The sequence below is a fragment of the Manihot esculenta genome, chromosome 1, assembly GCF_001659605.2.
Source record: "Manihot esculenta cultivar AM560-2 chromosome 1, M.esculenta_v8, whole genome shotgun sequence".
Classification (NCBI taxonomy): domain Eukaryota; kingdom Viridiplantae; phylum Streptophyta; class Magnoliopsida; order Malpighiales; family Euphorbiaceae; genus Manihot; species Manihot esculenta.
Window position 1 is genome coordinate 33,667,071 of NC_035161.2, and position 207,752 is coordinate 33,874,822.

Here is a 207,752-nt window from a genome sequence, read left to right on the forward strand (position 1 = left end):
ATGCAAAACACTTAAAAACATTTTAAAAAAAAACAGAGGGAGGAAAAAATAAAAAGACATTAATGTTATTTACATATAAAAAATTCTGTAATGTTTTGAAAATCTAAAAATTTATAAAATAATTTATTTTTTATTGAAGTTATTTTTCTTTAAGATTAGTTTTTTTAAATTATAAATTATTAGCAATTAAATAAAATTTTAAGTACTTCATCTGTTAAATAATATAACAAAAATATAAAATGTTTTCCGCAAAATAAAACAGGTTTAAACTTTTTATAATTTTTTAGAAGATTAATAATATTGAATTTATATAACTGATCACCGGCAGAAAAAACATAAATAAACATTATTGAGACTAAATTATATTTTAATTTTTAAAATTTAGCATAATTATAAGATTGATTTTTATATTTTTAAAATTTAATACTTAAATTTCATTAAAAATATAAAAATAATTTTATTATCTTTTCTAAATACATAAACTATGGATTAGTCGATTTTTAATATAATTAATAAATTAATTTTTATATTTTAAAATTAAATATTTAAAATGTTCTATGATGAATCCATTTATATTCTAATTTTTTTATTTATTTTTATAATTAAAAAAATATTTTTATTATTCTCTTTTTAAATTAAAAATATTAAAAAGTAAAAATTCATTATTTTTTAATTTTATTAAAATTTAAATATTTTAATCATTTATTTTTTATCTGCAAAAACAGTTTTCATTTAAATATATTAGTTATAGAAAAATTTCAATATTCAATTTTAAAAATATAAAAATTTAATTTATTAATTATCTTAAAATTTAAAAATTAAAATATAATTTACTTTATTTTTAGTTTTTTATTTTAATTTTTCAATAAATAAGTAATTTTATTGAAATTTGTTCTTGGGGGTTAGCCAAAGTCAAATCATCTACTTTCCTTTGAACGGACATTCTTCCAAATTCAGAAAACTGGCCAGAACATCCCAAATCCCATTTTTGTTGTTTTTTATTTTATTTCAAAAAAAAATGCCATTATTGTTCACTCACAACTGCAATATATAAAAAAATATAATTATGAATATAGAAATTATAAATGCATTGATTGAAGATGTAGGAATGCATGTGAGGAATTCGGGTACATGTGTATTATAGTGTCATTACCCTCTGCATGATTTTGTTGGCGAAATTTCTAAGCTTGGCGAGCCAGCCGTACTGCGTCCATAAATTGGCCCATGTGACCAAAATAAAATAATTCCTCATCTTTTTACACTCAAATATTTTTCATAAAATAAATTTAAAAAAATTAATTATTGGTTGATAAAAATATATATAATTTTTTAATTATAATAATCGGATAACTATATGCAGTGTCAGAAAATTTTGCTAAAAATTAGAAGGCGTAAATTTTTTTTAATAAATTTATATATAGACTTGCAAATTTAGTATAGTAATAATTATATTTGAATAAATAATTTTATATTCTGTTTTTAAATTTTTAATTTTTATTTAAAATAAAAAAATTTAATATATGTGTAGATTTACATCTATTAATATTTTTTTGAGTGAAGTGAACGATTAATTTTATTTTATTTTTTTTTTTAAAGTTGAAGGTACCTAATGACTTAATCATGATTTAAATGTGTTTTATATAATAAGTTTGGTTCATTTTTTTTTTCTGAAAAAAAGAAATCTAATTTGTGGTTGTGGCATCTTATTCTTAATTTGACTTATTAATTTCATTTATCAAATCATGATCATAAGCTGCCTCAGCTAACCTCATCTCTAGAATTTGTCAAAATGGTTTACATACAGGGAAAGGAAAAAAAAAAAAAATATATATATATATATATATATATATATATATATATATATATAAAACTATAACGCATTTACTTCATTTAGAGTTAAATTTTTTTGTTAAATTTCAATTTAATTATTTTTTATTAATTTTTCAATTTCAAATGAAGCAATTCTTAATTAAAAAATTGCTTTAAATAAAATAAATTTTATATATAATTTTATAAAAATTCAAAATGTATCATTCTAAATAACGACTACCTCTTGTTTGGGAAATTTTTTTGAAAGAAAATAAAATAGGAAGTGGAATATCAACTTTATTTTCTACTTGTCATTTTCTTAAATAAGTGAAAATTTTTAAAAAAAGAAAAAATATATTTGTTTTTACTTATTGGGAATATATTGGAAGAAAATAAAATAATTACATTTTGATAAATTTATTATTATACTCCACTTTATAAAATTGAATTAATAGTTAAGGGTTTCTCTATTTTTTTTCTTTTATATTTTATTTTTAAAATAGAAAGAAAATAATCAGATAAAATACAATTTATTTTATTTTCATGATTTATTTTAGTTTTTATAAATTAAGAGTATGTTTTTACCTTCTAACAATAAAATCCATGACTATATTAAAATAGGCTTAGAGTAAATTTTTATAAGTTTAATTTATTCCTTTCTCTTTTGTGTTCTAATGACATGTAATCGCTGTCCTGCATTTCGTGCTCTTATGTCATAGTCACACCAGCCGTATGTATGGATATTTTGTATTATTTTTTACTGTCAAACAGTCATTTAATTTTATCAATCTCATAAATTAAGAGATTTATTATCTATAAAATTAATGGATTCTTTTTTATCAAACCTTTACATATTGGTCTGCACTAAATCCGACTCGTTAAAAAAAATTCAAAATATATAAAATAGACTTATATATTGAATTATAGTAGATTATGATCGCAGCGAAATGTTACCACCCACCCCATTATTAGATAGTTTTCTCTTCATAATTACAATTATTAGTTGTCATTGTCAAATTCACCAATACTCTTTGTCAAATTTCAAAATTTACATGCCATTTTAATATGATAAATTTATATATACCCTAAAAAGTTTGGCAATATAATATATATGTATATGACACGTTAATGAATATCATTATAAGTAAACAAAACAAAATATTATTTGATACTCTAAGAAAGATATATCCACACACTCAATTTATAGCTGACATTTAAAGGTTTTAATTTTATTTACTTTTAGAAAACTTAAATTCATTTTAAATCATCACATGTGGATAGTTGGTCAAGCTTCCACTCTCTCAATAATTGATTTTTGTTCCAAATATATATTACTTGATCTTATATTGTGGATTAATTGTAGCATTTACTCTATTTTAAACTTCAAATTAAAAATTAACAAAAAAGCACAAATAAAGCAGTTTAAAAAAATTATTTTATTGTTTTAATGTTATTATGGATAAAATTAAAATGAAATTAATTTGGATATTCTTAAATTAATATATTTTAAACATATTTTTCTCCATAGTAATTCACTATAAATTCTTAAAGTTCAGGTAATTTGCATTTTACGAATGCGAGGGTTAATTTCCCATTGCTACCAATAAATTGACCCAATACCAGAGGAAAATACGCATTTGACCTTGTAAAACCCGTCCGCTTGACCACCATTGATTTGAAGCAGTAGATTCGTCTTCGTCTCCTTTGAATAATCCTCCATTCAAATCTCTGCATCTCATATACTCCCCAAACCATTAACCCAAACTCCATGTCAATAATCCCTCGAAGCAAACATCGCTTCTCCAGCTCATCCCTCACACTTTTCTTTTCCTCTGTCATATCAATCAGCCAAGCCTTTTTCTTTCTGGGCTTTATTCGTTTTCTAACCCTTTTTCTCGACCTCATCTTTGTCATAATAATCTCTTGTTAAAGTTTTTTTCTGCGAAGATTTCTGGGTTTTGTGTTGGTCCCCCGGGGGTTAATCCATGGCGGACTTGGTGAAGCAAATATTGACAAAGCCTATTCAACTAGCTGACCAAGTAATCAAAGCTGCTGATGAAGCCAGCGCTTTCAAACTGGAATGTGCTGAACTCAAATCCAAGACTGAAAAGCTTGCTGCTTTACTCCGGCAAGCTGCTCGAGCTAGCTCCGACCTGTACGAGCGGCCTACGCGCCGGATCCTTGACGACACAGAACAAGTCCTTGACAAGGCTCTGGCCCTGGTACAGAAATGCCGAGCTAACGGCATCATGAAACGCGTTTTCACCATAATTCCGACAACTTCGTTTCGTAAAATGTTGTCTCAGTTGGAAAATTCGATCGGTGACGTGTCTTGGCTTTTGCGTGTATCGGCGTCGGCTGATGATCGTGACGACGAGTATTTGGGATTGCCTCCGATTGCTGCTAACGAGCCAATTCTTTGTCTTATATGGGAACAGATTGCGATTCTCACTACTGGCTCAGTGGATGATAGATCTGATGCTGCTGCTTCGTTGGTTTCGCTGGCGAGAGACAACGATCGGTACGGGAAGCTGATTATTGAAGAAGGAGGGATTCCGCCTCTGCTGAAATTGGTCAAAGAAGGGAAAATGGAAGGCCAAGAGAACGCAGCAAGAGCAATTGGTCTACTGGGTCGTGACCCGGAAAGTATCGAATATATGATCCACGCAGGTGTTTGTACCGTGTTTGCGAAAATACTCAAAGAAGGTCCTATGAGAGTTCAGGCTGTAGTAGCTTGGGCTGTTTCTGAGCTCGCGGCGAATTATCCCAAATGCCAAGATCTTTTTGCCCAGCATAACATAATTCGGTTGCTAGTTGGTCATCTTGCATTTGAGACGGTTCAAGAGCATAGTAAGTATGCCATTACTAGCCACAAAGCCACTTCGATCCATGCGGTTGTTATGGCCAGTAATAGTTCGCCAACTGCTCAAAATGTGAAAAATCCTATAGCAGCTGATGATGATTCATGTCGAATTCCTCGTCCTACGGGTAATCAGACTCCAAATCAGTTGCACAATGTGGTCACCAATACTATGGCTCTGAATACAGCCTCCAAGCCGCCGCAGCAACGAACTGGTTATAATGGTAATGGGGCCAGTAACAATGGAAACAATAGCATGAAGCAAAATCATCAACAGAGTCATTCGCTTTCTGGGGTTAACATTAAGGGCAGGGAACTTCAAGACTCTGCCACTAAGGCTAACATGAAAGCAATGGCAGCTAGAGCACTTTGGCACCTTGCCAAGAGAAATTCTCCCATTTGCCGCAACATAACTGAATCAAGAGCACTCTTGTGCTTTGCAGTTCTATTGGAGAAGGGACCTGAAGATGTTCAATTCAATTCCGCCATGGCATTGATGGAGATCACTGCAGTAGCAGAGAAAGATGCTGATTTAAGAAGATCAGCATTCAAGCCTAATTCGCCTGCGTGCAAAGCTATTATTGATCAGTTGCTGAATATCATCGAAAGAGCTGATCCTAACCTCCTTATACCATGCATCAAGACTATAGGGAACCTGGCCAGGACATTTCGAGCAACAGAGACCAGAATGATTGCCCCATTGGTTAAACTTCTGGATGAGGGAGAAGATGAGGTGCATAGGGAAGCTTCAATTGCTCTCACAAAGTTTGCCTGCACAGAAAACTATCTCCACCTTGATCATTCCAAGGCAATCATACAAGCTGGAGGGGAAATGCACCTAATCCAGCTTGTCTATTTTGGCGAGCAAATAGTTCAACTGTCAGCATTATATCTCCTATGCTACATAGCTATGCATGTCCCAGACAGCGAGGAGCTCGCACAGGCTAAGGTGCTTACATTGCTAGAATGGGCATCCAAACAATCGTTTGTGGCTCAAGATGAAACACTTGAAGCATTGCTAGAAGACGCCAAAAGCAAATTGGAGCTTTATCAATCCAGAGGTTCAAGGGGATTCCATTGATTTGTAGCAACACATATGGTCTTTTGTTATGTTCACTGCATATAATTTTCTTGTTTATTGCTTTCAGCTTTGTCATTCCAATTGAATGTACATACAATTAGTTTTCTTCTTTCCATATAATATATTTCAAAGCATTCGAGTCCTTTGCTTGGCTGCCGCTTCACGCTATGATTTTTATGTTCATTTTTGGGATTTTGGACCCTCGTATGAATTCTCTTTCTTAAGTTTGCTGGAGGTGGATTGAAGTTTGGACACTTGAGCAGGTCCCCCCCACCCCCTCCCTCAAAATAAAAATCTTGTTTCTCAGTAATAGTAGGACCTGTTCTGCAAAATGAGATGGGATGTTTTTGGCAGATAATACAGTTTCCAGAAATAGAAATAGCATCCTGTTGGAATTATTGGGCAGTTGGAGATAATTTAGCTTAGTTGGAACGGCCAGAGAAAGAGATGAGATTCGAAAAACATGTCCGGAAAAGAGAAGATTTGGTTAGCCGACACAGAAGAAAGATTCAACATTGAACAATTTCAAACAAACTACAGTAAATCATATGATCTCCTAACCATTTCCTTCATGGGGGCAAATCAAATCCTTAAGAGTTTATGGGCATCAGGATTTGCTTGTGTCAGTTGAGGATATATTGTACCCATCTGGTAAAATGGGAACCACTATTCTCTGGAATTTTCACAATTTTAAGGTGGATGAAAATGAACTTGTATTCTGTTTGATAGTCTCAAATTCTGGGATGTCTTAGTAGACTCTTGTAATGAACTTCTATTTGGTGATCTTTTATGTATGATATTTTTCTCAAAATATCAAAAAGAAAAACAAAAAAAAGATGGAAAATGAACTGATGCCAACCATGACATGATCCGAAAATGCAATCGTAAGATTCCAGAGGCCAACCAATTGCAACTTGAAACTGGGATTTATTATATGCACACGAAATCTGAAAGACGTAAAAATTTGAGAGGTCCTTTAAGATTTGCCAACCTTTAAGATGTGTTGGCAGTATTTTGAAAGAATTCAAATTTTGAGCTTGTTCAAATCTGCGTGTGGTAAGACGGTTGAACCCATAGTGGGGTTTAATTGTGTTTGAAATGATAGTTTTTTCCAAATTGCTCTTAGGCCATTTGAATTGGATTGGATTCGCTTCATTAATTCTTTCACTTTTTTTTGTGATTTCTACTTTTTCAATCTTTACCAATTTTCATTTTAAGAATACTTGTTTTTTACTATTTTTTCTATTTTTAATCAAAAAATAACACCTCTAATAATAGTTTATTTTAATAAAACTATATTTGATTGGAATAACTTAATAAGAAAGTTAAACTCCTTAGGAAATATGAAAAGTTAACTTGTTTGGTTCGCATGATTCTACAATTTGCGGAGAAATTGGTTTATGTTACTTCTCCTTTATAAATTTCCCTCCCCAATCCAAATAATTTCGAAATTATTTAAATTACTTTTCTCACTTTCTATTTTATTTTTTTTTCATAATTAAATATTTAGGTAAAAATTAATAGAAAATTAAAGGGTATAGTTGTTGATAGATAATAATATGTGAAAATTTTTATAATATAATCTTATTTAAGTTATATATTTATTTAAATAAATAAAAAAACAATTAAATTAACCATAAATATTTTTTATATTTTATAACATTTTAATTATTATCATAAAAAAATTATATATTAATTATTATGTGAGTTGAATATTTACTTTTCAAAATTTATATATTTGGCCAATTTATAATTTTTTTAAATTAAATATTATACATATATGTAGAGCGTGGATATTTATATTATTCTTATAATCACACTGCATTAATTTTTTGAGAATTTGACATATCAATTAAATATATTAAAATAATAATTTCTAAAAGATAATTTATCTTAAAGTGCACTTCTGAAAATTAACTTTAATGTAAATAGATCATTTTGAATCAATTGGTAACTAAATGAAATTGGACAAAATGTTAAATAGTTGAATTTTTACGGTGATAAGGCATGCTATTATTATTTTTTAAAAAACATAAGCAACATTTTTGTGTTTTAGTAGGAGTTTGAAAATATAAAAATGTGAAGGCAAATTTATTAGATAAATAATATATTTTAATTTATTAAATCAAATCAGACTAGATTTTAGTATTTTTGTATAAGTGATAAAAAAAAAACATTAATAATTTACTTGATACTAGATTTTAATGTATCAATTTGATAAATACAAAATATGTTCTTAACTTAATGAGAGAGAAAAATAAAATTTTAATAACAAATACAAAATCATGGGTTAAAAAGTTTTATTATTGAATACCATTATAGAATACATTACTAAAGCTTAATAATTAAACTTTAATATTATAAATCAATTTTTAATTTAATAATATCCATAAATCTCTTAGATATATTATCCTTTTTTTTTTCCAATATTTTTAAGCCATTGGCAGATACAAATTAAATGATTTTAGATTATTTAATTTTAATTCATTTCATTCCCTTTCTTTGATGGACATATGATCATAGGTGGGGGCTATGGACTTGGCTGAGCCCATCTCAAAATGGGGCTTTTGGGCTACAAAAGCTTATTCCATGTGTGTTACAAGGACATTTCCCTCATTTATAAACACATGTTTTTTTTTTTTTTTTTTTTTTTTAATTTTTTAATAATAATACCTAATTGCATTTAATTAAATTTTAAGACTTTTCCTCCTTTTAGCCTCCTATTATCAAATAATCCAATTCATCCATCTCCTGTAACCAAGCTATTTCACTCTCTTTTCTGGGTTTGTCGCTTTTCTCTACCTCTTTTTTCTTGACCCGATCTTTGTCAAAAACCACCTATTTTGAAGATTTGTGTTCTTGATTGTTTATTTTGACTTCTTTTACCTGCAAAGGTTTCTGACTTTTGTGTTGGCCTGCTGTGTGAGTTTAATCCATGGCGGGCTTGGAGAAGCAATTATTGTCACAGCCTATCCATTTAGCTGACCGAGTAATCAAAGCTGCTGATGAAGCCTCCACTTTCAAACAAGAATGCGCTGAACTCAAATTCAAGACGGAAAAGCTCGCCTCTTTACTCCGGCGAGCCGCTCGAACCAGCTCCGTCCTGTACGAGCGGCCTGCTCGCCGGATAATTTACGAAACAGAGCAAACCCTTGACAAGGCTCTGGCCCTGGTCCAAAAATGCCTAGCTAATGACGTCATGAAACGCGTTTTCACCATAATTCCGACAACCGCGTTTCGTAAAATGTTGTCTCACTTGGAAAATTCGATCGGTGACGTGTCTTGGCTTTTGCGTGTATCGGCGTCGGCTGATGATCTTGACGACGAGTATTTGGGATTGCCTCCGATTGCTGCTAACGAGCCAATTCTTTGTCTTATATGGGAACAGATTGCGATTCTCTATACTGGCTCAGTGGATGATAGATCTGATGCTGCTGCTTCGCTGGTTTCGCTGGCGAGAGACAACGATCGGTACGGGAAGCTGATTATTGAAGAAGGAGGGATTCCGCCTCTGCTGAAATTGGTCAAAGAAGGGAACATGGAAGGCCAAGAGAACGCCGCAAGAGCGATTGGTCTACTGGGTCGTGACCAGGAAAGCGTCGAATACATAATCCACGCAGGTGTTTGTACTGTGTTTGCGAAAATGCTTAAACAAGGTCCTATGAAAGTTCAGGCTGTAGTGGCTTGGGCTGTTTCTGAGCTAGCGGCGAATTATCCCAAATGCCAAGATCTTTTTGACCATCATAATATAATTCGGTTGCTAGTTGGCCATCTTGTATTTGAGACAGCTGAAGACGAGCATGTTCAGATTACCATTCCTATCAATAAAGCCACATCAGTCCTTGCAGTTGTAATGGCAAGAAATCACTTGAACGCGAGCAAAGCAATGGATAAATATGATAATGATGATCAGCAAAAGCGTAACCAACCTTCTGATACAAGTTCTAAAGATAGGGAATTTGAAGATCCTGAGACCAAGGCTACAATGAAAGCAATGGCAGCTAAAGCACTATCCCAGCTTGCCAAGGGTAACTCCTCTATATGCCGTAGCATCACCCAGTCGAGAGCATTGATGTGTTTTGTAGTTCTCTTGGAGAAAGGTACAGAAGATGTTAAATACCATTCAGCCATGGCTTTGATGGAGATCACAGCAGTGGCAGAGCAAGATACTGATTTGAGAAGATCCACATTCAAACACAATTCGCCTGCGTGCAAAGCTATTATTGATCAGTTGCTGAAAATCATCGAAAGAGCTGATCATAACCTCCTTATACCATGCATCGAGACTATAGGGAACCTGGCCAGGACATTTCGAGCAACAGAGAGCAGAATGATTGCCCCATTGGTTAAACTTCTAGATGAGGGAGAAGATGAGGTGTATAGGGAAGCTTCAATTGCTCTCACAAAGTTTGCCTGCACAGAAAACTATCTCCACCTTGATCATTCCAAGGCAATCATACAAGCTGGAGGGGAAAAGCACCTAATCCAGCTTGTCTATTTTGGCGAGCTTATAGTTCAACTGTCAGCATTATATCTCCTATGCTACATAGCTATGCATGTCCCAGACAGCGAGGAGCTCGCACAGGCTGAGGTGCTTACAGTGCTAGAATGGGCATCCAAACAATCGTTTGTGGCTCAAGATGAAACACTTGAAGCATTGCTAGAAGACGCCAAAAGCAAATTGGAGCTTTATCAATCCAGAGGTTCAAGGGGATTCCATTGATTTGTAGCAACATATATGGTCTTTTGTTATGTTCACTGCATATAATTTTCTTGTTTATTTCTTTCAGCTTTGTCATTCCATTTGAATGTACATACAATTAGTTTTCTTCTTTCCATATAATATATTTCAAGCATTCGAGTCGTTTGCTTGGCTGCCGCTTCACGGTATGGTTTGATAAATTACTATTTAGACATAAAAAATTTTTATGAAATTTTTTAAAAATTAAAAAAAATGAGTTTATATTTTTAAGAAATGTTATTTATAATAGAAAAAAAATAAAATTATAAAATTATTCAAAAAAATAATTAAAATGTAAAAGTTACCGTCCATATAATTTTTATATTAAATTTTGTGGTAGATTTGCGATACTCTTTACCCTTTAAAAAATCAATCGTACGTTTTTTTTTTTTTTTTTCAAAAAATTATTATAAATATCTATAGGATGTAACAGTAAAATTTAAATCCGATTTAAATTTATCATAAAATCGAAACCTAACGAATTTACGTTTATTTTTTAGATTTCGGAGCCGTAAGAATTCTGGGCTTTTTGCAAAATTAGGGGTTGAAGAAAAATTATTTGTGGATTTAGGGTTAGAAAAAAATTATTTGCGGATTTGGGGTTTGACTGCCAGGTGGCAGCCGAAAAAGGAGCCTGGCGCCTATTTAACAAGCGCCAGAGTCTGGCGCCATTTAAAATGGTGCCAGCAATTTTTTTGTTTTTTTTTAAGAATGGCTTGGCGCCACTTAAAGTGGCGCCAGGCCATTCTTTATTTTTTTTTTCTTTTTAAGAATGGCCTGGCGCCACTCTAAGTGGCGCCAGGCCATTCTTTATTTTTTTTATTTATTAAAATATTAAAATATTATAATTATATTAATTAATTAATATAATAGTATATAAATATTTAAAATTATAAAAATTAAAATTATTTTTATTGGACTGTTATTATACAGTCATACATAATTACAAAATAATATTAATGTCGTAATATTTTGGAGAGTTATGAAATATATTATTATATAATTTGATAACCGCCGGACTTTTCTCACTCTAGGGGAAGCTAAACCCGAAAAAGTGAAATAGGTCTAAGGTCTCAGAAACTCACTTCATTTAGTCGGTCCAGCATCTTCGGTCTTGATGCAGACAGACACGGGGCAGATCGGGCTGCTCGCGAGTCTGAGTTCAGCACGAGAAGTCCAGCTCGGTGATGTGACTTGAAGAAGAACAGTAAGCTTAGTCAATTCGCAGCTCTGCCCGCATGCGCGCTATAAGAATTAAATAGCCGTCACGTGAAAAGAGGTTCTGATACTTCCATACTAGCGATCTAAGCTCGGTTGTAATTAGATAATATTAGATATTTTTATAATAATAAATATTTTTTATAATTTTAATATATTAATATTTAATAAATTTTATTATTAATTTTTAAATAAAAAATTAATATTATATTATGATTAAATATATAAAAATAATTCGATGGTAATTAGATATATAAAAATAATTCAATAATGTTCTTTATATTTATTTATTGATAAAATTTTTTATTATTTTAATAAATTAATACAGTAATTTTTTATTTAAAAATTAATAATAAAATTTATTAAATATTAATATATTAAAATTATAAAAAATATTTATTATTATAAAAATATCTAATATTATCTAATTACTCTTCTTCTTCAAGTCACATCACCGAGCTGGACTTCTCGTGCTTAACTCAGACTCGCGGACAACCCGATCTGCCTCGTGTCTGTCTGTATCAAGACCGAAGATGCTGGACCGACTAAATGAAATGAGTTTCTGAGACCTTAGACCTATTTCACTTTTTCGGGTTTAGCTTCCCCTAGAGTGAGAAAAGTCCGACGATTATCAAATTATATAATAATATATTTCATAACTCTCCAAAATATTAAGACATTAATATTATTATGTACGACTGTATAATAGCAGTCCAATAAAAATAAATTTAATTTTTATAATTTTAAATATTTATATATTATTATATTAATTAATTAATATAATTATAATATTTTAACATTTTAATAAATAAAAATAAATAAATAAATAAAGAATGGCCTGGCGCCACTCTAAGTGGCGCCAGGCCATTCTTAAAAAGAAAAAAAAAATAAAGAATGGCCTGGCGCCACTCTAAGTGGCGCCAGGCCATTCTTAAAAAGAAAAAAAAAAAAAGGTTGGCGCCATTTTAAATGGCGCCAAGCTCTGGCGCCTATTAAATAGGCGCCAGACTCCTTTTTCGGCCGCCATCTGGCAGTCAAACCCCAAATTCGCAAATAACTTTTTTCTAACCCTAAATCTACAAATAATTTTTCTTCAACCCCTAATTTTGTAAAAAGCCCTAAGAATTCTCTTTCTTAAGTTTGCTGGAGGTGGATTGAAGTTCGGACACTTGAGCAGGTTCCTCCACCCCCTCCCTCAAAATAAAAATCTTGTTTCTCAGTAATAGTAGGACCTGTACTGAAAAATGAGATGGGATGTTTTTGGCAGATAATACAGTTTCCAGAAATAGAAATAGCATCCTGTTGGAATTATTGGGCAGTTGGAGATAATTTAGCTTAGTTGGAACGGCTAGGGAAAGAGATAAGATGCGAAAAACATGTCCGGAAAAGAGAAGATTTGGTTAGCCGACACAGAAGAAAGATTCAACATTGAACAATTTCAAACAATTTAGCCAGAGCATTTCGAATCACAGACGAGGATAATTGATTCACTGGTACGACTACTTGATGGAAAAGGAGCTGAAGTTTCATGGGAAGCTTCAAATGCTCTTGCAAAATTTGCCTTCAGAGATAATTATCTTCACCTGGACAATTCCAAGGCCATTATAAGCAGTGGAGGAGTGAAGCACTTAGTCCAGATGATATATTTTGGAGATAATTATCTTCACCTGAAGCAATCAGCATTAGTTGTGTTTAGCTACATTGCACTGCATGTACCTGATAGTGAAGAGATTGAGCCATTGAAGGTGTTAATATGGGCATCCAAGCAAGTTTACTTGACGAGGATGAAACGGTGCGCTCATTGGTACAAGAGGCCAAAAGCAGGTTAGAATTTGCCATGTCCAAGGTAGGTCAGCCTGCTCATGACCATTGTCCATGAAGCTTTCTGTTGCCATTTTTTTTCTTTCATATATATTATTTTCTCATCCCATTCCAAGAAAATTATAAGCGATGAAAGGACAAGAACATGATCCAGCTTGTGGGTTCTCAATCCCAAAACGGCAAAATCTGAAACTCTCAGCAATACTAGTGTTGTGTTGTGATGACGGAGTTGGCTTATGGGCTTGAGATGGTTATGCTCAGAATGGGCATCCAGATCCAAGCAATCTTATGCCACTCGAGATGAAACACTAAAACCACTATTACCTATGTAAGATCAAGAGTCCAGGGATCTTATTTATCTGCTAGTGTAAAATTTATTGCATGTACAGTTAGTACTCTGCAATGGTTAGATATCTGTTGCTACTGCTCTTTTTCTTTTTTTCTTGAAATGGTAAAGCTACACAGAGTATAATATCATATGAGAATGAACTCACGTTTACATATAGATTCATGCATTTCCTTTATGCACTTAGTTAATTTTACACAATTTTGACATAATTAATTAATCCAAGTCATTTCATGTTTTGGAAAATTAATAAATAAAAAATGTTTTATGATCAAAGAGAAAATTGACAATTTTAAAGAAAATATTTTTTTTACAAAATAAAAAGTTATTTTTGCTACTAAACTTTTGTTACGTAAATATCATTTTATTTTTTAACACTGCAATGAAATAATCGAAAAAAGGTTTTTTGGATTTATTGGTAAAATAAATATAGCTTTAATTGTTGTTGATTCTCAAACTCTTAGTTATTTTTTTAATCATTCTATTTCTGCTTAAATTTACATAAAAAACAGCTGTCCCGATGAAGCAAATAGTAATCAAAATTAACATACTGTTGGACAAATTAGAAAAAAAAAAAAAGCTGGGGCATTTGTGTGAGAATTTATAAAGTTGTAACTGGTGTTTTAAAGAGCGCGAGAGTCATACACTAAATTACTCGAGTACTGAGTACTGACTTATCCTCACATCAACCACTGCATTGGCCTCAAAATCTCATCCACGCAACTGTAATCCATTTCCAACCCAAAAATCCTACACTGGCCTCACTACTATTCATCCCCTGAAGGAGCTTCCTTTCCTCCTCTTCTTCTCTTTCTTTTCATCATCACAACCATGGCCGCTGCAGTAACTGCTGCAGTCTCTTTTCCTTCCTCCAAGTCCACCTCTCTCTCCTCAAGAACCTCCATCGTAGCTCCAGAGAGAATCACCTTTAAGCAGGTAATGTGATATACTCTTTTATGGGCATCTTCTGATCCTTTGGGGAACATGTTTTTTGGCGTTTTTTTTTAATGATGGAGCTCATGAGATGGGGGATTTTCATATTCAGGTTCCTTTTTATTACAAAGATGTTTCTGCTGGTGGGAGAGTGGTTTCCATCAGCGCCCAGGTTACCACTGAGGCTCCTGCTAAGGTTAAGAAGGAATCCAAGAAAATGGAGGAAGATGTTGTCGTTAACAAGTTCAAGCCTAAAAACCCTTATATTGGCAGATGCCTTTTGAATACTAAGATCACTGGTGATGATGCTCCTGGAGAAACTTGGCACATGGTCTTCAGCACTGAGGGTATCGATAAATTTGTGTTTGGAATCTAATAGAATCTCTAAATGATGCCTTTCAACTCGCTAGTAGACTGTTGAATTTTTGATATATTAATCAAATCATCGCAATTGATACAATATATTGCAGAATTGTTGCCACATACAAAGGTGCAATACTGAAGATTTAACGAAATGATTTCTTGTTATGATGCTTTTGAGCTGATTCATTAATATATTGTGCATCTTGTTGAGCTGAGTGTATTTGGTTGCTTAGGAGAGGTTCCCTACAGAGAAGGGCAATCTATTGGGGTAATTCCAGATGGTATCGACAAGAATGGGAAGCCTCATAAGCTGAGATTGTATTCAATTGCCAGCAGTGCTCTTGGTGATTTTGGAGACTCCAAAACTGTGAGCTCCAAACCATTTTGCAAATTGAGTTCTTTTTCTGCTGTTTTTAGTTGAATGTTGGTCTAACATAATCATATTTGTTCAGGTTTCTCTTTGTGTGAAGCGGCTTGTGTATGTCAATGAAAAAGGAGAAACTGTAAAAGGAGTCTGCTCAAATTTCTTGTGTGAGATTTCATTCCCTTTTCTGTAAAATTACTTTAATGCTATGCCCTGAATCCAGAAGCGCCTAGAACAATACAGTTCTTGAATTCATTTATATCTCAGGTGACTTGAAACCTGGATCAGAAGTGAAGATTACAGGACCGGTTGGAAAAGAAATGCTCATGCCAAAAGATCCCAATGCCACAATCATCATGGTAAACTTCAAAGCAACCTCAATATCAGTCATTTCAATGTATCTCCTCTGTGGTTAACAGTAGTTTATGATCTTAACATAATCGTTCTTGTATTGGATTTTATCCCTGCAGCTTGCAACTGGCACTGGCATTGCGCCTTTCCGATCATTCTTGTGGAAAATGTTCTTTGAGAAACATGATGATTACAAGGTACAACAACTGCCACCATTTTTCCCCTTCAATAAAGAACAAAACATGCCTGAAGATAGTCGTTAACGAAATAGGATATTAGTTCTTTTTCTTATTTAAAAGCTTCAAATAATCATTGAATGATCAACAAAAGTGTTTTGATGCCTTTTAGTTCAATGGCTTGGCATGGCTCTTCTTGGGTGTTCCCACAAGTAGTTCATTGCTCTACAAGGAGGTGAGGCAAACAACTCCATTGATAATCTAATTCACATGAAATGTTTTACAAATGGAACTAAAATTCCCCATGGTGGATTGGCAGGAATTTGAGAAAATGAAGGAGAAGGTTCCGAACAACTTCAGGCTTGACTTTGCAGTAAGCAGAGAGCAGACAAATGAGAAAGGAGAAAAGATGTATATCCAAACTCGCATGGCTCAATATGCAGAAGAGCTGTGGGAGTTGCTAAAGAAAGATAACACCTATGTCTATATGTGTGGATTGAAAGGGATGGAAAAGGGAATTGACGACATAATGCTATCACTTGCAGCTAGAGATGGTAAGAAATACATCAATTTGATGAGATTAAATAAGATGATTATACAAAATTTGCCTCTTAACTTCAACTTTGGTTCATTTTTTCAGGCATTGATTGGTTGGAGTACAAAAGATCATTGAAGAAAGCAGAGCAATGGAACGTTGAGGTCTACTAATGAGAGAGAGAGAGAGAGAGGGAGAGATTACTTGTACAAGAATCTTCTCTGTGCATTGTGTAGATAAGCAATATGACTGCAATTTTTCACTAAATTTTTTTGCCCTTTTTTTATAAATCAAAGCATTGTAACGTTATGGCTCTTACAGAAAGTTCTCATTTCTAAGGGAATCAAAGATCAAGAATAATTAATGGAAGCCGACTTCTTTTTCCATATGATTTTAATTTAGTATTCGAAAAATAATTGTAAAAAACAAAAATTATGGGTAGATATGGGAAATTTGTACGATATATTTTTTTTCAATTTCATATGCAAATGTAATTAAATGTACATAATTTTAATAAAAGTATTAATACTGAAAAATAAAGTGTAATAAGAGACGCGGATTTGCATTAAAAAAGATACAAAATAATTTTAGAGTTCCTTTTTTTTTTTGGGGAAAAATTACAATAGTTTTGAATATCAGAAAATTATTTAATTTCACAAAAGAATATTAATTTAGTGTTGAACTGTCCACACTACAGATTGGGCCAGCTAAATAAAAACCGTGACTTAGCCCAAACTGCATTAAGGGAGAAGGGGCTTATGATGGACCTTGGAGCACCAAATCAAAGTAAAGCGTGTTTATTTAATAATAAGCCCCAGCTAAAGTAGAATTCAGCAGGCAAATAGGCGGTGGCTATTTGGCAATTAGGGTTGTCTTAGGGCCAAAGTTCTAAATCTCCTCTCTCTATATAAAAACCTAAAATTTCTACACCTTGCTCGCTTCTCACGTAAAAGAGCCCTCAAAAAGTATACTCCCTGCTCTATCCCACTATCCGTCACTAGGGCTTTCTTCCTTTCATCCCATCAATGGCCGAGGAGCAGGCGGCGGTGAGATCCACCGGAAGGGTTGTCAGGTTCAGTGATAGGAAGGGTTTTGGCTTCATCAAGCCCGATGATGGTGGCGAGGATCTCTTCGTCCATCACACTGCTATCAAATCCGACGGTGGTTATCGCTCTCTTGCTGAGGATGATGTAGTTGAATTTACAGTCTCTCTCTCTGCTGATAAATACCAAGCTATTAACGTCACTTCCCCTGGTGGGGGCCCCATTCAAGCTGCTGCCAAGGGTGGGGATGGGTTTTCCAAGCGCGGCGGTTTTGGCGGTTCCTGGAACAGGAGGAATAACGGTAGCGGTTATGGTGCTAGTGGCGGGGCGGCGGGTTGTTACAACTGTGGCAACCCTGGTCACATCGCTAGAGATTGTAATAATCGAGGAGGCAGTGATAGTAATAATGGTGGTTGTTTTAAGTGTGGCCAGTCCGGGCATTTTGCAAGGGACTGTACGCGAGCCAATAATGGCGGGGGGAGTGGCAGCGGCAACGGTGCTTGCTTTAACTGCGGAGGGTATGGACACTTGGCTAGGGATTGTCGTAATGATGGTGGAAACTGCTATAACTGTGGAGGTTATGGGCACTTGGCTAGAGATTGTACTAGTGCTAGGGGAGGTGGTACTGGCAGGTTTGGTAGTAGCGGTGGTGTTAGCAGTGGTGGATGCTTCAATTGTGGAAAGGAAGGTCATTTTGCTAGGGATTGCCCTAACAACTCCTGATTGAGGGGAAAAAAGAGTAATAGTACATATTTCTCTTCTTTCTTTCTTTCTTGGTTATCACTTATGGGGTTTTGCTTCTTTTGCTTCCCTCACTTTATACATAGGATTGTGCTGATGCAAGTTGGTAATCCTCTATTTAGTAGCGGAATTTTCTCCAGTTTTGACGAATATATGGTGGTTCGGATAAAGAATTAGGCTTTATTTCATAACTGTTTGATAATTTTCTCAAGGAGCCTTCTCATTTTTATCAAGTGTGAATCAATTTTTTATTCTGTTAAATGCCTACAACTTGTAACGATGGTGGAATTGGTGCATGATATGTCGTCGTTATCAGGATTTCCAATTTGGATATTGCATGACTTAATGGTCATTGGCTGTCCAACTTCATTTTGTACGTGTTTGTTCTATCGCTGAACGGAAGTAATATTTTATTTACAACTTGTGTATACGGGGTCTTGATTGGTATTTGCTGATTGATGGTTGATACGTAGCAGTGAGCTTGAGCAGCTGACCCCGACAGGGCCAGCTAGCTGTTATCAAAGCTCAGAGTCATAAATTTTATCAACTTAATTTGGCGACTTAGAATTTTTAATGCTCTCCAACATCTATTTATTCTTAATTGGTTGTTGATAATTAAATGTTGATGCTCTAGAATAGACTGCCTGTACTAGTTTTATAGGTATGTCTCTGATATCTATTTTAAATAAGCCCGTTGAGCTTTTTATAATGCATCAGTTGAGAGCTGGTTTAGCCCAAACTTTATATGATTGCAACACATTACATGCGAGGTTAGCTCTTGGATGCATGTAACACACCAAAATCATTGGGGGATGTATTTTGTATTGTGTTGGCCAACTACATGTTTATACGCTTTTTTTTTTTTCAGAATTCAAGTCATTGGTACCTGAGCTAGCACCATATCCTGTTGAACTCTTAAATTTATAAAAATCATAATTAAATACGAATTAACTGTGTTATAAAAAAAGTTTAAGTGGTCTCACTAATTGTTGATTGTGATTGAAATTTTGCTATCTATATATCCTGTTGATTGTGATTAAATTTTCATAAAATGACTGTTACTATCATTATTATTAAAGATAAATTTATCATTTTATAAAAGAAGGCATGAAACCAAGTCATGTCGGGCGCTTTAGGACATCATTGAAATTTAGATTATGGAATACATTTTACTTCTATACATAGTTAAACTCCTAATGTGCTCCTTGTTTATGGAATATATTTCGACATGTATTTTTGTCCTTTATGTGTTTGGGCGGTTTCGATGATGACATCTAAACTTTATTCTTCCAAGTTATTTAGTGAAAATTGCTTGATAGTATTGGCAACAAAAGTAGTGAAGAACTAAGATATGCCTTTGCAATGCGCACCTAGCAGGACTGTATATGAAGCACTGGTAGATTTGTCTATCTTTGCGTACTTTCAAGTTTCAACATGGAATATGACAGGTCTGTAGAAATTTTGAAGAAATTTTTGGATACGGGGAATGGCAGAAGATTTCATTGTCATGATCTGATGAATCAAAATTACTTAGAATATAGACTGTCTTTTACTTTTATGGGGATGATATGAATATCTTAAGCATTTACATTTAAGAAAGATGAATAGAAGCTAGTCTCCTTTTTTACCTTATTTTTATTTCCTCCTCCCAAGAGTTGCCTTCTCGAGTACTAGATGTGCTGTGATGCTATTCTAGTTTTTTTCATTGGGCTGGCTGTTAGTGTCATTATATTTCTTCAGCCTCCTTACGGTATTTTAAAGTCTCTCTCTCTCTCTCTCTCTCTCTCTCTATCTGCGTTTATCAGAAAAAGATAAGAGGGACTCTCACACTAATTTTACAAGTAGCTTTTTCATTGCTTTACTTGCTATCTTTTAGTTGGATTGATCAACCTTATTTTAGCCCCTTTTTAAAATCAGAATGCAATACCAAGTGTTTGAAAAATTGTAATAAAAATCAGATTGCAATAGCAAATGGTTGAAAAATTGTAATAAAAAAGGAAATCATTATCTGTCTCTTTTTTTGATGTGGTCAAAGGGCGAAGAGCGAATATGATGTGCTGTGCTTTTCTCAATGTAAGTTATAAGGTAACGAAGCAAACTTCTTGCATTTTTCATAATCGGGAGTGTGCGTCTCTCTGTATAGTACAGTGAGATGAGAAAAGTGAGCAAGAGTAGCTTTCTATATGACTAGGAACTCTGGGGGTCAGTTTCTTTTCATATCTCAAAAATGTTCGTTTCCTGTATCTTTGGCAATATTTTGTGACGTATATTACTACATCAATTACGGGTAGGGCTTTTTCAAATGCCAGGATTCAGCTTGTTTGCCAGCCACAGATCAGAATGGTTGATAGGCCTTCCTCAACCCTTGATGGTTGATCCTTGTATGGACGTGCTAGGATTCGGATAGCTTTAGGTTGCCTTGGATAATGATGTTAGCATTTTAAAGTTGGGCATGGCCTGACCATCGATAAAACCCACAAATCCGAGAATGGGCTCATCCAATATGTAGCCGCTAAGCGACATTTTCCGAACTGTAGACAAGAGGTTAGGCTGGAGCAAATAGCAATGGTCAAGTTGCTTACTTGTGTGTGGTTGGTTCAGCCTATTTTTTAAAAAACTGCAAGTTGCAAGTCGTTTCCCGATCTCCAAAGGTCACCTGATAAATTTTAACTTCATCTTTACACGTTAAGGCTGACCAGCTGAGTACAGCACCTTTAAACCCTAAGCCTGAATCAGTTAAAAGTATCAACTTTCCGTTCAACTGATTGGTTTGATATCTGAGAACGATTTTTTTTTCTTTGTCGTCTTTCAACACCTTTCCTCAAATGAAATCTACCACTTTATACACATAAGTTAACTTAATCATGTGCTCGAAACATGGCTTGTTTTGTTCTTGGTAAATCCTGGAGGCCCTTGTGGCTTACCTTGGAGTTTGCAGACCATCAAGCTATCCTTTGCCTAGCTCCAAAAGCCTGGCGTACGTATTTAACATTTCTTTATTTATGTAATTTTGTCCTTTTTCTCCCTTGCGTTGGTCTGTCATTGGTGCCTTAAGAAACCACGCAAACTTTCTATAGAATTGGGGTGCATGTGCTTGCTTATAAATAGGTCCCTATGCTCCATACTCCCAGCACATGAATTCCACTTTCTTTCCCATTACCCTTTTATACCTATATATAGATATAACATCTCGTTTCCCCGCCCAATCCTCTACCATGGCTCTTACTCAGCTTCTCATTCCTCTATTCTTCCTTAGTTCTCTTCTCATGCTTTCAGGTGACGGCCATATTTAGTCTTCCCATTTTGCGTTTGTCTTTTTATTGTTCTCATGGTGAATTCAGTCACCGCCTGGCTAATTTGGCAAGTTACTCATTTATGTTTTGTATTAAATTTGCAGGAGCATACTCGGCTACATTTACATTCTCAAACAAGTGCAGCTACCAAGTTTGGCCGGGCATACTCTCAAACGCTGGCATCCCACAACTTCCCACCACAGGCTTCGCTCTCCAACCAGGTGAATCAAACACCATCTCTGTGCCTGCTTCCTGGTCTGGCCGTTTATGGGGTCGCACTCTCTGCACCCAAGATGCCACCACAGGCAAATTTACTTGCTTGACAGGTGACTGTGGCTCCTCTACTATCCAATGCTCCGGTAACGGCGCTGCCCCACCTGCCACCCTTGCAGAATTCACCCTTAATGGAGCTGACGGCCTTGATTTCTACGATGTCAGCCTTGTGGACGGATACAACCTGCCAATGCTAATAGCACCACAAGGGGGAACCGGAGGTAATTGTACGATGACGGGCTGTGGTGTGAACTTGAACAATGCATGTCCGTCGGAGCTGAAGGTAATGGACGGCGATAATGGAGAGAGCGTGGCGTGTAAGAGCGCGTGCGAGGCGTTTGGGGACCCGCAATATTGCTGCAGTGGGGCATACGGGAACCCGAATACATGCAAGCCTAGCTCTTACTCGGAGTTCTTTAAGAATGCTTGCCCTCGAGCTTACAGCTATGCCTATGACGATGGAACCAGCACTTTTACTTGCGCAGGAGCCAACTATGCCATTACATTTTGTCCTTCTCCTTCTTCTACGAGGTGACAGTTACCCCCTAAATTTAACCACATAATATATGACCCATTAATTTTTTAGTTAATAATTTAAAATTTTCAATAGTTTATATGATCAACTATTTATAATTAACTAAAAATTAAGTTTATGTTATCTATCAAATGGGCAGCACGTCTTTTTTTTCTTTTTTTTTCTTTAATGTGAATTTGGTGACGGTGGTTGCAGTGTAAAGTCGGCAAATGGGCAGTATCCAGAAGCTGTGGAAGTCTCAGGTGGCACTCATAGGACGTCACCCTATCTAATTGGCGGTGCCATCACCATTCTGGCGGCAAATTGGCGGTTGTGGCAGCTGCTTTTTTGACCATGCCGCACGCCACCACTTGCAAAAACAGGCCGAGTTCAATAATCAGATGCAAATATCTCTAGGAACTTGAGATGGGTCGTCTCAGATGATGAACTTGGAGAATGGCCTGCATACAGGGTGTTTTGTTGTTTGTTGCTGAACTTGGATAGAAGTTGGGAATAGCATAGAAAACAAGGGACAAAAGTGTTGCCTGCGTCAGCAGTCACGTTTGTGATTGGAAAAGAGATGCAGAAACAGAGACATCGTAGTTGTAAAACCAAATGAGAGCACAGCAACAAGTGGATGCTTTAATTTATTGTTTTTGGCGTACAATGAATGTGAATATTTGTTGGATTGTGTAATTATTATTTCTATATTAACTTTTGCCAATTAATGCCAACTTTGATTAGTTCATATTCCTTCTTTCTTTATTACAATCTTCCTACTAATTTCAACCATCAATCTACTAAAAAATTTTCCGGCATGAACAAGTTTTTGTTATTTAACATTTGTTTTATTAAAAAAGTAAAAATTATAAAATAAAAATTAGATAGATATGGATTAATATCTAAATTTTTTCTATTCTTTGAGAAGGCAAGTTGCAAATTTATTTAATAATATATGAATGGTGTAGGTTATTAGCGTAGCAAGTTAATTACTTGTTTATTATTTATTTGAGACGAAAGTTAATTGTTGTTTAATACTCAAACAAGATGCTTCTCTTTTGAGTTTAGTCTTACATTCTTGTTATTTTATTGAAATTTAATAAGTTGGGTTGTTCATTAATTTTAGTAATACGTTGATTATTGGGCAGGCGTCCTTTATTTTTATAAATTGGTCAAGTAGTGGGTGCTGGGTGGTGCCAGTTAATGACCAAGCAACTAATCTAAACGGCTTCATTGGGTGCAGGGTGGGCTTTAGACAGAGGACTGAACCCATTAGCTCTGTGGGTGCTTGGATCCCACCAATTAGGCTTGGCACGGTCGCCCAGTCTGTGTACCTATTTTGGGCCTTATTACACTATCTGCCCTTGATTTTCTTGGTTATTCAATTATATGTGATACGGAATTTGTTATATTTAGGTAAGGAGTTTGAGGTAATTTTCAGTTGATAAAACATATGGCTGAGATTAAGAGTGAGAGTGGGCATGAATATTATATTTAAGTGATGGTTAGAAGAGGGAGTGTGAGTCTTTATCATCTGCAATCATAATAATTATGGTTATTAATTTATGTGGTGGGACGATATTAATTCGTTTGATTCTATTTGTTTCATGTCCATCACTACATCAACGTCTTCTCATCCATCACCATTCTTGCAGATCAGCTATAAATTAATTAAGGATATAGAAATTTCTTATTTATAACAAGATGTATATACACCAATTTAATAATAAAAAAACTTTAATTTAAATATGTAACGTTTCATAAATTTAGTTAATGTGTTATTTACTTATTCTAAATTTATATGTTCATATACTTTATGAGAATGTTGTTATCACTCTATGTCTATGATATATATATAGTTATTTTCAAGAAAGACCATCAAAATAATATTCACCTTTCATTTTTTTTTAATATGTTAATATATAATATGAACTTTTTTGTGCTAGACACGTGCTTGTATTTATGTATTATGTAGGATTGACCCATTGAATATTTTCTAAAATCCTAATTTATTGGATAATTAAATTCATAAAATCATAATAATTTAAAATAAATTAACTGCATTATTCGAGGAAGCAACCATGCATAATAAACTTCTAAAACTAGTCCCCCCCATTTATTGTTTTTGGTATGGTTGGATTTCAGAATCCGCCCAATGTATTCCTTTTACAGACGAGGACACGGCCGGATTTACTCCTGTATTTCTTTGTAAAATAAATTTAAATTTTGAACTATAGTGTGTTGTAAAATAATTTTAAATTTTAAATTATTTAGTGATCATTAAAAATTGTATGATTGTAAAAAAATTTTATTTATAAAACTTTTTTACCATTGTAAATTTAATTTTTAAATTTAATATTAAATCTAATTATTATAATTTTATTATATTATTTTAAAATTTTTATAATAGCTTATCACAACTATTTTTTTTATTATAAATAACTTACATTTTCATAAAAAAGACACTCATTTTCTATTTTATTTCTTTTTTTTTTTAATTTTGTATGAGATTATAAATTAAAAATAAATTTTTATTATTTTAATTTTAAAAATTAAATTTCAAAAAAAATTATTTAATTTTGGAGATCATAAAATAAATTTTTAAAAATAATATTCAACATGACTCAAATTCTATTATTCTATTCTATTTTCTAATTATTTTAAGGATTTAGTCTTATTCGTTAATAATGGAAGAAAATTTTATTCTTTAACGGTGAGATAAAATCTTATCCGTAAACGGTGAGGAGATAATTTTATATTTGCTGGAAAAAAATAATGGAAAATTAATTTTAGAATCTCGATTTTTTTAAAATCTAATGATAAACAATGAAATTTTTATTATTATTATTTAAATATTTTTATTTACTGAAAATAATATGTCTCCAAAAAATATTAAATTTATGTACTCAATTTAAATATAAATTTTAATGAAAATAAATAAATAAATAATTGAAAATGGATTATAACGGATCCATAAAATTATGTGTTTGAAAAATTAAAAATGATAACAGATGCATAGAATTATGTGTATGAAAAATTAAAAATGATAACCAATGTTTTTTTTTATTATAATAAAATTTTCGTTTTTAATATTTGCAATATGAATTAATTTATAGAGTAAATGATTTATTTTTATAAATAAATAGGATGACCTGTTTTTTTTTATTATTAAATTGGATATTAAAAAAAATTATTTATTTTTTATAATCACCATGTAATATTATTTGTTTATATATAAATAATATGCTTATATTTAACATGAATTATAATATAGCATGTGAAATTAAATATTTTTTTATTTATAAATTTGATATAAAATATAAAAAGGAAGCAAATGTGATTTGAAATATTAAAATTAAAATAATAGTATAACTATATTGCAAGAGCATTAAAATTTAGGTATCTCAATGTTAAACTAATTAATACCTTATATAATACTAATTATAAAAAAAGAATATGGATTATATTATTACTCAATTTAGATATATATATATTATTAAAAAATTATTGTATTTAATAAAATTTTCAGACTTATATAACTTACACTATATAAATTGAGATTATCATGATCATTGAGTTATTTTAGTTAAATTTAAAAATTATTTGAAAGTCATGGGTTATAATATTTTATATAATGATTGTATTAAAAAAATACGGTGATATTAATTGAAATTGAAATTTAAATGAAATAAAATTTACTAGTAATTATACATTTTATTGGTGATGCAATTATTTAGAAATTAATTATTATTGTCAAAACTACCATAGAGTTAGAGTTTATACTCTAAATTTAGATGATAATGTGATTTGGGTAGTTAACAAGTTTTTTAGCAACGACTATGTTGATAATAAGATTAATATCATTCGTATATTATAATTGCAAAATGATAATAATTATTATAAAAAAATAAAATTTTTAATAATAAAAATAGACATATTTGTCTGAAAAATAATATAATTGAGCAGCGGCTGAGAAATTAAATTATATCCCTTAGTTATGTGAAGCTAAAGTGAATTTGGCCAATTTTTTTACTATATTTGTAAGAAAAAAGTTAATAAATAAAATATTATGAAAAGTAGGGCTTAACTAATATGAAATTAACCGTGATAGAAATTTAATTTTTATAATTGAATATCCTATTAAAAAGATTCATACGGTAATAACAAGTCACTTGTAGTTTTGCTAGCACTATTTATCGTTATCTCTACCTATGATGTGAGAAGTGTTAGACTACATTAATAAGAGGTTGAATTGAAAACTCTTAATGATATTCACATTTCTTATGAGTGGCATATAAATTACAATATACACTTGATGATATCGCATATATAAGTGCAGAATGAGACCATTTCTATGATATTGTGATATAATCTCTAGATCAGTTATGAACTATCAATTGTACGCATAACTCATTTTGTATTTTTTTTCTTTATATTTTTATTGGATCATAAATTAAAAATATATTTTTTTTAATTTTAAAAATTAAATTTCAAAAAAATCTATTTAATTATAGGATTGCAAAATAAATTTTTAACCACAATATTTAATACTACTCAAATTTTATTATTTTATTTTATTTTTTCAACACCAAATAAATATTTATTAACGTATGTGGGTGACTCGGCCTTAATGCTTTTTGTTTTTTTTCAAAGGAAATGCTTATGGAATAGTCTAACATGATTAATTAAGATGAAATATTTTACTAATAAATTGAAAAAGTTCACTGGGAAAAACTATACAATTTTATTAATAATAGAGAGAAAGACAGCATAAAAACCAGGTGTCAAAACCCTAAAACATTATCTTATCAAAAGAACCTCTAAAGCAAGAATGAAACACAAGCAAGCTACACATACGAGATTAGCCTACAATAAGAAACCCCAACACTAAAAATGGTCTGAAACATGAACTTGTCTCGTATGGTTTGTTTTTACAAGGGAAAGTTTATTAATTTAGAATTTAGGAAAATATTAAACTAAATTTCAGCCATTAATTAATGTTCCCCAATACAACCAATTTAAATGTAAAATATTTAGTAAAAAAGAATGGTTAAAGATACGATAGAAAAACCAATTGTAATTTGTGAAATTAGAATTACATCTCTCCTTTAGTAATTAATTTCTCAAATTAATCAGCCTTTTGCCTGCGTTGAAAAATAAGCGAAACAAGGCCTTTCCTGAAAGAATTAATGATTTTAATATGGAAATGGGTCGAAGTGGGATGGGATGCCGCAAAACTTTAATAAAGAAGGAAATATTATCCATATTTCCTTTACACGCATATCAAGTATGAATAGGCAACTACTGTATTATATATATATTAGGGAGATTTATAATTTAGTTTCTGAATATTATAATTATTAATAAATCAGTTTCTATATTTTTAGAAATCTATTAAAACATACTTTTGTTTTTCTTTCCGTCAACAAAATAGTCCTTTCGTCCTCTTTTTCATTAAAATTAGATAAAGGAGGAGAGAGAAAATTTTTAAAATCCAATTTTACTTTCAAATAAAATCATTTATTTAGTCCTTGGATATTGTTATTATTAACAAGTTAGTGCTTATATTTTCAAAAATCTATTAAAACGTTTTTATCTTTTTTCATATCTATTAAAACGTCCTTATCATTTCTTTTCGTCAATAAAATAGCCTCTATCTTTTTTTATATCTATTAAAACGTCCTTATTGTTTTTTTCCATCAACGAAATAGTCTTGCCTCATCATTTCTTTCCGTCAACGAAATCGTCATTCCCTATATTTTTAAAAATCTATTAAAATGTCCTTTGTCAACAAAATAGTCCCTATCTTTTTTTACATCTATTAAAATGTTCTTATCGTTTCTTTTTGTCAACAAAATTGTCCCTATCTTTTCTTTTCTCTCCTCCTCCTCCTCCTCCTCCGAAAAAGAAAAAAAAAAAGAAAAAGAAGAAGAAGAAGAAGAGAAAGAAGAAAAAAAGAAAAAAAAAGAAGAAAAAGAAGAAGAAGAAGAAGAAGGAGAAGAAGGAGAAGAAGGAGAAGAAGGAGAAGAGAAAGAAGAAAAAGAAGAAAAAAAAGAAGAAAAAGAAGAAGAAGAAGAAGAAGAAGAAGAAGAAGAAGAAGAAGAAGAAGGAGAAGAAGGAGAAGGAGGAGAAGGAGAAGAAGGAGAAGAAGGAGAAGAAGGAGAAGAAGAAGAAGGAGAAAGAAGAAAAAGAAGAAGAAGAAGAAGGAGGAGGAGAAAAAGGAGAAGAAGAAGCAGAAGCAGAAGGAAAAGCAGAAGCAGAAGGAAAAGCAGAAGAAGGAGGAATAATTGATTAAGAAGAAAAGGAAGGAGGAGGAGGAGGAAGAGGATGAGGAAAATAATGGGGGTAATTTAGTCTTTTATTATATTTTTAACGGTAAAAATAGACGGAATGACTATTTTGTTGACGGAGAAAAAAGATAATGACGTTTTTTTAAAAATATAGGGACTGACTTGTTAATAATGACAATATTCAGGGATTAAATTGTAAATCTCCCTAATATTATTGATAAGAAGCCATTGTTGACTTGTGATAATTTCATCCAGTTATCACATTGGTACAACAGAACAGCAAAAACAAGCATAGTGAAGTGTGACCTTAAAGGCAGAAGCAAATTACCTTATTCAATTCATCCAACCACAACTACTCACTACACTTTAAAGTCATAACTCAGATGTGAACACAAGAAATACACCACATGACCAACCCTTTTCAGCAACAAAGCTCTCCACTATTTCCTAGTTTAGTTTTGAAGTGGCCAATTAGACTTCCCACTTAGGATGAAACTTTAGCTTTCCATAACAACATACACCAAACCCAAAATCAATTCCTTCAATCTCATTTGAAGCTAAGCAAGTCAATTTGAAAGCAGAGTGAAACATTAGTTCAAAAATGACCCATACCCCAAAAGGAACAAAAACAATTAATGCATCAATTACGGCACTAGCAATTAAATATTTAATTGCACTCAAACGGCAAAGTTTTACATCACTTTTTTTAAAAAATTTACTAACTCAAAAAATAATATTGATAAATAGATGAATTTGATTTTAAAATTAATAAATTAAATACTTACCTAATTTATAAGTTAAAACAAACACAGGTAAGAAACTTGCTTGTCATAGTATGCCTTTTATTTAATATAACATCCTTTTCAATCTGCTTATGTTAAGGCATCTTATAGAATTGGCCTTTATATATAAACCTTTGCCATTGAGTTATTGACTACCTATATGAAAAGGTAGTTAATCTATCTTTATCCGGAAAGCGATTGCCTTAGTTTAGTGAATTTAGCAACTGTTTATATACAAAATATAAATGACTTATTTAATTCAGAATACTCTATAAAAAGAATTATATTTCTAAAGAACTTATTAAAATATTAACGTGTTTGATATATTAATTTTTTTAAAAAAAATTTTATTTTCGAATAAAAAAAATAATAGTGATCGTATTTAATGGTGAACATTTAGTCAATTCGATTTAAAATCAAATCGAACCGAATAAATCAAAAATCAAAATTTTAGTATTTATAAAAATTAAATTCATTTTACTCATAAACTGAATCGAATTGAATCGGTCTGATTTAGTTTAATTCAATTCAATTTAATCAGTTTAAATTTTTAATAATTTTTTTTTATTTTTTACATTTTATTTTTAATATTTTAAAATTTAATTAAAATATTTTAATTTTGATATTATCTAATTTCTTTATATTATTAAAAATAATATGTTATTATAATTAATTAGTTTAAATCAGCATTTTCAATTTAAACCGAATGTTATGTTGTGGCAATATCTATATTATAATATAAAACATAATGAAATAATTATAGTGTATTTAATAATAGAAGGGTAGACTGGCCCAAATTACTTCCGTTAAAAATAAATAATATATTTACTTTTGCAAAATAACTAATTAATAATTTTTTTTTCATAATTCCTTAATTTACTTTCTATTAAAGAAGGCTTAAATATTAAATTAAATTATAAAACAAATTTTTAAAAAATAAAATTCCGTGAACTCATCAATTTAATTTTGTGATAAGTATATCTAAATAAATTTGAGAGGTCTCACAGTTTATACTTCTCTGTCTTTAATTTTTATTTTAAAAAAAATAAAATAAAATTACATTGAATTCAATATTATGTTACACTTTTGCTATGAATTTAATTAATATATTCATGTCGTATTTAGACTTTATTATATTACGAAACGTAATTTTAAACCTCATTTATCATTATTTATGAAACTCTGAGCTGATGTAAGTTTATCATTATTATTTTTAATTTGAATTAGATAGCGGATATTAAAATTGAATTTTTGAATTTAAAAAAAGAAAGATAATAATAAACTGATAATTAAAAACTCTTGCAAGCATTTCGTTGATTAAAATTTATAAAAAAATTTTAAAAAAGATAAATTCTAACTTCAACGAGTATTCACCAATAGTCTAACTTACAAATGAAGTAAAAGGCTATTGCTGTAACTTTTAAAGAAAGTTGCTTCTCGATTTGCAATGATTTCTCAATTTATTAATAATTTTTCATGTTGCTTTTCTTTTAACTTCTCTTGAACAACTTCTGTTGAACAAATTTTTTTAAAGGGTGTTTATTGTGATGGTAATGTATTGATTTCTGATTTTAGAAATCGATCATCACTTCTTTATAATTTAAAAGTATGTATAATTAAAATAAAAAGCTTTTCTTATTAACTAATAAATAGAATTTGGAACTATATAATATTTAATAATCAACCCTTTTCAATTTTTTTTTGCTCAGAAGAAAATCCGGTGAATTTTTTAAATTATCAATAATAAAAAACGTCAATTACTAATCTTAGTTTATAATTATGTATTGGGTGTTTTGGACTTTCAACTTGTGCGATGTAAAATATGTAATATAAACTAATCAAGAAAAAATTACTATTAAATTTCTACATTTTCAGTACAATTATTTTTTATTACAAGTTCAAATTTCACAATTAACAAAGATTTCAAATATCATTATTAAATTCATTAAGCGGGAGGAAGAGATTTATTAATAAAAAATTAAGCATAATTCTGAAATTAAATATCTTTTCCACATTAATCCTTATTTAATAATTTTGGTATTTCTTTATCATGAATTATTAATTACTTGACCGCTGTCATTTCTTTGAAATAATTTCCTATATGAAATTTTTTTCCTACAATTTGTAAAAAAAAAAAAATAACTATATGAACAAAAATATAAAAAATTAAACATATATGAATTTTAATTGCATTAAATAAATATAATTATAATATGTAAACTTTATTTTTGCTGGCCAGAAAAAAAAAATTAAATAATTAAAAAATGATGAACCACAATAATTTCATGTGCAATAAATTATTTTCTCATAAGAAGGAGACATCAAATCGCATCACATGTAGGTATTTCTGCACATTTTTCATTCCCAATAGAGATCCTCTTTGGTCGGTCAAGCGAAGAACGACGGCGTTTTAGTTTTGGAACAATAGGGATCCGCTGCAGCTGAGAGCCGGGATTGGTTTGATGATTACAAGTTTTCAACGCAAGACAAGACGTACTATAGTGGCATTGCATGGCAGACAACTGTAACAACTGAATAACGGATTGGTGACACGTAACCCATTAAACCATATTTTTAGTTACACTAGAAACACAGGAAACCTCTTACCCAAGTGGAGTGTGGGACCCCCTCCTCCGCCTCTCTATGGGCCGGTCTCTTTTCTGATGGTTCTCTGCTTGTAAGGTTTCGTTTCTTTTCTTTTTTTCTCCTCTTCTCCTATTTCTCTATAAATAGAGGACTTCTCTATCCGATGATTGAGATTCTTCACCACCACTCGCTCTCTCATCCTCCCCTGCAAATTCCATCCACTCCCTAATAAACTGGATTGATAGATACAGATGGATTATGGATTGTGATCTTGTGGAAATTAAGATTTGTGGGTCTTAATCGCCTTCCTCTTAATTTGTTGCTGTTGCTGTTTCTGTTCTCCTTTCACTCTATAATTAACAAGAACCAGCAGACTTCTTTAACTTGTTGAAGTTAGTAATAAAATGGCTTCTTCATTCTCTTTTATTTCTTGTCCTTCAACTGGATTCCTCATCAGCCTGGTTCTTATCTTCATTTTCGAAGGTGAATTGCAGATTCTCTCTCTTTCTTTGTTTCTTTTAAATTCAGTGTGTTGTTCTTCAATATTAACTGAAATTGAGTAATTAATTATGGGATAATATTAATTTTCAGGTGCCTCGGGTGCTACATTCACACTTGTTAACAAATGTGATTACAGTGTGTGGCCTGGAATTCTTGGCAGTCCTGAACTGGACACTACAGGCTTTGAGCTTCCCAAGGGCAGCTCTCGCTCTTTTCAGGCGCCGACAGGTTGGTCCGGTCGTTTCTGGGCCAGAACTGGCTGCAAATTTGACGCTTCAGGCCACGGTTCCTGCGCCACTGCCGACTGTGGCTCCTCCCAACTCGAATGCAACGGCAATAGTGCTACTCCGCCTGCCACCTTAGCTGAATTCACCCTCGGAACAGGTACACAAGATTTCTACGACGTTAGTCTCGTCGACGGCTATAACTTGCCAATGGTAGTTGATGTGAATGGAGGCTCAGGCGCTTGCATGTCGACGGGATGCGTGACGGACCTCAATAAGAAGTGCCCAAATGAGCTCAAAGTTGAAGGCGGAGCAGCTTGTCGGAGCGCCTGCGACGCGTTCGGGAAACCAGAGTACTGTTGCAGTGGGGCGTATAATACACCGACAACTTGTAAACCTTCGACGTACTCAGAAATGTTCAAGAGCGCGTGTCCGAAATCATACAGCTACGCGTTCGATGACGCGTCCAGTACTTTTACGTGTACTGGTGCTGATTACACCATCACATTTTGCCCTGATTTGCCCAGGTAATCACTTTGGCCTTATGATATTAATTATTAGTGTTGAGTGGAGACGAAAGGAGGTATAAGTTTTATGGGTTGGAATATACTGTTGTGCAGTCTAAAATCCGCAACAGATTCGTCGCCGAAGCCAACAGGGACGGCAGAAGAACAAGGAGGAGGAGGGGCGGAGTCAGGGGCAGTACAGGAGGCAGAGTTGGCAAATTCATGGCTAGCAAGCTTGGCCACAGGAGATTCAAGAAGAAGCCAATCCATTTCACATATGCAATTTGCATTTGTTTTGTTCACATTTTTCATTTTTTGCTACAATATAAAATTGTAGCTAGTCTTGCTCTTGCTCTCCCTCGTCGTGTGTGGTAACTTTTTGGATGAGCGACCCAAACTTTGATGGAAAAAGAAAGGGAGAGAAAGAAGGAATCAATAACATAGGGGGACCAATCAATCCAAATATGTAAGAAAATAGCAAAACCCACTTCCATAATTATGCATATTTAATGTTCAACACATGATTTTAATTAGTTTAGAAATGGAATTTTGTATTAATTGCTCCTTCATTTTGCTTTTCTTTTTCCGTGGTCCTGCAGCTTGCAGTGACCTTCAATGATAAACGCAAAAGGAAAGGAAGAATAATTCAAGAAAGTAGAGGAAACAAACGAGTCTTTGAGAGGTGACCTGCAGAGGTTATTTTCATTTGTATAATTAAAAAGAAAAAGGAAAGAAAGAAAGAGAATAAAGTGTAAACTGCTGAGACTCAGATTAATGAGTTGATGTGGAAGGCCACTATGTGGGAATCACGAAGCTTTGTAGTAATGGACTAAATTTTGTAGTAAATGACTAATTAGATTTAATTCAGAGTTTTAACGATTTTTTGAGTCGAGAGTAATCAATATTTTTTTTATTAAAAATTAATCATATTCATATCGTTTGCTTAAAGGATTAATTAGAGATTTCGTAAAGAGTTTTGAAATTTAACTAATATCATTTCATTAAAAAAGATTAATTAATAAAATGAAGTTTTAATTAATATCGTTTGATTAAAGGAATTTTGAGTTTTAATTAATATTATTTAATTAAAAAAATTAATTAATAAAAAATTAATTAAACTCCGTCAAAAAGTTTTAATAAATTTTAATTAATATTATTTGATTGAAATGATATAAGAGAAAAGATAAAAAAAAGATAAATAGATTTATTAAAATTTTTAAAAAATTTAAAAAATTTTTAAAGATAAAGAAAGACTATTTATAATAAAAATAAAATTTTAATATACAAAATTATGAAAATATTTAAAATATTTTAAAAAATAATTAAAATGCAATTTATTGTGGTTATCTATCAGTCGACAATAAAAATTAAGTTCGATTTAAATCTGTCATAAAATTTAAAATTAACAGTTTAAATCTGTCATAAAATCTAAAACTAATTACTCCATGTCCAAATTGAAAATTAATTTTATGATTCACATTTTCTTTCCTCTTTAAAGCTCATTTTGCAAGCAAAAGGAGGTATATCTAATGATGGTAAAGTAAAATACCATAAATGTAATTCTACAAACATGGATTTATTTTTTTATTTACAAATAAATTAAAAAATAAAACTATTTTCCTTTCAATCAGAAATTTTATCAACAAATTCTAATATATATATAAAAATTGAAGTAATTAAAACTATAGATATGTAATGTGGGGCAAGCAAATAAGCATTAAGAGGAGGAACAATCATTACTTTCTTGGATTGTTTCTGAAGATATACCAATTACAAGTTAGTGGAATTTGACAAGTGAAAAAAAAAAAAATAAAAAGAAGAAGAAGATTAGGCAACAGAGTTTTTGTTTTTATGAGCTTTCAGCTAAAAAGGAATTAAATTTGTGGCAGATAAGATATGGAGCTCTTCTTTATGATCAAAATCATATCCAACATTTAATTTCTACCAATATAATATCATAGGATACTTATTGGTGACTAAATATTTTATGTTAACGGTAGGCATTTGCAGAGAGCTCTGTTTGTAGTTTTGTCAAATCATGTGATCTTACTGTAAATTTTTAACCACAATAAATAGCTAGGTAATTTCTCCATTTATTATAAAATGATAATGAAGTGGGCCAAATCTATCACTTTTATTGGCAGAGCAGGAATTTCCTATTAAAAATAAAAAGAAAAAACTAAAATTATTAATACAGTATGAAATTTTAGGTTAATTATAGAATAATCTCTTATAATCAATGGATTTTTTTGATACAGATATCAAAATTGAATTCAGACGGAATTAATTAATATTAAAAAATATATATTGAGAGTTAAAAAAAATTCTGAAAAAAAGCTAATATTTACTATAATGCCTTTACATAATTCTACCTCTAAGCTCTAAATATAATAAATGAAGTGAGAATCTTGTTGACGAGCACAAAAGATTGTAAGGTGACATTGGCTTCCTCCACCCATGCTCCAAACCCAATATTCTCTCACAAAAAGGGTTTTCTTTTTCCCCAAAGCAGATGCTTGAAGAGATGGGCTTTTTTCGGAAAAAGGAAAAAAAGAAAAAAACAGCTGACAATAAGGCGTCCTTCCTATAGTCATGCTAAATTGTATAATAACAATAATAATTCAATAAAAGAGATAAAGTAGTTTTTTTTTTTTTTTTTTTCCTTACTCTCTTGCCCATTACATAAATATTTCAATTGAAATCGTCACCTTCAGTCATGGAGCCATTCACTTGAGGGATTAGGAGATGCTGTTAGAAGAAAGCATCAATATAATTGAGAGTCCATTATTGAAAAAGTACAAAAATAAAAAATAAAAATGGTAAGTGTGTAGAAATGGAAACATGTCTTGTCTTATGATTAAAGCCTTGATCAGCTTTCCAAATCCTTAATGCATTCAACCAATCCCAGTTACTTGCCAATACATCCTTCTACTATGAAATAAGCAAAAATGGTTGGTTTCATGTCACATAGTAGGGAGGAAATTGATTCGACAGATCACAAATTAAACGAGTGGGATTTATTAAATTCAACAAAAATTAATGACGATGAGACAAATTTGAGATGGGCCTATTTGGGAGAAATTTGGTGCAATCAATATCGTAAGACAAGGAAATAAAGGTAGAGATGATCCAAATTTGACGCCCTATTTGTAGATTCCTGAGGAACATGAGGTGAGAGTTTATGCTTAATCAACTGGTGTGGGGCATGATAAACTCAAATTCTTTTTTTTTTTTTATTAAATTAAAAATTAGAGATCAAGGGAATAAAATCTGAAATTTCTCAGATTTATTCGAATGCAAATGCACTTATTTACTACCCGACTAAATTTGTGAGTGCGAACCAACTCAAATTTTAAAAGTAGAAAACAAATCCACTTTTATATAAACACAATGGTATGGTATAATAAATTGAAATGTTAAATCCACTATCTTAACACTTATTTTTATTTTTAGTTGAATTATATCTAATATCTAATAATTTTTAAATAAAATTTATAAAATATAACTCCTATTCTTGTTAATTATATAAATGTTCAAGATGAACAGTATTCGGTTCAAATCGAAAAAATTAATCGAATCGAATTAATTTGAAAATTCAATTTGATTTTTTATTCATTTAAAGTCAATTCGATTTTTAATTTTAAAAATTTTAATTATTTCGATTCAGTTCAATTTTAATTAGAAAAAAATTGAAAAAATCAAACCAAACTAATTAGCGATAATAATATATTGTTTTTAATAATATAGAGAAATTAGATTATATTAAAATTAAAATATTTTAATTAAATTTTAAAATATTAAAAATAAAGTATAAAAAATAAAAAATTTATTAAAAATCAAAATCGATCAAACCGAACTGAATCAGATCAATTCAATTCCATTTAATTTCTGATCAAAATCAATTCAATTTAATTTTATAAATACATTTTGATTCAATTTAATTTTATAAATACTAAAATTTTAATTTTTAATTTATTCGATTCAGTGCCATCAAAAGTTAAACAAAAGTTAAATGATTATTCTTATATAGAGTAGGAAAGAGTATTAAATGACGTGGAAGGAAATGCATTTTGGCGACAGTAGAAAAGGCGAATTATCCCCAGCCAATAACCTTTAAGGAGATGAGGGAAAGGAATGACACATAAAGGCACTTCCATGGACAAATCTTCGAGCCAAACAAAGTGGCAGCTGAAGACATTTCGGTAGCATGCCACTCTGCAGTCATGAAGCAACCAAGAAACCTCATCCATGGAGTTTCCAATAAAGAGAACACTACAGAACCCTCACAACTCGTAAACCTCTTGCCATTGGTGCATAAATCAGCAACTTAACACTCTCGTAGAAGCAGTAATTATTATCGTATTGCATTAAGCAATACAAAAGAGCATTAGCACTCATCAAGTATCCCCATACACAGCACGTTCATTGCTGGAACATCTAAAAAGCAAATAGGGAAATTTCCTTCCTTCAATGAAAGTTTATTTTGTACCCACAGAGCATCAAATAGCTTTTTGACATTGTTCTTAGTCATCCTTTAGCTTGAGGGTCTTTGTTTACTCATGGACGGCCATATCTGAATGCTTTTAACTTGGATGCTCAAATGAAGATAAGGAATCTCCTTTCAAAAGCTTCATGGACCTATTGTACTGATAAGTTCAAAAAGAAATCATAATAAATTATAATTATAATTTATGTCCTTTTCACTTCTCACACCACAAACTAGCAGGGGGACCTACACAGTAGAATGTTGAGAGAATGCAACTTCGGTGATCATGGGACCACCGAGAGACTATGCTAGTATAATGCTAACTGTACAATAGGCAAGTGTATCGTTGCCTACCACTAATAATTGGTTGGCCACCAACAAAATGTCCCTTAGTTAATATATATATGGAATGAAAGACTTCAAAAGTTTATAATGTAACTCATCACTATTCATGGACCTTGATGACGCATCCAAACTTCTGTATCATAGTTCTCAGTTAAGCAGTAATGCAAGCCGTTTTCTTCAATTTCCTGCAGAAACTTATCCAGTGAATCACCTCTTTTAGGGCTGATGAATATTGCTTCTCAGGTCCCAGCATTTCTAAGTAAGAGTTTGACGGTACAAGCAAGGCCTTTGTGGAACTCCTTAAAAAAGGTGCTCTAAAAAATGACATATCATGTTACTGAATATGAAGACAATAAGTTCACGTAAAAAGGAAAATTACACGTCAATGTGTGCTTGCATGAGGAAATGTTTCCTACAATTTGAATTGGGGACAAGCCCCTTTTTCAGCTACTGTTGCAATCTTAAAGAATTAGACAGAGCATTTGTAAATTTAGTGATAGAAATGAGAAAAGCATTACCCAGATTAATTAGGGAACGTGGCATATAATGTACAGCTGAACAAGCAAAAAGATTGGATCTGTCATGACTACCACCGTAGCATGGGAAACCTTTTAAATCCTTTCTTATCCGATATTACAAACAAGAGATTATTGGAAATTATGTGGCGCTTGCAACAAATTTAATAGTTTTTAAGATATAATATCTATTGATCCAGTTTTCATAATTCAATTTCACTTCATTATTTATCCCATAAATGAAAAAATAAAATCTCATGCAAATTTATTGAAATGGAAAGTTAAAAGAGGCAAAACCTACCAATCGCTGGCAACAATGATATCAAAAGAGTTAGAGATACTTGAAGCTTCTTCCTGATTCCAATGCAATGCCATAGTTCTCACCTTTGTACCACCAAATGCCCCAGAGTTAGCATCTATATTATGCTGAATATCTGGATGTTAAGAACTAACCAAGAGTATAACTGCCTTAGGACAGCAAGAAATTACATCTCCAAAGAGATGCATCAAAACAAGCATATTTAAACTCTAATTCAAGATCCCGATAATCATTGTCAAAGCAAATCGTCTTCTCTAATTTAAAACAGTCTAAGATCAAAATGGTGGAAGAAAGTCCGCAAATAAGAATGATACCACCAAATAAAGGATGGTTTGTCCAAGATGCAGCATAACAGAAGTTGCAAGCAAGCAACAATTTGATCAGGTTGGAACACTCCACATCTTACTCGCTGCCAAGCTGAAAGCAGGTCTAGAACTCAATCCTAGACAAAACTTGGGAGTACAGTTTGAGTAATTGAAATTCTGAATGAATAATAGATGAGGCAAAAACAATTTAATTCTCCATTTAAGATTGCAAAATGGCTTCAAATTTTCAATGAATAAAAAGAGGACACGAAGTTCAATAACAATTAAACAATTAACTCTAATATATATATATATATATTTGCAATAAAATTATGTGTTGACGTTGATGCCGCTTGAAATCAAACCACATTAAGTCCCTGTTTGGAGTTGAAGTTCAGGATCCAAAAAGCTTTTTTTTTTTGGAAAAAGAAAAAAAAATAGATGTTGAAAAAAGGAGTGATATTTTATTATTCTAGTGGTCTTATAACTAAAACATGTCAAATAAAATTTGCTTTTAAATCAACTTTAATATTTCCTAACTAATACACATAAGAAAATATTTTTATCAACAACCCCAACAACAAAGCTAAACAAGCCCTAAGATTACTAATACACTAAAATATAAGCCATTGCTTATGGCTTTCCTCCAATGAACCAAACCAATCAAACATCAGCAGGTGATGATGCTTTACATGGAAAGCCAGCAGTCACTTGTGAGAAACATTTATGACATCCAAACTTCTCATAACATGCCTCACCAACTAATTCTACCATTTATCACTCTATTTGCATGTGCAATAGAAAACTATGAGTTGCATTAACAATAATGTTTCATCTCATTAACAACCATAGATAGATTTCAAACTTATTTCTTACTTTCACAATATTAAGCCTGGTTAATTTCTTGCTTCACTTATATTTGAGAAGAAAATTTGCTGGTAGAACTCCTACTCAATTAGAGAGTTAAAACTTAAATGTTTGCTTTCTTAGGCACCAAGGCTCCATTTGTTTTACATAAAATATTTTCCTAGGACACATTTTCTAGCATTTGGGACACTTAGAAATTTTGTCAACAAAAAATGTTTTCTTGACTAAACAGAAAATGGTTCTTGTGAAGACAAACAAATTTCCAACCCTTAAGAAACTCATTCAAAGAGAAGAAACTTATAAGGGAACCACAAAATGAATACTCATTAATCTACTGACCACATGACTATCTTTGAAGTTGAAAATATCAGAGACAAGTTATTTTTAATAAAATAAATGACGCCTAAAAGTTAATAAATAATCATAAAGTTCTCACACACATCAACCATTAGATTGTGCAAATGAAAAGGATACAATCAATCACTTGTGGATTTCCATCTCAGATTATAACTTCTAATGCCTCAGTAGTTGCAGCAATAACTAATCCAGCTAAACCATAACCTGAGCCAAGCTCAATAACTCTTTTTGACCTAGAAAATTGGACAGGGAATTGGCACAATAAGTAGATGTAGAAGACTTCAGAAGTGAAAAACAGACCTGTGCATAAGTTTTCCCTAGTGAACAGAATCTCCTACAGTGAAGTAACCCCTCTTTTTGCTTTTCTTCTCTTTTTTCCTTTGGATTAATAGAAGAAATTTAATTGAGAAAGAGGAAAGAAGATTACATGGAAGGACGAGGATCCTCCTAAAATTTCAACAACTACACACATGAGCATGCCATGGTAAAGCTATTTTACACAACTGAACATGTCTGCATGTGATAAGCAAAAATAAGCAAGGACTTCTTCCGACGGCCATTGACCTATATAACAAGATGAATTTAAAATCATAAGCACACACAAGATAAAGTAATAATTAATGTGGCAGCTAAACCAATTGAAATTTCTCCCGCCACCATTTGAATTTGAATCTTCCAGTATATCCAACACCATATCAAGAACCTGTTGATGGAGATGTACACCAACTGCCATTTATTTAACTAGCTAGTAGAAACACAACAGTTAAAGAAGTTGAACCAATATTGGAGAGTAAAGTGGAAATTCACAAATAAAATAAGACTGATATTTTATAGAAACAAAAATTAAAGACGGTCCTTCTGCTTGAAATATTTCAAATTTCATCAAAATTCAAGAACCAGAAGCAAGCCCTCCTCCCCCCACTCAAAAAATTTCACCCTTAAAGATATGCACCATTCTACTAAATCTAACAATCTGTAAGACACCTATCTTAATTTAGTAGTTGGCTTAGTTTACCACTTAAAAAACAAGCAAAATGCACAATATGGTTTGAAGGAAATAAAAGTTCCACTTTATATAAACCAAACCAAATAGTAACTGACACTTGTCTAATAATAATAATAATAATAATAATAATAATAATAATAATTTACTTTTGTAATATTTAAATTCTTTACTATATAGAAACTTTTTTTTTTGGCCATCTGAGTTGGTTATCTATTAACTTTAGTACTTAAGGAAGAACTAGAAAAAGGACTTGTTTGGCTCAAACTATTTCAAAACCAGAAAAGACTGATATTTTTTATTTGGTTTGGTTTCAGTTGAATTTCTATGTTAAGAAAAGACTATGGCATGTCAAACACCAAACAAAAGAATGGTATTTGATTCTGTTTGGTTCAGTTTGTATGTTCAAAACAGTCCAGTTTGATTTGATAAAAAAATAAAAAAAAAAGAAAGGAAAAAAAAATAGCAATATGGTCTCAGAAGTCAGAAATCCCTAAAGCTGTTCCAACCTCAAACATGCCTGAGACACTGCTATCCCTTCTCTCAGTACTTAGCTCTACGAAAATAATGTAAACTACTTCCTTCACACTTTTGTCAAGTTCAAACAAGAAGAAGTGAACAGAAAACAATACTTGGGTGATTAAGGGTGAAACGGTGTCTTGCTCTTGATCCTTTCCACATTCTGTCCCCATCTCCCTCCTTGTTTTATTTAGTTTTATAGCCGAGAAAAATTCATGGTGAGAAAGACTCCACATAATGAAAACAAGGCAGGAAAATTATGAAACATTATTGTTACTTATCATTTCCATAAAGCTGTTTTCAAAAAAAAAAAAAAAGAATCATTTCCTTAAAGCTATATCAATAAAATGTGCAATTTTTAAACTTCATACAATTCTAATAGATACTTTGTTTATGATCAAATTCCTGAACTTGGCTTTGGAAACAAACCCAGTACATGAGAAAGAGAACTTACAGATAAGCCCAGTGTTGTCAAAATTGTAACTACACTGAGGTCAGCACGCCCGTCCATCCTTTGGCTGCATAGAAATTCCATATAAAGACCCAACTCAAATACTGTATCTTATTTCTGTTAAAACAGAGTCCTATTGCACTTGAATGCAATGACATTCCGATTTACAGTCTAGAACATGTTTAAAGAAATGCATGAAAGAAGAAGAGAAGCAGCCCAGCGCACGCGAGGAAAAGAAATAAACTCACGTGTCAGTTACCATAGGCAATTACTCCTGAAAAGAAGGTGTTTTTCTTTGAGATTCCAGTTTATACCCTCACTCACTGTTTTTGTTCTTGTTGTAAAATTTTATATTTCAAAAATTTTTATCGCACGTAGAAAAGACACAAAGAGGTTTGTAAATGGCTTTTTATTATTGGGCTTTTAAAGGGCAAAAGTAAGAAGACGCGCACGACCGAAAAATCAATTTCAGTTATAAGCAGCGAGTTAGATTTAATCGAATTGCTTAAAGATAACTAGAAGAACCTACCTGAATTTCGAGCAGGAGAACGACGACGGAGGGCTTGACGAAGGATTCCCCATCTCAAAGAAGCTGCTTTGGCATTTGCTATCCCTTCCTTTTCATCCATATATTGGCCAGTTGAAGTTGAGAAATAGCAATTTGCTCTTATCCGTATTGGTCGATGCTCTCTCCGCAATTTTGCTTATTTTCTTTCAGTTTGCTTCGAGCATCAACACTAATCTTGCTGATTGTTGAAAGGCCCCTTTAAAATTGCTTTCTCTAAACATTTTTATTAAATATTGAATAGAGAAGAGAAAGTTTCTTAACTTCTTATAATTAATTAAAATATCACTTTATAACTTCGAATTCATTTTAAGAATAATTTTTTTATTTTAATATATTTAAAAAAAATATCCTATAATTTTTATTCATTTTTTATGTATTAAAAAAAATTTTATTTTGCTAACTTTTAATATATCCATATTAAACACGTTAAATTTTCTTAAATACTAAAATATATTTTTAAAAAAATTTTAAAATAAAATAAAATTATAACAACTAATTTATATATTATTATAGTGTAAAAAAAATAAACAATAATACTGAATATTTTTATAAAAAAATATAAATAAAAATTGTATAGCAGATGAATCATATAAAAATTAATTTATTTTTCTACTGTTGCACTTCTCTTTATTTATTTTCTGTAATTTCTTTTATATTACCGGTATAATTAAAGATCCAAATAAAAAAATAAAACTTAAAAGAAAGTATTCATTATTTTTAATATTTGAAATAATCATGAAAATTAGTCCATAAAAAATAATTTTCTCATCAAAAGAAAATTCATGTTCAATTTTAAGAAAAAATAGGACACAATTTTATAGTTGCAATGCATAGATGATAATTAAATGACAGGGAAAGTGAAGATAATCTAAACACCTTCAAATTATGGGTGACGAAGAGCATCAGGAGCTGTGCTTCTTTCACTTGGACTCGGGCAAAGTATTTTCTGAAATGAACAAAAAAAGAGAAACTGAAAATAAAAAAAAATAAAAAATAAAAAAAAGCACTGCCCTCTTCATGTTGTTCTCGGTTTCTATCTTCCGCTGTCTTTGAAAGTCTAGTTTATTGTCCACAAATTGCTTCAATCTACAATCCCTATGATAATGTAAACTAGCTATATATGAAATTAAAACATGGCGGGTGCATACAAGTTTTCATGGTCTCGTACAGAAGGGAACAGTCCAGAGTGTTTGGCCTAAGTTTTAGTTTTAAGCTGACCTGTTTATCATAGGCCAATTGATGTAAGAATAATACTTAAACATGCAGAAAGAAGACCTACCCCAGCTGGTTCAAGACCAATATATGCACTCTTTTGCCAGGACCTGCACGATAACACACAATAATTTTAAAAAAAAAAAAGGATCAAATAAGGAAATGTATAAAGGGGGGAAAACATACATGGCATTCTACAACTTTGGGCTTTTACTTGGGAAAAGGTGAAAGAAAATCACAAAATGAACTCCTCAAACAATCTTTCCTTCTGTAGTGAATGTTACTACAAGGCTACTACCTGTAAAATAACTGTCACCAATGTAATGTTCTTATTTTCAGGAAGCTGTCTGTACAGGGTATAACAGAAGAACTTGTCAAAATCCCTGCAAGTCTTTCCCTTTGTAGCCAGGATATAAACTATCTATGGGTATCTATAGAATATCAACGGGCAATGGCCGGCCATCTCAAGGCAGCTATGATATGATATAAGAATAATGTTAATTCCATATTTAATATAACAAGAGTAAAAAGTGAAATACATACAACTGTTAATAGTCTTTTGCAGGAACTGCAATTGTTTTGGCCAACCCCAAGTCCGCATGCGTAACTATCTTGCCTCTCAATTAGCATATTATTTGGTGACAAATCCCGTTGGAGAAGTTTATCAGAACTACAATACACTACACCACAAGGATCTGCTGCATTTTCCTGCCAACTGATAAGATGAAGTCATTATCAAAATTGAAAACATTGCTTATTCCCTCCTAGAAAGCCAAAAAAAAAAAAAATTTCAAAATCTACTCATATTTATGCTAAATATAGTTATCCAAGTCTAAAGCATTATCCCCTAGGGTTACAACACCTATGAAATGAAATCTTACTCTTACATCGTTCACGAAAAATTATGAGCTCAAGCTCAAGACTTCCAGTACCAAACACTGCAATGGCGGCTTGAATGTACACATCTATCTACATATGATACAGAGAAAATTTTATTTCTGCTCAAAACCATGCTTAAATAGCAACAAATAGAATCAACGGAAATACAATAATAGAAACGATAGCTTTACAAAAGAAAATTAGGAGATTGCGGCAACAAAAATCCCTAGAGAATACATCAAGAAAAGACTGCATGAAAAATGAAACTAACAATTTGCGTCAAATGCAAGCAGATTTAGTAAAGAAATCGAGACATTCTTGTTAGTATCATAATTCATCAAATCGAATAAAAAGTTCAAAGCATAAAAGTTAAAGAAGAAAAAAGGTAAGCGTAAACCCGCACCTCAACCCCAAAACATCGCAGGATCAGAAACAAAGCCGAACCAAATGAGAGAGAGGGAGAGGAGATTTTGCCCCTTCATTACAAGAAATAAAAGGGGAAGAAAGACATAGAAATGAGGATCTTCGGTCCGAGACTCTTTTAATTGGCGCCAAACCGACATAAGGATCTGAATTTGATTATCTTCTTGACTTTTTTTTTTAAAGATAATACTCGGGCCCAATAGAATTGAATGGATCCAACAGATACAAGATATAATACACACCATGGTAAAAAAAGAGGAGTCTGAACTAGCAAGTAGGTCCAGGCTAACTAAAGTGAGGCTAGGCCCAAAAGAACCCTAGTCTAAGGCAACCATCAATGCCGCACATCCATTTTATAAGCCAAGCAAGTATGAGAAAAGGGGGAAAAGCTCAACCAAACATGCCGACGCGCAAGAACAAGGACAGAAGCCGAACCAAATAATACAAGGGGCGACATAGTTTTCTTCAGTCTTTTTGAGTATCTGAAGCTTGTGTGTTTTCATCAATCCTTGCTTAGAGAGCCGTGCTACTTTTCTGGTCATCCTCCTCGGTTGTTTTGGCTGTGCTATCTTTCTGGTCTGAACTTGAAGCCTAAGCCGTGTGTCACAAGCCCATATTTTAGCATTTATTTGAACCATATATTGTTTGATTTGAACGCTTTCAAATCAAGTCAGTCTTATAGATCACTCGATAATTTGTGGTTTTAGACTATATGGATAGTCGAAATTATCTAAAACTCCAATGAATCCCAGGTGATATACATTCACAAGACTCACAACAGCCACAAAAATAATTGATTATAAAACTCATAAATAGACTACTTATTTTATTCAATGAGCAAAATCATAATTAGTCACTCCGATCAATATAACAGTTGCAATAATCTTACATCCCTTGTGGATAGATGGATGATTTACAAGGAATAGAGGCACATTCGACAACACGTTAAACCCATGATGGCCACTGGTGACTAATTAGTCCCTCTCCTTAAAGAGTCTATTTGTTTTCTCCCCTTAAAGAGTCTTCAGAACAAATAGAATTGTGGTAGTAGTAGACATCAATATATTTAAAATGACACCTCTTAATAAGTAAAATAAAAATAAATTACAAAGAATTGTCGCGATCATTTTGATACTACTATTTTATATTTATTTTCCCCAATATTGCTTTTTAGAAATTATATTGTTGAAAAAACTACATTTTAGTACTCCAAAACTCTATGTCCTTAACACTCCTTCACTTAAACGGTCGACGTCCTCGTCAACTGAGCTTATCCGGGGTCTTCAACTACCTGCTTGGATGTTCAATTCTTTTCCTCACTTTGACCGGCTCCATAAGAATTCCTACTATTTTTTAGCATAAAAGTTGTTTGCTTGAATACCAACATCAAAAGTCTTATCCTTGCTGAATCATTTATCTTGTTGACTAAGGTACTAGAAGTCTTCAATTTTTTGCAAATGTGACTTGAGGTTGGCATTTTAGTCTTCTCTACAAACTTGTTTATCGGTTGGTGTACTCATTTTCTTCTCTATATCGACCACTACTTTTGGGCTGCCACACCAATGACTTGCTTAACTCTACGTGGCTTTGACTTGCACTCATTTCCTCCTTCTATTCCTTTACCAAACTATATGGTTATCGTATCTGCCTGCACAAGACTCACACCACACAATAAGATATCAAGGCTATTAACCTACAACATACACATCTGATACTTGTAGTAGCAAGATAATACTCAAAGTAGCTTATGACAACAAATTACACAAGAAACAAATGTTAATATTATGTTGATGCTATAGTAATAGTTTACTGATGGGTACCCCCTTATTGGGACGTAGCATTTCACTACCTCGATCTCAAGTTTCCTCTTCGACGTGCATACTAGTATTCCTCTTGCTATCCTCCTCTTCTCTACCGTTTGGCTCCTTAGGTTGCTTTTCTACTCAACTAAATAGCTGAAACTGGATTTGATTCTAGCAACAAGCATATTACCCCCTCTTTTCACTTTCAAGAAAGCTACACACTATACTTTTCAAGATTAGTTAATGCAAATTCGTTGACTCCATCACAAAAGAGGAACTTGATTTGCGACAACACAAAGACATACAAAATAATTAGTTTTGAAAATAACATATCAAGAAACTTCACATACCATACCAGACTAACTCGAGAGGGTCTCCTCTCATACTTTGTCTCGCACTCAAGTGTATCACTTTGGAGCTCCATCACCACCTGTCACTTTAGAAATAGTTTTTGTTGTCATCATCAGAATTTATCTCCTTCATTCTTTTAACATCCTGCAATACCTGATGGAGCCTTTCACGCCGATAACATCACATTTTGCTCGACTACACAACTATTGGGTTACTCGACTTCCATGCATTCTTTCACTATTTCCATCAAAACTTGCATTTAACACCTCACTACTATTATGGTAATGTCTATCACTTTTGTCCACTCCCCCACTTAACGCTTTGGCCCATTTGTTTTGGGCCAACTGTTTGTATGATATGGAGAGTTGCACTTTCTTTGATCTCTTGGTTAGTGTAACACACTAACTATTGGTCATCCCTTGCTCCATACTATATTCTTCCAAGTTTCAACTGTAACGACCCGAAAATCGGACCGCTACCGGCGCTAGGATCCAGGTCGGCTTAAGGCCGCTGGGACCCGTAGCAAGCCTAACATGAAACCTGAAAACCTCTATAATCCCATACATGATCAACAACGACCCGAAAATCGGACCGCTACCTCAACCTCCTTTAGAAAGGTTTTAAGCTCCATCATATATCTTAAATTTATTGTCAACACTCCCCTACACTTTTATGAGTCAACTACCACGTCATCAAAGTAAAATTGACTTTCTATTCTCTCCTCCCTATCTCATGGGAGTGAGTTGAACATTTCTGTCCATAGAATCTTCCCTTCCAACTTACCATCACAGTTTTAGCGTTTTTGATCCAACACAAGAATACTATTATCAACTTGTCTATACAACAATAATATATATATATTTTTTATAATATCAAGAAATAATTTTATAGTGAAGAGGAAATCATTTAATTACACCACCTCACAAGCACCACAATGAATTTTTTTTTTCTCTAAGTTCAAACATTGCCTACTTCATAGACATCCACATTGGAATTGACTAACAGCTCCCATGCATTTCAGCCTGACCCACTTCATTGGCCTTCTCATAGGAATTAGCTTGTAATTGCTGCCACTGATACTTGATCCTCTAGCTCACTTCCAGAGTAATGAACATAGTTTCCCTTCTATCACATTTAATGTCATTGTACAGCTCCTGCAAAACACACAAGAGGCCTTTGTGTTGATTCATTTTCAGTGGGTCTCTATCTCAATTTCCTCTCAGGAGACCTCTGGCTCAAATTTTAACAGGAGGCCTCCATCTCAATTTTAACATAGGAGGTCACTACCTCACTTTTAACACAGGAGGCCTCTGCCTCAATTTCATTTCAAGAGACTTCTGCCTCAATTTCATTTCAGGAGGCCTCTATCTCAATTTTAACAAGGAGGCCTCTGCTTCTACCTCAATTCTATCACAGGAGGCCACTGCCTCCATTCTTGAAGGTGCTGATTGTAACAGCCCGGCCCGTACGCACGGCACTGTTACCGCTCACGGCCCAGGGCTATCCCTCGCCTGGCCTCTTGCCACCTCGGGCTTTCCACTGGCGTCGTGAGCAGCTCTTAACATCCCTTCACCCTCACGGGTTCCAGGCAGGATTTGTCCCCTTGGGTTCTCGTCAAACGCATCCTTCCCCAAGTGGATTTGGCCCAAATTTCCCTTAGGAAATTAGGTCGCCTCCCCCACTGCTCGAACCCTTGACCTCCCACTTTAAGGGAATAGTCTGGTGAGAGTGAGTACCAATTGGGTTCGAGCAGTGGGGGAGGCGACCTAATTTTCTAAGGGAAATTTGGGCCAAATCCACTTGGGGAAGGATGCGTTTGACGAGAACCCAAGGGGACAAATCCTGCCTGGAACCCGTGAGGGTGAAGGGATGTTAAGAGCTGCTCACGACGCCAGTGGAAAGCCCGAGGTGGCAAGAGGCCAGGCGAGGGATAGCCCTGGGCCGTGAGCGGTAACAGGGCCGGTCGTACGGGGCCGGGCTGTTACATAAAAAAATCGGGGGAGCCATTACGGCCCGCCCTAGCCCGAGTGGATTTGGCCCAATTCCTTCCTCTGGGAATTAGGTCGCCTCCCCCACTGCTCGAACCCTTGACCTCCCACTTTAAGGGAATAGTCTGGTGAGAGTGAGTACCAATTGGAACAATTGGTACTCACTCTCACCAGACTATTCCCTTAAAGTGGGAGGTCAAGGGTTCGAGCAGTGGGGGAGGCGACCTAATTCCCAGAGGAAGGAATTGGGCCAAATCCACTCGGGCTAGGGCGGGCCGTAATGGCTCCCCCGAGGGACAAATCCTGCCTGGAACCCGTGAGGGTGAAGGGATGTTAAGAGCTGCTCACAGTGGCTGGGCCCAGAGGAAGGTCACGGGCTGTGAGCGGTAACAGGGCCGGTCGAAAGGGGCCGGGCTGTTACACTGATTTTAGGACTCTTAGATAGCTTCAAGCTTTCTTAGCTCATCCTCACCCTTATCTTTATATTGCGAGATCATTACTCTCTCTTCAAAAGTCACTAAATGAGCGTGTAGTACCTAGTCATTATCCCGTCTCCAAAGACATTTTAAATGGAATGTGTAGAACTAGATCATTACTCCTTCTCTAATTAATACACACTGTGGAGCGTGCAACACCTCTAGTCAACATAGCCACTACAGCCAATATGCACACACCTTCTCCTTAGCGCCGCATTGCGCGTATCTCATCATATTTTTTTTTTTCATATGATGAAAAGGACTGACTTCCTCTCTCATGTCAGCCCATTCGAGGTGGGACATTCCCTAACCCAAGCACAACTCTTTAACCCATTTCTCTTGGGTAGTAGACACTCTAGTAGGATCTCATCCTATTATTCAAATTGTTCACTGATCGAAACTTTGCTCTGATACTAAATGTCACGGGCCCGTATTTCAGCACCTATTTGGGATCGTGCGGTATTTGATTTGAACGCCTTTAAACCAATTCAGCCTTGAGATTCACCAGATAATCTGTGATTTCAGACAATCTCGATAGTCAAGATTATCTAAGACTCCAATGAAGCCCTATGCGATATACATTCGCAAGCCTCACAATAGCCACAAGAGAAAATAATTAGTCATGAAAACTCATGAACAAGCTATTTATTTTATTTAAAGGGCAAAATTGTAATTAGATATTCCAATCAATACAATATTTGCAATAATCCTCACATCACTTATAAATAGAGGGAATGATCTACAAAGAGTAGAGGTACAACTCGACAACACTTTAAACCTACAATGGTCAACTGGGCACAACTCTCATTGGTGGTCAGTTAGTAACTCCCCCTAAAAAACTTTAAGAACAAATAAAACTATAATCCCTACAAAACTTTAAAAATAAATAAAATTATAATAGGAGAAGACATCAATATACTTGAGATAACACCTCTTAATAAATAAAATAAAAAAAATTATAAAAAATTGTCGCGCTCCTTTTAATATTACTATTTTACACTTATTTTCTCCAACATTGCTTTTTAGAAATTATATTATTAAAAAAATTATATTTTAGTATCAACAACTCTAGACCCTTAATACTACTATTTTATATTTATTTTCTTCGACATTACTTTTTAGAAATTATATTATTAAAAATATTATATTTTAATATAAAAAATTCTAGACCCTTAATCCTACTATATTTTCTTCAACATTACTTCTTAGAAAGTATATTATTAAAAAAAATATATTTTAGTACTAAAAACTTTAGAACCCTGACACCGTGGCAGTAATCTCCAACCGGCTCCTATGTTTCAGGTCAAGTACGCATAGTTGGTGTTGAATTGATCCTTACTTTGGACATGGGCTTCTGGTTTTTAAATGTATTTGGACTCTGGTCTATTGTTATATCTCTTGGCCCTTTGGGCGTGTACACTCTTTCTTTGCAATGAACCCATTTTCCTCAGGCATGCCAAAAAAAAAAAAAAATCTACAACACTTATTTTCTAGTGCACAGCAGTCAGTTCACTAAAGACGGGTTAATTCTTTTTGTTTGTCATTAAAAAAGATACAAGGTGAATATATAAACACCAAGAACTCCATATACGAAAATTCTTAGTTAGTTGATCTGCACACAAGAAGCAACTCACCATTTTAAAACCTCAAACTACACATTAAACTTAATCTTCAAAGCAAAACAGAAAATTCAAAACCATTGAACAACACTGGTATAGTAAAAACCCAAAGCAAAACTTGTAGCTCCATGGCATAACAAAGTCTCCACCAGCAAACTCACCCTACCAAAGTCTCCCGATTCTTCTTTGAGATCCATCTAGTCGACCACTATTGCCAATGCCAACAAAAGTTCTCAACAAATTTGAACCTAGTAGGTTCCTGCAACTATATACAGAAAACCAATTCCCTTTCGGCCTAAATCTAGATGTCTTCTCAAGGTAATATTCTCTTCACATCATTTCCTTGTTCAGTATTTTTAGCTTGGTTGTACACAGATTCAAATGATTGCATGCATACACTTGAAAATCCCACTATCGCTTGAAAGACATGTGGGAATCCCATTTGCAGATTATTTAGAGTCGTTGCTCTTGTTATATTCACTGATTTTTCATGCTTAGTTTTCTCCTCCTCCGCTTTTGCTCTCAAAATCTCAACCTTAGCTCGCTTTTCCGTAACTGGATCCTTGATTGCTGTGTTGCCAGTTGTTTCAGGCATCGAGTATGGACCATACTTGCTTTCTAGTGATCTAAGCTCAGCTACCTTCTTTTCAAACTCCTTGAATGCTGATTCTGACCTCTTCTTTTGCTTATGTTCTTCTGCTTGTTGAACAACTATGGCATGAATAACTGTTAAAAAGCTCTTAATTCCTTCAGATGCTACCTTGTCTGGAATCCGATCGACTGCACGCTGCCATTCTTCACACAGAGAGTAAATTTCAGATTCCTGATTGGTTCTGAAAAGTGGATTTGTGCTGAAGTGGAAAAGACTAAGCCGAAGCCAGCCTGTGAGGGACTGGATGTAATCCCGCTGTGCCTTTACTAGGTTGCAGAAGGATTGGTGCCATTGCTGAACTTCAAGTTCCAGCTGGAGAGTGGATTGCCTGTGAATCTCAGACGTGGTTTCAGTAGATGGGATGGTGTTGATGTATTTAAGCTGCTGAGTGATGTGGGTTTGAACTTGATGAGCCTCGTACATGCTTCTCCACATGCACATCAATCTGCAGGCAAAGGAAGACAAAACAGAAAATTTATTAAGAAGCAACAAATGCACATATCCCTAAAGTCCTCATATAACTCTACATTCATGCACATTATAGCCAAGATAACAGAACCATGTGATCTGGTGATCCCACTCAGAAGATTGCCACAAGATTGCCTCTTTGAGGAAGACAATGGGTCAACAAAAGTTCAAGCGTGAAGGTAAATAAAGATTCACTGGACTGAGCTGAAGTCACAGAACCTAATTAATCGTACACAGAACAGTTTGAATCACTGTAATCTTTAATACAAAAGCAAGCAAAGGCAGGGTAAAACAAGACAGTAAAAAACTAAAAAGCAGTCAAAAGCAACTTCTGTACAGCAACATCTTCTCTCTCTTCCTTCGGTCAGTGCTCACTACTACAACTACCAAATACCAACTGGCAAATTGCAGAAATACCACTGTCCTTTTGGCTAACGGGACAAGAGGCCATCTTGATTTTGGTTCCAATCCAAATTTCAATTTCAGTTTAGATTCAATCTGGTTTTCAAGAAATCTAACAGTTGAAGTTTTGGCCTGAAGCTTGACCGAACCAATCAATTTCGACCTGATTCAAAACTGATTTTGGTCTCCAAGAGCAGTCCTGGTTCTGAACCAGGCCGTGGCCATTACTGTATAGAACAGTGCGAGAGTGGCTAAGTGGGTCCATATCAATTTGTCCACTAATTATTTTCTCTAAAATGCAAGTACCATTAGAATCAATTAAGGAAGTACAAGAAAGACTAACCCTTTTACAAGCTCAAGAAGTTGAGGGTAGAGCTGCGACTCCCTTAATCTGATGATTTCAGCAGAGGTAGTTTCAATGGCCTGGGTAGCAACCATCATTTGTGACTCCAATTTTTCCACTTCTTTTTTTGTCTTCTCTGTCTTTACATAGTCAGCCCTCTTCACCTCTAGCTTTCTCAGCAATGCCACCTTCTTCTCATGCTCAATCTTTATACTCTCAGCATTCTAACTCACAAAATAAATAGATAAATAAACAACAGAAAAGAAAAGGGAAAAAAATCATCATCTCCAAGATAGATAGATAGAGACAGGCCAATGCCCACTTTTTGACTCTTCTTGAAGTATCAGGGAGTCTAATTATGGGTTAATTAAGGTCAATCTACTAGAAAGAACTGAAGATCTAACCTTGACCTCCTGTAATAATTTCTTCTCCCAGGCATACAATCTTTCTACAGTGGAACAGTGACTAGTTCCTTCAGTGCTTCCAACCATTTCCCCTCCCATCTTCCCAAACCCATCCATTTTTTGACTTGAACTCCATGTCCATGATGATGGATTTGTCAAATTGCAGCCATAGTCATAAATTTTACCTGCAAGAGAAAATGAACAAAGGAGATAATTTTTAAAAAAAAACAAAGAAAAGACATTTTCCTTAATTTTCGCAACCAAACACAACTCGGTAAAAGTAGGGTAGAGGCTAGCTAATAATACAAATGCACAGAATGCAAATCCAAGAAAATCATTTACCTCCTTTATTTTGACTGGAAAAATTAGGGTTTGGAACTTCTAAAAGCAAAGAAAGCTGACTACCAGCATCAGCAGCCTTGAGAAAATATTCATCGACTTCCTTTACAATCTCCAACAGATCCTTGCTATTCCTCGAAACCACCATAGCAAGCTCACTCCCGCTCCCACTACCTGTCTCCTTCGAGAACCCACTGATTACCGATGGTGGGGCCGTTAGGCTGGCCGCCGTCCCTGTCGCCGTGACCGCCACTTCAGATGCCATTGTAGTCGTCACCTCTTCCCACTCCTCCTCAGTTACTGACCGTGACGTCACAGGAGGTGGGGGAACGAAAGGATCCCAGAAGTCCCAGCTTGAAGACTGAGGCGGCGGTGGGGGAGGAGGCGGGGGGAGAGCTGGAGAGGCGGTTATGGATGTCCATGTGTCGGAGCTGGGGCTCATTGGTGGAGGAGGAGGTGGCGGTGGGGGTGGTAAAGGAGATGGGGAGGGTAAGACTGGTGGGAGGTGGTGGTGGTGGTGATGGATGTGGAGATTGGCTTCTGTATTGGAGAATTGAAGTAGAGCTGAACCAGTTGCACGCAATGAACGGAGATACATTGTGTGTGATGCAGAGAGAGCTTGCCTTGCATTAACAAACTGCTTCATGTACCTCTTTCTTGCCTTGCATCTGGAAACCATTTCTTCTCTCTCTAATCTAGAATAACAGCAACCCATCTTCTTGATTTTTGTTTTCTCGTTCTCTATCAGATCAAGCGGTGCTCTACTTGATTTAGAGACGAAAGGGGAAAGTAAATTAATACTTTAGAAAGCAAAAGAAACTTTCTTTTCTTTTGGGGTTTGGAAGCTTTTTCTGTGGAAAATCTTGGCGAAAGCACTGTTGATTTGGTTTCATAGTGAGCTTGGATCAATGGAGGGTCTTCCGTGCTTGCTCTGTCAAAGTTGGGGGTAAAGTTGCTTTTTCTTCCCTTGCCTCTGCAGCTCTCAAAGCAATCACAAGCTATCCATATTGCTAGAAAAGCTTCTGCATTTTTCAAATAACACAATTGTTCTTCGTGCGAGGGCTTATCTCTCTGGTGGATGGATACGGTGGTGGTGGAAGAGTGAAACAGTGTTGAGAGGTATAGCAGAGAGACCTTGAACGTTCGATTCAGAGCCAAAGCAATTTTATATTTGAATTTTTGTGATGGAAATGCCCTTGTGATATTTTACTTTTTCGAAATACCCTGCAACAACATGCAGAGCATTTTCCTGATAAATAATTAATAATAAAGCCAAATGTTCGTTTGCAGCCAGTTGAAACTGCCAAGATGGCAAAGACGAGGGGTACGGCAAGCCAAATCTGAGAAAGCAGGGGAGTGAAGGGTTTTCTGGTAAATTTACAGTTCAACGGCTCCAAAGAGGTTAATATGGCAATCGTTTCTAAAATGAGAGACTCGTGATTCGGAAACGCAAGCATTACTATGGCTTTCAAATGTTTTGGCAAAATGTTTTAATGCAAGTATCATTGCATGTTAAAAAAAAATATTTTGACAAAATAAATATTTAAAATTGTACCAAATTAATAATGATTGGAAAAAAATGTTTCAAAAAATTATATAAATAATCTGATAACATTTATTTTATTTTTTTATTTTTTTTATTAAACTTAATGATTTTTATTAATATTTTTATTTCAATTATAATGATTTATTACTGCTAATTAAAAAGTATCGATTAATTATTGAAATTTGTTGATAATTTAATTAATAATATTAACAAATGATGCAATATAATTTAAATTAAAACTACAAATTAAATTTATGTTAGTAAAACATACATATGCATGGAGCTTTCCTTCATTGATTTGGGCAATGGGAGCTTAGATTTTGATCGCAAAAGATTCCTCTTCTCCTTTGGTGACGTATGGCCTCACCATTCCATCTTGTTTCAGGGCTACATGTGTGCTTTCTTTGGTGACAATGTTATTTTTCGCCTATCTTGGGAGACTTTGATTGCTGGTTGCTCGAATTGGTCCATCTCCCTTCTTCTTCAAATAGATTTTTGTATGGGCTTAGCTAATGTTAGTAGAGTTTTCTTTCTGATTAGTCTATTGACAGTAGAGGCTACTGATGTCGCATAGATGGTGAGCAATGCTTCCTTGGGTTGTATGTCGAGTCAATAATCGGTTTCAAAAGCCTTAGAGTTCCATTGTATCTTGGATCTTTTATGTTTGCTACAATGAATGAATGTCTTTTGAGAAGTTTATGGGGTTCTCTTTCATAAACATATATCTTAACTTTGAGGAAAAAAAAAAAGCATTTGCTCCCATTTGCTCCATTTTCTTTATTCTTAAGTTGGAATCAAGAATTTTTAAAATGTTTAATTCAATTGATTATTTTATTAATAGTTTTTTTTTTTAAATAAAAGAATTGATTTTATTTTTTTATTTATGTGTACGTGATAATAAGTTTAGCTTTTATTTTTTTTCTATATCTTTTTCTATATGCTTATCATAATAATAATATTTTATATTATTATTTTCAGAAAAAAAAACGTAAATGATCGTTTAAATATCTATATATGAGGAAGTACATAATAATTTTTTTACTAACTAGTACTAATTTAGAGAGCAATATTTCTCATATTATAAATTTAATATATTATCTAATATAATAGATAAAAGTGAGATCAAATTTGTTCAAACGTTGCATTAAAATTTACTATCTCTTCTAAAATTTGAAAACAAATTAATCAAGAAAATTTAAAATATTAAATATTAAATAAATGTGTCAAAGTGATAAAAGCATATTATTAAACTTACATTTATATTTAAAAACCTAGTAGAGTCCATGGTGAATTTATATTTATATAATTTTTTTTAAAATTAATTTTAAATTTAAAAAATATTCAGTTATAAGTGTCTGTAGGGTGGGGTTGGGAAGCATAGCTAAAGTATGATTTATCGTTTTCTTTGGTACGTTTCATTTAAGTGTATCACAAGGAAACCAACAATTGAAGCTGAAAATAAATTGATTTCACTTCACTCTTTATTACAACATTCTTTAACGTAAAATTTAGATTCCTTTTTTTCTAAAAGAAAATAGACTACTTCAATTTTATTTTTTATCATTAGAATATATTAAATTTATTTTAAATATTTTCTCATTTATTTATGTTTCTAAAATAATATTTCAGTGGTAATTCTAACAATAATATTAAATAATGTCTAAATAAGTTTAAGGCCTTTTTTTAATTATAACTTTTAATCATAAGTAATTATAATTTAATTATTATAATACATTCAAGTAAAATTGTAAATCATACTGAAAATTAATAAAATTATTGAGTCAATGTATATGGCTATGAGATTTTAAATTTAATTTTCGTCAAAGTGCTCAACAAAAGAAATTTTGGTAACTTAGGGTTAGGACTAGGCGGATTGAGTGGGCCCAAAATAACGGCGGTTCGTTACAAGGCGTGGGGCCCTATTTATTTCATTGCCCGAGACATATGGTCAATTAGGAACTTCTTTTTCTTTTCCAATTAGAAACTTCATTTTATACAAATTCAAACAAGTTTAATTTAACTTTTCAAATAAATTTTTTAAATTTTATATTTAAGTTTAAATTAATTGTGATATAATAAAATATTAATATCTAATAACAATATTTTACTTTATTTTATTTATAAATATTAAAAATGATTTTAGAATATTTAAAAGAGCAAAATAATTTTTATAATTGTTTATTACATAAAATAATATTTTATTATGAATTTACTAAATTAATTTTTTTAAAAATAAAACTGATTGTATTAATAAAATTTCATCAAATGAAGAGGGATATCATCCCAAATAGAAAAATAATTAATCATAATAGATCTTCTAATCAAAGTATGAGCAGTTAGAATAGTATTATAACGAACTCATCTAACAAAAATACCAGTTTTAGTCTTTTAGAATCTAACAAAAATTTACAATCATTCAAAATCAAATATCTGTGTAAGATAATTTGACAAAAATGCTCCTCCTTCTTTCTTATCTCTCGAGTATAAATCATTAAAATCTTCCAAACAAAGTCACGGAATAGAGTTTCTACGATATAAAACTTGAATAAGATTCCAAGACTGACGTCGTTGTTTTTCGAAAATCCATAATATTACTAAATCTCCAATAAATATTACTTTCCAAAATAATCGAATTAATAAAATTTAAAGAAAAGCCAACCACAGAAACAGACACATGACTCTTTCACATTAACGAAAGGCCTCCTCCTAATCCTTGTCTATTGACTGAGAAGCAGCTATCAAAATGTAAAAAACTACGAAAAAATTTCATACGATAACTAAGAGCTTTTATTTTCATCAAAAATAAAATGTCCGGCTTGTAACTAGTAACTAAATCTTTTAATGTATTAACTGTCCGAGGATTGCCGAGTCCTCGGCAGTTTCAACACCAGACGATCATTACTTTCGGCTATTTCGACCTTTGACAGGATGAGCCGCTTCACTATTATCTATCAAATTAACATTCGCAGGGGTATTGTTAGAGACATCCTGTTGAGAGGAAGGAAAACTTGTATCAACGTTATGTTTAGCGTTTCTTGGCCTTTTTTAGCATCATCAATTATTCGGACTGCAATCTCCTCACCCGGCGGAGCAGAATTGCCGGAATCACGCAGCCACAAGCTTGTCGATCTCTGGTTTCGACGAACAAGTGCTCTGAGGAAATCATCCCAACCAAACTTGATTTCTTTCTTCAACCTCAACCGCAAGTCACAGAAAATCTCCACATGACCTTGTATCTCTTTCCAAACAAGCAGGAATCGATTACCCTGTCACGACTCCAAAATGGACCGTCACCGGCGCTAGGATTCAGATCGGCTTAAGGCCGCCAGAACCAGTAGCAAGCCTGCTATACTCTCTGAGTACCTGTAAAAACTCATACATGGTCATACATTTTCTGTGAAAATAAAAACTTTTCTCTGGACCAAGACTTAACCTGTGCATGCACTATCTCTGTACTCTGTACCCCTGACTAGAGCTTGCTCTAGATGGGTTAATTCATACCTGTTAAACCTGGTTTTTCACATACTCTGACAAACAATTATATAAACAGACCATGTATACAAAAGATGTACAACACACAAATAACTAAGTCAAGCACAATTCTAACTTTATACACAACTATTACATCTCTTTAATCTTACATCATGTCCACAATATTCTATTACAAAACTCTTCTCTCTTCCTGTACTCTGCTGGATTTCCTCTGTACACTGAACTCTGAACCTGCAAGACTGGGGTTAAGGGAGTGGGATGAGCTCTATAGCCCAGTGAGTAGAACAGGAAAACAAATCAGTAACACATGATCTTATGGAATGCATCATATCACAGACAATTCACATCAAGGGTAAACCTGTCACCACATAGTCCCGGTAGCTCTACCGTGCCAGGGCGTAGATCGAGCACCTGGTCTTCCTGTCATATATGTATACGTGTATATAACACCTGTGTACTTACCATTGCCAGGGCGTAGTCAAAGGCTCCTGGACTTCTCTATACCTGTCAAGGCGTAGTCAAAGGCTCCTGGACTTCTCTCAGAGACTATTGGATCATTCAGCATTCACCCACATCAACAAATAACTATGCAATGCAACATATTCGTGGATTCTAATGCAAACAACCTACTGCATACTCATGATGCATGAATTATGCTAAAAGCATTTTATGTTTCAATTAAACGAATTAAGTTTAGTTCCACTCACCTCTGGCTCTCTGGACTGACTTTGCAGGCTCTGAAAACCTCTGGAGCAGTACTCACTGCTGCTCTCTCTGGTTCCTTAGGTCTGTGCCTACACAAATGGATGCAAATGAGGGACCAAACTAACTTATGAACAACTCTATTAAACGCCCCAAGAATCCCCTTAATCTCACTCAAACATCCATGCAAAGCATGCAAAGGAAGGCTGAACAGGACACTTTCGACGGCAGGTTCGGCGGCCGAAAGTCCTCTCCAGAGCCGAAACTCAAGCACCTTCGGCGGCCGAATCTCTACTTTCGGCAGCCGAACCCTTTCGGGGGCAAGTTTCGGGGGCTGAAAGGCACTCCAGAGACGAAAGTCTCTAACCTTCGGCGGCCGAAACTCCCCTCCAGAGCCGAAAGTCCAAATGCTCGGGGGCAAGCTTGGGCAGCCGAAGCCACCTCCTCATGGGTTCGGCAGCCGAATGTTCCTTCGGCTGCCGAACCTGAGTTCATCAGCAAGGCAGAAACTTGCTCTGCCTCTTGCCAAAAAGCACCAATCTTCCTCAAACTCAACCACCTCAATTCCTCATCATGTATACACCCAAGTATATGCTCAAAGGGGTCAAAAACTCCCTAAAAACCCAACAAACAGCAAAGCATAACACATAAACAAGCTTTTCTCACAAAAACATCAAAAACTCTCTTTTTACCCTAGTCATGCAACTCTCTCCCAAAACCTCATAAAACCTTCATAAATCATAAAAACAAGTTCAGGATCTTCACTTACCTCTTGAAACCAAGAAGATGAACGATCCTAACGTGGAGTTTTAGAGCAACTCTCCTTCAAACTCTCCAAACTTCCAAATTCAAGTTTTTAGCTCAAAACCTTCAAAATAACATAAAATCAATCAAATCTTTACAAGATTTAATGAACACATGAAGAAAACTTAAGGAAGACAGAGTCTCACCTCAAAAAGTGAAAAGATAAACTCATTCTTATCCTTTCAACCGACTGAGGACCTTTTATAGGTGGCTGGCCAGACCACCTTCGGTGGCCACACGTGAAACCGAAAGCCATGCATGTTCGGCGGCCGAATGTCACGTTCGGCGGTCGAACCTGGCTTTTCTGCCTTGGTTCTTTTCTTTCACATACTCATTTCATTTCAACTTTAAAACAGTAAAACATACTATATTACTCTAGAAAAATATAAATCTTACCCTTCTAGAGACTTTCGACATCCTGGATTCCACCGGACGACAGGAATTCCGATGTCGGACTCTAGCCGGTATTACATACCCATTCACTATATTTTCAAAATCAACATTATTAAAAAATCGAAACAAATATCTTTTTGCCTCTAATTGTATAATAGATACCCCTCTAAAAAATGTCATAAATCTGTCAAAAAGATCTATATATTCTAAAAATTGATTGAATTGTAGGTGAGAAACATCCACACCATATAGAAATCATAAGTGACGATCGGAATATTTCTGGAGTTTTTAATAGGGATAGTCAATTGACGCAGGTTGTCTTTTATGGAGAAGGGGAAAGAAGAAATTAAGTTTAAAGAAGAGGAAAAAGTGAGGGTATTGAGTCATAAAGGGACCACAGACAGAAATTTAATTTTTTTTTAAACTTAAAAAGTGAATTTCGATATATTATTTGAGTCATCTTTCAAATATTTAATTTTTTGTCATTATATTATTAAATAATTATATTTTCATTGTATATGCACTAATTAACAAATCACCATTACAAAGTAAAAGATTTATAAAAATCTTAAGATAAAATTTTATTGTTTTTAATAAAAATAATTTATTTTGTTTATTATTAACCGATGAAACTTAATTAAATAAATCAAAATTTTCAGTAAAAATAGAAATGTATAAAGATAAAGATGAAAAAAAGAGAGTAAAAGAATAGAGAAATAATTGGTTAAACCATTATTTTTCTTTTCAAGGATTAAACCATTATTATTTTTGTTATTATTTATTAACTCATAAAATGAGATGTTCCTCACCAGTACTAATAAATTTAAATCATAATTATTTCTTCGCCAAAAAAAAATTCATAGATTAATTAAAAGGTGTACCTTCCCTGGCTGGGCAGAAAGCCCAATCCTTTGCTTGCATTCTTCAGTCAATACCTTCGCTTCGATTCTGTCATATTCCATTCCTCAATTTCAAGCAATACCCATCTTTTTTTTTTCTGGACTCTTCTTATTATTCTTCTTCTTCTCATTGATCGTCAAGCAAGGCTCTGTTTTTGGTTTCTTCTCTAATTGCACAAATGGCAGCACCAATAGTGGATTCAGAGTACTTGAAGGAGATAGAGCAGGCTCGTCGGGACCTTCGTGCTCTTATGTCCAGCAAAAACTGCGCCCCTCTCATGCTTCGCTTAGCGTAAATACCGTATTATCCTCTGTTTCTTATGCAGTTGCCAAGTTCTGAAAATTGATAACGGAAATTTTTTGTGCAGGTGGCATGACGCGGGAACTTACGATGCGAAAACGAAGACTGGAGGACCTAATGGTTCCATCAGGAACGAGAAAGAGTACAAACATGAAGCTAATAATGGTCTTAAAATTGCTATTGATTTGATGGGTGACCTCTCCTTTCCTCGTTTCTTTTATGGATTTTTTTTTAAGGTTGTTTTTTTTTTAAGTTTTCCCCCCTTTAAAATAGCTTCTGGGCTCTGTTTGTTTCAGAGGAAATCAAGGCCAAACACCCCAAACTTACGTATGCGGACCTCTATCAGGTGATTATACTTACTTTGGGTTCATCTGATATAATTACGTTCAATAACACTAGATTTTTTATTCTAGATATATTATCTCAAGGAGAAAATCAGATTCAAGTTTCTGATTTTCTCCTCTTATTATATCTAGACCAGTAATATGAAGGGAAAAACTTGGTTTTGGGCAATATATATGACCAGTATCATGAAAGTTATCTCCTGTTGTAGATATAAATTTAACTTTTTTAATCTTTTTCTTTGTAAATTTTAGCTTGCTGGGGTTGTTGCAGTTGAGATCACTGGAGGACCAACTATCGACTTTGTTTCAGGAAGAAAGGTATTCTTATCATAGAACTCTGTACCACCTAATAGTTCTGGTTTAGTAACTCTGTTTCTTTAACAGGATTCAACTGAATCTCCTGAAGAAGGTCGTCTTCCTGATGCAAAAAAGGGTTTGTCTCTGACTATAGTTATGGAGAGGAGATGAATTTCATTATGCCACTTTATCCAAGATACTGTTCTAGTTTAATATGGTTTCAGGTGCAACGCATTTAAGAGATGTCTTTTATCGAATGGGTCTATCAGACATGGAAATTGTGGCACTCTCTGGCGGTCACACATTGGTAATTTTCTCAGAAATAGGAGTTCAATTGTTTTAAACAAGCTTGCACTTGATGTTTTTGCCTGCTTTCACAGGGAAAGGCACATAGAGATAGATCAGGCTTCGAAGGTGCTTGGACAAAGGAGCCTTTGAAGTTTGACAACTCCTACTTCAAGTAAGAAATGTATATCATGTATAGTTGCATGACTTTATATATTGCATCAATATGTGGAAACTGACTGTTCATGTGCTGTCAACTCTCTAATCAGGGAGCTTTTGAATGAAAATTCCGAGGTATTAAAACTCCCCACGGATAAGGCTCTGGTGGAAGATCCCAAGTTCCGCTCTTATGTTGAGCGATATGCAAAGGTAATTAATCAGACTAAATAAAGCTTTCTGCTTCAGTGATAACTAGTAGGTGTGAAATGAACTTGTGATTTGCATAATTACTTTGTGGCAGGATGAGGATGCATTCTTTACAGACTATGCCGCAGCGCACAAGAAACTGTCGGAGCTGGGCTTTACTCCGGCTTTCAAAGCTGCAAAGTTTACACTTCGTGCACAGAGTGCTGTGGGAGTTGCTATAGTTGCAGCTATGGTAATATTAAGTTACTATTACGAGGTTCACAAAAGACTCAAGTGAAGTATCTGGAGATCTTCTAAAGCAATTGCCATTTGCCCAAATGTAGATCCTGATCAAACCCGGATATAGTTACTGGATTCATAAGAAATTGTGATTTGTAAATATAGCACGGAGAAATCTTCCTTATTGTTTCATAAGATAAATAAAAGGGTTAAATAATACATGCTCTTATTGGCTCACACAAATAAATAGAAGCAATTTGCTTGAGGAAACCCCACAGCTTACTCCTACAGGAACTAGGGTCAAGGAGAACAAGTTCATCTCCATCCTAGAAATTTTTACGATTTATAATTAGCTAAGGTGGATTAGACTTCAGTCAGGCTAGGCTCTTGGGCTGAGAGAAAGTGTAATGTCCTGGAAAACCTTTAGCCTCTTTTCAATTTTCGTCTGAAAGATAGTGGTTGTCACAGTTTCTACCGGCTTCCCTGTTTCATTTGCTGGACCCAGAACTGCTGCAAGAATGGCATCCTCAAAGTCCTTGTTGTCTGGCAACAACTCGGACAATCTCTCCTCTGTTTCGTCAGATAGCCTTCTCGACTTGGTCTCAGGCTTGTCCGGCTCCACCGATGACATATTGACCACCCCCATTTCATTTCCTCTTTTTGAATTAGTAGCATTTCCTGATCTTGTTCTCTTAAGGGTCTCATGGAATTGATTCCCAGTTGGCTCTTTCACCGTTTTCAAGGAATAAAAAGGAGGTGCATCCACGTTCAGTGAATTCCCAAAAAGAGCAGACTGTTTGATACTTTTTTGCTGTGGAAGCACCGCCTGGGTTGTTACTATATTCGAGTCAACGTTTTCATCGCCAAAATCGTCTTGAAATTTGCTTGCATTTGACATTGGCAAAATTTTATGATCATGGCAAGGCTGTGGCTGCCAAATGGACGAAGAACCAAGAAACGAATCAAAGAGCCTACTCTGTTCAACCCGGTCTCCTCCCTTGTTCATCATTTCCGATTCAAGATCATTGAGCATCTGCTGTGCCCTTTCATAGGCTTTGAGATGGGAATCAACACCCCTTGGGCCATCTGCAACCGCTGGTTTCACTCGTCTCAGTGTCTCTTTAGCCTCTGTAATTCTTCCCTGCTTCATCAAGCATATACCAAGATTGCACATTTTATTGTTATCAGGTGCAATAGAAAGTGCCCGACGATAGGCATCTTCTGCTTCAACGTAGTTGTTTTGCTGCATCAATGCCCATCCCAAATTCCCCTGAAATAAGGAATTAAACCAACTTCAAAAAGTGTACAAAATAAAATGTTTTGGAGATTGAAGTGCAGAGGGATCATTTCTTACCAGTAGCCGTGTTGCTTCTTGTTCCACAGAGACCTGAAATTTTTTCCCTTGCGACCTGGCAGTCTTTGTGCGTTTTCCGTTGAAGGCAAGCCCTTGTTGAATCAAGTACAGCTTGCGTTTCAACAATGCTATTTGGTCATCCAATCTTCCACATCTCTGTAAGATAATTAGAACATAAGAATCACAAAACCAATGAATGACCCATACAAGTACATAAAACAATGAGAATTAGTAAAGACCTTGTAAAGATCCAAAAGAATATTGTCAAGGGACTCTTGGGCTTGATCTGAACATCTGCTTCGTAATGACTTGATGGCTTCAATGGCTTCCTCAGCCCGATTCTGTTGCTTCATGACAATGGCCATATCTTTCAAAGCACTATCCACTCTATCCCCAGCATTTATAGCTGCCCAAAATAAAGGAATAGCCTTCTCTGGATCTTTATCTATCAACTAATCAAAACAGAACAATGAAACAGATAAAACCCATCAAGAAAATTGTTTACTAAAAAACAATAAAATTAAACGCGTATCTGAAGGACTTTCAAATTAAACCAGAAAAGGCTTACTTGAACGTTTTTTGCTCTCACATAAGGAGTGTCGCCCACGGGGACTTTGTGGATGGCATGAAAGGACTCAGAACGAATTCTAGAGACCCCAAGAGGCTTGGCTGGTGAGGTGGGAGCAGATTTGGTTGGTCTGAAACCAGGAGGAGCATTCCACATGTCTTGCAGCATATTTGAAAGCAAAAATAATATCCCCTTTCCCTTTTCTCGTCCTTTTGCCTGTATAGCCACTAGAGATAATAGTGAAGAGATGAGAGAGGTAAGAGAGAGAAGGGAATGCTTAGAAAGCTTATGGAGAACTACACAGAAGGATAAGAAGGAAGGTGGTGATTTAGAGAGGCGGAGAAGAGAAAGAAATTTTAAAATTTTCGACCGTTGAGGTTACCGTTTTAGGTAGTAGCCGTTGTGACTTCCCAATAATTTACAGGTTCTGTGGTATGTTAAAGAATTTGTTCTGTTTAATTGTATTTTCAGCCCCGAGCCTTAGATTTCTTTTCATTTTTCATTTATATATGCCTTCTTTTTACTAATATTTTTCTGACAAAATACTTTTTTCAACTTATTATTACTTGCACCATATAATAGTACCACTAATTAAACATATTTTCATATTTAAGAATTGTAAAAAAAATATATAAAAAATTAAATTTTTATATTTATACGTGAAAGAGATAAATACCTAGAATATTCTTAAAAATTATATATTTGAATCCATTCTAAATTTAATTAAAAATTAATATAAATTATTTGAATTAATTTTAAATTTAATTATTATTATTTTAATAAAATTAAAACGGTTTAATTTATATATTTTTATTAATAATTTATATAAAAATATTTTTTATTAATTATTTTCTTTTAAAAAATTTAATATTTTTATGTAAATATTTTAATTTTAATTTTTAAATGAAAAAATATAAAAAATTTATAAATATTATTATAAAATATATTTTTATAATAAATTAATTATTTATATAAATAAATTCGGATAATAATTATTTTATATATAAAATTTAAATTTAATTTAAACATGCATTGAATATTTTTTTTAAATTTAAATTCGTTTTGAATTTAATTATAATTATTAAGTTTATTTTATTATAATTCGGTTCGAATATATATTTGAATATATCCGAGCCATTAATAACTCTAAAAATAATAAATAAATTAATTATTAAAATTATATAGCATTAACGAATTTAATTTAATGATAAGTATATTTGAGTAAATCTGAAAAATCTAAAAAAAAATTATCAAACGTATATAAAGGAAAAAAGAAAAGCCAAATTATTAAATTAGTAATTATCATCATGAAATATTTATTTGGTGATACAAGAAATTAAAAATACAATTTTCAGATAATTTGAAAAATTATTTTAAATATTACTTTAATAATTTAATGCGGGACATTTTACCTTATACTATAAAATTTTTAATAATTCTTTGGGCTCTAAGAATAACATTATTAATGAAATAATTATTTTATTTAATTTTTTTATTTTTAATAGAGGAGAAATAGAAAAGGTAAAAAAATTTTAATAAATTTTTAAAAATATAAAAATTGATTCGTTAATAATGATAATATTTAAAAATTAAATAAAGGGATTTATTGAGAATAAAATTAAATTTTAAAAAATTTTAATTATTTTTTATTTATTTTTAATAAAAAAATTAAAAGACTATTTTTTGACTGAAAATAAAAATTTAATAAACTTTTAAAAATATAAAAATTGACTCGTTAATAATTATAATATTTAAAATTTAAATAGTAAATATTTTTAATTTTAAATATAAATACAAATATTAATACCTTAACTTTTAGTTAATAAATTGATCAGTAAAATTACGAATTCACCGTTTAACCGTAATTAATGTTGATTGCTGGGGCATTTATAAAAAAAAAGTAAATCATTGTTAACACAATCAAGAGTGTATAATTGATTGATTTGATTCTGAGTGAAAATAAATTGAATTAATTAAAAAATTAAAACATAAAATTTTAAAAATTAGATTGAAGTATGCACAAAAAATGAAATCAAATAGAATTAAAATTATTTTCTTTGATTTAATTCATTGGTTTTATACTCTTCTTCACTCAAGTACCTTCTCTATAAAAAAAAAACACAACACTTCATTTCTTAACCGATTAAATTATAAGATAATCCTTATTATTTAGAAAATTATGTTGTGTTTGATGAGTGAGAATATATGGGAAACTGTAAAATGATTTATTTAATTAAATTTATTTGTTAATTAATTAAATAAGAGTAACATAATAATAATTTCAATTAATCAGTAATAAAATATAGTTTTTGTGTATTTTAAATAAATCTGAAAAGAGTAAAATCATGTGCAAAATTTAACTAATTTAATGATATAATTTAACTATTACATAAATGGATAAAACGGTAGAAAAAATTAATATCATTAATGAAATTTTTAAAGTTCTAAAAAATAATTTTTTAAATAATTCTATTTTTAACTTAATTAAAAAAATATTTTAAATTATTTTAAATACTAAACAAATATGAAAAACAGTATTTTCCTAAGGAAAAACAAATTGAGTCTTAGGTGGATTTGTAAAATGGTTTGGGATTTTGGACTTATGACCTGTTATTCTACATATACCATCCAAACCCCACACCCTGTTTTCTTTTTGCTATTTGAAGGGGAAAATTTGAAACACCATGCTAAAAATTCTGAGGTTGATTTCAATCAACAAAAGAAATCTTATTTAATTTGTCTAACCATATTATTAAGTGAATATAGTTATAATTCACTAATATTAATATAAATTATTTTCTATTTGGATTTTGATTAAGGGAAGGAGAATGTGATGTTTTGGAAATAGTTTTGATTTAAAATTGCAATTTTTTGTATTTTTAAAATAGATGATGACTATTGGTTAGACAGAAACTTTATTAATTTTTTATATTTATTACAGACAATTTTTTTAATATCAAACTTATATGGTAATGTATATTATTTATGTAGATTTTATTATTTTTATATTGTGAGTCTATTCGATACAAATTTTAATAAAACAAATTATTTTCTCGAATGCAATAGTGTAATTGCATTCACATTTTAGAATGAATATGCATAAAATAGGTAGCTGTGTAACTCTTTGAAGGGTCCTTTTCCACAGCAACTTGCTTCGCAAATTGTTTTCCATACCATGAATCACGTTTAGAGCAGCTTATCTTAAACACTCCGGAGGACCCAGCTCCTTCATCTTTCTACCTAATTGTGGATTACTGGAAAGTGACTTCTGTGTTTGATTATTATTATTACAGATTCTGATATTCATATATAATTTTTTAGAAACAGAAGTGAAAATTATTGTAACAAATATGTCAATAATAATATATAATTATTATTTTATCTTTAAAATAAAATAAATATTCTATTCATAAATTCTTATGTTTAATTATTATTTTTGGTGTTTATTGTACTAATTATGGTATTTATGTTCATTGGGTGATTCTTAAAACTGAAAGTAAGCATCGCACGAGCCCAAATGAATTTCAAAATGGGGCCCTTGACATAATTTTCCAAAAACAGAACAGATAAAAGAAGAGGAGATGGCAGGCCAATAAAGTCTCCAGGTACCCTCCAAGCCCTTTTTCTTCCACCAACCATAATCTACAAACAATTGGTGCTAGGAAGTTTTATCCATACTCAGAAACAACTATAAAACTTCACAATCCCATTACCTCTATGGAATCAGCTCAGCTCCAGGTGCAGTAAATCTCCCCCATCTCAAGTACTGCTGCTAACTTAAACACCCATAATCTAGCTTCCAAGAAGCACCAAAGAGATATGGGCAGGTCCCCATGCTGTGAGAAAGCTCAAATAAACAAAGGGGCATGGACCAGAGAAGAAGATGAGCGTCTTGTTGCCTACATTCAAGCTCATGGTCAAGGTAGCTGGAGAACCCTACCTAAAGCTGCTGGCCTTCTTCGTTGTGGAAAAAGTTGTCGTCTTCGATGGATTAACTACCTTCGCCCTGATGTCAAGCGAGGAAATTTTACTGTTGAAGAAGATGAACTCATTATTGAACTGCACAGCCTCCTTGGAAACAAGTAGGTCCAAAACTTTGAAAATTTTAAATACTTATGATAGTTTTATAAGAAATATTAACAAGGCTTTCTGTCTGCATGTGTTAAGGTGGTCTCTCATAGCAGGTAGGTTACCAGGAAGAACTGATAATGAGATCAAGAACTACTGGAATACCCATATGAGAAGAAAACTTTTAAGCAGAGGCATTGATCCTTCAAATCATAGATCAACCAGTGAACTATATGTTGACAGCATGAGCAATTCTCTTGGTGCAGTTTTGAAAGAAGAGAATATTGCTGGTGGGTTCAGGTACAAACACCAGAAAAACCCATATGAAAGAAAATGCCAAGAACTAAATCTTGACCTTAAAATATGTCCCCCATTTCAACACCAATCTGAACCGTTGAATAGGGAAGTTCTCTGTTTCTACTGTAGACTGGGATTGCAAAAGAGTAAGAAATGCAGTTGCAGTGATGATTTGCTACACATGAAGAATGGAGATGGAGGTGAGACTTACAGTAGAGAGCTTGGTTACTGTTTACAAGGGAGCATGTAAAGGGGATTGTTGTATTATGTTTGAATAATCTTCTTTCAGAATGAAATTACTAATGCCTACAAACTATTAATTTGCCCAGCTAAAGGAACATTTGTCTCAACATTTATTCTTCCCCTTCCTTTTCTTTTTAAATTTTTTATTAATGAAGATGAAGAAGTAGATAGAGGAAGGTAATCTATTTAAGTCATACATAAATGGAGAGACAGTTGACAGCTCAACATCTTACATAATTTCTACCAACCAACACCGCATGTGAACAGAATCTAGATTCTGTGACATTTTAGGCCCATGCTGCCTCTTTCTCTCTCCCCCTCATCATTATCTTTTACTCTAAAACCATTAGTTGATACCCTAATTCTCTGTTACTTGAACTTAGCTCCATTAGTCCTTGCATGTCCACCAGCTTTTAAAGACCGAGAATATATTAGCCAAAGTTTGGCATTTATGCATACTACCCTACAAAAGAATTAACAAATAAAAGTGTAAAATATGGTAATTATTATAGTTCATACTCATGCCTGAACTATCTCTGGGTCCAAAGTGAAAATCAAACCTAATTTCAGACCAACAATGCATGAGAATCACAAAATAATAGTAGTAAATATGCTCTTCTGTTCTGCACCATGTTTGCAAGCAAAGCCTCTGATCCTGACAGGGGCAATGCTATCTACTAACACTATCCTGATCTAAAATTTTAATTCAAAATATCTTATTATTCAAAAAATTCATTTGTTAGAAAGTAATTCAAGGGAGAACTTTAAATAAAGTAAACGAAAAGAGTCAATTAAACAATTTCAATCGATTAAAATATCTCAACTAAACAAGAAAATTTCGTCTCTATAAAATGGCGTGTATGACATACTGTTTTCTCTTATTTAAGAAGTTAAGTGATTTCATACCAATGGACTATGATGATGCTAACAAATATCTAACCGTCTCCTTTTTCCTTATCATGAAAAAGACTGCAAACCGACTCAGATTTATATGATGACTTCTACCAGAGAGTACCATGCTCTGTTGACTTTGAATGGTTTAGGTCCTTCAGGATGAATGGCTACACAAGGCAGGTGAGAAGATGAAAATACGCAGCTAAAATGTGAAGGCAGCTTAAGTCAATATCAAAATTTGCAAGTCGGCATGATTAAATCATGACCATCGCAAGTTAATAGGTAAAATTCATCTGTATTTTAATATTTTTATTTACAAAATACTTCAATTTTAATCTTAATTTAATAAATATTTTAATTTTAAAAAATATTACTTTTAAATATCTAAATTTAAAAAAAAAACATTATTTTAAGCATCTAAACTTTAAAAAAATATATTTTTAAACACAACTTTAAAATAATAATTTTAAAAAATTACTTTTAAATATAACTTTAAATTCATAAATTTAATTATAAATTTAAAAAATTACTTTTAAACACAATTTTAAATCATGAAATCACTCTATTATAATTTTATTTTAAAAATATTCATCTAGTTTCAAATACCTGTCACCTTTCTCCACCCTCTTTCTTGCATTCTTTATATTGAAATTAATTTGATAATTATTCATTAATGAAATTATTTTGTTAATTTTCACATAATAATTTTTTGTTTGATTATTTGGACTAATTCAGATTTTAGCAAAACACTTTCCTTCACTACAAAATAAAATTAAAATATTTATACTTAGCTAAAACTAAGTTTTAATTATTAAACTGCATATTAGAATTTTTTGAAACTAAATTATTGATACGTGAAATACAATTAACTTGACAATAGTAAATTATTTCTAAAATTATAAAATCATAAGTTTTAATTAAATTTGATAAAATGTTTGATAAGAATAAGTAATGGAAATTTTCAATGCTAATTATAGATAATACCTTTTTTAAGCTATGTTTTGGACATAAATAATTTTTTTTTTAATTTTAATATCAATTAAAAATTTATTATTTTTTAAAATAATATTATATTACTAATTTAATAAAATAAAAAAAACCACATTTTAAACATTAATTATCATGTATTATATATATATATATATATATATATATAAGTATCATTAAGCTCATTGTACGTAAGAGTATAAAAAATATTTGATCCTAATTAACTTATTTAATCAATTTGGATCGGACTGTTTCAATTGATTATCATTCATAAAATAAGAAGAAATTGAAATCAAATTAAACAAAATACATAAAAATCAATACAAAACTGATTTTCGAACAGAATCGATCGGATTTGTTTAATTTGATTTTTTATTTTTAAAATTTTAATTCACTGCCGTTAACAACCGAATTAACTGATGCTCAAACCTATTCACAAGGAAGCAACTGCCACTATTTGAACAACAGGCATCCTTTGCTCAAGAAGCAAGAATGCTGCCCTTTAGAAGGTAAAAATATTATGCAGACGAGAAAATTTTGTAGCTATGATAGTTCAATTCATATGAAATGCACCGGAAAACGAAAATGCTAAACATGGATTGATTTCCTTGTAAGCTTGAGAAACTAAACCAAACGACATTTGACAGACATGAATTCCAAAAAAAGAAAAAATAAATAAAAAGAGCAGAAACTGAAAACCAAAGAACTTTCAGTTATACGCGTAGTCTTCTTTCCTGGCCCAGTCTTGAAAGATTATCGAGAGAATCTACCGGCGGGCCTATTAGCTCAGTTGGTTAGAGCGTCGTGCTAATAACGCGAAGGTCGCAGGTTCGAGACCTGCATGGGCCAATTTTCATTTCCTTGACAGTTTTTTGAAGCATTTGAAATTTCTCTCTTTTTTTTTTTTTTTCATTTTTATTCGTAGCCTTATAGTTGCTTAATTATATTTAAATTGAATTAAACCCCTCTCTTTCTTATTTGACAGTAAGAGTGTAATTGAAGTTTTTTATTTTTCCCTTTTTTCTGATCAAACACATTTGGGCATTTGGCAGTTGGATGCTTCTTGCACAAGATGGCTATTCTTTTGAGATGACTTGTCCTCCTCATCTTCCACATAGCTTTTCACCTTATTATTGAGTAATCTCACAGTTTTTCTGTAAAAGATCCAAGAAAACAAAAGTCCACTAGCTTGTTTACGATGGAAATTAGATTAAATAAAGGGACGTGTTTTTTTATTTTAGTAATTTTTTTGGTAATTTTAATTAAATTAAAAAAGGTTAATAATTTTAGCCAGAGGTCAATTTAAGATTGTAATAGTGGCATGCCGAGTCAATGAAGAAAATAAGATCAGTTGATCAATCATTAGCTTGATCCTTTGAATTGGGCATCCCATCTGCAGATGAGCACTACCATTTTGGGGTATAAATGCAGCCCTTCAAGCATTTCTGCTAAACTATAAATTAATCAGCAAGCTTATTGAGTTTCAAGTATCAAGCAAGCAAACTTATTGTAATGTGTTCAGCAAATAAGCAATAGAAAACCAAGCAAGCAAATGAACTTGAAAGGAAAAATCCAGCTTCTTCTCAAGGCACGTGGAAAATTGGATGATACCTCCACATATACAACATACATTATATTTTGAGTGAAATCATCCAACTTGAAATCCAAAAACCACTTGAGACAAACATTTTGTTAGCTTTTGCAACAAGTGAGGAGAAAAAGTTATGTTGTTCTTTTAGTAAGTGATAGAATGGTGGATACCATCAGCTTGTAGTCAATTGGCTTTGTTAGATAAGCATCCATGCCCACCTCCAAGCACTTGGCTTCATCAGATGACATTGCATGGGCTGTCAATGCAACAATGGGAATATGCAATCCTGTTCCTGCTTCTGATTTTCTAATCTCTTTGGTTGCTTCATAGCCATCCATTTTTGGCATCTGGTTTTTCATTTAGACAGTAAATTAGAACCCTTAAAACCCCGAAAAAAATTATAATTTTAAGCAGTAGACTAAATTGATATGTTACATATTAAACAGAACATATTAATGCACTTTTATCAGTTTATAGTATGCATTAGTAATGCTTCAGATGTAGCTCTGAAGAGCTAGAAGCGTGATCCCAAAATGCAAGCCTTATATTAGTTTAATATTTATATTATATCCAATTCCAAACAAGTTTTGATTAAAGTGCATTGCATTTCTCACCTGACAATCCATTAGGATCAAGTCATATGGCAGGGAGTCCTGAATTTCAGATTGCGAACCTTTATTTTCATCTTGCAAAAGAGATTCTCTTCTATCCTCTTTTGTACTAAGCATGCAATTTAGTGCTTGCACTCCATCTCCAACAGCAACAACTGTAGCTCCCATTTTTTCTAACATGATAGTTGCAACTCTTTGCAGAATTGGAGTATCTTCTGCTAAGAGGATCCGAAGGCCTTCTAGATCTTTCTGTTCATTCACAGCTTTGCTCGAGTATGAATTAGCCTTCCCTTTAGGACAACTAATTTCTGATTGTTGGTCCTGGTCTTTTGAACTTTCACTTTCAGAGACTGTTGAAAATGGTGTTTGTTTGTTGTTCATCAATATAGCTGTTTCCTCTGTGGTGTCAGGCAATTTGGGCTTGATTTGACATTCATCCTCCCTCAAGTTATTTTCTTCCAAATGCACATCAGTCAGATCAACTAACCTCTCCTTAAATGTCTGATACTGTGATGTACATGTGATCCTTCCACTTTCCTTTTGCTTCCCTCCATGAACAAATGCATTTTGAGCATTAGAATTACCCATCTCAGCCATATCAGAATCTTCAGAACTGGCATTGTCAAACTGAGTGGAATCGATGTCAAGACATTCATGCATATCATCATCTTTTGTTGTAGCTCTCACAGCATTCAAACTATGCTTTTGTTGTTCCTTTATGATAGTTTCCAAAATCTGAATCATTTTTGCCTTGTATAGAGGTTTATTTACCATTAACATATGCCCCTTCCTTCGGAGTTCCATCTTTATTGCATTAGATGTATCATGATTTAGCATCCAGGAAAATGTGGCTTTCCCAGAGAACTTATCAAGGAAGTTAAGCTGTTCCTTCCATATATCTGTGCTCAAGTCAAGCAACCCTATATCTACAACTATGACAAACACAGGTCCCCGAACATTGCGTGCATCAAGAACTTCTGCTTTTAATGGTTCATTTAGAGAACACTGAGCTTCAAAGCCATTATTGTGTTTTCTTCTATGAAAGAGCTCCCGAAGAACCTGTGTTAACTCATTCCACTCAGATACTCCTATAGAGTGCAGTCCAATTTTATGCAACCATTGGGACATAATACCTCTGGCCATGGAACCATATAGTGCTAGCAAAACCTGCATTAACAATCATAAAATGTCAATGCATGCATTATATTTGCTTTGGCGACTGGAATTGACAACCACCTTTTGTTATGTATATATTTTTATATTTAGACCAAAACATTGCAAAGGTTTGATTGTGTGTCGTGCATATCTTAGGCATGCATTCATTAACTCTGCATTTTCCCCCTAAGGTTGAAAGTGGACAAACTGAAACTAAGATCAGTTCCTTCTTGAACTCGTTCAAATTTTACGCTATGGTTGGATGTTCTTCTCGGCTCCTTTGTGATGTGTACAGTTACTGATATCTCTGCCATCTGACTGATATTATTGTGAAGAAGTAATTGTGAGAGAGGATCATAATTTATTTCCAAAGAGGGTAATATTACTCACCACAACATTATGCCTCGCTAAATCTACTAGGCTATGCTGTTCCACACCATCTGCAGTTGTGCTAAGAAGCAAGCAAAGCCGCATTGAAGTTCCTGGTCCATTCTTCTTTACAATTTTTATCTCTCCTCCCATCTTGTGAACCTGCCATCATGAAACAGTTGGCAAATTGAAAAGATTATCAAAGCATGAAAAAAATGAGAACTCAACGTTCTTTTAACAAATTTAAAATGAGATTTAAAATATTTAGATCTTATAATAAAAAATTTCAGGATAAGTTTTAAACGTCATAGAATCACACATGTAAGAAACCAATGGGTGTGTTAAATGATTAAGTAAAGTGTGTCCAAGTTTCTCTTTAATGCAGGTGAATTATACATATTTAGGAGTTAACTCACCAGAGTTCGAACAATGCAGAGTCCGAGACCAGTGCCACCATGCCTACAGTACAGAAACGTCAAAAGTAGATTAGAATCTCCATGAATTTCAGTTCTTGATTTTATGGATTGCTTAAACCTTTTCATTTCTTTTAGCTATATGTTTAGTTTGGCAGTTCAACTATGAATTTCTATGCAATAAACATGTGCACTAGTCAAAATTCAAGAACTTGTATAACAGTTGTCAGCAGTTTGATCCTTTTCAACGGTATGTTTTGCTACTTACAATCTAGTTGTTGAGGGATCAGCTTGCTCAAAGCTTTCAAATACTGATTCCCATTTGCTTGGGTCAATTCCTGCAAAATATGTGAAACAGTCTAATATTTTTTTTCCAAAAATAGACATGTGCTTTTAAAATGTGTGTAGAGATTTCTCAAAATTTTCAAAGTTTATACCACAGCCTGTGTCATCAATTTCAAACCAAAGAATCGCTTTCTTTTCTTTCTTAGAGGCCTTCTTTATGTGGTTCCCCTGATGCCTCAATTTTGGCTTAATTGCACACCGTGCCTTCTTCTGATCAAGAGGAAACTTTGTGGTATCACTGAAAGTACTTGAGTTTTCACACCAACCACGAAGAATAATGTGACCCGCTGCACCACATTTGAAGTAGATCATAAGATGCTCAAGTCCTTCAATTTTTCATTTGAAAAAACTGGAACTACGTTTTTTGTCGATCATGGACTTGTTTGATTGTAAATTCATTGATTGATTACTGAAAACATTTGGCAGTACAGATGCTAATCATAGGCTCTGAAATTAGTTTCAGCCACCTACTCCATTCTTCTAAATGAATTCCATATGGAGAGGCAAAAGTGATCATTTTCTTCAATCTCAAGTTTGTCTAACCCAACAAACAGTTGTATTATTCAGGTGGGTGAAATGTGAGTTCATTTAAATTTTTATCTTTCCTTCTTTCTTAACAAAATGGATGACCTGTTTTTTTGAGAGCTAGCAAAGTTAGCAATACAAGATGTTGCTCTTACATGTTGTAAACTTGATAGAATTGCTTATGAGATTTGCAAATATTTGCACAACTCTGGCAGAGTCTCCTCGAACTAATTTCGGCATATCATCTGCAGAATAAAAATATTGGCAGAAATGAACATCAGAAACAGAAAAGTAGAGGCTAATATATATCTATTGATATTTAAATTAGTTCTACCAGAAAGATCTAAAACAGCCTCCACATTGTGGTTAATGCACTGCACTGAGAACATATCAATGAGTCCTTCAAGTTCTCGTCCAAGATCAAACTCAGTATCTTCCAACACTAGCTTTCCAGATTCAACCTGTAAATTGTTTTTAAAAGAACTATAATTGTATATTTTTTTTAATAGAACGGCAGTATTTCAATTGAAACTAATTGATCTAGGAACTGGTTGCAAGTCATGATCTCATAGTAGCATTGAAATGAAACAAATGAATATTGATGTGGACCTCCTTAAGAAAATTTCAGCTATTAAGTTTGGGATTTCAAAATTCTAATGCAACTTTAGGTGGTTTTAAGACTTGGCTTTTGCCAATACCTCACCTTGCTCAAATCTAAAATATTGTTAAGAAGCCGAAGCAGAGCTGTGGAGCATTTCCTAATCTGAGTAACAGTTGCATATTGTTCATTTGTCAGACAATCATCAGAGATTAGAATATCCAGCAACCCAATCACTGCAGCCATAGGAGTCCTCAATTCATGACTGTAATACAAAACATGAATAAATATTTACTTTACATTGTGAGTGTGGAAAAATAATGAACATGAAACCATCAAACATGTTGACTTTACACCAAAACAGGATCAATTTCATTTGTCATTAACAAAATTTATTCACTGCTGCTAATCCTAGAAGGATCAACACAGGCAACAGTTCCTTCCAGGAAATCAAAGATAAATGAAATTCCTGTGATGCATATTACATCTCTGAAGAATTCTGTGGAGCAAAGATATGAGTTGGATGCCTAAAACTACATGTTATGAATTTATTGCTTTTCTATTACAGTCCTACTCTAACTTATGCCTTATCCTTTTTGAATCAGTAGAGTGAACTGTCATATGTTGCTCTGTTTAGTCAATTATTATACCTCAACCACTTCATTTATTTCTAAAGGACAGAAGTCCCGAAACAAATTCAACCAATGGAACTGGTTCCAAAATATCCAATTTCTGTGATATTTTGGGCTTCTTACTGTTGTAGAACACTTGTATTGAATTTTTAAGCTCAGAAAATATGCCAAGCGCTAGTACCTTGTAGGTTCTGAATCTGCTTACCTCATGTTTGCTAGAAATTGGCTTTTGTAATTATTTGATGCCTCTGCCCTCCTTCTTGCATCCAGATGACTTATGAGCTCTGCTCTCAGTTTCATTTCCTTCGATACTCCATTTGTAAGAATTAATATGCAGACACATCCAATTACTAGTATGCATACAGATGCAGAAATCAGTATAACCAATGTTTTAAAGGCTCTCTCTTCTACCTTTCCCATTATATCTCTTCTTGGAATGATGATAACCCCCACCTGCACAGAGAGTATTCTTGCTAAATGCTACAAAATGTGGTAAGTGCAACTTAAGAAGTAAGACCATAAGTGAGAATATTTTTAGTCTTCATCTTATACTGTTAACGATTAAGAAGGTATTAGGTATGTATATGCTTCCATAGTAATGCATAGAAGAATAGGTTAATGCTTACTATAGGCAGTCTCTTTAGATTTAGGAAAAATGTATCAATATAATGTTTCTGGTGGCCAAGTTTTGCATCCTCTACATGAACAATGTGCCCGGGAGGAAACTTGTTTCCATATACTCTCTGTAGCCACTGAGCTCCCATTTTTATTATTTTATCCTCAGAATCAACAGCCATCATAAGCTTGGGTCCTACTGTTGAATTTCTCAAGAGAGGAGCATTTGTGGAAGTAGCTAGTAAATAACCCTCTTGAGATGTCAAATATATGTGTCCCCTATGGACTTCAACAAGTTCTCTCATCAGCTGGCCAACACTGTAGAGTGCAGTAGTAACCCCTACAACAGCCACTATGCTCTTGTTGGAAGCATCCCTTACAGGCAATGCTGCTGAAAGCAATGGTGAATCTGTATACTTGCTTACTGCCACATGCCAGGAAGCTGCCCCATCTGGTACTTGTGAAAAGCCTGCAATATTTATAAGATCATCCGGTGGAATTTGACTTGCTTTTCCTTTCTTTTCACCTGTCATGGGATCAAGTGGCTCACGGTACCAAATTGCTGAAAGGTTACCATGAATGGATTGGTCATTCCACTCCTGATGCGAGGACAAGTTATCAACATCATAGGGCTCATTGGTATTGATTGAATAATTGACAAGATTGGAGTAGATATAAAACGTGTTGTTACTCCGATGATCTCTATGGAAAGCCTGAACAAAGCCATTTCTGTAAGTTATAGTTATGGAATTGAGAGCTTTGCGACTTGCAAACAGTGCCCATGTCACATCCCTCATTACTTGATACAGCTGAAAACAAATAGACATATATATAAATAATTATAGTGCTGCTAAACAATCTCAAAATTCAGTTTTATTCTTACTAATGCTATTCTAAGTACCAAATAAACAAAATAACAAACCTCAACTTGTTCTGCTTGACTAACTGGCTTGCTGTACCTTCTGATTACATACTCAGACAGCTTAACCTGGGCTGTAGTTATTTCAGAAGTAGAATTCAAAATGTTCCACATTCGTAATATGGGGCGTTGTAGAAGTTCATAACGAAGGCCATAAGCTAAGGTGTCTAGTGACCTTTTTGTATAACTCCTTGTGAAATGCCAGGTTAGAATGGTTAGAAGGCCAATCAGAATTGCTAGCATGACCTGCATAAAAGCCATTAAGAGAGAATAATGTACTTATTAACCCTACTTGCAATTTCTCACTTCAGCACATGAAAAAAAAAAGAATTTGCATAATAAACAATTACAAGAATTTAACTTGGAATAAAAGGGCTTATCTATCAAGATGAGATTGGTAATTAATTTCGTTTGTCTCTACAGCTCTATCCCTGACATGACACTGATAAATATGCTGTACTCACATCTCAATGGAAAATTTACTCATTTAAGTTGATTGAATTTCATAATTTTTAACCGATTTTCTTTCTAATAAAACAGTGCAAAGAGCAGGAGAGAAAGAGAGTGCGCTAACCATGATAGCTAGACGAACTACGAAGACACTGTAGTATGATGAGAGACAAGGAGTACTTGCATACTGGAACTCATCTCTTTCGACATCTCTATGGGAAATTCTTCCACCTCGAGGAGTTACGTTCCTTCTCCAAGAACTGACAAAACCCAGAATTTTATCAAATACCTTTCTCAAAGGAGAATAACCCTTTATAGTTGGTGAACCTTCAGGACTTGTAGGAGCTATTCTATCTGCCTTCTCTGCCATTTCTGAAACCATACACAGTTTATCATTCAGCAAGAATTTATGCTGCCTTTGTTCGTGTGATGAGTCAATCAAAGAAAGATGCTGTGTCAGTGTGTGATCCTAAGTGGGGTGTGTACTAATATGCTGGTTCATGTGTCAGTTCCCACTTTTTCAAGGCAAGGCACAAGTTCCTGCAATTTCCAAAGTGGGAGAGTGGCTTTTTATTCCTCTTCCACAACAACCTTGCCAAAACTCCTATCCCGCATTCATTTGCCTTGGCTAAATTCAGCAATGTTAAAAGATTAGGCAAAAAATGGTGAAAATTCAGCAGCTCCAAGGCCACTCTTTATTGTCCTGAAAATTCTTTGGACATGAGAGCTGTTTGTGTTTTGGGAGGGACTCACTGGAAATATATTGATGTGGGTCCGCTTGGACCCACACTTATTGTGTTTTTTAAGCAGTCCCACTCTGGGGAGAAGAGACAACCAAACAGCTTAATACTATTATTGAGGTGATAAAATTTCCTAATTTGAACAGTTACAGCTGCTGTAACAAGAAAAGAAAAAAAGTTAAAACCCACGACTTGAATCCATTCTGGACTGTTGTCACTCTTGATCTTAGATATTGATCAACACTGGTTGCAGTCTTGAGTAGGTTAAGATACAGTAAAGAAAATTCATGGCTGGACTATGTCCAACTTGCCCAATTTGTTTTAAAATATCAGACACTAACAAAAGGAAAACAAGCATTTCACAAAGAGGATCCTCGTACTCACCATCAAATATCCATTGATGTGGACTTCTGAGGATTTTGGACTGAGGTGTTCAGTGAAGAAGGGTGGACTGACCACTTTGAAAAAGGTGAACCAGTATTGCAAGAAAATAAGAAGGAAAATGAAAGACAGTAGCTTTCAACGGGAAACGTAAAAAAAATCAGGATGCTCTTTCATTCGTTACGTTATGAATCCGATGTTCTTGTCTAATTGGTTGGGTGAAAATGATGTGGATTTGAGGCCGCGCTGGACCTTGAAGGACTTCTGAATTGCTTGAAACCCAAAAACAGTTTTTGTTGCTTCTCACTTGGATGCCTCTGCACGTTAGTTCATGATGTATTCCCATAGCTTAATTTTATTAGGAAATTCTTAGTGAACCTAGTCCTGGTCTCCACGCAAGACATATGAACCATGTGTCTTGTATTTATTTGGACCAGATTTACATAAATTTTCATTCGGTTAATCTTCTCTTCTTCATTCAGTGTTGGCTTTTTTTTTTCTTTATTATTATTATTATTATTATTATTATTAAGAACACCATTTTCCATTTATTCATTAATTTTTATTTACTTCTAAATTTGTATAGGTTAAATTACCCAATAATTTCTTTCAATCTTCCATAACAAGTGAGAGGGAATGATCAAATGAGAAAATTGATTGAAAAATTGTGTATAAACAATGAACTCTTTTTATAATTATTTTATATGTTATTAGAATATTTATCCTATGTAATTTTATTTAATATTTCAAATTTTATGTGACCCGTGGTAATCAACAAGTTGAAAGTGGGATGTAGTTATTCTGATAGTGGATTCAATTGAAATAAATTGGACGGAAAAGACAAATACCAATCCACAATACATTCATGCAAGTGTCTCTTGTTTTTCAAATGTAATGGAATGATATACAGTAAAAAGTAAGGAGATTATACAGTAATCCCATATTACATGTTCTCCTAATATTAATGCATGGATGCCATCTTTAAAATAACTAAAGTAAAATTAAAAACAGGTGGTGATATTATCTTAGAAGCAAGTGGTGGTAATTGTAATATATTATCATCTGCAAGTAGAACACAGCTAGTGTGAATCCACTTCACCAACCCATCATCTCTCAAGAGGGAAAAAAAAAAAAATACCACTTTAGCAGAGGAGAGGTGAGGTGAGCTCGCCACTAAATAGACATACCTAATGCCCAAAATCTCCAGGATAAGTCCTTCGTCCCTTTTGCCAACACAATATCTTTGGCATTAGGTCACTACATAATCAGCTACCTAGTGGCATTTTTATTAGCTTCTGAGTAGGAGAACCACCTCTTCATCATCCCGTTCTTATCAAACTAATGTCACACGCACAGATAATCTCTCCTAATAATTTTGATGATGCAACTTTTGATTAGATTAAAATTTTAAGAATTATAACAAGTAAAAATTATTAAGCCCAAAAGGGAATTTGAAGCTAAGAGGATGAAAAATCTTTGGTAAGATAGTAGGTGCTAATCACAAAGGTTATATTGAAAACACTTAAAAGAAAACCCATTATCAGGATAAGGCAAAGAATCAAAGAGGGGATGCGATGACAAAAAAGATAATAAGCATGAACAAGCTTTGATAAATATTGGTTAGGTTTTCCACTCATGGATAGCATTTGATTCGTTGCTTTCTAAAAAAGTTCTATATGACCATTGAGAGATGTAAGAGGTGCAGATTTAAAGCGAGTATTTAAAAGAACAAGTAGTGTGCTTGGTGCTCCAAAATCCATATGCATATATTAATAAGATAAACACGAGGACTTGGACGTAGGTGACACTCTAAATGTGATTTTACGCATGGCAATTTTCAACGAAAATTGGGGTCCACCAGCCACTTTTAGTTTGGTAATTGCTAAAGACAGGTTGTAGTTTGATATGGGCTGTGATTGTATACGACTCCATCATTCAATAAGTAGCTACTAAAAAAGAGAGAGAGAATATATATATATTTTTTCTTTCAAAAGAAAAAGAACCCCGTGCTGATATGTGATATGACTGCAAAGCAAATGCCCAATTCTTTTTGTTTAAGATAGATTTTCTTTTTGTTTATCAAGATCAGTGTAGGAAGAAGACTAATTAATAATATTTATATGAATATATGATTCATAAAGCAAAGCAATGAAAATGATGTCGTTCCACATATTAAACGTGCCTTCTTTCAAGCTACAAATAAATGTACGCAGAACACATGGCAAAAGCAGGGGGGAAAAGAAGAACTTTAGAAGAACAACGATTGTTAACTAAAGGAAAAGAAACAAGAGATTGTTGTTGTCTTCTAAGGGGGGGAACTTCTCGGTGTTAATGTAAATTTAAAGTTGAGGCAATCGAAATAAAGACATTAAATAAACAATAAATATAGACCTAAAAAAGGCCATAAGTTATGAACTCAGCTAAAACTTTTCCACGGATATCAGAACATATCCTGTGAAGCTGACAACCCAAAAGACAAAAAAGACCAAATCCAAGTTATAGTAAACTTTAGTAGTCTCTGTAAAAACTAATACAATAATTACACATTAATTATGAAAAAAATTTCTAATTAACAAACAATAATTATATACAACAAACAGCAAAAATGAAAGAATGTAGTTTCAAATGTTACGGCTGAAGTTCTGCAATGATAGCCATCTGTAGTCATTTAGAATTCTTTGCCTTGATATCAGCAGCAGCAGCTTTAACAGCAGACTTAGCCAAGCTGCTGGGTTTTAATGCACTTTTTGGATTAAGTGCCTTTCGAAGCTTAAATACTGCCAATGCAGTCCCCATCGCATGTCCAGCAGCATCAAGACCCTCATTTGTAGCTTCAGCTGCTTGTTCACCATATCTGCGATGCAAAAGATCCAATTTTATAACTTCTCACTAGAATAGTAACAATATTGTTCTCCTTCCATCTCCACAAACACATCATATATCCATTGCTAAACAAAAAGCCAAAGAAAGGAGCACATGAAAGCAATGTTCAGAATACAGAGACAAATAGAAAAGTATGGTTTCAGACAAAAGTAACCAACTGGAAATATCTTCTAAACCACTGGGGAAAAGTTGAGTTGTTGGAACAACTATGTCACCACAATCCTTGTAGATATTTTGCAAGTTTCACAAATATAGAATTGCCGAACGCAAAATTTTAAGTTGTTAACCGCTAATCCTCGACTATAAGCTGCAGCAACACAAATGATTGAGTTCAAACCCAAAGATGAGAAGAGGGAAAATTCATAAAATTGTTTGAGCGGGAAAAGAATTTAGTCAATCAAGGTTAAGATGGGCATTATCTATTCCAATCCTGTGTATAATAATCTTGATGTCTCTAGTCAGTAGTCACCCAGCATAAAAACCTTCAAGCAGCGTAGTCCTGATGTTCTAGCCCAGCTTATTCTCTACAATGTCTCCAAAAATTGTTACTTGGATTCAAAAGCAGCAAGGTACAAAAATAAGATTGCATAGTCAGCTAGTCTGCTTATATTCAATGTTTTGAACTTAGATAAGAATAAGTCTTTGGCATGAAGTAAAATATGGAAAACGGTTTAACCTGCTAGTTTTCAAAGGTTAGCTTAAATTTGGGAAACATATGAACTTGATTTTTAATTTTCAATTTCAATTTGGAAAATATTTAAAACAAAATATCAAACTCCAGCCTGAAGAGGAAGCATTTTACGACGTATAATTGTTTCAGTTTGTTGGTAAAAGTAATTGGCATCATAACCATGTCATTATAAAGAGAACCATACCTGTGGTTAACAAGGTCAGTTGTCACAGTGGATGATGTTGACATGACATTCTTTCCAGCTACTTCAGCAGCATCACACATCTTGCCTATTTGCAAATAAATGATAAATATAACGAAGATTATCGGAAGTTTCCGTATAGTTAAATGAACAATTAATAAAAGTCCAATCTAGGAAGCTTGAACACAAACAATTATATATTTTTTTGGGTCAAAAAAAAAAAACAATTATATTTGATCTGAAGAAATTCAACACTGTAGGAAGAAATGCCCAAACAGACACACATGCTGCAAATACGGTATTCGAAAAGACAAAAGGAAAAAAGAAAAAGATGAGGTCAAGCAATATGCAGATGAAGGACAAGACAGAGGAAAACATAGGATCATGTTCTAACAATGACTAAAGAGTCCACATATATCACCTGACAGAGGAAAACATAGGATCATGTTCTAACAATGACTAAAGAGTCCACATATATCACCTGACACATGAACATATATACAACATTAAAATAATCCTACCATTATAAAGACATAGAGGTTCTCTCTCTAAGTTTATAGCGAGAGGAACGTTCTGCCTCCCTTCTCTTCTTTCTTCCGTAGGAGCTGAGTCTCCTTCATCCCGCCGAGAGCGTGCAGCTCGTGCGACTCCTCTTTGCCCCCTACCAAGGAGGGATTTTTACTAGTCCCTCACCGGGTATGAATCGTAAATAGTTTTTTGTTCTTTGTTTCTTCTGGAGGTCTCAGATCTAGGCTTGTATGTGAGGGTAATCTTGTGTGGTGGATCTAGTTGCTCTCCTATGTTTGCTTTGCCTTGGTCGAGTGCCTATTGTTTTTCCTTCTATTTCTTTCTTGGCTGTGTTGCATGCATATGAGAGGAGATGAAAAATCATTTAGGGTTCATATATTACTTCATATCTTACTCAAACCTTAGGAACATCCTTTGAACACAGTTTTGAGATGAGCTATCCAGATGTAGCAAAGGCAAAGGAAAGGGCCAATGAAATATGGACGAGCAAATATTTACAAAAGGCACCACATAGAGCCATATCCCACATAAATTATTTAACTATTAAACTATAAAGCCAAAAGATGTAATGCAGCTAAAAACAACAGAATGATAAATCGAATCCAATGCTAATTGTTATCGAATGTGCAATATTAAACGAAAAGTTTAAAACTGGCAACATACTAAATCCATCAAGGGAAGCAAGCACAATTTCTCCTGGCAGAAGGCCTAAGAATTTCTTGCCCGCTTTTGAATTTGCAACTTTACTAGTGAAAATTTCAGATACTTTCACAACTCCGGAAAGAACTCCATTGGCAACTTTCTCTGTCCTTTTTGTCATCCTCTTAACTCTGCAAGATAATTAAAGTAACATATCATTTTGCAATTGTTTCAATTGGTAACACCACAGTTAAAAAAGTCGCATCTACCACTTTCTAGTCTATAATGAAGGTAAAGACCACTGTCTATGGGCATCAAGGAAAATGGTTCCGATGCTTCAATAGATAGAACAGAACAAATATAGACAAAGCAAGCAAGTCGACAAGCACCAGCAAATAAACAGAGGATACAAAGTAAACTCTAAACTGCTACTATTTTTCACACCTTCTAATCCTCTTCATAGTGTCAGGACTAATCTCTGACTTCGACCTGGGACTCATCCTCCTTTTCATGATCTCATTCCCCCATTTCAGCCTATCGACAGTCACATCCCCACACCACAAAATGCCCTTAATTAGATGCCCGGAACCAGCAGCAATAACCTTAGCAGAAGTGCTACTATAATCCTCCACATTGGGCGCCAATGTGGTCCAATATGCGGCAGACTGCCCCTCCAACAACTCTTTCTTCTCCTCATAATGCAAATCCGCCGGTGAAGCCTCCTTCGGTGTCAATTCATCCAACAAAGCCTCTCCCTTACCTTTCGCCTTCTCCGAAACTTTCTGAACCGTAAAACAGCTATAAGCCTGTAAAATGACATCGAACTCCTTCAACAACGCCTCCTGCCCTTTTGATGCAATGGTCAAACCATAATTCAATATATCACCTGAATCACTAATTTTCTTGTTTCTACTCTTCTTGTCCTCCTCGTCACTGCTCGAATCGGAACCCTGATGCTCATTGGGTAACCGGAGGGAGAAAAAGTAATGCGAATCGTCTAGTTTTACTGCGGCCTCGTCCTTGGCTAACGGCCATTGGATCTCATCCGCGACGCGAGCGAGAACGGCAACGATATTACCACCCTGGCAGAGGCGGACAATGGTGAGATCTCCACAAGCGAGCTCGACGCTATAGTTTTTGTCAATGAGATTCAGAATGGCACCGGGGATTTTGATCAATACTTCCTCCGTGGCCACCGGCGGGGCAGAGGGGGCGCAGTGATTATATTCTTCGGGGTCAGGGAACAGGTTTTCGACGAGATCGCGCATGTCTATGGTAGGATAAAGGTTGGAAGAGGAGGATTCAGAATTAGGTTTTGAGTGTAGATGAGAAGGGGAATCAGGATTTGATAGGATCACTTCGGGATATAGGGGTTTTGGGGGATTAGAGTTTTGAGACGCCATTGTTTTTGTTTGAAGGGAAACAGGGAAAGGGATGGATTATCGCTTTTGCTTGAGAGCAGTTATGACCGTTGAGGGTTGAAACTCGACTGTATAAGCGGATGGGCGTGAAGTGAACGCGCAGGGAGGAGTTGCGTATCTCGCGTGCGAACACAGGACGTGGAAGTGCAATGCGAATTCGTTTTCTTGGGTAGTTACCTACTTACCTTGGCAACTTCCCGCCCTCATCCCGCCTTTGGGTATTGCTTCTCCGCTGGTTGAATTTTCACTTGAAAAATACATTTTATTTTTTTTTTATTCGTTTGGATTAAAATATATGACAATTTAAATGACATTTACAATTTTATTTTTTATATAATAAACTTTTATTGTTAATGACTATTCTAAAACCGAATATAATTAAGTACAAATAAAATAAAATAAATAAAATAAAATAAATAAAACAGTTATAAAAAAACTAAAATTCATAGATAAATTCATTTAAAATAAGCTTTGCATTAATTAAGAGTAAGGGTGGATGAGTGCATTATGATAAATTTGGGATGATTAATGCATATTAAATTTATTTTTTTATTATTACAAGTAAAAAAATTAAATATTTTTACTAAAATAATTTTATGTAAAATTGAGTTTATAATAATCTTTTACTTATATAAGTCCATTTTAATGGTAAGCATTCAATTCAAGCTAATTGCAATAAAAACCACTAATTTTATATTTGGATAACTATATATATTATTTTGCAAAATGATGTTGTTTTATGAAATTTATAGGTTTTTTTAGAAAAATTTGTAGTTATTTGATAATATTTTAATAAACAATTGAATTTGAGATACAGATTCAACCAATTATAATATTACACTCGCACAATAATTTCCAATTAATAAGACAGAGATTTCGGTTTTATTTAGATGAAAAAATTTTAAAAATTTCAATTAAATTCGTATATAATTATACATTATTTAAAAATTATTGTTTAATTAAAAAATTTATTTATTTTTATTTTAAATATAAAAATAGAAAAAAATAACTGAATTAGATTTTGCAAAATTCATAGATTCCGAAGCAAGAGATTCGGGCCAACAAAAAATTTGCAACGTTGAAGTCAACTATAAAATCTCTCTGAGACCCCACAAGAAAGTGTAAAATCTCATTTCCCCTCCGATATTTTATTCTTTTGTAAACCCTAGTTCTCAGACCGGACTGCGGTTTCAGTCGCAAGTTACTCGTCACCTCTCAATTTCTGCGTGCAGCTATTGTAGCTGCAAGTGAAGCGAAGTGAATAAGATGGTGAAGAAGGAGAAGAAAACGAACGTGTCCGGGAAGCCGAAGCATTCTCTGGACATAAACCGCAGTAATGGAACGAATAATGACTCGCGAAGCGCCGCCACCGTTCGCCGCCTCAAGATGTACAATACCAAACCCCAGCGTGACAGCAAGGGGAAAATTTTAAAGCACGAATTGCAATCCAAGGAGCTCCCTAACACGCGTATCCAACCCGATCGCCGATGGTTTGGTAAGCTTTATTGGATAGCAAACTTGTGATTTGGATGCATTTTAATTTTTTTGACTCCTTTTTACGTTACTTGCTTGTGTTGATTGGTCAATTGAATGGATAGATCTTTATATTGCTTCACTTTTGCAGCGATACTATAGTCCATTACTAAATAGTTTTATCTTTTAAAAACAGTCTGTTGGAGAAGTAATGTTTGGCTTTGTTGTAGGAAATACAAGAGTAGTGAATCAAAAGGAGCTTGAATTTTTCCGTGAAGAGCTCCAAAATCGAATGTCAAGCAGCTATAATGTCATCTTGAAGGAGAGAAAGCTGCCACTATCCCTTTTAAATGACCACCAGAAGGTATGGATACTTTTGCAAATTGGAACTAGCTTTGCTGTTGTTAAGTACCACAATTAGATTGATCACTTGGATCTAGGTGTGTGTCAAACTATAGCAATTGACCATTTTGATCAATTGTTTCAAAACTAAAATTATATATAATGCTTATTATCTAGTTTATGGCTAGCTTTTTGCCATTCATTAATGGACTGCGTTAAATTAGGAGGTCATTTCCTTCCATATTATGCACATTTTCAAATGTACTATCTATGAATTCAAGCCTGGTTTGACATGTCCCATTAAGGAATTGAGAGTTTTCTCTGTCCAGTTGTCTCATTTAAAACTTTTATGTGATATATCATCATGAAAATTGTATACTGAGTTGCATTTTTAACTTGTGTTTCTCGTTTCTTGCTTTTAATATGTGAAGCAAGCCAGAGTACATCTTCTTGACACAGAGCCTTTTGAGGATGCATTTGGACCTAAGAGGAAGAGGAGGCGCCCAAAGCTATTGGCAGCAGATTATGAGTCTTTAATCAAGAGAACTGATGGTTCTCAGGGTAAATGAATTGGTTAATTCTTCTTATTTGTGGGATGGAGAAAGTTAGCCTAGGGAGCAGGCCAGCAAATTGCCTGTTTATCCTGTTCATATTGTAATTTTTGGTTTGTTTTATATGCATAATGTTTTATTTGAATAGCTGAGATCACCAAAGAAAATAAAGGAATGGTGTACTGAATAATTTGCTTTGTAACTTTGCAGATGCTTTTGAGTTGAGCCATGGTACTAATACATCTGCAGAAGGAAGTGAAGAATACGGATTTAGAGAATTGGTTCGGCATACAATGTTTGAGAAGGGCCAAAGTAAGCGTATATGGGGTGAATTGTACAAAGTTATAGATTCATCAGATGTTGTTGTTCAGGTTATTCTACTTTCCTTCAACCAAATGAAAGAACATATAACTTTTGGTTTGTCATTCATGAAGAAAGCTAATAGATGGGGGGGGGGGGGAGGGAGGGAATCTGAGATTGACCTTTATTTTCTGTTTTTGCTAGTTAATGAATATATGATGTGAATTGCATGACACTAGGGTGGTGTGTATTATGTCCATTCCTTCTTTTATACTTCAGGCTTATGCAGATCGACTTTATGGATCTTTCTCTAGAAAGTTCAGATTCCAACTTTCACTTGCATATGCTTCGTGTTGACTGCCTAGTGTCTAGGGAATCTGAGATTGCGCTTTATTTTCTGTTTTTGCTAGTTAATGCATATATGATGTGAATTGCATGACACTAGGGTGGTGTGCATTATGTCAATTCCTGCTTTTATATTTCAGGCTTATGCAGATCGAATCTATGGATCTTTCTCTGGAAAGTTCAGATTCCAACTTTCACTTGCATATGCTTTGTGTTGACTGCCTAGTGTCTAGGGTCTAGGCTCCTCTCTTACTTGAGAGTCAAAGAAGATTCTCAAGCCTTTTTGTTTGTTTGTATGTTACAGGTTTTAGATGCAAGGGATCCCCAAGGCACCAGGTGCTATCATTTGGAGAAGCATTTGAAAGAGCATTGCAAGCATAAACACATGATTCTTCTGTTGAACAAGGTCTATATGCATATTCTGTGTTTCATCTTATGATGAGGAATTACTCTTCTTCCTTTTGCTTGTTCTCTCCGAAACTTTTTTAAAAATTGCTACTCTATCCAGTGTGATCTTGTTCCGGCTTGGGCTACAAAAGGGTGGTTGCGGATATTATCCAAGGAATATCCAACACTGGCATTCCATGCAAGCATCAATAAGTCTTTTGGCAAGGTACACATCAATGTGGAATTTAGATGCACCAAACTGTGGTTGCTGCAGCTTTTGCCTTTTAAAATTCAATGTTAAATACGATGGCGTGCTTTTTCCCTGTAAGCCAACAATCTGTAGCATGCCTATTGCAACTTTGAGAAGCAAGAGAAAAACAATTCTCATTTCTGTCGCATCAATCAGTAACAGACTTGTGTTATATACAGCAAGGAAAGAAACTAAGGCAGAAAAGACTAAGAAGTAATTAATCAGTTACAGCTCAGCAACTAAATTAGACGACTGATATTGATAATTTGATACTAACTATTACAAATGTAGATATCTAAAATAAATCTGTATTAAAGCTGAGTCATAGCTCTTCAACCTTGCAATGTTTGCTCCACTTGTTAATGCCTCTCCATCATTACATGTTAATGTTGAATTTAGACGCATTGGGCTCTCCTTTCTGATGTTTGTACGTCTTGTGATTCAATGATAACTGACATGGCATTTTTTTTACATATGATCCAACAATTAGCAGTTTTACCATTTTCTGATATCTAGATTAGGCATTTTGCTTGTAGGTATTATTGTTACATGATGTAGTTTCACCCCCTTTACGTAGACCTGCATTCTAATTTCAATTGCCAATTTACTCTTAGGTGAACTATTCAGCTAGCCTGCTGCATGTTTATAAGATCATAATAATGCTAGGAAATATATGAAGCAAATAGAAAAAGAAGAGTTTTTCTACATTCAGATTTATCAAATTGTGTACTATTATCTATAAGTGTCAGCCATTTTGTTTTAGCAGTTTGGATTCTCTATCCAAATTTGTCAAACTGATTCTTGTTAAATTCAGGGTTCTCTTCTATCTGTATTGAGACAATTTGCCCGCTTGAAAAATGACAAGCAAGCAATATCAGTGGGATTTGTTGGCTATCCTAATGTTGGGAAGTCATCTGTTATCAATACACTGCGCACTAAGAATGTAAATACTTCTTTTCACTTTTATTTTTCTTATTAGATATAGATGCAAGCCATTAGGTGATTCAATTTCATTGAGAAATTTATTTTCTTCTTTTTTTAGGTTTGCAAGGTTGCTCCTATCCCTGGGGAGACTAAGGTCTGGCAATATATAACATTGACAAAACGGATCTTCTTGATTGATTGCCCTGGAGTTGTTTACCAGAACAGTGACTCTGAAACTGATATTGTATTGAAGGGAGTGGTATGTCTTGTCTTTTTGCCTATGAAGCAATTATCTGGATGCATTCTGTGCTCGTTGAGCCAATGTTTTGATTCTGTCTTGTCTGGTTATTAATTCTTTTTGCAAGGTCTTACATTTTCTGTTTTTGTCTTCTAATTTCACATTTTGTCTTGTCTTATTATTAATTCATTTTGTGCTCGTTGAACCAATGTTTTGCTAAAAAGATATGCATATGCCTATTTTGAGACAGGAAATAGTTGTATTCTGTGAATTCTGAATTTCTCATTAGATGCTAGGTGGAGGCAAATTATCATTATGAAAAAAAGAACTTGGACCAACAAGAACTAAAATATAAAATTGAAAAATGAGCCAAGTGGATTCATTATATTCTACATAAGTGTGCTGATCTAATAACTATTTGTCTATTCTTATTTGTGCATGACTGGGGTCCTTTACAGGTAAGAGTCACAAACTTGCACGATGCTGCTGAACACATAGGAGAAGTCCTGAACCGTGTCAAGAAGGAGCACCTTGAAAGAGCATATAAAATAGAAGATTGGTAAGCTACCATTAGCATTAGTCATGATTGCTTTGTTCTGTGTAATCAAGTGCTTAAGGTCCTTTGAATCCAAATGCGTTTCCAGAGCATTATGGCCTTGTTTGTTTAAACATATTCCTCATCATAGTTTGATCTGCAGCCGTAAATAGTTGTGCCAATTTTCACTTCTTCAATATCGTTTTGAGATAATGCACCTTATTTTGTTTTAACTCCAATTGATTTTAAGAGAGACATAGATATATTTTCCCTGAACTGCTGTGCTGTATTTGTGATCTATCAGGTGAAATAATTTTTAGGCCTTGAAAAACTTAAGTTTTTCTTTTCGAGTCCCTTTCTGGATTTTGAAATCAATTTATTTCAATGAAATTAGATTAATGCTGTGAATAAACCATTATGACATTCTGTTATCAGGGATGATGAGAATGATTTTCTGATTCAGCTCTGCAAATTAACGGGCAAACTTTTAAAGGTATATTTCATTTTTTTTAATGCTTAACTTCTAGTTTCTTAGTTGCAAAATCAAGCATCTTAGAAAATATCACACAAATGCATGTTAATGAGTATGTTGATTTCAGGGTGGTGAACCTGACCTGAAGACTGCAGCAAAGATGGTCCTTCATGATTGGCAGAGAGGTAGGATACCTTTCTTTGTTCCCCCTCCACGGCAAGAAGAGAACTCCATAGACGAATCCAATACATATGGTATAAATGAGGAGACTATGGAAAATAGTAATCAAGCTTCTGCAGCTTTCAGAGCCATTGCTAATGTCATTTCATCTCAGCAACAAAAAAGCGTCCCTGTCCAAAGGGATCTTTTTAGCGAGAATGAATTGATAGCTGATCAGCTTCCGACCGCTGAGAATGAGTTGCCTGTGCAAGCACCAGGCATGGAGGATGAGATAGCTAACAAGCTTCCAGCTAGAGAAGAAAAAATAGACGAGAATGTTGGAGCAGCTGAATCATAGCTGGCATCTTTCCTTTTGTTTTTTTTGGGTTTTTCCTTAATGGAGAGGGGATCTCTTCAATTTTCCCCCCTTCATAATTTTGTCTTGGTAGGTTACGTAAAGTCTGTTGATAGCTTAAGATGGAAAATAGATGAGAATTCGTACGCTTTTTTTTTTCTTTCTTTTTCTGTTCTTTCTTGTGGTTAACTGGTTATCTTTCCAGAAAGGAGAAGTTTAATTATTTTTTTGTGATAATTTTGAGATATTTGGTGGGAAACTCGATGCTTATTTGGTTCTATTGTTAGTAATGCGTCATGGCTATCGGAAGGTTGTGCGCCATGGTAAATTTTATCCATCGTATCTGAACTCAATAGTGTGATAATAGTATTATCTCTTAGCTTTAAATTGTAACATAAAATTTTTTAAATTTCATTCTGATTTTTATTTGATGCGACTATTCTAATTTTTTTATTTTTATTTGATGCAATATATTTGATGAGTGAATAAAAATAGATAAATTTTATTTATTGTTCTTGAACTTATAAATCACTAACTTAGACTTTACTTAGACTTAACTTTTGAATGTGTATCTATTTTATTGTAATTTATATATATATATATATATATATAATTATTTTTTATAATTTTCAGGAATTAAGATTAAAGGGCACAATTCTGTAGGAAATAAGGGAACTCCAAGATGGCAAGATCTCTTGCAAATATAATAAATGGGAAAGGTTCAAACAAAGGCAAAAAACTGGAAGCTTAATATGGATTTTTTTTATTTTTATTTTTTCTTAATTTTATGCGATACACATTGGATATGACTCTTTGTTTTTATCTCGGAGTAAATGACTGTGTGATGGATTTTCAGTGTTTTAGTATACAACACATAATAAATGTGATGATTTTTTTTTTTTTTTGAGGGACTGCAAGTTTTGATATAGAAAATAGGTGCTATTAGAGAATTTGTTTTGTACTTCAATAATTGAATTAAGTAGGTCTCATTTTGATTTGATGTTGAAGTAAAATTATAATGTAATTAAATATATATTTATGCAATATATATTTTTACTATTAATACTTCATGTACATTTTCACTTTATTTTATCATCTATTGGTTTTATATTCAATTAATATGAGCTCTAATAACAGAAAATAATATAATAATTCAAATAATTTATTTTATAGATTCAAAAATAATTTTTAAATATTTAAAAACAATAATATTATATCACTATTAAATATAAATTTAGGAATGATGGGTGAAATTTATTCTCTATTTAGTATATATAAATATTTTTTAGAAAAAAAAACAGTGTTCGAGTATTTGTAAAAATATCATATAAAGTAAATGAGAAAAAAATAATTAATAAAAAAAATTAAAGCTAATTTTTCTCGTAGGTATAAATAAATAATTTATTGATACATTTAAAAAAATTACAATTCGTCGTGCGTTATTGTTAATAATCTATATTTAAAAATTAGATAAGCGGCAATTAGTGTTAGTCCAAGTGTGAGGAATATTAATTTTACCTATTGTTTTGCTCAAGAGTTGATTTACTGTTTGTGTGGCGATTATTTTTTTTTTTACTGAGGTTGTATGGTGATTTTTAAGTTGAATAATAGCTTCGCTTTGATTACTATCATTTCTTATACCGAGAGCAACAAAAATTTGAGAAAATATGTTTTGTTGAAACGAAATCGAAGAAATGAAAATAAAAAGCAGTAGAAATTCTTTCATAATCGAAAATGGGGCCTATCCTTAGACTCGTAAAATTGAGAGGGAGTTGCTCATTTTTCGAACTCATCTTCATTCATCTACAGTCTCCCTGTTTATGCATTCTGCCCCCATGCAAATATATAAGCTATGGTCTTTAAGCCGGCGAAATGCTTGTGATCTTTTGTTGGAAAAGGAAAAAGAAAAAAAAAAAAAAAAAAAAAAGAGAAATTTTCTTACTCATAGACGTTGAAAGACAGAATATTTAAAAAGAAATCAGTCACCATGACCAGCATGAATGGGACTTGCTAGTCGTGATTATAAAGTAAACTATGAAAACCCGATTGGCACACCTCATTAGGCGCATAGAATGTGCTTTATTTTTTTTTATATAAAAATTACAATTAAATAGATAAGCTTTAGAATTTTTATATTTTATATTTTATATTTTTTTTAATGTAAAATGAGTTGATTATGGTCCGTTAATCTGGTGGCCTACCTCTTGGTCTTTTGATAAAAGACAGAATGCATGTCAACTCAAATAATGCATTTTATGGTCCGCCAAAATGCATTTTTTTAAATATAAAGGACAGAAAAAAAAAAAAAGTGCTTATCTGAAAATAATATTTGCAAAAGCAAAAGCAAATACCGGAAGCCCATGTCAACTCAAATAATGGAGATCAGAGTTGAGCCTTTTCCTCTTCTTCGACCTTTAGGGGAAACCCATTCTGCACCCAAGCAATATAACCTCCTCCCATGTTGCTGGCATCCTTGAAACCCTATCATCCCAATCTCAACAAATTTAGTTTCTCATCATCTTTACTCTTTTTATATCCAATCACAATAACAAATAAAGGATTACTCCAAATCCATTTCGAGGTCAATTAGGAGCCAAAGGCTTTGGATTTTGGACTACTATCAAAGGCCTCCCACATTTAAACAAAATTTGGCATAACATATTTAGCCAAATTGCAGTTTTTATGAACTTACAGCATTGAGAAGATCAGCCGTTGCAGACAGGGATCTGACTCCACTTTGACAGCCCTGTGCAGGTAAGTAATTAAGGATAAATTATTTTTACCCGTCTAGTTTTCCATCAATTATTTCTGAAATGATTAAAATATTTTTAAATATTTAATATTATTTAATTATTAAATCATGTCCAAAATAAATAGTTTAATCTTTATATTTTAATTTTATCAAAGTAAAAAAAATTATTTTTGACGGAGAAAAATACAATTTGATATATGCAGTTATCTAATGTAAAATTAGCTTTTCCAATAATTGATATACAATTTAATTAAAATAGAAAAGTAGTGATAAGATGAACTTGAACTTGGATGAATACCACAACAAGATGATCTTCCTCCTTGCAAACTGCTGAAACCTCATTCAAGAATTTTGGATTTTTCACCCTACCTGAAACCCAAGAAGGGAAAAAAAAAAAAAAAAAAAAAAAAACTATAATATCATCTAAATTGCTGTTTACCTGTTCATCTCTCACATGTTTGGTTTAAATAAATAAAAGGGCTATTTTACACCTTCCGGAGTGTTGAACATGTAAGGAATGTTGAGTATCTTCTCTGTCTGCACATGTCCTTTCTTGAACTCTTCCACTGTCCTATGGGTTTTAAGGACATTAAAATTAATATTAAAAAAAGGGTTAATTTCTAAGAAACGAAATTGAAAAATCCAAAATCAAAAACTATATAATAAGAAAGGGAAAGAAGACTATGCACCTAACATCTAGATAAACGTAGCCAGACTCCAGAAAACCCTTGGCTGCCTTAACATCAACAGTGATGGCTTCAGCTTCTAAGCTATAATGTATAAAAAGGAGAATAAACAGCCCACGAGAAAAAAAGGGGATCCCATATCAGCTAATCCGACAAAGAAACTTGTGTTTAAATGTCTTGTAAGATTATAAGAAAATAACCATTAACCTTTTATACAGAGAGCCCATGAAGATGAATTGGCGTTCTATACCAAGAGGACTTGAAACTTTTTACCTCGAGATATGGTGGCTCCTTGCTGGGTTTGCCTGAGAAAACCAGCTGCTGATATAGAAGTGGGGACTCAGTAACGGCAGTTTGCTGCTTAGCACGTATTTCGGTTTATGTAGGAAGAAAGCAGAATAACACTTCATTGTTATAACTCGGGCTGAGCATAAATGGTTAAAACCCAAAAATGAATCCAACCGATCTGATTTTCTCCTTATGGAAAAGAGATAAATAACTAAAAAAGAGGAAGGAGAAGTTATTAGTGAGAAACGTTGATAAAGACATTGATAAACGTAACAATTCCAAAGATATGGGCAAGATACATGACACCTAATTTGTGAAAACGACATGGATGAATCATGAATGGAGTGCCCACTGACGTTCATTCACTGTCCTTCACAAGAGCACTCAAAAACTTAACAAATATCTTACAGTAACGTTGGATTGTTTCATGTGGGTAGGTTTTGTCTTTGTCGACATCATTCAAATACAAATTATTAAAAAAAAATGATTCGGAAATGATTCCATGCGCATATCCCCAGGTGGGAATGCTTCCAAATTTTCAATTAACCATCTCTAACTTAAACTTGGAACACGACTGTTAGATATAGTCTACAAAATCAAGCGGTTTGAACTACTTGCCCAACAGCAAAATATTTCAAGTTGAAGGCTTAAGGCTTTAACCAGTAGATTAGGAATGAATGAGGCAGAAATTAAACCATAGCATAAGCTATACAAGAAAAAAAAAAAAAAGAATTTGCATAATACAAACTATGAGTTATATACAACTGAAACTGTTAACACCCAGCTACGAACCAAGCCACCACGGAGGAAGACTCGTAGCTAAGCTCTATCTACTACTTTTATTCCCAATATAGGACACAAAAATAAAAACACGTGGCATTAGCCTGAGCACCGAAGAATCTTTCGGAATTGCTCCACGGTAAAGATTATTGTGGTTGTCAAAATATGTTGGGGCGGCAGCAGCAGCAGCAGCATATCATATGTCCAGTTAAAACTTCGTAGAGACAGTAGACCGACAAATATAATATACAGACGCAGTTCAGAAAGACGTCACAGGTAAGCAGAAGATCTGTGACAGAAGCAAGGAAAATGGATCAGCCATGAATTTGTAACATAAGAAGACTAATTAATTATAAAAATGAATCAATTTAAAGTATGCCTGGGGATCAATGATTGAGAATTTTCAATGTAACCGCTTATCTGGCTGAATAAGCTTCCAATCTCACTTTATTTTTCTCTCTCGAAAAGAATGTCAAGTTATTTTTACCCATCTATTCCATCAACAATGAAGTGCTATGCTTCTATCTTTAGTCAGAAATGAACACATTCGTCTCTTAAGGCATGTTGATCTGTATACCTGATTAAAAAGCTAGTGAAAGCACCCATTGCATTTACTGATTGAGAAGCTAGATTCCCCTCTTTATCTGCATCAAGCATATAGCAAGCATTAATTAAGAATAAACCTTAGTTTGCTTAAAGGCAAATCAAATTTGTCAGGAATCATTTTCAAGAAACATAGGCAGATTTTTATTGAGTTTCTAAAATGGTGGTGGAAAAATTACACAATTCATTTTCCATATGTCAGTTCCAAAAACATTTGACACAGCAACATTTGTGGTTCTCTTAATATTCTTATTCTTGCTCCTCTATGTCACCAGAAAGAAATGTTAAATGTTGATGTGTCTCATTTTACCCCATCTCTTGGATGTTCAAATAAAATTTTCCCTTTACTCATATGCTATTGACTTGGTGCCAATATACTGACATAAGGACCTCATGAGTCATGACAGGCAGCTACAACTTGGAAATGCAATAATGTATCTACAACTTGGAAATGCAATAATGTATTTACTCTTGTAACTTGGAGTTAAATCCATAATACAATATGAATTATTCTCAAATATAGTCTTCCCATTCTTCACATCAAGGATTGGGCAAGAATATCACTACAACTGAACTCTAATGCCTCCCTATGGACCAGAACTAACCCCCAAGTCAACTCCAGGAGACGGTGTTGTTAGAGGCGAAAAGTTAGAGGCAAAAAAAGGCGCGAGGCAAGGCGAGGTGCCATTCGCTGCCTTGGACCACTAATTTGCTAGAGGCAATGCTTAAACAGCCAAAATAAATAAATAAAGAAAACCTAGATTCTCTCCATCTCTTTCAAACAACATATAACACTTCCCAGTAGCCAAAAAGTAAATTTCTTCCTCTTTCTTGCTCCTAATGACAGCAACCAGGTATGTCTCTCTCCTCTTCTCCTTATTTCGCTTCCTCTCTTATCTCCCTGTAAGACCTAGTACAGCAGCATTATTTTTTTTTCTTTTTAATTTTTGCTCTCCTCTTCTCCCTCTTTGTCTCCTTATAATCTTTTTCCTTTTTCTCTCTCTTCCTCTCTTCTCGTGCTTCTGGACCTGGCACACAGAAGATCCTCTTTTTTCTTTATTCTTTTTTTTTTTTTTAATTTTACTATCTTCTTCTATTCTCTCATCCACCTCTTCTCTACTCTTCTTTTCTTCTTCCCTTCCCTTCTTCTCTTCCAAAAATGTCACTATAGCAGAAATGTTTTGTTTCTTTATATCCGCAACATTTTTTTATTGCTTTATAGCTTATTGCAATTATAGATGGATGTTACTTTGTTTAATTTCTTTCTTTTTAATTTTTAATATTTTTTTCTTTCCAATATCTTTTTTTTTTTTTTTTGTAACTTACTAAGCTAGTTAAATTGTGATATTTTTAAGTTAAAACTGTGTATATGTGTGCGAGTGTGTATACATATATAAATTTTGGCTATGAAGCCTTGTTCAAAAAGACCCTTGCCCGCCTCTCACCTCTTGCCTAAGGCCACAAAGCACCTTATCACCTTAGCGTCACCTCTTGTCTTAATAACATTGCCAGGAGGATGCTGGAGGAGTTTATCACGCTAATTACATCAACTTAAAACATAGTTTCTACTCTCTAATACTTCAACAAGATAATGCAAGTCCTCACTTAACCACCAAAGAGCTACTTTACTATTGGTTTTGCAATTCGGTAGATGAGTTATGAAAAAGGATCATGACTGTAAAATAAGATTGACGACTGCACTCATAAAACCGATGCACAGAACAAGTGCCACTTTAACAGATTAACCCTGCTGAAAGAACCATTCCCCCACCCCCCCACCCCACCCCTTTTCAGAAAAGTAAATAGACAAATTCCATCACCATGCTAGAATCTAAAAGTGATCATTGTGCACTTGCCTGAGAATATATAAATCTGGTTTTCATATCAAACTTGCACACTGGGCAAGATGTCCCCCATTTAGTCAGCCATGAGTCCACACAGCTTGAATGAAATTCTGCATGTAAATTTAATTTGTCATCAGCAATTAAATTGCCTTTTTGAATGAATTGTGCAGTCTTTGTGTATATACAAAAGTGACCCACAACTTAAGACAATAACGTTTGATTAAGTGTTGTTATGGAAAAAATAAATGAAGCCTTACCATGTTGGCAAGGGAGAATTTTAAGAATTTCCCCATCTTTGTAATTCTCAAGGCAAATGGCACAAGTTTCTCCACTGTGATTACAATTCAAATGAGTGGAGTTGAATGTGAAGCGGGGAAGGCCTTCCAGCATCCTCACATCCACACTTTTGAAGTGAAAATTCATTTGCTGCCAATGTAGCCAGTGTCTGGGCAAGACAAAGGCTATCATGAGGAAAGCTAAAATAACAAGAAGAGAAAGAAAAGATATTGCTAAAACAGTCCATGCTGTATCACTATGAGACAGATAAATGCAACATTCAGCTTCTTCTCCTCGAGCATGCTCCTTTAAAATTTCACCAGCTGCCTTAGAAACAAAAACAGCATGCACTTTGATGCCCTCAGGGTTCATCATCACTGCATGCAAGGGATTGCATATTCCATAATAAGCAAAGAAGCCAAAACTTTTTTTTTTTCAGAAAAGCATAAAAAATAAACTAATAACAGCCAATAATTACTAAGTTCCTAAAAACCTCCATATGTTATTGCAGCTAATGCTTCAATGACCAAAATTGACAACATACCTCAATTATGTTAGTAAATTAACACGCGCAAAGACATTGTGTGCGTGTGTGTGTGTTCAGGGAAATATCTTCAATGGATACAAATGCAACCCAGGCATTATTGCTAAATGGGAAATTAAAAATAAATGAATAAATAAATGGTAAGTCGCTATGGAAACTCACTGTAAACCAAATTCCTCTTATCTCTATCGTCATAGACAATGGCAGCATCAAATCCCCCATTTTGAGCATTTAGAATTTTATTCTCAAGAGGGCATTCACCTCTGACAATCAAGGCAATTTTCACTTGCTCAGTTTCGTTGGACCCAAAAAAATTATGCAGAGAAGAACAAGCGTCCAAGGGATTCGCCACATGCAAAGCTCCACACACGCCAGACCTATTAACTCCAGCAGCTGAACAAAGAAGCTATTATTAAGAAACTAAAATAAACATCGCATTAAAAACACAGAAGAAAGCGATGACTTTAGTTCCAAGTTTCAATATTCCCGTGTTTCCCAACGTTTTCTAAGCAGCCAAACAGCGGAAGAGATTAAAGAAAGTTACCAAATTTGGCGGGAAGGTCTGGGAAGGAAAAGAAGAAGGATTTTAGAACAACTGTAGCAGAAGTGAATTGAGCAACGTAATAAAGAAATAGCGATACGCATGGGAATATGGATTCTCTCATCCTCTCTTATCGATTCTTTCTCTAAAGTCGGAAATAATTTCACGCCCCTGCTGATTCAAATTAGAACATCGGATTTCAGACGAGTAGTTAGGTGGGAGCTCGAGGCGACAGGCGATGCTTATTGGTTTAAGAGGCGAAAACGGTTCGTCATGCCATTGAAACGGCTTGCCGTTTTAGAGCGACTTGACTTCTAAAACGGTATGTCGTTTTGACGCGATTAATTCATTATATGCAGCCGCTGTTGCTCATGCGAGAGCCACCGCCAGCATCCAGCAGTCTGAATCAGAAAGGCTTTAGGTTTGTGTTAGATGGAAGAAGTTTCCAAGTTACCATTGCCAGAAGCTTTCCTCGATTTCCTCCAAGCAAATGGGCTTGACGCTTCTATCTATATTGCTAGCGATACCCCTCGCTATATAAGGTACTTGAGTTTCAAAATCATACAATTCTAATTCCTGCGACTTTATGCTTCTATATTGCAAGTTTCCTTTCTACTTGTTCTTCGAATTAATGGTTTCCTAATTTTAGTGGTTAATTTTTTGTTTCCTTGTGAAGGTTGAAGCCTGGGAGCGAAGGTGACCTTCGAGAGATTGAGGCAGAGATAAACTGTAATCTTGAGAGAGTTGCTTGGTTACCTGGTTTTTTTTCTCTTCCGCCTCACCTTCAGATTGCTAATTCAAAGGCATACAAGGAAGGGAAGGTAATAAACCACTTAATAAGAATTTGGTTCCTGTGGCATGGAAAATTTTTAATATTGGCTTAAAATTTTGGCTGAATTTGTTATTGGACTCATTTAGCAATACTTTTACGGCTTTCTGGCATTTGATTATAACTGTTTATCTAGCCACTGTGTCTATTGAGGTTGTTTTATTATTATCTTATTTGCTTTTTATGGTCATTCAGATTTATGGAATTGATGCGGCTTCTGGGGCTGCTGTTTTAGCCCTGAATATCTCAGGAGGAGATAATGTTCTTGATCTCTGCGCTGCTCCTGGTAAGTGATCTTTTACTTCTTTTGCAGTCAATAGATCCCAGTAGATTTAATCATGACACATCAGATTATCTGATACAGTGCTTGTGAAGCTTATTTGTAATACATTCCTGATTATCAGGTGCTAAACTTTGCATGATAGCGGACCTTCTTGGTGATTCAGGATCTGTAACTGGGGTTGATATTGCGAGGCATCGCCTAGCTGCTTGTAGAACAATGCTGCAGAAATATGCACTTGGCGATAGATGCAGACTGTTTGTTGCTGATGGAACAACATTTTCCCTTGGTCCTGTGAGAAAGTTTTCACATTCTAGGTCATGTAAGCAGCTTCTATAGTAGTTTTGTGCAATTATGTTAGCTTCAAAGTGAATCTCCTCAACTTTAAGGAACTCTCAGTTGGTACCTGTTTTTGATGTGTTGTCATTCTGTCTAGTATTGAACAGGTGAATCTGCATGTAAGGAAGACACATTCACGGAGTGGACTTCAAGGAGACCATGGAAAGAAAGGAAAAAAGCAAGGAAAGCAAGGAAACCAGCTGCTTCAGCATTGATTGCAGAAAGTGATAGTCCGGAACTAATTTTTTATGGGCGGGATTCTGGAGTACTTGGGACTAGCAAAAGTGAATTATATCAAATTGTGTGTAGGAGTGAAGTTTTGAGCCGTGGCTATGATAAGGTGGAGTTATGACTCAATTTTAAACTGTACAATTCTCCTATTAATTAGATTCTGCTGAACTATAGAAGCTAATGACCAATTGGCATTTAATTCAGGTTCTTGTAGATGCAGAATGCACTCATGATGGGTCAATTAGACATATTCAAAAATATGAGCATTGGGGATGGGAAACCCTCCATCAACGTGTATTGAATGCGGAGAGAACTGATAATTTGACCAACCTTCAGGTTACTGATTTATTGTATTGTTCTATCACATCATAACCATTTTCCAATTGTGTTGCTCCTAATTCTAATTCTCAGTGAGACAATGACACAATTACATAGGTAGTATAATGGACTAAGAATAGAAATGTACGTAACACCTTAGCTAATTTAATGGAAAATTCATCTATTACATAATCAAGGTAGTTTAATGGACTAATGGCCATTATATAATGGTTTATTTGTTTTAAATTGTCTCCATCTTGGACTGTAAACATTTAGTAAGCACTGAACCATTAAGGGAATGTTTCAGTGTGGTTTTTCCCTGTGCATTTTAGGACCAAAGCTTCTGTTGTAATTTCATTGTTCGTTCCATTTCAGTTATTTCCTGAGTCTGGGAAATTGAACTGTGTGCTTTATAGTTTTTCTTTTCTTTTTCTTTTTTTTATCAAAGCATATTCTCAACCATGCGGGTGTTTTTTCTTTTTCTTTCACATTAGATGTGTTTGTCTTGTGTTGCAGATCAAACTTCTAACAAATGGTTTTAAGCTGCTAAGACTTGGTGGTTTGCTTGTGTACAGCACTTGCAGGTGCGTTCCATACTCAAATCCAATTTTTGCTAAATACTCATCATTGTTATTAAATTTACATGCATTTACCTTTTGTATTATCAGTTTAACAGTTTCTCAGAATGAAGACGTGGTAGAAAGATTTCTCAAGGAAAATGCTTCTGCTGGTAAGATTCTCCATTCCTAAAGATAATAAATCATGAACTCGATATTATTTTGCCTAATTTTACACTTTTTTAGATAACATGATCAAATTTAGAATGGCTGCCCATCCCAGCATATTATCCTACCAATTGTAGGTCCATGAAATTGAATTCATCTTAGGCCATAAGGTTTTTTTTGGTTGTGGGTGGGGTGGTGGTCGAAGCAAATATCTTATCCTTCATTTGGGATAAGTACTAGAATAACCCTAATAATTTATAGCAGAACTAGTTCCATGCGATTCTAACATTATTATTGCAATGTAGTTCTTAGCCGTTGTGCTTGTGCCTGGTTGTTTACTTTTGTTTATCAAGGTAACTTTGAGGTGGATGTAATTGCATGAATTCCTAATTTTCCATCACTTTCTTCTTTGTTTAACCATTCATAATTAGATGGAGCAGTTAGTTTCAATGTCGGTTGGAATAGAGTTTTTTTTTCTTTTTTTTGTTCTTTTTTCTCTTTTCTTTCTTTCTTATTTTTTAATGTTAACTAGAGGAATTTCGTAATATCTGCAGTTCCTAAAGTCCAAAGACCTTGTCTGCTTTCAGATTCTATTACAACAAAAAAGAGCTTGTTATAGTGTTGCTATATAACAATGCTTCTACTGGTCTTACAGAGTTGCAGGAGATAGATGCTGCCAAAGATTGGCCATGTAAAAGTGGGCGGATACCCAAGACCTTGCGCTTTGATCCGGTAACTTCACAAACCAGTGGACTTTTTGTTGCAAAGTTCACAAAACTGGCCATTTAATCGAGGTTTGTAGTTCCATGGGAGATGAATCTGCTATTTCTGTTTTCTACTGTATTTCTGTCGCTAGTTTTAAGCTATCAGAAGGTAAAGGCTAGTGCAGATTCTTCTGGTTGATGATCGTCCTATGATCCTGTGAAAATATTGATTTCTGTCAGAAACTTGTCAAAGCATTTGGCTTGGTAGATGGGAATGAATTGGTTGGTGTGATAGGCTATCGTAGAACAAAATGCTGCGGGTATTGAAATTGGTCTCATGCTGTGGGGTTAATGCGTCATCGTTCAGGAGCGAGGAACCATCAAAGCATCACTCTCTGAAGAACCCACTCGAATTTAGACTACAGTTCCAAGGCAAAGAATGTCGAATTTTGATTGATTGATTTATGTAGGGTTAGGAGATGCTGATTTTAGGATTGAACAAGCTAATTAGTCTTGTGTCGCACGCTATTTTATCTCTATTCTTATCATTCATAAAAAAATTGCTTTAACGCATCCTTTTTATGTTTATTTTTTAAATAATTCTTAAAAGTAAAAGCTCAACCAACTATAATACTAAGAGATTAATTTTAACATTTTAGTGTAGCCCATCATAATGCTCACTTTCACCTCCAATTTAGTTTTAATTTAAACATTTTGTTCAAATTAATTTAGAAATTCTAAATTAAATTAAATTTAGTTCAGTTTAAGAAATTTTTTCCCATTTTTTGAGTCAATTGAATATGAATTTAAATAAAAAAAATTAATGAAATTGAATTTTTTTTAAATTTGTATTTAAGTTGATAAATAAAGAAATATAATAAAAAAAACTTTAGACTAAATTGAATTTAAATTAGAATAGCTAATTTAGATGAGAAGTTAAAAGTATAATAGATTAAACTTTTAATTAGCCATAACACTATCAAAAAAGCCACAGAAAAGTAAAACCAGTCCCTCAAACATGCTGGGCACGTCCATTAATTGTGTATCTTCACATTCTCAAGGATAATCAAGCTCCAACCTGCAAACTTTTTAAACTATGGTTGGATTTTAGGTCTTCATTGTAAAAGCTTGCGCTTGTATCTTTGTTATAATGCTGTGCAACTACTATCTTAAATAACGAGGGCATCCATACTCTCGACCGTGGTATGATCGATATGCTAACAACTCGTATAAATAAGCAACTCAACAACATAAATCTTGAGCAAAAGACTAGATGTTTTGTTTATTATTAAACAAGGGTGCATTGCCATGCCCCATAAAAATTACCAGAACTAAACAAGTACCAGCTTCCTAATTTCAGAAACCACGGGGTTTCTGCAAACATGAATATTAGGAAAAAAAAATAACGACCAAATAATGGATAATAGATTCTGATCTTTAACCACTGGACATAAATATCCGGGGTGAAACAAGATCTAAGCCAACCCCTCATGCAGCCACCTGACCAAAGAGCCTCTTGCGGATCTGTAAAGGGAAGCAAACAAGGTTATAGTAATTGCCGCACTCAAACTCTACAAGGATGTTATCATGTGTTTTCAGCAAATGGTAAGTTTATGCAAAGTCACCATATAAACATAGCTGCTGAAGATTGGCCATCCCAAAATTACTAACTTTCAGCAATTTTCTGACAAAGAGGGGCATATGACAAAAATATTAATGTACATATATACTTCTGTTTCCCATATATACAGTAACTGTTATGCGCCCAAAACAGTTGGGTGAATTACAACCAGAAAAGGCAACAAACTTGATATTCAAAAGCAAAATGACAAAACATCAACCAAACAATTAAGTCCCACTATCAACCTCTGAAAGTCTACGTGGGGAAAAAAGCAACAGAAATAGAGTCGCTTTACTCAGATTAATGAACACATGTGGAAATGGAATCATGGACAGATGGGACTTGGTGAAGCTACAAATCTTATAAAGGTGAAGCATTTTGAAAACATTAGCAGTTTAAAAACCATACTGTTTTTCCAGTCAAATGTGATACAAAATTCCATGTCTTCTCATGTTTTATTTTTCCTTATTCATGAACTCATATTCCAAAACAAATATCTTACACTGGAATATTTATTTTAAATACAAAATATTATTGCGAGAATCCATAACTTAATATGACTTAGAGGCAACACTATACTCATTAGACAGTAGACACTAAATTTTGATAGTTTCAAACCGCTTACCTGTTAAGTTTTAAATGATTAACTACACAAACATAGTCTGTTCAAAAACATAATCGAGCAAGCTTATCTGTGTTCATGTTCATTCATTTATTAAACAGACACAAGTCCTTATTGAGTATTCATTGAGCACTGGTTTGCTCACACCTCTATTCATATTTTAAAACTACAAGCCAGCACTTTACTGAAATCTTGCAAAAGTTCTCTCTTCATAGGATTACCCAAGCAATAGAAGAGAAACTATATAAACCAACTTTCTTGGATCTAGAATGACAAAATGGAGAAAAGAAAAAAAGGGTATTCCATGTGTGTAAGTGTAACCAAAATATTCCAAATTGTTAAAGATCTTGAGTCGGACAAAATAGTGAAAGACCACTTTTTCTAATTTTGCACAGCGCCAAGATAATGAAATATTCAACAAGATGTACCAGGGAACTTCACAAGCATGATTATTCTTTCTTGATCAAAGAACGACCATTTTCCTTTTCAGTTCTGGACGTGAATTACTTTTTTTTATTAAAAAAAAAATCAAGCAAAAGATGGTGCATCTAAAGAGTGCTGGAACAACAGAACCAACTTATGAAAATAGTAAAAAAAGTTTAATGAAGCATACCTCAGGAAGCTTTTTACGGAACACAACATCCAACCGTGCATCAAGGGTATTCTCACACACAATTTTCCCATCTCGAGAAGCCAGGACCACACCTCCAGAGCTAAAGGATAAAACGAGTTATATTCAACATACTTTCCATCATTGGTATTTCATATAACAGGAAAATGTTTGAGAAAATTAAATGTGATCCAATTCCCAGGCTTATCTTCAGCAGCTAGCTATTCTAGAATTAACCACGTGTATTCAGAACTATAAATAGTAGAAGACTTTGGAAAATCCTATAAGCATTACTATATAGGCCACCAGAAATCTACAAAAATTAGCCCAAAACAACAGCCAATTTCCGATAATCCCATACAAATAGCAAATGATACATGAAAAGAAATAGATGCACTCTAAAGTCTTTAGGCTTTGGGATGAAAAGAGAAAATTACCAGTAAGGACCATGCGCATTATGATGACTAGGAGCAGGTGGAAGATAGACATTTTTATCAATTATGACTTCTGGTGCATGAACTTTTACTTTCTCTGCATATTCCTGCTTTGCAGAAGCCAGGACAGACTCCACCAGCTGCAGGTCCTCTTTTCGGCAGCGCAGCAGGACGGAAGGCTCCTTCAGTCTGAGCAAACTCTGGGATATAAAAAAACCTAACTGAATTTCCTTTCTCATAGAAAATATATGTCACTACTATTAAGCATATCCTGACAATAACATCAATAACTCATTCCATAAAATACTGAAAAGCAATGGCCCATCTTCAAGAATGAGACTAATGATAAAATTAGACTGTTCACAGTGACTTAAATATCACGCTGTGATGATGACACCAGATTGTTACTGATATTTACAGTTATGACTTTATTTCAATTTCTATGCAAAGAATAAATTTCTTCGTTACATAAATATTTAGCCACTAAAATGGAATAGAAAGTCAGCTCAGGTATTCACCTACCTGAACTATCAGATCATTCAGAAGCTTTTTGTACACATGATTATCACGACTCACATTCAGAAGATCCTTTCCTGCTGCCTCTTTCATGGAATTAACCACATCATCTTGGGCTTGAAGAACTTTAATTCGAGAAGCATTAAGCTGCATGGAATACTCGCTGCCAACAATAAACACCAGAAATTTCATTCATACCTTTTTGGTGAAAAAAGGGAGGCCTCTATTATTTGTCAAAAGAAATGGACAGCAGAGCAGAAGAAGGTAGCTCTCACTCTACACACATTGTGACAATGGTCTCTTCATAATCAAACTCAACTAACTGATTCACTCTACAAACTGAATCATCATTTTTTTTCATAAAACTCACAAATATGTAAAACAACACATTTTATACCTACTGATGTACAATTTTACGGTTGAGTTATGCACTGGTTGAAGTTGGGATCCGTTCTATAAACCTCTATTCAACAGGCAGGCTAGTCTATATATGGGCTAAAGAATTCCGTAGTTGTGCAAAAGGAAAAAAAAATCAATTCATGGCCAATTACTTCCTGATTGTCTTCACTGAGCACAGGCCACAGAAAATAACTACAAATACCAATTGATCGATCTAAAACTGATTTCCTCATATTACAACGCAGTAAGTGTATACTAATATCAAAGTAGCAATTAAACAAACCGAAAAGCTAATTACATCTTTTTGCGAACATCGACTTGCTTCTCTTTACGCTCATACTCTTGCCTGATCTTCTTCTTCTCTGCCTCTACAAGCTGCAACTTTTCAATATTGAATTCCTACCAAAACATCAAATCAAATCAGATGCCTTAAAATCGCATTAATTCCACGCTTACTATATAGTGGAAACAGATAAACGAAATCAAACTAAATTACGCAAAAATCCGATAATTCACTACAATATATATGCATATAATCCTTAAAAAAATTGCTGTCATCGAAATTGGGGTTACTTCTTCAGCAGAAACTGAGATCTCGTTGGCCTTCTCTTCGGCTTCCTGGCGGATGAATCTGACCATCTGCTGGATCTGCTTGGAGACATCTGCATCGTTCATTTTCGCTGATGGATCAGATAGGGATGGGAGAGAACGATCGGAACAGGAAAAAGGGGTTCAGCCCTTAGAGAATGCAGGGATTTTGCGAATGTAGGAGACCCAGTGATTCACTGATTTGTAATATAAATTAAGATTGAATTGATAGAGGAAATTTCTGTGGTACCCACCTTTCATTTCCAATACGCCAACACTCCCCTCCGTTTTAACCAAAAGTTGACACGTTAAATATATATATATATATATATAGTCATATTCTAATTCATATTCATATTTTTTTTGTCAGTATATATATTCATATGTATATATTAGGCAAGCGTCAACACATTTTTATTTGGATAAATTATTATTATTATTAATTTTCTATACTTTACTTAATAATATTTAATCTTTTTTCAAGTAAATCTTTATATAATTTAATTAAAATATCTTTAAATTTTTATAATATCAAAATTCGTAATCTTTCTATAAAAAAGTTGGTCAATATATTTTAATTTAAATATTTACATTATTTACTTTCTATAATTTTACCTATTTATATTATTAATTTTTAATTTTTAATTATTTATACTATTTAATCACTCTTATTTTCACATTTGAAATCAATTTATAAAAATTTTAATTAAATAGAGTTTTTTTTTTTTGTAAATATAAATGTTTGAAATGTACGAATTAAAAATTTTCTTTTAAAAAGTATACATAATTTTATAAAAAAAATTATTTAAATTATTTTCTATAAATAATTTATTCCAAAAAGCTATCAAGGCTAAAATAATGATTTTAGATTTTTTAAAATAAATTAATCACATAATTAATTTTAATAAAATGCATAAGTTTAATACGAATTCTACTTAATTCAATCTACATAATTTTAAAATTGTATTATTCAAAATTAGTCATCACTAAGCTCACAATATAAATAGTTAAATGTAAAAAGAACTTTTAAAAAAAATGAATATGATAGATTAAAGTTAATGTGAAGTGTTAACTAATAAAAATTTATATTAATGTATTCAGGGACTTAATCCGGAGTTACGTGTATTTAATTGAATTGAAAAATTTTAAATTCAGCATATCAATTTTTCATTCTAATATTAAAAATAAAATAAAATTTATATTAATAAAAAATATCCAAGAAAATTTTAACAAAATAAGAGCAACACGCTCTTATATTACCCATAAACTTGAGTGTGAAATTATCTAGATAGGAAAATCTGGCAAACTATAGTTATGCATAAGGGGCATCTTTGCTGATAGAGGGTTTCTATTAAAAAGGGACTAAAAGGAAAAATGGTCAACTGGATGGGATAAAAAGAATTTATATAAAAGCAGTGAATTTTAGTTTCTGCAATTTTAAATAGTGTTGTAAATAATATTATTTAGTTATTACTTAACATAGTACCTGTAATTTTAAAATATGCAATGGTGTATAGGAATAAAAAATCCACAGAATGATTTCCATATTTACTAGTCCTGGATGAGATTAGTAGGGAACTGGTGGGAGCTGTATACCGGGGGTTTCCTTGGTTTGGGAAGTTGTATTGATGATCTCCCGTTTCTCATCTTCTCAATTGGATTTGACTTGTCAGCTTCTCTTCTTTATATAATACTTTTATCTTTATCTAAATCACTGTCTGCGGCCCCTCAATTTAATTTAATATGCTATGAATTAGCACATGTAACTAGAGAAACAGTTCTTGCAGATAGCTTCATATTGTCCCCACTTAGGCCACAATGTCTCTTTCACTTGTTTTAAGTATATGTTTTTAAAACATTCCCTGAATTGCGAAACCGTGGTCTAAAACAAGCTCTTAATAATTGAATTCAAGACAAGATATACTTTTAACATTAATGAATGTAAAACAAAGAGTATAAATAGATTAGTCAATCCTGCCACACCTCAAACTGCAACTTAAAAGCAAATACATTTGCAAATTCTCTTCTCCTTTTCTTCTCCATTGTTCTGAGTTATGTGTTCACTGTTACCTCCTATATCACCAGCTGGAAAATGGCTGGGATTTGTTACTGCCATATGGGTGCAGGCAATATGTGGTAACAATTACACGTTTTCCAATTATTCTGATGCTCTGAAATCGCTCATGGCTCTCTCTCAACTGGAGCTCAATAATCTTTCTGTTGCTAAAGATGTTGGCAAGGCATTTGGGCTTATATCGGGGCTTGCTTCAGATCGGTGGTCAACTGCAGTGTTACTTATCATAGGATCAGTTGAAGGACTTATAGGATATGGGGTTCAATGGCTCGTTGTCAGCCAGCGGATTCATCCTCTACCATACTGGCAGGTATACAAGGAATTCATAAATGTCAGTTTTGGCTTATTTTATCCATTAATCATCACCAGGCTATAAATGTATCGTTTTCTGCTACAGATGTGTATATTTCTGTGCATGGGAGGCAATAGCACAACATGGATGAACACGGCAGTACTGGTGACTTGTATGCGAAACTTCCCAAAAAATCGTGGTCCAGTCTCTGGAATCCTCAAGGGTTATGTAGGACTCAGCACAGCAATCTTCACTGATATCTGCACTGCTCTTTTCTCTTCCAACCCTTCTACATTTCTGCTTATTCTTGCCATTGTTCCAGCTATTGTTTGCCTTACTGCTGTTCTCTTCCTCCGGGAAACAATACCTGCTGCAGATCCGGCAGAAGGAGAACAAGAAACTCGAATTTTCAATGTCTTCAATGTCATTGCCATTGTAGTAGCTGTTTATCTCTTGGCATTTGACATCACTGGAAATCATGGCCATGTTCTTTCGCTAGCATTTGCAGTAGGACTGTCACTCCTGCTTGCTGCCCCATTACTTGTTCCTTTATACTCGGCTTTGCTCACGGTGAAATGCTATTCAGATATTGAACAAGTTAACGAACCATTACTCGTTGATCGAAAAGATTCATCAACCAAGCAAGAGCCGGCAGAGAAAGTGAACTTTGGGATAAAGCAACGGCCATTGATTGGGGAGGATCACACGATTCTTGAAATGATACAAACATTTGACTTCTGGATTCTGTTCTTATCGTTTCTTTGTGGTGTGGGAACTGGGATGTGTGTGATGAACAACATGGGGCAGATGGGGCTGGCTCTAGGATATGTTGATTCATCCATTTTTGTGTCACTCACCAGCATATGGGGATTTTTCGGACGAATTTTATCAGGCCTAGTATCAGAACATTACCTCTGGTAAGTTGATTTCCTTCCCTTTTCTCATCATTTGAGACAGATTATTTCCTCAACAACAACAATTAAGTCATGTCCTTTACTTATTTGCAGGAAATGTGGGACCCCAAGGCCTCTATGGAATGCAGCTTCACAAATTGTGATGTGTCTCGGATTTGTGGTGATGGCATTAGCCTTGCCTGGATCACTTTACATTGGTTCAATATTGGTAGGAATTTGCTATGGTGTTCGTCTGACAATAACAGTCCCAGTAGCCTCGGAACTATTTGGTCTGAAATACTATGGGTTGTTGTACAACATCCTTATCCTCAATCTTCCTTTGGGTTCCTTCCTCTTCTCTGGCCTGCTTGCTGGTTATCTCTATGATGCTGAAGCAACCAGTTCAACTGGAGGTGGCAACGTATGTGTTGGACCTCACTGTTATTTCCTCATCTTTATTATCATGGCTGTTGCCACTATCGTTGGATTTGGGCTGGATGTGCTACTGGGATTTAGAACAAGGAAAGTCTATGCCAAGATTTGTGCAGACAGGAAGTCTTGTAGGTCCATTGTTGCTTGAGGAATTTTTGTCAGAATTTCATGGGTGTGACTCTGTACAGGTTTAGCAATCCTTCATTATTAGCCGTTTGCAATTAAGCAAATATCACATGTTCTGTTAGTCTTCAAAGTATCATCATTATTTTATACGTTGTCCATTTCAATTTCTAATAGTACCCTCTTTCCTTTCTTATTTTAGTTTATAACCATCAGTTTAAATCCTTATCGTTCTTATTTTAGTTTATAACTATGAGTTTAAATCCTTATCAAATTGGCTAACAACAAATCTATATATTTATATTAAAGCTTAAACAAAGACAGTTCAGAAACTTTCCTTATGTTTAACATTCCATTTTTCTTTTTCAGAAAATTTTAAGTATTTTTTTAAATTTTTCTGTATTTTGATTGGTCAATTTCAATTTAATATGTAATATAATCTAATCATTTATCCTAATCCTGATAAAACTATCTAATCATCTAAACCCACAAAAGTTTTAACTCAGAATCAAGTACTCGCCTTATTAAAGCTAGACAATTGTAAAGTGTCCATAAATCCATTCGTTGCCTTATTTTTTAGTAGGATATGATGTGAAGGCCATACGCGTGTTCTTTCACAACACTCATTAAAAACAAAAAAAATCAAATGCTTTGTACTCCTAAATTCTAGGACCCGCTTTGTCCAATCTCTGCACTGGCTTTGTAAGCTAATCGAGGAAACAAGCCTATTTTCTCCCCCATATAATCTAGCTTTAATAAATGCAATTTCATCTTATTTATCTATTGGCAGAAATACCTGCAGCATGTTCTAATGGGAAAAGGAAAATGCACTTTTGGTGGTATTTGAAAAGATATTCTGTTTTTCCCGCGCAGCCTCTATGAAAATAAGAACAGTGGTGCCAGTTTTTCTGAAGGTAGTGGAGAACAATCTTTTTCTCAGAAGATTTTTCCTTGGATGAAAAAACAAATCAGAAAAAGTTGAAAATAAGTAGAAGATCCTTTATTTATATACTTCATAAATTGTTTCAACAGCTGCATTTTTAGCTCAGACGAATTTTTGTGTCAAGCAAAATGCCAGTAGGTATCTCGTGCATGGTGACCATTCTTGTGCAGTCGGTTGATGTGAACATAAAATCCACATCAACAAGTTGATTCAAAACAAAACTGAGCTTAACAAGTCAAAGAGGAAATTTGTTTCTTGTCATGCCTATAAACTGTGCGCATGATAATTCCTATTTTCAACTTATGATACTTGGCTAGCATTACACTTGCAAAGCAACCAAATCATCCGCTTTTCACCTTTTAGAGACAAGAAGATCTCCCTTGCATTAGGGTTGTCAAACAAATCCAGAGCAGCAAAATAGACTCCTTCTTCCACACCTTGCATTGCATCCAATTCCTTAACGCAATCAGCTACACTGTATCTCTCACTAATTCGCTTTATGGCAGCTGTCCTTAGCCTTGATGCAGCTGCCATGTGCAATATAGCCCCTGCAATAGCATCATCAATCCCCTTGCGACCTCGTTTACGATTACCAGCAGTTATATTCTCTGCACCAGTAGTTGTACTAGTACTGTGCATTGTAGTAGTTGCAACATGTGTGGCAGGTTGAACCATTTCTTGATTGTCTGCCACATCATCCTCATCCTCAGATTCTGAAGGGGATTCTTCCTGTTGGACAGCGTTCAAAGTCTCCTTAAGGGGGACTGATGAAGGAACCTCTTCCTCTTGTTCAGCAGGCTGGTCATGATTTCCATTGGTTAATGGCTCAGAGAATATCACACCGAGCTGTTTGTAGATTGGGCACCCACTGCCTCTTATAGGCTCAGCATCAGGATGTCCCTAGATGTGGATGTTTCAAAGGATGTTGGAGAAGATCAATTAAAGAAACATAGACCAGCCTCCTGCCCCCAGTTTGGAGGAACTCCAACCCTATAATGTGGATAAACATTATTGGCTACTATGGAACCAAAATTTACTTCACAAATCATTCCTTGGAATTGTCAAGGATATAGTCATTAGTGCAATTTCTAGCAGGCTCATCTCTTAAATACAAAAGATTAATATTTTCAATTTATATGAAAATTCCACTTTAGCCAAGAAGTCCACCACCAAGTATGGGGTTATGGAAGATTCCTCCATCTAATGCAGGAGAGATTTATATTTGGCCACAAGATTAGCAAATTAGGGACAGAAGGAGCATACCTTTATGTAATCATTCCAAGCTTGGTTGCTGGCAATAATGTTCCCAGTAGATGCATCCAAACCGAATTCACTTCGACTAAGAAGTGACTTTACAATGGCGTGTTGCCTCCTCATAACTGCATATCTGTTCTTGAGCTGCTCCTTATCCCATTTCAAGCCAGTCTTCTGATAAAACTCATCAGACATTATATTCCATGCTTTCTTACTAAAAGAATTGTTGTTTATTTTATTCCCTTTCTGAACCTGCTCAACCATCAAGTCTGCAAATATCTTAGTTAGGCCATTTGTCCACCTAGCCCGCGATTGTGGTTCTGGCTGCTGAGTTATTTGTTGCCTCGACCGCGTAACTCGGCTTGCCATCTAAACTCTGCATTAGAAACAAAATCAAAAAGAAAGAATTTCATGCGGCAAGTTTTGGTAAAACTGAAAATTTTCTAGTTAGGATCAAAAGAATCATTGGATTTGGAAGCTTAGAAGCTTCAAACACTACTAAACGCCAAAAATACTCTTCAAGTAAATTGTAAAGCTCAGCTTCACAGAAGCAAACATCAAATACCGTTTCTAGCAAAGCAAGTACCAGCTAGATCTGTAGCTCATATGAATAGTTTATCTGAAAGAAAATCCAATCAAATGGATGATTTGCAACCTAATTCCTAATTTCCACCCCGGTCATCATGATGATGATTGCATTACCTTAGTATAAAGCATCAATTGGCAGAATTAACGATTCAGATAAAACCCATAAATCAGAACATATCAAAATTCAAATGAAAACCGTTCTTAAGACCTAGAGATAGATGGAGAAGCAACAACTTTACCTCAGGAGAAATCCCTTGTACACTCTTTAGGGTTGGGTGACAAATGAGTATCGGCTAATTTGTTGGTAAGGCTATGCACAAATAGGAACACAGACACCCTTCGATTTCAAGCATTTTTTTTATGTTTTTTTTTTTTTCTTTTATCGAAACTAGAACGAGTCATTTATTTACATTTAAAAGAATTTATAACGGTGTCGTTTTTGTTGGAAACAGAGTGAGGCATACGGATTTGAGTTTAAAGAATAATAATTATTATAGATTTAGATTGAATTTAAATTTTATTTATAAATATTTATTATTAAATTTATTTATATAAATAATTAATTTAATATAAAAATATATATTTTATAATAATATTTATAATTTTTTATATTTTTTTATTTAAAAATTAAATTTTAAATATTTTTTAAAAATATTAAAATTTTTAAATAAAAAATATTTTTAAATAAATTATTAATTAAAATATATAACACTAAATAAATTTAAATTTTATTCGAATAATAATAATTAAATTTAAAATAAATTTAAATAATTTAAATTAATTTTTAATCAAATTAAAAATAAATTTAAATATTATTAATATAAATTATATTCAATTAATTTAATTTTTATAAATATCTTAATGGTTTACATCCCTATTAAAGATGTGAAATTTACCCTTTAATTGTATTGTCTCTTTTTCTGCAAATCAGGTGCCTCTACAGTTTAAAAATGATTCAATCTAAAGTAAGTTAATATGAATATTTCAATTACTCTCAACAAATAATTATTACAGATTTAATATTATTTTTATTTTTTAAAAAAATAAATTTAATTTAGTTGTGAGATTTAAAATTAATTTATTTATTTATTATTTTTAGTGAAAAGCTAATTGTTCAATTAATAAGAGGTTTTTTTTTAATGTAGTCATGATAAAACTTTTTCCAGCTAAAAAGCCCACAACAATACCTAATTAATACACAAACATCAAAATTCTAGGATATCTTCCGAACTTTTTAAGATTTTGGTATTAAAAAAAATTATTTAATTTTTTTGAGATTGATTCAGAATTATTTATTAAATAAAAATTTGATCATCTACATAAACAGACACCATTTTTTTTATATAAATGAACAAAGCTAGTAAAATGCTGGCTTTGTTCATTCAGCCTGCAGCAGCAGGTTTTAAACTGGCTTTAAAAATTTTATACCTGCTCCGGCAGGTTTTTATTTAAAAAAAATTAATTATTTTATTTTTTAATTATCATTATACTATAAAAACATATTTATATTATATTAATTTAATAATATTATTACAAATAATATAATTTTTATAAAGAAAATTTATTTTTTAGTCCTTGAAATTTAACATAATTAACACTTTTGTCCCTTTATTTTAACGACCTAACACTTAAATCTCTCACTTTCTCTCCGAATTTATAGTCTTTCCGTAAAAAATAATCGTTTGGTCAAAAAATCTAAGGTGAGGTGAAATTTTTTACCAAAAATACCCTTAATGAAATTATTAAAACCCTTCTCAACTTGAAATCCTCCATTTTTCTTCTCCATCATATTTTCTCTATTTCTTCCTCCATCCTTCTTCTCTCTCATATCTTTTCTATTTATTCGCTCCATCTTCTTCTCTCTCATATCTTCTCTATTTTTTCTTTCTTTTCCTTCCTCTCAATTTTCCCCTCTCTCTTATTTTCTCTCCATTTCTTCAACTTACTTTACGTACCCTATATTTTCAAGGCGCCTCTCTACCTCAATCTTCACTGTCAAAACTAGTGCTGCAAAGAATAAGGTCCTTATACAAACAGCGGTGGTCATGCAGTTATTGGGTTATATTTTGCGAAAGAGCTTCTGGATTTGTCAACATTATGTCTATTGACTCAAACCCATTATTAATATAAGCAACCAATGCTAACCAATCTTCACAAACAGGTATGTAGCGGACTAGTCCAAGAACAAAATTGACGATATTTTATTCTAAATAGAGATTATCCATAAAAGGACAGTGTCCATTTTTGAATCTGGGATACAACTAACTAATATTGCTCATATTAGAGACTTGTCCTTTATACTTATAGCAGCTGTTGAGAGCTCAGAAATTGCAAGTAACAAAATATTAAATTGTGTAAGTGATCATATTGTGACTCTGGATGGAATGGCCAAACTTTGTGCACAAGCTACAAGACTATCAGTTGAAACTGTGCATTATGATTCAAAAGCTATTGGAGTTGATGCAAATAAAACTTTTTCATTTCTGAAAAGCAACAGAGAAAATATTAGGGAGAAAAAGGATGGAGGCATTTTACGTTGAGAGGCATTTGAAATTACGAATTCAGACGAAAAAGAATGTAAGAGAATTAAGTATTAGATCGTCAAAATAAAGAGATAGAAGTGTTAATTATGTTATAGAGACTAAAAAATATTTTTTTTATAATAATAAATTTAATATATTAGTATAATAATACTATATTAAATAGAGTCAATGATTTGATATACATTTAATCATAAAATAATATCGAATAATATCATTTAACAACTCTAATTTTTTTATTATTTATTAACGATTTTTATAATGTTTTTATATATTAAAAATAATAAAATATATTAAATATAATAATTAAATATTAATAAACATCTAATTGATACTATTTTTAGTTATGATTACTATATTAATATATTAAAATATTTTATTATTTTTAATATATTAATATTTTCAATACAATTTCTTTTACAAACGTTTGACATTTATAGTATTTTTATATATTAAAAATAATAAAATATATTAAATATAATAATTACGTATCAATAAATTTATAATTGATATTATTTTTAATTATAATGCCACTATTTTAATATATTAAAAATAATATTAAATTATTTATAATTATAATAAATAATATTATTAAATTAATATAATATAAATATATTAATTAAAAAAATTAAAAAATAATTTAAAGAAAAAAAGCCTGCGTGGAGCCTGCACGCACGAAGTGCACCAAAGGGACCTACCGAGCCGTCAAACCTTTATTTAGTAAATAAATTTGATTTAAGTCAAAAAAGCCAAATACTTTTTTTTTAACATTAAAAATCTAAAAAGCCCATATCTTCCACTGATCTATTCCCAATAAACTGGCTGTACATTAGAATTAAATAACAAAATCCAATTGGTTTACCAACATCAATAAACTTTTTCCCGGACCAACCTTTTCCACTTAATATTTACCTCCAACTAGAAACTGAACAGAAATTTTCAAAAGCACAAGGTGTGTTCCTAGAGAAAGAAGAAAAAGTTTACATTCAATTTCTGAAGGCTTGAGAACGAAAACTGCAACTGGATTAGCTTACGAATGTGAGAACCAATCTAGACTATACTTGCTTCTGATGCAATCGCTATTTCTTAAAATCCTTACCAATCTTCTATTTCATCATCAGAAAACTGGCCTTCTTCATTGTCCAAACTCAGCTTCTCAGTACTGTCATCCCATGCCTCTTTCTGGTGCATACGCACATGATGAACTTCAACACCTGAGGAGGCTCCACGCCCAAGCCATTTTAACACAGGAAGGTGCTCGGTAGCTACATCTGACACACTAGAGAAGCTGGATCCACCATTAGCAATGTATCTTTGGCTCATAGTCTCTTTCTGCATAAACACATAGAAGGCGGCTTATTAAGAGTCAAGTTCATCATGCAAGCCACATGCAACTTCTGCATGCAACCATATTGCAGCTCACAAGGTGATCACAGAACAAGTATGCAATTTGCTTTAAAATGCTTGCTTACAGGGCAAGACTCAGAAAAGCAAGTCCTTACTAACAGTTCATGACTCACAGCGCAACTGTTCAATGTAGAAATTCTTAATTTCAATGGTGTCAGAAAAACACAGTTTTCAAGCAACCTTTCAGCAAGTGCAAATGAGTACCAAAACTTCTTTTCTTTTACTGCTTGGGGATGGGGGATTCCAATTCTTCGAAACTGTCAGAAAAGCTCCTTGTTGAGGTTCAAGATCATCTTATAAATTACATGTGTTGCATTTGAGGAAAAAAGGTTGCACTTATTCGTTGGCTTTATGATTTGAAACGGAATAGTTTCCTTCTGATGTAACAAAAAATAATAAATTGACATAGTAAAAGCCAAATGAACAACATGAGTTGGTCAACAAAAAAAAATGCAGAGAACAGAAATTCAGCATGCCTGATTCCGCGGCAGTGCTTGCTCAACCTGCCAAAGTTTGGGCCTGCGAATAGCATGCCACCTGCATTTTCAAAAGGATTTCCCTTATCGTTCAGACTTGTAATATATTGTTTAACCAATCAAAATGCATCAAGCATATAACAAAGACCTGGAAGGTGAAGGATTGGAATTTCCAAACAACACCCCACGGACAGCAACTGAAGCAGCAGCTGATTGCAGAACACTCTCGGCCTCATTATATCTAGCCAAGACTCCATGGAAAGATGAGAGAAGCAAGTCTGCATCACTCAAATATGAAGCTACATCCCAGGCAGCATCCATTGCTTCATCACTTATAAAATCTAAAACTGCAAGAAAACAGAACGCTGGAACTAATATTGTAAAATATATAATGCACAAACCCAAAAGTCATGTAAAAAATTCTTATGTGTATGTGCTCATCAAAGAGATGGTTACCATTTTCATGCAGAAAATCAGCAATTGGCCTTGCTTGCCCATGTGCTTGGCAAAGAACCTTCTCCGGAGCATCCATTCTCATTGGTAACCGAGCAAACTTGTCATGCACAAAAAATGCATCTGGGTCTACAGTAAATAAAAAGAATATATGCTCAAAGAAAAACAATTTTGTAGATAAATGTAGAATGACACCATTAAACTGCAGCAAAACAAGAATAGTACATGCACGCATTTTACAAGCACTTGCAAAATCACATAAAGACATACTAAACTTTAACAGACATGCAAGTTTATAATGATTACCTAATACCATTGTAGCTTCAGTTCCCCTTTTATTGTGCAGGAACTTTCCCAAGGCATGAAATAGAGAGAGGGTCTCATCTCTACCAAAAAGCAGTGAAAAACCACTGATCAAAGCATCAAGCTCATCTGAGTTTCTATCTGAGTGACTACGAGCAGAATTGCACAATGGCACACTAAGCCCCAGATCTGGTTTCACACAGAAAAGCTGTAAAGATGTAATTGCATGTCTGATATCACCTCCACTGGCTTTTGCTATGAGATCAATCTGTTCAGAGGTCATATTACACTGCTCGTGTTTGCATATTCTTGAAAGTGCCTTCCTAATGGAATTATTTGTAATTGGGTTAAAAGCAACCTGAAAATTCCCAAATCAATTTCAATTGAGCATTAAGTAACAATATACTACTAATTTTTCTATGGACTTGTTTAAGAAAGTAACCTTACAAGCTCCAGCACTCTCAAGGGACAACTGAAGTTCTTCCATGTAACGTGCAGTATGGTCTGCTGAATCAGCTTTACCATAGTCTGTTATCAATACAGCTGTTGGTATCCGAGTTGATCTTACAAGAAGTAGCAGGCAGTTCTGAAGTCTTTCAAAAGCAACTCTTCCATGTGTCACAGGAAGATCATCAATTAAGAGTATAATTGGTGATTTTGATTCGGCAGAAATTGATGAAGGAATTACTCCATATTTCCTTATTTTTTCAATGAAGTTCACAAATTCTTCCAACTTGGATGTGTAGTGTATCCCTAATATAGACCAGAAAATAAAATAAATAATGCTGTAAGTTTGAGATCAAAATTTGAACTTCTTGTTCCTATACGAACAACATATAGTAAAAGCTTTAACTTAATTCCCATTCTTAAAGCCCTTAATCAGATGGCCCGCCATAAATTATACATGTTTAACACGGCGGTATTCACCCTTCAAGAGAAAATGCATTTCGCTCAGCAAGAAGAAATTTTTAGGCACGCAATGGCATAATAGAGATAAAAGTAGACCAAAGACTAACACAAGCTTCTTTCTCCATGATAATTTACCTGCACTGGCATTATGCAAGTGTTCTTGCCAAATCGTGGGTGTAGGTGCATTCCATTCACATAATGTGGCTCCAAAATGAGATGCAATCACATGGATAGTTGCCTACATGAAAGGAAGAAAGGTTGCTCATCAATGGGACATTACCAAATTAATTCCATAAACTAGTTGCACCTTTTTTGAGATTACTCTTTCTTATCCACCAAAAGTAAATTAATGGAATTCATACTGAAAGCAAGTTCCAGGAAATTCACACACACATGCAAGGCCTCAACACATCCAAATCACTATGAACAGAGACAGGCCATAAGCAACTCCATTTCAAGTGGGATAGACTTGGGCCAAAATTTACTAGCAACAACAGAATATCATTCAACACTGCAGAAGCAAAGATTGAAGAACTAAAGTTTTTCTGAATTGATATGGCCTATTGCAAAAACATTAAATATAGGATAAAGACATCAGTGCATGAATAGAAAATTAAAAACTCACAGATTTTCCAACACCAGCTTCCCCAGTTATGACAAGCACATGATTTTTAAGATTTTCCTGTTAAAAAAAGGGGGCAACTTCAGAAGCACAAATTCACAATGAAGTTCAAAAAAAACAAAAAAAAGAAAGAAAGAAACAGTTAGAATAAATTTTACTTTGCCATAAACTTTCCCATACACAAACCCCGAGTATTTCCTAACTTTCTAAAAATGAATCAATCGCAAGCAACACAATAAAAAATAAAAATTCTGTAACCTTATGCCACACTTCTCCATTTTTTCTTAGTATAATTCCAATTACCATCATAAAAAATTTGTACTTGGGCAATAGTAGCATTCTGAACTGATTAAGAAAATGGTGGAGCACACCGAAGGACTAAAAACAATTTCCCACGGATGATCCTTGGTAGTGGTGAGCAAAACTTCAGTTCTAACAAAAAAACTGAACCAAACCATCCTAATTCAGTTTTGGTTATTATTTTTAAAGAATTTTGGTTTTCCAGTTTACTTCGTTAATTTGGTAGGAAAAAGAAACTGAAGCAACCGATTTAATACATCTCTATTTAAGTCCAACCTTTTCCAGGCCTACACTTTCCCCAATGTAAGGCCCAGCCAAACATTCCCTTCAAGTTTCATCAAAAGCCCCAAGTCTCAGCCCTACATTGCATTCATCAAAAGCCCAAAGCCTCCAAAATATGTCTTAAGAGGGCAAAGAGCCACTGGACAGCTCCAAACTTCTCCGCGAGCCCACCATCCCAGCGTTCATGCAGCAACCCAACCTTGCCAGTTGCCACCATCACATCATCTCTCACACTGCAAGGCTGCAACCCCTCAACCTAGCCAGTTGCTGTCCACTGCCCTCCATCCATCTCTCTCCTTGAATCCTAGAAAAAATTGTTGTGTCGTCTTCCCTCTCCTTGACTCCTTGACAAGTACACAAGTCCATGCATGCTAGTTTGAACTACTTCCATGCATGTTAGTTTGAACTACTACCTCTCCAATTGGCAATTTTCATACAGTGGGTTGCATAATTTGTTCTCCTCTTTTCTCCATCTTTCTTCATCGTTATTTTCTCGGATTTCCCTTTTTTTTTTTTACCTATCACCATTCTTCATATATCCAATTGTTGATTTTGCGGTTCATAATCTAAAAATTCAGTTGTTGATTGTGGTTCATAATATGAAAATTCAATTTTGTATTGTTTTAACTTTAATTATTGATTTTGCTATTTATTTTGTTACATATTATCTGTTTTTCTAAGGTTTTAATTATCTCTTTTTGGAACCCTTTTTCTGTTTATTTTATGAGGATAATGAGATTTCTAGTTACCGATGGAGATTTTTTCATGGAGGACATATCAACCAAACCAAATTATTTCTGTTTTTTGCCTATTTTTCCACACTTTGGCCATTCAGTTATTTCAATACAGGTCAGAATCCAATCGACAGAATGGGCAACCCTAATCCTTGGTCTACAAAGTAGACACAGTAGGCCTTTCTTCATGACCATTCAATGCAATAGTTCTTTTTCTGGTAATTAATATTTTAGTTGTTAATGAAAATGATTTGTACAAATATAACGAAAACTGAAAACCTTTCTTCAATGCTTGAATGTAAAACCATTCTTTGCAGAATGCAGTCAAAATCCAGCTTCTAGTTCAAAGCAATATTTACATAGTTAATTTCCTTTTTTTTCTCCTTTTCAAGATCATTCAGGAATCTGAACATTATCATAACAGATTAGAAAACATTATTGTTACCTTTGAATCTCTCAATCTTTCCTCAAACCACGCTTTGACTTCTTCAACCTGCAAAGACCAAATTAAAGATAAACCATATACAGAAATTCACGTATGGGAATGTGAAGCAAATGCACCAACCTTCTTCTTGTGAACAGTGAGTTCCTCCAGAGAACGAGGCATGTATTTATCAACCCATAATTCCTTCACGTTGTTCCTTCCAGAACCTGATGCAAGCGTCTCCTTCGAATTAGCTTTAACAGGCAACTTATATGTGTCTTTGTGTGTGTATTGAGAAAACAAATTGCGCCCAAAACAGAGATCACAGGCCACAGCCCATGGCATACCAGCAGATACCTTGGACCCATAAAAAAATTCATCAAAATCTCCGCAAGGAAATGTGATCTGCATAGAAAAACAACCAAATCTGTGAGCACCTCTAAATTTAACAAAGATAGTACTAATTCTTTTCATTCCCTTTCCTACCAGAGTAACTGCATCTATATAACAAATTAAGCAAGCTCAGTAAGACTATTTAAATATAAAAGAAATTGCATACGAAAATGCGAGTGTCATAGAACTGAAACATTAACCAAGTAGCAGTTGTAGTGGTAATAATATAATAACATTAAGAATAGTAATAAGCAAACCTCATTCACATTGCTGCATTCTTTGCTCATGCGAGACCGCGTACCAGATATTCGAGGCTTCTTCGGTTCTCTAGAATTCGTACGAGTAATCAACGGCCTCCTCGATTTCGGTTTCGGATAGCTCTGATACGAACTGAGTGAACTTTCATTATCTTCATCATCTGATGATAAAATGACAACGCTATTCCTCTTCCCCATGAGCGTGACTAAGAAAGCAAGAAGCCAAATGTTTAGGGTTCTGTATTGACAAACCTAGGTTGAATAAAAACTTCCATGGCTAGAATTCCCTTTCTATGTGGAATGGAAAAGTGAAGAAATGTTAAAGAGGGAGATTTTGAGAAAACAAGCTTTTTGCCACCAATAAATAATTTGAGAAATGGAAAATCAAAGAGAAGTTGTTGCAGAGGTTTTGCCAGTGAAGGATCATTTCCCGGGGTTTTTAGTAAGAGAAGATTTGAGAAAGAGTGCAGGGGAAGCTTGAGATGGTGGTGCATGGGCTGGACTTGGGAGCTTGGCCCATTTACACTTTTACGATCTCAACTCTCAAGCATCGGTAAAATAACGAAATCGCCACCATTAGTGCGTTTTTTCCGTATGCTATTTGTTTTTTTCAAGTAAATGCTCAAAATTTTTGGTAAGTATTATTAAGTCTGTAAAATATAAATAACAAAGTGAAATAGTTTATGCACTCCAAGACTTACCCCCGGTAGAAAGTGCATCCTGTAGTCTTGAAAGGTCTAAGATTCGACCCCCCAACCCCTATTTCAAAAAAAAAAAGTGAAATAGTTTATTTCATCTACAGTCCAATAGATAGTTTTAACTAATATATATATTACCCTTTTAGTAGATCGAAAAATATAATGAACACTAATACTATTCACCTCATCAATTAGAGACTTATAGTCATAAATAACTGAATTAAAGTTTGAGTAATCCATGTAACTAAAATCAGTAATAGCCCGAACGCTACATTGAACATCTAACTCCATAATCATATTGAATCATTCCTCACTTTTAATCCAATTAAGAGCTTCTCTCATAGTTAAAATTTCAGCAATGCTCCAACATCACCAAAAATCACCATTTGCTTAGCACAAACAAACTCTTCCAAATTGTTTTGAATTATCAAACCCAATTCAATATGAAAATGATTAAAAGTGGCAGCATCAATATTTATTTTTAAAACACTTTCAGATATTTTGTTAAAATAGCTATTCCGTCGTAAAAAATATAATTATATTTATTTTCATATGAAATAAAAAATATATTTAATATAATTTTAAAATATATATATATTTAATATAATAAATTTTATATTATTTTAAATATATTTTATTTATTAAAAATAAAATTTATTAATTTTAATAACGATTAGTAACGATAATATGATGAAAATGTATATTAAAAAGTTAATAAATAAATTATTATTGCACTCTCAGGCTTAGCCTGATGGTAAGTGCATCCGGTTAAACCTGAAAGATCTCAGGTTCAAATCCCTCATCCCCCATTTCAAAAAAAAAATAAATAAATTATTATTTTAAAAAGATAAATATTTATAATTTATGAAAAATTAAGAAGAAAAATAAAGCAGTCTTTGTATTAAAATATTAAATACATGTGACTATTCATTTTATATATAAATTTTATATTAGTGGAAAATTAATAAATTCTCACTCATTTAATTAGATTATAATATGGACTGTATAAATTATAACCTTACTCATTGTTAATTATACATTAGGAATGTAACTTAGTTTCTCTATATGAAAATTAATTTGAGATTAAATCTATTTGAATAAAAAAATCATGATTTATTTTTAAAAATTAGACTTATTATTTTTAAATAAATTTAATTTTAATTTTAATTTAGATATCATAGTTTCACCTCACTTTATTTGTTTACAATCTTTTGAATCTTACTTTTAATTCAGGATACCACTAAATAACTAATTTTTCCTCTATTTATTAATAAATTCATATATATTCTTTTAACTGCGTACATGCAGTTATTTTATTTTTTTATTTATCCTTTTTATATATAATTAATTTTTCATATGGTTATAACCTCATTTTGATGTACAATTCTATCATGATACGAAGTTCTAAATATTTTTGGATATTTAAATGTCAAACCAATAAATAAACTTTATAATGCTAATTTTCAATTAAAAAAAAATAAAGGTGACATTCTTGCTTAATTTAAATATGTACATATTATTAGGAGATTGTTAAATTTAATAAATTTTTCAGATTTAATATAATTTATGCCATGTAGATTGAGTACATATACACATAATTTAATTATAATCATTACGCTACATAGTGGATGTCCCACTGCATTTGAAGAATACCGTGATATTAATTAAAATTTAAATTCAAATAAGATAAAATCCTCTAGTGATTATTTATTTAATCTAGATAGTGGAGCAATTATATAGAAATAAACTAAATAAATTATCATTATTAAATCTACTATGAAGTCAGAGTTTATTACGTTGAAATTGAAGTTAAGTGGCTAAGAAATTTCTTAGCAAATATTCCGTTAAAAATAAAACCAGCATCATCTATGTCAATGCAACTATTACTAAGCTATTGGAAAAGATAAAATTTTTAATGGTAAGAATAAATATATTCGTTTAAGACATAATGTGATTAAATGGTTGTTAAAAGATGAAACTATTTCTCTTAATCATGTGAAGTCATAAGTGAATTTAGCCAATTCTTTTACTAAATCTTTATGACAAAAATTAATAAATGAAACGTTGAGCGGAATGAGACTTAGTTAATCTGAAATCAACCGTGAGAGGAACTCAACTTTTGTGATGGGAAATCTCATAAAAAAATATTTATATGAGTAATAACAATTCATTTGTTAGTTCTGTTAATACTATTTAACGTTGACTCTTTCTATAGAGTGAAAAGTGTTAGAGTACATTGATAAGAGATGAACTAAAAAATATTAATGATATTCGTATCCTCTATGGATGGTGTATAAATTGCAATATACACTCGATAATATCATTTATATAAGCATGGAATGGAGCCGCTTCTATGAGATTGTGACATAATTTATAGCGCAAAATAATATTGACAATAAAATCTATAGAATGTTATGAGATTAATGGGATATTAGCCTAGCAAAAAGAGTTTTTAGTTCATAAAAAATAAAAGTTTCACTAATTACTCTGTATATTAAGTTTTATTAATATAGATCTGATTCATAATCCAAAAGACATTAAATTAAAAACATATACACTAAATCTTAAACTCACCAAATAAAATTTTATAGTGATTAAAAATTTTATTTATGAGATTTTTTTGTTAGTGCAGATTTGATTATATTATCTCAATAATTGTTATAACAGTACGACTAATTTTTTCACTATAAATATACTACACTTTTAGAAAGAAAAATACTCGCATTTTCTATTTTATTACTTCCTTTCTTTATATTTTCTATTTGATTATAAATTAAAAATAAATTCTAATAACCTATTTTATCTTTTAAGAACAAGTGTCCAATACGATTTTTTTTTCTAACATGTTGTACAAGAAAGAGTTACATGGAGCTCAATAAATTTAGCTCTCCCTGTTGGACAGAATCTATAGGCTTAAAGCCATGCATGTCACAGTTGTTCGTGTCTTGGTACGGCGGCACTCAAGGTTTCCTTCTTTTATCATGTCATGGTTTTTGGAGTCAGAGACCAACTACTTGCCAAGGTTTCTCGGATGATGGACTTAGGCCAATACTCTACTTGTAGACTTTAGGCAGTGGTTTTATTTTTTTAATTTGGACCCTTTTATGTTTAAGTTCTGAGCATCGGGCAAAAAATAAAAACCCCTGCCGTCTTTTCTCATGAATGTAATATGGTTTCTTAGAAATATGCAAGGAATGGGGTTTTTGCCCATTTGGAGTTTTGAAGATTTATATTTGTCAATTTAGGATTGAGAAAAAATATTTTGCACATTTGGAGTTTTGCAAGTACCAGCCCTGTCAACTGATAGAGAGATTCTCTGCCGGTTAAATGAATTGTTTTCTTATAATATTAAAGAAATCTGGCACTTGTTAAATGTAACAGCCCGGACGTGATCCCCGGCACTGTTACCGTTCACGGCCCAGGGCTATCGCTCGCCTGGCCTCTTTGCCACCTCGGACTTTCCACTGGTGTCGTGAACAGCTCTTAACATCCATTCACCCCTCACGGGTTCCTGGCAGGATTTGTCCCATTGGGTTCTTACATCGAATGCATCCTTCCCCAAGTGGATTTGGCCCAAATTTCCCTTTGAAAATTAGGTCGCCTCCCTCACTACTCGAACCCTTGACCTCCCACTCTCACCAGACTATTCCCTTAAAGTGGGAGGTCAAGGGTTCGAGTAGTGGGGGAGGCGACCTAATTTCCAAAGGGAAATTTGGGTCAAATCCACTTGGGGAAGGATGCATTCGATGCAAGAACCCAAGGGGACAAATCCTGCCAGGAACCCGTGAGGGGTGAATGGATGTTAAGAGCTGTTCACGACGCCAGTGGAAAGCCCGAGGTGGCAAAGAGGCCAGGCGAGAGATAGCCCTGGGCCGTGAACGGTAACAGTGCCGGGGATCACGTCCGGGCTGTTACATTAAACAAGCACCAAACTCTAATGATTGCTTGCTCACGGCAGAAAATCATGAAATTTATTTTGTAGTTTTTTAAAAATAAAAATAAAAAATTAAAATATTTAATTATTATTTTAATATATTTAATTATTATTAAACTTAAAATTTACTTAAATTCCACAAATTTTAATATATTACTAGCCATAAATTTATATTATTAGTCATTTATATGTATTAAAATTTTAATTTATCAATTATTTCATACTTTCGATTAATTTTTAGATGAAGTTAAAAATTTATAATGAAAAAATAATAATAAAAATAATGATCCGTATAAATTTAATTTAATAAATAAGAATAATAATAAGAATAATTAAATTTAATTATATAAAATTCATAATAATAATATTCTGGATAATCTTTAATGATGACTATGTAGATGACCATCTGTACCATACTGCCGTGGTCTCTTCTCTTGAGGGCACCTTATGTTGTATCGACACCCATCAAATGATGGCTCTTGTTGGCTCTCCTCAGAATCTCCAACATCATCGTCTACCATGGATAGATTTAAATCAGGAGGTTGAGATTAAGACCTTAAACTCTTCCCAATAACTGGATCTTGAGTTGCAAAACTAACATCCCCTGAATGAGGGGTTGAAAAAAATAACTCAGGGAAATCTAAAGAAAACAAGTTAAGTCGGTTTAAGGGATCATCCAATGATTATTGGAGGAATACAAGAAAAATAAACTGTGATGAAGTATGCGTCTACGCAGGAGAGAAGAAGTCAAACGATGTGCTAGCCATGCCTTCCCCTTCAGTCTTATCGTAATTATAAGGAGTTAGAGTAAATGACTAAAAAGGCATAGAAAAAGATCTTGGTGCCCATTCTGTATACTGACTCTGATAATCATCTCCATAAGTGGGCATGTGTGAAGATTGGCCCAATTATATGTATGAACCGTATGGATAGAATGCAACTGGTGATAATTTCTGCATAACACTGGGGTCTGGCGTAGGTCGTGGAATCTCCGTCCCCCTTGAAGGCCTAGTACTTTAGCGAGGATGTTGTTAAGAGTTTCTAGACGCTGAAAGCGTGTCATGTACATCATCTGAAAGCGGTTGGGAAGGTGGGGTTGGCTGTGGAGGTGGTATTTGAAAAATGTGATCAAACATTTTAAATGCATAAAACATCAAATTGACTGTACTTTCAATCTTATCCATTGTCGGGTGACGAACTTCACTAGTCCATAAGTGGTAGTTCTCCAGACTATCCTCCTATAAAATGTATTTAATAAGATATCAATCCAAAAACTAAAGTATTGTAATTATTTTTGTAATAAGTAAAGAAATACAATGTTATCACTGTGCAGATTAATGCACCATTTTGAAATACCAACCGACGTGCAATTCTTCTGTACCATTCTATATATTGTGAATGAATATGTAAAGATTGGATCAGAGAATTACTGTCGACAATTTGTTAGTGCCTTGATTCCCAGAGCGCTATCTAGTGTCGGTATTCGGTCATCCAGTTTGTGGCCGAAGATGTAAATTTTATTCCATGCATAATATTCGTTTGACGTGATGGTGGTGGAACGGGTTGAGCTAACCCAAATTGTCGTAACACTCTGTCAGATTGATACCACTCTATAATATGAAAATAAATAAGTGGCACAATCGATCACCATATTTGTCTTCCTTGTAGACAATAATCTGGCATAACATCCACCACATCATTAGAGTATGGCTCTCATAGAAACTGCGTAGATAAAATAATATAAAAGGTTAAAATTTATTATTTGGAATTGACATGTAATTAAAAGGTTAAGAATAATTACCTTTTCGGCTTCCATGCGGTCTAGTTAGTACCAAAGTTATACTAGCACATGTGTTGTAATTTCGATAATAGTTCTAGCATTACTCCACCTATATGGTATATTGTTTTAAATTACTAACAAGATGTTGGATTTAAGTAAAATAAAACTGTATTATATTAGGGTAGAACACTAACCGACTGCCTATCGGTGTATCTGAAATTGAATCTATCTGGAAGATGGTTAGCACAATTGCTTTTATTTTTATCCCAGGCCCAAATTTGTAAAATATGCAGTGCGCCGCCCATTTACTGCACCTATAGTGATGTAGCTCTGCATAGCTCTTTATAAAGCCAAATAAGGCACGTTGCACCCTAGTTATATTGACCTGTTGTGTTAAAATTTGTTAGAAGTGGCAAAAATATTAGATAGACCCTGTGAGCAGATCTATCTACAAACAGTGATCTACCTATTAGCCGTAAGATGAATGCCCTGGCATGCCTTTGAATAGTAACATCATTTGTGTAATCTGGAATGTGGTCAAAGTTATCCCTCAACCAGGTTAGTGCAAGTGAATTGCCCTTCATTACATCTCGATCAGGGACCAACCCTAGTAAATCTTGACATAATAATTGTCAAGACTGTCCTATAGACCCAGTAACAATATTGCCATTAATAGGCAATCCATATATCATTCCCATATCCTGAAATGTAATAGTACACTCTCCATGAGATGGCATGAAAGTATGTATCTCTAGTTTTCATCACTCAACCAATGCCGTGATGAGGTGGTGATTTAAGTGGAAGAAACCTAGTTAAACTGCTCCATAAAATCTACTAGCATGAAGATATGAGATGAGTTTGCCATTGATATCGTGACCATATAATACGCCAGCAGATTATCAACATGTGATTACATCAACATCATGTGGCTCCTTCCACACCACTTAGGACTTATAAGACTGCTGCAAATGTAGCACTGAAGTATTACATGGTTATAGATTGATGAAAATTCTACTGTCATGTGGGGCCTCCATTCCTACAAATGGTTATTAGAACTGTCGATTCATGTATCACTTATTACTTTTGCTATAATTGGTGAAGAATAAGAAGTTAAAAAATTAAAGTGAATTCACATGGCAAATATTTCTCTTGAATAGCAAGTGATGAAGACAGAAGATGAAAGTGAACCGTTAAGCCATGTGACAAGTATTTCTTTTGGTGCAAGAGATAAAGATAGAAGATGAAAGTTAACTGTTAAATCAGAGGGCAAGTATTACTTTTAGTGCAAGTGATAAAGACAGAAAATGAAAGTAAACTATTAAGTCACATGACAATTATTTCTTTTGGTGCAAGTGATAAAGACAGAAAATAAAAGTGAACTGTTAAGTCACACATCAATTATTTCTTTTGGTGCAAATGATAAAGACAGAAGATGAAATTAAACTGTTAAGTCACATGGCAAATATTATTTTTGGTGCCTTGATTCCTGGAAGATGAAAGTGAACTGTTAAGTCACATTGCAATTATTGTCGGTAAAAAAAAAATTCCTATATATATACTGAATTATACAGTTATTGAGGATGTTGGCACAAATACAATGGATGGTAGTTCTTCATATCGCAGGAATGGTCGACTATAGATGTTGTCTACATTTAATGACGATTATGTTAAAGAGAGACAAACTCATACGCGAGAGTATTACACCGGACTATGTCGTAAATGGGCTTATTGCATTAAAGAGTTACAAAACCTTGTGATTGATTGCCCTAAGCTTAATGCCACAATTGTCAAGCGTGAGTCACTCACAATGATAAGCACATGCTAATGAACAAACACATGCTAATGCTCGCTCACTATCGGAAGTGGAGATAAATAATGTAATATCATCTCTAATATACGCATTAGATATTGATATGTCCAATGATGAGTAATGCGACGTTGTAATGCCACTTTTCAATAGAAATAAGAATGTCACTATATTTGGTTGTTAATCAATGTGTGAGTAACTGAATAACTCTTTTATAAAACTAATAAATCATACACAAATACATAAGGTTACACTTAATGGTCTGTGTACATAATTACAAATACTAATCTTTATCAGACATTTCAATATCAGATGTACAATCGCTTGATAACATCATATTGTAGTACATTTGATATTGATTTAAATTCCCATCATCTAAAAATTATGTTGCTTTTGTCTTTAAAAATTTTATATTTAATCTAATAGTTATTATATTGTTCTCTCCACAAATACGATAAAGTGCGCAATGCATTTATTCAATATTTGATGTTAATATCACAATAATTTTACGATATTGATATTTAATTTCATATTAAATAAATTACTCTCGTAAAAATTCTGATTGTTATATACAAAATATCCTTTTTGCATTATATTATATACATAATTGGTATTGTGCAGATGAGAATTAAATAAATATATAAATTCATCATATAATAACTACTTTCTATCAATTACTTAAAAAAATATTACGTGTACTACAGTAATAAATAGCGAAATCATTGTGGATATATATTTATTATAAAATATTATTAATATATAAGCAAATTTTAACAGTATTTTGATAAATAACGTGATAAATATTTTATAAAATCCCCACTATAATTATCAAAGAAGCGTTAGGGCACCCCTTTGACAAGTGCCACATTGACAAACGCAGGTACCATTTTTAGCTGTCCAAAATTTTTTCCCCAATCCCAAATCGACAATCTTTCCAACCCTTAGCAAAAAGCTAACTCGCAAAAAAAAAAAGAAAACCGACTGGATACAAACGAGTGCAGAGGCAGCGATGCATCTGAAGAAGCCGTTATGGAGCGCCGGATTGAATGATAGCTCCAGGGAGGCAGATCCTCAGGCACAGGCGTCGGCCACCGCTGTGGAGGAGTTGGTTAACTCTTTGAACAAGCAGCGCTTGTATAGAGAGGTCACCCTCGCCCTTCGAACTAGCCTCAGAGACGCTAGCGCTGAATTCTCCTTCCTCCGCGTCCGCGGCCTCCGCTCCCTTCTTAACTTCCTCCGATCTGTTGTTCAGTCCGACTCCACCATCAACCTCTTCTGCCAAACCCAATCTATTCCTGAACTTCAAGGTTTGCTTCCTGCAAAGTCAATTCAATTCAATTTTACTTACTCAATTGAGAGAAAAAAGGACATTCCATTATGATTGGGAATTTTTGAACGGCTGTGGTCAGTGGTTCCAGTGCTGTTTCGACATTCTCTCAAGGATTCAGAGGATGACAAGGTGGAAAGTTTGAATCATATATTCGGGGTAGAGCCTCTGAATATTACTGGTCCTTCAACGGGTGCAGAGGTTGCGCTCGCACTTCGAGTTCTGGAAGGTTGCTGTCTTCTCCACAGTGAGAGCACGGTGTTGGCTCATAAATACAAGGCTATTGAGGTGCTATGCATAGATGTAAATTTTATTTCATGTTTATTTGCCTTATTTCGTTGCTTTAGGAACCTTTAGATGTATGGGATCCTTGATCTTACATATTAAAAATTAGGATTGAATTTGTTTAATGGATCTGTGTAGTCCTTGTAGTCTATTTTCATTCTTCCATTGATGGACAATGCAATTCGTCTGGTATATCTCTAAAATGGAACTTGAAAAATGAATAATGAAATGAATCATGGGCTTAGGACCTACTTGGCCACCTTGTTTAGCATTTGGTAACAGACTGTCATTTGGTAGCTACATTATCAGTAATCGAAACTGCTGTTGGTGCACTATGCTCTACCTATCAATTTCATAAAGTCAATGTTCTAAAGTACAATTACTGCTTGAAATGTTCATTCTACGAGAATCTTGTTGTCATCTTTACATTTCTCATCGTCTCTTTGGCGTTTAATAATATCAAATTTCGGTTCTGCTTATCTCTATTGTTTTTTGTTAGATGGGCTCATTCAAAAAATTGACCACTTTGATTGGAAATCTCTGAGTCACAGGTTTTGTTGCATATATTATCAACTAGAGGTGCATCGGAGCAAGGTGCCTGTTTGGATGCTCTAATCTCAATAATGCTGGACTCATCATCCAATCAAATGGTATTTACTTTTCCTATTTGAACTTTGAAGCCTATTCTTAATCAAGTAATTTTTCTGTGGTTATACTTCAGTTTAAAGCCAATCAGTTTCTGTTTTTTGCGTATATTTTGTTTTCCCGCAAAATTGTAAGAAAACCCTTGGCTGTTATAATGGGTTAAGTTTACAAGCTTATTCATATTCATACTTGGTCAAATTGTTTAGACGGAGCTTCTTTATTGCTTTCATGTCCTGCAAGTAAATGTCCATTTTTAGCTTTGAATTCAAGCTGAATCTCATGTATTGTTTACTTGTTGGCAAGAATTGTTGCTCTCACATTTGCAATGGATTTCTTGTAATCTCATGAAAAAAATATTATTGTAACAGTTGATTTCAGAACAATAATTTGGTTTTTAAGTATTTCATGGAGTATAGGCAGAACGTTGGAATTCTTAGAGCCAATCCAAGTAGTTTACTTGAGTATTTCTGATTGTATTACAATCTTCTTTGTGTAGAATAAAAATGTGGTTCAGATTACATACTTGGTAGTTTGTTGACTAAGTTCTCCCATCATTTTCTATAGATAACTGGAGACCAGGGAACTTGAAATTTTATAGCTTTCTTTAAGGAAGGACTTTAATGTTTCTTTTTGCTTTAAGAATGGAAATGTTCCCAATATGGGCCTAAATCAGAGAAATAGTTGCTGGAAAAATTCCAATCAAAATTACGGTTTTGACTGGAAAATAAAATGAAGTAAATGAAGTCCAGGATGCAATGCTCTTTAAGCAAAAGGGTTATGCTGCTGCTATGAGCAGCAGTTGTGCTGTGCATGGGAAGGTTGTTTTGATGCTATCCATCTTCTATATAACTTCCATCGGCCCAGAGAGAAACTGCTTTAAAACTATCCTATTCCTATTATGAGCTAGGTTTCTTTGGCAGCTTCAACTCCAAATTTACTGATCTATTATACTTAATTTTGGTTCTGATTACAGAACTTGCTTATCCAAATTGATATAGATAGACATAGGATGGGAATGTTCCCACTTTTGGGGGCTAGAATAGAGAAATAGTTACTGGAAAATTTTTAATCAAAATTAAGGTTTCAACAGGCAAATAAAACAAATTAAATGAAGACCAGGATCTAATGCTCTTGAAGCAGAAGGGTTGCCGCTGCAGTGAACAGCAGTTCTGCTGTGTGCATGGTAAGGTTGTTTTGAGGCAATTCATCTTCTTTATAACTTCCATAGATCCAGAGAAACTGTTTTTAAAACTAAATGATTTAAGTTAGTCAGTCTTCTGGGATCACCTATTACGGGCTAGGTCTCTTTGCAATTTTAATACCAAAATTACTGATGTGTGAAACTTAATTTGGTCTGGGTATAGAAGTTGCTTATCCAAGTTGATATACTTAGGATGGGCATTCCTATTTTTGGGCCTAGAATCAGAAAAAGTTGCTGGAAGTTTTTTAACTAAAATTAAGGCCTAAACAGGCAAATAAAGTGAATTAAATGAAGACCAGGATCTAATTCTCTTTTTGCAGAAAGCTTATGACACTGCTGTGAACAGCAGTTGTTTTGTAGATGTTTAAGTTGTTTGAGCCTATTCATCTTCTCTATAACTTCCCTACTTCCAGAGAAATTGCTTTGTGACTAAGATTTTAAGTTTTCTAAGTCTGATGGGATCCTATTCCTGTTATGGGCTAGGTTTCTATGCAACTTCATACCAAAAAGTACTAATGCTTGAAACTTAATTTTGGTTCTGGTTATAAAAGTTGTTTATGCCAATTGATGTATACCTATTTAGAGCTGAACTTGGACCTATTTCATAGGCTAGATCACAAAGTGCCTATTTGGCATTGTAGTTTGAGGGCCAAAACAGATTTTCAAGACTACTGCTTCTTTTAATATAATGGTGAAGTAACTTGTTAGCCGACCTAGCCTCCACAAGATCCAACTACAAGTGACAACTGATGCTGTCACGTGTTGCTGAGATTTCAGTGTTATTGCTAGGTTTCTGTTGTCATTTTCTTAAGTTGTTAATTGTTGGCCCATTTTCAAAAGTCATATTCTTAGTTAAATCATGTTCATAGTGGGTAATCCATAATGTGGATAATGCAAGTTAGTTTTTTGCTTTTCTTTAGTGGTAGGAGGATGATACACGGTGTTGCTTGCTGGTTCCCTGTATTTAAGGGATGGTTATGTCTCCCACTTGTATTTGAGTGCAGCAATACAATAAAAGAATTATGAGAAAGTTTTTCAAAGTTTTTTAGTACTTCAACTCGAGATTTTCATGTTCTCTCTAGGGAGTCTGTTCTATTGCAACCATAAGTTGCAAAAAGAAAATTTCATCTCCAAGAAACTCCAATGATAGACCCATAGGATGGATCCATTTCTAAGGATCCTAACAATAACTATTCTCTGCCATCGATCCAGCAGGAAGTGAGCCAGCTAGCCTATGAACTCTGTTTTCTCAACTGCATTCTGTGGCATGGAAGCACCATCTCAGATGCTTTTGAAAAAATAGTTTGAAAAAAGTTGTTTCGTTATTTTAGCGTTTATATGACTGAAACTTGTCAATCTTAATTTTAAAGCATTTTTTAATATCCTCTCACTAATATATTTAAAAAAGTGTTTTTTTTCAATAGCAATTCCTACAGCATCCAAACTTTGACCTGTCCTACACTAAGAATTCAAGTACAGCCCATGTCAACTTCAGTGAAATTCTGGATATGCTTTATCCTTGAGCTTGGTTTTTCCTGGAGCTGCTTATAGCCTATTTATTGTACTTAAACAATGCACAATGAAACTTTGCTCTTAAATACTTCGGTTCATCATAATCATGTGCAGAAGCTTTAAGGGAGATACTAAGGCTGATATCATTACCTTGGAAACTTAAGCACCTTAATGATATCCAATTTTTTTTCTGCAAAAATGAATGATAATCTTTAATTGATTAAAAAAATTGATTTATCTGCTTCACATTTCTGTTGTGTGTTAATGTATACACAGGATTTTGAGGTTTGTAATGGTATTGAGGAAGTGACAGTGCTCATTAGAGACAAGCAAGTGGATGAAAATCTCAGGTATTCATGATTGTTCTTCATCTCAATACTCTTTCTACTTATTTGACAAAATGGATCTATTATATGTAATATCAAGAATACCACTGGGGAAAAGGGAAACTTAGCATATACCCAATAAATTGTCTTAGTGGGTTAGCACCAGTAAACACACATTGATACCCAAAAACCCCCCAAGTTCTCGCACTATTACTTAGGGCACTCCTATTTTAACAGCTCTATAATAAATTCATAGATAAGGTAACTAAACTGTCCTCATCAACCGTGTGGTTAATGAGCACTTCCTCTCAGCAACTTTTTTTTTTAATCAACATATGGGATCATGTCTCCCTCTTTCATTTTTTGTTTGAACATATGAGAGCATGTCCCTGTCTTTAGCAGGACCTAATTGAATCAATCTAAAAGATATCCTTAATGACAGCCATATTAAAAAAAATAACTCAAGTTACATTTCTTCACATTTATATGAACATGTTTCTCCACTCAATCTTTGAGTCCACCCAATGTATATTTTAAGCAACATGTTTATCCTAAATTCAAGCTTAGCAATCAGTAGAGAGAATCTTATAAAAAATAGAGGGAATCTCTAAATTCAAGCTTAGTTTCCGACCAGTAAGGTATCTTATAAGACAGTAAAAACATCAGTCCTATGAAATTTAAGAATAGAGAACAAAAAGGAATAAAGTTCTGGAGCACCTGAGAGGTGGGAGTTTTGGAAGACTTGAGTGATCTTCTTCTTCTTTTGGCCTTCTTTGGTTTCACTGGTGCATGCTGATGTTTGAGAATTAGATTATAGCTGTTAATGTTAGTGTTGATTTCTTTTTCAGTTTTGGATTTGTCATTGGTTTTGAAATGGAGGTAAGTAAAGTGTGTGCATTAAGCATGTTCATTGCTTAGGATATGAAGTAAACTCATTTTATTTAGTTGTGATATGGTTCATTTGCATCTGATGAAGGCGAGAGAGTGAAAGAACTACTGGATTCAATGTGTTTTTATTATTTCTTTTTTATAAACAAAGTATATGAGACAGGGCCGGATATAGTGAGTAGAAGTGAAGAGGCAGCATGTTTGTGACCAAAGTTAAATATCTGTGACAATGTAAAAGGGGAGGGGCATGAATTCTATATAAATTCTGAACAGCTGAAATTTATGGAACCCACAACAACGAAGTTCCTATTATAAGCTTCTTTTTTCAATAAAAAAAAAAAAAGAACACTTGTCTGCTGGTAGTTGAGGGAGGGTGTGTTTGAAGACAAGACTTCCTTTTGGTGAGTTGTGGCTGTCAAATAGACTATTCTGCAGCTAATAAGTAGGAAGTCCTTGAGATTTCAGTAATAATGCCAGAACTAAAAGCAATTTTTTTTCCCCCGTGTTCTGTTTGCTAAAGCTGAGCTATACCTTGCAATTCCAAGTTTACTGCTAAGCATGATTTTGCCTCTCATTAGGTTAAAATGCGGGGAGTTCTTGCTGCTACTCATCGGACATGTTAATGGGAGGGAAACGCCTCCTATGGTTACCATACATGAAGACATAAGGCGACTACTTGGTGAAAAATCGGCTTCCTTGATATGGGCTGCGAGTCAATTTGGCTCAACCCTTGACCCGGAGCAGAGGTTAACTGCCTTGCATATCCAAGCTCGCAGGGTGCTCGAGTCACTGGATCTGTATTAATTTTGAAAACATGGTTTTACCTCTTGAAATTGTTTCGTCAACTGTTAGTATTTGCTCAAAAAAAAGGTTTCCGAAATTGAATCTTGTCATATCAGATTCCACTTGCGACTCTGTGATATCGCGTTGGCAAGATTAAAATGTATTATCAAATTTAAAACTTTGAAAAAATTAAGATCTATTGGAATTTTGACAATCTACATTCAAAGACTGCATTTATTCTGAGCTGTTAACAAATTTTACAAATATAAAAAATAAAAAATAAAAAGCGACGATAATTCAAATTCTATGTCGAAGTTTAAAGTAAAATTATATTCTGCTTAGTTTAACTATTAGATGGGAGGCAAAATTATATATCGGTATTGCTGATACTATGTAAAATGATTAATATATTTATGTATATATTTTCTTCATCTTGAAACAACAGTAGTTGTATAAATTAAATAACAGCTGTTTGAAACTTTTATCTAGCAAGTGTAAACCACCTATCGAAAATGAAATCTCCACCAGACATCCCCAACCTCTAATTCAGACGTCTCATGCATCAATTCCATTTTCACCGCTACGCGGTGGCCGGGCTATGGCATTTGCGAGGTATAAAATTTAATTGCGAGTCTTAGGTTCAATAATTTTAAACAATTTACTAAGTAAATATAATTTAGGCTGAACTGAAACCTGCTTAAACTTTAACTCAACCTGCCTTTTTACAGTTCTAATCTATGATCAGTTGGTTGAAGTTGAGCTACTACCAAGAATAGAGCACATCCCCAGGGGTGGTATTTCCTTTTTGCTTTTATCAGGTTCACGTGTGTATGCAGCATATATCTACCATAAAATATATGACCCTATAGATTTTTTTTATTATTTTTCAATGAAAAAAAAAACTCATTTTTTTTCATGGATTGAGCCTTATAACAAGTCCACATTCCGTAGACATAATTATTTCAATATCAAAATTGGATTTATAGTAGGAAAAGTTGATGAATGATAATAATTTACTCAATTTTATAATTATAATTGAGCATTGGAAAGTTTAAAAAAAATTAATATATAATTTTTTATCATAATAATAAAAAGTGTTATAAAATTTAAAAAATATTTATATTTAATTAAATTAATTTTTTTCTTTATTTGAACGAAAATATATAATTTAAATAAAATTATATCATAATCTTCAAATTTTTATTAATTTTTATCTAAATACTTAATTATAAAAAAATAAAATAAAAAATAAAAAATAATTTAAAATTACGGAAACGAAAATCACAAATTAACTTCTCTCCAGAAAGAGAGACTATGTATCATGCAAACCAAACAAATCAATATTTCATGTTAAACTTTTCACACTAAATTATTCCCAACTAAAAATATCTTGTTAATATTTTAATATATTTTTAAAATTAAATAATTAATAAATAAATTTCACTCTCATTTACAGCCCAATAATAAATACATCTATGATAAATCTCAAATTCTATTCCTCTTTCTTCAATTTTCGTATTCCATTAAAAACAATAAATTTCACTTTAAATTAAAATAATAATTAATTAATTAAGGCTCCACTAGAAAAAACAATTTAATAAGGATCGGAAACCTAAAAGTGAACGGTCACAGTCCAGTCCGTGACCCATGATCCGATTAGTGCGTAAAAGGGAAAGGAAAAGCAAACCAAAAAAGGAAAAAAATATTCGTTAATTGTAAAAAAAAACTAAAGTGACAGAAAAGAAACAAAAGAATCGGAGGGTTTGTTGGCGAAGATTGGTTTGGCTCAACGAACGCTTCAACGGCATAATTTGCCGGCCAACAAAACCACAACAATGCTTCTGCCTCTTTTCCTTCTCTGAGATCTGATCTCTATCTCTCTCTCTCTCTCTCAATTCCCTCAAATTTCTCCAATTTCAGTTACGATTCTCTCTTTTTTCCTTCAATTTTATCCGTACTCTCTCGTTTTAGGGTTTCCGTCAATTTTTATTTCATTTTTCTTTGTTTTTTCCGGTTCTCGATGAACAGATGGCGAATTGAAGAAAAAGAAAAAAAGAAACAGGGATCACAAGAAGAAGTGTTGTTGGCATTGGCGGAGGGTTTGTGTTTTGATCGGGAGGACGGTCCTCAGGTGAAAGATCTGAGGTTTTTTCCCTTTAACTTTTGTTAAAGAAGATCAGCTATCAAGAATTTTTTTAAAAATAAAATAAAACGAAATGAGCGCTTCGAGGTTTATCAAGTGCGTGACGGTCGGTGATGGTGCCGTTGGTAAAACTTGCCTCTTGATTTCTTACACTAGCAACACCTTCCCTACGGTATATCTCTCTCTTTTATTTTTGAAGTGTGGGGGGTTTTATAGAGAACACGGTATTGTGGTCGATTGTTCAACTGGCTAATTTCATTACCCATTTTGATTGAAAGTGGGTTGCTTGATTTGGAAATTTTTTGTACATTGGTTTAAAGATTATCGGCAGTTCTATGCTCTTTTTTTTTCTCCGAAAAAATGAAAAAGTTTATTCATTGATGAAAGTTGAGTTTTGCTGATATACTTTCAGACTATCGTTTTTGTGTATGAAATGCTTTGCATTCCGCTCAGCACTCTCCATCCTTTCTTCGAATATTTTGTTTGCTTTTCCTCATTTTGAGGACGTGATTGAGATCATGACGTGCATGCTATCTGATTTGGGTAATTGTTGCTAAGCATTAGATAATCTCGTTGTTTCTATAAAGCATTTGAGGTGGTAATTTTTTGAAATATAATGCCATTGGCTTAACTCTTTGCATTCTGTGTTGAATAGGATTATGTGCCAACTGTTTTTGACAATTTCAGCGCAAATGTGGTCGTTAATGGGAGCACTGTTAACCTGGGTTTGTGGGATACTGCTGGTAATATTCATGGCTTTTCCTTTAAATCCCTTTCTCTCCTGGTGCTTTTCATAACTTTCTGTTTCATATTGCGTCTGATTTTGTTACTACTTGAACAGGCCAAGAGGATTACAATAGATTAAGACCTCTAAGTTACCGTGGAGCTGATGTCTTCATATTGGCATTCTCTCTCATTAGCAAGGCCAGTTATGAAAATGTTTCTAAGAAGGTTAATACTATAACACAAAGTCCATATCATTTTTCTTCAGGACAAACTCACTATTTAGAATGTAGATGAAGAGAATTATAATCCTGATCAAGTTCCTTATTTGGCTTTATTTGCAGTGGATTCCAGAGTTGAAACATTATGCACCTGGGGTCCCAATTATTCTCGTTGGAACAAAGCTTGGTAAATTTTTCACTGTATTGGTAACATGCTATTGTCTTACCATTAGTGATCTATTGAAAGAGTTGCAGAACAGTATATCATATGCTTAGTGGTCATCTTTTCCCTTTGTATATACTTGGCGATTTGTCTTGTCAACTACTTTTGTTCACAATCCTCCTGTTCAAGTTCAATTTAGCTTTAGCATGATCATCTGAAGGTTCAATAATCTGCCATGCATAGTTTGCTTATAATCAGGTAGTTCATTATTCTATATCTGATGATTTTTGCTAAGCCACTTATACTATACTGGACATGTGCACCCTTTCTTTCTTCTTCATATCTGTTTCATTAGTTAGGTGAATTCTGATGCCTATGTTTTTGCAGTTTGCTTCATGATCTGTATTTTGAGGTCCAACTTGCACAGCCTTCTTGTTAGTAATCATGTTTGTAATCCATACTTGCAAGTGAATAATTTGCTATGAAATTGAGTTGTCAGGCATAGGATATTATAACACAATTTTTTTTTTGTCCAATTGATGACATGAGAAAAGGGTGCTTGGTAGAGAACAACAATGGAAGGTTTTACTGATTAGTCGGTGGATGCTGTGGATTTTAACCCTGTGCCTTTTATTTCTGGATGTTGAGATTGTGGGAAAAAAAATTAGCTTAGAATGATTACTGACTTGCATAGAGAGCCATAATTTTTAGAAAACATTCTGGCCTATCATAAATGGATAATTAAGGACAACAGTACATGTGATTGCTCAACCCTGACATTTTTGAAATCCACTTTGATGGGGTTTGATACCACTGCCTAAAAAATGTTGATATTGTTAATCTTATTTGGCTTCTTTGTGTGAAGTGTGAACAAGGCTTGTTTACTATAATACCGGTACCTTTACATCCTATGGCAGCCTGCTGAAATTAACTTTTATAAATTCTCTTTCATTATATTCTTACATTTATGTTTATCTTCATAATTGTTTTACTTGATCATTTTTTATTTGCCATTTCATTCTTATACCTGTTTTTGTTTTGCCATGGAACATTCTATCCAAAATCCATGTTTACATGTCATCTTTGAGTTGGTCCTAATTTTTTGTTTTTTCCAATGAGCCAGATCTACGGGATGATAAGCAGTTCTTCGTAGACCACCCTGGTGCTGTACCCATTACTGCAGCTCAGGTAAAGATTTATGCTGCATGTTCTTATATACTGGAGTATTTTGTATCTATTGAGGATTACTTGAAATACTCGATCACTATTTCATAATCATTGTTATCAATATTACCTTTTACTTAAAAGGGAGAGGAACTGAGGAAGCTGATTGGTGCACCTGCGTATATTGAATGCAGTGCAAAAACACAGCAGGTATATAGATCTTCCAGCAGATATTTTATTGCATTTTGATTGGACTTGTCCTTTTCAACCATGTGAAATTTGTGATATTCTTCCTGTAGAATGTGAAGGGAGTTTTCGATGCAGCTATCAGAGTTGTCCTTCAGCCACCCAAGCAAAAGAAGAAGAAGAATAAAACACAAAGGGGCTGTTCCATATTGTGATTGAAATGAGGAAGTTACAGCCTCTTTGCTACCGTGTTCCCCTTTTTCTCTTCTCATTGCTCTTAAAGAAGCTCAATTATGGTCCCAACAGAGTAATTAGGATCTCTGTGAAGCATCAGGTGGTTTGATTTTGCTTTCTTGTATTATTGTGGAAGTCTAACTGTTGAATTTGGTTATGTAATTGCCCACCTCCTTCTATTAAGTCCCGGTTTTGATATGTTTTTATGCATTAGTAGACTGGAACATCCCAGTTAGGAAAACAACCTTTGCCTCGCATGGATTCTATCTATTCGTATCATTTCAAGGGCTTGGCTGTGTTGTGCTCTGAATTATTAGCAACTTGCTGGTTTCTGATACAAATTGTAGGTTCGTCATCATTCTTATTCTTTTTTCCTTTCCTATAAATAAATAGTTGAAGACCATCTGCGTGGGTTTATAAACGCTAGTCTGCGCTTGCAATTTTAATATTTCATTAGAAATGTAAATTTCGTGATGGTTCGCATTATATTGCAGTTTGAGAATATAGGTGATATCTGAACTTGCATTGGGTTTGCATTTTATTATAACAATTTGCCAATCAAAGTTGTCAAAGTACGAGTACGATTCCGAGATGTTATGCGAGGGACAAATAATCTCGCAATCACGGGTTTCTATCAGCCCTTCAGTTGTCCCGTCCATCAGGGACCGCTTCAGCTTGTGGGCTTTTTGGGTGTGGACGTGCTTATTTGTGGTTGTAAAATAGTAGTAATTGTATATAACTGAAGCTTTAGATCTGTTCTCTTTGGCTTGCGATACTTCAGCATACCCTGTTCTTAAGACACTATTAATATCCTTGTCCTCAAGGCAAACTAAAGTGGAATGCTGGTGAGTACTGCCTATACCCTCCCTGAAGGTTATCGTTATAAAGCTTCTTCCCTTTCTCCTGGTTGCTCCTGTTGAGGTTGGTGGGTTCTCTGAATTTTAGCCTTGCATGGCTTAGATGAGCGAGGCCTTGGTGCTTATCATATCTTCTCCGTTCCCACTTCCCCGTGAATTGCGGAAGGCTCAATGGATGGTGTTGGCTTTGCACTTCATCACCCGCCAGATCTTCTATGTCGGGTCTTCTACCCAACTAGGCCTTAGGGTTCTTTGGTGTGAGTTTTGGCCATTTGATCTTGATATGGGTATGAGCCATGTTATCTCTTCGCACAATGAACTTTAATCTTTCAACAAAACCGGAAAAAGAAAGGGGAAGCTCATCCTATCCGACTTCAGGGACTAAGGAACCTCGCAGTTGTGCAGGCGAAAAAGGTTTTAAATTTGACAAGTATTAATGTTTAAGCTATATAAACATAGAATAATCATTTTAAATTTCTTAACATTTTTAATTTTTTCAAAAAAAATAGAGTTTTTTTTTAAAGAATTTTAAGCTTAATCTTATATAAGCGCTCAATTCCACAGAAATTCGAGGTCTCCGCCATGTGGCAACAAAAGCGTAATATAGAAAATTAGCTAATTTTATTTAGCTAAAAAAACGAACTGTAAATGATACGATCAAAAACATCACGGAAACATTATATGGAGAAATTTCCCAAATGAAAAATTATATAATTTTTAATTAAAGTGTGGAAATATTCAAATGAGAGGTAAACATAATCCCACTAATTTAACAAACGATCAAGACCCTTCACTGGTCAAATTCTTGCCATAAATTTCAGCTACCATATACAAAATAAAAAACAAATAGGGGCAAAAATCATAATCTTTCGCAGTCCACAAGAACTCGAGCGTAAAAACTCAACCTAAAAAAATTGATTAATTATTTAATTTAGATAGCTCATCGATTTTAATTTCTACAATTCATATAAATTTAATCGGTATTCGTTAATTTAAAAGGGCGTAACACATTATTTTAAATAAGCCATTGAGGGGAGATAAATTTTAAGGTTAGGTTGGTTGAATTTTAATTTTTAAATTTTTATAAAATTTAATAAATTCTGTGTTTTGATTTAATTAAAAATTAAAATTTAATTTTAAAAATTTAATTTCATGAAATTGGTTATAATTAAAATCAATTCCTATCAGATAGAATTTAAAATAAATTTTTCAAAATTTACACATCTTTTGGATTAAAATGTCTTCCCAAAATAATTTCTCTCAATAATTTAGGTGGTAAAAATAAAAACTATAAAATTAATTTTTTATTTATCTACTATTATTATATATAAATAATTATATAATATATTTTCTTTATTTTTTAATTTTATAATATTTAAGTTTATTTTCTCTTATTAATAAAATTGTTTATTTTATTATGTAAACGATTATATTATGAAATTTATTTTAAATGTATTAATATACTTTTAATAAATTTTTTTTTAAAATTTTATGATTAGAAATTGAAAAAGTAAATCTGAAAAATGCACTTGTTAACCGGATAAGCTGCATTTTTAATAGATTTATATTTTTATTAGTTATTATAAATTTATTAAATATAAAATTTTTTAATATAATTTAAAAAATATAAAAAAAAATGAGTTATATAAAATGCAATTTAATTCTGCGAGTCGTTTAATTCTAAAAAATGCAATTTATTTTAAATAAATTCTATTTAATATTTTATTAAATTCCACAATTTTTTAAAATAAAATTAAATCAAACCAAATATTATGTAAGAAAATGTCAAACTTAGCATTTCGCTTCCGGAGAAAACTGACATGAAAAAACTTCGTAACATACATTGAATTTTTTCAAAAAAAAAAAAAGTTAAAAATCTTTCTAGATTGAGATTATGGATGAAATTTAACCCATTGAATCAACAATTTTCCTTTTAATATAAAGTGAATATAGCTATTCTTTTGCCTTTTTCATTATTGAATATGATTGAACATTTTCATGTAAATTAGGAATATCAAACTTCACAAGTTAGAATGCATGCCTTTAGTATAATTGAGATTTTCTGAAAATTGTCGCATCGAAACTGACGTGATATTAGATAAAAAAGAATAATAATTAAAAAAAAAAAAGTCATCAGTACTCATAAAATATCCCTCAATTAAGCCCATAATATAATAAAATTATTTACTTCTTAAATCTATTTATCAAGGCAGTGTACCTTGAAAAGATTGAGGTTGTTTTCTGCCAACACAAACTAAAAAGTTTCAAACCCATAAAGCCTCGTAACGTTCCAAACAAAAATGAGAACTCATTGAACATATCAATTCGCGTATATATTGTGCAGCTGGTATTCAATCAGCAAGCTAACTGTTCAGCCATCAATTAAGTGTAAAACATTGCCAAACATAGTTATCATAAAAAACCTCAATAAAATAATAGGCACCGTTGCAACTTTTGTGCTCACAATTAAATTTCCTAAATCATCAATAAACATGTGGCAAATGATTCAGTACTAACCCAACAAACAAGCAGACAGGGTTTCAACATTACTCTGGACTGGTATTGACATGGATCAAAAAACCACTTAACCAACAACACAAGCACATCACATAAACTCCTGTCAACACAACTAGTCGACGACATCAATCATATTTGAATCAAACCATTATGCCTTGATGGGCTCATACCTTTCACCGATCGCTCCCCCTTTCTGTTTCTGAAACTGAATGTATCGCACTGTGCTGGCAAAGAAAGCATCAGCAGCAGGGTCTGGTGTACTGGAGTTGCTTTGCATCTCAGTCGTGATCAGTTCAATCAGGCTCTGAATTGCAGCAGCATTTATCTGTGGGTTTCCCCTCTCAAAGAAATAAAGATACCTTCATAAACAAGAGAAGGTTAGAGTTTTCATCTTCAACTCAGAACAAAAATAAAATATACGAGATAAATAATTGTTCATTAGAATCAGATATGGAAAAATTACTTGTTTAAGATCTCAACAAAGAGTGTAGCTGATCCAGTGCTACCTCGTGCAGCATTGGACATTTGTTGAGCAGCATTTGCAATTCTTAGAGCACGCTTTAGACAAATTAGAACCCTGGCATAAATAAATAACATATAGCAAATTAATAATAATACACCAGGAGAAAGAATTCTAGTTTCAGCTCCAATCCCACCACCACCACCTCCCAAGATCAGGAAAAAAAAATGAGACCCAAAATAATGGGTCTCATCACCCTCCTTTTTGCAGTAAAATGTCACTGTCATAGGAGGACATCACATGTAAGGCACTAGCTGATTAGATGCTTGGTACACAATTAAAGTTGCAAACACGTCATCAATCATGCTGATCATTTTTGGCCTTCACAAATGCTAAATGCTTGCTACCCACCTCTCTCCATCTTTCATGTTATCTTGATCATCAACCCAGAAGAGATGCGCACACCCATAAACAGCTCTGCACTGATCAGGCTTCTTTAAAAGCTTAGCAGAATACTGCTCCAATCAAAGGTAACATACCAGTAGTCAGTACAAACAGCCCTGAGTATAGCAGGTTAGCAATTACATTAAAACTACTAAATGCCTTAAAAATTTACCCCTGTGGCTTTGTGTGTTAACGTATCCCTATTCTCAACACCAAACACATGCATCCTTTGTAGAGTCCCTATGATTAAATGCAATGCAGTAACCTGCGCCTTGGAATCCTGTTACAGTAAGGGTGCATTAACTAGGTAAATGAACAAGTAGAGATCAATTTATTTGAGTAGGAAACTATGAAGGTTGATAATTTACAAAGTTCGGTATCAACTCACTGATACTTCTTCTTCATACAGAATATATGCTTGGGTGAAAAATTCATAAGCAACAGGTTCTAAATCAGAGTCATTGGCAGCCTGATCAATAAGTAACCACAGAAAAGAAAAATCAAGATATTAGTAGGATTGCCAAATGGACCCTCAAGTATTAATATTCTCAGGTTATACCTCCGCACACTGTAAGTACAGCCGTAATGCCAATTCAGGTGCTGGGACAGTTGATAGAACCTCAATCGTCTGAAACACAATGGTTTGGCCACCAAATATACCAAGTAAGAAATATTATCATGTCTGTATACTTGACAGGCAGAAAGCATAGAAAAAAAAAATTAACCTGATTTAAAAGCTGAAAAATTTTCTTTGGTGTAGTTGATGATTCATCTCCAAACGGATTTTCATCTTGGCCTTGCAGTGTCCTAACCAACTGCTCATAAAGATATATTGTAAACCAGGGATTGCATCACTAACAAAGAATTATTTATGGGACAGAAAGAAAAGATTGAGGAACTTTTTTTCTTGGGGAGTGAGATTGGAATAGCCTTCATTGGCAGATGGCAGTGGAAAATTTTTCAGTTATAATGAAATATAACAGATTCAAAACAAATAACTGGCTATTATACATGCTGCCAATGCAGATAAAAGAAAAGTTGTTCCTCTTTCAGGTCATGCAACTGCAATTATCATTTCATCACATAGGCAGAAACAAACCTTAAGAGAAGAAAAGACAAGAGGAGGAACAGTGAAGGGTAAACGCCTTGGCCCTCCAGTCATGATCCACTTCCTTACTGTACACATGATCTGCAATATTAAGCAGAAGTTGACAAAGCTTTAAAATTAATATAAAGCAGACCAAAATTCAATCCAATAACATTAATCATCTGAAGTATATATCAATAATAACAAAATAAAAATTTTAGAGATTAAAAATTATTGAAAAAACAAGATAGAAATCAAAGAAAATGTTTAAGATACCAATTTAGTTAATAATTGAAGCTCACATTGCAACAAACCAATACCTTGTACATTTCCTCCGGATCATCATTATCCAGCATCTGAATAAGACGTGCAACAGAATTCTGCTCCTCTTTGAAATCATCTTCATCAACCTAAAAGTGGAATAATAGTACTTCACATTAAGAAAACACTGTTGCATGTGATGGTTGAATTTAAATAACCATAACAGAAGAAATAACAAAAATAGCAATTGCATTGCACTGATGGCAAATTCAAACAGCATTTAAAAGCTCTATTTTCTCATGGTTATGATTTATGCAAGATATTACGTAAGTCGAATGAACTCCAAATAACCTCTTCAAGCATTCCATCCAAATCCTTGATAAGCCCTGTGATTAATTCAAATAATGCCTCAACCTACATTATGAAAAAAAAAAATTAAAAAAAGAGAAGTCAGATTAGAAGAGCTCATTTTAAAGACAACAAAGAGAATGGGGGAGAAACATACCTTGTCAACTGTAGAAATGTATGTGTTGTTTTTCATAATACTTTGAATTATGACAGATGCCATAACTTTATTTGTCTCACTGTCAAGGTATTTCATGACCTGGGGATAGTTTGAAAGCTTCAATGCAGTGACAACATCATTATATTTCTCCAATGGAGCACTTAAGAGTGCTACAAGTTGTTTTGTGGCTCTGCTGTCGTCAAGCTTTCCTTTGCTTGATAATCTCTTAACACATGCTCCCTGAACAATAGAGACAAGGATTCTCTTTAATACACAACAAAAAAAAATCTAAAGAAGGCACTCAGATTGATGCAACTATAAGTTGGTTTCCTTATTAATGTCATCGTGCCAGCTAGTCACATAATTCATTAAGGGATGAAGGTTGCAAAATATTTGCTATGGAATATTACAGCACATTATTTGTTACTACAAAGTTTTGCAACTTAATCCAACACCAAGTATGGTTAACACTTCCAGCCAAGCACATCATCCAATCACTTCAAACTTAAAATTTTGAAGTAACAACCATGTGATTAGGTCATTCAAGGAGAAAACACTCAGGAAACAGCAGTAATAAAACAAGTGAAAACAAAATTCTCTTTTGATACATTCTTCAGAAGAATAAAACAGTTTCTGCACCAATAACAAACTGACATTTCAAAACAAATCTTGCAACTGCCTTTATCCATGAAATGTTTTCCAAAATAATGGATGCATAGAAGCAGGTTGGATCGTTCATGAAGCACATGGAGCTGTTTTAAGTGCTTGTCTATCATGGTTGTATGGCCCATCTGATCCAATGATAACAGAAGCCATGTCTCTTCAGGAAGTTCTCAAATGGTACAACATTCTACAATCCATCATGTGAGTATTGAAACAGAGTTTCAGAGGGTTCAAGCTGTGCACAGTAGGCATTTGGCATTTTCATATTTTGGTTCTCTTGTTCACAATTGTAAAATTTATGCTTAGTTTTGTGCACTATTATTTGTTAGAAGGTCAGCCATTTTGTCACCCACCTGTTGGCAATGACAACTAATTCTAGTTCAGATCTTCAGAAGTAAGATTCAGTCCCTACTGATTTTATTTGTGAAGTTGTACTTTCTGATTTGGTTTAATAGAGTGTCCAGTTTTCCTCAAAAAAAAAAAAAAAAAAAAGAAATACTTGGAGAAGTGCAGCAATTGCTCGACAATCCATCTCAAGCTTGTTTTGTAAATTATCTTTCTTCAAAATGCTTCTAAAGTTCTAATAGTTCTCAATACATAATTCTCAGGGAGAAAAATTCCAAACTGAAGTCCGAAAAGAAAAAATGTATCACCATTTGAAGTTACATCAAAGTTACCAGACTGCATTTGTTCAACTAAGAGACGGGGAAAAAAGGGCAACTAAGTTGTCACATCCCAAACTTTGTTGTGATTGAAAATCACTTCCCTTGACAAACCTAAAAGTGAACTGCAAATGGAACGGTACTTTAGTAAGAGACATACCAACACTTGATCTGCATAATCCAGACGATCAGGATGAACATGAAGTGTAAATGTAAGGAGAGATGAATATAAAGTCACAGCTCCAAAAATAGGCATATCAATCTGTGCTTCTATGACCTACATCAACAAGTATTATATTTGCAGGTTTAAATGAAAATATACAATTTAATAATAAAAGAAGTTACTAATGACATGGAATAATAATGTTCATTACTGCAAAAATTGAAAACAAACATGGGCCCTATAATTATTTATTTAATCTTACCTTCCCTATGGCATTGTTCAATTTTGAAAAAGCTTCAACTTGCAAGAACTCAGGTAAAACTTCTGGACTTGAAGCTGCATAATTTGAGAGCCTCTCCATCAATCTAGAGAGCACTGTCTTGATATCAACAGATGGCTGTGAAATATAAAATATATAATGAGGAGAAGACTTAGTAGCTGAAGGTGTGCATCATGGCACAGAACAGATATAAGCCAACATAGGACATGCCAAAAGATACATCACAGCATAACAACAACCAACACCAAATTCATACCTGAAGCTGGGGGCAAGCACCCAACAAGACTTCAAGTGTTTGCAAGTGATACTCATCCGGGAAGACTTGAATAACACAATCCATCAAATAAAACTGCGCAAGTTCATCTTTACAATTGACAACCTGCCAAAATAATTAAGATCCAAAATTTATTCTCGGGCATGCCAAGTATACATTTTCTGTGTGCGTGTGCGTGAGTTTTTTTCCTTTTTTTTTTTTTTTTGAGGATGGGGGGTGGCTATAGAAACACCTTCCAATTGAAAATAAACGACTCAAAGGGTTAAACCTGTTCAAGGACTCTGGGAAGCACAGTATCTTTGTACATGTCAAGGTCAACACCTTCTATCTGACTAAGGACATGCAAATTCTTCCCAACCTATTAAATATCAGGAAGCAAACACTTAGCCGCCAATGAGTACACAACATATATTGCACAGTTGCATTGTGGAAATTAACCATTTACAGGTTATAGGAATTACAAGGTCACGTAGTTCGCTCCTTTCTTTCTCCCGCTTCTCCTTTTCCCGGGCAGGTCCCTGCAGACCAGAAAGCCCGACAGCAAGCCTCAACTCAGGATCAGCTAAGAGTATGAATGATTCATAAGCAGTATAAGACCTGCATGACCAGAAATCATGCCCCCATGATATATTTTACCTTTACGACATGCAAGCATTGAGATGCATGCCAAACATGAGAGCAGGTAGTCATATGTATTTCAACCAACCTGATGTTGCATGCGCACCCACAGCTTATTCATTTCAGTGAAATTTTGCAGTATGAACTCCACAGCATCCATAACTGTGTCAGCATCCCTAAAGACATTCAGAGAACAAAGCCACCTGTCAGTTTCAATCACAGTCCACTAAAGGAATACAAAATGAAATAACAAAATAATGCCAATATTATTCAATCAGCTAGCTGCTATAACGTGATTTGCACGGGCCCATATGTTATTTTCTTAATACAACTAAATAGATGGTTTTGTGTTGTTCTTCTGCAGAGACATACAACACAAGAAACCATATAATTGTTAGAATCATATGATTCTCAATTCAAATCAGTTCCCAACATTGGCGATTTGAAACTATAGACTATAGGTTAAATCACAAAACAGCCTGAATCAAGGCCGTCTTGAGTGAATGAAATGGTAGATTAGCAATTTCTTTGCTTATCAGATTTGTAAGAAGCAATAAGTTTAAAAGTCATATTTTTACTTAAAGCTTACTGTGAGAAGACCCTTACATCCTGCCCAGTTAATTTGAAATGAGATAATCAAAATAAACAAACAAACAAATCCTTTACATACCTAAACAGTAAAGAGAACCAAACAATTCTTGCCACATGCATGAATCCACTGATATACAAGTACACAGCCAAGCTAATGGTGGACTTACACATTCAACAGGTACTCTTCTTCTACCTGAAGATCTTTTTCTCCATCTTTATATTTATTCTTCTCTGTCAAGTTTTAGCTAGTTAACTATTGTTTAACTATTGTCACGTTTCTTGCTTTACATGCAAAAGCATTTCCAGGCGTCACATGATCACTCCATATTTGTCAAAATGTCATATTGAGAATTATCTTTTGTAATGATATATATTGCTTTTGATAATTTGTACCAAATATTATGATTCTATTCTTGATTCAAACCTTGATTTGAAAAGATCTACCTCGAGTCATCTAACCAAGACCTAATCTTCACTAGAACCAGTCATCTAAACAAGACCTAATCTTTACTAGAACTAGTCCTTTAACTGGTATCAACACCTCTAAATTCTTTCTCCAAACCTATCGAAATAAACACTCTTACCTAAAAGTCTAAAGAACCAATAACAACCATGTAATATGATATCCTTACCTTTCATACTCAAAACCAAGGTCAAGCAATTTATCCCTGCTGACTTGAGAAAGATAACTTCTTAAGAAGAGCCCCCGTACAGGATTTTGAATTCCACGACACATTTCCACAAGATCCTTAAGGACATCCTTTGCAGGAGCTTCGTTAGATTTTATGTACACAGATCCTACAGTACAGAGGAGATACCTGAAAGATTGCCCACAGTACGATGCAAAATAGCATTAGCACTCGACACATGTACCATTTATTATATTAAGTGAAATCCCTTAATTAAGCAATCCAACACACAACCAGAATGCTCCTTCTAAGAGATATGTATATATATATTCTTTAGAAAATATATTACCTAGATGTGGATTATTTACTAAGAATATTAATAGTTATTTCTATTTAACATTTAAAGCCATCTACATCGCACAATCTTTTTTGCTACATCCCAAAACATGAAATCAGAGTTGAGTGATACAAAAAAACTAGATTATATTAGTCGATTGAAATTAATGAAGCTGTCATATTTGAATTAACGTGTAATTGGCAAAGAATGACTAAATTTATGAAGATTGTTGGTTGGCTCTAAGAACTTTTAATACCAATAGTGCATCCATTTTTTTTTATCAAATTTTCACGCCCTGATAACAGGTCAGTGCAGACATTGGGCACAAAAACAGAAAACTGTAATATAGTGTAACAATAATCGTTATAAGAAAATACCCTTGGTTTGCAAGAGCATGAGCGACCAATCGTGAGGATCTAACATAGCAGGTGAATCATGATTGAATAATGTTAGAGCTAAGGGAATTGCTTGCTTATATGTTCTGTGAGCATAGTTCTTTAGGTGTTCTCTTCATAGTTTCTGACAACACGTATGGACGGTTTCAGGCCATACAAGCATGAAAGAGCATGAAGAAAAAATTTTGAAAATGACAATGAACTTACAATCTTGGCAATATGTTGCCAGCGTGCTGCACGAGTTCATACAAATCAATAATCGAGCAACCACGACGCGTCTCTTCCTTAAAAAACATCTCCAGCTTCCTCAATTCATCAAATGATCGCATGTCTAGGGCATCAAAGCGCATATCACAAACCAAAATTTATATATTTCCTCCTTGAAATCAAATATCAAATCAATAAATAAATAAAAATCTGGAAATAGATCTTAAAGGACGAGGAATTACAAAGTTCATAGTACTTGTGAGGGGAGAGCTTCGAAGTCCGCAGTTCTGAGAGCATCTGTGCTGAATACTTCAATACGTCTCTGATATTGTTCGAGTCCTGAGAAAATTAGGATTACCATAACTTAACTCACTCTCCTTGCAGAAAAGTTAGCGAATCTTCGGTTTTCTCGAGAAACAAAAAATTAAAGTAGATATAGGGTTACCAGAGCGCGATGCATGTAGAAGGCGTTCTGTTGAAGGCCAGCAATTCCTGCCGCCAACCATTTCTCTTCGTCTTCCACTCCGTTTGCGATCATCTCTCTCCCTCCCTCTCTCTCTCACTCCAACACGATCTTAATTTTTATCGTCGTATCGATTTTGCGTTTTGACTTGCTTGTATTCCACGACTAACCTCAACTACCTGTCAAATACTTACTGATATATTTGATCGGTGTGATCCTGCGCTCTTCAGGTCTAGGTTCGGCCCTCGTCTCTACCATTGGCTGTAGGAGGTAATTGAGCTGATCGAATCTATGCCGTCCACTCTGTTGGATCTTGATGAGGCGCGGCTCTTGACACTACGGGTTTTGCCACCTCAACGTACACGGTACCGTTTCGTGACTACGTAGTGCCTTCAATTTTATTTTTCAAACGTTTGGAAGATTTTAAAAGAAAAACAAATCAAACCTCGAATTAGCGATGGTTGATGGGTTTTTATGTATATTCTTATTAATACAGTTTTATTGTATATAATTGGATATAAAATTAATTTTAATTTAATATATAATATACTTGTTAAGTTGAATTTTATTTATTAAACGCATTTTGCATGTTGCATGGGTTTATTATAAATTTATAATTTCTATATAATTTCATACAAATTTTTAATATAAAATATAATTAATTTTCAATAACTAATTAAATAAAAAAATTCATTTTGCACACAATAAAATTAAGAAAATAATTTAAAAATATCATTTAACTTTATTTATGACAAACAAAAATAAATATATAAAAAATTAAAATTTTCTTATATATATTCATATGCAACTAACTTTTTTGAAATTTCAACTTTACTTATATTTTCTCTTTGTTTAAAAAAAAATCAAAATTATCTACCGTTATCTATTAATATGTGAGAGGAGCTACTTATGTTATTGGAGTATTGAACAAAATTTTAATTATTAAAATCTTAATTATTTTCATTACCATTGATGTAATTTCCAAAATTTTGTTAAATAAATCTTTCAAGAATTTGAAATTATTATTTTACTTATATTGACGATTCCTTTCAATCATAAGAAGGTATCACATCATTTTAGATTGTTGATAATATATTTCCATGAAATTATTTTGTTATCCAAAGTGAAAATCTCTGAAATATTTTTTAAATCTTTGTCAATGCAATCACCTCATAAGAAAATTCAAATATTTATTAAAATTATATTTTTAATGATTATAGTATTTGAACTATCGTTTTAAACTACTCTCAGCAAATTATACACTTTCTATGTTCCATAAGTTTTGTCAATAATCTTATTTTTAACAAATTATTAATTAATTGCTTAATCACATTAGAATATGTCATTAATCTCTTATTAATCTAATTTTTTTTATGAAATGAAAGTTTTATTGAGCACTAATTTTTTGTATTAGCTTATGCTCTATATAGCTATTTATCTTTATGTTTTACATTATACTAGAATTTATTTTGATACTAAATCATATAAATAACATATTATAAAACTATAGATAAATTACACATTGTACTTTATTTTTCTTTTTTTTTTTTTAAATATGTTGTGTTACACCACAAATTAAAATTACTATTTTAAAGTTTCATTTTATGAGGTGAAATGAACTTTTTATATATTTTTTTGATATTTTAAATCAATTTAAAAGGGTAAAAATAATTTATTAGTTTATTTAAAATATATTTAATGTTACATCACATATTAAAATGCATTATTTTAATTTTTCAGTTTTGCACTTTTTGTCCCTTTCAAAATAAAACTTAATTAAAATAAATTGAGCACAAAAAGATCAAAAACTTTAAATTTATATAATTAAACTCATATTAATTATTTCCATTAAAGAAAATAATATTAATCATAAAATTACCAGTTCAGCTGTGAATTTAGTTAACGAAATTACTTCTCCATCCTTATTTTCGCTTTCATGTTATCATTAGCATAAGTGTTACGGTTTGAAGCTGCATGTTTATGCCTTTACATCTTTTATGTGATTTTAATGTTTTTTTAATGATTACTTTTTTTCTTATTTTTTATATATTATGTTCCTTTCATCTTTAAATCAACTATTTGTTGGTCAAATTATTCATAAATATTAATGAAATAAATTAATTTTATATAATATATATATAATATTAAATTAAATAGTAGGAATATTTGAATTATATAGATTAAATAATATATAATATTATATTTAAACAATAAATTTAAATATGAAATAAGTTAATATTTTATTTGATAAAATAACTAAAAAGTGTTTTGTTTTTACAAAATAAATAAACATTTTAACTAAGCGATTAGTTAGTTTTATAAATAAAAACTTGATATTTAACATAATGTTAAAAAATATATAAAAGAATATCAAATTTTATTAATGTATTATAATTTTTAAAAACGTTGAATGATACATAATTTAAATTAATAAAAAATAAAATTAAAATGATATCCCAACATTGAGAGGAAAGGGGAAGTAACCATCACAGAGCGAGTGGAACGTTGCACGTGAAGAGACGCACCTATCCATCATAAAAGCATGATGTTTAATGACCTCAAACCAGAAGCCAAATAGTGAGAAAAACAAAAAAAAAGGGTAACATACTGTGCAAAGTGCCACTAAGAAGAAATTTCCAAAAAAGGATTACATCCCGATCACGTACCGCAAACCCATGTAGAAACTAGAGAACTTATTATTCAAACGAGTGTATACGTACTTTTCAACTGATAATAAATATTAAAATAATAGCAGATAGTTAGTATAATCAATACTGGTCTCAATACAAGGATTACCTCACAGTGTAGTCATTAGGTTAACATGGACTAAATTGAACTGCAAGAAATAATGAACATTCAGTGTGAAAGAGAAACAAGGTAACACTGTCAAACACTCTCATTCTGTTCATGTTTCATCTCAAATTAATTACCCAATCTTGATTATTATCCCACGAATAGAACAAATCTAAATTTGAGTGTCGTGGAGTCATTATACGTCTGTATTTTATGCGGAGATGAGGACAAAAATTCTTTATGGGACTATAACTTTGAATCTGTAGGAAGTTCACCACCAAGATTTACTGTTAAGGGGAAAATTTTCTGAAGGGGAAAATAAAACGGGGAGGACCCATTTTGCTACACACGTGTAACAAATGCTCAAGTCTCTTTGATTGCTTCAACTTCCACATTTTGCTCGCATAATTGAACCATTTCATTATATGTTGACATATTTTTAATGTATAATTGTCTTTAAGAGTTTAAGAGCTTTACTTGCACATGAATTTAGCATGCATGTCACTGAAGGATATTGTTGATTGCGAAATAAAGTTTTTAATGCTTTATGAGTAACATAAGGACAATAATCCAAGCTACTTGTGGAGAAGTTTGTGGGAGTGTAAGAAGTTGATTGCGTCAGGTTCTCTCAAAAGAGTTGGATATGGTATAAACATTTCGATTTGGGAGGATTTATGGGTGCCATTAAATTTGAATAGTAAAGTTTATACTCCTCAACAGACAGATAATTTCATTCAACGAGGATGCTAGAAAATGGATTTGATTCTATATATATTTAATAAGGTTAATACTCATAATATATTGTCTATCCCTTAGAGTATCACTGGACAAACAAATAATTGGATATAAAAAATTGAGAAAAGTAGATTATATTCGATTTGAAATGTTTATAGATTCTTGACACAAACTACTCACTTGAGTTGCTTACTTGCGGTTAGATCAATGTGGAAGAAATTCTGGCATAATCGGGCTTCACCGAAAGTTTTAAATCTAATATGGTGGGCTTGCCTTAATGTTATTCCATATTTGGTTAATTTAATTCGTAGAAATATTCAAATCAGTGAGTATTGTCCTGTTTGCTCTAGTCAAAGTGAAACGATAATACATACTCTGGTTACTTGTCTTTTTATTCGTGATTGTTGGATGATGATTGAATCTGGTTGGCTCTTTCCCCACATGCTCTTTTAGTGATTGGTTTGTTTGGATATACAATTCAATTTCTGTTTCTACTTTACACGTGGTGGTTATGATAATTTGAGTTTTATGGGAGAATAGAAATACTATGGTATAAAAGCAGAAAATGTGTCCACCTCATATTGTGATTAGGTGTGCAGTCTCTTTTTCAAGATTGGGGGTTAAAAGTTGTAAGGAGTTGATTATTAATTCCCCGATTTGCGTCCAATGAAAAAAGTCACCTATTGAAAATTTTAAACTAAATGTTGATACTGCATTATTTTTACATCAGATTATGTGAATAAATTATGTTTTAAAGGAATGAAATAGTGAGTTTATTATAATACGTCAACAACAAATTCTTAATAATTTTAATACTTTTATAACTAAGATCATAATAACAAATTCTTAATAATTTTAATACTTTTATAACTGAGATCATAACTTTTAGAGAATGTAGAGTCAGACGCTCAACTTTTAGTTCAATTTATAACTAATCTCAATTATTAAAATTTATCATCATTTAATAATTTTATTTTTTATTATAAATCTCTTATTTAAAAATAATTTTTATTTTTATTAACTTTATTCATAAATCTACTAATATTAAGTATATTATAACTTACTCGAATTAATAATATTTTCAATCTGATTCCTTAATTTCTGAGTTGATATTTTAAAAGTTTAATGAAATTTACATTGTTTTTTAATAAAAAAACTATGATGCCTTTAAAACCGTTAAAACATGATTAACCACAGTTTCAATCTCAATGCAAAATCAATTTAAAAGTAATAATATTCCAATAAAATATGGTAATTACCAAGAAAAGAACATGAACATTCATCTTTTAAGTCTTCCTCCAAACAACAAAAACACACATTCATCTTTAAGTTTAGACTTAAAAGAAACTACAGTAATTAACACTAGATGCAAATGATTTCACATAATCACACACGCATTGGGGTTCTCATCGCTAAAGGCCGATAAGGTTTTAACTTCAAAAGAGCTGGCATGTGCGAGAGGCGCCGCCGAGTCATCCACCACGTTCCGCACGTACCCAGGTGGGGCCTTCTTATCATAAGCCCCTGGCGCGTACGGATGAGGCACTAAATCATACGGTACGTATGGCCAGAAATCAGCCTTCTTCCCCGTTCGATGTCTGACACGTTGCAAGACCTTGTTTGGGTCGACATATCCAGTGACCGTAAGCTTGTGCTGCTTGGGTTCCACTTCCACCTTAGTCACTCCTTTCATGCCTTCCACTGCCTTCTTCACCTTTCTCTCGCATCCTTCGCAGTCCATTCTCACTTTAATTTCCACCGTCTGTTTTCATATATACTCAAAAGATTCAAAACTAGAAGTTCAAACAAGTAACAGAATCCTACTGAAATTGTTAAATAATACTAATAAAAGAAAAATACTATTAATTAATTACGGACTATAGCTACTATTATAAGAACGCAATATATATTTAGCTAGTGACCTTTAGTTGCTTGCTTTTCTTCAGCTTCTTACTATCATGTTGATGAGCCGAGAAGAAATCCAGAAGACCCATCGCAGCAAAATTGTATTTACTACAGTACGCTATCCCAACAGAAGAAAATACCGCAAGCACATGAGTTTTCCAATAAATAGCACCGAGTTGATGATTAAGCGCAAATGTGCGCGGTGCTGGCTTGGGCAGACACGTCTGAGTTATTACACGTGGACGAATATAAAGATTACATGCATGTACTCCGAGCCCCTAATTTTGTCCCGATACGATGATACGGCAGGAGATACTAGTGGCGGTGGGCCAGAATCTTCAAGTTTCTTGATAGTTCCGGTTGGTGTTCCAGCGCATATATATCGAAGATCGTGATTTTTCTTTTTTGGCCTTTTTCTAAGGCTCCCGCGGAGAGTTTTTCTTTCCAACTAAGCAACTATTTGTTTTGCTTTGTTTTTTCTTTCTTCCGGTACTCCACCATTATATCGTTGTAGTCTTAAAAGATCATATTTTAATCCAAATCAGTCTGTTTGCCCTTTCCTGTAGTCTTAAAAGATTTTTTTTCCTTTTTTTTATCCATTCGAGTTGAAGACAATTTTTAATTTTCCCTTTTTTCTTGGTTGGAGGAAAACTGTACCAGCACACATGCAATTTGTAATACTGGACTATCGAAAATATATTCAAATAATTCAGTGATTTGAATAGACGAATCTCAAATATAATTATCGCGATGTAACATTAATTTTATGTTGCTGTTGATAATAAGATACAAATTAAACCTGATCACTAGTATAACCAGCCGCAAAGGACGGAACCTTTGAGATCCACTCCCACTTGGAAAATTTTTATTTTTCACCCATCCGTCTTTGAAAAATATCTTTTCTAGTCCTCCATTTTGACAACCCGGCAATTAAGACTTGGTGGCACACGGCACCCAAGCCACAATGGTAGTATGTTTTGATTCTGTAGTTTTATTGATTCTCCTTTGACTGAGCAGTTTTTAGCTAGCGAGTGGGTGGGTTTATTATCTCTAGGCACCTCAAGTGCTACCAGCTTTGGCTCTTATCCTCAAAGCTTACATTAAATTGAGACACCAAGAGCGGATCGATAGACCCATGTGGTTCTTGTCTCTTCTTGCTTTTCACTATCTTAAGAGTTTACCTAGCTTCTTATCAAATATCCACCGTGTCGCTCTTGTATCTATGGCCAAGCCAACACGAGGCCATCCTTAACTACCTTCAAGGTCGGGCTTGTCCTCCCACTCCCGCTCCAAAATCATGGTCATACTCTTCCTCCGGTTCAAATTCAGAATCAAGCTCTTCCTCTCGGTCTTTGTCCTCCCATTCTCGATCTCGTCCTTGCTCTAGATCGTTCTCTTCATCCTCATTCGCTTCTCGCAGCCTCAGCTCTAATAGTCGTAGTCATCCTGCTCAGAGAAATAGGTGAAGGTTTTTTTTTTCTTTTTTTTTTTTCAAAATTCCCTCTTTAATTGATTGATTGTTGATAAAATGGGACGTCCGATTGTGAAGGCACAGTGGCATTCGTTTGGTTGGCGACACAATTAAATATAGGAAAAATGAAAGAATTTAGATTTTTGAACGGTTGCCTTGCCGCATTGGTAATGCTAGGTTGCTTCGCCTGACTTTTTTTTGTCCGACTTCGCCTGACTTCACTTGATGTATATTTGGAATTTAAGCCGACCGACTCCACCCTGTGAAAAAACAGTGTATTAGGTTTTATTTTATTTTATTGTTTGGAAACATAGAGAAGAAGCTAAGGGGAGCAAGATTTCATTGAAATAGGTCTGGGATCACAATCTCCATATTGATTATATAGAATTGATCTATATTATTTTATTAGAGGTTAAATAAAGCATATATATAATTTTTAATTGGTCTACATAAAATAATTTTTTAATATTGGCTTGCGTTGAGTAATAGGTGTTCTATATGTACCTTTACCTCCAAATAATTAATGTCTATCACTAAAATATATGCTATATCTTTTAGTTGTTAGTACGTAAATGAATTAAATGTTTAGGCATATAACTTTCTATAATTAGTATATTATCACTAAGATTAAGAGGCAATAGCTCCTTACCTTTAAATCAAGAGTATATAATTAAGTTAAATAAGAATTATATAGTATAATTTTTATTTACACTCTTTCTGCTTTTATTTGTGGTTTAGAATTTCTAAATATAAATTAAGGAGAATAATATATATATTAAATTTTAATAAAAATAAAAATAAAATCCTTTAATTAAAATGTCTATACAAATACGATAAATCTAATTAATATTTTGAAAATACTCCAAATTAATATTTTGAAAATATGCCACTTATTAAAAAGTAAATTATAAAAGAAAAATATTTAATAAAATATTAAAAGATAAAATTTTGATATTTTCATTAGATTTTATGCTATCAAATTTTTTCGAATTAGTTCCGTTACTAATCTATTTAATAATGGATTAGTAACGAATTTATATATGTTATTATGAATCTCATTGTTAATATAATAATAATCGATTAGCAATTCGTTATTAATTTTGTAATCGATTTAATAACGAATTTATAATAGAATTTAGTAAAAAGTTTAAAATCCGTTATTAATTTAATAAAAATTTAAAATATATATATATATAAATTAAATTTGTTATTAAATTTAGTAATGAATAGAAATTCGTTATTAATTCGTTATTAATTTGATAAAATAAAAAAAATATTAAATCTATATTTTATTATTAAATTTATTGTTAATTTTTAAAAAATATTTAAAAAATTATATTAAATTATTAATTTATTTCATTATATTTTATATTAAATAATAATTTAATTATGGTAAACTATTAATTTTTTTCATTGTATTTTACATTAAATATTAGCTTTAATATTTTAAATTTTATTAATTTTATGAGAAAATTATTATAAAATTACATGAGAAAATTTAAAAAATAAATAAAAACATGAGAGAATGTAAAAAAAATGAGATAGAAAAGATAAAATAAGAAAAGAAAGAAAATGAAAGAAAATAATGACAAAAATGAAGAGAAAATAAGGAAAAAGGGAAAAATTAAAGAAAATGAGGAAAAAGTAAGAAAAAAAGAAAAAAAATGAGAGAAAGATGAAGAAAAAATGAAGAAAAATAAAGAGAAAATGAAGATATAGAAAAGAATGAAAGAAAAATGTTAGAGTATATATACGAGAGAACAGAAAGTAAATGAATGAATAATGAAAGAAAAAAGAAGGGAAAATGATAGAAATTGAAGGAGAAAATAAAAGAAAATGGAAGAAAATGAAAGAAAATTGAAGAAAATGGAAAAAAAATATGAGAGAAAATAAAGAAAATGAAACAAAAATTAAGAGATAAAAGGAAAATTAATAATGATAAAAATTTGAAGGAAATGGAAGAAAATTGAAGAAAATGGAGTCAATAATTAAGAGATGAAAATAAGAATATGAAAAAATAAAGGAATAAAGAGAGAAGAGAAAAAAGAAAATGAATGAAATGAAGGGAGATAAAGTGGGTAAGTATATAAATACGCAAATTAGTAATGGATTTAGTAATAGACTGAATTCGTTATTTAATTTAAAAAAAAAAGCGGACAAATTAAAATAAAAATGTTGTATTATTCTCTAAATTTTAGTAATAGAATTTTTAATCTGTTACTAATTTTAGATTAGTAACAGATTTTTTCTTTTATTAAATTAAAAATAACAAAGGCGAAATTTTAAAATAAAATTGCAGTACTTTATTATCTAAAATTTAATAACAAATTATAGAATTTGTTGCTAATTTTCAAATTAGTATCGGATTTAGTAATAAATTATATCTGTTACTAACTTTAAAAAAAAATTAGATTTTAAAAAATAACAATTAAAATTTTTGTTAAAAAAATAGTAAAGTATTAAATCCATTATTAACTATGTAATAAATTGTATTTCGTTATTAAATTCGTTACTATTTTATTCATTTAATTTATTTATTTAGTAATTAATTTAATAACAAATTTATTAACGGATTGAGATTCATTATTAATTTTTAGCTAATTTAAAAATAAATTTATAATGAATTTTAAAATTAATTATTAAATTTATAAATAATTTTATTAAGTAATATATTTAGTCACGAATTTATTAATCCGATGCTAAATAATAAAAATTAATAACAAAATATAAAATCCGTTATAAATTTATAATAATTTAAATTCGTTATTATTTCGACAGATTTTTATAATATTAATATCATTTTTAATATAAAAATAATATATATATATATATATATATATAATCAGTTTTTCATATAATTTTAATTAGATTTTAATATCATTCTTAATAAAAAATGATAAGTAAAACTATATAGGTAAATAACTTTTTTTTTTTAAATGGAAAATTTTATTATAACTTTAATGGATGATATATTAATCCATCAACTAAATTTAGTACGGTTGTGTTTATAATTTCAACGCTCACATGATACATTTATCACAGCTTGAAAATTACAATTGCCATTATACCAACATTGCCCCCTTCTATTTTTTTCATTTTTTTGAGATAAAGGGGCAGAAAAGGGAAAAAGATTTCTCTTTCATTGAAATAGCTCTAGGATCACATCTCCACGTGTGTGATGGAAAAGAAGATTACATGAATCATGAGAGATGAAGACATCTACTGAAAACACAAGATGGTTTTGCACTAAATATTTCAACGATAGAGAGAGGGCTTTGTCTACTTTATTCTGATATATATATATATTAATGTCTGAATTGATATTGTTTAAGAAAATGGTTCTAAAATTTATTACTGTAGGGAGGTAATTAAATTTCCACCTATAAAAGGAAAGGAGGTGCATCATTTACTTACACTATACAGTTAGCCAACAACTTCTAAACTTGCGAGTCCAATAAATAGATGCCAACATTGCATATGGTTGCATATCAGAAGCATTGCTAGCTAGGAGTCTTCATCTACCCACAACAAGAAGAAGAAGAAGAAGCACGTCCACTTCTCTAAACCATGAAGTTTCTCTTTGAAAATCATGGATATTCATCTTCTGTTATGGTCGTGTTTTTTCTGACGGTAGCAAGGTTGTTTCCCTTAAACACCGCAGTCCCAAGCATAAAATTGCCTCGCAATGAAAAGGCTGAAGCAGTTTTTGTGTTCGGAGACTCCATAGTTGATACAGGCAACAACAACAATATCTTAACAACTGCCAAGTGCAACTTCCCACCTTATGGTCGAGACTTCATGGGTGGAAAACCAACTGGAAGGTTCAGTAATGGCAGAGTCCCCTCTGACTTTATAGGTATCAATCTCATACGTTTCTAAATACTCAAAACTTAATAAAACCATTTCATACTAATTAATTTTCATCAGCTGAAGCATTTGGCGTAAAGAAATTCTTGCCGGCTTATCTTGACCCGGATCTTCAACTTCAAGACCTCCTAACCGGAGTAAGCTTTGCCTCCGGCGGCTGTGGTTATGATCCTATTACATCAACTCTAGCGGTAGTTTTCACTCATCTTGCAAGCTCTTGTTTCTCCTGTCTAGTTCCACATTTATTAATTTTTTGTTGATTTGCTGCAGCCTGCATTTTCTTTATCTGATCAACTGGACCAGTTCAAAGACTACATAAAAAGAATAGATTCAGCAGTTGGAGAAGCAAGGAGAGCAAAAATAGTATCCAAAAGCGTATTCGTAATCTGCACAGGAACCAACGATATTCTGAACACTTACTATTCTACTGCGTTGAGGCAATTTCACTACACCATTGATTCGTATACCGATTTCTTGATTAGCTGTGCTTCAAGTTTTATCCAGGTAGCAATTACTTCTCTCAGATATTGTTAATGAGTTGCAGGTACCTTTGCTTCAAGTTTTATCCGTAACTTGTCTTGCATTGGATAAGCTAGATCATGATTTCCAATTCAATGGGTGGCCATTTCTACTAGGAGACAAGCAACATCCTCGTCCAGTTGTTAAAAAACTGGAATCAATTAAATTCGAATTAATTAAAGTTAGTCATAAATAGAATAGATTTTTTATTTCTAAAAAAAAATCAACTGTTTCGAACTTTTTTTTTTTAAATAACCAACAAAAACATAAAGTCTCTCCATCAAGCCGTGCTTTAGTGGGTGCATATTTTATTAATCTTTCTCTATAAGGAATTCAAACAAGAAAAATGAAAAGTCTTTCTCCATCATAAGTTTGAAATAGTTAATAATTATTGTATTCAGATTGATTTACTCAGAAATTTAGATTTAGATTAAATATTTTATTTTAAATTTTTCAAATTTTAATAAAATTTAAAATAAATAAATACAACAAAACAAAAAAACAATTATTGGATACTCAACTCTTTTCAAATTTAAAATTTGAAATTTATTTTCTCGTGAGCCGCAAAAAAAAAAAAATTAATTGTATTTAGTTTTTTTTTCCTTGATATATAGAATATGAGAGTAGATGCTAAACATGAGAATCCAAATTCCGCATTATTAAGCTTGTGAGTGTAATTATATTTAATATTCAATTGGCGGTAATTGATGACAGGAACTTCATGGACTTGGAGCAAGAATATTTTTAGTTCTGGGCTTACCACCAATGGGATGTGTTCCATCTCAGAGAACCATACATGGAGGCATTCACAGGAAGTGTGCTGATTATGCAAATCAAGCAGCAATTCTCTTCAATTCCAAGCTACTCTCATCTATTCATTCTCTCAATTCAACGCTTTCTCATGCTTTTGCTACATATCTTGACGTCTACAATCCTCTGCTTTTCCTCATCCAAAATCCTGCTAAATATGGTAATAATAAATCATCATTTTTTCCCATTAACTTCAAAAATTTTCAAATATGTACAACAATTTTGTTATTATTATTTATTATGATAGATCAACATTCAACTGTTGTGCATAGAAAATGCGCATAGATGACATCTTGATGATGCTTTTGGATACTGCAGGATTTCAAGAAGCAACAAAAGGATGCTGCGGCACAGGAAAAATAGAGGTGACTTACCTTTGTTATCACCTTGATTACCCATTAACTTGCAAAGATGATTCTAAATATGTATTCTGGGATAGTTTTCATCCTACACAGAAGGCTTACGAGACCCTTATCACTATTGTCCTCAAGAGTGTTAACTATTTGTTCGGATGATGGGACCTCTCTCTCTCTCTCTCTCTCTCTCTTTTTCCACAATTGTCACTACTATTAGTCCAAAAGATGAAGAAATGCCCATTTATTAGTTTGCAAGGAATAAGTACTCTGTATTTTAGTTGTACAAGTTTTTAAAGGAACGTCCTTTACAGAAGCCATCCCATTTTTCTTTTTTATTAAAAAAATATTTAAAAAGAGAAGAGTGCTAGAATTTAAATATCTGATTTCTTACGTAATGAGATGGACGCTCTGCTAGAAATCTAATTGCGGCTGGCTCTTTCTGGTTCCTCCCCAATGGAATGCGGGCTGTAAATTTTATCTCATTGCGGAAGGAAGAGTATTTATCCAGGAACAAAGTCTTGTTATAGTAACGAGAGGCAGTTTAAGGGATACACAAACAATAAAACTCTATTGATTTTAAACAATGAAAAGTTATTAATATTAAAAAAAAAATCATAAAACACCTTCTCTTATAAAACCATACTTTTAAAATCAAAGCTCAGTAATTAATTAATTTAATTTTCAAATTATAATGACCAATAAAATAATGATGGTATTTAAGAACTAAATTATATATTTTTTTGTTGTTAATTAATAATGGCAAATTAATTAGATTTTTTTTATGATGTTACTTAATATTCTTATATTTGTAATAAGTAAGAAAATAAACCTATAAAATTAGATGATCTAAACCCTTGCACTGACGCCCCCTAATACTCTGAGCATTATAGACCTTTTATCTAATGGCAGATGAATGAATGTGCCCAAATATTTGAAAATACGAGATAATCTATGAAGGAAAACACTATAATCAAGCTCCAACCTTCCAGCTCCTCCATAGGGAAAAAAATGAGCAAATTTGGCATCGACTTTAATGTTTAAATGCATGTAGGCCAATGCTTTTCATATAATCCATAAACCAAATGGCAACGGCAACAGTGCAGAAATGAGAAATCTCCAACTGTTACCGGGAAAAATAAGCATTAGAAATATACAGAGAGCCTTGAGTCTTCACAGATCTAATATATCAAGCGCACTTCTTATGACATGAAAACTTTATGGAACTGATTAATACCGATGACACCAGACGCTCTTTTTTTTTCTAGAGGAAAACCATTCTTCCAAATATATATAGAAATATACAAGTAACTAGTTTCAATATATTATTCCCACAGCCACACCTAAAATTTTTTCTCTAATGCAAATCTAAAGCCCATAATATCTTCTTGTACTACCCAGTAAAAGCTACAAAATTGCATACCTCCCTTCCAAACTATGACTAACTAAAGCGATAGGAAACAAACTATACACAAAAAGGAACAGGTGACGGGATGGAAATCAACGAAGCTTATTCTGAGCAACAGCTTGGCACAACTCATCCTCGTAAAATAAAACCCTGTTAGAAGCCAATGATTTGCATAGGGGCTTGGACAAAGCAGATGGTACCATGTATCTTGAAGGAAATGCTGAATCTTGGAAAAGAACAGCAGCAATTTGCTTCATCTCAGCGACCTTGATGCGAGAAGGTGGCCGGGGACCATGTCTTGGTGCTTTCGGAGTGTGTGGGCTTGGAATGAATACAGCCTTCCCATCTTTCTTGCTGCAGTGAGAACTCAAACAACATCAACAGAAATGAAACAGGATAAGCATGTTAAGACCTAAAAAGAAAAGGTCTTGAAGGAAAAAGAAAAGGGAAAGAAATACTAAAACTTTTGGGTACCCACCCAATAAAAGGCCAGTGTTCAGTAGGTCGTGGGGTCATTGTTCTCAGCATCTCCTGCCGAGAGCGATCTGGTGTTGTGTAATTAAAATGGAATTGCCTCGCAAGCAAAACCTGCACAGGAGTAACAGATTCACTTACATTCAATTCAATCAAAGATCTCGGGCAAGCACATGCAATTGTCAGAAATACACTGCACATAGCCACACACAGGAACTGAGAAACTTACTGCTCTTCTAATCCTCCGAGATACATGAAAAACTGCCCTCAATTGATCATGATGAAGGTGACAAAGTATTTTAACCTCAAAATATGAAGAAGAAAGAAGTCAAAACCATGGATTCAAAATGGGAAAAGAGTGCAACCTCAGAAGAATAGGGAACAAAACTGCATTCTGTTTACAGGTATCAATGATATATAAAGTTTACATATTATACAAAATTAGACACAACCTTTTCGATGCAGAACAACAACTGTCGGAAATACAAAATCAAAAAGGATTAGAGAAAATCGTACACACAAAAACAGCCAGAATAAAGAATTCTAAACAAAGACATAGAATTAACTAGATAGCATTGGCAAAAATATAGTTTTATCATCTCTACTTTCACTCTCATTGACCTTTAACTCACAACTCCAAAATATGAGATATTACGTGTTCTATCTGTTTAACCATATGTGCAATTAAGTACAGAATTTTTATTTTTCTAAACCGAGCAAAAATGAACACGCCATATAATATTGCATACAAGTTTCCATTGCAGCAAGCACGGACAGAGCTAAACAGAACATCAATTTCTAAAGCAAGCAACAAATATATTAAAATCTAAGGGGCACAAAAAAAGCCCCTATGAATACATTAACTAGAATATAATCTTCTTAGAATTCTTCAAATTTGTCTCTCAACATCTCAAAGACACAATGAAATTTTCTCATGCTACTAGATGTCTGCAACACTGCCATTGAAAATTTGATTTAATTTAACAACTTCCTAAATTGAAGAGCATCCACTAATAAATTCTCACTTTTCATGGAACTACACCTTGATTTAAGAACATATAGTCAAGGGAAACCAAAGCAGAAAACTAAGGATAAAAAGATCCCCGCAACATAGATTCCGAAATTCTGTTTCTCCAAGAAGTCATGTTCACAGTACCATCCACAGATGAAGACCATCTCGGAACCAACAAAAGCATAATGAATATGCTGTGGTTACAACACAACTTCAGGATTCTTGCCGTTATGTACAAAACAAACATGTTCATATTAATATTGTTAATGACAAGTCAATCAACCATTTTGTACATTAAACGCCAAGCCAAATATACACATGCATGAATTTAGAAATGGACCTGCAACACACATATAAATGAGGTCTTTAGACATAATAATTACCAGTAAATCCATTGGAAGGGACTCGAGCCTAGACTCAGACTCACTCTCTTCAGTTTGAGGTGTCTTTGGCGTCCTTACCAAATGACTCTGTTTAAGTATATCCACAGGGGACAACATCAAGGGGCTCTTATCAACCACCTTATTTTCATTCATGAGATCATCTTCCTCAGCCTTCTTGGTGGTGAACACTGCAACCCTTTTCTTCCCGAGATCGGTACATGACTTAGTAGCCGCAGCCTTGCTATAGCGAAGCTGAGCAAGGGCACCTGGTTTCAGAAACCTGTTGCTAGAACTCCGCAGTCGCCTTTTCTGTTTGGGGGTTTTCAAATCCCTATCTTTTGGGGAAACTTTTCCCATACTTCACCCCCCCTTGTTTTCCAATTTTCCTCAACACTGAACACTAATTCTTCTCTTATATTCAAGCAAAAATGACCTAAAAATAATTTAAGCCACCATCAATTGAGACCTGAAACACAAAATGACAGAACTTCCTTCAATTATTCACAAATCAAGAAATGGATTAACAGCGCTAAAAAAGAAATCTACAATGTTTGCAGAAGGAAACCGAGTACCTAGAGGATATATACCAATCCAAACTCGCACGAATTAGAAACATTCACAACTATCTTCGGTTAATCCACCTGCGAAAAAAAACACAGAAACATGAGAAACCCTAATAATGACAAGATTAAAAAAACAACTAATCAAATCAAATGGGTAATGAAATTAAACGAGTGCATAAATACCAAATGAAAGCAGGAAGAAAAAAGAAATAAAAAAAAAATCCAAAACTCGTAATTAACGAGGTAAACGGAGGTGAACTAACTAGATATTTCAAGAAATTACAGCGAAATCCATGGAAGCTGAAAGAAGAAACAAGCACCGCACAGATCTTGAAGTGAGAGAAAGTTGGAGAGACAGAAGAGATGGGGCCGCTAGGGTTTGCTCTTTATTTGAATTTCTTTAGATTGCCCGCCAAAATTTTCAACAATGACTACTTGGCATTTGCTAAAAGAACCAAACACGCACAAAGTAGTCCCGCCTAGAGTTCACGTGGCAAGTTATGGTTGGATAGTTAAATGTGAAAATTTGCACACGTTGGTTCTTTTAATATTTCAAGCGTCAATATCGAGGAGCAGTGAGTCCGTGGATTTCGCAGTTCCATAGATTTTGCTTGCTTAAAAAATGGGTTTTTTATTTTACTTCTAATTTCAAAAACAATGTAAAGAGGGAAAATCAAAATATTTATTTAATGACTGAATTACCCTGGTCTGATCAGATATTACGTGTGAGGCAATTGAATGTCAACTTAAACCCTCCCGCGTATCATTAATTACGCGTGACTGCCGCTTACTTTGATATAAATGTGAAGGGTATTGTAGTCACTATGTACAAGCGTTCACGGGCCCACGCTTTAACCGTTTCTGGCATCTCGATGCAGCCGTTGAATCATTTCTCCATCTTTCTGGGCCTAACTGGCGCTGAATTAGTGGGCTTGGATGGGCTTTTCTTAACAAAGATTTCCTTTTCACCAAACCTCCTCATTAAACTTAGTACCGTTATAATTGGAATAGAAAAACGTTATCAACCGTCACTATTTCATTTTCAAGTAATTATATGAGAGTAAGCTCGTGAGTTTAAAATATCTTTTTAATGGGAGCTAGAAACATGTAGTCCCATAATCCTAGTAGTAGCAGTTTGGACTTTGATGGTCAAGAGTAATAGATAGTGTTACGACATTCAAAGAGTAATTATGGCATGCAAGTTTTCCCTCCTGGAATTTACACTGTTTTGGTCATCCATTTGTCATGTGGTCAGTTGAGATGAGATACCCACAACTATGCTACTCTTTTAACTCCTTCCACCTTTTTTTTTCTATTGATGCTTATTGTTGTTGTTATCTATAATTCAAATATTATAAAATAGATTTTATTTACAAGTATAGAAAATAATGATATCCCTAGTTATGAGTGGGCCCATGAAAAATTTTATTTGAATAATAATAATGATTATATCTCACCTGTCCATTGAATAGAAATGATATTATAAGGGTTAATAAATAGAGCTGGGTTGGGCTATCCAAACCCTACACACATATATATGACATTGGATTTTGATCCAAGAAGAACAGAGTTGGATTGGAGTGCGTCGTTAAGAATTGAAGGCCAAGTTTGGATGAGGACCTCCCCAGAAAGAGGTGATTGCGTGGAAGACAAATGTGGAGGATGGCAGGAGAGGTCGAATGTCAAGGACCACATCACAAGCAGACGCGGCCTACCTTTCAAGCAAATCAAGCAAAAGAGATTGGCCTTATGTTTTTCTACACTTGAAGCCTACAAATATCCTTATCAAAACCGGTGGATATTCAACATCAATTAAGGGTAAGTGAGTTTAGATGTCACAGAAAATTAATGAATTTAATGTTGGACCAAATTGGATTAGTCTTCTTTGAGTCTCTTGTAATTCTCATGGTTCCGGTTACCATCATAAAATGGCAGCTAATTAGTAAGTTTCGGTGGCTAGGTTTTGTAGGTAGGTAAGTGGGATGATTTAATTAAGTTGCTAAGTTTTGATTGCTTTTTTATTGATAACAATGTAGAGACCAATAACACCACAAATCCCACAACCCACACTAATTATAAGTTGTTTAATTTCACTAACTTTCTCGATTTGGTAATATTTATTAGGAAATTTAAACTTGGCCTAATCAAAAACTGTAAATAAGCATTAACAATTTATAAATGAATGATCGAATCTGATGATATGTACGTGAAAGTGGAATCATATTTCACTATACTGAAAGGATCCACACTTTCTTGAATCTCAACAGAAATTTTTTTACCCAAGGAAAAAAAGAAATGCTGTGGAAGTAATAGCGGCCAGTCCACAACCTGGATATTCTCGAGCTAAAGCACTTTAAATAAAAAACTTAGTTTAAGTTTAATCAACTTATTACGAATACGTGGGTATGACTCATGTGTTCATGCCTTTTACGCGATCAAATAGTACATTATGTTGGGTTTTGCTTTATGCCAACCATTAATGGCCGTTTTTTTTCTCAAGTAATAAGCTTTTTACATCAATGGATTCCAAGTGCCCACTTCGCATATTCGTCAGCTTTTAAGGTACTTAAAAATTAATACAAATACTGTAACACATAGGTCCTCCCGCCGACCCATGAGTATAGCATTGAGCCTAGTATGAGATTAGTAGGTTTTGTTCATACACTTGGTCAGGATTTTGGGATAATCCATTAACTTTAAATGTATATATAATTTGGAATCTCGTCGTTCAGATGGATTTGCTCATAGAAAATGTAAAACTCTACCCACCACTCTTATATAGATATATAGATTATTCAGTATATCTTATGCGTTAAAATTATTGGAATATAAAATTTAAATAATAATGAAAGTCAGAAAGAGCACTATTTAATTTAAAATAAAAAAAAAACAATTAAATTGAAATTTTGAATTCGACTTTTTTATTTCATTTTTATTTTTAAAAATTTTAATTATTTAAACTCAACTTATTTTATTTAAAAAAATTAATAAAATCAAATTAAATCAAACCGATTAATGATAATAATATATTATTTTTTTATAATATAAAAATATTAGACTTAATAAAATATTTTAATTAGATTTTAGAATATTAAAAATAGGTGTGTAAAATAAAAATTTCACTAAAAAGTTTAATAAATCAAATTAAATTAAATCGCTTTAATTCAAATCGATTTCTATTTAATATTAATTTAGTTTTTACAAATACTAAACATTATAATTTTCAGTTTATATATTTCGGTTTAATTATTCAATTCGAATGCTCCCCTAAACTAAAAGTCACCTAAGATAAGAGCCATGTTTAGGCATCAATGCTTGATTTGCTTAGAAGCAAATGCAGAAACTGAAAGATACTGCACGCAACAAAGGCATGCGGAAGAACAAACCTTCGTTCAATTTGTTAGCTAATAAAAGCACGTATAACAATAACATTGAGACATACATAACAATCAGTCAAATTAAATATATTGGGTATACATAAAACTTATATATATATTAATAAAATTACAATATATTTATTTTATATTACTTGAATTTATACGTAAACTAAAATTTCAAATGTACCCAAAAAACAATTAATAACCAATTAAGAAATATTGAATTGATTTTAAAAGAAAAAAAAGAAAGAAAGATTGAACTAATCAAGCATTCTACAACATCACATTGCTTTTTCTTAATTTCCTTTCACTTTACGTCGTTGAGTCTTTGGATCTTCTATTGTTATTCAAGTTTTTATATATATATATATATATATATATATATATATCTCAAGAGGCTGTGACCCATCAAAAATAGCATTTGCAAACTTTTTCGAGGCAAAAAGAATTTAGAAAATTAAAACACTTTTAATGTGAATTATAATATCAGTACGAAAAAAAAAATACTAAAACACAAACTATATATAGCAACACAACTTGAATTGAACTTTCCTGCCATTTTCACAGTTCAATAAATTTTGGAATGTTAAATAAATTATTATTTGCTCCATAAGACTAGACCAATATTGCAAACTTAACAAATTCATATATGGTTCTATCATTTTATTTTTTTTTAAATGAAAATTGAGAATCAGAAGAGTAGATTTCATTCATTTAAAATTTTATATTATATTTCTTAATATATTTTATATTCATATCATTTCATTATTAATTTATTATTAAAACTAATAAATTTTATTTTTAATACATATTAAATAGCAATATATTAAAAAATAATTAATACTTGTTGAATTATAGTCTATTTTAATAAACATTTTTTTTGTAATAATTTTTTAAGATGTATTAAAACATCAATTATGTTATTTTTGAATTTGTTTAAAATTTATGATAACTATTCATTAAATATGAATTCTTTCGTTAAAATTATAATAAACCATATTGCTCGATCAAAATTATGAAGGGAAAAAAATGAATCCCAAACTCTTAAAAATTTAGTGAAATCTCGCAACCTTCGACTCGGTGGAAAATAATTTCGAGAATGGAGCAAGCAACAAGAAACAAACCTAGATATGAAAATAATTGATAAAGATATGAATAATGATTAATACGGGTAAAGGGTGACCATGCTCGCTGGTCGCAGGAGAGACAGGATTGAGAGCGATCAAGGGAAGGAAGCAAAAGGCGCATTGATAGGATTGGGAGGTGCATGTGCGGTTGGCGGTGATTTTGACTGCTATCACATATTCACAAAAAATGGCTGTTGCTAGAATATCCGTCTCCTGCTTTTTGTTGATACTTATTTAGCCCTCGTTCTAAGGGTGAATTACGCTATTGCCCTTTATCTGTGCGACATTTTAACCTCTGAGTTCAGCTTTTGGTTCCCTAACTGCTCTGCTGTTGTGTTGCTTTCGTGCCTTGTTTTGAGATGGGAGATGGTGGAAGCACATACATATTTGAAAACAGTGGGCTGGACGCTGACTGGAACGGTACAAGGCACGAGGATGTGGAGACTGCGATGAGAAATTATACAATAAAGCTCTAATTCTATATAAGCGTATTACGTACAATTATATATTAATAATAAATCGATGTGTTTCTTCCTCACAACTGCGTATTTGACATTTCACAGTTCACATATTGAAACGCACTCATACATATATGTGCAATTGTTTTTTCAATTGCTATTAATTTGACATTTCATATAGTGTATTACACGTGGATGATTACAGATTGAACCTTTTTTTTTTTCTTTCTAAATTTCCACATAATTTTAGAATAATCAATTGTTTAAATTCTAAGATTAATAGTACAATTAATGCAACAGTTGAATTTTCATATGTAATTATAAATCTTCTATACTAATTTATTATCTATATCAATTAAATTTCCTTAATCTCATTTTCACCGTTTTCTCTTTTGCATGGATCAGGTGAGTGTGCCTTTGGAATCATATTATGCGAGGTAAAATCATTTTAGTATTCTTTAAAGGTAATTAACATTATGATATCTTGTGCAATGATGTCAATTATTATTTCGTTACATATCAAAATAAATAAGATTATTGTATTATTATTATAACTAATTAATTTTACTTTGTTAATAAATATTATAGGTAAATTTATTATTTAATATTTATAATATAAAAAATTCATTAATTAATTTTTCTATTTTAAAAGTATATTAAAATATCCATGATATTTAAAAAAATATACTAATTAGTTTTTTAATTAAAATATTATAAAAAATTTATAAATATAATTAAATAAATGAATATATATATTTTTTATTTAATAAATGTCACATTAATTAAATATAATTTAAAAGCCCGGTGAAATAATATTTTATATTATTTAAATAAGAATAAAAATAAAAATTTTTATATTACAAAATAAAGTCTACACAGTTTACTATTGCATATATTATAAATTAGTGATTATTAATAGGATAACTTGGAAGTTGGAGGATTGCCCATTAAACAAAAATTAGTTTGGAAACAAAGAATTCTATTAGGAGAAAAAAAAAGAAGTTTGGAAACACGAAGAGAAATACTTGAGTATTCACGATTTTAGCCGCGAAACATTAAATCACAGGCTTGCCGGGCACATGTAGGACGACTAATTGGCTATATCCGCAGTACAAGATCATCCAAATGCCAGCTGGCAGCTGGAGCTGCCTCTCTTTATTTTTCTTTTACGTCTCCCCTATTGAAACATTTCACCCGTCAAACCCTCCCAGTAATTGCATCAATTCATTGATAAACTACAATTTAACGAAATTAGACATTAATTTTTATAATACCAATTATTTAATTATTATAAGTTAAAAGAATCAATAAAATTAATTTATTCAGTAAAAAACTTAGTTAAACCATAATTATTATATTATTTATTTTTTAAATTAATTTACTGTATAAATATTAAATTTTGTTAAATTATAAAAAAATAAAAAATCAATATGATTAATTTGTTAATTTTATAACTACAAAACTTAAGTAGTTAATTTTGAAAAATATATAATTACTATCTACATTTTATTAAAATAAAATAATTAAATTGTAAAATTTATTGTGTATGTAAGAAATCTATTTTAGATATTAATTAAAATAGGATGCAATTATTATTGATAATCATAATAAACCTTTTATTAGTATATTTTAAAATCCACAACAATATGCTTATATTTATTTTTTTAATCCCCTTAGATTATAAATTAGTTATATTTTTCAAATAATAATTTATTTATTACATTTTAGAAAATGTATAAAAAAGTACTTTTATGATTTTATCAGTTTTCTACTTTAAAATTTTTTATTTAATTTATATTAAAATAATATCTATAATATAATGTCATTAATAAAAAAATAATAATTTATAGATACCAACAGAAAATATTAACATAAAATAATATATCATTTTGATATAAATGTGAATAATAAATCTTAAGATAAAAATATATGAAATTATGAAATTATATATATATATATATATATTTAAAAAATATTAAATAAATATTAATTAATAATTATATTTTATTTATCATATCAGTATTTATTAATAGTATTTATAAATTATTATTTTTAATTACATTAAATTATATATATTATTTTAATATAATTTAGATTTTAAAATAAAAAGAAGTGAAATTATAGAATATATATTTTTTATTTTTTAAATATATTTTTATTTAATATGTATTAAAAAATAAAATTTATTAATTTTAAAAATAATTTAATAATATGATAATATTGAGAGAAAAAACATTAAAAATTTTATAAAATATATTATTTTATTTGTATTAATTATATTTAAAAAATTTATTATTTAATTTATATAGTATACTTTTTTTTAAAATATATTTTTTTATAAAATATTTTATTATTTAGTTTTTATAATTTTAAAAAATTTATTAATTAATTTTTTAAATTAATATTTTAAATTTTTTCTAATAATTAACGGTTATAATTAATAAAAAAATTAATTAATAAATTTTTTAAATATTAGAAATATTTTAATATATTTTGTAAAATAAAAAAATTAGCTAATAATTTTTTTTTAATAATTCTAGAGTAAATAGTGAATTTCTCTTGTTAAAATAGTATAAGGGAGCTGAGTACTACAATTATTGCTTACTCAACCAGCCTAATTAGCCTCAACTAGCCAAAATCCAAAAGACCTGAGCGCAGACCCACGGACAAACACCACCGAAACCGTGAGCGATAAAAATATACAGAGACGTCTGCTCAAATAGCTCCAAAATCCTTTCACAGAAGAAGAAGAAGAGGAAAAAGCTCTTTTTTGAGCAATGCAATGCCTGTTTTTCCAGAATTCAATGCTCTTCCTCTCACGGGATTTGACATTTCTTCCTTAATTTTTGCTATTCTTTTGGTTTAATATTTATTATAATTAATCCAAATACGCATTTCAAAGAGGACAAAAAGAGGGTAAGTTAGCAGTGCTTGGTGAAAGGTGAGTTGAGTGTTTGCTGGTTTAGCGAGCTTTTTTTGCTGAATTTTCCTCTGTCTGACTCATGATTCCCTGCAGGTTTTCGAGTTTTGGTGAATTTTCCTTTTTCTTTCCCTGAGCTAAAACATGGAAAAAAAGTGAGCTTCAGTGTTGGTTTCACCGTTTTCATGACTTTATGGATTATGGACTATGGTCCTTTCAATTTTTTTCTTTTAATTTATATCATCTCACTATTTTTTCTTTTGAAAAGCTAGTCAAGAAGTGTAATGAATAGTCCTCATTACAGTTTTTTTCCCTTTCTTTTCAATTCATAATTAAAAAACTTTTTCGGGTTTTGCTTAATTTTGTGGCAGTTGAGCTTCAAAGTTGAAACGGACTTTTCCTTGGTTACTCTGCTATCGGCTTCTGGGAGTTGAAGATCGCCAGAAGCAAAGCTCTTGAATGGCCATGCGGTTTTCCGAATAGATCCAGTGGATGAGCTTTTGATCTTGATCCGGGTTGAAATAAGAAATTTTCGGATACAAAAACCTCATACTTGTTTTAGTATTGCACTGTTGATTTCCTATTCAGCTGATAACTCTGCCACTCCATTTGACAATGCAAGTGACTGAAGCGTCGAAGCTGGAGCAAATTTGAGACCATTGGCTTAGATTAGAGGAGGTAAAATGAATTGAAGAGGAAAAAAAACTGGTGTTCGTTTTGTTTTTGCATGTGAAGTTTAATTTGTTGATGAAAATATTGAAAGAAGGAAGTGGAGTTTTGAAGTGATCATTCAAGTTTTGGTTAAAGCAGGAGTTTGTGTTGCATTATTCAAGTGGTGAGGATGTCATCGTGGGAGCATCTTGGGGAGATTGCGAATTTTGCCCAGCTCGCGGGTTTCGACGCAGTGCGGCTGATAGGGATGATAGTGAAGGCCGCGAATACAGCGCGAATGCACAAGAAGAACTGCAGGCAGTTTGCACAGCATCTCAAATTGATTGGGAACTTATTGGAACAGCTCAAGATCTCGGAGCTTAAGAGGTATCCGGAAACACGGGAGCCTTTGGAGCAGCTTGAAGATGCCTTGAGGAGGTCTTACATTTTGGTCAATAGTTGTCAGGATAGAAGCTATCTCTACTTGCTTGCCATGGGTTGGAATATCGTTTACCAATTCAGAAAGGCACAGAATGAGATCGACCGGTACTTGCGACTAGTTCCTCTTATTACTCTTGTCGACAACGCTCGTGTCAGGGTATATCAGTTGTTCTGGCTTTGATTCTCTCTCATATCTTATTAAGATATTACCTCTTTTGTGCGAATAATTGCTTTTTGTCTTTCTTTAAACTTAATTTCTTGTCTTCTCTCTTTATGATGTAATTATATAAATCTCAAATGGTAATGTGCTATTTTCAGTTATTTGTTAGGAAAACCATACATGATGGAAGGTTGATCTCTTAATCTTTCTTCGTTCCTTGTAGGCACTGCTTTTGCACAACTGTTACCTTTTCTCAACTTAGCTCGCAATTGGATTTGTTTTGTCATCTTTTATTTGATGTACTTTATCTGCTCCAATCCATTCCTTGTTTCTAACACATTTAACGGTGGAAGTAAATGGCAATAAATTGACCCAAGGGTGTCAAATTGGAATATTATAATGGAGATTCCATGTTAGGTTCTGCTGATGTATCATGTGACTGAGTGCAGACAGCTGCATCTGCAGTTGGTTCAAGCAGTTCTGCAATGGATTATTTGTAACTTTTTGGTATGCATGTTACAGATAGAGGGTTTTCTTCTAGTGGGTTGACTTCTTTGGAGGGTAGCCAGTGGGTAACTGGAGTAAAAAATTCTACAGCCAGATGTGTTAGATGGATGACCTTGTTGATTTGGAACTTTGGCTTTCCAACAATGGTGACGTTATCATAATAAAGTATACTATTTTAGAAAGAAGGTTTTAACCATACAATTAGAGCACTCTACTCTAACTCTTTCCTTAAAGCTCATGATAATCAGCTCTCTGTCCCATATCTATGCAGAACTTGACTAATATACTCAGTGCCTTCATTGTTGCAATTGTGCTTTATCCTGTCTGCATTTTATATCTGTGCGAACTGATCTATGACCAATGACTTTCTGTTTGCTATATGCAGGAGAGACTGGAAGATATTGAGAAGGATCAATTCGAGTATACTTTTGATGAAGAGGATAGAAGGGTACAAGATGTGATCTTGAAACCAGAACCCTTGAAAGATCAGACAGTGGTGTTGAAAAAGACTCTTTCTTGTTCCTACCCAAACTTGGGTTTTAATGAAGCTCTTCAAAAGGAAAATCAGAAACTTCAGCTTGAACTACAACGGTCACAAGCTAATTTGGATGTGAGTCAATGCGAAGTTATCCAGCATTTGATTGATGTCACAGAAGCTGCTGCCGTGAATTCTTTTCCGCAGAAGAGTTCGTCCATAAAAGTATCCAAGAAATTGGAGCCCAATTATTCAGATGTTAGTGACAAAAATTGTTCATTTGATGAAAGCTATCCTAAGAAAAGTGGTTCTCACTCAGCTTTAAGGTTAGATGCCTTTTTTCTCTGTGTACGAAGTGTAAGCACAGCTGTAGTTTGTAGATACTACATGTACTGAGGTGTGGCATCGTCCTTTACACATGTCATGGCATTGTTCCTGCATATTCTTTTGGCCTGGCTGATTGACCGACATCATAATCTGAACTAGTTGAAGCACTTTGGATTAGATGGTTCACTTGCTAAAGGATAGCTTGATCTGAATTGATATGGAAGATTACTCAAATGCAACTCCCATCTAGCTTATATATATATATAAATTAAAAAATGATACGGCTTTGCTTACTAATAGTTAATGCCATAAAAGTTTCAGCCCAAATTTGCAGAACATGTAGCAGTCTCAGAATTATACTAATTGTTATATCTAAATCAAACTCATTTTGAATTTTCATCAATTCATCTTGTTATAGGATTTCCAAGATGATCACCGACATGCTAGATTCAGTTTACAACCTTCAATTGTTGTAAAGCAAATGCAATTCAATAAGTCTGATGCCACGCTTTTCTGTGCAGAAACACATCCTCATTTTCTTCAGGAGATGATCTGCTGTCACATAGGGGCTCATATCAGCATGAAGAATGGCAAAGTGATTTACTTGGTTGCTGTTCAGAACCTTCCCTGTGTAAGTTGTCTCAGATGATTATTTGTTTCATTATCTGATGGCAAGTAGTGGTGGCTTTGATGTAATGTTAAAGTTATTCCATTTATGACCTGGAGGTCATAGGTTCAAGTCATGAAACAATCTGTTTGCAAACAGAGCTAAAGGCTGCATACAAGTGTGGGATGCTTTGTGACTGCTTACCCTTTTATTATTTGCTGACAAGTTCTATTGTAGCAGTAATGGCAATACTTGTCCTCATCATTGCTTTTCAAGTATCATTGTGATGTTAATAATCCATTCTAGATTGAATAGGGGACTCTTCCCCTTATCCTTGGCTGTCTATATTAGTGTAGTCTGCTAATTCAGTGCTAGCTACTAACTTGCTCATCAGCATCACAATCTATAATTTTTTTTTCATTCTGGATTGCAGGAAATATTGTTTAGCTATTAGTTGTTCAGACTGCTGATGTTATGGATTTGATCCATAACAGTTTATTATGGCAATGTCGTGTTAGAGGTTTCATCCTTCCCTACACATGAAATTGCTGATTGAAAGTGAAGAAAATAACCAACAAATTATATGGAATAATTGTGGTTGATAACAGAATCTGATTGCATGCCTCTTTGTAATTCAACTTGATTTGGGTTTTCAGTGTTTTCCCTCTCTCTCTGCATACACATGCATCATATATTCGTTATTAGATCCTTTTCATGCTCTCCTAAGTTTTTTTGCAACGTCAGGTGCTATAGATTCAACTTTTTTAATGTGTTTCTCTTACTGTTATTGTAATTTTCTGCAGCTTTCCTTTTGTGGACATAGTCTAGATGCAAAACCATGTGGGTCTTTATGTGCTTTTATCTCTTAGTCTTTTCTATTCTGTGTTCAGAACATTGAATGGCCAAGGCCAAAGCACCTTGTTACATTTGCCATTTTTGTCTTAGGCATTCTTCTCAAACTGCAGGTCTGAAGACATTCTTCTTTCCTTGTGGGACATTCTCAAAGATTGCTACTGTGGCAACCAACAGGCACATGTGTAAGTGGCTCTAGTTCATTCCGTAATTTTACTGTCAGAACAGTGTAGCTTGAATCATATAGCTGACGCCAATTATATTAAGGCTTGATTTAGTTGATTTGAAATTGGATTATGACAACATAGGTTTTGATTTTTAGACTGAATCAAATCATTCATGGTGTTCCATCACTTAAAAATTTAGGCTTTGAATGCTCCACTTGTGGGAATTTATTTTAGTCCTTTTGTTCTTGTTTGCATAAAAGTAACCAGAAAAGAGAAAAAAATGTATTTAAGTACCCAATTGAATATTAATACCAATTTTTGCTGTTCTAAAATTACCATATATATGTTAACAAAAATAAAATAAGCTGTCACATAATACCTAACTTTCAGATTTCTTAAAACAAAAATGCATGAAATTAATGTAGTGGAAGAGATAAAGAAAATATGAAGTTGGATGAGAAGTATAGATTGAGATAGGCTGTAAAAACTGAATAATTGATGTCATAACTTGTTTTTTTTTTAATTTTAGTTGTAGTTTTTATTTAAACAATGGGGAAAAATCAACTGATCAGTATGATACAAATTTATATATGTTATAAACTTTTCGCATTATTTGGGCCTAAATGTGATGTTTGAAAAAAAAAATGTTTGGGGCAGGCTGTAATTTAATATAATTTGACCTAATTTTAGTCATATAAAAACCTTGAGCACTTAAATTTAAGTTTCCCAAATAACTTTAAGTCAGCTGTACTATATCCTTGAAATTTTGTGCATGCTTTAAGTCAGCTGTACTATATCCTTGAAATTTTATGCATGCTTTTGAGACATTTTGAAGATCATGCAGGAAATTTTTGTTTTCGTGATTTTCAGCTTCAGCAGAAGCGTGTAACGAATTGATGGCATATTCATTGATACTATCATGTTGTTGCTATACTTGCTGCATCAGGAGAAAGCTTCGCAAAATGTTGAATATCACGGTAGTGACTCTGTCAATATGTGATACTCTTTTTTTTAAGGGAAGTGAGACATCAATAATTGTTCCCCTTTTCTTGGTGTGAACCGAGTCTATTTTGTGGCATATGGACTAACCACTGATATCATGCCCCTACCCCACCACCCAACCTACCTGCACTTACTCACTGAAAATTACTCAACATATGTGGCTTTATGTGAGTAGGTAGTCCACAAGTGAGTTCATAGTAGAATTTTCCCTTTGTGTGCCTTTCTAGCTGCCTGATATAAGAATATAGTCTTGTGGTTGACATCATTGTTGTCCAAGACTCTAAAGCTGGATTATGTCAATCTATTGATAAGTGCTTCTGCAACAGTGATTATCATTGCTAATTTACAATGATTTTTAAACTTAAAACATCATTTTGAAGGTTTGATAGATCAATTCATAGTTTCTTATGCCTTAACAGTATTGGCTAAAACTAATTAAAAGCTCTGGAACTATTTTTGTTCTTGTTATTGACATATGGATTTGAAGGTGTGTTACTGTGTTCTACTTAGGGGTGTTCAAATAGCTGATTTAGTTTTGAATTGAATAGAACCATAAAAACTGAAAGATGAAGAAAAGCCCAATCCAATCAAATCCCATTCCCATATAATTCAGCTTATATGGGAAAAAAATCCAAAAATAGTGCAAAACAATACCTTCCAATGAAGCAACAATATTTAACAAATAATCAGTCCCACAATCTTAAAAAATAACAATACACAAATAATTAAATCTTCAAAGTAAAGGTAATTAAATACCCAAAAGAATGGCCTGAAGCAACTACAATTGCAACACCTAACTCATCTCTAACCTGCTCTTTGACAATTGCAAGTTTGCCTGATTGGACGTCTGTTGAGTTGGGGCTACATAAAGTAAGCTCTCACTCTCCTTAAACTCTGTTAACTCCAGCTGCCTTCTTATCCAAAAGGGGATTACTGGATTTGGAGTTTGATTCCAGGACTTCTCGACTCTACCTCATAATGTTTTACTATAATTGTTCATAAATAAATCTATTTGATTATTTACATGATTTTTTAAATCTGAATCTGCATTAAATGCATTAGTTAATTGAATTAAGGAGTAAGGGTCTCTATATAATAACTTCCAATTGAGTACCCAATAGAAAAGAGGTGGACATGTAGGGGATGTCTAATAGTTTTTTCCAAAAGTGTTTGATGACAAAATCTCACAATCAATCTTGTTGGGAACTGAAAGGGGGCACCAGTAGCGAGTGCTTATATTTAGGTAATCGCAGTAGTGTTGGTTCTTGAATTTAGAATCCACTGTTGTTCATCCTCATGGCTTATCTTGATCCTAATTTAGATTGGATAATTTGGATTTCCAAAATGTTTTGCCTCTTATATTACTTTTTTTCTTTTGGCAGGGAGGATTTGTTGATGATTTTCTTTCCCATTTGATGTGTTGTTGTTGTGCCCTTGTGCAAGAATGGCGAGAATTGGAAATTCGTGGTGTTTATGGTATGTTTTTCAGGACATCTGCTTGGGTTTGTGGAAACTTCAGTCATTAATATGCAACTGTCACTGTGCAAGTTTGCCTGATGTTTGATATAAAACCAACTTTTGCAGGTCCTGAGAAGACAAAAACAAGCCCACCACCCTCACAGTTCATGGAATCCTAGGTAATGTGATGAACACATTGTTTTGTTGTTGGTTGAACATTTATACAGTTTGAAAGCTGCGAACAGGGGAGAGGTTAATGGCTAATTGCCACTGTTATATGAAACTTGTACGGGACTGCTTTTATCCCATTGACGACCCTTACACTTGTGCTGGTCAGCCATGTGGTAAAGTTGTTTTTTCATCACTTCCATAGACAACAGATGATGTATTATAAGCTAAATTTTACTTAATATAGCGTTGTTTGAGTTAATCACTTGGTTTTGGATGATCACATGGACTAAAGGTTTCCTCCCTAGGAAAAAAGTAGAACTCGTGATTTGTTGTCTTATGTGTGACGGTATTTGATTACTAGGTTAACCCTGGGAAGGAGAGAGGGGTGCTTGTTCCCATTTTCACCTTACTGAACAACATCCTATTGTTATTTTTTTCCCTCAATAGTTCATAGATTGCATCAACTCCTTTCCGCATCCTTATGTTCCCATCCTCATAAGCCAGTACTTCATTGCTCTTTCCATCCCCTACAACAGCAACATCATGATCTAGTTCAGGGCCTCAGGATCCTCTAAAAATGCCTCTTGAATGAAACTGAGACTCAAATTTCCTAACATTAGCGGCAGCGGCAACTGGTTGCTTTGATGCTGGATCGAACATCTTCATAACCTGTTTAGCTTGGCTGCATTCATTGGGCAGCTTTAGTCCTCTCCCTTAGTACAAGTTCTTGTTTTGAAACAGATATCATTTTGCCAGTTGTTAGTTGAGTAATTCCTTCTACAGATGCCACAGCTGAAAACGCCCAGCAGGATCCTGTATGGAGGTTTTTCCTTTTTGAACAGATCCTGTGTAGGGTTTGATTAATCAATAAGCTACGAAGAAATTAATTAGCGATGAGCTGGTAGTTTTCTGGTAGAGAGCAAAAAAGTCTATAAACTTCTCACGTAAATGAGAACTGGGGGATGAACGCCACATCTCTGCTGTCACATGTGGCGTATCCAGACATCCAGGGTTTCCAGACCATCAGAATAAACGCTAAACATGAGGCATTATAGTTGTCAACTCTAAATTTCGCTTGCATGTTCAACAAATCCATTCACGTGAGAAATTCATTAGAATATATATAAATTTTAATTTCTTTAAACAATTTAGTCTTTTAACGGAGTCCCTAAATATTAGAATCAATTTTTCAATAACCAGAGAAGTTTTTGTAAATCACTTTTAGTTAGAAACATTAAATCAAAACAAATTCAGCCTCTTTTGAAATTAAAATTTTATTTAAAAAATTAAATTAATTAAAATTTTTAATCAATTCAATTATTTACAATGAAAAAGAAATTAATTTTTTAACTTAAAAAAAGTATTCCTGTCAAACAAGCAAAATAATAAACTTATCATTGTCAAATAATAATACTACTAATAATTTTCTAATCTTATAATGAAAACTCCCAAGTATCAGAATTTCTAAACTGAATCTTCCTTAACTTCATTGATTCCGTCAACTTGCCAGGTAGATCAGCACTGAATAATTTCATTGCTTGTTCTCCTCTACGTGATCTCACGCTCTACGCTAACAGAGTCAATCCAGGTTTAAGAATTATAAAAAACAACGGTGAGGCGTGTAATAGGTTAAAAAAAGAGTTGAGGATCGCAACTTAAACAGGGTGGGGATGCAAATATGCCCTTTTATAAAGTGTGGAATACAAAATTAAGACTTTCCCGTTTGTTTCTTTGCATATTAATCTTTTCCATAATATAAGAGGATTGTAAGAACAAAATAAGCAATTAAGACTTATAGAAAATGAAAGTGGAATAAGATATCAATATATACATACAGACATGCAAACTCGTATCTTGTACGAGACTGTACACCTTCTCGAGAGGTTGAACAATCAGCCTAGGATAGTACGTAGTTACTAAAACCAAGCACACAAATATACACAAACTGTATTATTGATTTATAATTAATTACTTGTGTGGCTTTAGCCTTCTGTGTGATCCTGATCAGCAATTCATGCTGTAGGGTAAGATGCTTGCATGGCAATGCCACAAAGCCCCTCCTTTGCATCAATGTCTTTCTGCATCCTTATGTAGCCTTCCTCGCCCCATTGGGTTCCCCATGAATTCTTCACAAGCCAATAATTCATTCCATTGCTCTCTCCATACCCAACAGCTGCAACACCATGATCTAGTTCAGTGCCACAAGATCCTGTAAAGATGCCACTTGAATAGAACTGAAACTCATATCCCGAAGCATCGATGGCAACAGCAACTGGTTGTTTTGCAACAGCCTTCATTAGTGCTGCCTCATTGTTGGCTGGAACATCTTCATAACCTGTTATCTTTGCTGCATGGTTGGCTTCCTTCTGGGTGTTGCATGTTCCATCAGATCCCTCGTATGGATAGTTAGCCTCAGTTGTTAAGCCATGATTTTGTTCTGTGAATTTAAAGGCATCATCCATTAAGCCACCCTGGCATCCTTGATCCTCTCCCTTGGTGTCACAATCAACAAGTTCTTGCTCAGAAAGTGAGATCAATTTTCCAGTTGATAGTTGAGTAACTCCTTCCACAGCAGCCACAGCCGAAAACGCCCAGCAGGATCCTGTATAAAATTTCACTGATCAATCAGCTATATATAAAAAATAATTACTGATGATCCAGTTATGATCTGTTAGAAAGTTGGTACATACCACACTGGCCTTGGTCCTTGATGGCAGTAACTGCTCCTTTCTTTCTCCAGTCCATGGAAGATGGGACTGCAGAAACATTTTCATACTTGAAAGGACCTGCTTGTGCAGAACACATATGCCCCTTGAATCTATTCCTTGTGGTTTTGAATTCTTCATTAGTAAGATCTGCAAACTTATTGACGCCAAGCTTGTATGTTTTCCCTGAAGCTTTGTTGAAGGATTCTATGCGCTCTACATTTTTCTTGAATATCTGATAACGCATCTCCTTCTCACTAGCATCCTTGTATACGCGTCCATATCGAGTCATCCATTCCTCATGCTTTTCATACATTAATGCATCTTGGAGAGTACGAGCTATGGCTTGAGAAGCCAAAGCTCCCAATATGAAGATCAATGCCAAAGAAATACCCCAGTTTTGGATTGTGAATGCCATGGGGAATGATATGCTAACTGCTAACTGCTAAGAATGATGGAATCACAGGATTGCTTCAGTAATTTATATAGAGTTCTCCAATAGCTTGCTGTTTTAGCATTCTGGTAGGGAAACATCTACGTGCCTGGAAAGACATTCTGTTTTGGACCAGTATTATTGATTTTTATTTATTTATTTATTAGTTCATTAATCATTTAGAGGTGCAGTCTGTCTTCAGTGGCAGTTTTTGTCTTTTGTGTTTTAACAAACTAAAATTCTCTCACCGTACCGTTTCCTGCAAAAGATATTTGATTGAAATGTGAATAATTGTTTGTCTTGTGGCGAGATAATGGCATTGTTCTTCCAAAATTATTGGAATGTGTCGTGTCAAGACATTTCTTAGCATATATAAGAATGACAGAGAATCTAATCTAGAGGTTTTTGATTCAGGTTGCATATTTTAAGATGTATAAAAAGAAGGCTGAAAATGATGTTAAGTCTTTGGATTAACCCTTGAGATTCAATTCCTAAAAAAAAAAATTGAGATTTAAAATTAGATAACTATAGTTAAAAGCTTGTTTCTTTGTCTGGTTCTGATATTTTGTGTTTGATTATAGGCAGTTTACATGACAAGTTCCGAGTGAGTTTCTAAGGCCTCATTGCAGGGTTTATGTCTTGATTTTTAGCAGTGTATTTTCTTGATATTAATCAATCCAGAGAAAACATCATCATTTTTAAAACTTTATTTGTTTCACGAAAATTAACTCTGAATGTAGAAATTTCCAGGAAAACTTATTTTCCATATTTTTGTTGCAAGGTTAAAAAGCAAAGAATATCAATGAGATTTTCGTACAGAAAGTCCATTCTTGAAATTTCGAAGTACCTTAAACGCTAAAAATTACGAAATTTTTTTTCACAAAATAAACAGAGCCTTAGGCTTTATATTAATTCATTGGAAGTCTTACATATATTGATAGGGTTGTGGTTTTTAACCATTATCTTCTATCATTCCAAACCTTAGAGGAACTGAATTTCTATTTTGCATGCTATAGAAATAGAAACCTGTGAGAGTCATCAGAAAACAAAATGAAGGTTCTGACTGAAGTAGATATGTGATATTGCGTTAAGCACTTCATCTCATATGTGATAAATCATGAAATTTTCTGGCAGAGACACAGTCGTCATATTTTCCAATTTTTCATCATCGTCCTTAATACAACTGTCCCTGTCAATCTTAGATTTTTTAGTGATTATCAGTTATCTGACTCATATTGATGACGTTGAGTCATCTGGGCCCTGGGTCCACACCAGTGAATATTGTCCGCTTTGACTCAAGGCCGCACGGTTTTGCTTAAAACGCGTCCACTGGGGTTTCAAGGGCAGAGACTTATAAGACCTTCTCCCTTTCAACCTCTTTCCGATGTGGGATACCCCTATGATCCACCTGCATAGGGTTCTTTCTCCCCCATACAGGCCTGAGCGTGCTCGCTCAGCGCACCGTACTCATGAGGACCAGGTTATTTTCCCACAGACGGCGCCAATTGATGATCTGAGATCCAGAGAAATAGGGTTTTTACAATGGGCTTTGTAAAATTTAGAAAAAGCTTAAACATAGAGAGGAGTATTTCTCCTTTTATATGTTTCCTTTTGTCTGCTAGTGACGTGCCAACAGAACGAGTATCATTAGACCATCTGTTCCTGCTATGCTGATACGGACGTACGAGGGAATCAGATCTCTGCCCCATGCGTAACGGCCTCTGATTCTCTCTGTGCGCGTGTAGTCGGGTCTACGAGGCGGATGGATGAATCCTTCTTCGGGTTCCGGGCTGGGTCGGAGGATAGGAAAAGCTGGATCCAAATGGGATCGGCCCGAGGTGCAGTGAAGACCAGGCCGGCCTGGTGGAGAAAGCCAGATGAAGCCCGGTTGTGAGGCTGAGCGGACTGAACCCAGTTCGCGTGGGTGGCTTGAGGATTTCTAAGTAATGGGCTATTTTCATGGGCCTGGCCCTAGACGGGGTGAGGTGAGCCCAGAGGTCATCACATATGATAAGATAATATAAGAAATTAATTATGCTGGAACAAATATAAAAGTTTGCATAAGATATTCACATCCATATTATAAATAATTAGTTGCAGATATACAAGCTCGTTCTGATACGACGACTGTACACCTACTACCTGAGATTATGAACAATCCACATAGTAATTACTAAAAGATGCTTCCACACTATATTATTTATATAATATACATAGTTGATGGAGGCTGTTTGGTCCTGAACTTCATGCTGTAGGGTAAGATGCTTGCATTGCAATGCCACAGAGCCCTTCCTTTGCATCAACATCTTTCTGCATCCTTATGTAGCCTTCCTCGCCCCATTGGGTGCCCCATGAATTCTTCACAAGCCAATAATTCATTCCGTTGCTCTTTCCATACCCAACAGCTGCAACACCATGGTCTAGTTCAGTGCCACAAGATCCTGTAAAGATGCCACTTGAATAGAACTGAAACTCATATCCCGAAGCATCGATGGCAACAGCAACTGGTTGTTTTGCAACAGCCTTCATTAGTGCTGCCTCATTGTTGGCTGGAACATCTTCATAACCTGTTATCTTTGCTGCATGGTTGGCTTCCTTCTGGGTGTTGCATGTTCCATCAGATCCCTCGTATGGATAGTTAGCCTCAGTTGTTAAGCCATGATTTTGTTCTGTGAATTTAAAGGCATCATCCATTAAGCCACCCTGGCATCCTTGATCCTCTCCCTTGGTGTCACAATCAACAAGTTCTTGCTCAGAAAGTGAGATCAATTTTCCAGTTGATAGTTGAGTAACTCCTTCCACAGCAGCCACAGCCGAAAACGCCCAGCAGGATCCTGTATACAATTTCACTGATCAATCAGCTATATATAAAAAATAATTACTGATGATCCAGTTATGATCTGTTAGAAAGTTGGTACATACCACACTGGCCTTGGTCCTTGATGGCAGTAACTGCTCCTTTCTTTCTCCAGTCCATGGAAGATGGGACTGCAGAAACATTTTCATACTTGAAAGGACCTGCTTGTGCAGAACACATATGCCCCTTGAATCTATTCCTCGTGGTTTTGAATTCTTCATTAGTAAGATCTGCAAACTTATTGACGCCAAGCTTGTATGGTTTGCCTGAATCTTTGTTGAAGGATTCTATGCGTTCTACATTTTCCTTGAATATCTGGTAACGCATCTCTTTCTCATTAGCATCCTTGTAAACGCGTCCATACTGAGTCATCCATTCTCCATGCCTCTCATACATGGATGCATATTGGAGAGTACGAGCTACGGCTGGAGAAGCCAAAGCTCCCAAAACGAAGATCAACGCCAAAGTGATGCATCGGTGGTTGTTTGTGAATGCCATTGGAAGTAGTAGCTGCTAGGATTGATGGAGTAATAGGATTGCTTCATTGATTTATATAGAGTTCTCCTCCAATAACTCGTTATTATAGGATTCAGACGGGGAAATCTACGTGCCTGGAAAAACATTCTGATTTGGACTAGTACTCTTGATTTTAATGACTTAATTAATATATTATTGGAAGTTATAGTTTCTTGTGACTTGTCTCTTTAATCGAAATTCTGCCTCCAGTATAAGTTTTGTCAGAAAACCAAGATTCCCTTCCCGCACCGTTAAGTTGATTGAAATGTGAATGATGTCTTGGCTTGCAGCAAAAAGATGGCATTTCAATGGTGGACTTAGCCTTGGACATCTGCCCATTCACTCTGTTCTGCCAAATTATTGGGTTGGGTCATCTCATAACGCAGAGTATAGCTTATATTTAGTGTGCAGCCCATATACATTTACCAACACTGTTAGATCGATCGTAAAAGAACAAAACTAGGCTGAAAGTAAGATTCATTTTATCTTCTTTTATGCTTCGCCTGGAACACATAATAAACAGCAAAACATCTTCTTAATAAGTAAAAAGATATGTAGTTTTTAGTGAAAGCTGCTGATATTTTCAGGTTCATGGTATTGTAATAGTTGCAGTAGTAAATATTTTATGTTACTAATAATAGAGACATCTCAGTAATATCCCACGGTACAGGCATAAATTCTGCCCATAACATAGGAGCCAATCATGCAGACTTATCTTCTGTACATAATCACTGATTTTGTATATCATTACTGTATTATTCCCTTCCTTTTATACCTTCTCTATGCATGTATAAATACCTGTTCATCGTGAATAATAAAGACAAGTCCTTCTTAGAATCCTTTATAGTATCAGAGCCACAATAAAACTCTGACGAGTCCCCCCTCTCTTTTCCTGTTCCCTATACTCGCTCCATGGCTGATGAACACAGATCCACCACTGGACCCACCTCAAACCCACCTACCACTAACCATTCACAATCACCCTCTGCCTCAATCCTCTCTGGCACTCAACTTATCATGTTCAATCCCGCTTCTTAACTGCCCATCAAACTCACTGAGGGCAATAACTTTGCCACATGAAAAGCCCAAGTGTTCACACTCATGTGTGGCTACGATCTCCTCCCTACCTTGAAGGATCTGAAACTCCACCTCCTCAAACCATCACTGACTCCAGCACAAAAATCGTCAACCCAGCTTACAAATTATGGTAGCGTCAAGACAATCTCACACGCAATGCTCTAATGGCTTCCGTCTATCCACCCATTGCTTCCTCCATTGCTACCGCCACCTCTTCCAAACAAGCCTGTACAGATCTCCAACAAATCTCAAACACGTATCTACAGTCTCTGTGACTCCCTCGCCAAAGTCACCCGTGATTCCAAATCCATCTCTGAATATCTCAGAGAAATTCGGACCTCCAGTGATGAACTTGCCACTGTCGGATCCCTTCTCAGCAACGCCGAAATGGTTATCCAAATACTCAGTGGTCTCGGCCCCGAATACCGTGAGATCAGTGCTGCTATTCGCGCTAGAGACTGATCAAGCATAATTTAGCCATATTTTTATCATAATTATTATTGTTTATTTACACATTTAGTTTAATTTATGATTTTTATTTTATTTTTACAGAAAAGGAATAAATTGAAAAATTAGAGAAAAAGTACAGAAAATTGACAGAAAAGTGATTGGTTCAGTGATTTGTCCAAAACACTCAAATCACCGGGTAAATCACTTTGACAGCAGAAACCTGGAGGCAACAGACAGAAGTGATATGGGTCAGTGATTTGCCCAAAACACTCAAATCACCGGGCAAATCACTTTGACAGCAGAAACTGACAGAAGAGCGAAAAATTGGGCAGAAAACAGAAATTTGAATTTTCAGAAGTCTAATTCCAACCCAATCACTACCAACATAAAACCAAAAGCCACGAAAGAGCTTCTCATCCAAGAAATTTCAATTGCAATTAAATTCAACATCAAAAGAGGAGTCAAACACCAAATCAAAAAGGAATTTTGAAACCCTAGATGGATGGAATTCTTCAGCTATTAAAGGAGAGCCTCCAAACCAGCAGAGGATCTTCTGATCATCTCTCAGCTTCAGAAACTCTCCAGAAACGCAGCAATCTCTTCTTTCTTTTTTTTCTTTTGTGATTTTGTCCACCATGAGTGGCTAAACACTTTCCTTTCTAGTTGAAGTTGGAAAATTCAGATTTGTGATGAATTGGGAGATTTAAATCTCCATTGTTAAACTTCTATTTATTTTCAATATTTATACAATTTGATCTTTCTATAATTGTTGCTTTGCTTTTAGAATCAATTTAGGCCTATTGCTTTTAATTGCTTGAGTAACAATTGTTTGAATAATTTAAGTCCGTAATTGCTTATATTATTTGAACACAAATTTAATCAAGTTGCATGATCTAAACTTGACCACGCGGTTGGCAAGGTTAGAATTAGGTTTCTCTAAGTCTTAATGCAGTTAACAGTTGTTCGATGCCAAAGGCCCCAAGGACGTTCCTTGGCAACTTGTTAACTAGTGTTTGATTAGCGAACGTTTCCTAATCAAACTAGAACTAAGGAAGAATTTGGATTGTGAGAAGCGTCTTCCACATCCTAAACTAATTTATTGAGATAAATAGAAGTATTAAAGAATCAATGATCAATTCTAAACAATCTGAAATAGATCCATACTTCAACTAGAAGCTTTTCTCTTATTGATTTACTCATCTTTAAATTATTGCTTTCTTTTGTTATTTAGTGTTAATCCATCAACTCAAAACCCCCCTCTTTTAATTACTTGTTATTTACTTGACCTAGTCATTATTAGGAAAATCATTGGTGTCAATTCCCTGTGGTTCGACCCTATTGCCACTATCTACGAGTTTATTGTTGATTGTTTAATAGGTTTATTTTTTACGGCTTCGACAACCGCTTATCAAAAATTGGCGCCGTTGCCGGGGAATTGATTTAAACTAACGTATTTTCCTTTTATGATCAGGGCTGATCGTAAAGAAGCTCTTCTTTACGATCCTAAAATTGAACGCACTACCAAGACCTTACAAGCATGGCTACGGTAAGTATGTCTTTTCTCTCTTCTCAAATTTCTGAACTAACCTCTATAGTGAGAAATTATGGTATAGGTCAAGCCCAACAACTTCAACAAGCACATGCAGGATTCTATGGACAACCAAGACATAATCCCTACCTTGACACATACAATTCAGGTTGGGGAGACAATATGAGCTATGGCTATACAAGGACAGACCACTACCATGACTACCAAAGAGATCTGCAATACAATCCATGTTGGGGGGACAATCCGAATTATGGCTATGCAAGGGCTGACTACTACCAAAACTATCAAGCCCAAGCAACACCTCAAAACTCCAATATGGAACTTGAAGAGATGGTAAGGAAATTGGAAATTTCTAGGAAAATTCTCCAACAGCAAGTGGATCAAGCGGTCAATTCAATGAACGCGCACATATTAAGAAGAGAGGAAGAGCTTCAAGATCTATGGGACGATGATGAAGAAACAGACCAAGCCGCTGAGTCTGCTGCACAAATCACCACTACTGTAATACCCGGCTAGCTCAGGCATCGGAATTCCTGTAGTCCGGGGAAATTTCGGAAGTCGGAGTTGCCAGTAAGGGTTAAGTAAAAGGTTTTGAAAGGGTTTTTATATGTGTTAAGTGTTTTTATGGTTTTGAAGTCAAAAGGTTTTGAGTTTTGAAGAAAAAGGCTAAGGAGACAAAATGCAGGTTCGGCCGCCGAAGGTGACATTCGGCCGCCGAAAGTGCTTGAGGTTCGGCTTCCGAAAGAAAAGTTCGGCCTCCGAACATTGCATGGTTTCGCCTGCATGTTTGGCCGCCGAACGTGGTTGACCAAGCCCTCTATAAAAGCCCCTTAGGGCGGTGTAAGAGGGGAGTTTTCTTCCTCTTCCCATCCAAGGTGAGCTCATGTCCTCCTTGGCATGATTTCTTAGTTTTTTCATGAGTCTTCAAAGGTTTAGTAAGCTTTAACTTGGTTTTGAAGGTTTTTGAGCAAGTTTTGGAGTTGGAAGCTTGTCAAGCTTGGAGCTCCATATTTTGAAGTTGAGGTCACACCAACTCAAGAGGTAAGGGTTGATCTCTATGTTTTATGATGTTTTAAGCATGTTTTATGGAAAGTTTTAGGAAGTTTATGGGGAAAAAGGGTTAGAGACGCATGGTTGTGCATGGGAGGGTTTTAGGGACCCTTTATGCACTTTGTGTTTCTATGATGTTGATGTTAGAGGTTAAGGGTGTTTTAAGGTCCCTTTAGGTATGTTGAGAGGTTTTTGCAAGATTTGGTGAGGTTATATGCATGTTAAGTGAGTTAGGAAGGTTTAGGGGGGTGTGTTGGTGCATGAACTGGGTTCTGGAAGAACTCAGGTTCGGCCGCCGAAGTGAGTTTCGGCCGCCGAATGCCTTGTGGAGGTGGTTTTGGCTGCCGAAGGCTGCTTCCGAAAGTTGGACTTTCGGATCTGTCATGCACATTCGGCCGCCGAAGGTGCCGCCGAACCTACCCGAGTTTCGTCTCTGGAGGAGACTTTCGGCCGCCGAAAGTGCCGCCGAAGGTGCTCTGTTTTGCCTTCCTTTGCATGATTTTTCATGCATGTTTATGAGGCTTTAGAGGAGTTTTGGGAAGGTGTATTAGCGTTATGATAGAGATGTTTGGCACCTCTTGAGAGTCCTTTGGTGTAGGAGTTGATCAGAGAAGAGGTGATTAGATTCAGAGATAGAATTGGCCCAGAGGTAGCAGAGCAGAGGCTTCAGGTGAGTGGAACTAACTGTGCATGTTTTAAAGTTACTGTTTGCATATGAGCATGAGGCACGCATCATGAATGCCATGAAATATTAGGTTGTTGCATTAGAATTCACGAAGGTGTTGCATTGCATAATTGGATGAGAATGTGGATGAATGTTGAATGATCCTTTAGCCCTCAGTATGTTATGAAATGTCATGATATGAGTCAAGCATGATGAATATGAGCAGGGAGGCCTAACCGCCCTTGTGAGTGAGTCAGCATAGTCAGGAGGCCTAATCGCCCTGACAAAACCTTTTTCAGAAAATAGTCAGGAGGCATAATCGCCCTGACAAAACCTTTTTCAGAAAATGGTCAGGAGGCCTAATCGCCCTAACAAAACGTTTTCAGAAAATTAAGTCCTGGAAGAGGCCTAATCGCCCCAGGCACTGTGCTACGGTAAATGCTACAAGTGAGTCAGTTATGTGGAGGGCTATAGGTGACAACTTCTTCCTTGATGTGATTTGGTTATGTGATGATGCATAGCATAAGAGCATAGGTTTTAATGAACTGTTTTTATCGTTTCTACTCACTGAGCTTTAAAAGCTCATCCCTCTCCCCTATTCCCAATATTGCAGGGCCAGAGTGTGATCAGAGTAAGCTATGAGCAGAAAGCTAAGAGGAGAAAGAGAAGAGTAATGAAGAAGTTATGTAATAGCATGTATAGTGTAAGAGATGTATATGTACATGTATATGGTTATGTAAAGATGAGGTATAGAGCATGTTTATGGTTAAGTGATGTTATGCTATGATTGTATGCATGTAAGGTATAGTGTGGACATGATGTATATTAAGATATGAATGAAAAGAGTAATGATGTGAATGAAAAGAGGATGGTGTAAAGTGAAGACAAGTAGAAGAGATATGGTTTAGAGATGTGCTTTGCCTAATGTATAGAGTTATGGTTTGTCTATGGTTGGCTAATCCTAGCAGTTGGACATGATCATGAGTTTTGAAAGCAATGTTTTTATGATGTATGAAATGGGCCAAGCTGAATGAGTAAGAGTATGCATGAGTGAAGCTTGAAAAAAAAAAAGTAAGCAAAGTTTTAGACACAGTCCCTCGGGGTAAGCCTGGGGTATTTAAAAGCAGAAGTTTTATGAAAGAATGATCATGTATGGGATTAGTCTAGATGTATAGAGAGTATGTCAGGCTTACTACGGGTCCCGGCGGCCTTAAGCCGATCTGGATCCTAGTGCCGAACAGTTTGGCGCCGTTACAGAAGGGTACCGGTTTCCGGGCTGTTACAACTACACTTGAAGCTGAACTAGATACCCGATTCCAGGTTACTGCAAAATTTTCTGCACCAGCAAATTCACCTAATGCCACACCTGCCACTGCTGAAATTGCGCCGGCAATTGCTGAACCTGCTGTCCAAAAATCAGCAAGTGCTGAATCTGCCACCATTGCATCCCTTGTTGCTGTCCAAACACCAGCAACCTCAAAAATTGACACAACTGAACCAGAAGATGTTGCACTTACTGAACCAGCAACATACACCACTGAATCAGCCACTATTGCATTCCCTGCTGTTGTCCAAAATCTTGAGCAACAAGTGAGCCAAATGGCCACTTCAATGAGCAAATTTGAGTCTCAAGGGAAGCTACCCTCCCAAACTGAGATAAATCCAAGACAAAATGCTAGTGCCATCACATTGAGGAGTGGAAAAGAGCTACAAGACAGCAAGGCTAAAAAATTGCAAAAACAGGCCATGGAAGAAATTCTGCCAGAAAGTGATCAGGGCAGTGATTTGCCCAATTCACTAGTAGAAACTGACCCGATCGCTGGGCAAACTGAGCTGTCCAGCAGTGATTTGCCCAAATCACCAGAGAAGGCAGAGAGTGATCTGCCCAAATCAACAGACCATGCAAAATCCAGTCAAAGGCATAAACAGCAACTTATGGAGAAATTCAAGGTACCTCCTCCCTTCCCAAAGAGATTTGCAAGATCCCAAAAGGAGAAAGAGGAAAAAGAGATATTGGAGACACTTCGCAAAGTGGAAATCAACATACCCCTACTTGATGCTATCAAACAAATACCAAGGTATGCTAAATTTCTCAAAGAGCTATGCACCAATAGGAGGAAACTTGCTGAACATAAAAAGGTAAGTGTGGGGGAGTGTGTCTCAGCTGTCATTCAAAGAAAACTTTCCACCAAATGCAAGGATAGAGGAATGTTTGCCATTTCATGCAAAATAGGCAACATAGGAATAAAGAAGGCCATGTGTGACCTTGGAGCTTCAATAAATGTCATGCCTCTTTCTATTTTTAACTTGTTGAATGCAGGTACACTCAAGGGCACCAGCATTATGATCCAATTGACTGATCGATCTGTTGTCTACCCCAAGGGAGTGCTAGAAGATGTGTTGGTGCAAGTGGACCAATTAGTCTTTCCAGCAGATTTTTATGTTATTGACATGGAGGAAGACAAGGGCAAAATCACCTCTGATATCCTACTTGGAAGACCATTCTTAAGTACAGCAAGAACTAAAATTGATGTGCATGATGGCACATTGACTATGGAGTTTGAAGGGGAAGTTATCAAATTTAATGTTTATGATGCCATGAAATTCCCCAATGATGTTTCTCCTGTTTATGGCCTTGATGTTATTGATGATTTAAGTCAAGAAATTTTTGATTTTGATCAAGAAAATTTACTTTATGATGGTTTTTGCAGGAAAGGAGAAGTGGACAGCAACATCACTGAAGTAGAAAAAACAGCAGACTGCTGTAACTTGCTGGATGTGGGTGATTTGCCCAGTGATTTGCCTAGATCACCAGATAATCTGCTCAAATCACAGACTAAATCACTGGAGCAGACAGACTTGACAGACAATGATTTGCCCAAATCACCAGATAATCTGCCCAAATCACAGCCCAAATCAGACAGCAAACAGCAGAAATCAGCACAAACAGCAACTGCACCAGAACTGAAACCATTGCCCAGCCACCTCAAATATGCCTACTTGGGAGCTGGAAATTCACTTCCAGCAATTATTTCTAACCAGCTCAGCCAAGAAGAAGAGGAAAAGCTCCTTGATCTGTTGAGGAAGCACAAGAAAGCAATTGGGTGGACCTTGGAGGACATAAAAGGCACCTCAAGACCATTCGGTGGAGGCTCAAGACAGGATGCAGCACATGGAAAGCATGTTGCAGCTGCTGGTTCAACATTTTTTGCCCACAGACCAGCCACGACAGTGATTTGACCAGTGATTTGTCCAAATCACCTGCTCAAATCACCCACATCCCAGGCAGTCCCTTTCCTTCTCCTTATTAATTTTTTCATATTTATGTTTAAACATTGAGGACAATGTTTGGGATAGGTGTGGGGGTATTTGCTGTTAGGTTTAGGTTATATTTTTTCCGTTTACATTATCTTTTTGCTTTCTTTTTATTTCTTTTTGCATTTTTTTGCCCCATAAACACACACCAAAATTTTTTCACATATTTTTTTCACTTTTTGCACACACACACACAAAATTTTGACTTAGCTTTTGCTCTACTCAGCATAGATAACAAGGTTAAAAGAGCTTCCTATCTCATGACCCCATTGATTTTCCACCCCTTTAAGCCTAAATTGAATCAATTATAGTGTGCTACCTTCACTTTGGAAGTTCTTTTCTTAAATTGAATCTCTAAATTTGCATTGGTCAAGGGAAATAAAAATATAAATACATGCAAATAAAAAGTTAGTGTAACTCCCTATGAGGTGATTTGCCCAAACTGTCATGAAAAGAAAAGAAAAAGAAAAACCAGCACAAAGCACAAATCATGAAACCTGTTCCTATGGCCAAATAAGCTATGAACAGAGCTAGTAGCCACTTGAAGAAGTGACTAACTGAGTAACCGGGGGTGGGTATCACCAATATGCACCTTCGCGTAAAAAGGTTAGTGACTTTTTCAGGCAAGAATAAAAAAAAGTGCTGCTGAATAAAATAAAATAAAATGCTCAAAGAAGGGCAAGTCTCTCTTAGAGGTTGCATTGAGCTTATACAAAGAGAATAAGCATGAATGAATCAAAAACCTTTCCTTTGACCATGATAGGTAAGGGGAAACAAGGAAAAGAGAAGAACAACCTTGGTGCATGTATTCTATATTGTGATACTTCAATTTAGGAGTCTAGGGGGGCTGATTAAGTGGTACTTAGGCTCAAAAGAAAAAGGAGCTTGATTGACTAAGTTATTTGTTGCTTGAGGACAAGCAAAAAGCTAGGTGTGGGGGTATTTGATCAAGCATAATTTAGCCACATTTTTATCATAATTATTATTGTTTATTTACACATTTTTTAGTTTAATTTATGGTTTTTATCTTGTTTTTACAGAAAAGGAAGAAATTGAAAAATTGGAGAAAAAGTGCAGAAAATTGACAAAAAAGTGATTGGGTCAGTGATTTGCCCAAAACACTCAAATCACCGGGCAAATCACTTTGACAGCAGAAACCTGGAGGCAACAGGCAGAAGTGATATGGGTCAGCAATTTGCTCAAAACACTCAAATCACCGGGCAAATCACTTTGACAGCAGAAACTGACAGAAGAGCGGAAAATTGGGCAGAAAACAGAAATCTGAATTTTCAGAAGTCTAATTCCAACCCAATCACTACCAACATAAAACCAAGAGCCACGAAAGAGCTTCTCATCCAAGAAATTCCAATTGCAATTAAATTCAACATCAAAAGAGGAGTCAAACACCAAATCAAAAAGGGATTTTGAAACCCTAGATGGATGGAATTCTTCAGCTATAAAAGGAGAGCCTCCAAACCAGCAGAGGATCTTCTGATCATCTCTCAGCTTCAGAAACTCTCCAGAAACGCAGCAATCTCTTCTTTCTTTTTTTTCTTTTGTGATTTTGTCCACCATGAGTGGCTAAACACTTTCCTTTCTAGTTGAAGTTGGAAAATTCAGATTTGTGATGAATTGGGAGATTTAAATCTCCATTGTTAAACTTCTATTTATTTTCAATATTTATACAATTTGATCTTTCTATAATTGTTGCTTTGCTTTTAGAATCAATTTAGGCCTATTGCTTTTAATTGCTTGAGTAACAATTGTTTGAATAATTTAAGTCCGTAATTGCTTATATTATTTGAACACAAATTTAATCAAGTTGCATGATCTAAACTTGACCACGCGGTTGGCAAGGTTAGAATTAGGTTTCTCTAAGTCTTAATGCAGTTAACAGTTGTTCGATGCCAAAGGCCCCAAGGACGTTCCTTGGCAACTTGTTAACTAGTGTTTGATTAGCGAACGTTTCCTAATCAAACTAGAACTAAGGAGGAATTTGGATTGTGAGAAGCGTCTTCCACATCCTAAACTAATTTATTGAGATAAATAGAAGTATTAAAGAATCAATGATCAATTCTAAACAATCTGAAATAGATCCATACTTCAACTAGAAGCTTTTCTCTTATTGATTTACTCATCTTTAAATTATTGCTTTCTTTTGTTATTTAGTGTTAATCCATCAACTCAAAACCCCCCTCTTTTAATTACTTGTTATTTACTTGACCTAGTCATTATTAGAAAAATCATTGGTGTCAATTCCCTGTGGTTCGACCCTATTGCCACTATCTACAAGTTTATTGTTGATTGTTTAATAGGTTTATTTTTGACGGTTTCGACAACCGCTTATCAGAGACACACCCATCACCTATGAAGAACTCTTCGATAAACTCACATCTCACGAACTCTTTCTTAAACACGAGGGCCTTGCTGATAATTTCACAGGCTCGCTGTGAAGCTTAGTCTTTCTTTCTCTGTTATATCTTGGTAGTCTTAAATAATACCAAAAATTTCTCTATTTCATTTCGTTAATGGCATTGAAATTTTTCTATCTGCTCATAATTCATTGAAAATCGTTTGGTAAAATAGTTATTTAGAAGATAGCCGTACGATTATAATTATAAAATTATAAATCAATATATTTTTATTTTTATCATTTTTTTTATTTTCAAAAGCAGAACTTATTGAATGGGATATATAGAAAAGTACATTTACCAATTGCTACAGTCTAACCATACCAATTTAGATTCGAGTTTACTATTTTGCCACGGATATTTATTTCTTTCTGTTTGTTATCTATTTGGTTTTTTGGTCTTCACGGGGTCTGCATGTCATCACTTTCTGATGGGCTTTAATTGTTATGCAGTTCCATTTCTCGAAACGAATGTGTTTCCTTGCATGTTTTTGCTTTCTATTTTTCCCTAGGAGCACGTACCAAAACGGTGTCATCCGCACAACTGTTTGGCCTTATCCCTCGCCCAAAACGATGTCGTTCCTTTGTATTGTTATTAGTTTTTGTGCACAGTTATTTGACCTTCCACATAATTAAACAGGGCCAAAGGATTAAACATTTCTGACCTAGATGATGAGCTAACTCCATTCTTAACCTATTGATATGCTGAAGGTTACAAAAAGACATAAAAAGACATAAGATGAATTATATAAAATGAAGCGATTTCATTTACTATTTGAACGAGTAATAGCGATAAGATTCAACAGCATTTGATTTAAATTAAAAAAATTAATTAAATTACATTAATTTAAAATTATAGTTTAATTCAATTTTAATAAAAAAATTAATAAAATCAATTTAAAATAAAATTTTAATATATATATATATATATGCATAAAAATTATTTAAAAATTAAGGATATATTTTTTTGTAAAATTTTATTTTAAACTATAATAAATTTAACAAAATAAAATTTAAATGTTATAAAAATTCTACCACTAATTTGAATTTAAATAAAAATAATATAATTAATTTAATTAAAAATAAAATAAAATTATAATGATCAAATCTTTATAAAATGTTTTTTGCATTTGCAATGATGCTATTCTTGTTTTCAATTTTATATATATCATGATTATTAAAAATTAAAAAATAAAGCATATTGATAACTTAAAATAATAATGGACTTTCAAAATCATAACACATTTAATTGTGATGGTATAAATGTAATTAAATTTTTTCTATTACTTCATACTTTAATATCACAAAACAATAAACGGACACAATGACATATTTAATGTTCTACTCACTTTACTTTTAAAGGTATAAATTTACTACTAATCATTAACTCAATACACTAATCGTTTAGATTTTTTAATATAATAAAATTTTATGAAAATTTTAAATTAAAAATTTTACAACTGAGTTTCAATTTTATAAATTTTACAATATTATAATGTATATCATGAGCATATATTTACGTAAATCGGCGCAATCGTCCTCGATCATAC

At 33.5% G+C, this 207,752-nt stretch overlaps 28 protein-coding genes, 1 long non-coding RNA gene, 1 other non-coding gene and 1 pseudogene across 55 annotated transcripts; 17 read left to right on the plus strand and 14 right to left on the minus strand.

The window, feature by feature from the left end:
* The first annotated feature begins 3,432 nt into the window (after positions 1–3,432).
* LOC110601973 lies at positions 3,433–5,892 on the plus strand. Its single transcript, XM_021739398.2, has one exon. It carries the CDS (start codon positions 3,795–3,797, stop codon positions 5,748–5,750), a length of 1,956 nt encoding a protein of 651 aa, XP_021595090.1. The 5' UTR covers positions 3,433–3,794; the 3' UTR covers positions 5,751–5,892.
* Positions 5,893–8,452: 2,560 nt separating this feature from the next.
* Positions 8,453–10,635, plus strand: LOC110601978. The gene has a single exon (XM_021739411.2). The coding sequence runs from the start codon at positions 8,686–8,688 to the stop codon at positions 10,471–10,473; it is 1,788 nt and encodes a 595-aa protein (XP_021595103.1). The 5' UTR covers positions 8,453–8,685; the 3' UTR covers positions 10,474–10,635.
* Positions 10,636–14,498: 3,863 nt separating this feature from the next.
* On the plus strand, positions 14,499–16,984 carry LOC110617705 (ferredoxin--NADP reductase, leaf isozyme, chloroplastic). Its single transcript, XM_021760670.2, has 9 exons — positions 14,499–14,812; positions 14,922–15,156; positions 15,406–15,539; positions 15,625–15,703; positions 15,804–15,895; positions 16,007–16,084; positions 16,236–16,298; positions 16,383–16,617; positions 16,704–16,984. The coding sequence occupies exons 1-9, from the start codon at positions 14,708–14,710 to the stop codon at positions 16,769–16,771; spliced, it is 1,089 nt and encodes a 362-aa protein (XP_021616362.1). The 5' UTR covers positions 14,499–14,707; the 3' UTR covers positions 16,772–16,984.
* A 459-nt stretch (positions 16,985–17,443) lies between these two features.
* Positions 17,444–18,810, plus strand: LOC110625509 (cold shock domain-containing protein 3). The gene has a single exon (XM_021771165.2). The coding sequence runs from the start codon at positions 17,624–17,626 to the stop codon at positions 18,362–18,364; it is 741 nt and encodes a 246-aa protein (XP_021626857.1). The 5' UTR covers positions 17,444–17,623; the 3' UTR covers positions 18,365–18,810.
* Positions 18,811–18,957: 147 nt separating this feature from the next.
* Positions 18,958–23,210, plus strand: LOC110621695 (thaumatin-like protein 1). The gene is made up of 3 exons (XM_021765984.2): positions 18,958–21,658; positions 21,780–22,479; positions 22,679–23,210. Exons 1-3 carry the CDS (start codon positions 21,517–21,519, stop codon positions 22,812–22,814), a joined length of 978 nt encoding a protein of 325 aa, XP_021621676.1. The 5' UTR covers positions 18,958–21,516; the 3' UTR covers positions 22,815–23,210.
* Positions 23,211–32,264: 9,054 nt separating this feature from the next.
* LOC110618301 (thaumatin-like protein 1) lies at positions 32,265–34,230 on the plus strand. Of its 2 annotated transcripts, XR_002488491.2 has the most exons (4): positions 32,265–32,603; positions 32,712–33,372; positions 33,466–33,817; positions 33,951–34,230. XR_002488491.2 is itself a non-coding variant. In XM_021761462.2 (3 exons), the coding sequence occupies exons 1-3, from the start codon at positions 32,525–32,527 to the stop codon at positions 33,686–33,688; spliced, it is 963 nt and encodes a 320-aa protein (XP_021617154.1). In that variant the 5' UTR covers positions 32,265–32,524; the 3' UTR covers positions 33,689–33,870. The 2 variants fall into 2 exon arrangements, 1 of the variants encoding a protein (XP_021617154.1); XM_021761462.2 differs by lacking the exon at positions 33,951–34,230 and having other exon boundaries at positions 33,466–33,870.
* A 3,768-nt stretch (positions 34,231–37,998) lies between these two features.
* On the minus strand, positions 37,999–45,774 carry LOC110610129 (annotated as a pseudogene).
* A 5,951-nt stretch (positions 45,775–51,725) lies between these two features.
* LOC110621033 (protein ALTERED PHOSPHATE STARVATION RESPONSE 1) lies at positions 51,726–55,715 on the minus strand. The gene is made up of 4 exons (XM_021765049.2): positions 54,448–55,715; positions 54,106–54,290; positions 53,702–53,925; positions 51,726–52,933 (listed from the first exon to the last, which is right to left on the minus strand). Exons 1-4 carry the CDS (start codon positions 55,157–55,159, stop codon positions 52,150–52,152), a joined length of 1,905 nt encoding a protein of 634 aa, XP_021620741.1. The 5' UTR covers positions 55,160–55,715; the 3' UTR covers positions 51,726–52,149.
* Positions 55,425–56,651, plus strand: LOC122724289. Its single transcript, XR_006351558.1, has 3 exons — positions 55,425–55,563; positions 55,735–55,815; positions 56,376–56,651. It is a non-coding gene; the product is annotated as an uncharacterized LOC122724289 (long non-coding RNA).
* Positions 56,652–62,301: 5,650 nt separating this feature from the next.
* On the plus strand, positions 62,302–64,319 carry LOC110618929 (probable L-ascorbate peroxidase 3, peroxisomal). The gene is made up of 9 exons (XM_021762202.2): positions 62,302–62,572; positions 62,649–62,773; positions 62,878–62,927; positions 63,178–63,243; positions 63,310–63,358; positions 63,447–63,529; positions 63,603–63,682; positions 63,777–63,876; positions 63,968–64,319. The coding sequence occupies exons 1-9, from the start codon at positions 62,460–62,462 to the stop codon at positions 64,148–64,150; spliced, it is 849 nt and encodes a 282-aa protein (XP_021617894.1). The 5' UTR covers positions 62,302–62,459; the 3' UTR covers positions 64,151–64,319.
* Positions 64,255–66,438, minus strand: LOC110618919 (protein POLLENLESS 3-LIKE 2). Its single transcript, XM_021762193.2, has 4 exons — positions 66,015–66,438; positions 65,686–65,898; positions 65,447–65,602; positions 64,255–65,362 (listed from the first exon to the last, which is right to left on the minus strand). The coding sequence occupies exons 1-4, from the start codon at positions 66,180–66,182 to the stop codon at positions 64,472–64,474; spliced, it is 1,428 nt and encodes a 475-aa protein (XP_021617885.1). The 5' UTR covers positions 66,183–66,438; the 3' UTR covers positions 64,255–64,471.
* Positions 66,439–69,618: 3,180 nt separating this feature from the next.
* LOC110623106 (myb-related protein 308) lies at positions 69,619–70,738 on the plus strand. The gene is made up of 2 exons (XM_021767998.2): positions 69,619–70,096; positions 70,182–70,738. The coding sequence occupies exons 1-2, from the start codon at positions 69,834–69,836 to the stop codon at positions 70,627–70,629; spliced, it is 711 nt and encodes a 236-aa protein (XP_021623690.1). The 5' UTR covers positions 69,619–69,833; the 3' UTR covers positions 70,630–70,738.
* A 2,540-nt stretch (positions 70,739–73,278) lies between these two features.
* Positions 73,279–73,352, plus strand: TRNAI-AAU. Its single transcript has one exon. It is a non-coding gene; the product is annotated as a tRNA-Ile (tRNA).
* A 705-nt stretch (positions 73,353–74,057) lies between these two features.
* On the minus strand, positions 74,058–82,022 carry LOC110620566 (histidine kinase 1). Of its 3 annotated transcripts, none has more exons than XM_043958675.1 (14): positions 81,851–82,022; positions 80,851–81,098; positions 80,280–80,522; positions 79,369–80,166; positions 78,948–79,195; positions 78,216–78,375; positions 77,847–77,973; positions 77,668–77,757; positions 77,080–77,274; positions 76,911–76,980; positions 76,646–76,688; positions 76,251–76,391; positions 74,709–75,872; positions 74,058–74,441 (listed from the first exon to the last, which is right to left on the minus strand). In XM_043958675.1, exons 2-14 carry the CDS (start codon positions 81,094–81,096, stop codon positions 74,226–74,228), a joined length of 3,741 nt encoding a protein of 1,246 aa, XP_043814610.1. In that variant the 5' UTR covers positions 81,097–81,098; positions 81,851–82,022; the 3' UTR covers positions 74,058–74,225. The 3 variants fall into 3 exon arrangements, with proteins under 3 accessions (XP_043814610.1, XP_021620058.1, XP_021620049.1); XM_021764366.2 differs by lacking the exon at positions 81,851–82,022 and adding an exon at positions 81,243–81,561; XM_021764357.2 differs by lacking the exon at positions 81,851–82,022 and having other exon boundaries at positions 80,851–81,561.
* A 2,185-nt stretch (positions 82,023–84,207) lies between these two features.
* On the minus strand, positions 84,208–88,420 carry LOC110601996 (protein EARLY-RESPONSIVE TO DEHYDRATION 7, chloroplastic). 4 transcript variants are annotated; one of them, XR_006351587.1, is made up of 5 exons: positions 87,214–88,417; positions 86,794–86,960; positions 85,606–85,690; positions 84,889–85,254; positions 84,562–84,701 (listed from the first exon to the last, which is right to left on the minus strand). XR_006351587.1 is itself a non-coding variant. In XM_021739427.2 (4 exons), the coding sequence occupies exons 1-4, from the start codon at positions 88,170–88,172 to the stop codon at positions 84,512–84,514; spliced, it is 1,401 nt and encodes a 466-aa protein (XP_021595119.1). In that variant the 5' UTR covers positions 88,173–88,415; the 3' UTR covers positions 84,208–84,511. The 4 variants fall into 4 exon arrangements, 1 of the variants encoding a protein (XP_021595119.1); XR_002485922.2 differs by lacking the exon at positions 84,889–85,254 and adding an exon at positions 86,124–86,457 and having other exon boundaries at positions 84,656–84,701; positions 87,214–88,420; XM_021739427.2 differs by lacking the exon at positions 84,889–85,254 and having other exon boundaries at positions 84,208–84,701; positions 87,214–88,415.
* An 884-nt stretch (positions 88,421–89,304) lies between these two features.
* LOC110601987 (nuclear/nucleolar GTPase 2) lies at positions 89,305–94,858 on the plus strand. Of its 2 annotated transcripts, XM_021739421.2 has the most exons (11): positions 89,306–89,685; positions 89,894–90,027; positions 90,437–90,566; positions 90,767–90,927; positions 91,506–91,607; positions 91,710–91,814; positions 92,653–92,781; positions 92,881–93,021; positions 93,459–93,559; positions 93,971–94,028; positions 94,135–94,858. In XM_021739421.2, the coding sequence occupies exons 1-11, from the start codon at positions 89,457–89,459 to the stop codon at positions 94,522–94,524; spliced, it is 1,680 nt and encodes a 559-aa protein (XP_021595113.1). In that variant the 5' UTR covers positions 89,306–89,456; the 3' UTR covers positions 94,525–94,858. The 2 variants fall into 2 exon arrangements, with proteins under 2 accessions (XP_043814614.1, XP_021595113.1); XM_043958679.1 differs by lacking the exon at positions 92,653–92,781 and having other exon boundaries at positions 89,305–89,685.
* Positions 94,859–96,755: 1,897 nt separating this feature from the next.
* Positions 96,756–103,071, minus strand: LOC110610139. Its single transcript, XM_043960011.1, has 13 exons — positions 102,839–103,071; positions 102,457–102,687; positions 101,732–102,127; positions 101,487–101,584; positions 99,812–99,893; positions 99,605–99,671; positions 98,866–98,953; positions 98,233–98,609; positions 97,963–98,043; positions 97,765–97,844; positions 97,572–97,642; positions 97,214–97,267; positions 96,756–97,002 (listed from the first exon to the last, which is right to left on the minus strand). The coding sequence occupies exons 1-13, from the start codon at positions 102,957–102,959 to the stop codon at positions 96,904–96,906; spliced, it is 1,845 nt and encodes a 614-aa protein (XP_043815946.1). The 5' UTR covers positions 102,960–103,071; the 3' UTR covers positions 96,756–96,903.
* Positions 103,072–103,095: 24 nt separating this feature from the next.
* LOC110602005 (rRNA (cytosine-C(5))-methyltransferase NOP2C) lies at positions 103,096–106,834 on the plus strand. 3 transcript variants are annotated; one of them, XM_021739438.2, is made up of 10 exons: positions 103,096–103,377; positions 103,512–103,656; positions 103,860–103,950; positions 104,069–104,266; positions 104,391–104,623; positions 104,719–104,850; positions 105,349–105,416; positions 105,501–105,562; positions 106,213–106,351; positions 106,502–106,834. In XM_021739438.2, the coding sequence occupies exons 1-9, from the start codon at positions 103,268–103,270 to the stop codon at positions 106,344–106,346; spliced, it is 1,173 nt and encodes a 390-aa protein (XP_021595130.1). In that variant the 5' UTR covers positions 103,096–103,267; the 3' UTR covers positions 106,347–106,351; positions 106,502–106,834. The 3 variants fall into 3 exon arrangements, with proteins under 3 accessions (XP_021595130.1, XP_043814625.1, XP_021595140.1); XM_043958690.1 differs by having other exon boundaries at positions 104,111–104,266; XM_021739448.2 differs by lacking the exon at positions 106,502–106,834 and having other exon boundaries at positions 106,112–106,243.
* Positions 106,835–107,518: 684 nt separating this feature from the next.
* LOC110602035 (V-type proton ATPase subunit E) lies at positions 107,519–111,258 on the minus strand. Of its 2 annotated transcripts, none has more exons than XM_021739463.2 (6): positions 111,037–111,258; positions 110,762–110,862; positions 110,071–110,227; positions 109,552–109,748; positions 109,118–109,217; positions 107,519–107,785 (listed from the first exon to the last, which is right to left on the minus strand). In XM_021739463.2, the coding sequence occupies exons 1-6, from the start codon at positions 111,136–111,138 to the stop codon at positions 107,750–107,752; spliced, it is 693 nt and encodes a 230-aa protein (XP_021595155.1). In that variant the 5' UTR covers positions 111,139–111,258; the 3' UTR covers positions 107,519–107,749. The 2 variants fall into 2 exon arrangements, with proteins under 2 accessions (XP_021595155.1, XP_043814629.1); XM_043958694.1 differs by having other exon boundaries at positions 107,771–107,945.
* A 1,804-nt stretch (positions 111,259–113,062) lies between these two features.
* On the plus strand, positions 113,063–115,036 carry LOC110629482 (protein NUCLEAR FUSION DEFECTIVE 4). Its single transcript, XM_021776471.2, has 3 exons — positions 113,063–113,435; positions 113,523–114,334; positions 114,425–115,036. The coding sequence occupies exons 1-3, from the start codon at positions 113,106–113,108 to the stop codon at positions 114,888–114,890; spliced, it is 1,608 nt and encodes a 535-aa protein (XP_021632163.1). The 5' UTR covers positions 113,063–113,105; the 3' UTR covers positions 114,891–115,036.
* Positions 115,037–115,843: 807 nt separating this feature from the next.
* On the minus strand, positions 115,844–118,025 carry LOC110617414 (L10-interacting MYB domain-containing protein). Its single transcript, XM_021760168.1, has 3 exons — positions 117,890–118,025; positions 117,072–117,438; positions 115,844–116,708 (listed from the first exon to the last, which is right to left on the minus strand). Exons 2-3 carry the CDS (start codon positions 117,429–117,431, stop codon positions 116,109–116,111), a joined length of 960 nt encoding a protein of 319 aa, XP_021615860.1. The 5' UTR covers positions 117,432–117,438; positions 117,890–118,025; the 3' UTR covers positions 115,844–116,108.
* Positions 118,026–120,969: 2,944 nt separating this feature from the next.
* Positions 120,970–127,215, minus strand: LOC110602051 (cell cycle checkpoint protein RAD17). 9 transcript variants are annotated; one of them, XR_002485927.2, is made up of 13 exons: positions 126,751–127,215; positions 126,448–126,505; positions 126,242–126,327; positions 126,122–126,169; positions 124,364–124,420; positions 123,874–123,976; positions 123,272–123,582; positions 122,833–123,187; positions 122,530–122,655; positions 122,222–122,444; positions 122,074–122,134; positions 121,778–121,974; positions 121,382–121,522 (listed from the first exon to the last, which is right to left on the minus strand). XR_002485927.2 is itself a non-coding variant. In XM_021739486.2 (12 exons), the coding sequence occupies exons 1-12, from the start codon at positions 126,946–126,948 to the stop codon at positions 121,286–121,288; spliced, it is 1,857 nt and encodes a 618-aa protein (XP_021595178.1). In that variant the 5' UTR covers positions 126,949–127,213; the 3' UTR covers positions 120,970–121,285. The 9 variants fall into 9 exon arrangements, 6 of the variants coding, with proteins under 6 accessions (XP_021595178.1, XP_021595173.1, XP_021595181.1 ...); XR_002485928.2 differs by having other exon boundaries at positions 121,388–121,522; positions 121,802–121,974; XR_002485925.2 differs by having other exon boundaries at positions 121,396–121,522; positions 121,663–121,974.
* Positions 127,216–135,828: 8,613 nt separating this feature from the next.
* LOC110599593 lies at positions 135,829–142,033 on the plus strand. 2 transcript variants are annotated; one of them, XM_021757323.2, is made up of 5 exons: positions 135,829–136,276; positions 136,388–136,584; positions 137,133–137,231; positions 140,216–140,289; positions 141,732–142,033. In XM_021757323.2, exons 1-5 carry the CDS (start codon positions 135,979–135,981, stop codon positions 141,955–141,957), a joined length of 894 nt encoding a protein of 297 aa, XP_021613015.1. In that variant the 5' UTR covers positions 135,829–135,978; the 3' UTR covers positions 141,958–142,033. The 2 variants fall into 2 exon arrangements, with proteins under 2 accessions (XP_021613015.1, XP_021605727.1); XM_021750035.2 differs by having other exon boundaries at positions 135,833–136,276; positions 136,379–136,584.
* Positions 142,034–143,583: 1,550 nt separating this feature from the next.
* Positions 143,584–147,055, plus strand: LOC110620810 (rac-like GTP-binding protein ARAC1). Its single transcript, XM_021768322.2, has 8 exons — positions 143,584–143,855; positions 143,965–144,251; positions 144,735–144,822; positions 144,921–145,030; positions 145,147–145,210; positions 146,310–146,374; positions 146,495–146,560; positions 146,650–147,055. The coding sequence occupies exons 2-8, from the start codon at positions 144,153–144,155 to the stop codon at positions 146,749–146,751; spliced, it is 594 nt and encodes a 197-aa protein (XP_021624014.1). The 5' UTR covers positions 143,584–143,855; positions 143,965–144,152; the 3' UTR covers positions 146,752–147,055.
* Positions 147,056–150,036: 2,981 nt separating this feature from the next.
* Positions 150,037–158,463, minus strand: LOC110628754 (vacuolar protein sorting-associated protein 35A). 3 transcript variants are annotated; one of them, XM_021736043.2, is made up of 21 exons: positions 158,166–158,463; positions 157,963–158,059; positions 157,721–157,844; positions 156,785–156,970; positions 155,650–155,737; positions 155,405–155,461; positions 155,212–155,301; positions 154,926–155,048; positions 154,652–154,786; positions 154,387–154,503; positions 152,902–153,141; positions 152,748–152,810; positions 152,456–152,545; positions 152,148–152,237; positions 151,774–151,863; positions 151,608–151,676; positions 151,437–151,517; positions 151,221–151,328; positions 151,016–151,119; positions 150,608–150,721; positions 150,037–150,503 (listed from the first exon to the last, which is right to left on the minus strand). In XM_021736043.2, the coding sequence occupies exons 1-21, from the start codon at positions 158,256–158,258 to the stop codon at positions 150,293–150,295; spliced, it is 2,370 nt and encodes a 789-aa protein (XP_021591735.1). In that variant the 5' UTR covers positions 158,259–158,463; the 3' UTR covers positions 150,037–150,292. The 3 variants fall into 3 exon arrangements, with proteins under 3 accessions (XP_021591735.1, XP_021598908.1, XP_043814673.1); XM_021743216.2 differs by having other exon boundaries at positions 157,977–158,059; positions 158,166–158,200; XM_043958738.1 differs by lacking the exons at positions 157,721–157,844; positions 157,963–158,059; positions 158,166–158,463 and having other exon boundaries at positions 155,405–155,540; positions 156,785–156,966.
* Positions 158,464–162,931: 4,468 nt separating this feature from the next.
* Positions 162,932–163,789, minus strand: LOC110627708 (heavy metal-associated isoprenylated plant protein 27). Its single transcript, XM_021774062.2, has 2 exons — positions 163,634–163,789; positions 162,932–163,473 (listed from the first exon to the last, which is right to left on the minus strand). Exons 1-2 carry the CDS (start codon positions 163,703–163,705, stop codon positions 163,090–163,092), a joined length of 456 nt encoding a protein of 151 aa, XP_021629754.1. The 5' UTR covers positions 163,706–163,789; the 3' UTR covers positions 162,932–163,089.
* A 4,746-nt stretch (positions 163,790–168,535) lies between these two features.
* LOC110622227 (GDSL esterase/lipase EXL3) lies at positions 168,536–170,955 on the plus strand. The gene is made up of 5 exons (XM_021766674.2): positions 168,536–168,943; positions 169,015–169,145; positions 169,225–169,458; positions 170,188–170,443; positions 170,602–170,955. The coding sequence occupies exons 1-5, from the start codon at positions 168,655–168,657 to the stop codon at positions 170,796–170,798; spliced, it is 1,107 nt and encodes a 368-aa protein (XP_021622366.1). The 5' UTR covers positions 168,536–168,654; the 3' UTR covers positions 170,799–170,955.
* Positions 170,956–171,808: 853 nt separating this feature from the next.
* Positions 171,809–174,903, minus strand: LOC110622510 (F-box protein At4g35930). Of its 3 annotated transcripts, none has more exons than XM_021767045.2 (6): positions 174,740–174,903; positions 174,486–174,554; positions 173,914–174,379; positions 172,748–172,822; positions 172,523–172,632; positions 171,809–172,398 (listed from the first exon to the last, which is right to left on the minus strand). In XM_021767045.2, the coding sequence occupies exons 3-6, from the start codon at positions 174,268–174,270 to the stop codon at positions 172,137–172,139; spliced, it is 804 nt and encodes a 267-aa protein (XP_021622737.1). In that variant the 5' UTR covers positions 174,271–174,379; positions 174,486–174,554; positions 174,740–174,903; the 3' UTR covers positions 171,809–172,136. The 3 variants fall into 3 exon arrangements, with proteins under 3 accessions (XP_021622737.1, XP_021622729.1, XP_043814682.1); XM_021767037.2 differs by having other exon boundaries at positions 174,760–174,890; XM_043958747.1 differs by lacking the exon at positions 174,740–174,903 and adding an exon at positions 174,660–174,678.
* A 7,940-nt stretch (positions 174,904–182,843) lies between these two features.
* Positions 182,844–189,435, plus strand: LOC110608627 (protein MID1-COMPLEMENTING ACTIVITY 1). 2 transcript variants are annotated; one of them, XM_021748181.2, is made up of 9 exons: positions 182,844–182,901; positions 182,952–183,036; positions 183,169–183,607; positions 184,503–184,918; positions 185,441–185,550; positions 186,492–186,563; positions 187,416–187,522; positions 188,930–189,023; positions 189,132–189,435. In XM_021748181.2, the coding sequence occupies exons 3-9, from the start codon at positions 183,200–183,202 to the stop codon at positions 189,182–189,184; spliced, it is 1,260 nt and encodes a 419-aa protein (XP_021603873.1). In that variant the 5' UTR covers positions 182,844–182,901; positions 182,952–183,036; positions 183,169–183,199; the 3' UTR covers positions 189,185–189,435. The 2 variants fall into 2 exon arrangements, 1 of the variants encoding a protein (XP_021603873.1); XR_006351601.1 differs by lacking the exon at positions 187,416–187,522 and having other exon boundaries at positions 182,898–183,036.
* Positions 189,436–190,968: 1,533 nt separating this feature from the next.
* Positions 190,969–192,352, minus strand: LOC110631261 (senescence-specific cysteine protease SAG39). The gene is made up of 2 exons (XM_021779031.2): positions 191,867–192,352; positions 190,969–191,778 (listed from the first exon to the last, which is right to left on the minus strand). The coding sequence occupies exons 1-2, from the start codon at positions 192,297–192,299 to the stop codon at positions 191,189–191,191; spliced, it is 1,023 nt and encodes a 340-aa protein (XP_021634723.1). The 5' UTR covers positions 192,300–192,352; the 3' UTR covers positions 190,969–191,188.
* Positions 190,969–195,708, minus strand: LOC110623627 (senescence-specific cysteine protease SAG39). 2 transcript variants are annotated; one of them, XM_043958753.1, is made up of 3 exons: positions 195,237–195,708; positions 194,558–195,148; positions 190,969–191,187 (listed from the first exon to the last, which is right to left on the minus strand). In XM_043958753.1, the coding sequence occupies exons 1-2, from the start codon at positions 195,667–195,669 to the stop codon at positions 194,559–194,561; spliced, it is 1,023 nt and encodes a 340-aa protein (XP_043814688.1). In that variant the 5' UTR covers positions 195,670–195,708; the 3' UTR covers positions 190,969–191,187; position 194,558. The 2 variants fall into 2 exon arrangements, with proteins under 2 accessions (XP_043814688.1, XP_021624323.1); XM_021768631.2 differs by lacking the exon at positions 190,969–191,187 and having other exon boundaries at positions 194,347–195,148; positions 195,237–195,707.
* Positions 195,709–207,752: the final 12,044 nt, after the last annotated feature.

Bases quoted from the DNA above. Each gene is read 5' to 3' on its own strand.
- LOC110602035 (XM_021739463.2), bottom strand. From the start codon at position 111,138: ATGAACGATGCAGATGTCTCCAAGCAGATCCAGCAGATGGTCAGATTC. The intron at 109,218-109,551 runs GTAATTTTCTCT...TTTATCCTTTAG, and splicing joins AATGCGCATGGTCCTTACTG to CTCTGGAGGTGTGGTCCTGG. The intron at 107,786-109,117 runs GTATGCTTCATT...TTCCCTTTACAG, and splicing joins TCCGTAAAAAGCTTCCTGAG to ATCCGCAAGAGGCTCTTTGG.
- LOC110601973 (XM_021739398.2), top strand. From the start codon at position 3,795: ATGGCGGACTTGGTGAAGCAAATATTGACAAAGCCTATTCAACTAGCT.
- LOC110601987 (XM_021739421.2), top strand. From the start codon at position 89,457: ATGGTGAAGAAGGAGAAGAAAACGAACGTGTCCGGGAAGCCGAAGCAT. The intron at 91,608-91,709 runs GTCTATATGCAT...TACTCTATCCAG, and splicing joins TGATTCTTCTGTTGAACAAG to TGTGATCTTGTTCCGGCTTG. The intron at 93,022-93,458 runs GTATGTCTTGTC...GGTCCTTTACAG, and splicing joins ATATTGTATTGAAGGGAGTG to GTAAGAGTCACAAACTTGCA.
- LOC110631261 (XM_021779031.2), bottom strand. From the start codon at position 192,299: ATGGCATTCACAATCCAAAACTGGGGTATTTCTTTGGCATTGATCTTC. The intron at 191,779-191,866 runs GTATGTACCAAC...AATTTTATACAG, and splicing joins CAAGGACCAAGGCCAGTGTG to GATCCTGCTGGGCGTTTTCG.
- LOC110622227 (XM_021766674.2), top strand. From the start codon at position 168,655: ATGAAGTTTCTCTTTGAAAATCATGGATATTCATCTTCTGTTATGGTC. The intron at 169,146-169,224 runs GTAGTTTTCACT...GATTTGCTGCAG, and splicing joins CTATTACATCAACTCTAGCG to CCTGCATTTTCTTTATCTGA. The intron at 169,459-170,187 runs GTAGCAATTACT...AATTGATGACAG, and splicing joins GTGCTTCAAGTTTTATCCAG to GAACTTCATGGACTTGGAGC.
- LOC110602051 (XM_021739481.2), bottom strand. From the start codon at position 126,948: ATGGGGAAGAGGAATAGCGTTGTCATTTTATCATCAGATGATGAAGAT. The intron at 123,188-123,271 runs GTTACTTTCTTA...GGGAATTTTCAG, and splicing joins AGAGTGCTGGAGCTTGTAAG to GTTGCTTTTAACCCAATTAC. The intron at 122,656-122,832 runs GTAATCATTATA...TATTTACTGTAG, and splicing joins TGAAGCTACAATGGTATTAG to ACCCAGATGCATTTTTTGTG.
- LOC110623106 (XM_021767998.2), top strand. From the start codon at position 69,834: ATGGGCAGGTCCCCATGCTGTGAGAAAGCTCAAATAAACAAAGGGGCA. The intron at 70,097-70,181 runs GTAGGTCCAAAA...GCATGTGTTAAG, and splicing joins CACAGCCTCCTTGGAAACAA to GTGGTCTCTCATAGCAGGTA.
- LOC110622510 (XM_021767045.2), bottom strand. From the start codon at position 174,270: ATGGGAAAAGTTTCCCCAAAAGATAGGGATTTGAAAACCCCCAAACAG. The intron at 172,823-173,913 runs GTAATTATTATG...TCATATTTTGAG, and splicing joins CCCTTCCAATGGATTTACTG to GTTAAAATACTTTGTCACCT. The intron at 172,633-172,747 runs GTAAGTTTCTCA...ACTCCTGTGCAG, and splicing joins CTCGGAGGATTAGAAGAGCA to GTTTTGCTTGCGAGGCAATT.
- LOC110618929 (XM_021762202.2), top strand. From the start codon at position 62,460: ATGGCAGCACCAATAGTGGATTCAGAGTACTTGAAGGAGATAGAGCAG. The intron at 62,573-62,648 runs GTAAATACCGTA...TTTTTTGTGCAG, and splicing joins CCTCTCATGCTTCGCTTAGC to GTGGCATGACGCGGGAACTT. The intron at 63,683-63,776 runs GTAAGAAATGTA...CTCTCTAATCAG, and splicing joins TTTGACAACTCCTACTTCAA to GGAGCTTTTGAATGAAAATT.
- LOC110601978 (XM_021739411.2), top strand. From the start codon at position 8,686: ATGGCGGGCTTGGAGAAGCAATTATTGTCACAGCCTATCCATTTAGCT.
- LOC110625509 (XM_021771165.2), top strand. From the start codon at position 17,624: ATGGCCGAGGAGCAGGCGGCGGTGAGATCCACCGGAAGGGTTGTCAGG.
- LOC110608627 (XM_021748181.2), top strand. From the start codon at position 183,200: ATGTCATCGTGGGAGCATCTTGGGGAGATTGCGAATTTTGCCCAGCTC. The intron at 184,919-185,440 runs GTTAGATGCCTT...TTTTCTGTGCAG, and splicing joins GGTTCTCACTCAGCTTTAAG to AAACACATCCTCATTTTCTT. The intron at 185,551-186,491 runs GTAAGTTGTCTC...CTCAAACTGCAG, and splicing joins CTGTTCAGAACCTTCCCTGT to GTCTGAAGACATTCTTCTTT.
- LOC110629482 (XM_021776471.2), top strand. From the start codon at position 113,106: ATGTGTTCACTGTTACCTCCTATATCACCAGCTGGAAAATGGCTGGGA. The intron at 113,436-113,522 runs GTATACAAGGAA...TTTCTGCTACAG, and splicing joins ATCCTCTACCATACTGGCAG to ATGTGTATATTTCTGTGCAT. The intron at 114,335-114,424 runs GTAAGTTGATTT...ACTTATTTGCAG, and splicing joins GTATCAGAACATTACCTCTG to GAAATGTGGGACCCCAAGGC.
- LOC110620810 (XM_021768322.2), top strand. From the start codon at position 144,153: ATGAGCGCTTCGAGGTTTATCAAGTGCGTGACGGTCGGTGATGGTGCC. The intron at 144,252-144,734 runs GTATATCTCTCT...TGTGTTGAATAG, and splicing joins CTAGCAACACCTTCCCTACG to GATTATGTGCCAACTGTTTT. The intron at 144,823-144,920 runs GTAATATTCATG...CTACTTGAACAG, and splicing joins GGGTTTGTGGGATACTGCTG to GCCAAGAGGATTACAATAGA.
- LOC110628754 (XM_021736043.2), bottom strand. From the start codon at position 158,258: ATGATCGCAAACGGAGTGGAAGACGAAGAGAAATGGTTGGCGGCAGGA. The intron at 155,738-156,784 runs GTAAGGATATCA...GAATGTCTTTAG, and splicing joins CTTGGTTTTGAGTATGAAAG to GGATGCTGACACAGTTATGG. The intron at 150,722-151,015 runs GTGGGTAGCAAG...TATTTATGCCAG, and splicing joins AACATGAAAGATGGAGAGAG to GGTTCTAATTTGTCTAAAGC.
- LOC110620566 (XM_021764357.2), bottom strand. From the start codon at position 81,108: ATGGTTTCAGAAATGGCAGAGAAGGCAGATAGAATAGCTCCTACAAGT. The intron at 80,167-80,279 runs GTTTGTTATTTT...ATTTGTTTTCAG, and splicing joins GTCAAGCAGAACAAGTTGAG to CTGTATCAAGTAATGAGGGA. The intron at 79,196-79,368 runs GTAAGCATTAAC...CTCTCTGTGCAG, and splicing joins ATCTAAAGAGACTGCCTATA to GTGGGGGTTATCATCATTCC.
- LOC110601996 (XM_021739427.2), bottom strand. From the start codon at position 88,172: ATGGCGTCTCAAAACTCTAATCCCCCAAAACCCCTATATCCCGAAGTG. The intron at 85,691-86,793 runs GTATGTTGCCAG...ATTTGCAAATAG, and splicing joins TGCTTCCCTTGATGGATTTA to GCAAGATGTGTGATGCTGCT. The intron at 84,702-85,605 runs GTATGGTTCTCT...TTTGCATCGCAG, and splicing joins ACTGACCTTGTTAACCACAG to ATATGGTGAACAAGCAGCTG.
- LOC110617705 (XM_021760670.2), top strand. From the start codon at position 14,708: ATGGCCGCTGCAGTAACTGCTGCAGTCTCTTTTCCTTCCTCCAAGTCC. The intron at 15,540-15,624 runs GTGAGCTCCAAA...ATATTTGTTCAG, and splicing joins ATTTTGGAGACTCCAAAACT to GTTTCTCTTTGTGTGAAGCG. The intron at 16,299-16,382 runs GTGAGGCAAACA...GTGGATTGGCAG, and splicing joins GTTCATTGCTCTACAAGGAG to GAATTTGAGAAAATGAAGGA.
- LOC110602005 (XM_021739438.2), top strand. From the start codon at position 103,268: ATGGAAGAAGTTTCCAAGTTACCATTGCCAGAAGCTTTCCTCGATTTC. The intron at 103,378-103,511 runs GTACTTGAGTTT...TTCCTTGTGAAG, and splicing joins GATACCCCTCGCTATATAAG to GTTGAAGCCTGGGAGCGAAG. The intron at 103,951-104,068 runs GTAAGTGATCTT...CCTGATTATCAG, and splicing joins TGATCTCTGCGCTGCTCCTG to GTGCTAAACTTTGCATGATA.
- LOC110610139 (XM_043960011.1), bottom strand. From the start codon at position 102,959: ATGAGAGAATCCATATTCCCATGCGTATCGCTATTTCTTTATTACGTT. The intron at 101,585-101,731 runs GTAAGGCTTCAT...ATTTACATGCAG, and splicing joins AATTCTCCCTTGCCAACATG to AATTTCATTCAAGCTGTGTG. The intron at 99,672-99,811 runs GTGTAATTTTTC...TGCTTGATGCAG, and splicing joins TGACATATGGAAAATGAATT to ATAAAGAGGGGAATCTAGCT.
- LOC110623627 (XM_043958753.1), bottom strand. From the start codon at position 195,669: ATGGCATTCACAAACAACCACCGATGCATCACTTTGGCGTTGATCTTC. The intron at 195,149-195,236 runs GTATGTACCAAC...AATTGTATACAG, and splicing joins CAAGGACCAAGGCCAGTGTG to GATCCTGCTGGGCGTTTTCG.
- LOC110621695 (XM_021765984.2), top strand. From the start codon at position 21,517: ATGAATTCCACTTTCTTTCCCATTACCCTTTTATACCTATATATAGAT. The intron at 21,659-21,779 runs GTGACGGCCATA...TTAAATTTGCAG, and splicing joins TTCTCTTCTCATGCTTTCAG to GAGCATACTCGGCTACATTT. The intron at 22,480-22,678 runs GTGACAGTTACC...CGGTGGTTGCAG, and splicing joins CCTTCTCCTTCTTCTACGAG to TGTAAAGTCGGCAAATGGGC.
- LOC110618919 (XM_021762193.2), bottom strand. From the start codon at position 66,182: ATGCTGCAAGACATGTGGAATGCTCCTCCTGGTTTCAGACCAACCAAA. The intron at 65,603-65,685 runs GTCTTTACTAAT...ATTATCTTACAG, and splicing joins TTCTTTTGGATCTTTACAAG to AGATGTGGAAGATTGGATGA. The intron at 65,363-65,446 runs GTAAGAAATGAT...TCCTTATTTCAG, and splicing joins AAGAAGCAACACGGCTACTG to GGGAATTTGGGATGGGCATT.
- LOC110617414 (XM_021760168.1), bottom strand. From the start codon at position 117,431: ATGGCAAGCCGAGTTACGCGGTCGAGGCAACAAATAACTCAGCAGCCA. The intron at 116,709-117,071 runs GTATGCTCCTTC...ATCCACATCTAG, and splicing joins CTTGGAATGATTACATAAAG to GGACATCCTGATGCTGAGCC.
- LOC110599593 (XM_021750035.2), top strand. From the start codon at position 135,979: ATGCATCTGAAGAAGCCGTTATGGAGCGCCGGATTGAATGATAGCTCC. The intron at 136,277-136,378 runs GTTTGCTTCCTG...GGCTGTGGTCAG, and splicing joins ATCTATTCCTGAACTTCAAG to TGGTTCCAGTGCTGTTTCGA. The intron at 136,585-137,132 runs GTGCTATGCATA...TCTGAGTCACAG, and splicing joins ATAAATACAAGGCTATTGAG to GTTTTGTTGCATATATTATC.
- LOC110621033 (XM_021765049.2), bottom strand. From the start codon at position 55,159: ATGGGTTGCTGTTATTCTAGATTAGAGAGAGAAGAAATGGTTTCCAGA. The intron at 54,291-54,447 runs GTAAATGATTTT...TTTCTCTTGCAG, and splicing joins TTCCAGTCAAAATAAAGGAG to GTAAAATTTATGACTATGGC. The intron at 53,926-54,105 runs GTTAGATCTTCA...TTTGTGAGTTAG, and splicing joins AATTATTACAGGAGGTCAAG to AATGCTGAGAGTATAAAGAT.
- LOC110618301 (XM_021761462.2), top strand. From the start codon at position 32,525: ATGGCTTCTTCATTCTCTTTTATTTCTTGTCCTTCAACTGGATTCCTC. The intron at 32,604-32,711 runs GTGAATTGCAGA...ATTAATTTTCAG, and splicing joins TCTTATCTTCATTTTCGAAG to GTGCCTCGGGTGCTACATTC. The intron at 33,373-33,465 runs GTAATCACTTTG...ACTGTTGTGCAG, and splicing joins TTTTGCCCTGATTTGCCCAG to TCTAAAATCCGCAACAGATT.
- LOC110627708 (XM_021774062.2), bottom strand. From the start codon at position 163,705: ATGGGTCTTCTGGATTTCTTCTCGGCTCATCAACATGATAGTAAGAAG. The intron at 163,474-163,633 runs GTCACTAGCTAA...ATATGAAAACAG, and splicing joins AGAAAAGCAAGCAACTAAAG to ACGGTGGAAATTAAAGTGAG.